A 243,145-nucleotide genomic window follows, 5' to 3' on the forward strand; every position below is an offset into this window, starting at 1 on the left:
ATTGAAGAGGTTGACCAGAAATCAGTAAATTTTCACAGCTCAAAAACTTAATATTTATCACAGTAAAATGACAGGTATATCACTGGAATCTTCTTTAAAATGACTTTTAATTGATACTGGTTTAATTTAAATCAATTAATATTTAAAATGTTAAACACATACCTAGAAATTGATGTGAGATAATCACCACATGTCTGTGCTAATGTAATTCTATAGATGAATTTTAAAATCTTTGGCTTATACTGTGCTTTTTAACCAAATCCAGGACAACAGAAGCACAACATTAGTAGCAATAAAAACGCTAAAGCTAACAATAGTGAAAACATATCTGCGGAGGCTGATTTCATAAAAGACACCGAGTTGGTGTTGACATTCATCACTGGGTAGCGATGTTTCTATACGAGACAAAAACATGACTTATAAAAATTAAATAAACAAGTACAACTGTAGTTGAGCTATTAAAACAACCAGACGAAAACTTCAGTCGCACTACAGTCTGACTCTGCTAACTGTTGCAGGTCGTGTTTAACGCTTAGTAAATATTGTTGTTGTTAGTAAATATGAATTCTACACCAAACTTTGCCGACATAACTACATTGCACTTACTTACTGTGTTATGTTTCCTCATTTGGTCCATGTAGAGACTTGGACTTGCGGTTGTGAATCCAGTCGTGTTGTTAAAACCTCAAAGAGTTCTTTGAGTCCTTAAAGTATCGTTTAAAAAAGTAAATCATCCCATTGATGCAATAATCCATCTTCCTTGGTTGAGTGTGAGCAGAGACCAGCATTCTTACAACACAGAACATAGGCTTTGTCATCCATGTTATGTTAGGTAACTGTAGCAGCCGAGGCAAATACATGGGCGTGTCTAGGGCTCTAGAGGAGGTCTTTTGGACCAGTCTGACGTCAGAATGTGCTCATCAGATCAAATTCTCGTTCTGCGAGATTTCAGATGGGGAAGAACTTTATAAAGTTATAACTTCAAAACGGAGCAACGTCATGATGAATGACCAACTGCATGTTGGAGAGGACGACTTTAACACTTGTCAGAGGTTTTTTTCATGTTGAATTTGAACAAGGACCTCTTGTGAACATTTCTTTCAACAGAAAAATTTAGCTTTTCATTTTTCTGGAGCAAATATTATCACTGCTGTCTGTTTGCATTGTGCTAGCTGCTAATGGCTTTTTGGACGCATTAGACTTAAACCACTGCAAAATAAAAGCATACTTGCTTGTGTATTTAATTCAATATTATTAACAGAGTAGCTATGCATTTAGAGTATTATGGGATTCCACGCTCACAAGTGTAGACATAGAAGTTCACATTAAGCACCTAAGCTGAGCTCACTGCTGGACACCATCTGGTCTTTGTGTCGGGTCCAGACAGGGACATACTGTATTGACATTCCAGCTCAGAGATGTAAACATCATGCGTGCATGTCCGGTCGAGTCTGGTTTCTCTTATGAGTCAATACACATATATTTGCACTTTTCTTGAACACTTTCATATTTATCGCTTTCTCTTTAATATGAAGTGTTTTTAAACTCCTCCACAGATTAAGTATGACTATGAGGACAACAGTAATAGAAATGTAGAGTGGTGTTATTCACAGTGATGATTAAATGATCTATTCTTCCGCACAGAAAATATTCATCGCTCACCTCTAATATCACACCTTCTTCTGTTTCCCTGGAGGCAGGAAGTCTGCTTTTCTTACAATAGTTTATTTTCAAACCTAACCCAGAGAAGGTGTTTCCTGTGTTTATGTAGGTTTTTAGAAGACAGAAAAGAAACGGTGGATGCATTAACATGATCATGGAGGGAAGAACATTCTGAATATGTTTATCTGGTCAAGCCATGTTTGGCTGACATTTATTCTATTTCATAAGTTAAATTGGTTATACATTTTACTCTTTTGAATTTTTAAAATCACTTACAATATATGCATTCTTGTATTTATCAACATACTTTTTATTTGATCTGCCACAAACTAGTTGGTATTTTAGGGAAATCATGACCAGATTCCCGCTCAAATGTCGTCAGTTCTTCATTATGTCCAGTTTCTCCTGCACATCTCTAAGATTATAAAAAGGGTTTTAATGGTCAAGCAAAATGTTCACATGATTGTGTCGGTCAAATATAAATGTTGCAACCCAACTGGTGCCGAATAGTGTTATTTGGTCAAGCTTGAGATAACCACGCGTTTAATGTTTCGCATTGTGTTTTAATAATATTCATTCTGTATGACAGGTTTTTCTTCACACAGGGTGGTTTTATATGTCTTGCATTTTTTGACATCATAAGTAGTTATTCTATTTGTAATTTTGATCAAATAACACAATTGCATTATTCCAAGTTGATTAAATATCCATTAGAAACGTTGGTCCCATATGTATTTAAGGTTCATCAAATGAGGGCCTTGTTGTAGACCATTATTTTATTGTTCTTTTATTGGCGGACGTTGTTCAGTCTGACACCTTAAAGTGGAGCTTTGTGCAAGTTTCCATAAACAATAGCAAAACACTGAAATCATGTCTCCTACTCCACAAATACATCCACCAGTAGTTCAGTGTATTTATAGCTCCTAACAACTTCTGAGTAATGTTGGGTCAAATTCTTTCTACAGGGTTTTGTGGTTAAGCATAAAAACACTTGAGTTGACCATAAATCAAGAAAACCAATTTCTTTTAACTTGTGTGGAGGGTTAAATTCCTCTCTGGTTCCTTCATACACCAGAGTTGAGTCGTGTTCAGCTCTGTGTTGTGCTTTTGAGGTGCTGTTGATAGAATCTTTGACAGTCGCACAAATAGAATCACACACCGACACACACTGTAATAAACCTCTCCTGACTTTCCCTGTGCATCAAAGTGAAGGTCAGTGTCATAACCTTTCATCAAAATTTGAATAAACTCCAGGGCTGCTCCGTAAATGAAGCGTCTGTCTGACAAAATGATTACGGACTCTTGCAAATCACCTCGATTGCCTAGCCTCTCTGTAAAGCTCACATCCAACATGGTATTTCAATGAGATTTCAATTTGTGTAGATGATGTTCACATCCTCATCTTTGTGAGATTGTGATATAAAACATCTGTATTTACCATGTTTCGCGGTCAGCCATTTCCTGACCAATATATTGAGGTTTTTAATCTTTGATTATTTGGAACTAAGCTGTAAAAAGATTCCATTCTGCCATCTTGACTTTTGTTCATTTCTCCTCGGCGTTGTGGATCTTTGGTTCCAAATTAAAAATCTTCGTACATTGCCAGGAGGGGCTTCTCTGCTGCTCTTTGGCTTTTGTTTGCAGCTGCAAGTATAATCTTGGGTCTGGCGGATGATTTGAGGAACCCTGTACTGGAAGCCTCTCTAATGTTACACGCTGCTCGATCGCACCCAAGACAAAACGCTCTTGGATCTACATGTTCTTAGAAACCACTGAAGCATCCAGAGCACAGATGGACGGATTTGTTGCACCGTATTAGCTCCAAGCTAGTTTGTGATACTTTTACTTCTAGAGAATCAACCATCTGTCTTTACGTCCAAGCTGCTTTTCTTATTCCGTTTTCTGTGACTCTTGCTGCATCAATCGCGAGTAACACTTCAACTCCAGAACAATTACAAAGAACAAAAGTTGTGTTGAGCATGTGTTTAAGCAATGTGTTTAGAATTCCAGTAAAAGTAAAACGTGGAGCAGCGATTAGTTTTTGATGACAACACAAAATTCTCTGCTTGATGTTCATTTTAGGGTCCTTTTGATATTGTTACAGCAGCAATACGTAAGATTGAAATATTGTTTCTGCCCCCCCCCTAGTCAGAACAGTGAAACTGTAATGTTGTGTAACCAACATAGCCACATTTTACAAGTGCACATTTTTTTTTGAGTACTTACATATGAAAACTACGGAGCACCAGACATGATATAATGCAAAAACAAATGTGTTGCTATGAAATAAATTAAATAATTTTTTATATATTATTGACACAAGAGAGTTTATTCTGAAGAATGCACTATCTTCATATTTTTACAATTTGTTAGACTTTTTTAATGTTTTCTACTATTGAATAATTCATTAAAGGTAATTTGCATATATTGGCACCACTTTTGGAATCATGTTGCTGTTCCTATTTATGTAGCCAAGAAATACTTTGGATAAAGTACATTTGGAGTTTGGGGAGGGTCACCACAGTCATGCTTCACTCCTTCCAGCTTCACTTCATCGTCTTGTCCCAAAACCATACGCAGGTGTTGATGCAAGCGTCTGGCTTTCCTTCACAACCACAGAGCAGTCGAGTCCATAATCACGTAATATAATCGCTTCACTCCTCCTCCAGCCAGCTGTAGTCCCGCCCACTTTGTTTATACAACAAGTCCCTTGGAGGTGGAGACTTCAGTGATTAAAGACGCGTGGTGACGAACATAAATGCTCAACCAATCAAAAAAATTGTTTTTAGTAAGTCGAGCTCCTTTTCTAATGTAAATATATAAATTAAAAGAGAGTTTTCCCAAACAGACAGATCAAAAGATAGCTTTTTAAGAAAATCAGATAGCTAGAATTATTTAAAACTACTGCCCTTCCATTTCCGCATTCCCATACTCTTATTTCTGCTCTTGTATCGCATTCTGTTTGTTTATTTCGATTGTATTCTTGGTGTCTATTTATACAACTACAAGCCCTGAGTCTTTACATCATGTTTCCACAATGGCCTTCCATCTGTGAGGTTATTAAGAGGCCTCATGGCTTAGTGCCAACACTGATGAAAGTGTGACCCGCTATGACAACACAATCCATTTCTCGAATCCGGGCTGACATCACTTGTCTCTGTCCCGAAGGCTGGATTTACATGGTGACCTGCGTCGAATCCTGTCACCCAGATAAACACAGAGGAAGCTTTATTTTGGATAGAAAGAGTTTTGTAAAATATATGAAATAAGCAATTTTATCTCTTTAGAATCTTGAATGAATTTAAAAAATGAAATTATATACAATACAATCGCAACGAAAGATTATTTAGAATGTCCTTTTTTCCCACCAATTAAATTGTTAATTTCTTGGCTTCACCGTTGCCCACCTACAGAGACTTAGTGGTCACAGAGCAGAGATGCAACAATACAATGCATCTATTGGACATTTTCATGTTGCCAGTCCCCAGAGATTGAATGCATTGGTTTGTTTCGATTTTTGTAATCCTCTAAGATTGCAAACCAAAACATGGAAAATGTGTAATCTGGAAGTCTTTTAACAATTTATCATGGAATAGACGATATAGCCAGGATTGGTTGTATTGTTTGTTTCTGCGTGAAATTAACCACCTCGGGTGGAAGGCCAAGTTTGGATATAAGACCTTTGAAGACTCATTGTCACAATAAAATGAAATCAGGGCTAGTCAAACATTTCCAAATATGTTTGGCTCGCAACTAAACTATTACATTTATTTATGAGTTATTAAAAGGGAAGACAAAGAGTAAATATGAAAAAACCTGATGTTTACATTTTGCCAGCTGAGTAGTCCCTGGATATATAGGTTTTCTTATCGAGGGAGTGAAAGACGTACATTTAAACCCACAATTTCAATCAGTGTAAGATATTGGAGCAAGAAAATTACTGTCCTGGAGATATAACAGTGAACTAACAGCTCTGTGTGTCAGATTCAGAAAAACATGTAAACTCTGTGTTGTTCCTTATAACTTGTATACAAGTAAAATGTTTGACTTTAAACCTGATCTGATTTTCTAAGTGTTAAGTCAGATTCCTTACCTGACAGTTACAAAGTTAATCACTGGACATTTAAAGTAAACACATTTGAATTGAACACGTTAACATTCGGACTTTAATAATGATGTTGTTGTTCAAACTTGAACTAGTGTTGTGGTGGAGAATTTTAATGTTTTTCAAGACTATTCATCCGTCCAAAAGATCTTGGAGTGTGTTTATTGAGCAAGAGTCCTGGTGCTGGAGTCGAGAGCTGAAGATTAATGTTCCATTCAGATGTGTTATGGCTGCTCAATGTGTGTCTGTGGTTGTGTACGTGTGTGTCCGTGGGTGGGTGGGTGTGTCTATGTGTGTCTGATGGTGGGTGTATGGGAGTCTGTGTGGATTTCATCTTAAATGGATCTCATTACGGCACCAATAGCCAGACATGCTTTTTCCTTGCAGGCAGATGGATGACGCTGATCTCTGGCACTGGAGGTGTGGAGTGACAGATGACAGAGGGATTGATACAACAAGAAAGAGCTGGAGAGGAAACCCCGCTCGCCCTGGCCCGCAGCAACAGTGAACAGTGGCAAACTTCAGGGACTTTCAGTGGGACGTTTAAGGAAGTAAGTTACCAGAGAAGACTAGACGTTTTATACATTTATATCGCAGCATCTCTGAATATCTTTTTCTTGTTTTTGTACAATTCACTGATGAATTTGTCTGCATGTTCACTTTACTCTTCATCTGTGTCTAAAGATATCTTCCTCAGGGCATTAAAATAGTTTCATCTCTTTATACGTTGTACCTTATTTGCTATCTTTGAATTTGATTTATTAATGCCTAAATGAAGATTATAAATCACTTTTCAGTCCTTTTCTTGTCTTTCCGTGACAGCAGCTCACTCAAACATGCATGATCGGGGCTACGAAAGGAGAAATACCTCTTTGCTGGCTCATGAGATATTGCTAAGCTGCCTCCTAAAATCAATATTTTATTTGGAAAGGCTCACCTCTCCAAACCAATTACATCATCAGCTTGAGTCACCAGAAGAAAAAAAAAAACTCATGAATCCATTATCAAAGAGATCATTGCTGAAATAGTGACAAATTGATGAAAAGTATTTGTTATTTGTATTCGTCGAGAGATGATAGAACATTCATAAATAAATAAAACAAGTCAGTAGCATCAGGAGTGTGTTATAATGTTGTTAATGTATATCGGAGAACTTGCTTAATGTTTCAACGTATGATCCGAGTTTGCTTATTCACTGGATTAGATTAGACGGGTTACTAATTGACTCATAGACTTTAAAGTTAAAAACACACAAACATAGCCACATTATTCTAAGTAAGATGGAAAACAGTGACCTTTGTAGTAATTTTATAGACATACATATTTTATCCAACCGCAAGAAAAGCAAAGATTTAAAATGAGCAGAATGAAGATAACATCTCTCAATATTTGCCACGACTCAGTGGTCAGGAATTTTAGCTCAACGTTTTATTTGACCCACAGGATCTTGTTAAAAGAAGCTCCGGAGATGTTCAAAAGATCACTTTTATTTGCATACATATTATTTCTTGCATCTGGTTTCGAATTTGGTTAGTCCTACATTGAGAGAAAAAGACTGTACACACAAGTAGGTTGTTCAATGAATCATAAAGAACAGATTTTAATTAAATGTATTATATTATTATATTAATTATAAAACAAATTGACAAACTTGAAAAGTTGTGATACAATTCATAAAGTCTTGAACATAATTTAACAAAATAGTTAAACACCATTAGCATGTCTTGAAACAAGTTTACATGGTCATTAGACATTTAGAAATTTGCTAAACAAACTCACAAAATGTGTTTACAAATGTCCAATTTTCTTGACAATGTACAAAAACATTTAACAAATATACAAAGTTCATATATATTTTAATTTGATTGGGTATTAGTTTGTAAATTTGTTTTGCAATTTACGGCAACTGTGGTTCCCCATACTTTTCCACAGCAAAACTAACCAAAGAAAATAATAGAATGTAAAATATCCATTCATTTTTTTCCTCTTATCTGCAGTTGGAGAAATAAATGCACTTGTAAATGTGACTCTTTGTTGCCACCCACAAAAGCACTAATGGAGGTCAGTTGGAATTTAAATCAGGCGGTAACAGGGCACTGACCATGGCAGTCCAATCATAGGATTCTTAAAGTAGCTCTTGCCCCTCCGACTGTTGATTCAGCAAAATAAATGTTTAGAAAAGCCAAAATGGATCATAACAAAATGTACATGATTCTTATTTAAATATGATCATTTGAATTTGCAAACGATTACTAGGACATCATTTTACCAACGGCCTTTAGCATTTGGCTCTGTAGCTATTTATATAGTGAAAAGAGGTGTTTTCTCAGTTTCTCCTCTCAGTTTCACAGCTCCTCGTCATGATAACCAAAATATTTTGTGTTTCCCTAAAACAATGACTCATCTTGTAGCCGGTGGCGTCTCGAAAAAACCCACGACTGCACAGGAAGTCAATTACTTGTGCCAATAATTTGTCGGGAAAACACATTAAAAACCACAGACAACCATAATAGGAAGAAAAATAGAAGCTTAAAGAAAAAGACAGACATGGTTTGATTGTTATATTAGCTTGAGGAGCCATTCATGATGCCGACTTTAGCGTAGGGGTTGGCAATTAGCTTTGAATGTGTTTCAAATCCATTTGATACACCGATCAATATGGATGTCATGTTGTGTAGTCGGAATTGTTTGTCAAGGTGTTTGAGACTCCTGTTGTGAGTCAGCGAGAGGACTCAAGGCCATGGAGTTCATGGGGTCACATGGGTTCTTAGTTCCAGTCAGAACTGGTAGTCAGTGACCAGGTTTAGTCTTGATACTCCTAGAATCCCCTCTCTTAACCCCATGTCATCATCACCGTACACACTCCTGTCTCAGTAAAGCTCTTTGTTTACTCGATTCAAAGCACGAGTTGAAGGGGACATTCTTCGCCCTAAGTATAAATACCTTCAGAGACAGAGTGAGCAGTAAACTCTGCAGTCAAGACTCAGATGATACTTTGTTTACCGGGCTTGGATGATAATAAAAGGAAAACGCCAGGATCCTTCCCTCAGAGCGACATGGCTCAAACAAACAGTAGCGATGCAGACGTTTGTCTCAAGGTGCTCATTAACCCGGGGGGCTTTGTTGACAACATCTGGGCTTTAACTGGGTAATAAACGCACAAGCTTAAGACAAAGTCTCCTCGTTTATTCTGGCAGTCTTTGTTAATTGCAGAAGAATTTGGAATAGGTCCAACTTCAATAAGATCTCCCTAACGTATTATGTAATACATGATTTAAATATTATCGGAAAGGGACTGTTTTCATGGGGGGCTTCCGCCTCTCTTTGTGCCCCCTAACAATTAGCAAAAATATCTGAATTTATGGAAATATGTGTGATGTATTATTTTTTATATATGGTGTATCAAATTGGACGGATTTAAATTAGGGATATTCTGGCCCCATTTCAATACAAACATTCAAGGACAATTCAAACAAAAGAAGGAAATCTGAATTACTTAGCATGTAATAAATATGATTTACATTTTCACGAGCACACACACACAAACAGACACACACACACTGCCCGTCAGTTTAAATGGTTTGCTGTTGGCGGAGTTTTCTTTGCTGATTCTTTCAACAACAGCAGAAAATGGGAGGCAAACTGTCGATTACACACAGAGTGGTGTAGCGGTGACAAACACACACAATTTGTAAATGGTCGCACTTATGACAGCCTTTTCAATCAAGATGGAGTATTGCAACCACTTAGTTTGGGCTATTTGTGTCGATGCATATCGTCTCTTCCGTGTTTGCATTTATCATCTTAAGCAGCAAACGTTGTTACGCTACAGCTGCCACATTAATATCGTGCCAAAAAGATCTTTTAAATCATTTTTAGTTCAGCAGAAGCTGCAGTTTACTTTCACAAGTCTTTTATTAAATTAAAAGAAAACTTTTGTATACTTACTCTTAGTACTTATACTTGTCATGTTGCATGTGTTTGAATTAGTTTATGTTTTAAAACATATTAAAAATATTTGTTAAAACATTTGTGAATGTTTGCTTGTGGCTTATTTGAAGTCTGGACCCTCCGCAGATCATTTTATCCTCTTTAAGTGGAGGTGCTTCTGCCTCACAGCAAGATGGTCTGTGGTTTGAATCTAGCCCGAGGCAGTGAACCTGTGTCTCTATGTGGCTTTAGGGTACATGTTGCAGATCATCTCCTCCTACAAGAGAAATATCAGAAGTTAAATGAGGCAACGCTCTCGGTTATAGCTTTGATTCAAAAATCCTTTTTTTTAAAAACATACCAATGTTTAACTGCTGACATTTTAGCAAATTATTTGAATTTGAAATTTGTTGGTCTAGTTTTGCTATAGGGTGATAGTTTGTTCAATTGAGCTAACAGGAATGACATGTATTTTATCGTTACATTTTAAAGCTTATTATTGATGTTAAATAAGATAACATAGCATAAAGTAGTTTAAATTTACAAAACACACATCAATATTTGTTTTTGTCAATGATTCAATCTGTTAACTTTTAAAACATTAGTCTAATTTAAATAAGTAAGTAAGTTTTATTTTTTTAGCGTCATTCACAGAAATGTGTGATGTCAATAAATACGCTCAGATGCATGCCAACAATTTCCATGATTACGTTTGTTCATCAGCGCACTCACAGTAACGCAAGGTTTTATACAAACAAAAGTTGTTTTTTTGAATAAGGCTTTGTTTGACATCCAGACTGAGGAAATAAATGTCTCCTTAGGCGGTGAGGAGACTTACGGTGTGATCACAAATCGCCGGGTGATTTAAGATATTAAAGAGACAATCAGCAATTCAATTTCATCCAAACCCATCCTCATGTTTGCAGAAATACAGCAGCACTGTCGTTTATTTTACAGCAGCTCTCCATTGAGACACGGCGGACATAAATAAACCAAAATGAACAAGAAATGGGTGGAAAATAGTAGGTTTGGTTGAAAAAATGTCTCTTAAACATAAGTCATTCTTTGATGGTGGTGTCAAAACATGTCAAAGAAATGCATGGTTTGACACCCGTGGGGGCAATTAGCTGTACATCAACATGTATCTCACTGTCTTCATCAGTTCAGCAGCGACTGATGCTTGTTTGTTGGGTCAAGGAATATTGTTTTAATCCTTAAGTTCAGGAACTTCTTCCAACCTTTTTCCCATCTATTATTTGGTATTCTCTGCACTTTATATAAGATTCATTTTTGCTCTCATTAAAAGGGCTCTCCTGTCACCCAGACTCTATGGATCTACAGTATATGTCCTCACTCAACACAAAATTCACTGCTTCTGGTTCCAGCCAATTACAGTGAAGCTGCTTGTCTTTGCAGCCTTTTCTGACACCGACAGGGTCCTGTTCTGGCAAACGTTGGCATTTTAACAAAGTTCATTGGGTTTTGTGTGTGAGACCTTCTGTTTGAGGCTTCACTGTGGACGGAATAGGAGATGTTAGAAAATGTTTTACGACTTCTTTGCAGACTCGTGAACACAAATCTTTCAGCTCCTTTAATTCATTTTTGAACAAATGTATATCCTTTCTGTTCCTGTTCTTTTCCTCTCATCCACCTCGGTTGTCCAACCCAAATCGTTTATGTTGGTAATCCATGTATTATTTCTTGCTTCCAAAGCCAACATTTTGACAGTCAAAATGTCTCTTAATGTTCACTTCTTCTCTTTTGCAGATGATTTCCTTTCAACATCCTGGAAAGAATGATTTGGAGACCCTCTACCCAACTACTGCGGTTTAGATCCTGTCATGAGCTCCATGTTTGGGACTCTAACTGTTTCCCTGTGTGCTAGTAGTGGAGTTGACTGGGACGACTGGGAATTTGAGCATCTGGTCAAGGACCTTCTTGGACTCAACTATGAGGCTTATTGGAGCCAATTATTCATCCTGGATGTCTAGATAGACCCTCTTATATTCAAACCACTTCACCTCAAATAACCTTAGGGAACTATTAAAAGTGACCCTAAATGCTAACATAACCTTCCCCACCCCGGGCAACCTCCGAAAGGTTGGGGTGTATTTGAGGAATGGGGGGTCCAGGGAGAGCTCTTCTGGGTGGATTCAGCACCACCACTGCCTCCATGGTGGTGGGAGGTCACATGACTTGGCCCAGTAACATCTCCATGGCGTTAAACCAAAGCCATACGAGAAGTCTAGGACTCGGAGGCAACAGTGGGATCCCAGGTGCAGCCGCCATGAGTTCCGGTCTGGACAATTTCACGCAGGAGGTGGTGAGCAGAGCTGCCATCAGAGAGAAGAACTGGCCGGCTCTGCTCATACTGGTCATCATTGCGCTGACCGTCGGAGGGAACATCTTGGTGATCCTGGCCGTGTCGCTGGAAAAGAAGCTTCAGAACGCGACAAATTTCTTCCTGCGCTCGCTGGCAGTTGCGGACATGCTCGTAGGCATCCTGGTTATGCCGATCTCCCTCATCAACATCCTGTATGGTGAGTCCCTCACACTTGTGTCTCTTATATTTTGCTAACGTCTCTAAAAGGAATTTAGTTTGTAATTACGTTAATACCGGTCAAGAAAACTGCTCCAAAAAAAACTTTCCCCCCAAAGTCATTTGTTCTGCTGACGTTTTTATGTCCTAGAATTAAGTTTATTCTCCCTTGTTCAATATTTTGACTGCAAAGTCCTGATCTTAATCTGAGAGAACATTTGTTCTTTTAAATGTTGAAATATCTATGTAAGTATTTAAATATATTGAACTATATGTCATTTTTATCTAAAATGTATCTCAACTAACATAGATCTGTGAATTACACTGTTAAATACACAATTAAATACTTTTTTTATTATTCTAATATGTACTCAACTGTGGCATATAGATTTATATTATCAATAATGCCCAATTTTGTTCAGTAAAATGTTAATAAAGTTTGCTCTATCTTCAAAAAAAGAATACATTTTCAAATCATGTGAAAAGCTGAAGCAAAACAAAGCATTGTTGCCTCAGGGTCAAGGTCTAACACAATTGTTTGCGGGCCTCAGGGTCACATTAACCCAGAGATAACACAAGGGTTAAAAAGGAAAATAATATATTTTCCTGAAGAATATTTTGCTTGGTGTGTCAATGATGTCTTCGTCTAACTCATTGCAGTTATAAATGCAATTTATAAACTTGGCATTTAGATAATTACATTATTAATAGCATTCTAGCAACATTAATGGCAACATCTAAAAGTAAATGTCCTTTCTGTGGATACATCAATGGCATAAGACTGAACACTGTACAGCATAAATGCCAACATCCCAAAAATAATCAGTAGCTGACAGTGAGAAAGGGCACGTTTGGTCATCTTTTAATAACTTGTTGACTGAACTATCATGGCCAAACTTCAAGCTACAATTATTTTACCCTATTGAGCTTTAACGTTGTTATTTTTGTTACCTAGTAGTAATTCAAAAAATGTCTTAAATGTGTGAAATTGTATGGTTGAGTTGTAACTGAGTAGTTTAATTATCTCATGAATAAAGAAAAGTCACCATAAAGCTGCAATCTGAGGAAGAAAGTAAGTATGTAATGGTTATTTCTAAAGCGCCTTTCTAGACCAGGGTCACAAAGCGCTTAACAATCCAAAACAATACACAGTTAAAACTATATAGTAAATGACTTGATAGCCTGATTACTAAGCAGTTAAATTAATAAAATAAAATGTAAACAACTTACTCAGGAAATATCACTTGGGAAATGACATACACATCAAATGTTCAATCAAATAAACAAGTTATATATTTATACTGCCAATGTATAGACAGCAATAGCTCAAAAAACAATAACGTTTCCAGTTTCTTCACAAACCTGAAAAACATACTGATTTAAATTTAATATAAACTAGTATTTACAGTTGAGGCCAACATTATTAGCCCTCAAGGAATTATGGAATCTTTTCCTAAAACTCATCCCAACGTTTTCAGCATTAATAAACTTGATATAATCAAACATTCACCAGTCCTATTTAGTAGCTTTGGTAGATTGTTGATACGAAATACATTTTAAAGCTTGCTTTACATCAAAATGTGTGAAAAATGGAGTGTTCAAACATATTAGCCCCCATGTGAAATTTTGTTTTTTAAAACAAACCTAATTAACCAATCAGGTTTAAAACCACGCCCATGCAGTCAATCAGCTTCCTTAAATGAATCCGAGGAACAGGGCACCTGTGTATATTGAGTGGGATTACTTGTCATCATGCCAAAGGAAATCAGTCTTGAGCTCAGAAAGAAGATAGTGGAGGCTCAGGAGAGGGGGGAGGTTATACCGTCATTTCCAAGCTTGTCACAGTGTCTAGAACCGCTGTACATTGCATCACTGCCAAGTACAAGGAGACAAATTGGGCGTGGTAGTAAGCACAAGATTTCAAGAACTCAGCAAGAACCCCGGACATCTGCCAAGATGCACTTCATTGTGGTGGGCTTCACAGCCATCGCCGAAAAAAAACCTTTACTCTTACTTAGAGTGGAACATCACAGCAAGACTTAAGTTTCCACGTGCACATTTGAAAGGTAAAGATGAGTTTTGGAAGTCTGTACTAAGTCTGATGAGACAAACTGGAACTATTTGGGCACATGGATGTGGTGTGTTTGGCGAAGATAGGGAGAGGCCTTCAACCCAAAGAACACAGTTCCCATAGTTAAACATGGTGGTGGGAGCATCTTGCCGTGGGGCTATTTGCAGTCTTGGGCCAGGGGGCTAATAATCTTGGACGTCTCATTTTTGCCCTTTCTTGTTTCAATTTACTGTATCAATAAAATATTATAATCAGACTTAATGGAAATTTTGTCTTTGGTATTTTGGAAACAAATATAAATACTTGTTGTTAATGGTTATTTTCTTAGAGATAACAAGAGTAAACTGTAAAGCAAATAATTATAGCTTTATTTGAAATACAATGAAAGGCTGGAATTATATATTTAAAACAAAAAGGAATTAACAGCAGAAAGGTGAATATTCTCGTCTATCTATTGTTTATTTATTTTTTCATGAGAGAGTAAGAAATCTTTCCTGTAAGTAATCCATCTTATTTGTATCTTTTATTTGTAAAAAAAAAAATCATTATTCATTTTTTAATAGAGTTAACGTATAAAAGGCTAAAACAACTAAGTAATCAATCTCCAATATTCAGATGCAAAATCTAAAAATTAGTCCATCCGTTTGTACGGCTGTTGCAAAAGTCCAAAATGGTGAAGATACAGTAGGTCTAATTTGTTGGTGGACACTGATGTCTGCATAAAGAAGTAGCAGAATCTTTTCAACACATCACATGGTTCCACCGTTATTAGAGAGGAAAACTGTGGTTCCTGCTGGTATATGCTTCCCAGAAAATGAATAAATGCATGTGTAGTATTTTCAGTGGGGAGACTGACCAAGAATGTGACACGACAACAGGCGGCAGTTGAGTTGACTGGACGATTAGGCAAAGGTGGGCAGATATAACTTGGAGAGTCCGAACACATTCATTAGCCAGTGGGAAAAATACTAGCAGGATTAAAATAGATCTGTCAATCCATGACATCATATTAAACCATTTCTCTGAATAAAACAGAATGCAGAAAATGCAATTATATAAAACATTTGATCCAAGAATCAGGTCACAGGGGACAGAAGTCTAAGACCTTCCTCTCTCCAGATAACTTGTGGGAATTCTGAGGTGCTTCCAGGTCAACCGAGATAATCCTCAATCAGACATGCAGGGAACACTTCACCAGAGAAATAAAGAATTTCTTACGATAGTGCTTTGAATGTGGGGACAAATTTAGCAACTTTATACTATGACTGCTTGTTTTCTACCCTCGGAACTCTTTGATACATTCTGAAAGATGTGCTTTCAGTAGTCTCTAATCTCAACCAATCTTTCCCACATTATCTTGATGCCTTGTCATGCCCTCCAGCAGTTGCCCTGATGTTTAATTGGTGTGATATCAATATTCTTACATTTATTTGAGTCATAGAAACCCAGCTTATATAGAAGATACAGAGAGATAATGCACATGCAAACAATATTGAAGAGTCGCACCACAAAGTATCATCCCAGCTATGCTGAGTATCATATTTATAAGGAAATATTACATCTGTCTTACCTTAAGAGACATTTTGTGCTTAATAGCTGAATAATCTGACCCAGGAGCGGACAATAAGAACAAAGTACATGTGTTAATGTGTTGAGGTTATCATTATAATTCAAACACTCAACAAAATAAACAGTTTGACGTAACATCCACCAGTTGGTGGCAAGTTAAAAGAGTTTTATATCAACAACTGAAAACTGAAACTGAATATACTGTAAATCCCACAGTTTCACAAAGTGTGGGACTATGGGGAAGTTTTGAGTTAGTTTTTGGATCTTGAAACAATTATGTATTAACAATTACACATCAACTACTGGATCACACCTAGATCTAGATTTAAGAGGGGAGAATGTTGACATGAAATGAGTACCTCATGCTGAGTACAGGACATAAAACACTGTCAAGTGTTTGCCCGCTGCGCTGATATGCAAACTGCCTCCCACACAAACACACAAAAGCATTATTCACTCCACCTGCTGTTCCTCCTTTAGAATTAATTCCAGAGATTTACAGAACATTTATTTTTTTCCACCTATTTTGGCAGAGTGTCTCATTTGCTGAGCAGGAAATACTTCTAAAAAAACAATCACCTCTGGCACTGGGAGAAACATTTTCCTATATAAGTTATCTGGAATGCTGACACAGCAGAAGGTGCAGCAGAGATATGGTTCAGTGAATTATAATGCTGTTTTTTTCAGTTGGGTTCATCTCCTGTTGCATATTAAAGTGTCTTCCTGTGGTGAAAAAGAGTTTTCCTATTTGTTATTGCTGAGAATATTCCATTATAGTTTGCAAATTTGGCTTATCGCGATAAAATACACTTAAATATGAGCAAGAACATTATTATTGGAACTTCCATTAACAAGAATAGTTCAAATAAATTATATAAATCCTTCGCTAAATAAATATTTATCTACTTTTTGTTAGAAATGTTTTTCCTCAATCCCTTTCTTGCGTCTTGTGTCTGTTTCGAGAGGGTCCAGAGTCAGTGAAGTAATGTGTCGGCTCTGCCTGCTTTGTTCACACTAAATCATTCCCAGCTCCACAGGGAATCACTCGAAGGCGCCTTTGCCCTCACTCTTGGTGTTGGGAGAAAGAGCACGAAGATAGCTTCCACCCTCTGGGATCAACAGAACCAAGCCTGGCCAATTTTAAATTCTGCCGGATTTTGCTTCTGTTGCTCCTGCTGTGAGGTCAACAGATGTTATTGGAGCAATTGACTTCAGGGATATAGATCTAAGTGCTTCTTTTAGTCACAATAGGAGAGTTATAGTGATTATACTTAAATATGTATCCGTCATGATTTTTTTTTAAATGTATTATTCATGAATTTATTATGTGTTAGGATGCAGAAATATGATCATATGATATTTTTATTCAGTAGCCTTCTTCTAGTTCAGTGTTTCTCAACCTTTTTCAGTAAAGGCACATCTTTTACAGTGTTAACACAGCTCCAAACTTATCATTTTTGCAGTGGAAAAATTATGATTTCTTACAACACTATACCCCCTCTGCAGAGAACAAGGGACATGAGGAGAAAAGTGCAGGCAGTATGGAGCATTTTTGGAGTTAGAAGTCTCAACCTTACAGCTTATGTGTGAATTGCAGCCAATGTTTTAACTTAAACAAAGAAAAGGAATCAGATCTAATTTAAAATAAAAACATTTTACCTGTATACAAGTGAGAAAGTAGACCAGTTCACTGTCCGAATTTTTTCTGAAGCACAGAATTATTATCTTACTCCAAAGGTTTCTTCCAAACACAAACTTAACTGAGAGCCTTAACAGACCCGTCCCAAAGTACAACAACATTTCTCGGAAATAAACTATAAGTTTGCTGGCTGAGCAAGGGACTCCATCTTTTTACATCATTTATATAGATTTGATTGTATAGTAACAGATTCTGAAAATATAAATATCATTTGTTAGTGATGGGCTGATGAAGCTTCATGAAGCAGTGTCATGATGTTTGGAGGTCAGTAGGTGGCACCATCAGTTTAAAAATGATGTGATGTTTCTAAACGAAAAATAAAAACGGTGTGGAGATTGCCATCTAGTGGGCTCTGAAAATAATGACACTGCTTAATAAGGTATAATCAGACCACCACGGCCATTTGGATAAAGTCAAACAGCTAAAAGAAGAGTGAGAAGAGTGGCATCTGAAGAGAAGCATCAGTTACAAATCAGCGGGAGACAAAGTAAGGGAGACCAGACTCGGATTGTTTGGATCAGGGTTTTCGCATATACTGAAGCTAACAAAGTCCCATAAATTCTGTGATTAAAGGTAAACATTTTAAAAACTAAAAACATCACATTGAGAAAAAAGGTGAAATTTACAATCCTCTTTAAACGAAAAAAACAATCATTCACGTTTCTTATTTACTTATCTTCATTATAATTATCAAAGTTATACTTGATCCAACAATAGCCTCCATCTGATTTCTCCAGGGATGTTACATATTTAGGCCTCTTAAAGGGCAGCCCTCCCATAAACTAATTAAATTAATTAAAGTTCTGTCAACCGCTCTGCGCGGCTTCTTAAGGCTTCACACCCCGGCGACCGTGATAATGTTCCGTCAGCCAGTCCTTCCTCAGACGGATTAGACACGTTCACATCACTGCGTTCCCACTAAACTGAATTAAAATACTCATTTGTAAGTACATTGAAGAGTAATTGAACCATTAGATACACGCAGTACAATTACCGATTGATGCTTTTTATCCATTTTAAAATGGAGGTGAAAAGGAAGGTGTTTAAAAACATGTGTATTGTCCCGCCCTGATATTAGACTAGACCAAACGTTTCACCCCCTGTTGGTCTCAATCGAGGCTTCCCTCCTCAGGAGGCTGATAAGAGCAGGACTTTCAAGTTGCTCTTGAACTTTTCCTGAGCTAAAATACAGATAATTCTCTGTAAGAATCTACCCAGCAGCACACAGATGTTTCTCATTGTTTCTGATCTGGATGAAGACAATGCCATCTAGTGGTCTCTTAAAATAATGACACTGCTTCATGAAGCTTCATCAGACCATTTCTACTCTTGTTATAATAGAGCCAACATTTTTATATTACATTTAAAAGTCAATCAATTAGGTATAAGGACTTTGGGGGGAAAAATTGAATCATGAACTATCAAAATATAATACTCTTTTAAAAAGAAAATCATTTTAGAAATGTTTAAATTCAATTATTTAAAAGGAACTCATTTAACCTTTAACATTTGCATTATTGAATTCAATTATTCAATAAAAACAGATTCAATCGTTGAATATAGAAAGTAAAATAATCAAAGGCTTAAAAAAAACATTTTTTAATCATGGTTTTAAGATTTAAAATGTTAAATTTATCCATTCAATATTCCAAAGGCACTAATATACTTCCATAATAATGATATTAAATTATTATTTTTTTTAAATGACATCATACTCAGTGAAAACAAATGCATACATCCATGAAACGTGTACAACATGCGGAAATTAGCGTTATAACAAGTGTCATCCTTCTTCCAGACTACTCCTGGCCATTTCCCAGCGCCTTGTGTCCAATTTGGATCTACCTGGACGTGTTGTTCTCCACAGCATCCATCATGCACCTCTGCGCCATCTCGCTGGACCGATACGTCGCCATCCGCAACCCCATAGAGCACAGCCGCTTCAACTCCAGAACCAAAGCTATGATGAAGATCGCTGCCGTCTGGACAATATCTATAGGTAGGAGCTGTGAGACCTGAGCTCATGTGGTGACAGAGATGAAGCAAGAGCTGAACAGCTCATTTCAAAAATGTTCTTAATTCACCTCCTCATCACGTCATTTTCTCCTCATTCTTGCTTAAGAATACTTTCATCTGTCCGTTGTATCCCCTAAAAGTTCATTCTAGCTGTTATATTCTTGAATATTAATATTATTATTATATATTTTAGAACATTGAGAAGATTACATTGTTTATTTTTATGGCCATGATGCACTTTTCATGGTAAGAAATTCAGCAGCCTTGAAGGGCAACAACAGGTTAATAAAACACAAAATCATATTTCATGTTGTGATGATTTTTCAATAGAGATAAATTTGGAAACTTCCAAACAATATGAGAGACTGAATCACGCCTGTTATACACTGCATATATGCTAGTATATATGTGGTAGATTAGCTTGAAAAAAGTAGAAATAAGTATGATATTGCATCTTTCAGTAACTTTTTAGAGAAGAGCCAGATATTGGTAAAGCAACCAAATTGTTTTCACCGATCCGAAAACATTTCTGCAAACCAAGGGGTTAAGTTACACTTTATTACATAAGAAGAAATATCAAAAATATTTGAAAAATATTAAGAGTGCAATGCTAAAACTATAGTTGAGATCCAAGGGAAGGCAACCTGATTGTATCTATTTATTGTAATATTCGCAAATCATGAATGATTAAACAAATAGTTTTAATGTTTGCTGAAGTGAAATGAGCTCGAGTTCTTTTATTCATATTACATTATTTACACAGAAGGTTCATATTTAATTCTATTTTAATATTATTACAAATAATACTTTTATTTATATCTTACCCTCTCTATGCATTTCATGCTATCGATTTTGAGCAAATAAAATGAGATAAAATACATATTTGATTCATTTATTCAGACTAAATATAAATATATACAGTATGTCCTGCTTTAAATGAACAAATACATGTTTTACCCAAAACTACAGCTCTTATAATCAGATTTAAGGTTCAATAAAAGGCAGTTCATTGTCCCCTCTACTGACCAATATGTTGTCATACATGCTTCCTTTCCTTCTTCCCATTTTCCTTTTGCTGGAGGCCTTGAATCCTCAGAAGCTTCCTTTCTATTCAGATTGCTGGCAAATTCTCAAAAGCAGCTTTGGCACATCAACTGACTTCCTCAAACAATGCGATAAGAGTTTTGAAACTCCGCCAAAGTCTTGTTTGCTCTGGAGCCGATTCAGTCGACATGTACCTCTGAACTCAGGCGAGTGGAAATGTGCAAATAAGAGCGCCGGCATCTCAAGAAGACATGATTCACTCGTTTGAACGATGAGCTCTGAGCATACTCTGCTTCATTACACTAAACTGGTTTATGTCAAACCAGAGTTCTTATTAAAAATAACACTAACATTTGTTTGAGGTTTTATCATTGGAATATTTGTTGCAATGCATTGTGGGACTTGTTTGATACTTTTACCAACTATAAAGTAATGTAATGAAAAAAAATACAGAATAGTTATAATCATTCCAGTTAAATGTGACAAATTAAGATTTTAAATTATCAGTTTGTTCTAATCTTCTAAATTTCTGTTGCTATGTTTCTGCTACTCCGTCATCTCCACAACATCATTATTGGACAGGAAATATGACAAAACAGATCAATCTTTTCAATGTTTCCAAAACCTTCCTGGTACAAAGCAGCGTGTGAAATAAAAACACCCTCCCTACAGTGGACTCATTTTCTTCCACTGATGTTTTATTAAAAAGCTTAAAATTGCATTTCCCTTGATTTATATTTCCCTTCAAGTGAAGTTATTCTATCAAGCCGGTGGATCTAACTGTTCTTGAAATTGGGATGTAAAGTCTTGTGTTATTGCACTTTTGGAAGTCACCAGCGTGTTAAAGCAACTTCTTCCTTGAGCGGTGCAGGCGACCTTGAGCCCTATGTTTTGGTGGTGTACCTCATTCATTCATGCTTTCATTTCTTTACTACTTAATCCCTTAAGGAAGCATATCCCAGTTCTTTGGGGCGAGAGGCAGGATAAACCTTGGACATGACACTAGCCTATCGCAGGGCACACAAAGACACACAACCATTCATACTCACACTTCAACTGAGAAAAAACTCTAAACTTGGGAAAATTATGTCAATGGACACAATCTGGAGCTTATAATCCATGTGTTTGTGTCTTCTCGTTTAGACTATAGTAAGAGTTTATTTTCGTGTCTTAACAAGAAGGAGCTGTCTCGCCTGCAGTTAATACACAACTCTGCAGCGAAAATACTGACCCGCTCTAGTTGAAGAACTTACATCTCCCCGATCCTTAAATCTCTTTACTGGCTGCCAGTTTCTTTCAGGGTCAATTTTAAAATTCTTGTTCCTTACAAACTCCACACAGAAAGGTCACAAGTTGGCTCCCTCCCAACCTGGAAGCGAACCACCAACCTTCTTGCTGTGAGGCAGTCACCACAGCTGACCACAGCGCCACCGTGCGTCTAATTTATTTTATTTCGTTACACCTCTTAAACCAAACAGCTATTAAAGTGATAGTTCGCCCAAAATTCACATTTGAATGAAGCTACTGGAGCTCAGTTATCGTCGTCTTAACACTCAAAAACATCCAAATACTTCCATATGTTTGTTTGTAGCAGAGGCTAAAAGGCTACCGAGAAAGAAAACGTTCCAGTTAAATATCATGAGCGCTCTCACTTCTAGTACTTCAGACATCAGCTTCAACATGTGCTAAAGGAAACTGGGGGAACTTATGAAGCTCATGCTGCTGAAACATACGCGACACAAATATTATTAAAACACCAGTACTTAACGTTTTCATATTTTTTTATATATATATGTATGTATTTTCTGTATTGTTGGTTAAATGTTATGGTCATGAGTCATGTTTGACAACTTTGTCTGGATGACACGCCCAGGAAGTCTGTCAGTGTCATGTGACCACCAAACTGCTTTACAGTAGTGGGTCAGTGTTTTTGTGAAGTAGTGAGAGACTAAGATAAAAGAAGATAAAACCAGAAACTGTCACATCAAGAGAATTTATTGTTTCATTGTATTGCATTGTATTTTGTTAAAAATCTGAATATTTATACAGAACCAACTTTAAACAGGTACTTTACTTGTGGTTTCTAGAGAAGGTGCGCTCGGTTTGTTAGGCCGGGTGAGCAAACCGATGCACCTTCTCTAGAAACCGCAACCAAAGTCTTCTCTGTTTTGAACAAAATACTATGTTATCCATCTCTTCTAGTCCAACAAATGTCTTACATTTTTCACGTAAACATGTCAATAACTAGACAGGTCTCAAACCCAGAATCTTGAGGTGAAGCAGCCTATGCTGTAGTCTTGAGCTGTACTGGCTGATGACGGGAACAGGGTAAGCTGCCATTCATCAATTACAGGATTTAAATGAATTTGTGGCCACAAGATAATCATTTCATGGCCACAAATTCATTTTTGTTTTTACCATGTCATGTCCGGGGCTCCGTACTTAATAGCTTTTAGCAATTGTCTCCAGTGGCTGAAAAATGACGCTATCACGCATGTTAAAGGGACAATAAAATATTTCAAATGGAAGTAAGTCAACTTAAAAAAAATTCCTTTAAAATGTTTTTATATTTGATATATTTGTAATTGTCCCATAAATTGTCCTAATAAATATTTGTATGTGTGTCTTATAACTACCTTTTAATATTTTTTAATTACTAATTAGAGCATCGCTCCTCAGAGGAAAGGAGCACAGAAACACTCGAAACAAACGATTGTTTACTTCTGTCTGGAGCTTCTCTTAGTGTCTGAAATGATGTCGACGCAGCAGCAGACAGCAATAAATCTTCTAACCCACATCTCTCACAAATCCTCCTTCAGGATCCTGTCATTGCTCATTGGTATTTACAGATTTCAAGGATTTCTTCCCTGTCAACGAGGGAATACAAATATTGAAACAGTTTTTCTTAAAGAAATAGGTAATCGTTGGTATTCTCCATGTTTATAAATGGTTTCCACTCTTGTTCACTGTGAACCATCACCACTGGATTTAAGATCCGTCTGGCTATCAAGTGCTTTTAGTCCCCCTCACCCCCTTGCTGCTTTAGAACCTGATGCTTTGTAATCACAACAAATGCTGTGGCATTGGTCTGACCCCCCCACAGTCTCTCCGACCAGGGAGTGTGATTGAGGCTTAGCCGTGATCAATGCTTAAGGATTAGCTGCAAAACGTCACACACACCATCCGTAATATCCTTCAAATACTCTGGTGGTGGTGCAGCCATGTTCTTGCTATGACGTCTATGAAAGGCTGTCGTGGACATCAAAGGACCTGAGAGAGGGACAGTTTGAGAAGGAGCTAAATTCAAAAGAGATTGAGTGACCAGAGGTGACTCATAAATACTAGGTGGGAGGATTGCAGGCCCCGGATACTGACCTTGAAATGTGATTTTACTGTCTGACATTTCATGGATTTCATTTTTTTCCACTTTAAAATGCAAGCCCCTCTTCTGTCATTGAAGTTTACTGTACTGAAACAATTATAATAACAGCAACAACAATAAAAATAAGCAACTTACAACTATTTTACCAATTCGCACATACCGAAAAGAGTAGACCGCGACGCTACAACACAGTCTTATCCGAAGCTGCGATTGAACCCACAACTTCTTAGGCCACAAGCATCTTGTCTGTTTTCACGCAGGCCTTCAAATCCCAGAAATACTGTAGTAAGTAAGTATGTAAGTAATGGAAAGTAGTGACAGTGATATGAGTTTAAATACCCTTTGTTTAACTTAGCCATCTTTTGGGGATTTTCCAGATATCATAAACCTTTGAGAATATACAGTCATATAAAGCAGGCATGTGACAAAAGTACCATAACTAAAAGGTAATTTAAAATTGGATTCTAAATTCATACATTAGGATGTTGCAGTACTTCCTCTTTGGGACAAACGTTTTTTTTTGTGCTTTTTGGTGTCTCACGTTTAACTCACCATATCATGAAACACACTCTTGTCTCCACCTTAGTGAATCACATGCAATCTGTGGTTAACCCTTGTAAATACTGCAGTGCATATATATTTATATACCGTATATATATATATATATATATAATACAAAAAGTGATCTCATTTAATGATCTTTTAAGTATTTATTCAACAACAAATAGTAGTTTTATTACTAAAGGATGGATGCAGCTCTTGAGGGTGTTTTGAGGTAAAACGGGTCTGAGTTCATGACGATAGCAAGGGAAAGTTAAGATACTTCTGAGGTTTAAATAAATATTCTAACGTAGCACATGAATGACCAGGAGGAAGCTGAGGATCCAGAGTTTACCTCTTTAAAGGTCCAAAGTCAAACTGATGATCTTGTGCCCAATAAGAGTTTAAAATATAAAAAAAAAGAAAAAGATTTTGTTTTGCAAAAGAAGAGTTTAAAACGGCAGTGTTTTTGTGTTTCTAGATTACATTTATTATGACGATTTAGAATAAAATGAATGTTATAAGCTTTACATTTCATTTGATAAATATCAAACTAAAATGCAGACTGACTAAATCTGGTTTCCCTCCCTCTCTCGCCAGGGGTGTCCATGCCTATCCCAGTGATCGGCCTCCACAATGAGGACAAGGTCTTCGTGAATGGCAGCTGTGTCCTTAATGAGGAGCGTTTCATGCTGATTGGCTCCTTCGTGGCCTTCTTCATCCCACTGGTTATTATGGTGGTGACATATTGTCTCACTATACAGGTGTGTGTTCATGCATGTGTGTTCTTTAGAAGGTTTGTTGGAGCGCTCGAGAAGTGCTGGTTCTTTATCAGTCTAGATGACTTCATGGATGACAGCAACATTATTATACAAATAATATTATATTTAAGTATGATGCTGTTCAGTACATAGGTCATCGACACAAGTATGAATGTGAAAAACACATAATAAATAAACAAGATATATATGTATATATATAAAAATACACAATTAAATGTATAAAAACATTGTTTGATACAACCACAACCAGAAACAGAGATACAGTAAGTTCAATGGGAGTCTGACATTTTCTTTTCTTGCATGCTTTGTCTCTTGTTTATTTCTGTCCGACCTCCTGCTCTCCAGGTGCTCCAGAGACAGGCTACTGTCTTCCTGCACGAGGCTAAGACTTCCTCCCAGCAGCCTCTGCAATCACCAGCAAAGACAAACACGCTGCAGCTTCCTCCGTCCAACTTTCACATTCCTCAGATCAACACGCGAGCTCCTCCAGAAGCTCAAGGTTTGTCAAAAACCTTGCATTTGTCTGTTAGCTTAAAAAATAATGTTGCTTTGGCGATGCTTAGGAAAATAATCATGCTTTTTTCTTTAACTATAACCTTTTTATTTTTCATTAATTTGCTGTTTGTTATTAGTTATTAGATTTCTTTTCTTTACCTCAATGTTACCTTTTTTCTCTTTATCTTGTTTAATTTTTTTGTTTGTTTGTTTTTTCTTGAAGGTCCTCTTTCTTTTTTTTTCCCCTTTTGTTTTTTAAATAATTAATTTGGTCCTTTTGTGACTGTTTCTTGTCACTCAAAATCCAATTAAATAAATATTTTTGTGCTTGAGGGCCCTCCTGATGTGGCTCCTGAATTCATGTCGTCAGTCAAAGTCTGGCGATGGGATGGGATTTGTGAATTTGAATAATAAGCAGTGATAAGGGCATTTTTTAAGTCTTACCTTTTGCCAAAGTTCATTTTTATTGTTACTGGAAATGTTGTTTTGGCTTTTCTAGACCAGTCTTCTCTTTGGCTTCTACCCTCTTACGAAAATGGGGAAAAGTTGGCAGCAACTTGAGTCGTAAATTGTTTTATCAACTGAGTTTATCAGCAGTTCAGCGCGTCTGTGTCCAGTGTGCTTGTTCCCTGAGTCTGAGCCAAGTTTGAGCCTTAAACATTGATCAATTGCTAGATGAGGCAGTCACTTATGCCTTATCATCTGCTATTGGAGGGAAGTGTGCGTGTCAGTATCTCGAGTCTAGCACGGACTGTTAATTCGCTGAGAAATATAGCAGCCGAGCCATTATTTGAAAGTGTGGCTGATTTGTCTGTTGGAGCTGACCTTCTTATCTGATTGCAAGACCACTTCTGTCCTCTGCCCGACAGAGTTGAACCTGCCTCCACCTCAGACCCGGAGAAACACCTTGAGCTGTCTGAAAGGGGCCGGACCGAGTTTACTCCTCAGCACGTCCACGTCGGACAACATTAGCATCATTCCGAGCTCGGAGACGGCTTCACAAATGAGCTCACCGGCCACGGGGCCAGGCCGCGGCGACTCCTCGGGTTGCCATGGGCGACGGGGGATGATGCAGGCCATAAAGAATGAGAGGCGTGCCTCTAAGGTGAGAGTCAAGTTGAGAGCTTGGTGCTTAAAGTGTCTCTGAACCTTCTGGTAGTCTTAGAGACGGCCCTGTAAGCCATTGATGCTGGCGGCACAAAAAGGAACCTGGGTTGTCATGGAGATACTGCAGGTGTTCGACTACTTTTTATCAGAATTCAACCTTGATACATGAAATTGTTACGTACAGTCAACTCTGCTTTAACTTCCATTTAAATACCTTTTTACATAACTGTATAGTTATTGCATTAACTAGAGAATAGTTAAATTAAAGTTAGTTAATTTAGTTTAGTGGAATTAAAGTTCCACATTATATGGAGACACCGGTGTTTCTGCACAGGTCAATTTGATAAAGTTGTCGGTACAATATGTTTCTGTCTAATCTGCCATTTTGACAGGAGCAAAGTGATGACAACTCTCGTTCAAATCAAAGATTCTGCATGTTTAAGAGGGGGAATGAAGACATACAAGCACAAGTGGCAGAATTTTCATACTTAAGTCCAGTATTTGGCAGTTATAACGTCATAAATATATACACTTAACAGGCTTTTCTACCAGGTGAAAACACTGATTTACATGTATTATCAGCCTCCTAATAACTATACATATTCACACACTTGTATTTGAGTAACTAGGATTCTATTAATACTAGTTTATATTTTTTATTTAAAAGACAAAGGTGATGGTATTTACACATAATAAGGTGTAAATAGAGAGAAAGTAAGTCTTTAATTACTTCTTTATTTCTCTTTTCATAAAATCAGTTATTTAGATGTTATGGTTAGAATATGAGGCTAATTTCTGGTTACTACACATGTGAATTAGTAGATTTTTAATAGTTCATATCGTTCCCTATTCTAAAGTGTTAACGATATTTCTTTAAAGGTTTTTACCTTTTATCATTTGTATAATTGAAAATGCCATAATAACAATAACAAAAGAAAAATTATTAAAAAGTTCAGAAAAAAGATTGTTTGTACAAATGTTTGTAAAGTCTCACAGAAAAAAAACGTTTTGGAGGATGTAGAAGTCCCACGTCAAGGTAAAAACTGTTTTTTGAATCAAAACTACATCCTCTTGTGTTAAACAAGAGGAGAGGAGAAGTTCTGGACGGCACCAGAAATGTTTTCTCGTATCATTATGGTCATGTTAGTGTGGATGCAGCATCATCAGAGAAGGCCACAAATCCATCATCGTAGTCAGACGAAGAGGTCAGAGTCCAGGAAGGCTATATAGGATAGGATATATTTTCAGCCTGACCCTGAAGAACTTAATCAATGCTCCTTCCAAACCGGCTGATATCAAAAAATTCCACTGACAACAGTAGATTCATGGAGGTCAGAAACCAAGGTTACAATCGTGCGTGTTAAAAGTAATGCTGGCTTGAATAAGTAGCCTTTTAGATCGGATGTTAGTGACCTAAGAGCAAATCAACTATTTTTAAGGATTTAATAATTAATGTTAGACACATTATATTTGAAAGATGTCAATTTTCACTCCATCTTGAATAGAGGACATTTGGACAGAAGAAAAGATTTTCACTTGTGGTTTAAAAAGAGAAAATATGATGTAAAGATAAGAATAAAGTATATTGTTTAAAGAAAATGGTACACAAGGGTACCTAATATGCACTCTAAGAATCACAATACATCCTTGCTATGAACGATGTAGTTGTTTATGAATTAAAATAAATGAAAGGTTGTTTTCAGATTCAAGACATTTTTGACAAAGGAATGAATGAATGTAGTTAAATTATCATATTTATTCATTTAACTTTTCTTTATACAAATATGTTTCTTTAGAATTCCAACCATTATTTTTTCCTATTTATGGCATTTCGAAAACATTCTCCTGGGTAACTTCTGGTCCCCACAGATTTCCACCACTTCCTCTGAAATGGTGAGAAAAGCATACTATCTAGTCCAGCCAGACGTATGAAATGGCATGGAAAGGCTGCTAGAAACACTGGAGTCGTGGATTCCACCCCAAAATTAAAGTTGGAAGACAAACAAAACACTTGTGGGAGGATGTGACAAAACTGTTCTATGTATTTGAATTTGGTTATCAGCATTTGTGTTGCGAAATCAAAACCTTTCATCATTTCTTTAATGACACACACAGAGAAATGACGACATTGCAGTTAAATGTTATCTACTCCAGATTTGGCAAATACTGTATAAATCTAAGAGCATTGTTTTTGTCTTTTCATCGCCAGGTTTTGGGAATCGTCTTCTTCTTCTTCCTCATCATGTGGTGTCCCTTCTTCATCACCAACGTCACCTTCGTCCTGTGCCGCGGCTCTTGTGACGAGTCGCTCCTCAACGACCTCCTCAACGTCTTCGTCTGGGTGGGCTACATCTCGTCCGGGGTCAACCCTCTGGTCTACACCCTGTTCAACAAGACCTACAGGAGAGCCTTCTCCAGCTACATTAGGTGTCAGTACAAGGTGGGCGCCAAGGCGGCGGGACTGAGCTGCAAGACCCTCCTGGTCCCTCCGCCCTGCCAGTCGCACAGTGTCACGCCTCTTCTGATGGACAGGAAAGGAGAGGTGGACCGCAACAGTAACTGTCGCAACGGCGGTCGTGGGGATAACGGGAGGCTGTCAGTAGACCCGGAGGACACAACAGATGACGGCACACAAATTGTATACTCCCAGAGTCTCTCTGAATTCCACAATATTGGAATGCTGTCGGAGACGGAGCCGGAGACGGAGATGGAGCAGGAGCTGTCACTCATCAGCTACAGCTCTGCTTCAAGAGAACTCACCAGCAGCGTGTGACACTCGATCTGTCCGTGCGACACCTGGACGAGCGGGTGCTTGACCTGTGACCTACAGTGGGTTCATCCTGACTCTATTGACAAAGTTGGGAGAGCCTCAACATTCCACAGCGACTAGCATCGGGGGATGTTAGCTCTGATGTCAAAATGCGGGAGGAAAAAAACAACTATAAAGTCTGGATAAAGAAGGCCTTTCAATGCAAAGTTGCAATAGAGTCCCACTTTAAGTACTGTAGGTAAAGGAGATCGAATTCTGACTTAAGGCCTTCAGAGTCTGAATGCAGTCTGAGCTCTGCGTGGAGTGGATCCACACAAAGCAAACTAAACCAAATCTTTCTTTTTATTTTTGTTTGTTTTGAACTGAACAATGAAGTCCCAGCATGTCTAATCAAACCACTCGACTGAAAGATGCGAGAATCTCTCATAACACTTGTATGAGATCATTAAAAGAATGTAGAGACTTCTGGTCACAGCTGGAGACACAGCGCCATCTAATGGTCATCAGTGGAAATGAGCTACACCAGGGCCGTTTTGACAACTATCAGACTTCCTTAGATCACATTTTTATGGCATAAAAAGAAATATGTTTTGATACGAAGCTGCACAAGTGTCTTCACATTCACCTTTTGCATCATCATCATTATCGTAATTCCTCAAATTCCACAGATTTATAATGAATGGCGTTGATCTACTGCACCAGTTAGTTGATGTTGTGATCATGTGATGTATTTTAAAATCGTATAAAAATCATTACATATCAGAATCAGAGCCCCCCCCCCCCCCCCCCCCCAAAAAAAGAAATTTAAATGTGTTTAATTTTCTCGATTACAAAATCATTTTCTTCCCAAAAAAGAAATGACTTCCCTAGAAATGTAAAACCTAAATTCTCACTATTACATTCCAGCAACCACACTTGCCCAAAGGACTGTTATTTAGATTTTACACAAATGTTAAGGGAAAAACTTTTGTTATAGTGTCATAAAACCAGAGACCAACATGCTGTTGATTCAACATAATCTATTAATATTAGCTCTTCCTTAAAAATTCACACTAATCCTATACTGCACTTTAACAGTTGGAACTCGCATTAAACACTAAGTTTCGTGTTTGAATACAAAAAAAAGTTGACTTACAATTGTCTTTCTCATTTCAGGGCTCCCCTGTGTCTAAATCCACTCAGTACTTAAACCTTAACATTCTCCCCTGGTTCTCTCATAAACAACTCTTACATGCGCCTCAAAAAATCAAAATCCATCATCGGAAATTCAGTTTTAAATTCAAGCATACCTCAATGATAATCTGCTGATCATACACAAGATGGATCCTTCAATGATATATACTTTATATTACTTGTAAAAAACCAAAACGATGTAGTCAATTTCTAGAAAACAGCCCTATCTATCTCCAACTCATCTGCATTTTTGATGAGCATTTTAAAAATAAAAATGGAGAAAAAACTGGTGTCCAGTTACCCCAAGATCGAATCTCGTTGTTTTAGTATTTCCTCTCCCAACATGACAGCAGTGACTCATATGAATGTAAAAATATTATTTCAGTCATAATCCACAAGCCAGATCAGAAGTCTAGAATGTGACATCTAGAGAAGAGGAAGTATTTTCAAATGTATGCACCTCTGTATAATTGATGCCCTTTTTTGTATGCTACAGACACACATGCCGACCATTTCTCTCCACCAGGAGAACTTTTATGAGCTAACGTTGGCAGAACCAAAATGAAGTTTGCACATAGATACTCACCTGCATGTTTGGAGTCCACTGAGGTCCACTCTGCCTTTATTTTATTTTTATTTTGTGTTCTTGTTTTGTAATACATATCCAGCAAAAGGTGCAAGATGGAAGGGAAGAGTAATCAACACAATACGCACAGCACTCTGCATGCAACCACAGCTGTGGGTTAAGTCTATTTTCAAAATATGCTGGAATATATATGAAAGTGTAAACTCAGAAAGGATCACAGTCAATAAATCAGGTGAGCAAACAAAGAGCTAAGCCAGGACGGCCAATCAAATTGCAATATAATAACTGTATGTTCCATGTGTACTGGTGTGTGGTTCAGCTCTGGCTCAAATTGCTGTCTGAGATTGACTTCTCTGTGTTCTATTGATTATGTCTGGTACTATGGATTGGCTCAAGAAGTTCCCTGCCTCATCATCACGACACATTAGAGCAATCAAACTGAAAAATGATCCAGACAGATTTCAAGTAGTAATTCGATCCAGGTCTTGTGTACAGAGAAGTAGTTGGAGCTGTTTATTGACAGAACAATTTATCTTTTCCCCACTGGAGCTATTTTTTAAATCATTGATGAACATCTTGCTGGATGTTTCCCTTATTAATAGAAACCATCATATATATATATATATATGAAACCATCATATATACTGTATATATATATATATATATATATATATATATATATGATGGTTTCATATATATATATATACTGTATAGATGATGGTTTCATATATATATATATATATATATGAAACCATCATATATACTGTATATATATATATATATATATATATATATATATATATATATATATATATATATATATATATATATATATATATGATGGTTTCATATATATATATTTATATGATGGATTCTATTAATAAGGAAAACATCCAGCAAGATGTTTATCAATGATTTAAAAAATAGCTCCAGTGGGGAAAAGATAAATTGTTCTGTCAATAAACAGCTCCAACTACTTACATGCGCCTATATATATATGCACTAAATGCTAAGGACAGATTATTAACAACGACAATAAATAATCAAATTTTAGATGAAGTTGTCCAGACAGAGAAGAGTCATCATACCTTTAACAAATAGCTCTGATAATAATCTGTACTTCAATTTCCATGATATTTACGCAGTCAATGATGCTTATTTGCTTTGTCTCCTCGTCAGCTCAGTTTCACTTCTCTTGCTCTCGTACGACTCAGCGATGTTTTTATTCTACTTTTATGTTGTGTAACCATTTTCACAGTTACACAGTGGCTGTTTTTTGTATGATTTTTATTGTGAATGTTTGTCTTTAAAACATGTTTTTCATTTCTTACAATTCTTAGGGCATAATCCACATGTGTGTCTTCTGTGATACAGCTATTTATTTATTAAAAGATTATTATGATGTTTTCTTTGTGTTTTTGTATTGGATTTATTTTAAGAATGTTGTGATGTTTGATCATAGTCCAGGAGTTTCCTTCCACCTTAACTTGTGACGAGAATAATACACTGAAAAAAGGGAAAAGTTTGAATAAATTCATTAAAAAATGTAAATATATTAAAGTTGTGTTTTGGAAATACTTGTATTAGGTTAGTTGAGTATAGTACAATCAATTAAGAAAGACTAGTAATTATTATAGATCAAATAACATAATAAAAATATTTGCAAAACTAAACATAATATTCAATGAACACTCCTTTTTTAAACCTTTTGTTTTATCATCTTATTGAACCTTTTGCATGACGTTATATTTGCTCCTTGCTAAATTATTAGCTTGTTTTGAGTTTTTTCCCTCCATTTTATCTGTTTGCATCAGTTTGGGTTGTCAGCAACCAACTGACAACATGTAGCAAAGAAAACTTTTCCTTTATTATTGTACGTTTCTTTACTTGCCTGGTGTGCGATGAATATACAATGATAATGACGCTTTTTTTTCCTTTTTGTTTATCAACTTTTATCAGCACCATGGACAGTGAATCGTCATTACGTCACAGGTCTGGTTTGTAACGCAACAATACCGCCTAGTGGTTATACACGTGTAGACACAGGGGATGATGAGTTAATCCACAAATGTTAATCTGTCTGGTAAAGGATCTAAACCTGGTGTCGACAGACGGTTCATAATAAAGAATGTGTAATCACTGATATATAAAGACGTTTTTTATTAATTATTCTAAAATGTTTGCTTTACTCGCTGCCACCATGTCGCCTAATATATAATGAAATACATAAATAAAATGTTATTTATGACACTATTATATTCGCTCGAATGTTGAGCCAGCTGGTGGGGCTGCTGCACTCGGCTGACATCGGCAAGTTCCGCTACGCATGCGCAAATACATCGGGCTGGGTACTACATAGATCTGTCACAGTCGTCAAGTTATGGGAATACGACCGGAACAAACGTTTCACACGTCATACAGTGGTTGTTTAACTATCAGATTACTTTATATGCTTTTTTATTATTTGACTCAACTGACGTCATTTAGTTTGCTTTCATCTCATTCTGCATTAATGTAGGGGGTTTGAGTTTGATTAATAGCATTTATGTAGTTTTATTTTGTAAGTAAGAGAGGTTTGTGAGTAAGACCGGAAGCAGCAGCGGATGCCTTCGTCTAACTTGACGCTGTCAGGTCGACGGCCGCTGCCTTGGAAACCGTCGAGCTCCAGTCAGACCAGCAGCCTGCTCGCGTACAGGGACCCAGATCTGCTCACTTCAAAGGCTTCCGCTCTTCACCTCCTCTTCCTCCTCCTCCTCCTCCTCCTCATCCTCCTCCTCTCCAGCTCGCACCATCCGCCCCTGCGTCCATCCTGACACCCATCCTTGCCGCCGCGAGCAGCGAAACATGGAGGGTTTGAAGTGAGTGGAGGTGTCGAAGGAGCCATTTAGATCTCGACAGACGAAGAAGAAGAAGGTCGGGAGGAGCCGCAGCAGGTGAGCTTCTCACACGCAACATTCACGCGCCACATCCATGTCAGATAGACGCCTGTTTCCCCTCCATGGTTACTCTCCTGCGGAGGGTCAGGTGCTTCTCCTGCAACAAAATGTCACCGTTGGTGTCGCAGAAAGTGTCAGGTGTCGACAGATGCGCTTCAGGCGCGACATTTTGTGCTCGATAACACGTCGATGAATAACCAGAACAGTCCTCGGCGTGGACTGGTGCTGCTGAACGGCCTAAAGATGGAAGACAGAGGCCAGTAGTGGTGATGTCACCGTTTCATTTTGTGAATCGCCGTCGTTTCATTAGCAGCGTGAGGACCGTGAACGCAACACATGACGCCGACATCTGTTTTTATTTTCTTAAACTCCGAGGTGCATGTTTGCACAGCTTGTTTAATGTCACACTGCAACTAACTCTTGACTGGCAGTCAAGAAGTGGGCCTGCTGAGAGTTCCTTCTATTTACAGGTGAGCACACCTCTGACTGTGCGGCTCAAGGGGGCTAATCTAACATTTATTACAAACAAACAATATCTATATTCTTCTTTACGTCACATTTTTTTAAATTGGTTGAACGTTTCAACACTCACTGGCTACTTTATACTAGTTATTTAGTAGCAAAATGGTTGCAAGTGAGTTGCATTATACTTTGAATATGAATTACTACGTTATTAAAGTTTTAAAATCTAACTTTGAATATGAATCTCTAACATCAATTTTCAAAAGGATCAAAATCAGACTTTAAATTTGAAAACCCATTGAATTTCAAATGTTTTTTTTATTTATTACACTGTTTATTTCCATTGTTTTACATTTAATATTTTAATTGCATTTTTTTTACAATGTTTTGCACTGTATTTTTTTTACACTGAGTTTATACATGCATTAGAAAAAAAAAAAATAACAGTGCTACAGTGAAATGGTTTTTCCAAATTTGATTTTGATGTTTTAAAAATTCAGTGTTAGAAATTCAGATCCAAAGTCTGATGTCACACATTCTCTTCCATGTACTGAAGTCTCACTGACGCTATGGTCCAGGTTTCAAACATAAGTCTCTTGTTAGTCCAATTAAGTCTCAGGCTATTTGATTTATCTGTATTTCCTCCATTAAAAAAAAAAAGGATATTTGAAACTCATGACTCCGGGACCAAATCCAGCCCGCCCAGTAAATTTATGTAGTCCTCTGAATGGTTTGCTCAGAATCAAGGTAGAATGTTAATACCTTGTCCTATCAAGATGCCAGTGATTTTTCCTCAGTAGGTTTGATGAAGTAAAAACACAGAGATTGTTAAGATGTGTTGATCCTTCAATACCACAATAAATACAATGTAATTAACCCATACATCCTGTTACAAAGAAATATTGGTAAATATAGACTTTGTTCGGCCAGACGGCTGAAGGATTTAAGCCGCTTGTGTGATTGTGTTCGACATCCTTGGCTTACATGATCAATTCAAGTTGTGAGATTCAACTTTTTGATTATGAATGTATATTAAAATCTATAAGTTGGTTGGAATATTAGTTTTAAAATAGCACATTTCTTTTTCTTTATAGAAAACTACTTTACTTCACATAATCATACAAATTGTTGAAGACAGAAGAGTAATTTATCCATGCTGTTGTTGTTGTGCACTGAATGTCACAATAGACACTCGCGGCAACATAAATGGATCGGCACACACATGCACACATAATAGCACATCTTTTTAAGTCTAGCTGAGTATATGTGTTTTTTACAGCTAAGTTGAAATGAAAATGTATGAACAATTCTGGAAAAAAAAATGATCATGATTTTTATGATTTATGTAGAAACGTTTTGAGCAAGAAATCAACCCTGAGCTCATCATTTAGAATGTAGATGTAAATGTTGCAGTGCATTATTGGTTTTTCGGTTTAAGTGGAGGGAGATATTTCATAAAGGCTGGACATTAACAATAGACATTAGGAACCAGGTATACGTCTTGAGTATGGCATGTTTGTTTTGAATACATTCCATGTCCTACCAATATGACAGTAGGAATTAACACATTTTTGTGGTTTAGTATTATGGACTGTATGTTCTGCTTTGATATTCTTGAGCAGGCTGGAGGTCTTTTGGATGTTTCTTCTCGTCTGAGATTAAAACCTGATTTAATATGTGTTGTTTACTCTTTCATGTATTTCTTTTTTTGTGGATTCAAATTGAATTTTTGTAATTTTTCTCGAATATTATTGTTTTAGTTATTTATTGTACATCTGATGCAAATAAAATACTTTACAACCAAACCTATATGAATAAAAATCAGCTTGCATTGGACAAAGATGGCATACCTTGGTCAGACTGCAGTCATGAGAACGTGAACATCAAATGGAAGGCCGTAGAATAGCAGGGGGCCAAGGGGTTGTTTAAAACCTCTGATCTATAGTAGGCTATAGCAGCTGCTCTATAATTGTCCACGCTGGGATCGATAAACCATGTCTCTGTTCCCTCATTAGTACTCCCTCAGCAACATTAACACCCTCTCCGTTACACCATCTTCAACACCACAACATTTCCCACCTCAGATCAGCAACTCCAGGTGTCATTCCATCCATCCAGCATGGTTGTTTTGGTAGCTTAGCTTCACCTGTCATGTACCTACCGGTACTCTACATCATGGTCTCTTAAACACAAGTTGCTGCCGGTGATTATGAAGATGTTTATTTGTTTATGTTACTGTACATGGAAGCATCTCCAGTACATCAGTTCGCTTGTGAATGTTTTTTGTTGGGATGAGGACATATTTGATTAGAACAAGCTGAAATACTGTCTCTGTTATTAAGACCAAAGCATCAGAAAGACACATTTATTTTGAGAAAAACATGCAGATGGTTTGGATCTAGTATAACATATATCTTTGGATAAATTGTTAATAGATGGTGTTTTTTACTAGCCGTCATTTAGAGATTCTTGTTCTTCTTTTTCTGTGTACGTTCTACATGTGTTAATGTATGTTTATATTATTGCTTTGCCTTTAGGTGGTCTCACTCGACATTTCTACATTTATTTGTATATATTCAATATTAAATCAGTCTACCAAATCAGTCATCCCAGGTCTCGGGACTGGTACTAGCCTGGGAGGCATTTGTTACTGGGCCAGACAGAATGAAAAAAATGAAGAAAATTATTTTGCTTTTGACTGTCTAACCATCATTTTAAACTGTTCCTCTGTTCCAAAAAGGTTGTGGTGCCTGGTCTAAATGGTTGTCCCAACTCCGTTGCACTTTGAAGTGCACAAAACAAATTAAGGTCAACATGGAATTATTAGCATTCCTCACATGAGTTCATGTCCTATTCTCTAAATGAATCTAATGAGGAGCTGCCAAACCCAAAGAACACATCTTCATCATCGTGTCCTGGTTTGTGTTGCTAAGAGATTGATATCTGCCGGTTGTTTTTGTGCCAATGCAGGAGATGATTGGGATTCTAGGGATGAAGGTTGTGTTTTTCAGTGTTTCTCAGACTCTCACTATTGCTGCAGACAGTGATGTACTCCCAGCATCCAGACTCCATAAGACCCATGCTCTCTCCCAGCTTCATTACAGATCACTTGAATGTATCTTTAGTTTTCAGCGTTTTTTGCTGGTTTCTCTTAGAGCAGGTGTTGCTGGTGCTGTATGTGACGCTCTTCACAGTACACTTGAGACAGAGCAATGTGGCCACTCAGGGATGTTCTTCACCTCCATTCATAGTCTGTGTGAGTGTATTGAATGGACTGATGCTTAGAAACACTATTAGTGCTCGTCAATGTGAAGACACGACCAAGTTCCCCCCATTCCAACACTAGCTACTGTCCTTGTGTTCTTTTTATATTTATGGAGATTTGAGCACATTTTTATGATATTTTAATTCGATTTTCAATTTAATCATTAAATCTAGTTTATGAATGTGAGGTCTGGTGATCCTCTTCTTGCATTATATAGTGGAAATGTTTTATACTCATACTTACTGCATTCACTAAATATATGATTTCCCCTCCAATTAGATTATTTTAAATTGTTTAAGGAAAACTCAATCATCTTCTTTCTTTTAACAAGTACTGATACAAAGAAACAAAATTGTGTACATAAATGCAGCCCATGTGTGGCCGAAGCTTTCTTCATCCTGGCCAGCCACTGTTCGATAGTATTTCATTATTAAACAAATTATAATGCTGCTGGTGCATCTTTTTAAAAATGTCGCTCTTACATATAGTTTTTACCAATCTCTTTTGTGTTTTCTTCAAGTCTCTTTAGCGGCTCTTGAGATGAACGTCCAGAACCTTTTGTACTTCTACTGAAGGATATTTCCTTCATCGCGCAGGAGTCTATTGGAAAACTGGTGACTCAGCAGTTAGTTTTGTTTTTATTTCATTCATTGCCGTGGTGATCGATGAGGTTCACTGCTCACCCACGGGTGTTGTTAGCATGGAGGTGATGCCGGCGGTTTTGTAGATGTGCATACTGTGAATTGTAAATTATTTAGCAATGTTATTCTTTACAGAAAGATAATTCCTCAGGCCTGTTTCTCTTTCTATTTGTTTCATTGCTGAGCTTGAGTTTATCCTTTATAAAAAACACTTCATCATCACACTTTTGACCAAACAACAAACGTAAAAAATGAAGAAAAACAGGATGAAATGCAGCTTTATTAAGAACATAACAGGCCCAACTAGATTTAATTAGATATTTGAAATGTTTTAAATATAACTTTGTCATTGTCAAATACATTAGCATGTCAAAAATAAACAGTTTGTGTAATTGAATTCAACTTTATTGAAAGAGTTAAACAATGAGAACGTAATCTCAAGACACTTTTCAGTTTAAAAAACAATTTAAAAGAGAAGAGAAAAACAGGTCCAAGTTAATCACAATAAACTACTGTGTAAAGTGTGTTTTTTTACAGGTAAAAAATCACATGCAGAACCAGGCTGGGAGGAAGGAGAGAGACAGGGGGGTGGAGGGAGAGGGGGAGTTGTGAGAGGAGACAAAAGAGAACAGTGTAGAGCAGAGCAGCAGGGTCCAGAGAGGACCATGAGACCATGTCCAACACATCTCAAACACTTCCTGGATCCAACTGAATCTGGGCCAGTGTGACACAAACATTCACTGATGTTACCCCCCCCCCCTCCTCCTTCTGCGTAGACCTCAGCACTGGTGCTGGTGTGTCCACCTAGCCTCACCAGCAGACCCAGTTTGAGTGTTTGTGTGGTCACACAGCTTTACCGGATGACTTGTTGCAATCGTGCTGAGGCCGGCACATTTAATTGTGAGAGACAGGCCGGCTAAAGGGGCGCGCGGGAATTCTCACAACACACACATGCACGACCCAACGCTGAATGAATGCAGTTCACAGAATCTCAGCGCTCCCACGCTGACTAGTGTAGCAGCCACATTAGTCAAATGAGCACATTTCAAGTACTGATTTGGTTTTCCTTTTTGGTCCTTTATTACATTTATTGAAAACATGCCCACTTGTCACTGTCAGCACTGCTATGTAGGGGTGTAAGAAAATATAGCTATATTGCATGGTTTTATTTTCAGGAAACTTTATTAATATTCAACAGCACTTTTTCTTTCAAATCATATTAATTTTACTCATTGTTAGTTTTTTTATGCTGCAATTAAACAATAACCCCCTGCCAGATTCCAGCAATGACTGTGGACAAGAGGATACAGTCGACTCCAACAATGGTTGAATCTGATGTCTATTTTTGTTTCAAATAAAATAAAGCCAGTTTTCATGTGGCCTCTAAATTCTACAACACCTGAGTCAAGTATTTGGACAATACTACAAAATAAATATTTGTACCTACAGTGTCATATGCCATCGAATCACCAGATTCTTGCCGATACACACCAATACTGCTATGTACATGATCGTGCTCCTGTGAAAATTAAAGACATCTACTTTGAAATACTATTAGCTTCACTTTTGTCTCCCTCTGGTCCTGAAACCACTGTAATCCAGCCAAAAATGCTAACACTGAAACCATGGCAACACCACTGAACCGGCTACAGGCCATCCTGTTCAGAAAACAGAGATACATTTATTTTAGAGGCAGACTCTGAAAATCTTCTGTCTAGTGCGTTTTGCATAATTTGTTTTGAGAGCTGCTATGAGAGTTTAAAGGAAATTAGGAATTGAAGGTTATTATGAAACTGCAGTGGAAGTTTAAGATGATGAAATGATGCACGTCTGCCTTGGGACTTTTATATGGATGTAAGCCAAAAATGTTCATAATGATAAAACATGAAAATGTTGTGTATCTAGATACGTTTAATTTAGCTTCAACAAGAACAAAATGTTTATATGAAATAAGTGCTCATTGAATGAATTGTATGTCCTCCTGGTCCACATTGAACCAATAGTATGTTTTTTATGCATAATTCACTTTTGTTTTACCATGTTGACTGTAACTAATGACTATTTAAATAATCGCCTAGTCACTGACTACGAAAACGAAGTCGACTAAGCGGATATTTTGTTAATATTGCTAATGATAATCAACATAAGGATGAGTACTTCTCTCATTTTAAAGGGATTTTTTTTATTTAAGGACAATTTTTCAAAATAAATCAAATAAAGATTAAGCATCTTGTGTGTTTCAGGTTTAAAATTGACTGGTTATGTTTTATCTTGTTTTGCTGAACTAAAATGTTAACTAAAAAATGTATTTGTTGACACAATTCAAGCAGTTACTTTCATTTATCTCCACAGACTGAGGCTTAACTCACTGCCACAGTTGTGTGTTTCAGCAGGACAGACAGAGCAGTAATAGCATTAGTGTTGTTGCGTCTCCGGCTGGACTGAGTCGCTCGCTTCTGTAATTAAAACCAGGTTGAATGTTGAGCCTTTGGATTTGATCATCATAAGTAGTAAGACCAAAATGCCAAGAGTGTTTGAAAGGAGCAGTTCTTGAGAAACATTTCTCTTCTGGGATCACTGTGTGTTTTTGTCTGTAATTATTTAAACATCGCTCAATAAATGTCCCTTGATTCCTCGTCTTGAGGATGGGAGTCCAGCTGCTTCACACTTCAGGGAACACTTTGTGCTCTTTGTGGTTATTATTAAATAAGGGATTTAAAAACAAATTTGAGGTTTCGATCAATTATTTGTTGTGATTAATCAAATTTCAACACTTCCCCGAATACCTAAATCTGATATCACCAAAATCCCTGAAGAATTTGAAATCTTCCGTTTAAAGCAATAAGGGGAGAGATCAGTGTTTTGTATGCAATTCAATGAAAGTTGTAGTCGATACTCCGAGAGACGACAATATTGATCGAGAGTAGCTTTTTAGCTTTAAGATGCTTTTAGGATCAAGTCAGTCTGCTACTTTTTCCCTTTCTTGTTAAACATTATCAGCAATTTGAGTATTGCTAGTTCTTTTTAAAAAGCTCTCAACTGTCGACAGCAACTCAGATGCACGTAGTCCTGGGTTTTATACTTTGATTCTTTTGCAGCACCGACCAAAATGCTTCAGTAGTTGTGGCACCCACCCACGCATTTGTATGAAGAATGGCTAATAAATAAACGACAAAGGCAGTTAAAATCAAAATAAGTTGTCACTCCTAAGCAAGTGTTCTTTTTCTCTGGAAATTATTTTTTATTTTCTGTAAGAAACCAGCTAAACTAACGCAATTTTAACTGGAGATGTCAAAAGGACTTCTGAAAGTATTTAATGAGATGTGTGCCATGAGTGACCCTTATCAGTCCAAATGTATCACAATGGTGGCTCCTCACCTGACCTGAATGTGCATGTGTGAGGAGAGAAAGAGCCGGAGGGTTAAAGTCGTGTGGTTGTGTGTGTGTGTGTGTGTGTGTGTGTGTGTGTGTGTGTGTGTGTGTGTGTGTGTGTGTGTGTGTGTGTGTGTGTGTGTGTGTGTGCGTGTGCGTGTGCGTGTGCGTGTGCGTGCGCGTGCGCGTGCGCGTGCGCGTGCGCGTGTGTGTGTGTGTGTTTGTGTGTTTGTGTGTGTGTCAAAGACAATGACGATTTCACGCAACCAACCAGACATAATCAGGTTAAATATCTGTAGCCAACATCAGCGTATGCAAACTTAAAGATGGGAAGCTTCGGGGAAGCCTGCAAAAGAAAGTGAGCCCCACTGTTTTATTGAAGAAGTGGCAGAGAGGGCCAACTACACAGGCTGGGAGGGTCAGAGGATGTGAAAAGTTTGTGTATTATTCAAGAGCATCTGGCACGGCTCAATACTGCAGCATTAAGAACTGCTGGAGCAACACACACATGTCTGGAAGACAAATGAGCTGAGATTGTCGTGACATCAGACAATGACTCATTAGAGGGAGTTTCTGGAGTTGTTTGAGCAAGTATTGAATACATGACATTCATACCTCTGTCGCCTGGTCAGAGCGGAGCCCTGAGCCACTGGATCAAAGCTGTCCAATGTGTGGATCATAATCAGTGTTTTAATTTTATCCAATGAATTATCCAAAGAGATATCATTGAATCTTTGTTTGATTTATTCAGCTGTATTCGTTAAAGAATGAAAAAATATATATTAAAACTTGGTTTAATCATTTTCAAAGAGAAAACATTTTTCCATATCAATTTTTTTTTTTTTTTTGTGATATTCATAACTGTAACGTCCAATTTGATGTGAATAAAAAAAAACTTAAACGAACAAATAAAGTCTCAAAACTAAATAAGAATGTACACACTCACAACAGGTTAAATCTAAAATGTTGTGGTAAAATTAACTCTAGTATAAAACCTCTCTTTAGATATTTAATAACTTAACGGTAACTTTCAATAAGTTTGTTGAGGGAAGTAGGTTCTAATTGTAATTTAATATATAATACTTATTGAGGAAGATTGTTTAATTTCCCAAAAATCTGCTAAACTACTGGAACGTGACCAGACATTTTTTTCAACCATTGTTCATCAGCTACCATAATTTTTGTCTATTCGCACACATCTAATTTATCAGCACAGATGAAAGAACTTCTGGCACACAAATAATTAATTTTCATTTTTTAAATGATTAAATTACTTTTTCAACATGTTTTTTTTGTTCTTAATTGATCAACTAAACGAATCGTAAGCAGATGTCAAACCAAATGTTATTTCTCCCTTACAAACAAAAGCTTCTGATAAACACCTGCTGTCCTCTTGAGTGATGTTAGCTTTGAGTGTTAATGTTTTGATGTTAGCAATATAAACTTTGTCTACTTGATCATTCGATCTTCTGGAACCAAATATGTTTCATTAGTAGTAAAATCAAGTGGTTTTGTCTTCATCAGGCCATCATGCCGTTGGTGAAGAGGAACATCGAGCCCAGGCATTTGTGCCGCGGGGCGTTGCCAGATGGAGTGACCAGTGAGCTGGAGTGTGTGACCAACAGCACTCTGGCAGCCATCATCAAGCAGCTCGGTGGTCTGAGTGAGTATATGTTGCACTTTTACCACCAATCTTACAGACCTAAGCCTGGGTCTCATTGTTTCATCAAGCTTACTTTTTTCTTTCAGAACCTCTTGCATAAATTAAGGAACAATAGGAACTCAAATAGTTATAGTTAGCTAAATGAACTTACTGACCCCAGGCTCGTGTTTTCCTCTCAGGTCGACATGCGGAGGACATTTTCGGCGAGCTCTTCAACGAAGCCAACAGCTTCTACCTGAGGATGAGCAGCCTGCAGGAGAGAGTGGATCAGCTTGCCGTCAAAGTCACTCAGCTGGACTCTACTGTGGAAGAAGGTAGAGCTTTCCTTTCATCGTTCCTTCTCTCAGACATTATCAGTCAAGTGCTGATCATAATGTGGAGACCTTTTCCAAGGTGTCCTTAGCGCATAGATTAAATATGTAAGTGTGTTTCTACATTGCTGTGTGTATGTGAGTCAGGGGGCTTTTCCCCTTTAACTACCTTGCAGCAGTTTTAGCCACACCGTTGGTTTATTTATGAGACATCTCCGTGGCTCAGTTATCCCGCTGACTGTGTAAATTATGAGACTTGTCTGCTTCCATCGTGTTAAGTGTGTCTGATTCAAAGCAAACCAGTCACATGTTCACCCCTGACTTCACACAAGCATGTGTGTCCCACACTTGACCTTCACTTTTTGTGGCACACAATTCTTGAAGGCTGTTGCACAACATTTGCTTGTGTGGATTCTAGCATGTGTGTAGCGCAAAATATCAGCATCTGTTGTCATGGAAACCAGTTAAAATATTTGTATTATTAAAAGACAAATAAATAAAATGTAAAAAGCAAGAATAATCAGGTGTTTTTAAAGGACAAAATCTGGATTCTTTACACTGACATGCCTCATTTTTTTCATGTTAATAGCAATCTATTTGTTATAGTTATTTTGTAAACAAAAGCTATGTTTTATTACAGTAAGCTGTTGTTTGTTAGCTGATGTATCTTCTGACCTCTTCATGTGGTTTAAAAGTTGAATCAATCTTCTTGTCATGTCTCAGACACAGAACAAAATATGTGATTTGATACATTTGTGGTTCCTCATTCACTCCGGTGCACAAGTCAGTTGTTTATGCTAATGTGTCCTTATTTTATCTCGGTTCAGTATGATGAAAGACGTGATCATTTTTATGTAGGGCACAATGGGTTAATTATTAATATCTGGTTATTTTGGGAGATTCATCATCAGGAGAAAACTGGTTCAGCTGTGTAGGACTCATAGTGACATTTCTACTTTATTAAAAAAAACATTTCACAAAATCCTTTCACAACATTTTGACTGCAGTGCATTTCTTTCTCCCTCCCTCATGTCTTCTCAAGTCATCTCGCCTCTTCCTCTCCTCCTCTTCATCCCCTTCTCTGATACTGCCGAGTCATTCTGCAGCACTGAGACCTAAATAAAGAAGCACAGATGAAAAGCTCAGCAATCCTCTGCCTTTTCATTCATTTATGCATCTTTCCCCCCAGTCTGCTCAACATTAACACTCCCCTGCTCTTCGTCATCGACCTCTCATTTACAGAAGAGTCAATCTTTTACCTTAAAGATCGTTTCTACATTGAGGAATGAAATAGTTAATATAATCCTGATAGACAGTTTATAGATGAAATTGATGATTTTAAACAATGAGATTTATTAAAGTTAATCAACAAAAGTGCAGAAGTAAATATTGAACTAAAAAAGAAAATACACACAATATAGAAAGTCATTAACACTGACAAATGACATTTGGTTAATATCTAAATGTCTGTGTTCTGGTTCTGGATGGTGGATATAATAAGTGCATATCTGACCAATGGGACGTGACATGTAAGATTGAATGAATGGTTTCACACGTGAAGAGGAGGTTTCTTGATGGACTCTGTGTATGATAAAAGTCAGGAGGTTTCTTTGAAGACGTCTGTGAATGAGTGTTCATTAGCCAGAGGTTTTTCTCTGGAAGAACGCAGGAACAAAAGCTCAGTGAGCAGTGATCAAAGATGAAGCAGACTGGATTGAAAGATAGCCCCCGAGACAAACACCAAATATAAAAAAGTATCTTCAGTTTTTGATTTTAAACTTTCTTCTCAGTGTCAGTTTGTGGAGTTACATTAAATATCAATACAGCTTTGCCACATGAATCCTGCCACAGATTAGGTAAGATCTGATTTGAGCAGCTTCACTGTTAGCATTCAAACCCTTAAGCAAAGTTAAGCCAACATTTATCCTTTTAGCAGATGCTTTTTCCAAAGTGAAATTCAACTGTTTTTGCCCATGAAGTCACACAATCACACACAGATGAGAGCAGCCTGAAACGTCAATGGAATTTAGCATTTAAATGTTTAGATAGTGTTTTCTTGTAGTTCGATAAAAAATAGAGATGGTTTGCTAAAGATCAAGTATAATTGTGATTCATAATCTTGAATACAATTTTTGTCTCAAGAAAAAAAGGGAAAGGACTAGATGAAATCATCATTTGTTCAGGAAGATTTTCTCATTGAAGTAAGGCTGGATATTGAGCTTCAGTTCTTTTGTAGCACTGAGAAATGCCCCTCAGAGGCTCCTGAGATCTAAAAGATGGCCCAAACGTTGAAGGTTTGACAAGTTATTATTTGAGCTACACAGCTCCAGTTTGGTTTGGTTTATGAGCCATATTCCTGCCATTGTAGCACCAATAATAAGGGAGTAGTTAGCGCCCTGTTTTTGGCCTTTCAATTAAATTGTATTTTATTTAAAGTGTCTTATCATAACAAAGTTATCTCAATACATTTTACAGTTTAAATAAAACTATATTGGAGAAAAGAAAAACAGATCCCAGCAACTCAACAATGAGTGAATCACAGCCTGGAAAAATAAGACTAAAAAGGAAAAATCATGCTCAGTCCAGATTTAGAGCAGATGATGGCGGTCAGTTTGATCCAGGGAAGAGCTCGGTGGGACACCTGTAGCACTCAAGTGACCTTTATAGATAATGATATAACTGCGTTTGCACCAGTATTGGCAATGATCGTTATTCTGCTCCAAAGATGGTTACGACGTTCGCCTGCCTGCCAGTAGTGCTTGAGGCATCTTGTAAAACAGTATATGCTGTACATCTATGACCGTGTTTATCTGTGTTTTGATTGGGAAACTGTAAGAAAATGCCACTGATCAAAAGTGTGGAATACCTACTGTGTAACTGCTCTGTTTGAGGTACTTCTGAATAACATCGTCATAATCAGAGGAACGGTCATGATCTCCTCTGTCAACAACACAAAACAAACCTCCACACCTTTGATCCAGGAATAATCATTGTTATTTGTGTAGCCTTTAATAGCAGAACCTGGCCCTGGTGGCACAGATGGTGTGAGTACAGGGGTCCACCGGCACGAGCTGCCAGTGTGCTGTGAACAGCCAGATAGCTTGTTTTATCTGAGCCTGATTTGACCCTGGATAGCCAGGACTGGGTATTAGACAAGAGCTGATGTAAGTATTTTTTAAAAATCGACATAGAATTGAAGGTAGTTAAAAAAGGAAGAATGAGGCTGTAAATATATTTGAGTGTCGTCAACATCCTAATACACACAACTAATAAACACAGAGCACAGTTCAGGCTGATGAGTAAATCAGTGGTGAAAACATATGTCCTGATGTCAGGGTTTAACCTCATTATGTATTCTGAGCTGTGTGTACGCGAGTATCATTAAGAGCCATCTGGTCGGTCTTGGGGCTCCCGAGTTACAAGTGGCGTTAAATCTCCTAAAGGATTGACACGAGTCTCTCCAGCATGTTGTTCGCTCTCACTTCCTCTGCGGTGAGATTAAACACAACTGAAAACACACAAAAACACACAATGCTTTTTAAGCCTCGGTGTTATTAGGATAAGTTAGCTGCCACGTTATCACACCACATTTAAGTCAACAACATTCCAGCTGAGATGTTTGTCAATTAATTAATCTGAAAATGTCACCTGCTTAAGTTTGTAATTTACACAGTTATACAATATAATTCATGCTGATAATGAAGTGATCTCTTCTCTCGCTGGGTTGTGAGCTAGATGCACCTTTTTAATACCCAGCATTTATTTCCCAGCATGCCTTTCTACAAAATCTATGACTCTACGGCTATATAAAGATATGTGCCACAAATCTCTGTGGGTGTTTAGGAGCTACACCACAGGTTATGTGTTATTTATATAACTGCTGTCAGGTGTTCAAGCAATGCAAAATCTTTGTCGTGACTTTTTTATTGATTTTTTTCATCTGCAGATTTCATACACATTTGCATAAATGTTTGGTTATTGAGCTTTGATTAGATTATTCAATCAAAAATTAACAATTTTACATTTCTGTATTTCAGAATTAATTGAAATATATGTAATTCCACTTGAGGTAGCATCCCTAGCGGATCCACCTGTAGTTTGGTAAATGTGAATTAAAGTCCAGTCTCATCCTTGTTTCAGATTAATCTGACATACAATATTTTAGTGAGTATTGCTTTGATTGTTTAAGCGCTTTTTGACCCTGGTCTGGAAAAGCGCTGTATAAATACTAATTACTTACTTACTTACAAACGAATCAGTCATTTCAACGCGACAAATGCAATACAAACAAATACTTGTCTACAAGAACAACAAAGCAAAAGTGCGTCAGAGCTTTTTATTAGATTTAATGGGGTCTTAAATATTGTGCTGGGCTTTACTTATCTGTGTCTTTGTACTTCAGTCTCTCTGCAGGACATCAATATGAGGAAGGCCTTCAAAAGCAGTACCATCCAGGACCAGCAGGTGGTGTCAAGGACGTCTGTCCCGAACCCAGTGGTGGAGATGTACCATCGCTGTGACAAGCCTCCTCCTCTGAACATCCTCAGCCCCTACAGGTGAGTGTCGGTGGTGCAGGTGGGTTTTTTCTTCCAAAACCAAACACTTTCCTCTGCATTCTTTATCCAGAGACGACAAGAAGGATGCCTTGAAGTTCTACACAGACCCCTCGTACTTCTTTAACCTATGGAAGGAGAAGATGCTTCAGGCCACTGAGGACAAGCGCAAAGAAAAGAGGCGACAAAAGGTGCGCTGGTGTGTTTGTGACGTGTTGGATGATCCAGAACATACTTTTGACTCTTGCATCAGTGTCGTGTGGATGATTGACAACTCATTCAGCTTTACTTTGCTGATCAGTTTCTTAATTTTCCAGCAACATCATTATTGTTTTTTATAGATGTTCAGTTTTGCTTCAGTCACCATTGAGCTTCTCTGTGTCGATGTCGATCATGCAGCAGGAGTCCAACCGTCAAGTTGTTTTTATCATAGTGGGAACAACGATGAGGGAGATAATGTGTGTGTTTTACTAAAACTTCCTGCTCACTCTTTTATTTGTCAAACTAAAGGTCCGCGGGTCAAATATTAAAATATATATACTGTATATATATATATATATATATATATATATATAAATATTTATATTTGGTAAAGCACAACAAACACAGATATATGCACTTTGACTGGTCCTTATGTGATGATAGGCCTGCTGTAGAACACAATATATTATAATATTGCGATACATCTATATAAATATGGATGTCTTACCTCCAATTGAGTTATCAAACTATCACCTGCAGTTTTTCATTATTTGTTGCTTCTTTGAACATTAGAAATTCATTTTGCTCAGGATTAAGCTTCTCACTGTTGCAGATTCTTTCAAATGTGTTTTCTTGTTCAGATTCTGTTGTAAATAAATGTGTTGCTCCTATTCTCTGACGGTAATCGAAGAGCGAAACTGGACGTCTCCTGCTGCATGTCCCTGGATTTGAATGTTTTTCTATGTTCCCTCCCTCTATCCTGAATAAAAGAAACTAGGCATGTATCAAAAGCGCAGGTTTGATTCCCAGAAGAGTCCATTGTCTGATGGAGGGATCCTCTGCTCAGAGGCTCTGCCAGTGCTTCCTTATACTAGATGTTGCACACCGCCCTCACCCCTCCTCCCCTCTTCTGCTCAGTCTAACGCTCCAGCTTGTCTCTCTCCCATGTTTCCGTAGGGCTGTCCGGCCCACCCTGACAGGCCCCACTCCAGACAGGCCCCACCCAGGAGCCCCCTGTCCATCTCTGTAAGACAACCCTGACCGCTGCCCTCACCCCTCCCTACTCCCACTACAATTCACCAGAACACACACCTACACCTGACAGTGTGAACAGACACACCATTGGATAAAAAAACAGAAAAAAGAGACACATGATGTTTGTGTGTTTATGTTGAGTTTGCTTGCCTCCCTCCTCACCCTCTTCCACCCAATGCGCTGTTGCTTTGGTGTTTGCAGTCCATTGTTGTGTTAGCATCCTTCTTTAGTGCTGACTAGACTAGTGTGTGTGTGTGTGTGTGTGTGTGTGTGTGTGTGTGTGTGTGTGTGTGTGTGTGTGTGTGTGTGTGTGTGTGTGTGTGTGTGTGTGTGTGTGTGTGTGTGTGTGTGTGTGTGTGTGTGTGTGCGTGTGTGTGTGGGGGGGGGGGTGTGAACTGCCCCCTGTGGTGAAGGATGGGGTTTCTCTCTTTCTCACTTTTAGCTCAACATGTTTAACTTACTGACAAATGTTCTCTCCACTCTTCTGTCAATCTCTTCCTCTGAACATCTCTCGCTTCCAGGAGCAGCAAAGGCAGGTGGAGGATCCCAGCAGGGAGGTGAAGAAGGTCAGTGACATCAACACACAAATATTCAATCCTTACGCTAGATTCATGATCAAATTGGTTCTCTTCACCAATGGATGGGTTCCTGTGAGTAGCTGATGAAGCGTCAACAAGAAATACCTTTATTTAATGTGGCTGTGAACATTGAATCACATTACTAATACAATTGCTTGGAGTTCACCTGCTTTGTGTTTATTCACATATTTTCAGAATTTGGTACATTTTAAATATCCAGAATATTTCTTTCACCAACTTCTAAATTAAAGTATATCTCTTTATCAGTAATGTTGTTTTTTAAGCATTAGGTTTTGTTTTAAAATATACACATTTAATCATTTCTGTTTTGAAAGCTTACTTTTTTATTTGTTTTATAATTGAAATTAATCATTTGTTTATGTAAAAGTTAAATTGTTCTTCTTGTTTTTTCATTGAAATAGTTTGTTTAATTGCTTATTTAAACAAAGTATGATATTCTAATTCCCATTATTTAAATATATAGTTTCTAAATTCAAGAAAATACTAAAAGAGTACCAAGCTTTTTGATGGAACGGCCAACTGTGGCACTATTATACCAACAGTTTTAATATTGCAAATTTGATCAAATAAATTTAATATTGATTTTGTATATTTTTATTTTGAATTATTGGAACTATAATATCAAACTCAATATGTTTAAAAACTTTCATTTAAAAACATTTTTCTAATTCTAAATGACAAAAACATTCACATTCACAACAAAACAAGTCAAACTTTTCCCATTTAGAAGATCAAGAAAAATGGGACAGAAAAGATGAGGATCCACTAGTTCACCGTCCGTGGATGTTTCATTCCTGAATTTAATAACAAGGAGATCTACAGACAAGACTTTGAGCATCAAGCCTGGTTATATAAATCATTGATGGTCCATGTTCTGAGGAGCTAAGAGATGATTATATAACAAGAGAATAGAATAAATGGGGGAAAAAAGATCTAAAATCCTGGTCAAGTCTTTTTTAGCTATTATTCGGGTGTCATAATGTTCTCAGGTGCGGAAAGCGAGAAACCGGCGTCAGGAGTGGAATGTTCTTGCCTACGACAAAGAGTTCAGACCCGACGCCCGGCTCACGCCCTCGCCCTACCACGGCATGTCCTCGGAAGGATCCCTGTCCCCAGACAGCAGGTACAAACTCGTGCTGGATGCATTTCTGAAAAGCCACCATGAGGTTAAGAACTGACGGTGTAAGGTAGGCTGACACTGCCCTCTTGTGGAGAAGAGCAGAAGCGCTTTGGATTAACAATGACGTCATTGTGCTTCTTCATAAACGTACATCCAACTTTATGACGTAAATATGATGTGTTTTTCTTGTGCTCAGGTCAATGGCGTCCGACTCGTACCCGGCCAGCCCCAACCACGCCCCCGGACAGGCCGTCATTGCAGGCCACCCCGCCGACCACCTCGGTGCCGCGGCCCAGACGCAGTCCCTGGACAGGGTTCTCAGGCCCAGCAACCAGGCTCAGGGTCCTGTGGGGGCAGCGGGCGCGGCGAGACACGCGGCCTCTCTGGGCAGACAGCCGTCTGGACACGGCATCCAAGCCGGCGGGGATCCCACGGTTAACGGGCCCAGGCAGCAGTCGGTGAAGGATTACCGGGGGGTCCACGGGTGGGTTCTGACCTCTTGTCTGATGGATGGATTCTTAACATTCTAATTGTGTCTTCATACGTCCCTGCAGGACTCAACCCTCCACCATCCCGGAGTACTACATCCCGCCTGCCCCCCCTCCGCCGCCCCCGACCATCCCTTCTGCTCAGACGGCGTTCGACGCTGCTGCAAACCCACCTGTCGGTGCAGCCTCCGCCGTCCCCCCGACCTCCGCCGCTCTCTCCCGCCCCTACTCTCCGTCTCCCCCTCCGCCGCCCGTCAACTACGTGCCCTCGCCCTCTCACCCTCCGTCAGGTGCGCCCCCTGCCGCCCCCCCGCCCCCTCCGCCCGGCGTCCCCGGGGGTCACTTTGCCCACCCGTCCCCTGCACACGCCGCGGTGGGTCAGTCGGCTGCGGACGGCGGCCCTCCGGCCAGGAAGGGCACCATGATAGGGATGATCCCCATGAGCGACGCCCGCTCGGACCTGCTGGCCGCCATACGCCGAGGTGTGAGCGCGAGTCCCTGTGCATGTGTGTGTTGGTGATGGCAGTGTGTTGGTGATGGCAGTGTGTGACGCCCGTCTCGCCCTCCCAGGGATCCAGCTGAGGAAGGTGCAGGAGCAGAGGGAGCAGGAGGCCAAGCGGGAGCCGGTGGGTAACGACGTGGCCACCATCCTGTCGCGCCGCATCGCCGTGGAGTACAGCGAGTCCGACGACGACTCCGAGCTGGACGAGAACGAGTGGTCCGACTGAGGAGACGCTCGAGAGACGGGCGACGCCACTCGGTGGGTGGTGAGGGGGCAGGGGAGATTGAGGGAGAGAACCTTTGTTGTTTGTATGTTTACTGAAGCTTCACCAACATGATCTCAACATTAGCACTTGTGCAGCAACACTGCACTAGAAACACCGCTGCGTCTGTGAGGAGATGTTAGAGCAGCGTCTCCCTCATGACTCGCTTCAGGAGACCCCGGGTGAGGAGTTTACGAAACACTGACATAGCACAAGAACAATTAGTGCAATCTTTGACTTCTCTGCCAAATCACTAATCATCAGGGAACTAAATATTTATCCTGAGAGGAAACTCATGTGTTTACAACAACCTTGTCATGGTAGCTACACTTCTGAGGAGCCATTATGACCACCACAGAAGATGTTAGGAGGAGGAGCAGCAGGGTTTTGACACTATATAGTTGAATGACGTGTCAGTAAAATGGCTTGTTCTGTGCAAAGTAGGAAGCGACTGAATCAAACATCTAACATCACATTCCGCCATTGTCTACTTGTTCAATGATGATTGACAGGTTCACTGGTCACCACAAAAGGTGCCAATGACTACCCTTGATGATGTCATCAATGCAGCGGCATCACTAGGGGTATAAGAAAATATCGGTACACTTAAATATCGCAATAATATAGTTTCGATATCCAACCAAAAATTATGTTTATTTGGGCTTTTAAATTATATTACATTTTTAATGGTTAATATATCAATACATTTTAGAAAATAAAATAAATTGATTTTTTAATACATATATAATTATTTTAATGACTAAAGCAACACAGTTAAAAAAAACAATGAAGTCCTGCAAGATCCCAGCGATGAGTGAGGACGAGAAGATACAGCTGCTTTTAAAACTGATGTTTGGACATGTGGTCTGTAAATTATTCAACACCACAGTCAAGTACTTGAGAATACTACAAATATATCCTTGTTCCTACAGTATCACAATATATCGTACCGTGCCCCTGTATTGTGATACGCATCATATCGCCAGATTCTTGCCAATGCACACTCCTAGTCATCACTGCTGGTGGTTATAATGGCCATAAGGGTCGATGAAGTCACATTTTGACCATGTGTGTTGTTTTCCAGCGATCAAGGGAAGTTTTGGGGTGTAACTGGGACACCACCCACTGAGATCCGTGAGCCAGCAACCGGCAACCTTTCTTCTGTTTTCTTAAACGCTAACATTTCAGCCAGTGACCGTGCTGTGATGTTTGGTCTTATATAAACGCTTTTCGCCATAACTTGGAACGCACTCACACAGCTTGTCGAACCCCCCCCCCCCACCCCCCTCAAGTGGGGTCAGAGTTCACATGCTCCTGCTGAACCAGGACCAGCTCTGTCTCCGAGTGAGCTCCGGAACTCTGCATACGTGACAGTTATTTAACTATACTCTCTTCTGGTTTAGGTTTGGCTCGGTGGGCTGTAGTGTTTTTATAACGTGATCTTATTTTAATTTTTTTGAAAATGTGCTGAAGTGCGTTGTTCACCTTTTTTTAGGATTTTCTACTTATAAGCTAGGAGTGAGACACAACCAGACTGAGAGCATTTTAAAATCAGCCTCTAATAGTTCCATTAATACAGTTTTTTTTATTGACTTTTAGCAAATCCAACAGTCATATTTCAACATATCCTTGTTTTATTATATAGCGTGTTTAACTATACAACATCATGTGCTAGTTTAAACTAAATACAAATCCCTCTGTGACAGATTAAAAAAAGAATTGAATAAAAGGGAAAAATGAGTTCTCATGGAATATGAACTTGATTTCAGCACTGTTTAGGGAATATCTTGATATAATTTGAAACAAGTTTGACCAGCTTGAGTCAATCATGGGTTTAGATATTTTCTGTGTGGATTTTTTATCACTCTTCTGTGCTCGAATAGATTTTCTTCCCACAGTCCTTAAACCTTTGTCGTCATCATTTTATTACTTCAAACTTCTGTTGCAGTCGACTTTCCTACACACTTCCGCTGAGCAACAGATGTAGTTGTCAACATCCAATAATATGCTGAACTCAACGAATATAAAACTTTTAGTTCTGTGTCTCAACTATTGAATAGAGTGATACTAAGAACTGATCATTTTTGTAAATATCCTCATAAATCCAGGCACAGCCTTCACTTATGGAATGGAAATTAAAAAAAAAAAGCTTTGCCATAGAAGGTGGGTTCATGGCATCTTCCTCAACGTCTATAAATGCAACTAAAACTATTACTTGGTTGTTTGTGTTTCGCTTTAAAAGCTGTGGAAACTTATCTGAGAATGTAACGTTTGACTGCAACACTTGAAATCTGTCAGATCTGCCAAAATACTGAAACCTTTTCTACAATCAACATTGAAGAATGCCTCTAATGTATCTCCCGCCACGATCCAGCTCATCATCTCGTATCTATGGCAACCAGCTTGTATTGATACTTTATTGTGTGATTCAGTCGTGAGACTTGTTGTATAGATTGTTGGTCAAGCAGCTTGTAAAGTTAATCATTTGGGGTGAAACAAAAGAAAACTGTGTGTTGCACACTGAAGCCAACTGTAAGCAAGTATGCATGTAACTATAGACAATAAATGGTGAACTTAAGTGTCCACGTCACTGTGTTTGGTTCTTCTTTTCTTCAATACATGCTGTTCTTTCTTCTGTTTACGGAGGTACATCAGAATATTGCAAGGTTTCATTTAACATTTCAAATGAGCAAAGTTTTTTTATTAAAACATTGATTTATTATTGATTTTTATGTTTTTAATAATTCAATGAAATGATTGTATATTGTAAAGTAGAATTTATTTTTATTTAGCAATTGAATTTGATAATTTCTACAAAGGTTGAGTTATTTTATTCAATACTTGACTTCAATCATTTATTAACTGAAGGTTAAGGCTGTTTTTTAAATAATGGAATACTATCATTTGTATTTTGAAAGGGTAAATTTGTATAATAGAATAATGAAATTCATAATGTAGGATTTTTTTTCTCCATCCTTGGCTGAAAGTTTTATCAAGTAGTTTTATTTTAAAATATTAAAGGCTACTAATGAAAATGCTAAAAAATGTAAAATAAATTAAAAGTTTAAGATTTGAAATGTTACATTTAAGTAAGTAAGTAAAGGTTATTTGTAAAGTGCCTTTCAAGACCTGTCACCCAAGTACTGACTCAACCCTGGAACCTTATCATCAGGAGCAATCACCAGTGTTTCAGTTTTGTCCACATTTAGCTGCAAAGTGTTTTCACTCAGCCATTGTTTGATTTCTAGCAAACAATTAACTAAGCTGTTCAGCCTCTGGGGCTCAGTTGGATCAAAAGAGCAGTAGAGCTGGATGTCATCAGCAAAAATGTGGTAATAAACATCAGGAAATCTCTGAATAATCTTACCCAGGGGAATCAAGTACAGCAAAAATAAAAATTACGACCCAAAAAAAACCTTGAGGGAATTCGGGGGATCCGCTGATTCAGACGTTATTTTATTGGCAGACACAATAAAAAGTTATGACGAGAATCACTGTAGCACAGACCCTGACAGTCCCACTTCATCCCTCAGTCTTCTCAGCAGGATCTGGTGATCAACTGTGTCAAAGGCTGAGGACAGATCCAAGAGAACCAGAAAATTGTATTTACCCGAATCAGCCGACATCATGATGTCACTGGACACTTTCAATAAAGCTGTCTCCGTAGAGTGATGTTTGCAGAAGCCAGACTGAAACTTCTCATGGATGTCGCTCTGATCCAGGAACAAAGACAGCTGCTCAGACACCACCTTCTCCAAGATCTTTGACAAGAATTGAAGCTTAGAAATAGGCCTGAAATTACTGAGGTCAGTCGGGTCTAAGCCTGGCTTTTTGAGCAAAGGCTCCACAATGGCATGTTTAAATGCATTAGGGAAAGGAAGAGGTCAAGTCTCTTGAAATATTAAACATTGCCAATAGATATAAGACTGAAGAAAATGGTTAATCGTTTCTGTTGAGGTTTTTTTTAATTATTGTAATATTACTGACATCAATATCTGCCATATTTTGTGTGTATATTATTATCACCTAATTTAATTAAAAAAAAACTTTCTAACCTGGAAGAATAGGTTTGAACTCCATTAGCAGCCATCTTGGAAATCTGTCAGACGGGGTAAGTAGTTTAATATAAAATATGTTGTTGTTTTTTCTTAATTTATTCAATCAAAAGTGTTTTGTCCATTGTGTTATTGGTCCTGACCAGACAGCTTGTATTCATTTTGGAGAAGCATTCGTTCACAAACGAGCTAGACACTTTGTTAGCACTTCTTTAGCATGTATGCTAATAATCAATCAGTGTCAAATATTTGCTGTAACATTAAATGAATACCAATCTACACACTCTGTTTTTATACTACTTATAATGTTAAGGAAGTCCATTGAAGTTATTATTTTTTACTTTTTTACAATTTTCGAAAACTCCATAAACTTGTTTAAACAATTAAGTGATAATTTCAATTAGAATGTTTGACTAGCACTATTAAAACATGTTTGTTTTTTTGTGTCTTTTTTCTATGTCTTTCATTTAATGTATTTATAATAATTTATATATTAATGAATTTACAAATGTGTTTTATATTTAAATATTTTAATCCAATTTATTTTTGTTCCGTTGTTTTTATTCAGAGCTATGTCATGTTCAGGACTCTGGGAGAACAGGTCATGTATTGGTTGAATAGATAAGGGTTAGTGCTTGATTTTTATTTATTGTGTTTTTTGTGCCATTTTCATATTAGAAACAAAAACTAAACACTATATTACACTATGCTAATACCTAAACTTTTAATCAATTGTTATTTTTTAATATTTGATGTTGCTAAGTGTACCAAAACAAAAACAAAATTACCGCTTATAATTGCATTAATAAAAAATTCTGTTTCTGATTCTAAAAGGTTAAAATGGGACTTTTTTTTCAACAAATCATGTTAATTTAATAATAAAACTGTTCTTTATTGTCTTATTTATAGTCTTTATTGATGTAAAGATGAAACTGAGAATGTGTCATTGTTTTCTGAGCCCACTAGAGGGCAGTGTCTGCTCTTTGGCTTTGCATTACTAGATGAAGATAACATTATTTTTTGTTAAATTCATACAATGAGGACAAGTCTTCCGCTCTGGTTGTTGACTGTCCTGCTATTAAAGGTTACAATTGTTCGTCTACTTCATCAAAGTCAAGGAAGAATAATTCAAGTCGAACTTTACTGACCTTTATTGAAGGAAGTTTGGATGCTGGTGGTGCCTTGAAGAGCACAGATGGTGACTCAGCAGAGAGAAGATAGTCAAATGTTGAGGATAATCTGTATGAAGCTGTGTGTCAAACCGAGAAAGGTTTTGTGTCATTGATTTTAAGTATTTCCACTGCATCTAAATTTAGTCTCCAGCTAATTTAGGAGAGGATGTGTTCACGATATGCTTGATCTGACTGACGTACACGATGACTCATGCAGTCTTTAAGAGAAACTGCTTCCTCTGCAGGAGACGAGTAGAACTCTGGTCCATGGAACATTTACCAGCGCTATTTTTATATAATCGTGGAGTTGACCTGAGCCGTTTTATCACTGCATAGACATTGTCACTTCTGTTGCTACGGAAACAGGAAGTAGAATTTCCCAAGCTTCAGCCATCTTTACTGACTTGGATTTTCTGGTCTGTGTGTAGCAGCCCCTCAGTGTCAACCGGTGTCTGTCAAGAGTCCTCTTGGTAAAGCTGTCAGATCAGAGGTGGGTTGTAGGATTCTAATAATGTGTTTTTATGAAGACACATTTTTTATACACTCAACAATTATCTCAACCCGTATCAGTCCAAATACAAATGTTCAGATGAGACTTGGAACAAAAATGTTTAAGACCCAACCAACTTTCTTCAACTAAAAACTCTAGCATACCATGGCCTAGTGATGTGTTGATGAGGCCTAATGAAAATGCAACTGTATCATGATACAGTGTCTTCATTTTGAAAGGCCACTAGATGGCACTGCTTTTTTATCTTCGGCTTTGATCTACTAATACAATGAAACCTGGAATGAGTTACCAAACTTAGGAGTGCCATCTATTGGTCTTTCAAAATGAAGATACTGCATTATGATGACTCATTAGCTGTTTCATGAGGCCTCATCAACATGGCAGAAAACTACTTTTAAGTTTTAAGTAAACTTTTCTTCTTCTTATTGATGCCTTTTTGTATTTTTGTTGTTATTGTTGCTTTCTCATTCCTCAGTCGATGGATCCTGCCAATGCTGGTGATCTGTGTAACCTTTTTAAAAGCACCGTTAACAAAACAAACTGCACCAGCTAGACTCATGAGTCACTCAGAGATAGCCAGAGGTTTCTGGGAAATTGGGGTTGACTGAGTCAGAGGAAACCATCAGTAATAATGGCAGGAACAACAGGGACACGTCAGATTGACAAACTTATAGCTCTCGAGGTGTGTGTGTTGGGTTTTGAGCGTGTGTGTGACTCGGAAAAAAACATTTGGAGAAATCAACCAGTCTGTGTTCTTGTGTTTTGAATGAAGGTGATTTGCTGCAGAAGAAGAGAAAGAGTGGGCCTAGCTTTCAACAATAAGGAGGGCGAGTTGAAGTTGAGTTTATTTGATAATGACTTAGAAAGATGAGGTGCGTGTCGTAGCTGCGTCTGCATTTTCCACCTCCTGTTTCTACCTCATGGTCGTGTCTCTGAGTAGTGGAGGCAGCTGTACGTCACTGCTGTGGGTTTGTATAACACCATGGTGAAGTGACACACGTTACTTCTTGAGTAGTCACGTACATGCTATCACCACACTAGACCGCATCTTCGATACATCACAGTACACAAAGAGAAGCTCTTCCATCAGGAATCCCAACAAATGAATCGTTCTTGACACCAACAAATGTGGAGAGGCTTTCATTAGCAAGTGAGCCTCCAGCTCTTTTCTACATCACAAGTTGCATGCATTTACTTCTTTATGTTTTCCATTGTTATGAACATTTTGTGAGTGTAATCTGGTGATAAGAATTACACTACAGGGGATATGATACTATACATTGTGATGTATTGTAATATTGTAGGAACAATGATATACAGTATTTGAAGTAGCTGGATTGAACTGTTCATTTTGCTCCTGAGGACGCATTGACTGCTGCCACCTAGCGGCCGGAAGTTTAATTGCAACATAAACTGCGTGAATATTTGCATGTTAATTGTAAAAAATACAATTGTTTTATTTTACACAACTATAAACCATAAAACTATGGTAACACAAATATGATTTTCAAAAATCATATATAAATATATACTTTAATATTGATACAGTGCTGTCGAATTTTGATACAGTATTATGGAATATTAAGAATATCACAATATACAACTATATGGATATTTTGTAACAACTCTGTTATTGTTTTTTATTTATCATAATATATGAATAATCATTTTTGATGTAATAGTCTTTATTCCTTAACCATCTGACAGTGAACAATAATGGCTTGTCTTGCTCTGCATACCCCTAAAACAATACCATATCATGTATCTTGGAATATCATGTCACAGGACTGTAAATGGCATACAGAATCTCCTTTGCTCCTGGTGACATTTTAAATATATAACAGGGGTGTTTATTGCTCTTATCTTCTACAACTGGAGCTATTTAATAATTCATCTTTTTATTTTCTTCTCTAGCTTTTCCTCAGCACTTCACTGACCTGTGATATTGACTCACACAAGCACAACGCTCCCACACGGATCACACAAAGTCAGGCAAACGCCCACAATCATGTTAATCCAAACAAAAACACATTAGAACTTTTTTTCTTTCTTGTTTATTTGGCAAATTCTTCACATTTTTATCATTGTTTTTCTTTTATTGTTTTAAATCTGTTCACATATTTACAATAGTAAAAATAAATCTTTCTTTTCAAGGTTGTACATTCGACATTTACAAGTGCAATGTGTAACGTCCATCTCTGTAAAGTGCATTTTAATCATTACCCAGCATTTCAGAACATAAAAGAACATTAAAGCACAGAACAAAATCATGATTAAGGACACCGTATTAGGTCTCTGACATCACAGTATCGTTACCCAATAACAGCCTCACATAGAGGATGTTCAACCTGTGACACGTGTGCTACTGTCGCTTGCACTGACCTACGTTATTGATGAAGAAAAACTAAACTCCTGAAGGCAATACCTGGTCCAAATATTAGCTCTGTAATGGTTTTTTCATCTTGATTGACAATCTCTGGTAGCCTTGAGGAAGTTGCGTTCTGCATTACAGCAAACTCGACCTGCTAACAATCACTCATGGTTAGCTTGTCTTGCAGATTCACTTCAGAATCCACCTTAAAACCCTGCAAAAACTTGTGCTAATGAATCAAAATATTTAAAAAAACAGAGGTAGAAACAAGAAAATGGTGATGTGCGCTTGTGCATGATAAAAGTGTGGTCTTCGCCAGCTGTTGGTCTTTTTAGTGTTTTAGTTTTAATTTTATTGTACTTCAGAATAATTAAATATTTGTCTGTCAAATTATAATTATTCTTATTTAGGTCACGTTAGGTTAACCTAACCTAAATAAGAATAATTATAATTTGACAGACAAATATTTATGCTGTGATTCAATAGTATTTAAAAGAAAGGAATGGTTTGGTGAGCAGTAAAACCCTAGTGTATTCTCATATAGTTCTCATTATGATGTGTGCAGAGATGTTTGATAACAAAAGAGCTATAACAACCAACGAAAAATAAAGAGAGGGTTGTAGCATTGAAAAAAAGATTTGGTATGAATCTGCCACTACATGAGGGGTGGAAGTTTTAAAAAACAAAGCAGACGGAGGAATGTCTTTGAAATGTCCTGCTCTCTTAGGCACGACTCAGACGATGTGACGTCACTGGAAACCTGACTCTGTGACGTACAACACACCCACACACTGCTCTGTTTCCCCAAATCTTCACGGACATCTTGTTCTTTTTGGAAAGAAGATCACGGCGCTGCTCGGCCTTACAGTAAATGACTGATAAAACATGCGAGTACATCAAATTATAACAAATTATTAAAAAATACAAGTTACTTGAAAAAAACAAACACATTTAATCCCTTTCTTCTCCACAAATAATCACTTTAGGAAGAACACAGAAGAGCAAAACACACACAGACTCACACCAGAAATCACGACCTGTAACTCATGCCCTGATAAACATTACAAAAATATACATTTCTGTACAGCACTTCATAAGAAAATAACTCACTTGTACAGATTTTTAGGATACAGTGGCCGGGAAAACCACCATGTTTACAGTAAGTAAGTAAGTAATATTTGTAGAGCGCTTTTCTAGACCACGGACAAGTATTGTTCAGTACAATTGGCTGGGACACACACACACAGTGAGTGGTCGAGGTCCACTCTTGCCCCGGGGAACTGTTGAGCTGTGGCAATATTCACAGATGAATTTTGTTAATTGTCAAAAACTCCACCATGGATGGAAATGCCAGACAGGACGACAGGAAAGTGATGTATGCTCTCTGAACTCCAGAGATGTTTACTGACCTCCGAGTGAGAGGTTCTGTATTTCAATCGTCTTACTTGTGATTTTACTTGGATGTAGAAATACAGAGTCAGCAATGGTTGAGATGAACATTTCCAAAAGGGAAAAACACCAGTTCTATAACAACAGTTTCTCCAGTTATATATATATATATTTTTTTTAAATATAATCTATATATTTTAACAGTGGCAGGCCATCAGGGCGAGCAAGGCCTTCTCTGCTGGCCTAAACATAATCAGAAAATAAATTGATTACATTTTTTATTGTTTATTTTTCATAAATATGTATTAAATTATTCCTCATAGTCTTTTCTCTTCATTTCATTTCTTTCCTCTTGCTTGCGCAAGTTGCGCACTGCTTCCAGTATTGTACGGTCATGTGAGAGCTTTCATCAATCATATTTGAGCCTTCAGTCGTTTCAGAAGTGGCCCTTGAACATTGAAATGAACGGCAGCCAAAGTATTGTGTTAACCAATCAGATTCGAGTTAGCAACACAATGTCAGCGCTTTGGAAGCTACATGCGTAACAGCTTCCACAACGTTGGACGCGTTGAGTGCGTTGAACACGTGACACGTTCATGTCCTCTGATTGGATAGCACTGAGACTAGTCACATGGAGCTGAAACGATGATTTGAGTTAATTTAACTGTTTGTTTTTTAACACACAATGGCTGAAGAGCTTGATCTGGTCGCAGATATACTTGCAAAGACATTTTCAAGAAGGATATTTCAAGAAAAGCTGGACGTTGTTAAGAAAGTTATGCTAACTCCGAGACGAGTCTTTCACGAGTTTCAAATGATTGAGTTATTTCCTCCATGAACTACGTGAGTAAATGCATTTTTTTCTTAATAAGGTTGCGCTTTATGAGATCAATAGTGGTGCTTGTGTGTGTGTGTCGCTTTAGCGTGTGTTTGTGTGAGTTTTTTTTTTTTGGGGGGGGGGTGATGCAGAGTATGTCGTTGCCATGGAAACTACACAGACTGTAGTTGGAGTGATATTTTGATGATGTTGTGTTCATTTGATGATAAACGTCTTATTGACCTATAACAGTACACGCTCAGATCCCTGTGGTGTATAAAGAACCTTAAATAGTTATTGAGACGTGGATTCATTCCAACGTGCGCCACTGAAGGCCTATGTATGAAATGCACGGCCCGCCACTGTATTTTAAGAAAGACTTCAGTTAATAACGTGTTAATTCAATGATGTCCATTTGATGAGGCCTCATTAAACAGCATCAACTGTATCATGATACATTTTCTTCATTTTGAATGGCCAATAGATGGCACTCTCTGCTTTAAAATGTACAGCTCTGATCTACTGACTCAATCAAACCTGGCATCATTTTCAAACAGCTAGTTGCTTTTTAATCTTTTATCACAAAGCATAATGACACAGTTGAGACGTTATCACGAAGCCTCATCAACCCATTACCAGATCCCGGTTTTTAATGAATTTGTAGATTAGAGCTAAAGATTATAAAACACAGAAGTCCCATCTAGTGGCCTTTTGAAAATTGAAGACACTGTATCTTAATACAGCTGTTTCATGAGATCTCATCATAACATCACTATTACACACCATGAAACAGGAGGTTGTAATTACGGCCTCAATGTTTCACAACTGCTTTTAAACCTTTTGGGTGTGGCTATCTAGCATCATGACCTTGAAACAGGAAACACAACAGACTTTGATCTAAAGTGTTCTATTTTTGAATCTGCCTTCATTGCCACCACTTTAATTCCCAAATCAATAGCAGTCCACATTAGCCTGTCAACTGAATGAATATGTTATGCGATTAAAATGGATGACAATTTTAGGAGCTTGATTCTGTTAATTCCTTGTATTGGCTCATGATTTTTTACCCACAACAAGATTTGCTGACACTTGCTAGATTCTAAATTATTGGTTGTAGAAATCTGATCGTATCCAAGAAATAAGAAGTGATTCAGATGTTGGGACTGGTCTCAATCCATTTGGTCCCTGCGTCACCATCTGGCGTCTCCAAATACGGGCCACTTAGTAAATGTCACGCATCATTGTGCATACCGGAGAACTGTGACCCAGTAGCATTTGAATTTAATTCCTGCATGAAATGGATTTATTTAGCTCTCAGAGTTTGATTAGTTTTGCCTGTCGCTGCTGGTTATTCATGACCCCACACTGTGTGGAACTTCACCAAGCGTGCCAGAAGAAGAAATAAACTCCATCTATTTCCGATTTCCGGCTTTAGATAATAAACTGGGAGCATTGCCCCTTGTGAGGGAAGAAAATCTTTCAGACCTGGCAGGTGACCAACAAAAAGCAGGAGGAGGGAAAGAAGTGAGAGAGGGAGGTTTGAAACCAGGCTCAATACAGACAACTTTCTCATTGCAACATATGGGTGCTAATATCAGTCTGATGCCGAAGAACATCTGGTTTAAAAATGTTAGTAGAGCATCAGATGTCCTACATATAATAGAAGTGACCTTCCATTCAGTTTTTTGGTTCTCAGATGGTAACCTCCACAACAAACACTGTTATTGCCAAGAGGTCCTTTAAGGGCAAGAAATTAAAATCTAAATTCCTCGACAGAAAATAGATTAATAACCTGCCATGTGTTCAATTTTATTTGAATATTAATATTAACATATTATATAATATATTTTCCCAAAGCTAGAATCATTTTAATTTCCTGATACACACAATGAAAAGGACTTAGGATCTAGACTGATATGGAATCTCAAGAAAGCACACGAGTATTTTCGAACTCGGAATTGTGGGCATACTATGCCCAAGCAAATCTAGCAGAGAGTAGCTGCAGTAGTCTTCGTATAGTCAATTTAGGAAGCATCAGGGTTCATTAGGCAATAGAATCATCATTAACCTTAAATCAATTTGAAATCATGCTAACAAACGTTAAGCAATTAGCCATGTTATCTTATGCTTGCTTGACAGCAGTGGGAGTCTGTTAGTGAAATTTAGAGAGATTAATGATCATTGTTAGAAATGTTTCATGGATCAATAGATGTATTTACGTTTGAAAATTGAGTGTTCAATACAACATTCAACTAAAAAAGGGGCTTTGATTGATTGCTTACATAGGGTTTTGGACAGCAGCTTCTTCATGATAATAATTTAAATTTCAATGGAGTGCATCAGCGAATTCTCTCTCAAATCCTTCACTACAGCTATTTATACCTCTTATCTACTTCAGAACAATTCTCAGCGCTATCATTATGGGATGCTATTAGCATTACACCGGATCTACGTAACTGAACGCTCTTACAGTAGGGAAATAACTTCATCTTGATGAGGTGTGAGGGACTTGACCTGAGGTGGTGCTTAAGTGTGCCTCGGCTGACGTTTCTATTTCACGCCACTTCACCCCACATCGCTTGCTTCGCATAAACCCACAAGCCTTCAGAGAGCCACAGGGCTCCTTAAAGGCTTTGTGTGTGAGTTTGTGAGAGTGCGTCTGCAGTGAAATCCGCTGACGTCAACGGATGGAAAAAGTGGAATGTAGACTATGTGGCGTCATGGATATTCGTTTGCGTATTAAATTCATAACCAAGATTATGTAAGGGAGGGAAACACTATCCTGAACATGTAAACAGAACCCAATCAGAAAAGTTTGTTGACAGAACTTGTAGTCTAAAGTCCAAAAATTCTTGTATTAAAATATCTTGTCAATATGCATCTGCTCTGTGTAATGGATAATCAATTATACTACTATACTTAAGAGGTTTGATTGTCTCTAAATTAATTTTAAAAAAAACGCTAATTCAACATGTAAACGCTGATGCAGGTAAGTTCCAAAGCAAATGCATTAAGATAATACGGGAATAAAATGTGTTCTATGCAATATGTTTACTGTCTCTCCCTCTTTTGGCCACAGATGATTTGAGAAAGAATTAGTAAACCCTTGAAAAGGAGGTTGATGCTAGAGATGGGCAAAATCTGTGTCCAACCATCAGATAAGTAGTGAATCAAATACTTGTAAATTCATTTCTGTGTTTATGTTTGTTTTTTAAATTGAGACTCCGATGACAATCTCCCTTCATAGAAAAGATAATTTCTGGAGCAGCACAGCTGAAGCGCTGTCCTTGGTCCTGTAGCTTCAGTCTCAGAACAGCAAACAGGTTTTCTCGAAACACAATTCATTAGACCGAGGATATTCCTCTGCAAACAGGTTAAGTTTGGGCCAAACAACATATATCCTGGGCTTTCAATTGTGTGACTAGCTTTGGGAAAATTACCAATTTTGCTCGCAGCATGATTAAAAGTGACTACAATATTTTAATTTCACCTCAGCATTGACCTAAAGACAACTATACATTCTTTTCAATCTGGATACAAATCAAAACACAGAAACCAAAAAACATGTTGACTGGGATAATTTTAGATAATTTAAATTGTATTATGGTTTATAATGAGCTCATCTTTATCTATTTTAGGAGTTTTTCACTCTGTAATTGCATAACTACAAAGTAATGCCAGTTTGACCATCATCATTGCTACTATTGAAGCTCACTTCATGGTTTTTGAAGTTGGTCAAGTGGACAAATAACACAGAAATGAAAGGTTACCTTTGTCAAGGGATTTTGCAGTTGGTTTCAAACTTAGGCAGGGCATGATCTTCAGAAAGGAACAGGTGTTCACCTCTGGCACACCAACCCTGATAAAAGAGGGGACATTGGAGTACCCTCCAATCTATTAAACATAGTAGATTTGAGGGCTCTTCTTGCACTCTTCTTCTCCAACAATGCTGATTCCAAAGGAAGCATTACCCGACTCAATTGCTACACATCGCTGGACGTCCTGGGTCTGAATGAGAGGCTGGAGGGAACACATCCACAGCACGCCATCCAGAGTGACTTTTGGATGTCTGGGTTCCGGAACGCATAGATCACAGGGTTTATTACGGACCAGGAGGTGGCGGGGAGAACCGTGGCATAGGTGTATATAACAGGGTAGCTGTAGTCGGCCACAATGGAGTACATGGCGAATGGGAGCCAGCACGCCCCGAAGGCACACAAGATGGCCGAGAGCGTGGAGACACCTTTGGTGGTGGAGATGGCCACAAACTGGTGCTGTACCGCAATTTGCTGGGCATGGCGAAAGGCGATTTTGCAGATTTGGAGATAGAGCTGCATTATGAGAGCAAAGACCAGGAGGAAGGTGACCGCCAGTGCCACGGCATTGTTCTTGGTGACGGGTCGACAGATGCTGCACGTAGACTCATCCTCTAGACAGTTCCAGCCAAGCGCCGGCAACAAGCCTAGCAAGAAGCAGGACACCCAGATGAAGACTACCATGATATATGTAAAAGTCACCGTCCTCTCTGTGTGGTAGGTCAGAGCGTTGTATAACGACAAATAGCGATCCACAGTGATGGCAAGGATATTGAGGACGGACGCTGAGAATGATGAGATTAGCAGTCCTACGGACAACAGCGTCACAAATTCTACAGAGCTGTCAATCAAGTAGGTGAAAACAAAGTTCAAAATGAGGCCCAGGCCGGCCATGAGATCTGCCACAGCTAGTGATCCGATCAAGATAAACATAGGTGCGCGTAGTGTTGGCGTGTAGAACAGCACGGCGATCACTAAAGCATTCTCGCAAGAGATCAGCGTCCCTGTTACGCACAGCGCAATGTCCCAGGGGCTGACCTCCTGGACCCCCAGAGCAGTGGTGGCCGGATTCAGATCAGGGGTCAGAGTTCGTACCACTGGTTCTGAAGAGGAGTTGGACAGTTCCTCTGAGAGGTTCCATGAGGTGGAAGAGTCCAAGGGGTCTAGGGGGGAGGAGTAGTTGAAGCTGCCTCCACCACCACTGACGGCGGCTGCTGCGGCGAGGGTTAGGATCATAGCTAAAGGGGGAAAAGGGGAGGAAAAAGAAAGAAATAAGCAAAGCTGTTATAAAGGGAAGTTGAAAATAGATGAAATGCAGGAGGCAAGAACAAAGTGTCCCCCAAAAAATGAGATAAAGTAGATTGAATGTACAGTTAAGTATCTGAGAAATGTGGCAAAGACCGTCTAGTAAGGAGTCTGTTGTCTATAAGAGGAACTCCTCTTCTTAAATTCACTCGTTCATCCCCCCAGTCACTCATTCATGAAAACAATCACTTGACACACGTTCACATCACCGATGGCTCCCACGCACCACACCGATGCCCACAATCCAATACGCTCCGTGGAAACACGAAGACTCACGATTTCAGATTCACACAAACATCAACATCTCGCTCGGCTGGTGAGTGGACGTGAAACACGCACGATCACACGCACAGAGAAGAGAACATCCTACCAAGAGCGCTCACACAGAAGTTCCTCTTCACAGTCAAAAGCATATTTGCGCACGATTCTATTTTTAGAGTCTCTAAAAATGGTGCATGACGTCCTGGGGCCCGGTCGATACCGTCCTGCTCACCGGTGGCGTGGCGTGCGTGGACGCGTGCCCGGACATGCATTGATAAAGAGCCACACGCACGAGGGACAGAGAATCATCCAGCAGGCTAATTTTAGCTCGAGCAGCCAAAATGGCAGTGAGCGCGCCAAAAAAAAAAAGGTTAAGCTCCATTCACAAAAAAGAAAAATCCTGCTCACGCCCCCTCCTCTCGCAGCCCTCCCACCCTCTCTTCCCCTCTTTCTTTTGAGGGAGAAGGTCACAGCAAACTCATGAAGGACTGCTTAATGTCTGCCAACAGAGAAGAAAAGACAGTACCTGCTTGGGTTGAGCTGCAGCGCTGACAGAAGGATGGAGAAGAAGGGATGGCGGGGGTGGGAGAGGGACCACTGATGGAGAGTCTCCCTCTGGTTTCTACTCCCGTGCTGCGGACTCCTCTCGGGCTCGTCCTCTCCTCCTTAAGTCTCTTCCTCGGTGTGCTCCGGTCCTTCCTCGCTGGGCATCATGGCTCTCAGCCTTCTGTCGGCGGCTCCGGGCGCGCGCTGCATCATCGGCCCCTCATTGGACTCCCGTGTCATCCTCGCGCTCTGACGTCACACTCACGGCTCCTCCAGACCCCCCCCCGTCATCGTGGTCGCTGTGAATCACTGGAACATTCACCTTCACCGGAGGATGAGAGCGCTTCAGTGGGCGTTATTGATGTTGTCCATACTGTCTGGATTTACTATATATTGTATAACTTGTTTCATCTTTTCAACTTTTTCATGATCACGCATTAATGATGTGACTAATCGTGACTTCAGAGACGTTCTTCAGCATTTTCTGACTCATCCTGCGTCGACACTATCATCATATTTAGTTCATGACGTTGAGGCTAGAAAGGTACAACAAATACAAAATAAAAGACAAACACTACACATAATACAAATAATAATAATAAATGGAAAGAAAGTAATAAAATCCTAATACATTAACAATAATACATTAAAGTACACAAGCATGAATGATGTAAAAATATTCAAACCACAATATACATTTGTACACATGCACACACAACAGAAGTACAAGGGGGGAGTTGAAAACATTCTTTAACAACTTTAGATAACATTTGAATGAAAGATCTAAAGTGATCTTATCTATTTGTTTACGTTACCATCATTTAAACAAAACTGTCCTGAAAGTTGCTTTAGCAATATTTTTATATGTTTATGATTATAGACTCCTAGGGAATTATGTAATCTTTGCATGGTGTGAGAATTAATGAGATATTTTATGTCAATATGTTATATTCAGATGATATAAACTCATAAACACGCACATGCATATTAAGCATTCCCTGACCAATTACAAAAGAGTAGCTTGTTGTCATAGGTCGGACAATAGTATTATTTATTCTGGATTAGAAAATGTAAATATTGCTCCAATATTATTTTGCATAAAGCCTCTATAGGGCATCTTTAATAATGAATGGGAGATGGAATGTTAACAATTTTATAAAATTGCTTTATAATTTTAAGTATTTTTAATGAATTGCAACATTACAAACCATTTCATTTAGAAACTAATAGGATGATTCAGAACATTTGCATGATATACATTTCTTTTTTTTAATTATTTTTATCATTCCTAAATGTCACTAGCAATGCCAGTGTAGCTGGTCTATGTCCACAAGTTCCTGATCCATACTGATCCATTCACAGGCATGAACCAGCCCAAATGATTGAGGACTAAATATGATGCTTATCATCAGAAGTAGAATTCCTCACAGTGCTTAATAGCACACTCAGCCTTTCCTCATCTCTAAATCATCTAATAATGGTTCAATTTTGTTTGGAAGAATAATCAGACGTGTCTCTGAAATTATTGATGATGCACTACCGTGTCTCACGCCGCTCCCTCTGGTTATGCAACCTGGCGTGCAGCATATGTGGAGCCACCACTGCCGCACTTACTGCCACGTGTAGAGCACCGGCCGTCACTCTTGGTGAGCAGAAGCATGTTTAGATGCATGGAGACACACCTAACTGCTGGCCTCCATTTGTGACCCACATATAAATGTCTTCAGGGGGAATGTGAAGAGAGAAAAAAGCCATATTGAAAATCCTATTAGTTTCTGATGAATATTTCAAGTCATCATATTTGGACAGATGTTAGGTAAGACAGTGTTGCTCCGCCCAGGAAGATCTCATACAATTGTGACCATCTGACATTTTTTTAGTTAGACAAAAATCTAACTATCTTATCTTAACACTCTCAGGTATTTGCTTTGACGTCAATTACCAACCTGGTTTGGAATCTGTGATTTAAGATTATGTGCAATTCTATGATACATGATATCTATCCGAGACCGATTTATTGGTTTTATCATTTACTTGATGAAGAAACTCACAACAATCTCAATTCTGTAGACAATAGCTTTTCTAGAGACTATTTCAGAAAAAACAGCACAAATAGCGGTTGTGAAATAACTCTGCTTCCTCCATGGAGGGCCACATGTCACCAATCATTTTTCCTGACCAACCGCCAATGAATGTCCCATCTTTATGATGTTTGTAAATCTATTAAATACATTCTCGTTATTAAGGTGCTCATTCAAGGCAGGAATGTCAGCTCCTGAGCAGACATGCACACATATCTACCAAATCCTTGTCTCGCTTTTTATCTCCTTGCAAAAGCCTCAAACCCAAAGTGAAGACGGACCTCAGTTTTCCTCTGAACCTGAAGCATGTGTGCTAGCGCGCCCCTCCTCTCCGCAGGAATGAGTCTTTCCTTGTGTATGAATCATTCTACACCAGTGGAATACAGATGAAATGTGTGTGTGTGTGTTTTCATTGATGACTTCATTCATCTTTCCAGCAAAGCACCATGGGAAAAAAGAGAGCTGGCTGTTACATCACCTTTCTGCTTCGGTATGCTTGTGAAGGCTGGAGTGTCTCCTTGCCCTCTCCCCCACCTCCGTCTGCACCGCTGGTCTTTCTTTGTGATGACACAGTCGGACTGATGCATTCCCAGCACATCTCTCTCCCTCCAGCTCAGGTCTCCTCAGTCAGCAGACGACAGGCGAGTAGCAGTTGTGTAACACATTTAGGGCAGTGGTGCATCATCACACTGATCCCCCACTACAATGTTTTGCCTTACTTTTCTTGCCATAGGCTCCGCTGGGGTGTACAGCGGAGAGGTTCGGAACTGGGTGCTGGAGTGGATGACTAATACTACACCTTCACTCTCCCACCCACGTGCACACCCACACTCCAGATCAAACACTGGTTTTCCCACAACGTGTGTTTAGGAAATATCAGCATGTGTTGTGATAAAGATTACCAACACAAACAGTAACAGTGACAACAAAATCTCATCTTCATATGTAGACCATAACCTTGTTCAGCATCCTATGCTAGCTGTTGGTAAAAAGGTGGATCTTTCTTGATTCTTTATTGTGTCTCATTCACATTACTATACAGTTTGCTGTTAAATTCATGAACCTTGAGTTTGACTCTACCTGAAATACCAATCGTTGGCCTGTTTTTCAGGCTTTGAAAGTGCAACAAATGTGTTTATTTTAAGTGTCTAGATAGATAGATCTTGGACCTCTATTGTACTCATCAGTATATCTGTTTGTACAAAACTGTCTTTTCATGGAAATATTTACATTAGACAGTGTACTTAAGCCTAACCTTCCAAAAACGCTTTGTTTTTCTGCAAATTAACTTTAGTTTACTATAACCACACCCACTCTGCTATGATTGGTCATTGAGGTATGTCACTGCATGTCATCAATTCCGGAAGTCTCCACCTTCAAGGGGAGTTGGGTTTTCATTGAGCGTTGATCTAAAAGTGTTTCAATTTGTTTTGGTAAGAAGATGGCACCTCATATGCAATGTTGAGTGCCCACGCTCAAATAAAGAATGTCAATCAATACATGGAATAACTTTCTTGACACCTAGTAATATACAAACCTTGTTCCTCTAAGTTAAATTCATGAATATGACATCACACATTCGATCCGAGTGACAAGAAGGCATGCATCATTCTGCAGTGATTCCTTGAAGGGCACAGCTTCTTTTTTTTTAAGCTGCAGAGTCTTCAAATCCATCCGGTTCTCTGATTGTCTAGTTAGTGACGCCTCTGGGGAGCCATAATTCTGCTTTTAGCTGCCTCATTGAAAGGTCAAAATGGAGCTGTAGTGATGGAAACGCCTGGAATAGATGTAGCCCAGGTTTGATGCAAAATTACATTATATTTCGTTGTCGATTTATAACCAGCTTAATTCATTATTATTAAACCCTTTTATTTGGATGTTTGAAAGGCCTCTTTAAGTTTTGACACACTTTGTACTGCAATTTTTGTGTGAAACCTAAAAAGAAAAGTTAAACAGATCTGGAAAGTGCTATAGTTCCACCTGCTTTAGTTCAACTGTCTCTGAAATGACTGGGTGAGACCCAGAGGCCTCAGTGACCAGATGTTCCTGTTCATATCCAGGCTACTGTCCCGATCAGGCCTCACAATCTGACAAGAAACAACCAGACCACTCATCCTCCCTTGAGCCCCAGTAAAGACAGTGTTAATAGGATTGATATCAAGGTCCTCACGAAGTTGGACCTCAGGAGATTGGGCTCTTGTGGAATGAAGGAGTTTTTGTACTTGAAATATAACCCTGATACCGGTACCCTGAACCAGTAGGTTAAGTTTCAGATCAACCTTTCTTAATTTTATACTATATTTGGTAAATATCTTATTGGCCTCACAGCATGTGAATACCATTCAGTGTCCACACTATTCAAAAAAAGACAGGTAAACTATTAAAAACCTTTCATGAAAATACTCAGATGCTTTTTCAAATATATTAATTTCTACACTGATCAACTCTCTGAAATTTAACTCGGGGGCTGTTTCAGACTCAAGTAGAGCGTTAACTACTCTTCAGGACGCTCGGATTAAAACTGAGGACATTGGCTTATTGTGGATACTTAAACGTACAAGCATTTATTGTGAGACGTGTAAAGGCTCTTGGACTCTTTTTGTTAGTGCCATCAGAATGGTTGAATTTAATGTTTCTAACTTTAAAACTATTTTTAAACAAATTCATTAATTTGTATATGAAATGGTTTATTTAGTTTTTACACAAATAGTTTGATATCTGAATTCCAAAAATGTAAAATAATATTTCTAAATTCAATATTTTTTTAGTTGAATCATTTTGAATTCAATATATAAATGTTGGTATAATGATGCCACCAAACGATACCAAAAGAGTACAAAACATTCAGCCAATCATGTGACGCACAGATGATCATGTGACAAGGTAGAAGCACTTTCTCTAATTCATCACAGGGGATTCCAAAGCATTATGAGCTATTCAAATCCATTATTCAATAAAAACAAATTCAACATATCATCATAGAAATGATTGCAAATTCATTACTTTAAACAATAATTCATTTTGTTTTTAATTTACAGTTTCAATATTTAAAATGTTAAATTCAACCATTTGATATTCTGATATACTTCCATGTGTGGCATATGTGTTTCTCCCATTGGCCCAAACAAAAGGTGACCATGAGGCTAATTGGTAAGCTCTGGCTAGATGCAGCTAGAATAGATTCAACCCCTGCAGTGACTTGACATTTAACCATGACACAAAATTTCAGCTCTGGTTTTTAAAACACTTTTAAGGGTTATTAAGATATCTATTAGATATTTTGAATTATAATCTGACAGAAGTGAGTGTGTTAACTACTAAAAAAAACAAGATACAATTAAACAATTTCCTTTCATTTTCATTCAAACCTCTTGATGGATAAGAATGTGTTTCTTTTTTTTCACAGCCCTGCATGAGGCTCTCAAGTGTCCTCCATGTTAACGGTTATGTGGAGTGGCAGGTGTGCTTGTGTGTGTCAGACAGCAGTGATGTGGCCCAGTGGGGTTCTAACCCGCAGCTGCTTACAGGGACAACAGCCTGTCTCACTCAATCATGTTCCTCCTTAAACACATTTGGTCCAAACTTTGGCAGCCTCTCTCTCAAATTGGGCTCCTAGCAGTCATCGTCTTTTAATTCCAGTCCATCAGCGCTGACTCAATAAGCTTCCACCTCAGTGTTGTTTTTTCCCTGTGTGTTTAACTTCATTCTAACGGCGAGGTAGGTTTTATCACGGTTTAACAGTGTTGAGAAAATTATTAAGAAAAGGGGCGAAATATTTGTCGAGGTTGAGGGCAAAACAAATATAATATTTACCACACTGTAACTGAAAGTAAAAGTCACATTATTATCTCTTCTTTCTTGCTGGCTCAATCTTGGAGCGCACGAACACTCAAAATTCCTTCAACATTGGATTTAATCTTATTCATCGTATCTGTATAATTGTTAACATCTATCTCTGTTCCTCATCTCACCTGCCATCATTATAGGTCACCATCAACGTTAACATTCATCTACTGTCAGCTATCCGTGTGGTGGGCCGCTTACAATGCCTTGACGGGCGAGACAGGCCTTGAGTGTAGAGGTGTGGATTTTCAAGAATCTTGCAATAAGATATGTATCACTATAAAGGGTCAACAATATGATACATTGCAATAGTGTAGTAATAAGGATATATTTGTAGTATTGTCAAGTACTTGACTGTGGTGTTGCAGAATTTACAGACCACATGACTCTTTACAAAGTCGTAACTTCTTTCATTTCTTTTGAAACATGACTAAACTGTTAAAGCTGCTGGAGATGACTGTATCACCTCGTCCTCAGTATCAGTTGCTCAGTGATCATTTCTGGGATCTCACAGGACTTTATTATCCCTTTGGCTTTGACGACCTAATGACTGCTGTCATCTAGCGGCAGGAGTAATATATGTGCTCACTTGTTGGTCAGGATGACATCATTCAGGTGTGTGTGTCCTTATTATGCAAATCACACATGGTAAGTTTGCTGTTTTCTATCGCGATAACACTAGCTCAATGATCAAAAGAAAAAAAGACTTCTGTGACAGGGATAGTTCTCGGAGAACTTATACGTAATAAGAGACAGCCGGGATTTGCAATTCCCATCCTGAATCCGTTCCGAAATGTTTGAGGGATGTTAAATATATTGGCTGTGACTTCTTAGCAGCCCCTGAAGCCAGTCTCAGCACCACCTCATCCTTTATTCATCACCTTCTTCTGTCTGGCTTATTTTTACTTTACACTCTGTTCGTCTCCCCATCTTTTATTCCTGTCCTTGGAGCTGTGCTGTTGTCTTTAGATACATCCCGTCTCTCTCTTACACATGCTAACATATGTTACTACATACGCACACACATAATGACACACACTGAACTCATGGTGACACACAATGAAAAGACATTTTAAAAGGTCAGCGGTCAACAAATCAAAGTCTGTGAGATACAAGCCAGCTGAAATAGACGAAGACATCCATGTTTCCTGTCCCATCTCTGCTGGAGTCACAAACATTTCTTGTCAGGTAGTGTCTTTGGACTCAACAGGAGACACACATACTAACTCCACAGGAACCACATGGAAGTTGAGCTCATGTTGAGAGGACACAACAACACATTTGCTAGTCTTTTTCTTTCTCTCTGTTTGTCTTCCCACCATCCTTATGTGTCTCCTTGATTTAAAGTGAGACACATAGTACATGTTCACCCAGAGTGTAAGAAAAACAAACGACTGTTTTGACGTTTTTTCAGGAAAACGTAGGTGTTGGTTTGAGAGAGAAGTTTAGATAAGCCCTGAATTGCTGTGACTCACACTTCAGAACATTTACCAGACCCTTTGGTATACAAATGTAGATAATTACCTTTCAAATTCAGTATGCAAGTGTGCAATTACTGCTGTTGAGTGGTGTACGCTCTATGCATGAGTGATTAGACGCCACCATCATGGGAATTAAAACACGTGTTAACATTAAAACCAGCACATGGCAGCTTCTGGTGCTGCTGTATTTGTTGTTCAGCTTGGTCAATTAATTTCCCTCCAGAGGGTTATTGGACCACAGACCACAGTCTTGGTGGTTAACACCTCTGGGTATATTGCTGATGCCGCCGCGATAACGCTTTTCACATGGAGGTAGGAGACTGAGCGAAGGAAATGAAACATTTCTTCACCTCCGTCACATGATTCAAGTACATGTACTTACTATATATATATATATATATATATATATATATATATATTCATAGAGAGAGATAATTCATATATAAGATAAAATATATTGAGTCTCAAAGAATAAAAATGTATCTTTATTTATACTTACTGATACAGACAGTTGGGTAAATATACAATCGCCTAAGAAATATCTGAATTACAGACTTATTTTAATCATAATATTTGTAAATGTATTATAATATTTTCTATAAATAGCTACTCCAAAGGAGTTCAGCCATTATTTGTTTCTAGTTTGCCTGGAGGTCTGCGGGCCCTAAAGCATAACATAGCATAACATATTAGACTGAGGCTTCAACCAATCAGATTGTGGTTTGAAGACACCAGGGCCTTCTCCGCAGGCGTACGGTGATGTTAAAGTATTCCTGTCCTCTAATTGCCTTATCAGAGAGCGGACTAGTCATCGCAACAAACTAACTATTGTTAGCTTGACGGACAGAAATATAGTTACTTGTGCAGAAGGAGAAGGAGAATTAACTTGTTTGCAGATTTACTATCGAAGCTATTTTCAAGAAAAGCTGGACATCATTAAGAAAGTTATAGTAACTCGGAGGCGAATTTGTCTCAAAAGGCCAAAGGATTTGACCACCACTTTTAGTCCATGAACTGCTAGCCTGGGTGCCATCCTATTTCCACCAGGAGCTCCTACACTCGCTACCCTAAAAGAATAGTCTGGGATCACTTCCGTTTGGAATTCGAAAATTCCCAAGTCCCAAATGTGGACGAAGCGTGCTGGTCCCTGCTATCTCCGCCCCATCGTCAGGTCTTCACATCATCATCAACGTGGCAGACGCGGAAGCCGATGTGGAAGCCGATGCAGAAGCCGATGCAGAAGCCGATGCAGAAGCCGATGCAGAAGCCGATGCAGAAGCCGATGCAGAAGCCGATGCAGAAGCCGATGCAGAAGCCGATGCAGAAGCCGATGCAGAAGCCGATGCAGAAGCCGATGCAGAAGCCGATACATGCATTTTGTCAGAGCTGAAACGTGAGCAACATGAGGCACTGAAACTTTCCTTACCGGGAAAGACGTTCTCTCCCTCGCGGCAGATTTCTAAGCCCAACACAACAACATGGTCACTTGAGTATATAAGGCGATCTGATTGGATCGCGGTGTGGAAGGGTCATCCAGGGGGTCATCAAATCAGAAGAGGCCCCGCCCAGCGTGCACCACATGATGCCATCATTACCTGATTTCGAATTCCAAAAGGAAGCGGGTCAAGCGGAATGATTGACTCCTAATGGTTCTCATTCATTGGAGTCAAATAGGCTGCTGACGCTTTGGGCTGGCGGTCCGCGCTGCATAATTGTGTGTCGATCACCGATATAATCGCGACTCTCAATGTGACATAGCTGCTGATTGAACGCTGGCTGTTCTTCCATGTTTTGTTTTTCTTATTGTCTTTACTAACTTATTGACCTACAACAGTACACGGTCCGATCTATGTGCTGTGTAAATAACCTTGTGGTAGTTTTTGAGCGGTGGATTCCCCCAAACAAGCCTGAGCCAGACCTGAGCAGGAAAAATCTTCAGATATACTGACGACAAACCAATTATTGTGGAAGTCAAATCCACCTTTGCTAGGATAACAATCTCTGTCTGAGGTCGCGTGGACACATGAGAATGCTTGCTTAGCGTCAGGCAAACAACTTGTCCTCCTCGTACAGCACCAACTCCTATCCTAGATATTTATTTGATGCTTAATTATGAAATGTTATGCTTTGGTGTGTTGATGAATTAAGTGTAAAACAGGTGTGTCGACGTACAGTGAAGGTCTGAATGAATAAGAGCCTGCCAGTGATCATAAAGTATGGATTCATATATTTCCTTTTTCATGGATTTTCTATAGCCTTGATTATGTCTTTGAAGACGCAGCTACACAATGTCTCATTCCATCTCTTCCTTTTGGGATCAGTTTTTGTTAGATTTAACAAACTTGAATGTTGATCAAAATTTTACTTTTGCACTTAAGTTGGACACAAAAATAAGAACTCGGATATTTGGATTTATTTTGTTTATTTGGGGTGTTATTAAATATCATGTGATGATGAAGGGACTTTTAAGACCCTTTTATTTGCCTCTGATCGTGTCTCTTCATTAATTTCCGCCAAGGCAGAAAATGAATGAGGCGGTTTGTTACAAACCTTTTTGTGACACAATTTTTATGTTTCAATGTGTGTGATCAAACGTCTGCCAATAGTGTTTTATTTTGTAAATACACTTAACTTGATAATAACTTGTTTCCTGCCCAAATTATCATGTTTTTAGCAGTGCCAGAAGTTGACGCAGGAAAATAGTATTGAATCATAGTTTAGGCAAATCGCTCCTTCAGTGTGAATCACCTGATAAGCTTATATTGTTTTTTTATTTTCCACGCTGCGATGAGCTTGTTGTGAGTCATCCACTTACCCATTATTCATCAAATTCCTTTGCATCTGCATCAATCTTTTGGTTCTTAAAGTTCCTTCATTAACTTTTGATACGTTTACTTTTACTTTTCAACAAAAGATAGTTAGCAAGAAGAAGGATAGTTGTATCATAGCATTTTTTTCCAGTATTAATAATGAAATTAAAAATGTTTATGGAAAATCCTGTTTTGTATGAAATATTAAAATATTTGCGAGAAATTATTGGAAGGAAAGGTACTAGAATTTGATACCTTATCTCTAAGCCTGAAGAGACATTAAAGATATTAGCTCCCAACAACCTTTCTCCCTCTGTAATAGCCTAACTTGATGTCTTTAATCGATGATTCAGGCCATTAACTTCCATTCCATCTTCCAAAGTCCGTCAGTCTCGCTCCATGTCCCGCCCTCTGACCTTAGTATCTCACGTTATTACCTCCATCTTCTGCCTCGTTACCCTCACAGAGAGACGCAGCATCACTGATCAAATAGTTCGATCCAAAACTGATGCTTATTGAGGACTATCGTCTTATCTATCGACTATCAAGGAAACGAACAAGTTGGTCTTTTTTTATTTAACGTCGCCGCTTTATTACATTTAATTGGTGTAATGCACCACTAGGGGGCAGCACAGTAACATCCGCTCCATTGAAGCAGCAGAAGGATAAACGTAAAGGATTTGCACTTGAATCCATCAGGAGAGCAGAGAGGTTTAGAGACCACTGTGGAGAAACGTCGAATCATTTCATTTATCTCCTTGATTCCCGTGATCTGTAAAAAGCTGATCAATGAGGCCCAGTCAATACTGGATCAATTGAAATAATGTTCTCCCTGATGGTTAATGACCTTTCAGGCATCACTTTTCTTTTTAAGATAGATAAGTCATCCTCAGTGGGGCTCCCACTGAGCCCTGCAGCTAATGAGCAGGTCATCTCCAAAACAATTAGGAGCAAACGAGGAAGTGGAGCGAGCCTTCTGGGCCCTCCAGCGTCACATTCCTCAAAGCTCATTGGCTATTAAAGGAAAGGTTAATGTTTTGATCTTGAAATAACACAGACACTCAAGCTCCTCACCCACGGTAGCTTTCATTATCAAACGTGTCTTGTCAAAACCATCAAAAAGTATGACTGACGTCGCTTAAATGTTCAACCCAAGAGCAGTCGTGTTGCCCTTGAGTAAGGTTTGTGATCGCATGTTTTAAAATTCACTCAAAAGGAGTGATAGGTTGAATCCTACACAGCTTCATAAAATGGTGACATTTCACACATTTATCTTCCTATTAATCCGTACGTGCTAAGGCTACAATACTGTAAAGGTTGTTGGTTCCCCACTGGTCTAGGGTTACACTTGAGCAGTAGGTTAAACTTCAATTCAGTTTTTTTATGTTACTGTCATCACTTATCAGAAGGTTATAGGTTTCTTCTTGGTCTTGTGGAGTTGGATGAGAACCATAAAATAACAAGATAGGAAAGCTCCCTGCAGGGTTGTAGGTCAAATCTGAGGCTATTTTGGGAGGAAGTGACGCATAGTTTTTCAGTCTATTTTCACAATTTTAGTGAGAATGTGGGATTTACTGAGTTACTTGAAATTCTAAAGTTGAAAAACTATGTCAGGCTTCTGTTGACTCATTTTGTTCTTGAAAACCTGGAACAAGATCAGATAACATTTTTGCATCAGTGTCCCAAAAGGCAACTAGTAGAAACCTGCCAGTTTCAGTTGCTAGTACGATCCCGGCTACACAAGGAGTGAATCAAGCTTCTGTCTTACTAGCGTTTGAGCATGTTGCTGTTTGGGATTCCTCCTACTTCGTGAACAAGACTTGATTCTGTTTTTTCTTAAGCAGGGTTTTGTCTGGGATCACATCTTCCTTAAACTCTTTACAAAATGAACTATAATTATAAAATGCTATATGGTTGAGTCCAGTTTACATTTGGGTACTGATGTGTTGATGAGGCCTATCATCATCATATAGTGTCTTCATTTTGAAATGCCAGGTTCCATTTAGATCAGAGCAGTTTAAAGAAGAGAGTGATATCTAGTGGCCTTTCATAAAGAATTCAGTGTCATGATACCTCATCGACTGTTTTGTGATGCCTCATCAACTGATCCCTATCTTTGGGTGAAACTAGGGCGGTTGTAGTGAAGTTTACTATATTGAAAGACCGTATGTTGAATTACATTTGTTTATTTTTCTAGTAATTAAATCACACATTGAACAAGATATTTAAGTCAGACATATTAATATTTGGTTTAATAGCATGAAGGCAATTATACATCAAGTCTCTCAATAACACAGCATTTAAATATATCCATGAATCTACAAGAAAGAAGATGGGAACATTAGAAACACCTGTGCTCAACAGTTGAATGGTAAGAGCCTTAACAACAGTCAAATTAGAAGCGGCATTTCTCATCCAGTAACCAAATTATTTTTCGTCATGAGCACTGGTTTAACAATGCACTTCATAATGACAGTCACGCAGGCCATCAGACAGATAATGAATTTACAATTTGGCTGCAAAAATAACGTTTTCAACTCCCCAGAATATTTTGGCCAATCCGTTTGGGGCTCCCCTTTGATAATAGTTACGATAAAAAACAATAGTTGGATGTCAATTTAATAATTTCTTCTTTTTATCACTTTATTAATTTATTTCCCACAAATAGATATGAAAACATAAGAATTTGAAGAACATGAATCCTATTGGTAAAACAACTTCCAAAATTGTATACATTTTTAACTACAATATATTTTTTAACGTCCAAATGGGGCGTCATTGCTCAGATGCAGGTGTGGCCCAAGACACTTTACCCTGAAACTGCTACTGATGTGTTGAGCTAGCGTACCGCATCAAGCCTACTCCCATCAGTGTGTGATTGTGTTATATGCTTTTCTGGCTGAAAAACAGCATAGAAAACACTATATAAGTAAGGTCAATTTACCAAAAACATAAAAATTATTAAATAAGATACATTTAAAAAAGAAAAAATGAATAAAACCTTAGTAAGATAAAAACTATTAATAACGACTTGAATGAGAATATTTTCTACATAAGTTATATATATATATATATTAATAATTGCTGGTTATATTGTTTGTTACAGTTTGGTAGGTTTTTAAACAACTTAACCAAGAATTTCACCAAATGTAAATCCTCTGTACAATCCCTTCAGATATCCATGATACATGGTACAACAAGAATTGCTTATGATTATATATGATTTTTTGTATATTATTCCTGAATGGCCGTATAATTGGAATATTCTGAAAGTGGTTTGAATTCTGGGTCCTGCATAATCTCCAACATAGTTTTTAATGTAACCACTTCTGTTGACATCAGTGTTTCCACTCCAATGGTCTAATGATGAACCTCCCCTGTAATGTATGTGTTCAGGTTGTAATTGAATAAATGCATGGAGTTCCAAACTGCTTGAGAACGACAAGTGCAGGATGTTCTGCAGCACATTTGTATTTGCCTGATGATAATAATAATGAGGCAATTTTCCCTTCACTTTGATACGTAACACGGAGCTGTTAATTATCTGGCTTGTTATCAGTTTCATGTGCTGCTCGGCTCTGATTGCTGTTCCTGCTGAGAGTCGGCTAAAGATGAGAGGAAATTGTTTTGACTCACCAGGGGAGACTGAAGGAGGTGTTTTTTTGTGGGAGGCTGAGGGACCTTTTTTTTTTTCCTCATCTAGTCTTTTGGCTGAGGAATGATGGAATTCTGCTCTTTCATATGAAGCGAAGGGATCCGAACCACTGACCGGTGTGTTGTGACAGGGACTTAAATCTACCTCTGCCTTTTCTACATTACTGTCAGGACTGTCAGTCTCTCTGCGATCTGCCTTTCTCCCTCTGCTTATAGACGTCCTCCGTCGTCAAGGGCAACTGGAGGAAAGAGGAGAATACAGTAACAATGTCACCTGAGTGGTGAGGGAATCCAGCAGGTGTAACGCTGCTGTCCTGCATGTGAATCACTGATTTTTCCACAGTGAACAAACACACTCAGACACATGGTGTAAATGAGACTGTTGGCAGAGTTACAGCGAATCCAGCATGAATAATTCATCAGGTGTAAACAAATGATTGTTGCACAGATTGGTGCCAGTGATACTGCATTAGTGTTTCTGTGTGTCTGTTGATGTCTGCCACTTGGCTAGGGTTGGCATGGATATCTAAACCTGCTCCTACAACACAGCCGGACAATCTATGTATATCTCATTAAGCGTGTAGGTGTTGTAGGAACCATATGAGATGGTTCACTGTTGAGTTACTACACAAATTCCTCTGATCAGAAAAACAGCAAAATTTAAAATGATGATTTGAAATTAAATTTAAGACAGACTTGATAATCAACAAACATCGAAAAAAAAAGTGAATCTGTAAATCAAGGATGGGCCATTAAATATCTTTGGGGGCCAGGCATTGAAACCAAAAGCAAAAGATACAAATAAAGAACATTAGAATTTGTATTTAATATGTTGGGATAACATCTGGTGCAGCCATCTTTTTAATGTAACTGCACATTGTTCTTTTAAATAAACTGAACTGAACTGAACACTAATTCTTAAATAAGCTATATTCCCTAATCGTATATAATAATTACAATAAAAACAATATTATGCCATAAAATAAATAATATATTGTTTTATTTTATATACATTTCATTAAATTAATAGGATATAAAAGAACAATGAAAAATATAAAACAATGCCCATAAAAAGTACAAATAAAAATAATAAAAGAGGAGAATGATTCTTATGAACATTTCCAGACATTTAGATCAACCTTGTGCAATATTTTTGACATGAGACCGACAGATAAACACTGACTAGCACGTGTCTACATTATGCAAAGTCACTTACAAATGAATATGTTATATATTATATATTTATTAAAAAAAATGTATCTTTTATATATTTTGATAGTATTTTCCTTGAGATTTGATGCCACACCTGAAAGCGTGTGTGTTGTTGGACGCCCCACGAACTGTGACTCATTATTGCTCTTCGCCCTTTTGGGTGGTTTATCTGTACGCTGACCCTCCAGTTGGAGGACAAAGTTGTGTATCTTCACAAGTCTAGTGAAGTTGAGTTCAACGTCAATATGCTGATAAGAGTATAATGGTGTCAACTGAGGCCCTCGCAAGTGCCTCGTGCTTTGTGGTGACCCGGTTCTGGTCACCCATCTATCACGTGCATAACACGGTCATGAACCCAGTTAGGAAGAATTTATGTTCTCATTTAGCCTGCTCTTATTCTATATGCTTGGACCTGAATCCAACACAGTCTCAGTGTCATTTGCATTCTTGTATTTTGAATATGGTGTTTTGTCCATAATCACATACACTGCCTCTTGTGTCATTTCCTCCAGGCTGGTGTGATTATTGTATCCAATATTCATTCATTATATATATTCAAACAACATAAAGAAAAATAATAATTAATTCAAAAATATAATAATAATGTTGGGTTTTGTTTTTGTCCAGTAGTAAATATGTGGGAGCACCCGCAATTTTTTTTTTCAAAATTACAAAACTTCTGTAGCTCAATGTTAATAACAAATTAATTCATTTCATAGGTTTATTAATGTACTCGACAGGAGAGACTATGCTACCAAATGAGTAATGGCAAGTATCTATAGCTCTTAGACACATACTTATGTACAACCTTTTACTCTGGTCACACTTCTAAGGAAGTAAATTAAAAGATATATGAAAGAACACAGTGTTTTTGCCAAAAAAAACTTTACTTCTCTATTCCACGTTGACCATTTATTTATAAAGACTCTTTCACACTAAAGAGCCCAAGCTGAGATGTTTTTTCTCTAAAATGATTAATTATAGCAATCATCCATGATCTAAAGGGTTTTGTATAAAAATACAAATTTCTGAATTGAACAATTTTGTTGGTGCTTTTAAGTCTTGTCTATGTTCAACTGAATCATCCAAAAAACAAATGTTTCAAGTTCAACTACAGCACTGGTGAGCGATTACATTTACTCAGGGCCCACATTTTTTCTATAATGGTGTCTTCATTTTGAAATGCCAGCAGCTATAAAGCAAAAGTAAAGGAGAGAATAGTATAAAATAAAAAATAACATAAAAATAAAAATGCTGAAATAAATATTTGAATTCGATAATATTGAATAAAAAAAGGATATACAACTTTTCCAAATTTTGTATATGTTCAATGTTAATGTTTTCAAGTTAAGATTTTATTGTATTATGGTATTTATTGTTTTCCTTTAGCGCCTGTGAAGTGACCTTGAGAGTTTTGACATACTCATACTAAATAAAAATTCATTATTATTATTATTACAAATTCAGTCAAGTGGTCGTTGTAAAAAGATCAACTAATGTGTTGATTTGAGTGTGTCTTAAATAGATCTTGTACAAAACTCTTTTCATTGAAATATTTACTTTATAAAATGTGCTTAAGCCCCGCCCACTGAAAACACTTTTTTTTGGAGATGAGATCTTGTTCAACATACCACACCCACTCTGCTGTGATTGGTCAAGCATTGAAGTTTGTCATCGCACGTCGTTAATCACTTTCAAGACTCATCGGTGTGAAGTCATTACATCGTAATGGACTTCACTCTTGTAACCTCTCATTTGCCGAGTTCCGACGGGGGAGAAGTTTATAAAGTAATAACTTCAAAACATTGATGATCAGAGAATTATCTTGGAAAAGAAGACTTCAACATTTCAAACATGTGAGGCAGGAGAGTTGGGTTTTTACAGGAGTTGCCCTTTAATGTGAAGGTAAATAATACCATACAATACATATTTTTTAGAGTTTCCATGACTTTATCTTCTTCCTTTCATGGATTTTCACTGGATTCTAACCACACACTGGTTATGTAGCAACTACTACCAGTGTTTCTTGTAATACACCAGTAATATATTTGCCTTGAGCAACATGTTCTTCAAGCTCTACAAGTAACTGATTCTCATCGTGATTCTATCCTAACGGTCCACTGTTGGGATGCTGGTCCACGACAGGTTGAGAGCCTGACTCGTGGATCCAGGCTCTCCAGCAGCACTCGTGTGTATTATTATCATCTCATGTTTGCTAGCCTCGGACGTCGCGGTGCGCATGCGCGCGCGGTGTTTGCTCTCCATTTAACCTCGGAACAGTGAAGCGACTCTCCTCACCAGCAAGACGGCTTCAAATCTGTCTCTCTCACTCCTCACCCCTGCTCCCCCGTTTCCTCCTCCTCCTCCTCCTCCACCTCCTCCCTCGTCTTCCTACCTGATTCAGAGTCGCTCCGACGCTATGCGTATGACCGACTCTTCCCCTGCGAGGCGAGCACCAGCGGAGAGACCCGCTCGCTGAGACCCGCTCCGGAGCGACCCACCGCCGGCTGACGAGCACCTCAGGCCGGCTGCGAGAGGGCGGGCGACACGCCGCCGCCGGAGGAGCACACGGCGGGAAACCAACGGGCGGAGGTGAGATCGATACTTTAAATGTGTGGCGATTATTTTTGCATTTGACATTTTCAACAAAACAGAGTGAATGATGGAGGAGACAAGCGTCCGCCGCTCATTGAGATCATCTGAAATATGCTTTAAATCCACATGCGATCTGGTCACACCGCTGTCATCTTTGAAAACACGACTGGACCATTTATGAAACATAAGAAGGCGAGCTACTGTCAGTGTGAGAAGCATACAGGTGCTCCTCGGTTTGTTCTTCATCCCATCATCCTCCTCCTCCTCGACAACATTCCTCACTTGTCTTTCATGCGCTCACGTTTCTGGATCTCGTTCATCTGTTACCCCTCCATGAATCCATGAAGAGGCATGTGTACCCCCCGAGGGTGATCGTACGGATCTATAGAAACAGGTCACTCCTAAGTACAATGTAGTTGTGGAACATTTCAACCGTTATTCGTTTTTTTTTCACCCACTTGTCGGTTTAACGTATATTTTGTATTCCCAAAAATAGATGTTGTTTGGCCTCTTGGAGAACAAAGTTGTGTATCACCTTAACAACATGATGGAATGTACTAGTTCTATATAAATATTCTGAATTTTAACTAAAGAAAACGTTCTACGGTCATTTATGTAGGATTATTATATACTAGAAAAACTAGCTTTCAATAAAAAATAATGATGGCTATCTCCGAAAAATTAAAATGAGAAGTAGAATATTGTTTATCGCAGTATTGCAGCTACATCCCTCTAAAATAACCTGGGAAAATTAAAGTGTTGAGTGTGAAAATATTCTTGACTATAATTCATTCTTCCATCTTTTCCAGACATTGGGGAGATCAGAAGGAAAACCTCTCTTTCCCATTCCTTTCCTATCAGTATTCCAAAGTTCCTGCAACTTTTTCACTCTTTCTCCATACCTACCGTAACTTTCTCTGGTCTCTGGTCTCTGGTCTTGCTACTGGACTCGTTATGGCATCCAAACTCAATCCAAACGTCCTGTATGTGGCAGAACTGGCAGAGTCAACACAAGCGGACTCTGAAAGGACAAATATTGTAAGTATTCTAGAGATTTAAGTACGATCAAACACCTCTAATGTCTTTCCCAAAAAATGTTCTTTTCAAGCTAGGAAGTCTTGTAATGTATTCCAAATGTGTGTTCCTGAAGATAATAGTGATTTTCATCAACAATCTGATGATAAAAAACAAAGTTGTCTTCTATCTTGTCTCATGCAAAAAATAACACAATCAAAATGAGTTCCTAGCATATGGCATCTAAACATGGGCTTTATTTATGTAATGATCTCGCTCCATTGACCACAGTATCATACACTGCTGGCACAATCTTGTATTGACATGTAAACAGAGCAAACATGGCAAGTCTGACAGCAAAATACCTTTAAAGCAACTCTTAACTGGGATATTTAACAACCAGTCCTGTTGAGAACAATCTTATCTTGTCTGTTGTATCACAAACAAATGAAGTACTCAAAATCTCCTGAACAAGATATAACAACAATAGCGCCCAGATAAAATTAATGTTTTCAAACTGTTGGAAGATATTGAATGTCTTGACATAATGGTTTGGTTTAAACATTGGTTAATGAGAAACCATGCAATCTTAAAAACAATATTGATCCAACTGATCGCGTCTTGTTCAGCTTCTTCGTCCCTGCAAACACAGAAAAAAGATGCTATAACCTTTGTCACCAATTGTAATTGTAGTTTTCCTTTTACCATCAAGCTACAACAGCCAACCTGACGAAGTACAGTTACGTTTAAACAATGCTTAGCTAAGTGTCTAAAAAAAAAAGAAAAAAAGGAAGTTCATATGCCATATTGCCTTAAGTCGGTTATGTGGCAAGATTTCCATCAACATGTCTGAGCCTTGCTGTTTTACTGTTTACCATGTAACAAAGAAATCCTATTTCTAAGGAGCAAAAACCTCCTGTAAGGATGCAATTATAATGTAAAGCTTTTTTTAAGTGTAAGATCTGTGTTAGAAGATGTCATTTTCCACAGTCAAACATAGATTCAGCAACAGGTGAATAGTTCAGAATTGAACAGATAATGACAGCGTCTTACTTTGAGAAGGGCAGATTATTCATTTCTCTCCACTGACTGAAATGAACTGGTGTGTTGAGAGCTCAGTCCCCTATATCTTGTCACAGGATATTAAATGTTAATGATATTACTTGATCTAAATGATTGCAATTTCTGCCTCCTTCTTTGTCTCCAGTCTGGCGAGGCAGGAGAGGAGTCGTCCGACAGTGACGGGGAACAAGAGGAGACCTCACATAAGCTCATCCGCAAAGTGTCCACCTCTGGACAGATAAGAGCCAAGGTAGGATGAGTTTGAATCATTCATGTGTTGAACATTTTTTTTCAAACACAAATGTTTTTCATTTGGCAAAATGTTTGTGACAATTTAATGCTTTCCTAGCATGTTCTCCATTGATATTGGCATGATATAGGGATCTAATACACGGCTTTTTAAATGCGATTTGCCATGAAGAACCACTGCCACCACACTTTAGTTGGATGTTTTCAGGTGTATTCGTTAACATATATACGCCATATAGATTATATTTGCACTCAAAACAAAACTGTGTTTAAAAAATAAGTCAAAAATAACTACCTGAACTGTCTTGCAAGACCATGTGACCAACATTTATTATCTGTTAACATTTATTTAAGTCATTCCGTTTAGTTTTTACGTTACACAAGCGAACTTGTAAAGAATTGGTTACCAAAAACCTTTTAAAACAAGCGGTATCATACGAGCAACAGTTGTTTTCATGTCCCAAATTGAAATGTATGAAGAAAGAGATGATCATAAGGATCTTGTTCTGATCCTTGTCTGACTATAATAAGGTCATGGAAACAGTCGCCACAATTTTAGTGAAATTCAATAGCTGCTCTGACACCAACACAAAACACTGTCAAGAAACTGGAATTTATTTCCTTACTGGCTTCTGGATTGTATTCCATCAATGACGGTTTTATATCAGCCCATTTCTGGCAACCACATCAATCATCTTATTAGTTATTGATCGGCTAATACATCCAAGACATTATGAATGAATGACATCTGATGACATTATGATCCTGTTTGTTTTTAATTGGTAACGATTACCGTCATTGAATGTCAACTCTAAATCATTCCCTGATCAATAGCAGACACCGGATACTAGGCAACCCATGTTGTCATGGGGATAGCATTCCGGAATGGCGAGCTTGTTTCTGGAGCCAGTAGTGGTGTTGGATATCACCCTAATAACGATAGGCTCATCTCATTGGATTGAAAGGTGTTGCAAATGTGAGCAGGAGGATATTAGGAGGGGTTGGCAGGGGGACGGGCGGGCCAAGAGTCAACTGGTACTACTTAAAACAACAGAAAAATTATATTATGTTGTATCAGAAACATAAACCTTACGGATACAACCATGCATGTTTTGGCATCAACTCCAAAGCTTTACTAAAAAAGCAGATATTGTGCTTAAAATAAGGTGCATAAGTAGAGCTCGATGGTATGCAAAATAAATATTAAAAAATATTTTATATTTGATTATTCTTTTTCACGTGCCACTTTTTCAAGCATTTTTAAGGCAAATATAGACAGTAGAATTATTATTTTAATTTGATTGACATTAAACAAATACATGAGAACAATCTCCACTCCAACAGTCAACTCTAACTATATATCAATAATATAAATATAATAATAACAATAATGTAAAAAATGCTGTGCTTAACAAGTTTGCAAAAATATTACAGTCAACTCTATAACAACAAAACAACTTTCATAAAATAAATATTAACATAATAATAAGAGAAAACTGCACCCAAAAATAAAACAGTCCACTCTAAACAATAAAAAAAAAGTTAAACAAAATAAGTTTAATAATAATGTATGAAAAAAGTACTTGTCAAGTTTAGAAAAATTATATATAAATCAAGTTCCACCAGAAATTGTCCACGATAACTATTGTGAACGACTAATTACCCAGCCCTATGCACAAGTATTATTTTTTAGAAGTAGATTGCAAAGAAGATTGTTGCCTGGTAGATTAGTAGACTAAAATATTTCATTGGGTTTCACAGCCATTGTTTGAATCATATGTTCCAGCATGGACCAGCTGTCAATCAAATCTGTCTATCCAACTGTGTTTTGGGGAATTTTGTGTGTTGATTGGATTGTGTATAAAATAGTCATCCAGTTCAGGATTATGTGTCTGTGACAATAATGACCAGCACAGATTACTGTGTGTGGTTTACGTTGTTGGGCTGCTTGTCTGGTAACATGTGTTCCTCGAACAGCAGCGTTCTGTTAGGACTTGCCTGGTTTCGCCTTCCCCATTCCAAGGCGGGCTACAGAAGCACTCAGCTGGGGAACTCGCTAAAGAGGTGCTAATTCTTCTTCAACGGTCATACAACATCCTGACACTCTCAGATTAATTTCCACCTCTGGCAAGTCCCTAAATAATTAGGCAGATGGTGTGATAGCGTTGGAAGATGGTGCTGTGTTGTTTGTACTTACTCTTCATGCTGAAGATAATTAAATGTCTTGGGCTTTGAGACTTGCCCTTGTGATGACAAGCATTCATTGTATTATTCTTTTTATCTGTCCCATAACATGGCTGTGAAATATAGTACTAGAATACATTTTCTTCTCCGGATAAATTGGATGAATGATCTTATCTACCACTACAGAAGAAATACATTTTTACAGTCTCTGAACATGTGTCACTTCACTTGATTGACTCGTCGTAAAGATGTAAACATGATGTTAGTCATGTCTTTGGTTTGAAGCTTTTTAGCAAAACATACTAAAACACTGTTCTTACGACTTACAGAAATGGATATTTGTGTTTATTAAGTGTGAAATCATCATTGGAACTTTTACAATTCTGATTTTGGGGGCAGGAGTGGAGTAAAAGTATCATGATGTTCTATTCTATGTTAATCTTTGTATCCTTTGTCTTTGTTATATTTCTTTGATCTATGTTCTTTATCTTATCTTTAGACTTAGATTGTATCATCTTGTTCTTGCTCTTTATTTCTCTTTGTTCTTGTTCTTATTTTATTTTTGATTTATTTTTTATGAAAAATTGCTGTATTTGCTGTGGATATTGGAAAGAAACAATTTCAAAATGAATAAAGTTCTACCTTACCTTACCTTACCTTACCTTATAAGAGCAAACAATGTTTTCAAAGACTTTCGAAACATCTGATAAACTTCTAACACAACAAAAAGGCAAATCCATCCTCTTTGAGCTTTGAATGTCTGAAAGGTTGATGTAACCTTGGAACTTGCTGAGTCAGTGAATCTTTAATTGATAGACAAGATTAAACAGCATCATCCTGAAGCGTTCCAATGTAATATTTGAATTGATTATTTTCTTTCCATGGTCTTGTCAGTACCTGTTCCTACAGGGTTAGTCCTTTGGTATTCTTTTTTGTTTTATCGAATGCATCATTCTCAGCTTAACATTATAAGAGTCTGAATATATTGTTTTATTAATATAATGGTACTTATTGCCAAACATCTAAGAATACCTCTTCAATGAACAATGTTTCTGAAGAAAGATTGAATAGTTAAAATGAGAAGACTAAGACCAGCAGTTGTCATCAGATCTAACAGATCTCTGTGGAAATCTAATCTCTCCATCTGGTCATTGGTCTGTTCTCGTGGTTTCCACAAAAAGAAAAATCTGCCCATCAAATAATAAAAAAGTAAATTAAACCTCTTAAATATTTCATGTGGCATTTTCAACAATGATCTGTGTATAATTTCTGACAGAACAACACGCTCAGCTTTATTTGGTTCAGATTACTACAGTTTAATAAACCAAAGCTTCTGCTGCAATTCATTACACAAGTGAATTCCCTACTCTTTGTTCTGAATATAAATAAACATATTGCTGGGTATTTTTAATGAGGTCGTCTATAAGTACTTGCAGGCTATAAGCGTCTCTACGTACTACCTCTAGGTAGTCAACTAAACTGCATTACAAAAACTAGTACAGTCTCTTAATATCTAGTGAAAAAAATAAAATGACATAAATATTTTATCTTTCTCATGTGCTTGTAATAAAATAGTTGAAGAGAAATTGTTCCCAAGATTAGACTCTATCTCCTTCAGACAGTGCGTAACTGTTCTTTCAGGGCAACTATCTTGACTGGGATCGAGATATTGGTTATAACCCATTAAAGAAACTTAATTTGTTTGCAACAAACATGTGAAGACTTTTATTATTTGGCCCCTTTTTTACAGAATCACAGAGCACAAACCTTCTCGTTCAACAGTATCAAGCAATTCTAGTAGATTTCCTGTCAAAAGTTATTAGTGTTTATTGGCGTTATTTTCTCTGAAATTAAACATGTAGAATATCGTAAATTGATTTCAAGTTTCAAGAAAGTCAATCCAACGCTATTATAAGCTGCTTTACAATAGTTGCGTAACAGCAACCAGCAGCAACCTTTGAACTCTAATTGCAGGCGTGTAGGTCTGTAAGAGGTCAGAGGTGGAAGAAAGGAATGAAAGAGAAATATGTGAGTTCATTTCTACCTCAAAATGGATCAAACCGCCTGATATGATCACCGAGGTCAGAGTCATTCATCTCAGCTGGTTTAAATTCACAAAAAGGATCCAACATACATATACATATTTAGGGAAAAAAAGTACACATATTAAAATAATAACAAAAATACATAAACATTATAATGAAAGAAAAACAATAGAAATAAATTAAATAATAACATAAAAAAAAGAAAATAATGATACATAAATCAACATCAATAAACATTAGTACAAGACAATAAACACTATTCCAAGAAACGTTTTTCTGCAGTGGACATAAAGAAGCAGAATGATCTCTCCCTTCTTCATCACGGGTAAATGACTCTAAAACTCATGGTACGAGACATCAAGATTTACATTTAGAGCAGCTTTCACACAAAATAAACATAAGATGCTTGGAAATTAAGCTACTTTGCACATTTAAAATCCAAATAAATGAAACATGGTACAAGAAGAGTTTGTTTTTAAAGCTTTTTCTTTTTGTCGCTTTGTGCTATTCTCCAGGTCTGGCAACAAAAAGGTTTCTCACCCACTTCTCCTCTTCTTCCGCCCTCTTTCTTTTCAGTCACTTGTTAATTGTCTAGAAAGGAAAAGTAACGGCGGTGGAAAATGAGGCGGAAGAGCAAACAACTTTGGTGAGGCAGGTTAACGTCTGGCATGGCTTTCAATGGGCCAATTTGGCAAGCTGAACCGGAGCTCGTCCTTTCACTTCGCTCCTTCCAAAGAATATATCAGAAGTTCTGTATATTTTTTAAAGTTCAAGACTTGTACTCTTGGGTGGTAATCTCTTATTTACCTGCCAGAGTACTGAGTAGCCTCCTTGTTTCCCAGAGTTATATTAAGTTTCTGCATGCATTCTTTAGTTTCTAACACTGTGACAGTCCAACACGGTCGGGTATAGCTGAGTCTTTATCTTGTGACCTGAACTCTTGAACTTTTCACCTCTGCCTTAGAGAGTAATGGAAGAAATCAAAATGTGCTGAATAAAAGAGGGACCTCTGAACCTGGACGCTCCCAAGGTCAAACTACTAAATTTCTGAGAAAAACACACGTTTCCTGTGGTTTCTTAAAAAGTCTTAACAGGTATTATCATAAATCTAGAAATAAGGCATTCAGTTTTTATGTTTGTTTCAGATGTTGAATGTAGCAACTTCATAAGGAGACGCTTGCTTTGGGAAACATGGGGAGGTGTAAATTCAGTTATAATAAACTGTCCAACCAACATTTGACTTCATAAATCAAAGCAATATCAGGCAACAAGAGTAAGTGACAAATAAAAGGCACTGTTTTTCTAAATCATGCTCAGTGTTTGATTACATTTTGATAAATTGTCTAGTTTGTCTCTAATTCAATTTACAATGGTATTAAAACGTTTTTAAAAGTCTTGACTTTAACCTTACTTGAATTGTAGCAACTCTGTTTCCTGATTTGTTGCAATAACTGGAATATCTGGAGCTAATTGTATCACTAGAAAATTTTGACTGCATCTATTAACATGCATAACTATTTCATGGGCAGATTCAGGGGGCTGAGTTGAGTGGAAGAAGGACTTATATTAGGACGATATTATTTTGGGTGTTTTGCTGCTGTAAATAACAGGGCACTTTGTGCCTAAAGTACTTGTCCCTTTTCCTTTGCAACGTAACCATGCCGCAAAATAATCAACCTGCTCTTCGTGCAACTCGCATAACAAAATTTAAAAAATGAATATGGTCAACATGACATGTTGTTGGATGCTGCAAATAGCCAGAAACACATATTTAAATCTTTAAATTGGGCACTGTTGCAAAATATAAACATTTATTTAAAAAGCTGATAACAGTTTATTTTTAATCAAAAATAGGAGAGCGGTTTTTGCTGTGTTATATTCCCCTTTAAATCCACTCATAATAATTATTGTAGTCACTGGAAATCGGGACTGCAAAAGCACCATCCAATCTTTTTAACTGGCCCTTCATCATGATTGGATGGTGCTGTGATTGTCAAACTCAACTGCAATTTGTCCCGCCCCATTCCCTGCCCCATCTCAGCACTGTTTACATAATCAGCTGTTCAATAGTCTGAGATTACATAGGACACAAATTAGATACCTTCTTACATAACATATTGATGAATCTGATTTGAAACCATTTTCTTATCTATGACACTTTGTGTGTTTCTTGGAGAGAAAAAGGGTTAACTTTACCTTTTAAAATGTATCTTTCTTCTATGATACCCCACAGCACCCTCAAAAGCTTTCTGAAAATGTGCATGTGAAATAAATAAACACTTTTACTCTTCTATGATTTGTCGCAGTGCATCGTGGGCCTGGTATGAGGGAGATAGGAAGTGCCTTGGATTGGATCTGTTGTTGAGCATTGGCTTCTGTGTCAGCTAATGTTAACTTTTACAAAAACTATTTTTTTGTTGTCATAACATCGTATTCACATAAAGAGAGCTCTGGAACATCAAAGAGACGTTTGAGGTGCAATTTAAGATGAATTGGGAACACTTTGAGCTTCTCATTAGGAGAAAAACCTTTGGAGGGGAAATTGAGAATAAAGAACAAGGTGGAACAACTAACATTGGTCTGGTTAGTTGATAATAAAATGGTGGCAATCTCATCTGTGTGGGCAGTTGGAAGTGGTCAAGGTGAAGGGAGGGAAAGAGAAAACAGGATTTCTTTAGTCTGTTAAAGATTACTACAACGGAATATTCTGCTGTTCAGATTTATCTTCAAAATCCATCTTTCGCATATGCTCATGTTTTAAAATAACATTTCTAATAAGGTTAGTTGTAAAAAAGGGGTCTTAATCTTTCTGATACAGCTGTTTATCACACCGAAGCAACAAGTGATGGAATCATCTTCTGTTTTATACAATTCACAGTCATTCTTTATCAGAAGTTAAAATAGCATTCCCATTATATAAGCAGTTTTATTTCGGTGCTTTGAGTGGTCATCAACAGGTGCCACTTTCCCTTCACATCCCTGTAGATTTGTTGCCTTTTTGGAAGCAAAGCCCACTACATCTTTATCTGCATCTCAGCGCTGAAATCTGTGTGGGTGTTCTCTGCGCTGAAGATGAGTGCATGTTATAGGTGTGTGTGTCTGTGTGTGTGGGATGGCAAACTGAAATGGCTTGGGAAGAGTGTGTGGGATGGCAAGTAGTGTGTGTGCGCATGCTTTGATTTATGCCCTGGGCTGCATGTGATACTGCTGCAACAGTGTGTGGGTCAATACTGAGAGAAAGACAAGAGGGATGGAGCACAAGCGGAAACATGGACAAGTTGGATAATAGTTATATAAGAAAACCTTTACTTGCAAATGTTTCTGAAATACTTTGTGCTAAGAAAAGATCTAAAATGTATGTATTTTCTTCTCTTAGTATTATCTTGATCTTTAAAGTATGTACTTTTTTGAGTATTGTTTTGATTGTTTAAGTGCTTTGTGACCCTGGTCTCGAAAAGCGCTATATAAATAAACATTACTTACTTACTTACTTACTTACTTATGTCATGTCCATTTTGACTTTTTTAGTAAATATTCGATCTTAAAACAGGATCTTGTTTTCACTATTTCCTAGTCGTTGGGTACCATAATGGCATGACACGCTTCTATGTTCCAATATATTCTTTATTCAACATGTATGATGTTTTTCAAATAATTATTCTGTCTTGATCTTTGCATGCAATTTGTATAGCAGATGGTTTTGACAAAGAAAACATTTTTAAGACATTTTATTTTAACAAAATGTAGTGTAAACTTATTTGTTTGTTTTTTTTTAAAGAAGTGACTCGCAGATATCGAGGATGAAGATATCATACATTAAATGTGTTTTTGCTAGAAATATCAAGGCTATATTTTTCTGTATTGACCTGCCTAGCAAATTATAGGAGAATCAAAATGGTAGTTTACTTTAAGGTTGAAACAAATACTTAAATTATTCGATCATTCAATAAAAAATAAATTCTGCCTGAAGTAATTGATAACTTAAATTAATTTAATTACTTTTGTCATAGTAAGCTCATGAAAGGGAGTTTGTGTGAATATCCTTCACACAGAGTATTTCAATACGATTACACACAAATAAAGTTGAATGTCTTTTTATTCATTAATAATGTATGTATTTTGGAAATAGTTTTAAATGTAAAGTGTTTATTTGTAAGATAAAACCAGTTGCCCAATTAAAATAAAGTGAGATGTCACATGTTTTCTTGATTCTTTAAAGTTTATATTGTACTATGATTCAATTAAATATTATTCTAAATCAATTACCGTACTGATATTTTATAGCTGCAGTACTACATTTTTCATTCATCAGCTTTAGTGTAGAAATAATTTCAAGAGCTTTATTGTCATTTTTACAGGTTTTTTTTTTTCCAAGCCCCATTATTTTATATATTATAAACACTTCTTTAGACGTCCTAATTTACTTTTGACAGGTTTTTATATTTTCTCCTCCCTGTGCTGCTACAACTTTCTCATATCATATTATTCTTGCAGTCACTAACACAGGAAGTAGAGAGTGCTGATATACATGCACAAGTGATCTTGTCTAATTTAATTTGAACTTTAAATGAATTTGGTAAAGAGGTGAGAGGACAGTATCTTGAATTAATTGTGTTCTGTTTGTCAACTAGGAGCCTGCAGAATGACTAAAAGTGTCTTACCAGGTATCAATTGCTGAAAGGTGTAAAAGCATGAGAAAAATAAAAAATAATTCACTCCTGACCCAAGTGACCTCTTTGCAGAAGGTAGCTGTGTGTTTGTATATAAACCATTTTTAATCAAAATAAAATTATATGAATTGCCCATATATTATGCATGTTATTGTTCTCTACCTTAATACTTCAGTTAAATATTCAAAAACAATATATATTTAAAACTAAATCAGCATAAATGCAGTCTTATCAAACGGCATGTTTTTAACTTGTAACAGGAAGAACATTTGTTTCCTTGGTGTTGTACAAAATAATATTTCTTAATAAGTATATTGAAGTGTGATAGCTAAGTATAATGATGGATACATCTAGAAAAAGAAAAATGTTGATGGTTATATTGCAATAAAATTAATAATTAATAATAATGTATTATATAGGCACATAAATGTTGTGTTTGTATGGATATCTGCTTAGTAAATATTTGGAAAACTAAAGAACATGTAAAAAGGAAAATTAAAGAAATAAAAGAAATACATTTAAACTACTATTATTTTGGTATGTTTTCTCTTTATTTGGATTTAGTTGTATTTTGTTTATTTAAACAATGGTAAATGTGATCATTAATTAATGCTTTCTTATTTATACAATTTAGCACTGTTTAAGGTTGTTTCAATGTAGGTTGAAAATATTATCAACACTTCAAGTGTTGGTCGTGGAATTACCTCATACACATACAGTGTTTGGTCAACAAACCTGATTTTATTTCTAAACTATGATGTGCAGGTGTGACTGCTGTGGTGGTTTTGTGACCAATGTGTGTGTGTGTATGTGTGTTTAAGTGTGAATGTGAGGAAGATGAAAGGTTGAAGACTCTGGTCACCCATCCTTGCTTCTAACGGAGGTCTGTAAGTGGTAGATCCAAGGAGGAGCTGGCCAGTCTGCCTTGAGACGAAGTCCTGACCTGGACCATGCAACGTTTTGCGCAGAGAAAACTAGTGCTGGTGGATGTGAGTAGAGATTTTTTCCTTTGCCATTCAGGCAACAATAACATATACAATTGAGTTATTTTCAAGTCTTGCATGGTGAGTGAGTTCTAGATATGGTATCTGTTTCTGTCTCTTGGGTGGGTTCTTGTGGTTATGTGAGTGTGTGCACCTGCAGTTGAAAAGGGCTTTCACTTGTCATTGAATATAGCAGGGAACTCAAATAATTGTCACCTCTATTCTGTGAGCGCAAACAAATACACAGTGGAGCCCTTTGGCCAGTCATAACAAAGTATCCCTGGCCAACGGAGTGTTTGAATGAGAATGTTTGGACTGAAAAGTGACATGTATACAGTTTGAGATTGATGGAGTCATTTATCAAAGGAAACTTGCTATGCTACACCCCTGGGATGCAATAATATTTGGGTAATAAAAATATTAAAAAGAAAACGTTTTCATTATTTATCTTGAATCGAGCGTAACTTGTTGGAGAGTCCTCGACTCACATGAACCTGCAGTTTCTGCTGGTGAAAAATGTCAGACAATCGAATGGGTTTTCTTAAGGGGTCACCTTGTTGCCATAGAGAGGAAGCTGATAACTGCAGTCTGAGTCCTTGGTGTTTTGAAGGATAGCCAAGTTGTTTTAAACTGATGAAGTATCATCACAATTATAACATTAAAATAGGTGTTGGATATGTTCTCTATTATTATAATATCAAATAACATGTATAAATCATATCAATGCGGCTTTTATAGATACCCAGAGATTATAGGTCTGTTTTCACATATTTATGAAAAACAGTTCCCCTCCTGTTCAGACTGATCTCTGGTCAGGGCCTTTATACAGTATATTGGTGAGGGGCTAATGGGATTTAGACATTAAGCAGACACGTACGCTTTCGGCTTCTGTATGTCCTGTTGGTCTGGCATGGACGCTAAATCAGTTAAATCTGCAGCCTGTCATTTGAAAGGATTGGATGTTAGAAACCAGACCAGTTTTATCTCTCTGATCATCCTGAGTGCAGTTTTGAACCACACTATTTATTGACACACATCAATGCATCTACTGTATTAGGTTTATTCTGTCCCCAGTTGCCCTTTGACCTCAGGCCGACAGCACTTTTATTTCCTACACTGGGCACTTAGCTTGGTTGGCCTCCAGATGTTTTCCATGATATGACTACTTGGTGTAAGGACACAATTGGCTCAGAAAGATGAGGACAAGGTTTTTTATAATTGGATTAGGAAGTGGAGTCCTGACCCAAGTCCCACCAATGCCAAAATCTGTCCATTTTTGTTCTCTACTTTCCTCCCTGTCTTTTGTCTGGAGCCGATTCAGATATATTCTCTCATTAGTCATCAGGTCCAGCTGATCCAGACAGTGACTCACTCAGAGTTTGGCAAATTCTCAGAAAGACATCAAGTTACCTCAATATTTCCAGCTGTTCAATCCCAGTAATGAAGTTGAGTCAAAGCTGCCCATGCAAACGTCCAAAACATAAACACCAATGCAACTATTAGATGTGAACAGGGTTCTTAGTGAAATGACATTGTTTATGAAAAGTGTGGTTAGTGCATATACAAGTAGACAGGCTAAGTTTTGTGTTTAATTGATTATCAATGTCATGGTTTTCATGTGACCCCATGACTGGTGCAAAACCAATGAGAAACTGCGTATTTGCTGACAGCAGTTCCAGCTCGCCTTATTATTAGTGGCTTAAATTCATCATGATGAAAATTGTCTAATCTATAGCAACAATCAAGATATCCAATAGGTAAATAAATAATATATAACATAAACTAGAATCAATATTTAATAGTCTTTTAAATTATTATACAGTGCGTAAAAGGCCCAATAACGACATTTTGTTAAAAGGATTGTTCCCATTTTCTACTCTCCCGTATGTCGACTAAGGGGTTAGGATTATTTTCAGAGTAATCTGTGTCTTTCTTTGAGTCACATACGGAAATGTATCTGCATATGGCAATTGCAACCGTCGTTTACTTTTCTTCGTCCTCCTCCAAAAGGTGAACTATCACTTTAATCCTCTGGCATCTGAACACACAAAAACACAGAGCAAAGAGTGTCAAGTGTAATTGCTAATAAAGTGACAGTCAGTGTGGAAGAGTGGCTAAGGGCATAAAGTAAGAAGAGTTGGATTGTCATTGGCAGGTTGTGAGAAATAGTTCCAACTGCACTGCTGATAAAAACTAGTCTTGGACTGCGTATGTTGATGTTATTTTATTACACTTACACAGAATATTTTGAGTCCTATAATATATGATACAGTTTGAAATATACAGTATAGATATGCTGGAGTCCATTTGTCAAACTTTACATTGATAACAAGAACACATAGAATTGGTTTGACCCTGTTCCTGCAAGGAGGCAAACTTTTGCACGCTGAAAAACCACATCCTTTTATTCTCAACGCTGAACGCAAAGAGGCAACAAGAAGCAGCTCAGATTTTAGTTTTAACAAAAAAAAAAGCCAAACAAGGGGGGTGGGACATAGAATTTTGTCACGTAGGGAGGCTTCATTGTGTTTAACAGTGTGTGTCTGCAGAACATTTCTCAGAAAAGAATGATTGTCCTCCATTTACAACCACGAAAGAAAGACGTGTCCTACATACAGCAAATATGAATGGATGGGTAACACAATCACAGAGACCCACCCACCATACACCAAAACTACTTTGTTAAATCGCTTTGCGTGGATTGCTGGGCAATCTTCTGTCAACCTGTGTGCACCTGCAAATTGTGGAAATTTACAGGTGTATGATGTGTAGAACACTGCAAATCCGATCTATGTAGGAATATGTGTATATATATTTATTTATATATATATATATATATATATATATATATATATCCTAATATACATATATTGCCAAATATACTTTATAAAGAATACAATTTTTTTAAAATAAGAAATGGTGTACTCATTTAGTCATGTAAATGGTACATTTAAGTACATTTAAAACCAGCTGTTATCGACATCTAATTTAATTGATATGGATCTTAAGAATTGTTAATGGCAATCTATATTGCAAATCTTACATGTTTTATTTATTTAATCTCTCAATGAGCCGCTTCAGTGCAGTATTCCCTTCAGAGTCATGAACAGTACTGGAACTCACATACACCCTCTACATTGGAACCCACTATATGACTATAGAACTCACATGTCTCTGATTCTTAAAACTCTTCACTGGCTGCCAGTTTCTTTCAGGATCAATTTTAAAATTCTGGTTCTTACTTTCAGAGCTATTCATGGTCAGGCTCCTCCTAACATCACTGATCTGATCCAGCCTTACACCCCAGCTCGGGCTCTGAGGTCTGTGGATCAGAATCTACTGATGGTTCCTGAACACGGTTCAGGACCAGAGGAGTGAAATCTTTCCAGGTTGTTGCTCCTAAGCTTTGGAACGATCTTCCTCTCCCTCTGTGTTTGATGGATCTACTGACTCCTTCAAGAAACTTCTTAAGACATTTTAATTTGTGCAGGCTTTTCTCTGACTTTCTGGGACGCTTATGTGTCTTGATCTTTTAAAGTATATATTTTAGCTGTGAATTGTTTTTGATTGTTAAAGCAGTTTGTGACCCTGGTCTAGAAAGGTGCTTTACAAATAACCATTGCTTACTTACTTACTTACCTTCAGTCTGAGACGCACAGATGAAAGGTTCTACTACACATCCATGCCAAATTCTGTCAGCCTCTCTGCATCTCTGCAAACCACTCTCTTCTTTTGTACAGAGTCTATTTTTGTCCCAACATTTGTATGTTTGAGGAAAGTCAACTTCTGTTCTCGCTTCTGGTAAACCCCTTCCTCATTTTCTCAATTCCAGCTAAATCTCTTTCCTTTTTTAAGTCTGTTTTTTTGTCCTTTCATTTGTTTTCCCTCCTTCAAGTAATGGCTACATAACATTAATTGATCAATGTCAGCTTTAGCCAAAGAAGCTATATTTATTCAAAGCATGTTGAATATATGAGGAACGTTATTTGATTTATTCTAAAATAAACTAGAACTTGTGTCAATAATTAGAGGAACAATTGCCATTTTAAGTTTTTAAGTAGAATGTAAACTACATGTTCATTTTAAACAGAATACTGTACTTAATTTCACTTACTGAATGTTAAAAAAATGCATTTTGTTTAAAAAGTTGGAATTAATAAAAAATTTGGTGTAGTAGTGTAGATAATCCAAGTTGTTTTAGAGTGTTCAAAATGACTACATGGTGTGTTTGCTCAAAACAAACACAAAGACTCCATTCAGAAGAATTCAAACACGTCACACTCACATCCAGATCTAATAAAAAACCAGCGCAAACACTGTCTCCATTTTTAGTTCCTCCTCTGGGTCACCGAGTCTAAATATAGACGTAATTTTCTTAAACAAATACAGCATCAGTGAGTTGGACGCTTGTCAAACACTGGACATGTGTTTCCGCAACTGGGCGTGTTTATGTATGTAGATGTATCCTCTGCTGCACATTACACTCTGAGGTTATATTCTGTTTGAACTGATCAGGAAGGGAAAGAAGAAGTGAGGAAGTTAGTACACATTTACAGAGGCGTCGTGACAAACAGTTAAGTGTGTCTCCACCTTTTATTTGTCATAAAATGTGCATGTAGGTACTCACTAAAAAGGTTCCTGTTTTCGATAAGATCTTGAGGGTATCTTGTTTGTGTTACTGTCCAGAAGTACTAAGAAATTGGTGTCTTTTAGATTGCAACACTTTACACAACAGTTTAGACCGGATTTGGTTTCCTAACATTCCCTTTCATGCTAGGGTGTGTGATATGTTTCATAAAACATCCTGGTTGTTTCAGTGTCAGCGCTCACCTCTTTTTACACTCTTTTTTACCACATCTCAATCACCTCAGCAATATTCTCTTCAAAGGAAAAATAAATAAATCTGCCTTGAGGACATTTGTTTTGTCTTGAACTCATTTCAGTTACTTTAATAGCTTTGAAAGACAAACGGATGGTAACTAAAAATAGAAACTAAAAGTATTGTTGTTTTAATCAAATATATCTGGCAAGTATTCATTTACATTCTTAACTTGCCATTTTCCATTTGTGTTAAAACACCAAACAAGAGAAGAAGTATATCAGACATCGTTTATTTCCAGTGTTTTAAACAACATTATAGGTTTTTTTTGGCGACATCACAAAATAGAATGCAAAAATATAAATGACATTTTATAAAATACAAAAAATTAAAATGAAAGAACAGACATTTAAATAAATAAGCATATAAAGAAAATAATGAAATAATAAAGAATAAAATATAATGCATCAAATAAACAATATTCAAGATCCAGACTGCAGACGGGTAAAATATGTAAAACCATAGAAGTGAGTATTCACATTAAACACAGCTTGTAAAAACATAATTATCTTGTATTAGTTCCTGCATGTGTTGTGTATTAGGAGTTAAAAAAAAAAGAGGATTGGCGTCATGTGTACATCGAAATACCAAGGGATGCGATAAACAAGATAAATAATCCAAACTTTGAATGGTGCTTTTAATCCTCCGGGTCAAGCCGTTTAGACCAGCAGACTGTGCAAAGATGAGTTATATTGGGAAAAGTGAGAAAGCAGATTATTATGGTCTGGTTGCATGATGAAACCTGGCCAAAACTGAGACAAGGTCAATGATCAGCGACACGTTCAGGAAAGGCTTTTAGCTCTAACTGCATTCTTCATAGGAGCTGAGACTTTTTGCAAACTGAAGTAGGCATTTTGATTTTGGAAAATGTTGTTCTTTTCAAAAGTTCATTACATTGTTGATATAATTTAGGATAAAATCTGGAATTCCTCATCATCTCAAATGCTTATATAGTCAGACACCTGGATATTAGCCAGGGATAACTGCTGGATTTACAGTAGTTGCGCCTCTAGTAAATCATTTGGACATGTGCAGTAAGTAATAAAGTGTGTCATTGATTCTACATTTTGGTTTAGGTCACACTAAGAAAGCACTCTTAATGGTGTACAATGCCGATATGTTAAGAAAGATGGAGAACAAACATTTTTACTTGAGTTAAAAGAAAAATACATTTAAAAAAAAGGAAACTAAAATTAACTTCACAGTTCCGTCTACATCTCTCACTGGGTTCTGCACTTAAGTTCAGTACAAAAGTATTTGTACTCTTTTACTATCCATATCTGCTCATCAGTGTATTCTGGTTAGTCTTTAGACTTTAGACTTTAGACTTTCTTTTATTGTCATTGCACAGAAAACACAGCAGTGAAAATGGCAACGAAATTTTGTTGCTTGGCAACCGTTAAAAAACACAGCAGAGTATATATAAAAAGTATAAATATAAATAAGAATAAGTTAAAAATAAAAATAGTGCATCGATGATGATTTCTTTGGTCTTGTCGACGTTCAGAAGCAGGTTGTTCACCTCACACCAGTCCACCAGGTGTTACACCTCCTCTCTGTAGGCCAGTTTGTTGTCGTCCTGAATGAGGCCCACAACTGTTGTGTCATATTTCAGGATTTGGTTGTTATTGTACCTGGGACGTCAGTCGTGGGTCATCCGGGTGAGCAGCAGCGGGCTCAAGACACAGAACAAACACAGGTAGTTAGGTAGTGAATACTAAGATACCATTACTATCTCGTTAATGATGCCACAGTGAACAGTTCAATGTCTATGTTGCACTTTAATTGAAGATGTTGGTATCTAGATGTGAAAAGAGGAAAAAAATAAAATGAATTGCCAGTGAATTAAATATTTATAACACATAAATGAAGAACAGGAATAGAAGGATGGTCTTAGGCCTTTAAAGGTTGGGAAGAAAAGAAAAAAGGGAGGAGAGGAATTGGTATCGATCAGAGAAGGCAGACGGCTTGAGTAGATGTGGAAAGGGGCCGAGGGATGAGATGGCGGAGTGATATTGATCAGAGGAGAGAATGAAAGTTAATGAGAGAGAGAAGTTGGGTGAGATGGATGAACAAAAAATAAGGTATAGGAAGGCCCTGTAGAAAAAGACAAGATTGTAAGTGAGTTTACATTCCTCAGTGGATCTCTCAGATAAAAATGATCTATATGTTATAACTGTGTAAAAGCAAACATAACTTCAATCCTCTTGTCTTCCAAGCTATTAACATGTCCTGCTCTTGTAGAACTTGAAATCTATTCATTTGGGAGGTATATTGGCCCTACAATTGTATCATGTAGCAACTTGAGTCCAAGTGTCTGGCCCTGAAATCGAAGTGCCATATATTATATCAGATTACTCTGACGATATTCTTGTCTATCAAAGGTATCTTCCCCACCCTTTAAATTCTATGGAATCATTCACTGTGGAATGGACAGTTTGATATGAATTTGTAAAATGCCTATTTTTGACATTTAGAGTAGATTCCGTATACCTATATTGTTATCCACATTGTGTTATCCTTATTGTGTATTATAAAACCTGCTGTTTCCTGATCCCTCTTCAACTCCTCAAAATGATAATGAAATATCTACTCCATATCAGAACACATGCAGGCTTATCTATGATATACCTTTACCTCTAAATATATCATATCAAATGATGTTATGAGCTTAATATATCATAATAAATTGTATCATGAGCTGAATATATCAAATCAAATTATATCGTGAGCTAAATATATCATATCAAATTGTATCGTGAGCTAAATATATCTTATCAAATTTATCGTGAGCTAAATATATCATATCAAATTGTATCGTGAGCTAAATATATCATATCAAAATGTATCGTGAGCTAAATATATCATATCAAATTGTATCATAAGCTAAATATATCATATCAAATTGTATCGTGAGCTAAATATATCATATCAAATTGTATCATGAGCTAAATATATCATATCAAATTGTATCGTGAGCTAAATATATCATATCAAATTGTATCGTGAGCTAAATATATCATATCAAATTATATCGTGAGCTAAATATATCATATCAAATTATATCGTGAGCTAAATATATCATATCAAATCGTATCGTGAGCTAAATATATCTTATCAAATGGTATCGTGAGCTAAATATATCTTATCAAACCATATCTTGAGCTAAATATATTATATCGTGAGCTCTTATGATACAACTAATGTGGTATCATGATACGGTGTCTTTTTGAAAGGCCACTAGGCTTCATTTATAAACTAAGAGCGTCATCTAGTGGTGTTTTAAAATGAAGACACTGTGTCGTGACACACTTTTTAGGAGGCCTCATCAACCCATAACTGCTGGTGACTGTTTTTCAGACTTCTTTCATAAAAAGCAAGAACAGCTATTTCTTCTTTCGTCATCTCGGTTTAACTAGGGCTGGGTATCAATTGAAAATTTTATTTATTTTCTAACTCTTGGTAAATTTCAACGCCAAGCTATTTTCTTGCAGAAGAAAAACAAAAAATAATTTTAGGTGGAAAATAAAACTTGCTAACGATTGACAATTTAGTCTGAGGTTTGCTCCCTTTGTCACTTGTTAAATTGTCTTTAGAAAAATCCATAGATTATCATGTTTTGGTTAAGTGTGGAAACTTGGCACCAAAAGACAAAGCATGTTTGCTACTTCCGAAGTATTGCATTCTGCTACAAAAGAACCAAAGCCTAGAAAGAGGAGGTTCACCTCTGGTGGTGATGCATGACATTGTTGCAAAAGTATCCAACTTTTTAGCAACTACACTGGAATAAATTAAATGTACATATTTTCACAATTTTACTTCATGATGTTTAATGTAACTACTAAATGTAGCAACCCTAATATCTATACCCACTGATACAAAGAGAGCAGGAGATATGAAAAAACAAAAACTATTTTAGTGTCTCCTGACTTGCTTGATCATGTTTGACCCGACTATGTTCTGCTATGACAGAACCAACAGTGGGAGTCTTTGCTACTTCATCACATTAAACAGTTTAGAGGAACAGGAGCTGCAGTGACATGAGCCCGGGGCCATTTTTTTCTCACTGTGCTCTAATGTGACACTTTTTACAGTCAGTATTTATGAACACGACCCACATTGATGCCCTTTGCTGCAGGCTTAATTTGTGTAGCTTGAAATGTGATAACTTCATATTAAACAAGTTCCATTCAGTGCATCACGAGTAACAAATCAAATGAAAACAGTTTTCTGTCTTATGATAAGCTGCAAAAAATATCCCTCTTGAAACCATGTCAAGAGAAAAAATAATGTTTCTCAAAGCATTTTGTGAAGAAGTTTGTTATTTGAAATTAATTGACATTTGAACCAGTCAGGTCAAACCAAATCGTGAGCGAACTATTTCTTATCAAATTGTATCGTGAGCAAAATATATCATAATAAATTTTATCGTGAGCTAAATATATCATATCAAATTGTATCTTGAGCTAAATATATCATATCAAATTGTATCGTGAGCTAAATATATCATATCAAATTGTATCTTGAGCTAAATATATCATATCAAATTGTATCGTGAGCTAAATATATCTTATCAAATTGTATCGTGAGCTAAATATATCTTATCAAATTGTATCGTGAGCTAAATATATCATATCAAATTGTATCGTGAGCTAAATATATCATATCAAATTTTATCGTGAGCTAAATTTATCATATCAAATTGTATCGTGAGCTAAATATATCATATCAAATTGTATCGTGAGCTAAATATATCTTATCAAATTGTATCGTAAGCTAAATATATCTTATCAAATTGTATTGTGAGCTAGATATATCATATCAAATCGTATCTTTAGCTAAATATATCATATCAAATTGTATCGTGAGCTAAATATATCATATCAAATCGTATCTTTAGCTAAATATATCATATCAAATTGTATCGTGAGCTAAATATATCATATCAAATCGTATCTTTAGCTAAATATATCATGTCAAATTGTATCGTGAGCTAAATATATCATATCAAATCGTATCTTTAGCTAAATATATCATATCAAATTTTATCGTGAGCTAAATATATCATATCAAATTGTATCATGAGATAAATGTATCATATCAAATTGTGTCGTGAGCAAATTATATCATATCATTTTGTATCGTGAGCTAAATATATCTTGTCAAATTGTATCTTGAGCTAAATATATCATATCAAATTGTATCGTGAGCTAAATATATCATATCAAATTGTATCGTAAGCTAAATATATCATAATAAATTTTATCGTGAGCTAAATATATCATATCAAATTGTATCTTGAGCTAAATATATCATATCAAATTGTATCGTGAGCTAAATATATCTTATCAAATTGTATCTTGAGCTAAATATATCTTATCAAATTGTATCTTGAGCTAAATATATCATATCAAATTGTATCGTGAGCTAAATATATCTTATCAAATTGTATCGTGAGCTAAATATATCTTATCAAATTGTATCGTGAGCTAAATATATCATATCAAATTGTATCGTGAGCTAAATATATCATATCAAATTTTATCGTGAGCTAAATTTATCATATCAAATTGTATCGTGAGCTAAATATATCATATCAAATTGTATCGTGAGCTAAATATATCTTATCAAATTGTATCGTAAGCTAAATATATCTTATCAAATTGTATTGTGAGCTAGATATATCATATCAAATCGTATCTTTAGCTAAATATATCATATCAAATTGTATCGTGAGCTAAATATATCATATCAAATCGTATCTTTAGCTAAATATATCATATCAAATTGTATCGTGAGCTAAATATATCTTATCAAATTGTATCATGAGATAAATATATCATATCAAATTGTGTCGTGAGCAAATTATATCATATCATTTTGTATCGTGAGCTAAATATATCTTATCAAATTGTATCGTGAGCTAAATATATCATATCAAATTATATCGTGAGCTAAATTTATCATATCAAATTGTATCGTGAGCTAAATATATCATATCAAATTATATCGGGAGCTAAATATATCTTATCAAATTGTATCGTGAGCTAAATATATCATATCAAATTGTATCGTGAGCTAAATATATCTTATCAAATTGTATCGTGAGCTAAATATATCATATCAAATTGTATCGTGAGCTAAATATATCATATCAAATTATATCGGGAGATAAATATATCTTATCAAATTGTATCGTGAGCTAAATATATCTTATCAAATTGTATTGTGAGCTAAATATATCATAACAAATTATATCGGGAGCTAAATATATCTTATCAAATTGTATCGTGAGCTAAATATATCATATCAAATTGTATCGTGAGCTAAATATATCTTATCAAATTGTATCGTGAGCTAAATATATCATATCAAATTGTATCGTGAGCTAAATATATCATATCAAATTATATCTGGAGCTAAATATATCTTATCAAATTGTATCGTGAGCTAAATATATCATATCAAATTGTATCGTGAGCTAAATATATCATATCAAATTATATCGGGAGCTAAATATATCTTATCAAATTGTATCGTGAGCTAAATATATCTTATCAAATTGTATTGTGAGCTAAATATATCATATCAAATTATATCTGGAGCTAAATATATCTTATCAAATTGTATCGTGAGCTAAATATATCATATCAAATTGTATCGTGAGCTAAATATATCATATCAAATTATATCGGGAGCTAAATATATCTTATCAAATTGTATCGTGAGCTAAATATATCTTATCAAATTGTATCGTGAGCTAAATATATCATATCAAATTGTATCGTGAGCTAAATATATCATATCAAATTGTATCGTGAGCTAAATATATCATATCAAATTATATCCGGAGCTGAATATATCATATCAAATTGTATCGTGAGCTAAATATATCATATCAAATTATATCCGGAGCTGAATATATCATATCAAATTGTATCGTGAGCTAAATATATCATATCAAATTGTATCGTGAGCTAAATATATCTTATCAAATTGTATCGTGAGCTAAATATATCTTATCAAATTGTATCGTGAGCTAAATATATCTTATCAAATTGTATCGTGAGCTAAATATATCTTATCAAATTGTATCGTGAGCTAAATATATCTTATCAAATTGTATCCTGAGCTAAATATATCTTATCAAATTGTATCGTGAGCTAAATATATCATATCAAATTGTATCGTGAGCTAAATATATCATATCAAATTGTATCGTGAGCTAAATATATCATATCAAATTGTATCGTGAGCTAAATATATCATATCAAATTGTATCGTGAGCTAAATATATCTTATCAAATTGTATCGTGAGCTAAATATATCATATCAAATTGTATCGTGAGCTAAATATATCATATCAAATTGTATCGTGAGCTAAATATATCATATCAAATTGTATCGTGAGCTAAATATATCATATCAAATTGTGTCGTGAGCAAATTATATCATATCATTTTGTATCGTGAGCTAAATATATCTTATCAAATTGTATCGTGAGCTAAATATATCTTATCAAATTGTATCGTGAGCTAAATATATCATATCAAATTGTATCATGAGCTAAATATATCATATCAAATTTTATCGTGAGCTAAATTTATCATATCAAATTGTATCGTAAGCTAAATATATCTTATCAAATTGTATCGTAAGCTAAATATATCTTAACAAATTGTATCGTAAGCTGAATATATCATATCAAATTGTATCGTGAGCTAAATATATCATATCAAATTGTATCGTGAGCTAAATATATCATATCAAATTGTATCGTGAGCTAAATATATCATATCAAATTGTATCGTAAGCTAAATATATCTTATCAAATCGTATCGTAAGCTAAATATATCTTATCAAATTGTATCGTAAGCTAAATATATCATATCAAATTGTATCGTGAGCTAAATATATCATATCAAATTGTATCGTGAGCTAAATATATCATATCAAATTGTATCGTAAGCTAAATATATCTTATCAAATTGTATCATGAGCTAAATATATCATATCAAATTGTATCATGAGATAAATATATCATATCATTTTGTATCGTGAGCTAAATATATCATATCAAATTATATCGTGAGCAAATTATATCATATCATTTTGTATATTGAGCTAAATATATCATATCAAATTGTGTCGTGAGCAAATTATATCATCATTTTGTATCGTGAGCTAAATATATCTTATCAAATTGTATCGTGAGCTAAATATATCATATCAAATTGTATCATGAGCTAAATATATCTTATCAAATTGTATCATGAGCTAAATATATCATATCAAATTGTATCGTGAGCTAAATATATCATATCAAATTGTATCATGAGCTAAATATATCATATCAAATTGTATCGTGAGCTAAATATATCATATCAAATTGTATCGTGAGCTAAATATATCTTATCAAATTGTATCATGAGCTAAATATATCATATCAAATTGTATCTTTAGCTAAATATATCATATCAAATTGTATCGTGAGCTAAATATATCATATAAAATTGTATCGTGAGCTAAATATATCATATCAAATTGTATCGTGAGCTAAATATATCTTATCAAATTGTATCGTGAGCTAAATATATCATATCAAATTATATCCGGAGCTGAATATATCATATCAAATTGTATCGTGAGCTAAATATATCATATCAAATTGTATCATGAGCTAAATATATCTTATCAAATTGTATCATGAGCTAAATATATCATATCAAATTGTATCGTGAGCTAAATATATCATATCAAATTGTATCGTGAGCTAAATATATCTTATCAAATTGTATCATGAGCTAAATATATCATATCAAATTGTGTCGTGAGCAAATTATATCATATCATTTTGTATCGTGAGCTAAATATATCTTATCAAATTGTATCGTAAGCTAAATATATCATATCAAATTGTATCGTGAGCTAAATATATCATATCAAATTGTATCGTGAGCTAAATATATCATATCAAATTGTATCGTAAGCTAAATATATCTTATCAAATTGTATCGTGAGCTAAATATATCATATCAAATTGTATCTTTAGCTAAATATATCATATCAAATTGTATCGTGAGCTAAATATATCATATCAAATTGTATCGTGAGCTAAATATATCATATCAAATTGTATCGTGAGCTAAATATATCTTATTAAATTGTATCGTGAGCTAAATATATCATATCAAATTATATCCGGAGCTGAATATATCATATCAAATTGTATCGTGAGCTAAATATATCATATCAAATTGTATCGTGAGCTAAATATATCATATCAAATTGTATCGTGAGCTAAATATATCTTATCAAATTGTATCGTGAGCTAAATATATCATATCAAATTATATCCGGAGCTGAATATATCATATCAAATTGTATCGTGAGCTAAATATATCATATCAAATTGTATCATGAGCTAAATATATCTTATCAAATTGTATCATGAGCTAAATATATCATATCAAATTGTATCGTGAGCTAAATATATCATATCAAATTGTATCGTGAGCTAAATATATCTTATCAAATTGTATCATGAGCTAAATATATCATATCAAATTGTGTCGTGAGCAAATTATATCATATCATTTTGTATCGTGAGCTAAATATATCTTATCAAATTGTATCGTAAGCTAAATATATCATATCAAATTGTATCGTGAGCTAAATATATCATATCAAATTGTATCGTGAGCTAAATATATCATATCAAATTGTATCGTAAGCTAAATATATCTTATCAAATTGTATCGTGAGCTAAATATATCATATCAAATTGTATCTTTAGCTAAATATATCATATCAAATTGTATCGTGAGCTAAATATATCATATCAAATTGTATCGTGAGCTAAATATATCATATCAAATTGTATCGTGAGCTAAATATATCTTATTAAATTGTATCGTGAGCTAAATATATCATATCAAATTATATCCGGAGCTGAATATATCATATCAAATTGTGTCGTGAGCAAATTATATCATATCATTTTGTATCGTGAGCTAAATATATCATATCAAATTGAATCGTGAGCTAAATATATCATATCAAATTGTATCGTGAGCTAAATATATCTTATCAAATTGTATCGTGAGCTAAATATATCATATCAAATTGAATCATGAGCTAAATATATCATATCAAATTGTATCGTGAGCTAAATATATCTTATCAAATTGTATCTTTAGCTAAATATATCATATCAAATTGTATCGTGAGCTAAATATATCATATCAAATTGTATCGTGAGCTAAATATATCATATCAAATTGTATCATGAGCTAAATATATCTTAACAAATTGTATCATGAGCTAAATATATCATATCAAATTGTATCGTGAGCTAAATATATCATATCAAATTGTATCGTGAGCTAAATATATCTTATCAAATTGTATCATGAGATAAATATATCATATCAAATTGTGACGTGAGCAAATTATATCATATCATTTTGTATCGTGAGCTAAATATATCTTATCAAATTGTATCGTAAGCTAAATATATCATATCAAATTGTATCGTGAGCTAAATATATCTTATCAAATTGTATCGTGAGCTAAATATATCATATCAAATTGTATCGTAAGCTAAATATATCTTATCAAATTGTTACGTAAGCTAAATATATCTTATCAAATTGTATCGTGAGCTAAATATATCATATCAAATTGTATCTTTAGCTAAATATATCATATCAAATTGTATCGTGAGCTAAATATATCATATCAAATTGTATCGTGAGCTAAATATATCATATCAAATTGTATCATGAGCTAAATATATCTTATCAAATTGTATCGTGAGCTAAATATATCATATCAAATTGTATCTTTAGCTAAATATATCATATCAAATTGTATCGTGAGCTAAATATATCATATCAAATTGTATCGTGAGCTAAATATATCTTATCAAATTGTATCGTGAGCTAAATATATCATATCAAATTGTATCTTTAGCTAAATATATCATATCAAATTGTATCGTGAGCTAAATATATCATATCAAATTGTATCGTGAGCTAAATATATCTTATTAAATTGTATCGTGAGCTAAATATATCATATCAAATTATATCCGGAGCTGAATATATCATATCAAATTGTATCGTGAGCTAAATATATCTTATCAAATTGTATCGTGAGCTAAATATATCATATCAAATTGTATCATGAGCTAAATATATCATATCAAATTGTGTCGTGAGCAAATTATATCATATCATTTTGTATCGTGAGCTAAATATATCATATCAAATTGTGTCGTGAGCAAATTATATCATATCATTTTGTATCGTGAGCTAAATATATCATATCAAATTGTATCGTGAGCTAAATATATCATATCAAATTGTATCATGAGCTAAATATATCTTATCAAATTGTATCATGAGCTAAATATATCTTATCAAATTGTATCATGAGCTAAATATATCTTATCAAATTGTATTTTGAGCTAAATATATCATATCAAATCGTATCTTTAGCTAAATATATCTTATCAAATTGTATTGTGAGCTATTATATCATATCAAATTGTGTCGTGAGCAAATTATATCATATCATTTTGTATCGTGAGCTAAATATATCTTATCAAATTGTATCGTGAGCTAAATATATCTTATCCAATTGTATCGTGAGCTAAATATATCATATCAAATTGTATCGTGAGCTAAATATATCTTATCAAATTGTATCGTGAGCTAAATATATCATATCAAAATGTATTGTGAGCTAAATATATCAGATTGCAGTGAGGTGAGAGAAAAACCCCTGAAGTTGCCATGGAAATCCCTCACCTCTTGAGGATGACAGAGGAGAGAGGTTATTTTGTGTGTTTTGTCAGCTCTCTCCGCATGAGCACCATGTGTCCCATAAGCTGTGTGGCAAAATCCTCCAGAGATGAGAAACACTAAAGCTTGACAGCCCATCACCAAACCAGATGAAAAACACACTTCTTACTACACATCTTTCCTCTCTCGTGAGTTCCAGTGCGAGTAGTACGCCAGATAAAAACACCAGCTGATTACACGTGTTTGTTTGTGCCACATCATTGTATTACTTCTTATAGCAGAGTTTCTTCAGTGTGCATATTGAGGATTATACAGCCTCGGAGCTAGACTGTGTATGTCCGTATGCTCGGAGGCAATCCTCCCTCCCACCAGCACCGACAATTTTTGTGTCCTTCAGTGCACAAACCACACCAGCCGATGAGATACAAAGGGTTGTGTTTTGAAAACACACAAAAATTAAGTAATAAGGAATGTGTTTGGATGTCATCATTGTCTCTCTGAAACTGATACACTGACGGTTTCTTTCAGGTTGTTTTCTGCACATATCAGTTGTTAGTAGTCTCTATTAATAAACGCAGAAGAGTACATGAGACAGGATGTGGTCGCCATGGTGCAAAGTCCTCCCACGCCTTGTTTCGACTCTGTGTATGTGCGCTTCTTTAAGCGTGTGTGTGTGTGTGTGTGTGTGTGTGTGTGTGTGTGTGTGTGTGTGTGTGTGTGTGTGTGTGTGTGTGTGTGTGTGTGTGTGTGTGTGTGTGTGTGTGTGTGTGTGTGTGTGTGTGTGTGTGTGTGTGTGTGTGTGTGTGTGTGCATGTGTGTGTGGCCGGACAGCTTGCTTATGCTTGACGGATGATGCAAGCAATTTCAAACAATCACTGTGGCTGTGTTTCTCACTCTGAGCCGACCGGCTTATTTGACCTCCTGGCACGATGACCGCACTGAAGGACAGAAGGGCTATGCTTAATTAATAAAATGAGATATGGGAGTGGAAAAAACATCTTTCTTGAAAGTTGATTCAAAATGTTTCTGCGTGATTGTAACTGTGTGATACGGTCTTACGAGAGAACCAAAAGCAGAACTAAATTCAAATCGGCAGGATGATGTTAGATGAGGTTTGGATTAATGGCAACAAGCCTGGTGGTTTCATTCATTCAATGAGTGGGTTTTATTATAAAGTCTTAAAACCACTTCTTGATTGAATGATGAACATACATGATGTATACATCATACATTTACAAACATATACTTTCTGTATACTCTGCTACAGTCAAACATCTATTGTCACTGTTCTAAACTATTTTCAGCTTTTCCGACAAAATTAATTGAGATAAAAAAGGTTTGTGGAGAAAAAAAGTTATTATTTAAGCCCCATTTTAATGCTATTCATCTGAAATATCATTTAAATAAAACTAATAGTATTTGATTATTATTATGTCTTATCCATGGCATGTTAGGATTCTTATTGAAGAGTGAACTTTCCCAATAAATTGTCACCATGTCTGCAATATTTTAAACTTCAGACTTGAAAAAGATCATTTATGTGCAGTGACACAGGTTGAAGGTTTCTGATCACAAATGTTGAGACAAGACGGTTTTCATTATTTATCTAGTTATATCTAACGACACAAGTCAACACACGGCTGGTTTACATGACGATAAACTTGAGCTCTGCATATACAAAGAGAGTTAAACAGAAGAGGTTCCCTGCAGTTCTATTCACACCCACAAACACAGCTTGGAGGCAGCATTTTGAACATGATAAACAGCAGCGCTATTTCCCATCCTTCTCATCTATATATATCTCTGTGATCCTCTCTCGTGCCATCTTTCTGTCACGCTTCTTTTCTCTCTTTTTTTCCAACCTGCCTCTCTGCTCACCTTGACCTTGTTTTTCCACTCCCCAGCCCACTCTCTTGGTCTGCCATCCAGTGGAGAAAGAGGAGAACTGCCAGTGTGAGATCACGGCTCTCAGGGAAAGACGAGTTTAAGATTCTGCAGGTGTTCGTTCAGGGACAGTGTGGCCTTGTGATTAGAAAAACATAACTGCGCCTGAAGAGACACAGGGTCTAATGACGCCACAGTCTGCGTGTGTCGTTTTTAATTTGTGCTGGCAGAGAAACACATGAAAATGTCAGCGCCTGTGTTACTCCCAGTTACTCATGAATAAACAGCTGTTGCCAATTGTTTAGGGAAAGCGATAGCATTGCACATCCGCTTTATTGGAACCATTTTAAGGTGTGTATTTCCAAGATTGTGTGTAATTTCAAGCACCTGCGGTTAAAAAAGAGGACTTATCATCTATAATTTCCTGATGCAAAAAGTACTGTCTATTGTTTAACAAGTCTACTGAGGGCTAATGTTGTCTGGTTTCGATTTAGCTTTTTATGTGATGTGAAGTCATTTAACACTTTGAAAGAAGAATCTTAATTCATAGATATTTTTGTCCCTGTAACATTGCCACACGACATCTATCCATTCACCTATTCTTAATGCTATGAGAGAGCAGTCTAAGCAAAGTACTAGTTTCTCTTCCTTTCACCTCAACATTATTGGTCCAGCATGTCTACTGTCTCTTCTCTGCAGGTGTCTTGTCTCCCTAACTTGGTCTCCAAACCTTTCCACAGGAATTGTTCCTTTGATATTTGGCCATAGTCACCCTCTGGAAAGAAAGGACATGAAATATTTAATAGTAACCAAAAAAAGTTTTCATCTAAAGCAACAGGTAAATAAAGTATGTTTGGGGGTCCTCTAGTAATAATCAGTGTAGAAATGTGTAGTTGAGAGTTTTAACCTTTGTGTAACTGGTTATATAACTGGCTATATAAGTTCTGTTTTCATCCAAAAGCCTCCATATGCCATTACAGCAAAGCCTTCCAGTAGTTTTCAGATTACACTTCTTTATTCTCGTAGAGCCCCTTTTAAAAAGTCATTAAATTATAGGAAACAAAACGTATAAATCACATTTCATAATTTACATTTTTTCAGGCTATATTTACTTCTCCCATCTTAGTCGTCACATGAACAAAACAAACACATCTTATTGTAGAGCTCCGCGTCCCTTGCAGTCACTTTACAATTAATAACCTTTTTACAGGTTGTTTTTTTTATGTTTATAATTTGTTATCCGTGTAAAAGCTTGTAAAAACCCTCTTTTAATCAATGTAAGATTTTAAGAATTGAATACATTGTTTTTAATGTAAAACACAGTACCCTATTTCAAAACCTTTTTCTAAATCAACCTTAGTATGACTTTTTTTTAATTGTAAATATCCTTCTCTTCTGTATTTTTGTTCACATCAATGGTAAAATAGGTGACACTTCCTCTGCCATAAAACGGTTAGTTGCAGCCAGTGATACAGTTGGCACCCTCTGCTCTATAATCTGTGGCTCTAAATCACTAACTCAATGAAACTTTGCATCATTTTTAAACCATGAGTGCCACCTTCTGAGCTTCAAATGCATCCAAGAACTGCATTCAGAAACTTCTTTCAGGCGTATGACTGCAGAGCTTTTAGTTATGAAGACATGTTTAGGTTGTCCAGATGTCCTTTATATCCTGTCACGAAAAAGTTTAGAAAAAGATCATGTAGCAGGTGAGAGAGCAGAAAAATATTTGTGTAATATATTTTAAGTGTGTATGGAATATGTTGACACATCTTAGAGAATATGTTTGGTACGACTTTATCATAGCTGACGATTTTTGGGAGAGACACGGAAACAGATGGGGTGAGTTGGTTGGTGTCAGCAAGTGAGTCTGTAGGGAACAGCATGTTTCTGCTCATTAAAGACGGAGTGATACGCAGACTGGCAGGGATCACACACACCTACACACACAAACACACTGTGCACATTTAGACAACTCCCTCAGGCTTTAATTCACTTTGGCGGGTGAGACACTGATCTGACTCTGCAAGCAGTCTGATGATGGTGTGTAGGACTGCAGACTCACATGGACACACACACACACACACACACCCCCACACACACACACAGCTGTGTTCTTTGAGAACACTTTTGAGGACATTTGCTTGTCCTTGACTGGATTTAAATTCCAGACAAAACACACCTGCGATCACTAATCTATTGTCAACATGACCAATTATGTTTCTACTACAGTTAACCAGCCTCTGAGTGATGTCTTATAAAAGCCCAAAATTATTTTTAAATTACTTTCTTCTATCACCATTATTGAGGTTATTAAGCCCTTTATTTTCTACTTATTTTATAGAAATATAATGGTCTGCTTTGTCACATAAAAGGACCCAAGCTTAGTCTTAATTCATCTTAAACAGCATTTAATTCATGAATCTTAAAATAAAGCCTTCATTGGCATTGAAATGTCTTAAAACAAAATCCCAAAGTCTTTACGTATTTTAGATAGATTTCAGATTTATGCGCGATCACAACAGCAGAACTTTGAAAACAGTAGATGATCGTTGAGGTTCTACTTCAGTGTGTGTTCATGTAGCAATGTTGGAAAGAAACCTTTGCTTTGGACAACATGTGAAGATGTTATTTCACTGATATTTGCTGTCCAGCAGTTACATTGCTTTAGTTTTCAATGATGGTTGATTGTCGAGTTGGTCTTAAATTTAAACTGAAGACTGAAAAGTACCAAATGTAACTTGCCTCATTGACATCAATTATCTCTATTAATTTTTTCCGTGTTTAGAAATGTAGAACGGTCAAAGCAAGTCTCATTTGGGACCATTATACTTGTTGTTCCAGTCGTACTAAGTGCAATGTTTGTGAACGCGCTCAATAAAGAGGCAATTTTATTCTTTCTGTATTGTAAACAGAACGATCTGTACAAACAGGTCCCAGTGTCAACAAGAAAATGTTTGAGGAGGTTGACACTGGGCCATGTCATTGGACTTAAGGGTATTACATTTATTTATTTATTCATTAAAAAAAAAATGGTCTGAACCTTGCGGCCCATTTAAGGATATTCTATGGTCCTATATTTATAGTCTAAGTTTTTATGAGTGCAAGCAGAGCAAGGGACTGTATTTCTGATCAATGTCAGATGGTTGAAGAATAAATGTCATTATATCACATTTCATTATTTATAAAGCTTTTTTATAAGTTAAAATGGAGCAGATTTGTAAAGTGAAATAGTCCCAAAAATTGAAACACATCAAAATATAATGTTAATAAAATGTGTCAAATCACGTTCAGCAAAAACTAAAGAAGAAGTAGTGTAGTGACATTTTGGATTAGCATATTATCTCCTTATCACTCCTTCCTTTTGATGTGTCATGCTGTAATGACGAAATTGTGCATTTGCACAGTTTCATTTTTGGGCAGTGTGAAGAAATGTTCCCTCAAATTTTTTCGCCGTCTGAACAAACGCATCGTCTCCCTGAGCGACCCCTTGTACTGTTGTGAGCAACATCAGACGTACTGTCATCAGGCAAGTAACGCATCCATTTAATATTAACTTGGGAAGATTATTGAGTAATATGTTAAACCAGTCATCTTTGACAATTAATTATGTGTCCTAGCTACAATATTATGATTTCATTATCAATTCTCTATCTTCTACATTCAAATGATATCATGTTGTGTGGGATAGTCCACATCTTCAAGAAGAGATCAATGGCAGTCCATGATTGTTACCCATGGGAAGTATTGATTTAACACAGTCTAAAATGTGTCATTAAAATGATCTGAAACCCACCTTACAATTTAAATGTATTGGAAAGAATAATTTGATGAATGAAATAATTAATTAGAAATAATGAATACATTCATGAATAAGAACTGTGCATTTTAAACAGCGATGTTTAAGATGACCCTGCCTGACCTTAATTTGAAAGCCGGAAGTTTATTTACCACTTCTAAATGACTTGGTGAATTTACTGTTAAGTTAAGTGATATAACTTGATTAAAGTGCGTCTCATGAGTGCATGAATAGCAAAACCTGAACAATGTATAGCTTAATCACAGTACGATGTCAGCGCTGTTGTATTTAAATGTTGTTAAGCACTTTGTGACCCCGGTCTGTGGAATGCGATTTACAAAAAAAAAAGGAATTACTTAAGTTACGATGACCCGATCAAGCTATTTGTGTTATGAATAATTGGAGACGCCAAGACCCGCCTTATGTTGCTTCTGATTGGTTTTATACTGCGCGGTGCCTTCTGCGATTGGCCATTAAAAAACAAACAAGAGTATTAAATTGGTAAATATAAGTGTGAGAATGGCTTAAAGCGTGACACTTGACAAGTCCGCACTGGTCTTCAAATCAACTAGGACCCCGCAAAGCTGCCTAAGCAGATGTTTATAAAATACACTGCCACTGCCTGCTCACAAATGACATCCACTTAAGATAAAGACAAACCCAAACCTGACGTTGTAGCTTTCTTTTTTTTGGCAACCAAGACATTTCTGTGCGGAGACCCGATCAGCTGTGTGCAGTTGCACACGCACAGCTTAGAGCGAACATTAGTGTGAAGGTAAATATAGGAATATAAATGGGTTCTAAGCATTGCTAAGATTTTGTGTTTTATATTATTCTGTTGATATATCATTGATTTTGTGGACAATCGTTGTTGTTTTAAGGTAAATATAAAAAATACATGATGCTCCAAATGATAAACAGTTTAAAAGCATGCTTGCACCAACACACACGTGTACTAGAGAGAGATGGATTAGAAGTGTGTGCCTTTTGTGTGCTCAGGACAGGAAAGACTGGTTCTGTTGGTTGCATTGTGGCCTCAAGGAAATGGGCTTGTGCTAACTTGAACACACATCGTCTGACAACTGCTTATGCTGGTATGTCATGAAAAGTGGGCTGCAATGTTCTAAAGGAAGAGGTGGATCCTCAACACACCTATGTGGGCGGAGCTACCTGTGGGGGGAAGTGAGATAGACAGGAAGTGAGATTGTATTGTTTGAGGAACTGCCGGCCTGGAAGGAGAGCTGAGTTGGTGTGATTAAGGAAAGAATGTTGAGGTGTTTGTGTAAATTCAAGAAAGAGAAGTAGAAGAGAGAGTTACTTCTCCTATCCATACCTGTGGAAGCCTACTACTACTGACAGCGGCTACTTAGCTTCAGTTTACTGGAGATACTTGGAATCGGAATGCCAAAGTTGTGTCAGCCCAGTGGTTGCTGCATGGCACCCCTACTCTTCCGCTGTGATGGAGGTGTGGAAGGGGACGATGACCAGCTCAGCCACGATGACCAGTTGGAAGCCAGTCCAAATGAAAGTTCTCCTGTGATTTTCAGGGAGGAAGAGGTCAGTTGGTTTGGAAAGATGTCTTGAGCTTTTGTGGATCCATTGGGTTGAATCTTTTATGAGGTTTAAATGTTAAACAGAGGGTTCAGAAGTCTGTATGTGTAACTTGAGGTTTATGTCATGTAATCATGTGGGATCAAAGTACGAGTCATATTGAGTAATACTGATATACACTTCAAATACTCCAAAATCTTTTTGTGTTGAACATGTTGTGTTGTACATTTATTAAATATTCTGGTTCAATAGAATATTCTGGTCAAAGAGACAGACTTTTTGGGCAACAGTTTTGTGACTGTCTACACTAAAGCATTTACTGAACTGTGTGCTATCTTATCAGTACAACTGTTGCTCCATAATTTTAATAGAAGCCGTGAACAAATGTTTCAGGTGTTAAAACGAAGGCATGTAGATGAATATAGACTAATAAAGCCTCAAAAATATAATACTTTACTGAATTAAATATACTAAACATATTGTCTTTCACTGCCCAATTTCACTGTCCTTCTTGTGTGTCTGTTAACATTAAATAACTTTTAGTACTTGATTTATTGTTGAATAAATTGTGTAAATAAATGTTAAATATCTTTCGGGTTTTTATGGCTAAAATAACAATTTCTGTCAATTTGTAACAGTGAAGGAAAGAAAGAAACAAATATTTAATTATCCAAAATGGCTCAGTTAAATAGCTGCCCACACAGTGTTTAACATTCTTAAATATAGGAATATAGGCACCAGACATTAACAGAAAATCAAAGAGTTGCTTTTATGTTATACCTTAAGAAAGCAAACGCATTTCAGCACCAACTTTGGAACCTTTGGACAAAATTGCTTTTAGTTCCTAAATGTGATTTTTTTTTTTTTTTACATTTTTTTCGACTGCTGGAAAGAAAACAGCCAAAATACTGTAAAGCACTTGGATTATGTTGTGCAGTATCCTAAATATAAATATATTGAATCCTCAGATTTTTCGTGAGTAACTGAAAAACAAAATGGTTGATGATTATTCCATATGAACCTTAAATACTGTTTTTGTCTTTTTGGTCAAGCAAGCAGCCATTGTGTTCAAGAGCAATTTAACCTTTAGAAGCCGGAGTACCCTTCTATCTTCAGCTAGCATCCATCCATATTTAAAATGAAGCTTCCAATTCAGTCTGTGGCTATATGATTAAAAACATTGAGGGAACCAAGTGATGTTAAGAATTGAATTCTTAATGATCAAAATGTAATTCATAAATCCACTGTTAGCTTTACGACAATTTCAGATGATCAATTTCCTTTGAGCTTGTGAACATCAGTATTATTTTGAAACGTTAGCAAGTTAGTATTTCATTTGAATATAGAAGCATTTACTAGAGTTCATTTGATAGTCCTAACTTTACCAAAAGACCTCCTTTAGCTGCTTAATTTAAGACCTGTATTTTTGGTAACATTGGATTTTGGTCTCCACAACAGCACGAGTACTTTCTTTCAGCTGGGTTTGGGTCCACATTGGGTCCACTGGAGTTATTGCTGTCATGTTAGTGAATTCATGAGTTGACTGGGCGCCACTGAGACAAAAACTCTATAAGTCCTGTGCAACCACAGCAGCTCGTGTATTTGACCTTGACATACAGAACATGTTGACTTAAAGACGTCGATGAAGAAAAAATGTTTGAAAATTGAAAGCTGAATGTCTCGTGGCTACAAAAACTATTCAAGCAGTGATGAAATTATATTATAACATGAACTATATTTAATTGTATTTATTGGTGCCTTGTTTGATTATGCCTTTTCAGCGAATGGAAGCGATTCTGTCAGTCATGAGGATTGAAAATGTAGTGGAAAGTCATCAGCATGATGAGAAAGTGACATTATTATTCTTTAAAATCTTAAGAGCAGTGCTTGAGTTGGTAAATGTTGAAATACTACTTATACAGGCATGGTGAGGCGTAAAATAAAATAAAAAAAGTTTTAAAAGTTCTTTCTTGACTTGAACATATTCATGTAAGTTAGGTTAGGTTAGGTAGAACTTTATTGATCCCTCAGGAGGTCTCCTTCGGGAAATTGTTTTTTTCCAATTAGCCACAGCAATACAGCAATTATTCATAAAAATAAGAACAAGAACAAAGAGAAATATAGAGAAAGAAGAAGTTGATACAATCTAAGTCTAAAGATAAAGAACATAGATCAAAGAAAAATAACAGTACAAGTACAAAGGATACAAATGTAATTTAACTGGTTGATAAAATCATTTTTAAGTTCAATTTGTTTGATCGCTTGTATATTTATAAATACTCAATATACCAACCAGTTTTGGTGATATTTCAATGATTAAATAACATTTAAGAAAAGTTAGACGTTTGTCATACTGAAAAAAGAGTTGAAAGCCCTCAGATATAAAGTCCTGAGACAATAGTGTGGATTTCCTTTTTTAAGATATATTTTCTCTTTGACAGAATCATGAATAAAAATGTTTTGTCGGCTAAAGTCAATACCATAATTTCAAATCAATTGATAAATAGATTATTCTGTTAATTGATCGATTTTTTTTTTTGCTGAAGAAATGATGGCTTTAATTTTTCTTTTTACCCTTACACCTTTGCAAGAAAATGACACGTATTCAAGTAGCCAAACTTAAACTAATCACCAAAAAAATTATCTGTGTTAGTGTCTCAGTGTTATTTATTACATAACTTAAAATCTGTCCAAATAATGGGCCCCAGTACTCAACAATACGGGACGAAAAAAGAAGGCTAGCAAATTAGGTCAAATATATGTGTAATAAAAGTTAAAAATACGTTATCAAGGGGCTAAAAATCTCTGGCAAAACAATGCAAGGGAATAAGCATCAAGAGTACAGCATTGATATTTGCAACAAGAGCAGAAACCAAGTCATACACACATCATAGCAGAATGAACTTCAAATCCGGCACAGAAACCACGGAGCCACAGTCACACTCTAACTGGGAATAGAGGGACCCGTAGAGTTTTCAAGTATTCACAGTTGAAGATGGTGTTTTACTGCCAGGGATGGACATCAGAATCATTTTTTGTTTGTGACGCTACAGAATACAACCATGAAATATTATAAATATAAATATGAATCAACTTTCTTTATTAGTTCCCTCAGTCGTTTTTTTTATAGTGAAATCCAAGCTGGTTCTCTGCGTTTCTTCTCACATTCTATCTCCGTGACCGTTAATTTTTGGAATGAATTTTTTCCACCAACTTTTTGTTTGGCCTTCACATTTTTGGAGGCAACATGTTAAACATACCTCATGCTCCGTGATTAAAAGAATCGTAAATTCGAGCAGTGGAATGCCCATAAACTCACTTTCAGCTGACAACGGAGTGAAATTAATTCAAGTGCTCCAGACGTGTTATTAACCTGACAACCAGCCTGCAGCTTCCACGTCTCCTCATTACAGAAGCTTAAATGTCAGAACCGAATCCTGCTGCCGCTTTTATCAGAGGGCTTCATAAACATCTCTAAAATGGCTGTCTAGGGTGATCTGGCCGCTCATTTTCTCTCTTTTCTTTGTTTTTTAGAAGAGCGTGAAGGAGGGAATCCTGCTGAAGCAGACAAGCTCCTTCCAGAGATGGAAGAGAAGGTACTTCAAACTCAGGGGGAGGACTCTTTACTATGCCAAGGACTGCAAGGTAAAATGACAGTGTTCAGTTTTAGGATGTGTCGAGGCTAGAACTGAACTATAAAGCTCATGTGATTAAATGTAAAAAAATGTTCTTGTACTTTCTCCCCAGTCTCTGATATTTGACGAGGTGGACCTGTCAGATGCCAGTGTGGCAGAGACCAGCACCAAAAACATCAATAATAGCTTTACGGTAAATAAATATTTGCTCCCCTGTTTTTCAATTTAAGGATAGAGGGAAGAGATATGGAGTACGGTAAGTGTTATACAGTTCTCTTACAAATCTGGCAAAATTATCTTTTACCTTTTGTTTTTTTTGTTACCATTACCAACTGTAATACATTTATTTAACACAAAATAGTTGATTTTATCCTCAGAGTGGCTGGGTTATCCCTTGGAGATGGTGTAAAGTTTTACCTTACCTTACCTTAAGATACTTTGTCTTCTGGGCCACAATTAATGAATGAATTAATTAATCAATCAATCAATCCTTAAAGGTCAACTTATGTGAAAACCCAACTCTCCTGACTCACTCTCATATTTCAAATGTTGAAGTCTTCCTCTCCAATATGCAGTAAGTGCAGTAGGACCATGTTTTGAACTTATTACTTAATAAAGTAATCTGAAATCTCAGCGAAAGAGAGGTTACGAGAGTGAATAACACTATGACGTAATAATGGGCTTTACTCCTAGCTGTAATCCCTCACTGCTTTGTTTATACAACGAGTCCCTTGGATTGATGACGCACAGTGACAAACATCAATGTTTGACCAATCACACAGTGTTTTCAGTGGGCGGGGCTTAAGCACATTTTCTAATGTAATATTTAAATGAAAAGAGTCAAATGGACACATATAATGGAACTCCTGTTGTGTTATCAGTTTTATCTTGCCCTTTAAAGTATATACTTTATTTAATATTGTTTTGATTGTTTAAGCGCTTTGTGACCCTAGTCTACAAAAGCGCTATACAAATAAAAATTACTTACTTACTTACTTACATAGGGATGAGTACAATAGAGGTCCAGGATCTATTTAAGAGACACTTAAATCTACACGGTGGTTGAACTTTAGGAACGAACCATCTGGGAAACTCGGCCATTGTCGTTGTTCTTGTATTTTAATTGCTAATAATAAATAAATGGTGTGTGCCACTAGGTGGTAAGAGAGAATAGCAAAGCACTGAATTATACCATTCATTTAAGATGATTATTGATTAATTATTAGACGTATATTAATGTGAAAAAATGAAAGTATTAGAGGAACTGAAGAAAGCTTTAAATTCTAACCTGACAGTAGTATTGAATGTAACAATCTTTGTTTGTTTTCTTCTCTTGACCCTTCAGGTTATCACCCCGTTCCGAAAATTAATGTTATGTGCCGAGAGCAGGAAAGAAATGGAGGATTGGATCGGGGCCCTTAAATCTGTCCAAAAATGGGAAATCTATGAGGTGTGTTGCAGGTCACAAAATTGCAAACGCATTTAAAAACCTTTTTGCCATTAAATAATTGTAGATAATCTACTGTTGGGTGACTTCAGAGTTTGAATAGTGATGATCCTTCTGGCTGCTCACTTCTGCATGAAACGTGAAGAACCGTTACTCTTCCGTACATAAACCTGATGTTCCTGAGTCAGCAGATGAATCCTTCCTTCAGCAGTTTGAAATAACTCCGGTCTTTCCCTCACGCTCCGTCAGGCGAGCCAGTTCAACATGGAGCATTTCTCTGGGATGCACAACTGGTACGCCTGCTCACATGCTCGGCCGACCTTCTGCAACGTCTGCAGAGAAGCTCTTCCAGGCGTCACCTCCCACGGCCTGTCCTGTGAAGGTACGCAGTCAGTGTGCTTGAGCCTTTAACCATTACTTAGCTATTTTTTAGTGTCTTGTTTATAGAAGTATATAAGTGATTAATTTAACATTTGAAATCCTGAAACTTTTGATTTTTTTATTCATTCTTTTTTAACAATTGAATTCAATAATTTATATTTTTAATCATTTGTTCATTTGTATATTGAAAAAGTTTATATTTATATACAGTATGTATATATTATATAGTTTATATATTTTATATTTATATATATTGTTTGGTTTTTTTTTTATTTAATTACATTTCGAACATTTGCAAAAAATAATGTTTTTACTGATCATTTTATATTCTAATTCCAATCATTCAAAAATACTTTTTCTTAATAGAAAATGTTTAATTCATAGCCTTTTAGCCATTTAAATTCAATAATAAATTGCTATTGTTGTTTACAAATTAAAATATATTGAATTACAATACAAATGTTTAAACATTCAATAATTAGTTAAATTAAGAAAATATTTAATTGTTGAATTCAAAATTTCAACTGTGTAGCTTAAGTTACTGATTCCTGTCTAATTTCATACTTTCTCAGCCTAACTATATTCAGTTTTGTGGTGGTAACTAAAGGTTTGGTGTAAAAAGCCTCCTAATCTCTAAATATTAATTAAATAATTACTTTATTGGTGTCTAATAATCTAAACTGTTACCAAATATTTTCCTAATGTGTCTCTTCCTGTTAATGATCTCTATAGAATTCACTTCAATAATTCAAATGTTTCTTACTATTTAAACTCCTTTATCTCACAATGTGTACCGGGTCCAGCTCAATCCCACGATACTGGGTTCAAACCAACGTATCAAGATGTTTTAACTAGATTAGATTAGATTTACTTTATTATCCCTCAATGTATTGTTCTATGTAACCATGTTTTCTGTTATTTGATACTTCTGCTAGTGTGCAAGTTCAAAGCTCATAAGCGCTGTGCTGTCCGCTCTACCAACAACTGCAAATGGACCACTCTGGCCTCCATAGGAAATGACATCATTGAGGATGAGGATGGAGTAAGTCATTTGGAGAACTATGCCATTTGAAGGTTCCTAAATCTGATTGTTTTAGATCATAAGTGTCAAACACATAACCTTGGGGACATGTTGTGAATGGATTCATAGACTTAACATATTTATTTTAGCAAATAATTTGAGTTCATTTTAGTCAATAATACTTGGAATATTGTGGAACTCAAAGCAGTGGCTTGACTCTGACATCTCAAGAGTATCTCATGAGGACATTAGTTGGTTTGCACGCTGAAGAAAGATGTCTTCCAGTTTAAACATTTGCTTATTTTGATTAATGGGTGTGCAGTCAGTCACCTGACAGTCGGCTGAGCCAATCATCAATGAAGAATAAACATTGAATTTTTTATTGACACACATTCTCTATATCTTGATCAGGTGTCGATGCCTCACCAGTGGCTGGAAGGGAACCTGCCAGTCAGTGCCAGGTGTGTGGTGTGCGACAAGAATTGTGGCAGCGTCCGGCGGCTGCAGGACTGGCGCTGCCTCTGGTGCAAAGACATTGTGAGTGTCTTAAGAAAGAGTCGACACAAGCATTAGCATTAGCATACGATTATATAGCATGGGTGTAGGAAACTAGTGATTCACTTTATCAAAACATATTTCATTTTTATCATAGTACTTTTATGGTTTATATTTTAATAACGTTTGTTTAAAATAAAATATTTATTTATTTATTATTATATCATTTTTAATTTACAATTGCATTCATCTTTGTGTTGCAATTGAACGTTCAGCCCCTGGATGGCAGCAGTCATAGCGTTTCTGCAGCTCAAGAAACAATTAAATCCTGACCGAGATGACTGAGGACCAGAGGATACAGTTAACTCCAGCAGCTTTTAAAGTGGAAGTTTGGACATATAACAAATAAATTAAATAAATATTCGAAACAAATGAAAGCATTTACGACTTCATCAAGAGTCGTGTGATCTGTAAATTCTGCAACACCAGAGTCAAGTACCTGGACAATACTACGATCATATACTTGTTTCTACAGTATCACAATAAACTGTATGTTGATACGTATCGTATTGCCAGATTCTATTGTATTGTACTAATAATGTGTGTGTGCAATAGCAATGGTAATATGTCTAATGAGTGTTTATTGATTATATATTGGAGTTAAATATGTCACATGTAGACTTTTTAGTGAAAGTCGTTAAAAACTGTTGTTCACTGCTGTTGAACTGAACTCTATATATGGAAGAGTTTATTAGAAAAGGTTTGATTTTGTGTTTCAGGCTAAATTGCAACACGTATATAGACTTTAATCCTGGCTAGAGCATCCACACACACACTAAAGGACACACACTGCAATAAGTCAGTGTTTTATTAAAGGTTACAGAACTGACATTTCATGGGTTTCAGGCACATAATGACCTTTCTGCCTCAGCTGAAATATAAATGTGTGTGTGCAGGTCCACGGCAGCTGTAAAGAACAAATGGGGAAGGTTTGTCCGTTGGGTCAATGTCGAGTGTCAATCATCCCTCCAACTGCACTTAACAGCATCGATTCTGATGGTGAGACTGTTGTGATTACACAGAACCACAACTATTGGCCTTTCTAGAACATTGCAAATAATGTACCTTTTTAGAAGTATTTCTTTCCTGTCTTTACCATCAGAGATGAGTATATTTATTAAATACTTTCATTTCTTTCAGGATTCTGGAAAGCCACGTCCGCATCCTGCTCCAGTCCTCTCCTGGTTCTTGTCAACTCCAAAAGTGGGGACAACCAGGGGGTGAAATTTCTCCGCAAGTTCAAGCAGCTCCTCAACCCTGCTCAAGTGTTCGACCTCATGAATGGAGGGCCAGAGCTCGGGTACAATGCCCACGTCTTTTTTACATCACTCTTCTCATCACGCTGATTGACTTTTTTTTGGCAGTCTTCGTCTTTTCCAAAAGTTTGTCACGTTCCGTATCTTGGTGTGTGGAGGAGATGGCAGCGTGGGCTGGGTGCTCTCTGAGCTGGATAAACTCAACCTACACAAGCAGGTGAGGAGGAGGTGACATCACAGTCAGGTGCTGTATTTTCTTGTTCTCTCTGCAGTCTGAACTTTACCGGCACTCATATTAAACCACAAAAACAGTCAAATCCAACTCTCCTGGAAATATTCCATCTTGTTTTCTTTCTTTGGATCGTCTGAAGATGGATTACATCACAAATGTGTTTCAAACAAAGTAGCAGCCAGGTGTTTTGTGATTTGATTTTAAACTGGTCTACTGCACCAATGATGTCGGAATGGTGAGACATCTGATCCTCAAGTCCACATTCTTTGCTTGAACCCTCCTGCAGTGCCAGCTGGGGGTCCTTCCTCTGGGCACAGGTAACGATCTGGCCCGGGTCCTGGGCTGGGGAGGTCTGTGTGACGACGACGCACAGCTGCTTCAGATCCTAGAGAAGCTGGAACGGGCCACCACTAAGATGTTAGACCGGTAAGTCACCCACACATTTTGCAGCGTTCTATGCTCAACAGAGGGTTAGTGTACATTCCAGACCGCATATTTGAAATGCCACTCATGGGTCACGTCAACTTTCTACTATAGTTTACACCTCATATGAGCGAACATGCCAACATTGTGCTCCTGCTTTAGCACAGTTGAAGGGAGAAATGTAACTCCGTCTCTGGCATTCATAATCCGTAGATTAACAGGAGCTTCGATCACTGTCATCTTAAACTGACTTTAAAAAAGAAAATACTGTACTATTGTCAGAAAATAATATAGCAGGAATTAGGAATAATGGAATTTAAAATTAAAATATTGGTTAAAAAACAATGTATGAAAAGTTAAAATGAAGGTAAATAAAACTTAGAAAATTAAGTAGTATTTCTAAGACAAAAAACATAAAATCTCTTCAACTCTCAAATGTATGTATAACCGTGTGGTTTTCCTACTTTAGTTTTGAAAAAGTTTCAACCATTTTATTTTTTTTCATGAAAATATATTTTCAATACCATTATTTATTTATTTATTTATTTTCAGTTAAAATGTTTTTTCAAAGTGAATATTCTTTTATCAGCTAAATATATTTTTCCGATGCAAATTACAGGTGGCACTATTCTAAGCCCATAGTCAAGGAGCTGTTTTGAGTTTCTTTTTAACATCAAGATTAGCAGAGACCATCAGACAACAGGAAGATGAAACGGGGAGGCCTGTCAAAATGAGCCTGAGAAACCTAGGTGTTGTATTTGACAAAGACATGTCTCTAGTTCAACACTGCAGGAAACTGACCAGTTTCCTTCAACTGAGAAAAATCTCTAAATTTAGGAAAATATTGTCACAACATGATCTGGAGCTTGTAATCCAAGCGTTTGTTTCTTCTCGTCTGGACTATTGTAACAGTTTGTTTTCATGTCTTGGAGGAAGGAAGGAGCTGTCTTGTCCTGCAGTTGATTCAGAACTCTGCAGCGAGAATTCTGACCGGCTCTAGTAGAAGAACTTACATTTCTCCGATTCTTAAAACTCTTCACTGGCTGCCAGTTTATTTCAGGATCAACTTTTAAATTCTGGTTCTTACTTTCAGATCTATTCATGTTCAGGCTCCTCCTTACATCAGTGATCTGATCCAGCCTTACACGCCAGCTTGGGCTCTGAGGTCTGTGGATCAGAATCTACTGATGGTTCCTGAACACGGTTCAGGACCAGAGGAGAGAAATCCTGCCAGGCTGTTGCTCATAAGCTTTGGAACGATCTTCCTCTCTCTGTTTGGTTGATGGATCTACTGACTCCTTTAAGAAACATCTTAAGACGTTTTTATTTGTGCAGGCTTTTCCTTGATTTTCTGGAACTCCTCTTGTGTTATCAGTTTTATCTTGATCTTTAAAATATATACTTTATTGAATATTGTTTTGATTGTTTAAGGGCTTGGTGACCCTGGTCTGGAAAAGTGCTATACAAATAAAAATGACTTACTTACTTACTTACTATTACATGTTCTAAAATTTAAGAAGCAGATAAGATTATTTTTTGCCTTCAGCTGGAGCGTGATGACGTATGAAGTGCCCACGAGCAAACACGCGCAGATGGTCAAAGAAGACGACATCCTGGACTCTCCACTGCAGGTGAGGGGCTTTCAAATCGGATCCCTCTTGGCCGCTTATGTCTATAAACAAACACTCTCAAGGTGCTTCAATTACTTAGAGAGACTCTTGCGGTACATCAGAGCCAAACCAATCAGAGCATGAACATTCAGAAACTCTAACCAGCTGTCGGTGAAAAAAAGAATTGCTGAGAGACACTGGAGGCAAGAGTCCACTCAGGACTGGCCATCGGCTGTCACATGACCGAACGAAACATTATTTTTTCCTTTACATGAGCCATGACATTTGATCCATCAGCTGGGGTCCTGAGGTACCATATTTCTTGGATCACTCATGTAAAGGTGAAGGAGATACTCTGGAGGTACTCTGAAATGAGCTGTAGCACTTTGACTCCAGGGTAGATGGGGAGGAAAGGGTGAGTTAGAAGTGTACAGGTGTTGAGAAATGAAGCAGGAAAGAAAGACACAGAGAGAGCTTGCCTATAGCAGCAGGCAGAACCTGAATCAGTCCTAAATATAGACTTTGTCAAACAGGACAGTTTGAATACTTTTAAACATACCGAGGCTGGTTATCGGTTCCACACGTGTCTCCTCAAAGTTTTAGGGTCTTGTCCCTCCCCTCTCTGACTGCACAGGGGACATGAGAAGTGTTCTCAAGAGATACGATTTTATTTTTATACAACTATTTTTCAAAAAACTCATATTGTTACAATGATTTGACAAAGTTATCTGACTTTAATTTAAGTTCACCATGAGAGTCATGCACTTTAACTTGCATTTGTTTTGGGCCAGAGTAAATGTAATTGTCTTTTCTTATTGGTGTATGTATTTGTTTGCCACCTAAAAGCATGCACAATATAAATTGTTATAGTATTTACACGCAGTTGTCAGCTCATCTATTGTTTGAGATTGATATGAGAGCAATATGTATGAGTATGTAACTTGTGATACAACAAATGTGTAAAAGACTGTTCCAAACTGGTTGAATGGAAAATTGATTTGTCAATTTGACAACTTTATAAACTATTTTGACTCCTAAGTTGGTTTGTATTTTACCAGCAAAACACATCACATCATTTACAGTTTTTTTTAGTTTCTTTTACTTTAACCCAACCACTTTAAAAGCTGCATATACAGTAGTTATTTGAGATTGTCTGTGTGCTGATCTGTGAAATGTTTAATGTTTTCTCTTGTCTGTCAGGTGCACATCACTCAATATGCAGACTCTGTGGCCTCCCACCTGGCAAAGATCCTGGACTCAGACAAACACAGTGATGTCATATCCTCCGCTAAGTAAGAACTACAAATGCTTCCAGAAAAAAAAGAAGAAAAGTAGATCATAGAATGAAGAATCACATTATTTTGGCTAATATTGATTGTTTCTCAGCTTCAACTCATAGACACGCATGCATGCACAAGTACACACTCACACAGACATACACACAGAGACAGCTACATCAATATTCGGGAGTACTCTTTAGTACATTAATGTCATCCTTTGGGAAAAGGTCTTGCTGCTGTCTGTTTGTGGCAGTAGAGAGCATGAAAGCGCCATCTAAGCTCCAGGACACGAATAAAGGACAGTTTAATACAAAAGGTATTATAGAATGGAATCACAGTCAGTACTTATTCAAGCCAATTAAGTCACTTGACTTTGTTCAAGTACTGTGTGACTCGCACACAAGATGAACACTTTGTCAAATTGTTTTTTCAATTAGATGCAATTATTGCTTGTAAAAACCTTGTTTACAAAGACGTATCATGACATAGTTGGAGTCCAGAGAACTGCCTGCAGGTCCTCTTTGTCATATAATGAAGGATTGTTTTAGAATACAGATCAACGATGATGAAAGTAGACTATAGTATATATAAACCTCAGGACATCTCTGTTTTTCCTGATTGTGGAATTATAGTTTTAGCTTGATGATGATGCATAAATCTGTGTGAAAACCCAACATGGGTTAAAATGCTGATAAAATACTGTATCAAAATTGTACGCCTATGAAAAAAGTTATTGGTTAACTTGGGCGGCCAAGCACTATGTGAGCTGGTGAGGTTACTCTCACTGAGAGGGTTGTTCAGAGGGACGGGACCCTAAATGTAATCTTGTGTTTTCAATTTGAATGAATCTTGTTGATTTAAACATCAGCAACTTGTAGTTATTGTAATCATTTCTAAAATGATGATTTATTTAGAGTATATTGACTGTGTAAGAATATCTAAAATGTAAATTAATATTAGGGAGAGGTTTATAAAGAGCACAATGTTTAATAACGAGGCCTGAACATGTATTTGAATAGTAAAACATTAAACGGTTATTATTGTGCTATTTTGTTCGGTGAAAAATCCAAATGAAAATTGATCTATAATGGTTGTTGTTGGTTTAAGGTTTCAGATGTTGTTCCATCACTATCCTTGTTTGATTCTACTCAATTTTCAGTCTATATTTCTGTGCCTTGTTGCAAACAAAATCTGCTCTGGATTAGTAGTTTCAACATTTACTTCTGGAGGAGTATGTTTCTCAAATCCCGTGGTTAATGAGTTGGAGTGTCAAACACCTGCTGCAGATGAAAAGAGCGGTGCAGGAGGTGATAAAGGACGATGCTTTCAGACTCAGACAAGCAATGTTTACTCCCCTTGTTTGATGAACGCACCGCAAGAGTCTCCCTGCTGAGTCACGGCGCTCCAATATAATAGTTGTGAGTAAACAATGTGTGGAGGCGCCAGCTAAAACCAGAGAAAATCCTCGCCGAAATTCACCCAAAAAAAAAATAATATAATTTTCTCTTCTAATCCTCCAATTTCTTCGCTCAGGTTTCTGTGTGGGACGGTGAACGATTTTGTGGCAGAGGTGGGGAAAGCCTACGAGAGAGCCACGGAGAACAAGGAGGAGGCCGACGCCATGGCTAAAAAAGTAACGCTCCTTTATGTTTGTGTTGAGGTTATGCAAGAGCTTGTGTAACTCCTGAGTGGGAGAGTGTAGGTGTGTGTGCAGTTATAGTCCAAGGTCGAGTGTCTTCCCACCTCTTGTTATATATCTAGAACATAGTTTCACGTTTTCCACTCTTGGTCTCTTATTTTGATGAAAATGTGTTTTCGGTGATGCTTCAAGAGATTTCTCTTTAACACGTGTTGTGTTTTCAGTGTGCTCTGCTGAATGAGAAGCTGGACTCTCTAGTCAAAGCCTTGAGTGAGGAAGCCGAGGCTCAGGTGATTTCAAAATGTGTTCTGTTCAAAATACCAACAATGTAGGCTGGCATCACTGAAATAAGTATCAGCTTTGCTCAAATCTGAAACTATTTTTACTCCATGTTTCCTGAGGATCATCCTCCCGAGACCACGTCTCCTCTCCATGTCCTCATTTAACAATGATCCCCCATCACTGGTCCTCACCACTCATCTGTCATAGAAGACCACTGCTAGTCCTCTGCTCTACTTGATGCCCTCAGCCAGATAAGCTGAGGTTGAAGTATTTGAAGGGGGACAATTGAAATACCCTCCCAGAATGAAAAGAAAACCTTACTCTTGATCAAAGATTTTGGCCCTTGTATGATTGACAGCCCTCCTCCTGACTCCCGCTCAGTACCACGCACACATTCTGTCTCACCCTCCGGCGCCTCCTCCCTTCTCTGCCCACAACTTAAGTCATGAGTCATCAATGAGAAACTATTCCTGTGACACTTTCTCTAATGACTCTGTCACCCACAGGTGGTACCAGCTGGTTCCGTGCCCACTCAGGAGGGTGGCAGCTCCACTCCCACGGAGAGCGGCAGCGAGTCTGGTTCTGAGAGTAAGAGCTACAGGTCAAAGGAGCAGCTGATGCTCCGCGCCAACAGCCTGAAGAAGGCTCTGAGGCAGATCATCGAGCAGGCTGAGAAAGGTGACGACGGTCTGATCTATAGCTCAACTCTGGTGTTAACTCTCTTCCTCTGCAGTGGTGGACGAGCAGAACCTGCACACACAGGTCCAGAGGATGTCGTCCACATCGACCATCAAGAGGGAGAGCATCGAGGAGCTGAAGGATTGTGAGCTGCGTAAGTGTCTCCTCATTGTCTCTGGTCAACACAAGGTATCGAGAGACTTTCATTTAAATACTAGTTCTGTGTATTGTCAAGAGTCTTGCAATAAGATGCATGTCACGATACAGAGACAATGATATGTTATATTGTGATACTGAAGGAACAATTATTACAATGTATTTGTATTATTGTTGAGAAATTGACTCTGCTGCTGTAGAATTTACAGATCACATGACTCTTGACAAAGTCATAATAGCTTTCATTTGTTTTAAAACCAAACTATGTCCAAACATCAGCTTTGAAGGGATAGTTCCCCCAATCATTTTCTTAATCAATTCCTCTTCAGAGTTTTATGCAAAATACAGTGCTGTCAAATATTTATCCAGTATGTTAAAAAAAACAACTTTAAATCTTAAAAAGTTTCAATCACAATTATTATTTTTAACTTTTGTAAATAAAGTTCTCCCACCCATTGTTAATCAAATGAAAGCTATCGAACGAATACAATGTTTAACGTATGAGGAAATATGTAATTTTCTTTTTTAGAAAAGTTGAAGTGATGATGATGACTTATACGCTTCTGTCTTTCAACATCCCTCATTGAGTATAAAAAGCCAGCGTAGCTATTTTAATGTGGCTCATTAACACCCTGCTGAGGGTCGCTGGACCAGAGGAACCAAAAATAATGACTTAATCTTTCCTGGAAATGAATCCATCCAGACTTCTCAGGAAGCTCAACACCGACTGTCTGTGTAGGTCATGGGAGTTCGAGTCCTCTGTCCCCCATTGTGCTGGAAAAAGCAGAGAGCATCCACACCGTCTCCTTCAATGAAGACTCTGTGTGAGTGTACACACACACACACACACACACACACACACACACTCGTGTGATGGGTCTCAAGTGTTCCAGGATGGTTGCATCAATGTGTTTCATGTGTAGACAATGCTCCGAGAAGTGCGTCATGAACAACTACTTCGGCATTGGACTGGACGCCAAGATATCGCTGGAGTTCAACAACAAGCGAGATGAACACCCCAAGAAATGCAGGTACGAATACATTTATTGATTTTATTGAAGGTTTTGCTCATGAGACCTTTGTCCCGACTCTCCCGCAGCAGTCGCACCAAGAACATGATGTGGTACGGAGTTCTGGGCACCAAAGAGCTGGTGCAGAAGACCTACAAGAACCTGGAGCAACGGGTTCAACTGGAAGTCAGTCTGGAGAACATGTTGAACTTCATTGTTCAAGGCTCTAACTCCTGTGTCTCCAGTGTGACGGGGTCCCCATGTCCCTGCCGAGCCTCCAGGGTCTGGCCGTGCTCAACATTCCCAGCTACGCCGGTGGAATCAACTTCTGGGGAGGAACTAAAGAAGACAACGTCAGTGTCGTAGATTCTGCTGTGGTCGGAACCGGCTGGATCTAAACTGTCATTCTCTGTGACGAGCAGAACTTCGGGGCCCCGTCTTTTGACGACAAGAAGCTGGAGGTGGTGGCGGTGTTCGGCAGCATGCAGATGGCCATGTCCCGAGTCATCAACCTGCAGCACCATCGCATCGCTCAGGTGAGGCAACCACACACACCTGGTTACTTTGAGAGCAGGGATTCCACAGACACTATCAGCCAATGACAGGGGCCCCTTTTGTATGTTGAAATGCTTCTAAATATATAAACTTACATCAAGTATTTCCTTACTTTTATTTACTTTTTAATAGTGATTATTTGTTAAGAATGTATTAACAAATGTGTTTCCGTTCTGCATCAGTGTTACCTTGACAATTCTTTGATTTCATAAATCCAAACTAATCTTAAAAATGAACAGATATTCTAAACAAAGATTGAAAAAAGAAAAGATAATTTACGGTTTTCACAAAAACGTAACTAACATTAAAGTATCTTCAAAGTCGGTGAGAATTAGTTTTCCAACCCAAATTTTCCTCCTAAACATGGGCAAGTTTGTATTATTCATGACATGGTCATCTCTAAATATGACTATCTTGTTTTTCGTTTAGTCCTTTTTTCCGTAGTTTGTGTGTTGTATGTTCATGGATTAATGGTTAAAAATATACTTTATTTTATATTGGATTACATTTAAATTCCATTCTTTCCTTCAATTTTCTGAGGCCCCATCTTTGAGGTCCCCACTTGGAAAGAAGAGTTCTAGGGGACTTGATTCTTCTGTGGCTGCTTCATGTGCTGGAAGAACGCACAACAAGTGCCTCAAGCAAAGTTCTGAACTCACACAGTTTTGTTCAAACAGCGTCTTTCTTTGTCTACTTTGGCGTGTCAGTGCCGGCAGGTGAAGATCACCATCCTGGGCGAGGAGGGAGTTCCGGTCCAGGTGGACGGAGAAGCCTGGATTCAGCCACCAGGCATCGTCAAGATCATTCACAAGAACCGAGCGCAGATGCTGACCAGAGACCGAGTGAGTGCTGCGCCTCAGCTACATGAGCACAAGTATTGAGGGATGGAATCTTGTATTCAGTGATGAGTGACTGTTTGTAGTACTAATGTTGTAATACTAATTACTTATTTTATAAGTGTCCATTTACGCAATATAAACATACTCGTGACTTTACCTTCATACTTATGGATTACAATTTATATCACTCACTCCAGACTATATGATAAAAATAAAACTGCGCATGCTTCTAATAAAAAAAAAAAAATACTACACATAAAATAAAGAAGTTGGTATTTATTCAAATAAAGTGTTTAATATTTACCGTTATTCTGAGAACAAAAAGCAAATGTTAAAAAGTTATATTGTTAACCTTGATTCCCTATAACCTTGAAAAAACGTAGATGGCTTTTGAAGTTGTTAAAAAAACAAACTTATTTTAATTTGGTGTGGAGTGAGGTACCTTATAGCAAAGAGCAGGTGTGGCAGACCTTCGTTCATGATCGCAGTTTTAAACACAATTATAGTACTAGAAACACTCAATAATCACATTTGTATTGACAGATCCTGCGCTGTGCAGGATTTATTGAATGATTTAACATTGGTTCATCATTTGGTGTGTGATCAACCATATTTAAAGTAAGTTAGTGAAGCGTTTAATGGTGTTATGTCTAAGCTAAACTTGGTAAATGTATTTTTGTGTCATCATTGACCGTCCTGCAGTTTGTGAAATTTAAATTTAGCGCTGATGTCACACACGGTCCAAGTCCAAGGATGACATTAACTTTTGTTGTTGAAAGTCATGCATGAACGTTTCTCTCGTCTCTACAGAACAGCAAAAATAACTGCTTCGTTTTGTTTCGTCTTTCTTGTTTCTTTGATCACATGCTCTCTGACGTCAGCACAAATATAGTTATTAAACTGCTTGGATCTGACGCGTTGAAGCAGCTTTTTTACCGATACCCGATCCGACTTGAAGATGCTGGATCGGACTGGTATTCAATACCTAGCGGATCGGTGCATCCTTAAAGATAACTATTATGATCTATTGTCATCGTTGTTTAGGATTTGTATGAATACATTATTTTTTCTTATTTTATTTTACATAACAATACGACTCTGGTATCGTTTCCAAACTTTCTCAAAACCTGTAACTTTTATACACTACTCCAATGTTATCTGTAATACACCATCCTTAGTTTAGTTTATTTTATTTTTTCTTAGCATTTTCTAAATATTCCTGGCAATTTTGTCTTTCTCCTTCTCTTACAAAAATATTACTCTCCATAGTAACTAGTTTCTTCTTACAAAGGTAACTTGGTTACTTTAAAGCGATGGTTCACCATAAATTCAAACTTTTTTCTACTCGCACTCATGTTGACTAAGGGTTGGGATTATTTTCACAGTAATTTAGGCAAAAAGTTATGTTCGTATGACTCACTTTTCTTTGTCCAAAAAGACACTTAAAAGCATCCAATCTGCTCGTGTGTAATTGCATTGTAACTGTTTTTGTATTGAAGCCACAACATCAGGAATTGTTAAGCAAAAATGTAAATGAATCTTTATTGTTGTAGCAGAAGCTAAAAGGCTGACATGCTAACAAGTGACTGATTTACGTTTGTATGAAGTAACTATTAACTGTAACTAAGTTACTAATGTGTTGTAGTTTTGAACCTGACAAAAATGTATACGAATCTCCAGGATTGGTTCTTTAAATGTTTCCCTTCTTCTCCTTCATATGTTTGCTGTCATGACTCAACCTGTGGAGCCGACTCTTGAGCAAACGGAAGTTGCTGGTTTGTCTTCAGAGGCCCAGAGAGCATGTAGATGTAGTTTTGTTTTCTAAATACTCTTTCATTAAGAGTGAGGAGGAAGTCGGTAAATATTGGTCCCAGCTGAGGGTTTAAGAAGTAAAAACCTGTGTTCCTGACACATCTGCTCCGTATACACAATGCTGACGTCAACATTATGGGATGTTCTTCTGTGTGTTCAGGCCTTCGAGAACACACTGAAGTCGTGGGAGGACAAGAGGAAGATTGACAGCTACCGCTCCACCAGGCCCCGCCTCAACTCCCAGCAGTCCATGGAGTACCTGACGGAGGAGGAGTGCGCTCAGGTGCAGCAGCTCGGCATCGTGGCGGACACGCTCATCAACAGGTGCGACCTTCAGGCTGAGGTCGTCTGTGTGACGGGTGTCAGGAGTTTGAATGGTTGAATTTAAGATCAAATGTTGAATTTTTTATTGAAATGTTGTTTAACATGATTCTAATTATTTGTGGAATAATTGTGTTTCAAATATCAAACTTTCTTTAAACAAAGTTTGATATTGTGATTCTAATAACTAAATTAATAGTGTGTGATATAAGTGTGATATAAAGTATTCTTTGAAATTTAATATAAAATAATGCCAGCATTTTTGATTAAAATTAAAAATTCTACTAACATGTTCAAAATTAATGCATTTATATATAGTTTGATATTCATGTTACAATTAATAAAAAAAAAGTTTTTTAAATTAAATTATCTTTTAATTCGTAGCCTGTTCAATTCAATATATGCAGTATCGTCAGGTGGCACTATTATGCACACGTTTTTATATTCAATTAAAAAAGCTACCTTTTTAAATGCATTTTTTTAAATTATGCATTAAAAATCGTTCATCATCAAATTGATTATTTGTATTATTCAAAAACTTTATTCAACCTTGCAACAAAGAAATAATTTAATACATTTTTTAATTAAAAAAAATTAAACCATTTTAGAAATAATTCAATTTAATTTTTAAATTAAGTAATTTAAAAGTTAAGTAATTAAATACTTAAAAAAACATCACTTTAATAAAAACAATCATTCAAAATTTGAAATTGAAGCATTCAATATTCTGATTATATTTCTGTAGATTGAGATGAATAATCTAAACGTTATTTCCTTGCATTAATGGTCGACAGTCTCTCAGAAGCATTGGTAAATATCCGTGTCTGCTCCGCAGGATCCGTGAAGTGGCCAAGACTCACAAGCTGGTGGAGCAAGAGTTGGCTCACGCCGTCAACGCCACAGCGCTGGTGCTGTCGGAGGCCAAACTGTCCACGCCGGAGGTGAGGCGCTGGGCACAGATGGTGGAGAGGAGGGAATGTCATGTACCCAACGTGCAGCTTGAAGCAGAAGATGTTGGAAGCCAGAATGTTTTTAGCATTTGCATTCCAGATTTAAATGATTATTTAATTATTGTTTTTAAATCTTGATCTTTATTTTTCTCTGACAGTTTCTGAGTCGCAGCACAGCTGTGGAGATCGTCAACAGCAGTAAAGTTCTCCAGGCAGAGACACGGATGCTGCTGGACGGGAAACTGCTGGTACGACTCCTGAACTTCACCTGTTCAGAAGACATTGATGTGACGAAGAAAAATAGTTTATTCATGTTTAGAGATGTGCCAAACTTGTTTTTTGTGGCCGGATACAGATTCTATCAGGCTTAACAGGCCGTTATTGATTGATTTATTTTTTTCATAGCAAATAAAACGCAAACAAAAGTCACTTTTTTATTTAATTAATCATACAAAGCTTAGCTTTAGCTAATTTCAAATTATAGAAAGTGTTTTCTGTCTTTATAGATTTGATAACCATTGAGTGTTTAATGACATAATGTCCTACTGTGTTGAACCACCATACAAGTCACATGACTGCCTCGTCTCCCTCAGTCCGAGTGTCCAGAGGAGGACGAGCTCTGCTCCACGTTGAGCAGCCTCAGCAGTGAACTGAACAAGCTGGACGACATCCACTGGATCTGTCCTCTCATGCAGTGTTCAGAGGAGGTGAGGGATTTTGAACCATCAACCTGCTGGTGTTTAATGACAGACGGTTGTCTCCGCAGGACTCAGGCCGAGGCACGAGCAGGAGCAACGTAAAGCTGAAGATCATCCCCAAAGTGAAGAAGGAGCGAGAGAAGCTCCACAAGCAGAAGTCTAACAGCTCCCTGTCAGGTGAGAGCCACAGTACTGTATCATTTATTTAACACCACTGTAGCAGCTCCATCTATAGATATCTATAGATATGTCTATATATGGATATCTATAGAGGGAGATGCAGAGATATAAATATAGATGTAAATATATAATTGTTATCATAATATTTGGTTATCATTCACAGTGTTTGTTAAACTTGCATCCGCTAGATGGAACCAGTCATTACGTCCTCTACAGCTAACAATGAAATCCTGTAAGATCCTGGCAATGGCTGAGGACAAGTGGATACGGTCAACTTCAGCAGCTTTTAACACTGATTTTTGGACATATTTTGGTTTCAAAACAAATGAAAGCTTTTAGAACTACTTGAAGTCATGTGGTCCGTAAATTGTGTCAACAATTCTACTTGTATATATCCTTGATCCTACAGTATTGTAATATATCACAATATAAAGTATGGTTTCCCCTGTATTGTGATGCGTATCGTCAGATTCTTGTGAATACACACATACACAGTATAAGCATCTCCAATGTTCTTCATGTTCTTCAGGAACTCTGGACATCAGAGGTGCAGCTGCTGAGGCCGACTCATTGGGCAACTGAAGACCTGTGGTTTTTTGATACCCCATCACCATGACAACCAGGGGTGAGGAGCGCCCTCTGTTCTCTGGCCGTGACGTGGCAGCCTGGTGGAGGAAGACGAGGAGAACCGGCCTCCTAAGTTTACTTTCCTCCCCGTTTTTCTTTGCTCTTGTCCACAAAAGTGGGAGGAGTTTTTGATTTGTCCTTCCATCAGAGGGGCGTGGCTTTGCATAGCTTCACTGCCAGCGCTCTGGTTCGGGTCGCAGCCGGACACATCGGCAGGCGGAGGTTCCATCTGTAGACCAGTGAGATTTTACAGACGTTTCCTGCATGCAACCGCCGCCATCTTACAGCGATTGAGCGGTTTTAGTTTTTATCTTTTATGAGCCTTTCAACTTCACTTTCAAGTGTATTTATTAGTTGTCGCTACTGCCATGAGAACTCCTCGACGCAACACGTCCACCATCATGAACAAACTCCTGGACCTGGTTGCCTACCGACTAGATCTTAAATGTTGCAAAAAAAACGTACAAAGGAATGTATTTGTGTATTAACTTGTGGATATTGACGAGAAATTATTTTACAAAGGTTCTACTGTCGTGGTTCTAAAGTGGTTCTTTACATGCCAGTGGTGCAGAGATCTACTTCCTGCTGGAGTCATTTCACGTGAAGCTGGACACTGAAGATTCTACTCACCCGATCTTAAACAAGAAGCAGCCATTTTGAAAGTGTTTGACTGGAGGACAGATTTCGTTTTAGCAAATGTTTTCCCCTCGAGTTTGTTTCCATAGATTAAGATGGCGAATATAATCACGAGTTTACGGCGACATCTGGTGTCCAGTCTGGGAAATAATCACTGTTTTCAAAAAGGCTATTTTTAGCTCCAGACCCCGTTATTTGGAAGGACAACAGCGCCCCCTTACACACGTCTAAAATAGTCTTGTTTTCAAGACCAGTTTCATTATTTTTAAACGAACCCTCCTTCAACAAATACACAAGAGTTATCAGAATATTGAATGGTTGAATTCAACATTAACATGTTGAACCTTTTATTTTTGTAATTGAAATGTAGTTTTTTTCAAGCATTCAACCATAATCAACACAATTGAGTTCAGTCATTTCTACATTGAATGGTTAAATGTGTTTGTGAATATTGAAAGAATTTCAAAATTCGTATATTTTCAAAATGAAATGAATTTCTTTGAAAGTTTTCACTCATTCATTCATTGTCTAGCGGTGAGGTTCATCTGGGGAGACTGGAGCCTGTCCCAGTATCATAGGGCGAGAGGCAGGGCACACAAAGACAGACAACCATTCACACATTGTTTTTCAATAATTGAAAAATGTTTGGTCTTAATAATAATTTCAATTTGTAGCTATTTTAATTAAACACGAAATAGTGATGGAATAGTGCAAACAATTTTTTGATTGTTTTTTTACATTTATATTTGATATTCAAATTCCAATATTTAAATAATGTGTTTTCTGAATTCAATATTTTTTAATTTTTAACAAATTTCAAACTGTGTAAAAAAAAAAAATCCATTTTTCTTAAAATACAACAAAAAAAAACAACGTTTCAATTAAAAAGTTTCAACATTTGAAATGTTCAACTCAATATTCTGATGACACCAATAAACTTCTATTATTACTAATAATATCATGAGGTGGTCGACACTTATATATTATTAAAGCGTCTGGTAGAGACGCATGTTTTGCTAGAGATTGTTCTCTAATTCTGATTCTTGTCTTAGAATGTCACTGCGATGATCAGCTCAATCATTCTCTCATCATCTTGTAGTTTTAAGATGTAGAACGAGACGTTAGTTTTAAGAAGATAAAGATTGATTCCTCAGCCATTGAATGTGTGAACCAAGAATGTCGTGGATCTTCTGGTGAAATGACTCCCAGGATCACAGACTCGTGAGGCGTCTCAGCCGCATCACTCCGTCGCGCTCATGATTGTATTTGAAGAGGATTTTGTTTGCCTTGATATTCTACTGCAGTGATATATTTTCTATATTTATTTTACTTTGACCTGTGAAGTTGCCGCGGCTTCGCTGCTTCACTTTCTCGACGAACTCCTCGCCTCGTGTCACCTGTTCGACACTCTTGGTGCTTCTAGGGAATCAATGCTCCATAAAACATGAAGGTAGATTAGTTTTTCTCTTAAGAACATTTGACTTATTTTAGAAATAACTGGCGATCCATGTCGACTGCTCGGGATGTTGTGTCTTAAGCCTCAAATGTTTGACAAGCAGATGTTAAGAAGCTCTTGTTTGTCTCACGCATGAGTCGTGGTGGAGGTCGTACCTTGAACGTGAGTGAGATTCTCTGAAGTATCATCTGCTGATCCGGTGGCGACACGAGGCAAGGAAGCGTGCCAGCTGTACACCGCAGAGGCTTTAGTGGTGTCGTGCCATGTCCAGAGTGAGTGTGTGTCCGAGTGTGTGGAAGATGTTTGTCGTACATTTCAAAGTTTACTGTTGCCTTGCACTTTAAGAAGCAAATTTAAGGAAGATAAGACTTGTGTGTGTGTGTGTGTGTTTAACTATTTCTGTTTTTCAAAGACGGTTATTTATGACAAAGATGTTGTGGTTTAGATATCTATAGGCGGATTTAAGATGTATCCACAAATGTTAATAGTGTCCGTGGCCATGGGCGTCTCACGTTCATCACCATGGCAACACCAATCAGTGACTGGTATTCCATCTCGTGACTCGGGCCTAAAGGGAGTTAATTCAACCTGTGTTGAGCCAGAATGTTTAATTTGAACTGTTTATTTTTCCTCGTTGTGTTGAAAGGGAACGCAGCAGTTCATCAACTGCACTGTTTTGATCTGAAACCGTACGCATGTCAATCCAGGATCCACGAGCCGCAGGCCGCCGCCATGTTTGTGCCGCAGTGGAGAACGTGAGCGTCTGGAACTCGATGTTGCACGACTTTGTACGTGGCAAAGTGTGTTGTTGTGTCGTTGTTGCTGTGTGTAACTTGGTGCAGACCAGGTGGAGATTAAATGATTTATTGACGTGTCGTCTTTGTCTTTTGTCAATGACGGGACATAAACAATCATCCTCACAAGGTTTTCTGCAGTTTAATAAGTTGTGATTCAAAGAACCAGTCCTCCAGATGAACAACTAACTACACATACAGTTGATCCATTTGTTTTAATTCTCGACGTTTTTTACTCATAATGCAAATTAAGCTCATTTATCTTTATCTGAAGGTAACTTTGTGAATTATTAAACGTAAGTTTTTATAAAAACTGTTTTGCTTCATTGAAGTAAATCCCTTTTGTATTTGGGCAGGACATTTTTCTCTTAATTATTCAGTCCCCCAAATGTTTTTTTTCTTTTTGTTTTAAAGTCGTTTATTTCTTTTGCGTGAAATAATTTGTCGGGACCTTTTTTTCAATTCGATTTCATAAAAAATTGGATGGAAGTGCTTTTTTTAAAATAATAATGAAGAAACAGATCTACCTCCAAATGTTACATCAGCATCTGCTTCACGTAAAAAAAGAAAGAACTTGGGTCTTGTCAGAATCTCTAACTCACAGAAGCAACATTCTTCTTACTGCCGTAAACACAGACACTCAAACACACTCAAACACCATCGACGCATGTTATAAATGACGTAAAATATGTTTATAAATCCTGCAATGAGACTTCCTCGGCGCAATGTCTCCCTCTACACTATCAAAGTGGTACTGCAGGTAAAGTCAAACTTCAAGAATGTTTCACTTCGAGTCACGTGATGGTTTATTTAGCAAACACAAACCGTCACATAGAAAAAACGTCATCGAAGTGTCTCAGTTGCTGGATCTTTCACACTCCATTGTTACTCCAGATCAGGCATGTCTTCAAATCCTTCCTCCTCCTTCTGGCGTCTGAGCTCCTCCTTCTCCTGCTCCAGCCTCCTCTTCTCCTCCATCGCTCTCTTCATCTCCTCCTCCACCTCCTTCCTCCTCTTCCTCTCCTCCTCCTCCTTGTCCTCGTCCCCCTCATCCGTCATCTGCTGACGGTTCTTCTGCGCCCTGTTCTCCGGGGTGTCATAGGCCCACTCCTCGTCCGAGTCGCTGATGTCATCGTCTGCGATGTCCCAGTCCAGGTTTTGCTGACCCGCGGTCTCGCCAAGCGGGTCGTCGTCCGGCTGCGGCTCTGGTTTGTGGTTGGGGTCCTCCAGCTTGCCCCAGGACACCAGGTCGGCCTTCCTGAGACAGACTTCCACTTTGGTCGGAACCATGTTGACCGAGCTCTGCTGGACGTCGATCACCTGAGCGGACAAACGTTTTATAGTCGTGAACCAAAGGACCGGGTGCTGGTCCCACTTACCCCCCACAGGTGGTAGTCCCTCTTGAAGATCTTGTCGCTCTCAAACTGGATCTGACACGAGAGCTGCAGAGACAACCGTCATTAGGTGTTGAGTATCCAACAAAGCCATACACATCACGATACAGGGTGAATGCAATGGATAGGATATATTGTAATACTGTTGGAATGAGGATATATTTGTAGTATTGTCGAGTACTTGACTCTGGTCTTATATAATTTACAGACCACATGACTCTTGACAAAGTCGTAAATACTTTCATTTGTTTTGAAAACAAAATATGTCCAAACATCAGCCTGAAAAGCTGTGTTTCATTCATCCTTATGATGGGGGGCTGGAGCCTATCCCGGTGTCATCCGGCGAGAGGTGGGGGACACCCTGGACAGGATGCCAGTCTGTCACAGGGCACACAAAGACACACAACCATTCACACACACTCATACCTACGGACAATTTTCCCAATACAGTGTCATGAAAAACATCAGTGTGTTGATATTTTCTCATGCCCATGACCTTCACAAACACACACACACACGCGTTGACTCTGGTGTTGTCGTCACGAACACACACACGTGTGTTGTCGTCACGAACTCTCACCACGGTGCCGTTGGCCTCGATGCTGCTCAGCTCTGGCGAGGCGTTCTTAGCGTAGACGGTGACGAAGACGTTGTTGCCGGTCTGGTGCCAGTCGTGTCGACACGCCACCTTCTTCTTGTCCTGCAGCGACACCAGCAGGTCAGTAGGATTGTTCAGTGTGTGTGTGTGTGTGTGTGTGTGTGTGTGCGCGCACGTGTGTGTGTTGACCTGTTTGGGGATCCAGCGATGCTTCCCTGCTGTGCAGCCCTTCTGGTCCAGGAAAGCGTTGAAGTCGATGGTCCTGATACAGCAGCAACTCCAGTACTTGTAGCTGAAGAGACACGGACGACATGTTGGTTTTTCTGCTACAATGTCATGTGACTTTGAGATGTGCACATAAATAAGTCTGTGTGTTTGTGTATGTGTGTGTGTGTTACCCCTCATGGAAGACCGGTCCTCCAGGGTGATGATTGCAGATCTCCGCATTTGTTTCTGGGCCTTGATAAGTCTGAACAAACACAAATCATCTCTTTGTCAGACTCGTCTCAACTTCCTGTCCTCACATTATTCAAAACACGAAACAAACACAGTAGTGTATATGGAGCTATTACTATGTAAGGAAGTAAATAGTATTTATAGAGCGCTTTACAAGACCAGGGTCACAAAGCGCTTAAACAATCAAAACAATACCCAATAAACAAGTTACCCGTGGCAGGACTGTTGCAAAAGTTACGTGAGCAGGTTTTTTCTGATACACAAATATTTTCGCAAATCCTTTCACGCATTTACAAAGCTTTAGCAACAGTCATAGCTCCATAGGTGCACCTCTTTCTTGTAATACATGAAGTGTCCACAGGGGGCGCGTGAGCTTTGAAGACCGCGTGTAATGTAGAATAAGACAAATACAAATACAAATACACAAATACAAAGATACTCACGGTTTTGCATCCTGAGTTCTTGCATCTCGTTCCTTGCATCACAACCTGGCTTTCTGAAACACATTCAATTCCATTTTTATAACGATGTGTTTCGAACAAATCCCAAACGATTACATTAGCATTCAAATAGAAATAAGGAGAAAAGACTAAACTAAACAGAAAAATACACAATTATACTTTTCCTAACTAATAAAAAGAAAGAGCTAAAAGAAACTTTATTTTGGAAAGAGAAAAAATTTGTCAAACTGGATTTCAAACCGTAAAAACGAAATGTTGTTTCAACATCTTTGTAAATAAAGACAATACAGTTATAAAATATATTTTCTTAAAAACAAAAACCTTATTCATCCCACACTTTTACACCTGGTGGTGACATATAGTTGGGTTGTTACAAAGACACAGTTTCTTTAAGTGACATCACATTCAGCAGAAGGATCCATTAAAACTCTGGCATCAACCAAGGCCTCCAGCAAACATTATTTGTTTGTGTATTTTTGTTGGTTAAACTCAAGAATACAGAGCCTGTCATTTTATATAAACCTTTTAATTTAGTTCAAATTTACATTAGAAAATTCTTTATAAAGAATCCAAATTGAGATTTTGTTACGACTGAAAATCAAACATTTTAAAATACATTTTTGTGTTTGACCTCAAATGGAGTTAATTATTAAATATGAACTCATCTTAACAAGAAAGTAAAGAGATGATAGGACTTCAAATTAAAAGCGTGGTAACAATGTGGTAAATGATGCGATGAAGAGACAAGGAAGGTTAAGATGCTGAGGGTCTCGGACTTGTAAAGTCAATGTTTTTAGAAAAATGTTTTTTTAAGACGGTGTGGGAATCTTGTGACAAATCTTGACGGCTGGCCGAGGTCGTACCTTTGGCCTCCATCTGGGCCTTGACGCTAAGGTCCAACTTGGCCAGAATCTGAGTCAGAGACGCCGACACGTTCTGAGGCAGTTTGGTCTTCGGCACGTCGGCACTGTCGACACACAAACACAACGTCATGGCTAATCATTTACTAGTTCATGATTGTGGAGAAGAATGAAAATACAATAACACATGATTCCTTGTCATCTTGTACAGATCAATAAAGTTGATTCACAGGCAGCAGTGAGAGCAGCACCTGGGTCTCTCTCTCTGCAGCTTCTCTGCAGATTTAGGTCCCTGGTAGATGATCTCATGTCCGTCAGCAGGTTTGACGTCTCCTTTCTGCGACGACACTTCAGGCAACAGAGGCTCGATCGGCTTCTCGTTGCTATGGCGACCTCGGGTGCAGCCCTGAACGCAAGAGAGTCAGTGGAGGAACACTGGAGTGAGTCTTTCTTTACCTTGATGGACAGGAACTCTGAGAAGTCCGTGGTCCTCTTCCTGCAGCACGACCAGCCCTGAACACACACACACACACACACATACACACACACAGGAGCAAATCAAACACACATCTGGAGAGACACACTGTTGTGTAGTTACCTTCAAGGCATCATGGAAGATCGGCACTCCTGGATGGAACACACAGGAATCTACAACAGAGAAAAACTGTCAGCTGAAGAAACCTACACACCCTCACACTGTGTGTGTTTGCGTGTGTGTTATTGCAAGTGTGTTTAATTGTGTAATTGTTTGTTTTTTCATGTGTGTTTGCATGGGTTTGTGTTTGTTTGTGTGCGTTTTACGTGTGTGTTTTTTCTGTGTATGTGTGTATATGCGTGTGACTTTGTGTAGATGCATATGTGTTTTTGTGTTACGTTTGTGTATGTCTTTTCCCGGTGTGTTTTTGTGTTTGTGTTAATGTATTTGTGTGTGCGTGTGTGCATGTGTGTGTTCCATAAAAGGACGTGTGCAACAGTTGCTGCTCTCTCAGCAGCAACATGTGGCTACATGCTAAGCTAATTGACTCAGTCTCTACATATTCATGACAGAGTTTAGATGAAACGACTAAGAATTAAAGAAAACAAATGATGAAAGACAAACACGTACACAAATAAACATATGATGCAAACATGTGAAGAAACAGAAAAAGTTGCTGAAAATAGTCTTCAGTGTAAAAAAGAGACTCGACGATGGAGGGACTCAACATTTAGAGCAAACGGGAAGTACCAGTTCCTCACCATCTATGTTCTGGTCCTGGTGGAACTTCTCTCCACAGCCTTTGTTGTAGCACACCAGCGTCATGATGTCTTCACTCCAGCTCCCTCAGGTCACCTCTTAAAGCTCTGCCGGCTCTCCAGAAGGTTCTACAGTCCGGAAGAAGCGCAGGAGGGCCGACACATTTGGAAGGTTCCGTCTGTGATATAAATAGCAGCCCCTCCCTCCCCTGTCACCCCTCAACGCTCAGCTGTCACCAGTTATCTGGGGGGGCGGGTCGAGGAGGGGGTCACGGGAGCAGCCAGGCAAGACCTGACAGAAGCTGGAGTCATTGATGAAACATCGATGACATTATTGTGATGTTACGAGTATAGTAACACTATACCTAGATTACCCAGCATGCCATGCAGTTATGAGGATACACCAGGAGACATTGTGTAGATCCCCAAACCCCGGCGTGCCGTCATGGATAAGATAAGTCCACCCACTTCCATGCAATTGACTGGTTCATTCAATCGACCATTCTTCTGCATGTTACAGGAGAAGATGCGTTGGACATATATAATGGCTTTCAGCTCGATGAAGCTAATCTGACTGTGACAGAGCTAATGACAAAGTTTGAAGAACGTGCCCAGACAGAAGGTGACTTTTGAGAGGTACAAGTGTTTCACCCATGACCAACCGCAAGGAGTACCTTTTGACCAGTACTTTGCAGAAGTTCACACGTTAAGCAAGATCTGTGAATTCAGCACCTTAAGAGACTCACTGGTGAGGGACATGGTCGTGTGTGGAACACTGGATGATGCCCTCAGAGAAAGACTGCTCAGAGAGTCAGGACTGACACTAGACAAGTGTGTCAGTGTGTGAAGAGCAGCTGAAACCACTGGAGCACAAGCACAAGAGCTTAGGAGAGATGAGACAGCAGTGCATGCAATACATAAAGAACAAAGGAAAAACAAAGAGAGAGAGCTAAAAGAGAAAATAGTTCAAATGTGGTAAATGTGGAGGAAGTCATGAGCCAAGATCGTGTCCTCATATGGAAATCTTGTAACAACTGTGGAAGGAACAATCACTATGTTAATTGTTGCAAAGCAGCTCTAAAACGAAAAGTTTTAAAACATTCGATGAGGCAGAAGAAAACTATGAAGAGTTTTTTGTGGATGTGGTTCAGGCTTGTACAACTAAAAAAGAGGAATGGATTGTGGTATTGAGGTAATCAAAAGAATAATACCATTCAAGTGGTTGTAGTCACATCACCAGACACTGAAAATGATCAAGACTTGGATGTCTACCTGGAAAACACAAGACACGTGTGGAGGAAAGTGTGTCTCCTGTTGTGCATCCCTGCAGGAAAGTCCCGTTTGCCCTGCGAGAGAACGACTAAGAGGAATTAATGCGCATGGAAAAATTCGAGGTCATTAAGAAAATAGTCTCGGACCTGCAGCTCAAACACCCGAACTCTCTCCTGCTCATTAACAGGGATTTCAACCATGCCTCAATCTCCTCCATTCTTCCCACCTTCACACAATACATGAAGTGCCACACCTGGGAGGACAAGACTCTGGACCTTTTGTATGCAAATGTAAAAGGTGCCTACACCTCCACCGCCCTGCCCCCCCTCGGCCGCTCTGATCACAACCTGATACGTCTGCGACCTGAATACACTCCCATGGTGAGGAGACAGCCTGCACAGAAAATAACTGTTAAGATGAGGAATGATGAAGCCAAGGAGAGGCTGAGAGACTGCTTTGAGTCTACAGACTGGAGCGTGTTCTCTCATGGTGATGACATCGACACCTTCAATGACCATTCCACGGATTACATAAAGTTCTGTGAGGACGACGTCACACCGACCCGCAAGGTGCGGTGCTTTGCCAACACCAAGCCATGGGTGACCCCTCAACTTCAAGTTCTGCTGAACAAGAAGAAGAGGGTGTTTGCTTCAGGGAGCAGAGAGGAGCTTAAAGAGGTCCAGCGAGAGCTCAAGAAGGCGATCTGGATGGCCAAGGAGGAATACAAGGGATGTGTGGAAAGGCCTGAAGAACATCTCAGGTCATGGCCAGAGTGGAGCCAGAGCCACAGCAGGGGGAGACCAAAGATGGGCCACTGAACTTAACCAGTATTTCAACCGGTTTGATCAGGGCCCCCCTCCCCCCTCCACCTCTGCCCCCCACTCTTCACAAAGCTGTTTTTCCCCTGCTTCAGCCCCCTCCCCCCAACTGTTCTCACCTCCAAGCCACCTTTCTCCCCCCCAACACGCCCTACTGCCTCAGCTGCCCAACCCACCACAGCCACCTCTCTCTGTTACATCTGAACAGGTGAGGAGAGAATTAAGGCGACTGAAGATCAGGAAAGCTGCTGGACCAGATGGACTCAGCCCCAGACTGCTCAGGGACTGTGCTGATCAACTTTGTGAGTTGATCACACACATCTTCAACCTGAGCCTCAAACTGGAGAAGGTCCCGGTCCAGTGGAAGACCTCCTGTGTGGTTCCGGTTCCCAAGGCGGTACACGCGAAGGAGCCGAGCCACTTCAGACCAGTCGCCCTGACCTCCCATCTGATGAAGACCTTGGAGAGGCTGGTACTCCGCGAGCTACGCACGACGGTGAGCTCTGCGTTGGATCCGCTGCAGTTCGCCTACAGGCCAAAGATGGGGGTGGACAACGCCGTCATCTACCTGCAGCACCGGTAGCACTGTGAGAGTCATGTTTTTTGACTTCTCAAGTGCTTTCAACACCATCCAGCCGGCGCTGCTAAGGAAGAAGATGGAGGACGCAGGAGTTGGGACACAGCTGACAGCATGGACGATGGACTACCTCACCAACAGGTAGCAGTATGTGAGGCTGCAGGACTGCAGGTCTGAGGTGACCATCTGCAGCACCGCGGTGCCTCAAGGGACAGTGCTGTCACCTTTCCTTTTTTCCCTCTACACGGCGGACTTTACCTATGACTCCAGCAGCTGTCACCTCCAGAAGTTTTCTGACGACTCGGCCATTGTGGGCTGCGTGTCTGGGGGGGGCAAGCTGGAGTACAGGTCAGTCATCAAGGACTTTGTTGACTGGTGTGAGAGCAACTACCTTTGCTTAAACATCGGTAAGACAAGGGAGATGGTGATTGACTTCAGGAAAAAGTCCCCACCACATCAACCGGTGAGCATCCAGGGCTCGGACATTGAGCTAGTGGACAGCTTCAAATACCTGGGTGTTCACCTCAACAATAAACTGAACTGGTCTACACACATCAACGCCGTGTATAAGAAGGGCCGAAGTCGCCTCCACCTCCTGGGGAGACTGAGGTCCTTCGGAGTGTGCAGACCACTTTTAAGGACCTTTTATGACTCCGTGGTAGCCTCTGCTATCCACTACGCTGTGGTCTGCTGGGGAGCAGGCAGCACGGACCGGGACAGGAAGAGACTGAACAGGCTGGTCACAAGGGCCGGCTCTGTCCTGGGCCGCTCGCTGGACTCGGTGGAGGAGGTGGGAGAGAGGAGGACACTCTCCATCAGGGGACAACGCTCTTCACCCACTGCACCTGACCGTGGAGGAGCTGGCCAGCTCCTTCAGTGGCAGGCTCAGGCACCCCCAGTGTAGGACGGAGCGTTATAGAAGGTCCTTCATCCCAACTGGTGTCAGGATATTTAACTCTCTACTTTAAATATCCTGATGCTAATCCGTAGTGTTTTTCTTCTCGTGTGTTTGTTTTTTTTTTCCCGTTTTTATTTCCATTTTATTTTATTTTATTCTATTCTATTTTATTTTGTTAATAGTGTTACATTTCTATTTTTTGTAAATAATTGTATATTCTTAAGATCGTTTTTATTTTATTTTGTATTATCTCTTTTATTATTTCTTTTTCCTTGCACTTTATTTTTTTAAGCTGCGCTGTTGTGAAAGTGTGTTTCCCCTCTGGGGATGAATAAAGCTTTTCTATTCTATTCTATTCTATAAACCAATGGAATGGATCAGCTCGCTGGTTATTGTGCAGAAGAAAACTGGTTCATCTCAAACTTAAATACAAATGTGAGTTCGGAGTGAAAACACTTACCTTTGTGGGAGATGTTCTCAGTGAAGAAGGGCTGAAGCTGACCTGAGAATAACATCAGCGATCAACAACATGGAAACAATAAAGATGAGGTCAGACTCAGTCACTAGGGATGGTCACCAGCTGTCAACACGGTCGGCACCTCTCAGGAGTCTTCTTGAACAAAACAATGAATGGATTTGGTCCCACGAGCAGGTACCATGTTTTCTGAAACGGAAAGAGACTCTCACACAGGAACCTGTGCTAAAGTTCTACGACCCAGAGAAGAGTACCAGGATCTCAGCAGACGGGTCACAGTGCGGCCTGGGAGTGGTTCTGCTGCAGCGACACGACGGGCAGTGGATACCTGCCATTTATCAGCCAGAGCATTGACAATCGCTGAGACCATGGCTTTGTTTTAAGGGGTAAATATCATTTATTTTATAGGGGAAAGATGTGATGCTACGAGTATAGTAACACTTTAACTACAATACCCAACATGCCACGTAGTTATGAGCATGAGTGGAAGCCCCGCGGAAATACGTCAGTGGTGCCATGCTGGTAGACGGGAATGTTTACATGTGCAGAAGTTCCGAAGTTTGTTGAACAGCTATTGAAAATAAGACAACACAAGTATCACCTCCTAATGTTTCGTCAGAGGAGTTGCATCCCAAAATATGTCAGTCTTGACTCCTGTCAGAGTCACAGACAATAGCCAGTCAGAGTCAGTATATTTACGTAGTGTTATAGGTAACAAAGTAAACATCGCAGAGTTGTGACTAAAGGTTTCATGAAAATACACACCCTGGTCACCTTAAGACCATGATGGGGTTTTAGATTCATTATTGTTTGACAAACAAAAGGACAAGGTACACATGTTTTCCAAGTATATTCAGTCTTCTGAAACAAATGACAAACTCTTTAAACTACTCAACAACTTTTTTCTTGGAATTGTAAATGTTTCGCATCGTAATTTATTTTGGGACTTTTTAGGTGCCGTAGATCCACTTTCACGCTCATTCATCAAGAAAACTGACAAACAATATAATGGACAACATGTCAACATCGCTAACTTACCAACACACTTACCACCGTCTCTTGAAGACAGAAACAGACGATCACAATGAGTGACAAATGACACTTTTTACAGGCAGAAAACTTGAGCAGAACCAGAACATTATAACGGCTGTATATATATATATATAACCCTAGACAAACATAATAAAAAAACGCAGATTTCATTTGTGTTGCTTGGTTATAGGTTCACCTTTGAAATGTAATCGAAATAAAAAAAATAATGGTTTCTTTATTAATCACATCCTATTATTTATTGGTTTTCAACTCTTGCGTATTAGACAAATATTTGTATCGTTACTAAATAAATGGCTGACAAGTGGAATTTCCTGTTGATTGAGATTCAGAACACAGATTGCCAGTGATGTTATTTTCATCTTACAATTAGCTTCAGATATTGTTTTGAAGTGAGTCCTAGTTCCCTTTGGTTACTTATAAACTAAGTTAGGCGAGTGATATTTGCCTCATTTAGGGAGATCCATTTTTTTTATAAATACTTATTCGATAGCTTCCAGGAGTGTGACCTAGTGACTGCAAATTGATGAGCACAGCGATGACCACTTCAAATACTTGAGGAGGTTGGCCAAAGATTAGAAGTTACTTTTATGGTAAAAGAACTAACTTGACATGTCTCAGAAGTACAGGCAATGAAAACAGACGACGGAGACATTCCTTCAAAATAAAAGCAGCAATAGACATGTAGGAATGGAAAATGAGTTTATTTCTTCCAAAAAGAGAGAAAACAATCCCAAGAAAAAACAAATATACTGCTGTAAAATAAAAGCCTGTGACTTTAGTCGACGGTAACAATAGCTGGCCGCTCCATGCTGGATACAATCCATATACTTCTGCTTTAAATAAATAGAAAACATGTACAAAGAGCAGGGGAGGCGACAGAGAGGGGAGAGAAGGTGTTTATTTGTTTGGCATCATCGGGAAACTCCAGACTCCAAATCTGTGTCACCTGTCTGTTTGGCCCCGCCCCCCCGCTGAGTGGTAATATATCTAATAATGTTAATATCTTTCTGGAAAAGAAGTAATGTCGCAGATTATGTGGTCTGTGTATTCTCTGTGTGAGGCAGCAGTCCGAGGTTTGATTCCAGAAAACACAGATGTAGAGAACAAAAAAACAAACGTGCACAAGAGATCGAGATTCACCACAACCGACTCACTGACGGAAATATCTACATGGAACTGCAACCTAGTCTCCTTTGCTACACCTGTGATACGCACGGTGGCCTGTAGATGGCGCCACATCAGTAGAGAATGGAGGAGTTTCCACCAGGACTTGTGCTGCAACATCTTTGGGTAAGAAGGTTTTGGGGTTCCGTATGCTACAGTGATTGCTCCTTAACTGACAGCACAAGAAGGTCTGTGGAGACTTTTCCCCAAAAGGTTCAACATCAGACGACAAGAGGAGAGCATTGTTCGTCATATTCATCACCATCGTCATCACAGCCATAGTCATGCTTTTTTCTAGAAAGTAAAAAAACGATACAACCATGCACTCCGGAACGACTCGGCAGGTATGACATCGAGACTCTAACCTGTGGACTTTCCCACCCGAGATTCATGCTACGACGATGCACACAGAGAACGTTCAACGGGTCCGCACAATAACTGGTGTCCCAGACAAACCGGGCGGCTCCCCGGTGTGGACCAGGAAACACAACAAGGAAGGTTCTAGAGCAGGGGGCGTCCACTGACCGACAGCTCTTTAGTATTCCGGGCCGATGTGCGGTGTGAGCCGATATGTATTCAACACCTCTCATTGGGGGGAAATGATAATGACTGGATTTTGGACTGGCGCCACCAGAACTTTCTGGATTTATCACGGCAGGTTAGAGACAGTGAAGGCAACTGTCAGCAAAAATAAAGGACTCATGATAAGAAGTCGTTAAGGCGCCGACGCACAGACGTCCATTAGGAAAACGGACTCAAGGTTGAACGGGAAAGAACCTTGAAATTCGGGGGCATTCAAGAACACAGTTAGAAATGAGCTTACCACCTGCACACGCTGGACAAACTAAGAGCACAACGAAAAAAAAAACTTGAGTCTTAGCGTTAAAGACCTAAACCTGAAGTTTCCCGGGACGGTACCTTGCTGGCCGCCTCTGAGAAGTTACAATATACAGTTTTAAACCAGAGGTTGAGTTGAAACCTGTCGCGTAAAATAAGCTGCATTTCACCTGCTGACATCTTTCAGAGTGGAAAAAGAAGTTTGAAGATAGCAGCAAGAAGAAGGAGCGCACTAAAATCTAGAAGGACGTGAACCCCAGAGTTCATCTACAGCTACGTGGACAGAGACACCAAGCAGGGCAACAGCTACGAAACACTGGCCGAGGAGACGTTGACGCAGGGAAAACAACAGCAGGTCGTCTACGGAGAGATGGATCTATAGCTAACACAAGGAGCATCTGAACAGGGATGGGCTTGCGTGAACACTCGGAGACAGGAGCTAGCTATTAACTATTTGTACATATCTATACATATCAAACATCGACAGGCTAAGAAGCATTCTAAAGATAGACCACTGAGACGGCACGAATGACAAGATTCTCGGGGTAGACGCTGTGGCGGTTCAAGACTCACGGACGGCTGCGATTAAAAAAAGTGTCAGAATGATAGAAAATAAGTCATAGTTGTCAGCCAAAGTGGCTGGTAGATTTACATAACGTGTTAATAGTAAAACCCCCGAAATATCTACAAACTTCTAATCTTGTTTTTCAAACTTTTAACGCCAGAACCAAAAGCTGGCAGAAGCCCTACAATGGCAGGATAGTCGGATCAGTGCAAAGTTCTTGCATGTGCATTTCGCAACTAAATCTGATTCTAGAAAAATCAAACAACAAGCGCCCGTCAAACTCACCGGCTCAAACTGATATCACGTGACCCTCGGAAATAGCCCTCAATGGAAACGTTAAACACACGGACACGTGCGACAAATGCATCATGATCCACAACACTCACAGTCCTGGCAATCAATGGGACACTTTGGCTGAAGAAACAACGTTTTCACACAACAATGATAGGGATTATTCCTGGACACACACAAGGTCTGTTGTCGTCGTTTGGCTCGCGCACACATTCAAACTTAAAGCCACTTGCTGTTGATTCAGTGCAATTTTAAATCAATTGGATTCAGATTCTCTGCTCAGTGTCGCTGCTAACCCTCCTGGACCTGCTCTTGGTGGACTGTTATAGCAGAAGCTTCCGTGTCTGACCGGTGAGCTCATGACAAAGAAACAGATACACATGTCACTGGAGGACAGCATGATGAAAACGTGCGGCATCTCAGAGTCAGTGGGTTTTGTGAGGTTTAGCATGCTAGCGGACAGCAGAATTGTGAATCATGTTAACTGAAGAAGCCGATATGTTTTTGGAAATTTGACAAGTGTTAGCTTGTTTGTGGAACCATTCACTTGCTAACAGGAACTAGCAAATAGCTTAAAACTTATTGAACTGTCGGTTAAATGTTGCACATTAGTTTCTTCAAAGAAAACAAAACAAAATGAAAGAAAAAGTCAGGTTACTTAACTAGTGCTAACCAACATGTTAGCTAATGTTTTCTGTGCACAAAGCGCGTGTGTATGTTAGCATAGTATTAAATATTAAATCACCGTGAGAGAATTGTTTGACTGTTTGATAAAAGTCATGATGAAGTTAAAAAATAAAGCAAACATACCCTTGTATGTCAAAAAATCTCCTTCTATTCCGTTTTATTGATAAATAGTTGGAACTCTCCACATGCTAGTTAGCATGTTGCTATCCTCCCATGTCTCCTTGTATCTGCAGCTTTGATTCGAGGAAATATCCACAGATAATTTTTCAGAAAATATGTTGCCATTCAGGAAACATTGCAGGAACAAAAAACACTAAACTAAAGAAACAATTGTGACAAAGAGAAAAACTGTGTGGATTTTCTATGAAATCTTCCACTGTTTGTACTGCTGTAGACTCAGGGAAAAGCGAGATGGTGAGAGGAGGATCTTCCATCTGAAACAACTGATGCAGAGAACAAACACGCTGTCACACACTCGTCCTCCTGCTGGTGTTCCAATGTGCCGTACAGGCGGACAAAAGAAACCCAGAGGGGACTAAATAGCACCAGTATGAAATAAAGCTAATGCCGCAGCAGAGACGTTTTCCCTCCGATCCTCTCTTCTCTCCTCAGCATCTCTTCTAACATCATTCCTGCTCCATCTTTACAAATTAAACTCAAAGACGACTAACACCCACTCACATGCACGAACACACACACACGCACACACACACACACAAAAGCAGTTGTTCCAGACTGGCTCAAACCTCCCTCCATCCCTCTGTTCTCTGCTTGCAACATTCTCTCATCTTATATCCGACTTGTTTTTTTAGTGTTGGTGGGTTTTCTTCCGTCCGTCCATGTTTGCTTAAATCACCGCTTCATCCATTTGATCGTCCTTGTGTGTGTTTTCTTCTGCCGTTTGTTGTTTGTGGCTTTTGGCACTCTGCTTCCACCCAGACTGGATCACATAAACTGCATCTAAACACAAACGAAACAGAGGGAAACGCTCAGGGCTGCAGTTATTAACTCGTGCTTCTATACTACGTCTTCTCATGCTTTTTTTTCTCAGGTGAGGCTTACTATTGGAACCTCCATCCGCTATACATCTGAGGGATTGACTAGAGGAAAGAAAACATTGTGCTCGTGATTTGGAATTTAAGGTCCACATTATTTAGTTTAATATACCAATCCAACCTCCCCTTGTTCAAAGTGAACCTATGAAAGTGTATCAGTGCCATCAGTTGGATATTCTAATTCTAATAAATATATATATATTTTCAAAATCAAATTATTTTGAATTTTTAACTCCAATTCTACATGTGAAAATAAAAGATTTATTTAAATAAATAAACCTTCTTTTTTTGTTCTAAACAAAAAACAAATTCAACCTTTCATTATAGAAATTATTGATTTCATTATAAAAAAAGACTAACATATATTTTCTATTTCGCTATAATTTAATTCAAATACACACAAATACAAAATAGCCTAAAACTAAAAATGCACATTATAAATCTTAAATGAAACCATTTAATATTAGGACGGCACTGATATACATCCATATGACTCAAGTACCTCAAACACAAACTACTTCCTGAACTGGCAGGTCGTTTTCTATTCATTTCTTTTAATTAAGGTGATCAATGGTTTCCCCTCTTCTGTGCACGATCTTAGTCACATTTCCCAAGGTTCTGCCAAATAAAACTTGCTTCCAGATCCAACCACAGTTGCAGCTATTTTTAGGCGCCAACAGCGTCTGGGTGCTCACCTGGGCTCCAGGCATCGGTGCGAAGGGATTGGTGGGTCTGAGGACGGGCTGGTTGTACATCATTGGCTGATGAGCCATCATAGGTACCCCGCCCATCTGACCCATGGGGGGAGGAACCTGGAGAGATGAAATCAAGTCTATTAATGCAGAGAAAATATTTGAAAGAGGTCGAGGAGATGCAGATGAGGGAAGAGGAGAGACTCAGACGATCCAGCATGCTGGTTCCAAACACACAGGAGACTCCGGTGACTGTGGCGTGTTTTGCAAAGATAACGTGTCAAGATGACAGGAGTGCAAGTGTGAAGCAGCTGGCCTGGTGCTTTTGTTGATGCCAACCTTGTCACATTGACATTAAACTGCCCAACTGGCAACGTCAGACACGTCCACCAGGTTTACACGCAGAGACTGGAGACATGTGTGGCAATGTTTGATTGTAGGATTTAAGGATCAATCAACAACCATCACATCATGGCGGGTCAACAATCTTGACAGACTATAATTATAGATCATGATTTTTTTTGTGGTTAAATTGCCTTTCCCGACGCCTGTGATTCAGTCCAAAACCTCAGGTTTGTTCCTCACAACAATTGTAACCATTGCTAACTTAGATATGCATTATCAGATATTTCACTTATTTACTTATATACACTTTTTTTTTTTATTGTTTTCATTCTTTCATGCTGTCCTTTTACAAAAAATAGCAATACATTATATTCAAGACACAAAGATAAATATCATAAAGAATATTTTCCCATTATTTTAGAACATTGTTGGTTTATAAAAATAATTAGTTTGTATCATTTTCTCTTTAATTATAAGAGCTTGTAGTGTCTAAAACAATTTCTAATCCAGGAAATAAACCATTTTTCTTTTTCGATTGTTTATTTTCCAGGAACAAAAAAAGTAATTTATCCACACAAACACTCACCATTCCAAACACAGGCACTTGTGGTGTCGTCATGGGAAAAGCGATGGGAGCAGGAGCCTGTAGAGGAAATAAAAAAGGGAATAAATCGATGGAGATTGAATAAAAATAAATAAATAACTTTGCCGGGTCCCGAAAATTAAACCAGAAACACGTTTACTGGAATATTTAACGGCAGCATGGTCCATCAGTCTTTTATGTCTTAGATGGTTCACAGGAGCGATACATAAACTCACAGCAAATACTATTGGAGAAGCGACAGTAAATGTTGATAAAGCGTTTGTGTGAGTGTGTGTGAGTGTGTGTGGACATGCAGCAGTCAGCACAGCTACTCAGTGGAGTCCCACTGGGAGAGATCATTACTGCAGCTTTAAAAGAGGCGGCTCAATAGGACAGCGTTTAACCGTGCCCTCCGTACTTCACAAATCAAATTCACCACGGCTCGACGGGCTCAGATTCGAACATGAACGTGGAGCAGCGCAGCAGACCGGCAGATTTCGCAGGACACATTTCTGTGGTCTCTGATGCAGGAGGAGAGGGAAAGCCATTGATGAAGCTCAACCTTTATCAAAGCGTAACATGTGCTTTTGTTTTATCAAATGTATTTCAGAGCCAAATATTTAACATTTTCCATTTTTAATCATTGGATTTAATAACACTTGAATTCAACAATTTCTATATTAAGGTTGTTTTTTTTGGGTGAATAATTGAATTCAACATTTCGGATATTAAAAGGTTGAATCTGTTAAAAATATAAATATAAATAAACCTATTAATTTAAAAAATATTTGATTTTTATTCATAGAAATAATTAAAATAAAAAAACAACATTTCAATACAGAAAAAACTAAGTTTCAACATTTAAAATACTTAATTCAACCATTCAATATTCTTCGCTGACATACTTCAATTGTTCTTTTCAATGTGATTTATTAAAGCATTTAACTTTAAATGACATTGGATAATGTTTTCAAATTGAGAAACTTTCTAATAATCCATGTATTCATGTTGCATCATTAAAATATGTATGTAATGATTCATTATTCAAGCTTAGCTAAAAGTCCCTCAAAAAGGTAATTCAACCAAAGAACAAAGTTGCAGAGGTGGTCAACTAAAAAAGAACATGACGCTTCGTTGTCGTGACATCACAGTTGACTGAGACCCGCTTCTCCACTAGAGGGATCACCGCTCTTGTACAGCCTGATGTTGTTAAGTAACCACACCACCACTTTGACCTTCTTATATCACATTTACAGCAAGACATTAATCAACACAAAACACCAGAAACCCTCTTTTCAATTTGAGTATCAATAAGCATGGATGACAGCAGAAAATCCTATGACACAAGTAGGTCAACAGTCTAAAATAACTTCCCACAGCAACTGAACTGGCTTCTATTCACATGTTGAGAGCCAATACCTAGACATATATTGAAGTCATGCATCGCATTATTGTGATGGATTACAATCATTAGATGATCTGTTCTGAGGTTCGACAATTTCATGAGAAAATGGGAAACGTCACAACCGCGTTCTCCCGTAATTACTACCCAGGAAGCAGCACTGTCATTAAAGTGCCATGGTTGCTGCACAACAGAACACACAAACTGAAGACGGTGGTGTTTGTTATAAATTCAATTTTCCAAGTTTATTTTGTCCATTTGGTTCCACTGATCTTACCTATACATTTATTTATCATCTTACACTAGTGGAAAACTACTGTGCAATCACAAAGGTCATTCATCACTGTTCTTGTAAATTGAGGGAGGAAAACTACATCAACTCCAAACAAAAAAATGTAAAAAATAAAATAAAATAAACCAAAACAGTACTTGACAAAATAATCACACGTGTTGCTTGATTCATGAGGTATTACTCTTTTAAAGATCTGCTTCAAGATATAAAGAAATAAAGTGATCTTGGGAGCTGATCACTGTGATTGATCGGTGACTCAATTTTCAAGCCAGCCTCCGGTGAGCAGAGCTCTGGGGTCTGATCATAAATATCAATCAACCTGAAGAGGCGTAACAAGAGAAGAGGCTTTAAATCTGCTCAAGCACTTTTTAAAAATATTTTTCTGACATTGGCCCACAGTTATCTTTATATTTAGGTTCTTATTTATCCAGGTCATGTGGGTCCAAAGAGAGTCAACTGGACTGTTTAGAGTTGTTAATCTTCATGTGAGCATTCTATTTTGTTAATTCTTTTGTTCTAGTGGTAGAAGTACGAGTGACGGTACAATCCTGATTTTGCTACAATCAATGACAATCCATCACTTTCGGATTGACGAGAAAACATCCGATTGTGCGGGTGTTGGTGCAGAGCAGGGCTGGAAATTAACTATTAATGTCGGCTCTGGAAACATGTCAGATGGGTATAAAGTAGGTAAGACATCATATTTATGCGAGGCAAGGTTGTCTCTATCTGCTACCCAGCTGTAGCGCCTCACGCTCCTTCCTGTCTCATCTCTCCTTTTTTTATCAGCTCCTCTAGTCTGACTTGTATATTCCCTGTTGGCTTCATCCTCTATTCCTGATGTCTTTCATCCCACGTTACTTTTATGTGCGTTTGCTCTCCCAACATGGAGGATTGAACTTTTGCTACTCCCCGTGTCGTCTTTGTCGCCTCTATGAGTCAGACTAGTGACCTGAAAAGCCTGTGCGGTAAAGCAAGGCTCAATCTTACAGTATACATGCTTCACTATTGCTCTTAGAACCTATTGAGCAGGACTTTTGATGTCATGCCCTCATGAGAAAGATGTTGGTGGTCATAATGTATTGCATTTACTTTACTAGAGATAGTTCTTTAACTTCCCATTTATAAACAAAAAGATATTCACCAACATTTCAAAGCCACTTAAACATACAGTTCCGTCTTCCTCATCCAGATGTTCCACTGTCTGCCTCCTACTCTCTACAGGTACAACATGTTCTTTTCTGCCGTGCAAATCCAACTAACACCCATCAATACTTTCACTTGCACTTACTTTTTCAAAGCTAGAAAGAGCTAAAAATATGCCCTAGAATAGTGACTCATCATTTATACAAGAAAACTATTTGGATTGTGTTATACTTTTACTGAACAATGATTATTAAAAAAGTGAACAAACTATTCATCTGCTCAAGCTTTTTTTTTCTTTTTGTCCATTAAGCGCTCAACACAGATATTTTAATGTCTTCCACTTACCTCCAGAATTCAGTATTTTTAGTTTTGCTTTATGGAAAAACTTGAGTATTACCTGGGAACTGAACCCGATTGACCCCAGCTCATGTGGCACATGTCCTTCTAGCTCAAGTGCTCTAGCTCATTCTAGGCTTTAAGATAACAGAAGTATGTGCTAAAACGGTACTCTTGTTGAAAGTTTGTCTCTGAATATACTAATACTATACTAACTAATGCCAGTATCATCTAGCAGAGCCATTGACCACAAGCAAGTGCAATGACTATACTTGGCTATAAAAAGTATTTTAATGTATTCATTAGGTATATATATATATATATATATATATATATATATATATATATATATATATGTATATGGTCATTAGGAAATTAGAAAAAAAACCTAAATAATGCTGCTCTCATTACAGATTAAACAAAATCATACAGCTATTAAGCCAAATACAAAAGACAAAACAACTTGATGGGCTGAAAGTTTGATCAAGCAGCTCAGTAATATTTCGGTATTGTCTGTGGCACTGTGATGCCAACATTTTTAATTTAAAATTAAAAGGCAATGGGTTGATAAATAAATAAATAAAATAAAATAAATAATTTGATTAAACAATTCCAGCTTTCAATTTAGAAATGAGCTAATTAAATAACACATGTCAACCATTCAATATAGAAATTATATAATTAAATTAATCACAAATAAAGACTTTAACCTTTCAATGTTGAAATTATTTTATTTATTTATTTTAAATGTCCACGCTGATAAAACAAATAACAAAAATAATCTCTTTTTTTTTAAACCCTCAAGGTTTCCACATTTTGAATGCTAAATTCAACCATTTAATATCCTGATGACACTGATATGCTTTCATAAAATATCTGCATATCATCATTCAAATAACAGTTTTGCAAATAGAGAGGAAGAAAATACATAAAATGAACCTGCTCTAAACAATGACACGCCAGTCGAAGACCGATGCCATCCATGACTTTTTTAAATACTTTTTTGACATGACAGATATAAGTACTTACATAACTAGTATAGAACATTCCATTCTGCATCAGGACGCAACAGGAAAAAGATAAGACGAAAAGAATGATGGATAGATAAAGGGATTGAAAGCAAAGATTTTGAATATGGAGAGAAGAGAAAGGATGATGAAGATAAATTAGAGTTTGAAAGGGAAATATGTGGAGGAAATGTAGAAAGTAGACATAAAGGTCAAGCATGGATGGTCAAATGCCAGACAAAGCAAAGAAAAACAGAACAGGATGGGTAGATGACGATGCAAAACAGAGAGGCGATTACGGCGAATCGGGGGGGAAAACAAGGGAAGGAAGAGGAGAGGATGACCATGCAAGATTATCAGAAGAAAATCATGAGGATGAAGGAGGGTTGATGGGAACAAAGAGAGAAGAAGAAATCAAAAACAAATAGACACAGGAAGCACAGGGTTAGTGACAGTTTCTACTCGTCAGCAAGAAATCACAGAGCAGCGATCAGGAAGACAATCAGGAGCTGCCAAGAGCTCAACACACTCCCACAAAAAACTCGCAAACAGGACATGCTCAAGCAGACACGACAAACTCAACACAAACTGTATATTCCACAGAAAAGAACAATAGAAATCAGCAGGCAAGAGACGTGCCACAGCACAAATGTTAGCCGGTTCAACACACTCAAGACACATGCACCTGACATTGACAAGATTTCTCTGGATTCACCAGATTGTTGTTGTTGACAATTGATGTTAAAATATTTACAATCAGACTGATTAAAAGAAACTCTTTGGATGTTTTGAGTCACATGAATAACTTACAACACACATGAAATGAGTTTTCAAACACACAACAGGTTGAGCATGCAGATGACACTACCAATATGCCAGAAGAGATTTTAGGTTGCAGCGTTATCTTACCACATGTTGTACAGGAATTGGCTGAGGGGCCATTGGTGCCGGGCCCCACTGAGTGGTGGACATGGTCTTGTTCTGCCAGTTCTGTCCTCCCGTCAGCTTCTTCTCACCGGGCTGGCTCCACTGCATGTCTGGCCTGGACATTAAAAATGCAGATTGACTCTTGAACGTCAAAATCCACTACCTTGGATGTATTTGCACCATGAGGTGTACCTGAACTGTAGATTACGACTTACAAACCCAGATCACAGAGTCATCTACGACCTTGAAGACCCTGACAACCTCCTCCTCTCTCAACAATGTGTGAATATGAATTCTAAGCACTTTCAAGGTCCTCTGCAGTAGATGCAGTAAAGAGGCAGAATCTTTAAACTTCTACAACTTGGGTTCACTTCTGATTCTTAATTGATAATCATGTCAAGGGACATTGTCAATAAAATAGGGTTACGGTTTCATTGTTGAATCACACAGATTTCTATGTGGTCACATGATTTTACTGCATTTTCAAGTAACTGAAAATTTTGTTTTGACTTTTGAGGGGCTGATTCAGGTGAACGTGACAACATTCATCCATTCATTTTCTACCACGCATTCCTTTATCCTGGTTGTGTGAATGCTGGAGCCTATCCCAGCTAATCAGGGCAAGACACCCTGAATATAACCAGTCATGAACATGCCCACACCTACAGATAAGTCTTCAATCAAGCTTGTATGGTTTTAGGCTGTAGGCTGGAGGAAACCAGAGAGAACGTATCAGCTCAGCACAAATATGTCACCTTACAAAATCATCTATGTTAAGGATAGGATTTGGTGCATAAACACAAAAGACCCAATGTGGAGGAGGCTTCATGTTAAACCAAACACGTGACATAGCTCAAATGGTAGAGAGGTTGAATTGGAGCCTAAGAAGTAATGGCCAATAGCACATTGAGGGTTGCTTGTTCAATCCCAGCTCTGAAATTGTGTAATTGAGCAAGACACTTAACGGAGATTTAAGAAACAGTAAAAGACTTGTGGGAGAACCTCAACGCCTGTGAATAAACATGTTACAAAAATAGCAGTTTCAGGTAGCAGGTGGATTGCAGTGTATGCAAGAAACACATTAAGCAGCAGTTAATTTGGAATTACATACTTTTTGGCAGGAGTACCGCCAAACTGCAGATCTGAGGAGGAAGAACAGGAAATTATATTCCGGCTATTAGCCACTGAGATCCTGTCTGAGTGAAAGGTGTCCCGGTGAAATATGCACAGATTGTTTACTCACTGCCCACGAGGTTTGCCAGAGAGGAGTCGAGGTCGTTTGCGAGCAGCTTTCCTCCGTGGTGGACGGCCATTTGGGGAGGATGAGGAGCGCTGTGGATGGGCATGGTCGGCTTCAACAGGTCTCCCAAAGCATCAAAACCTGGAGCAAAAAAAATCAAATTAGCTCCATTTCACTCGGGCAATTATGAAAGTATGTACAAAGACTGAAAATAGAAGAAAGTTCATTTTAATCACAATCCAATCAGAGCCAGGCCAGTTCAGTCGTCACTCCGCCACTTTAAAAAGAATCATAGTTTTTTTTCTGAGGACTTCATTTGTGCCAGTTCCTAGAAAATAATTCAAGTTGAATTAGTCTTGCCCCAATTCCTCACTACTACCTGCAAGTCTGCAGATTCCTGTTCCGAGGAGATAAAGAATCTACATTAGTATTTTTCTTCTCCCCAGAGCCGCCTCATTCTATCTTCAGCCACTCTCTTAATCCCTGACTCAGAGGCTTGCAGCACTTGTTCTAGATGATTGATTTATCTATTCCCGGCTGTCATGTACACACTCTGACTCATGAAAAGTCATTAGTTTCTACCAGCTATACGTGTGCAGCTCTGTAGATGAAGCGCCAACACCATACGCCCTTTAGCCAGAACATGCAAGTGAGTAATTCTGTTGTCCCATGTCAGTGTGTGTCGCTGCGAACAACATGTTTTGCTACTTTGACTTTGACTAATTCTCACACAAATCTGTAGAGGGAAGAAACATGTGTTGAAGGTGAAAACGCGTGAGGAGAGATGACTGATAGACTTGTTGAAACTCTCAGTATTTAAATGCTAATAAATGCAAGATGTTTAACTGACATCTTGGGAGGGCAGACCGCCTCCAAGCAGCTCACTTTCAGCAATAATGGGATTGATCTACCTAAAAACAGTTTGACATCAGGATGAAGCAAATTAAAGAGGATCAGATACAGGTGACCGGGGCACTACTTTTGTAATTTTCATTAAAGAATCTGCCAAATGTTCTCTCCACCCGACATTTGTGCTTATGCACTGATTGACAAACACACTTCCCTAAAACTGACATTTTATTTTTAATTTGCTCAACTCTGCACAAATGCAAATTTGGTTAGATGTTACGAGGTTTTGAATACATTTGAAAATGTGTTTTTTAACCCTCTCATAAACGAGCAAAATGGGCACCAGAATTACAATTAGGAGGATAGCATTTACAATTCAATTTTAGAGTTTTAGTTTAAAAGATAGGAAATTGTAAAATATAATTTAAAAAGTCCAGTTAACCTTCTAGCGTTCCCTCAAGTACTAAGCTATAAATTAAACCTTCAGGGGAGAAATTAATTTTATTCAGTAATTAATTTTCTTATTTCCTTAAGGCAGGTTTTTATCCCGGCAACTTGAACAAGTACAACTGGTATTACTTGCTTCTCCAAATACGTTTGCCGTTTTACCTACAGTACACATATCTAGATGTTGTTTTTATATTGGTTTTCAGCTCCTTGTTTGGAACTAAATCCAAAAATGTGGGAGCAAAGAACTCGAAATGCATGTGCACTAGCCAACAATCAAAGTACAAATTTTCTTTTATGAAAACGCAAATACCAACTATGCTACTGTTAGAGACCAAATATCTGCACAAGTAAGGAAAAATAAATGCTGGAATAATATTTAGGTAGGAAGCTGAGTCCAGGTCTGACAGCACTGCTGACACAAGACATTCACAACATTTCCTGCTAGCGTAGCAGATGAGAAGAAGACACAGGGAGGAGAGACAAACACTAAAAAAGTGAATTGAGAGAGTGGGAGAGAAAGAGAACCACAGGCGCTCTGGGTCTCCCCGTTCCCCTGTGTCTCTGCTGTCACTGTGACAAAACACTTTGGCAATGTGGGAGATTTGTTTCCTTCTTTTTGATTTTATTAAACTGCCCTGTCAGGAGAGGCAGTAGGATTAAATTAAAGCTAAAGAGCAATGGAAGAGAGGAAGATGGAGCGGGTCTCGCTGGAGGAAAGCGCACAACAGGACAGTGAGAGAAAGGAAATGATAAACCACGGGAGGATCGAAAGAAACCGAGACAATTTCAATCAGTCAATGGAGTTGGAATCAGAGTGGAATGGGTCAATATGTTTCTCAGACGTTATTGAAAACCTAGAAGGTGCCACATGAATTATTGCTTAGGATGAAATTTTGTCTGTGGTATTTTTGGTTTTACAATAATAAAAAAAAGTTTTAGCAATCCAAATTCAGTGAAGGTAGCAATCAGCTGTGAAACAAAAACAAAACAAAAACAAAAAATACTTAAAAAAAAAAAATAAGGATTACATATATAGGACTTTTCTATGCTTATTCAGCCCCCAAAGCACTTAACACTTATGCATTCACTCATTCACACGAACAATCACACACTGGTGGGAGTAAGCTGCGACACAGCATTCCATCTCAACCATCAGGAGCAATCGGGGTAAAGTGACTCTTCTTTTCTTGTGTTTATCCACCCTATTGATATGATAATTTGTGTATCTTTGGTTGACACAGCTTCATTTCATGTGTCTGGTTTGTACCCAAAAGCATCCATATTTGTTGTAAAGAACATAAACCTACCTTGAAAGTAATAATCTGTCAACAATTATCTTGACTCTCTGAGCTGTTTCCCTGTCCCAAAAAGGAAAACGTCTACAGCTTAACTGCACAAGAAGCTATTCCTGACAGTAAATGGGTAATTTGCAGGCCTTCGTATCAGCTGACAAGTGAGTGATGGATGTATTTTTGTGCCTCAGCAGAGAGGGAAAATGAATAAAATGGGTGGAAGTTGGTATTTAACCTGCCGTTTTGCATTTAGATGCTGATGAATTTGTGGCAGAAAGGTTTTGGTTTACTGCCCTCAACGGTCCTACAACTACAACTGTGATTCATCATCCGCTGATCAAACTTGAGCAATCGTTCTCAAAAAACTCACAAGGCTGCTTTCAATATATAACAAATTGTAAAATACTGGCCCAAAAGACTGCAACAACCTGGTGAATTACTGAGAAGGGCCGCGAGGTGCCAGAATGTCCATTTCTATCCTGACCGGCTTCTTTTCAAAACAATAAAAGCTATAGCTGCTGTGCTGGAGGAGCCCCCTGAGGAAGGCCATAAAGCAATTGTCTCACTTCAGATTGTATCTTAGGAACCAAGATCTAAAATGTTTTCTATACTATATTTAGGGAAGAAGAAAGAAAATGGTCAAAGAAGTCTCCTCAGTCATATAGAGGCAGGAATAAGCCTTAAGACCGAGATAATGGCTAGACTTGGGGAAAGAAAGACTAATAAAAAAATCACAATTACAATCAAATATCAAAAGGTTTAAAATTGTTGAAACCAGATCTAGACCAAGAATTTAAAAAGTCAAAGAGGCACTAAGACCAGGTGGAATCAACCAAGATTTCTCTAGATGGATATAATAATATATTTTTCAGGGGTTGAGCTTAAGGCATGAACACGATTGCCAAACACAAGTCAAAGCCATTGCTGCCAGGGCCGATGCTAGACTATTTTGACAGTTAAGAAAATGACATGGAGATCGGATCAATCAGGAAAAAAAAAGTCTGTTAGAAGCAAGAAAAAAACATCGCGGAGCGGGATATAGTAGGAGACAAGATGTTTTAACCATCAAAAGCAGGACTAGGCAAACAACTTAGAATCAGAATCTGGCTTCAAAGAAACCAAGCAAAGTCGAAAACGAACAAAAAAATGTTGTGTGTTGATCATGAAAAGAAAAAAAACAAGAAGTAAAGTGTTTATCTAAACAAGAGAATCTATCCATACGATCCATAAAAAGCTACCATCTTAACTCTGTACACGATAACACGAGGAGGTGGGAGAGAAGAACAAAGACTGATTGCAGACAGGAAGAGAAACAAGAGCATTTGGATGTGAAAATCAAGGGGGTAAAAATGGGGGAGGAAATGAATGATGCGAGCAGATGGAGAGGAGTTGCCTGGGTGATTTTTGATTTCTGAAGTGATGTAGAGATGATGAGGCAACAGACAGGACGCAAGACAAAATAAACATAAGGAGAGAAGGAGTGAGGAAAAGCTGGTGGGAACAGTGTGAACACTAACAAACAAAGCAGAAGAGTGAGAGCAGACAGATGGGCTTTGGCGAAAAATGACAGACGACGTGTGAGTGGAAGCTTTTAGAAAGATAACAGATATACACATGTGGACGCTTAAAGGGACACACAAATTGTGCATCTGGGACACGTATACAAATGGTGAGGCACACAGTTGCAGTGCCCACAACCACACTCTGGGAATTTTGGAGAGAAACCGCCAGTTGTCCAGATGGTGTGTCGGTAGAAGTTAGGGGAACCGGTTTTTTCATCCATTAAAAAAAAGAATAGTAAGTCTGTAGGTCACCATTACCAGTCTCACATTGAGAAACAGAGGAAGCAAAAAATCAACTGGATCGTAGAATTGATTGCATCACAAAGGCCCAAAGATATTGGAAAAGATCAACCTAAAATTACATCATTAATGGTTAAAAAATATTATGTTTTTTTGCTATTGGTAGTTTACAGCATAAGAAATAGAAATAATGTTTCTCACAGAATATAGTTTATTCAAAACAACAACGTGCCAATATACATATATGATTAAATGCCTTTTTCTGAATTTGAAACTTCATTGATTGTGGCAGAAGCATTTCGGAACTCACTTACCAAAAAAACATAATAAATGAGAAATAAAGTTTATGGAGTTCTTCAATAGATTCCTGGACAATGGTTGTGCACAAAATGACACACAACAGATTTAAAGATATACACACACGTGATAGACAGACTCATGATTTTGTGCAATTATGCGTTTGTGAAAAACAAATCAATAATACTTGCCCTATAAAAGACATTATAGTCTTCTCTTTTTCTATTAAAATATGTAACTGTTTTCACTAGAAAACCACAAAAGAATATTGAATCTCTTAACCCTCTTTATTTCAATGTAGCTTGATCACTCAATTGCACACATGATGTGTAGTGTCAGCATGTCATTTGTCTATTAATTACTAAAGCTTTTTCAATCCTAATAAAAACCGTTTAAATATTGTATGCTTTATTTTCAATTGGTTTTAACAGTTGGAGTTTCTCTACAAAAAGTAATTATACAAGTTATATACGATTTTAAAGCTCACAGTGATCTGTTCGGCTGAGGATCTGATTTCAAAATGTTGACCCTATAAACAATGTTGCAAGCTCGGCAGCAAGATTCTCAGCAGTCTCCACTAAATCTTTGCCCATATCTTTAATGTATATCGTCTTACAACAGATGCTCATGCTGGTGTTTTCTGCAGGAAACCTTGTATGCCTTAAAAATAAACACCAGCAGGAGAGTTTTGAGGCACGCAGGTTGAGAGGCGTAGAGATTGATCACTTGTGTAGTTTCAAAGAAAGTAAGCAAATAAAAGGGCTGGGGGCATCGAGCACTTAAGTACGATCAATTGCAAGCGGAGAGTGTAAGAGGAAGAAAAGCTGAACAAGATCTGAAGCAGGTTGAAAACTGTATTAGTTAACAATTGGTGCATTTGTAAATAAGGAGCCTAACAGTGTGATAAATGCCATTTATAAGTTTATGCCTCCTGCTCTCCAGTGATGACCTGATGAGGTTTCATGAAACAGTGTTATCATTTTGAGTGCTCAGTAGGTGGCGCTTAAATGGTTAACCTATGTGAAAATAAATTATTTTGACTTTCAAACGTTGAAGTCTTCCTTTCAAAGATGCAGCAGGTCCTATTTTTTGAAGTTATGACTTCATAAAGATTATAGAGCATATTATAGAGAGCCATCTAGTAGCCTTTGAAAATAAGGACATCATGAAACTTCATTAACGCATCAGAACTGTTTATATAACTTTTATATTTGTTAAACTGTCTTTAACAGGGGAGAATCAAATTTGTATCAAGTTTGACAAACATGGTTTACACCATCACTCGTATTTATAATTTGAGTCATGGTACCTTTTGTTATTGTACCTTAAATTTATTTTTAAACGTTATTGTTGTTAGAACCGAATGAACTTCAATATGAAACCCCTAAATCTGTGTTCTTGTGTCAGTTCTAATTACAGTTGAGTATTGACTTGAGTTTGAAACCATCTTTAATGACGTAGAAACCTGGTAATTCATGCTTGTGTTGAACATCAGTAATCTTGTTATTCTTGTGTACATAACATCTTTGTTCATCAATACTCCTTTATCATTCTCACACATTGGTGTTCTATTCAACTTCACTGAAACGCTTGTTGGATCGGGATTATAGTTTGTATCATCACTCGTGTAATCATTGTTTTTCTAACATGCAAAACTAATGCCCATAATAACCATGTACAATTATCTGTGTTGTGTATTTGGTGACACAGTGTTTACTGTGTTGGGATTTATGTTATTACCCATGCTTTGTGCGTTTTCTCCCACGATTCAAACACATAGAGAAGTTGATGGAAACGTTTAAATTGTCTGTGTGTGTGTGTGTTTGTCTATATATGCCCAAGAATGCAGAACCTAGATGGACTTGGCATCACCAGATTAATAAGATCATTAAAGTTTGGATTTAAAGATGTGGGAAGAAGCAGAACTAGAGAGGGTTAGTAATAATTCCAAGCTTCCAGCACAGCCATTGGATTTTAGTATTTTTAGTCAGACGGTCTGGACAGTCAGACAGCGAGGACTTTACCGCCTGCAGGATGATGGCCGTTGTTACTGGGTGTGGCTTTATTTCCAAACACTGCATCGAAATCTACTGTCAGGGGCGGAGTGGTCTGCTGCACAGGTTGGTTCTCCATTCCTGGGGAATGTAGTTAAACATGACTGATTCCACAGGAATAATAAGTGATACATACAATCAAAATAATAATCATGGATTTGCTTCGGTAAGCATTCCACCACCTCACAGTGAAATAGGCCCCTTACATTGGGAACATACGTTATTTCATGTTCTTTCTACTGTCACATTAACAGCAATGTTGTTGAGTGTAAAGCCTGTGCACGAGGAAATCCATTGATGCACCTTTTGTTCTTTTGTCTTCTTGTACATCCTATTGTCTAGTGTTCCGATGTAAAGCTGACTGTGTGAGGAGAATGAACCACATCAAATACAAAAAAACTAAATATAAAACAACAAAACATGAACTCACTACTCACAGGATGGAGAAAAGATATAGTCTCAGATACAGGGTATGTGAAAAAAGATGTAAAGGAATGTTTATATATACTCTGCCATCCTTGAATTCTTAATTGACAATACATCACTCAACATATGTAATATAAAGTATACTTTTCCATGTACAAGGCCAATCTCAGACGATAACAGATTCATAGAAATAGAAATGCTATTTGTTCGACCAGACTTTATATCTATAATATACGTGTGACAAAGAACGCTGGAGATTCTGTACTAGTGAAAGAAAAATTATACTTAGGATGCCAATCTAAGTCAAAGCCTCTCATGGTGTAAATGTACAAGAGTGGCCCTGCTCGTGAATCTGCACACATTAAATAACTTCAGTTCAATCTTTGGGTATAAAAAAAATGAAGTGGTAATGCTCTGCTCTCCCAGCGCCTCCACACTCATCTCTGTGCTGCTTTTAGATTACAGTGAGCTGATTGCAAACTGAAATGCCAAACAGTGTCTGGGAGGACAGTGGCTCGCCTTGCTGCCTCAGACACATATTTGTCCAGAATAGACCCAACATGTTACATTTTATAATTGGAAATGAAAAACGAGTCACTAGTGTTGTGCGGATCTATCACTTTAGGTGTCGGATTGTGTTGTATTCATACACGAGAGTCCATAGTATTATAACGCAAGTCTCCGAGGTACTACCTTGCGAGGCTTCGTTGTATTACTGCTCGGTAGTACTACTCCGCGAGGCGTTGTATTTCCGCTCGGTAGTACTAGTCGGCAAGGTTTCTTGGTATTATTGCTCTGTGGTACTACTCCACGTGGCTTTGTTGTATTACTGCTCGGTGGTACTACTCTGTGAGGCTTCGTTGTATAACTGCTTGGTAGTAGTTCTCTGCGAGGCTTCATCATGTTACTGCTCGGTAGTACTACTCCGTGAGGCTTTAGTTGTATTAATTTTCTGTATTACTTCTCTGTAGTACTACTCCGCGATGCTCTGTTGTATTCCTCCTCAGTAGTTCTACTCCGTGAGGCTTCGTTGTATTCCTACTCGGTAGTACTACTCCACGAGGCTTCGTCGTATTACTGCTCGATCGTACTACTCCGCGAGGCTTCATTGCATTACTGCTCGGTAGTACTACTCCGCAAAGGTTTTGTTGTATTACTGCTCAGTGTTACTACTCCGTGAGGCTTTAGTTGTATTCCTGCTCAGTACTACTCTGCGATGCTCCGTTGTATTACTGTTCGGTAGAACTACTCTGTGAGGCTTTAGTTGTATTACTTCTCAGTATTACTTCTCTGTAGTACTACTCCGTGAGGCTTCGTTGTATTTCTTCTCTGTAGTACTACTCCGCGATGCTCTGTTGTATTCCTACTCGGTAGTACTACTCCATGAGGCTTCGTCGTATTACTGCTCGATCGTACTACTCCGCGAGGCTTCATTGTATTACTGCTCGGTAGTACTACTCCGCAAAGGTTTTGTTGTATTACTGCTCAGTGTTACTACTCCGCGAGGCTTTAGTTGTATTCCTGCTCAGTAGTACTACTCTGTGAGGCTTTGTTGTATTTCTTCTCTGTACTACTACGTCACGATGCTTCGTCGTATTACTGCTCGGCCATACTCCTCCGCAGGGCTTCGTCGTATTACTGCTCAGTAGTACTTCTCAGTGAGGCTTCATCGTATAACTGCTTGGTCGTACTAATCCGCAAAGCTTTGTTGCATTACTGCTCTGTAGTACTAGTCGGCAAGGCTTTGTTGTATTATTGCTCTGTGGAACTACTCCGTGAAGCTCTGTAGTACTACTAGTAAATAAAATGAAAGTATGTGACAACTACTCAAGATAAGTATACAGTCCTCAATCTTGCAAAGCACTCCATCATCCATGACTTTTATTAACATTTAAAAATATCATAGTGATGCTAACAATACATGATGGTTGAATTCTTATGATAGCTTAAATAACATCAATTCCAACCTCAATTTTTAAGAGTTGCAATGAGGTCATAAAAGCTCTTAAATCTGTTGTGCATACCTTTTTAACTCCAATCCACGTACTAGCTTCAACATGAATCCTGGGTTAGAACTTAAAAAGTCTGTCTCACTTTGAGTTGCATGACTGTGCATGAAAAATGGCATTCGCCTTCTTTGCATATATTGAAGGTTTGTCTGAATTAATGTGGAGGAGAGTGTGCGAGTGTGAGCGTGAGTGAGCGAGGCGTACCTCCCCAGGCACTGTTGGCGTTGGAGATGGAAGGAGTGCTCTGCACAGCAGGGATGAAGGCCGGCTGAAGATCAAACAGGTCACTGTTCAGGTTGGGCACACTGAGAGTCGACCGGAGGAGGGAGCGGAACAGAGCAAGGCAGAGAGACGGGTGAGGAGGGGACAAGATGTGACAGACAGAGATAAAAGAAAAGACAGATTACAGACTTTTAATCGAACAGATGTGTATTAAAACATTTGCCAGAAGGTTAACATAAATTGTCACCTTCATAGAAGCTATTAAACTTCCACAGAGAAGTGAACCAGGAGGTGTAAATGTACTGCATGTATAACTCTTCAACAGTAGCTGGTACAGCTGGAGCCAGGAAATACTACAGTGCTCTGTGTTATGCATATTAAGAGTCTATTTGCATGAGTTTGCGTCCAACTTTTTATCATTGTAACAGAGTTGATGTCTAAACTAAAACAAAGCAGAACAATTGATTTATAGAGGAATGACAATAAACAATGATTTAATTGATAATGATTATCCACTTTTACATCCATTATTTTAAGTCTACTTTTTGATGTAATCCTTGAAAGAAAATCTCATAAGGTGTTCTACAAGGCACCATTTTTGGCCTTTGTTTTAAAGTCAATAGCTTTTGTCTTTTTTGTTGTTAATGACACAGTACATAAAATATGCAAGTGAGTTTAAAGATGTGGTTTCTTACATTGCATTAAATTGTCAATTTATCCTAAAAAATAACTACAAGAAAGAAGAAATACATGTATTTATGTTTATGTATTTAAGTTATTTCACAGTCAGCTACCATCCTCATGCTGGGTATAAAATGCTCTGTAAATATAAACAACAATATACTGTATCTTATACACATGATATATTTTATTATATACAATATATATTTTAATATTTATATTATATATCTTATCTTTAAAATAGTGTTACAATCTACATGAGTTACAGGCAGAATCAAATAATTAATCTACTTAAGTAAAAGTGTTCCATGCTGAACATGGCATATTCTGCTGTGCTGTTTATTAAAACAGTGGTCCAGCTCTCAGACCAGGGACTGATACTTAAGGCATTTGTTATACGTACATACTTTTTTCTATTGATGATTACTGTTTGAAAGTCATTTTGATTTGAAAAAGGAAAATATCTTCTCTGACGTCAAACCTATTATTATTATTATTATTATATTTTATAGTTTTTATCCAAAGGTCGTCTATGAATAGAATGCCGACATTAAACCAATCTGCGAATCAAAAGAAAGGAATAAAACGACATTTTGACATGAATGTTTAGTGGAATTCAACAGCAAACAAAGGATCAGTTGTTCACAACTGACCTAAAACAATAATAAACTAATAGTAACTAATAACTTCTTGTTGTCCATCTTTCCCTAGACTGGAAGTCTGCCCTCTCTGACATGAACAGATTGGTCCTGTGAGTGCATCACTAAACTTATAAGCACCCACTCTACCTTGACAGTTCTCACATCATCCAACATGGGCCTCCTGGCAGACTGCCACTGTTCTCAGAGGTGACCGAGCGTTTATTGTTGTGCCACCAGCTCTGGAACAGCCTCAATCATTGGATCTGCCCTTTCCTTTGACTCGCTCAAGTCTTGGCTCCATCCCATGCGTTATATTTTTGTAGCCGACCGGGGCAGACAGATGATGGTGTGGATTTAAACTATCAGCTTTTGTGGTTGAGGGTAGGGGCTGATGTAAATCAAATGTAACAAATACAATTTTTTAAAAACTTTGATATTTTCCAAAATTCCAAAAAATGTAAAGTTGCTTAAGTCACATAAATACTTTAAGATTAACCTTCCACACTTCTGTTCAAAATGTAGTTCATAGATTTTTGTTTTGATAACTGTCATTTGACTTCACAAACCTATTGGCAGACATTGTGGAGCTGAACATGTCCGGGGTTTGTGTGATGTGGTTGTTGTTGGCGCTGCCTATGGATAGGCTGCTTGGTGAGGCTGAGGGCGGAGTCTGCATGCCAATCTCCTTCAGCCGCTGGTCCTGCGAAGACACCAACAGAAAGTTACAAAAAGTCTGATCATTTTTGAAGAGTTTCTGGTAGTTCAAATTTAAAGACACTTTCACATCTGTCCAAAGATCTTCAAAGATCCATTCATATATTAAATAAATAAACGGAGAAAGGTTTTCCCTCTATAAACTACAGTAATCTCTTAATAGTAATGCATTATTTGAGATTACTTTGCAGAGCCTTATATAAAGAGTGCAAGTGAAGGTGTTAAATATGGTCAAAACGAGGAGTTAGCTACTGCAAAGTGCTTTATATGACAGAGATGTCTCATATTTATTCTCTTTAATGAGATCATATTATGATAGTTCAACTTGTTGCTTTCACAAGTTTCATCTTAGGACACTTTACATTTTAAACTACACTTAGTTGTAGAGAAAAACAGGACTTATAGGTAGCTTATTTTACCGGCCATAGTTCCTAGTTTTACTTGGCTAGCGCACAAAAAAAACAGGGGCACAGATAAACGACTTCAAAGATCATCAAGTTTGAACGCAGGATTTTTGTACTTTCCACCGGCACAAACACACGCAAAATCAAAAATAGTGTGTTTGGATTCCGGATTTTTGCTCAAATGAATGCAACATGCAAGATTTATAACCTGTAACAGGCATCTTCTATTAATCCCAGATCAAACTAAGCTACTTAAAAGTTCCTGCTGTATAAATGAATTTCCCCGCTGCTGCAGACTTCCACTTCTGGCTATAATTTGAAAACCTAGCCCGAGGGTCAGCAGCATCACTGCTGGGAGCAGCAGGGAAATCTGACTGTCTCAACTGTGGCTCTACGAAATGTAAACGACAACACAGTCGATACTTTTGTACCATCAAAACAAGCATTAATAATTTTGATTATTTCACTGCTTTCTTTGCTTTGTCGTATTGTGTTTATGCCTGCAAGGTTTGATTGGTTTAAATAGATTACCACAGTTAATAGCATTAAAATAAAACCAGGCTGTATAACCTTGTATAACAAAGATTATGTAGCTTTCTGACATCCAACATGAAGTCTAAATGGAAATTCAGGGTTTCTTATAGATTTTAATATGTAAAGGGGTAAGATACATAATCTTAACATAATGATGAGAATAATTTTATTTGTTGTGTAAATATGACATTGATTCATCATCAGAAGGAACATTTTAAAGAGTGTAATTGCCCAGCTCTGTTAAAAAAAATAGATTATAAAAGAACCCTTCATACAACAAATCCAACTTAATCTTATGAACAATCTTTATTATGATCATAGGCAGAGTTGTTCTACTCCAAGCCTCCCCCGGATGACCAAGTATATTTCCAAGGGAGAGCCGAGGCACACTACGGATAAACAACAAGCCTCAAGGAGAGGATTTCATTTTCGAAATTTCTTATTTTTAATCATAGCTTTTTTACGCTTTATAATTTTAAAAAAGTGTGTGTAAAACACAATGAATATGTTTTAAATTAACAATTGACATGCAAATATTTACAAGTGTTTGTTTGTTTGTTTTTGCAATTAAAAGATGATCTTGGACGAGAGGATACAGTTGACTCCAGCAGGTTTCAAAGCTGATGTTTGGACATTTCTTTTAAAGCGTCAAGTACTTAAAATATTACAAATATAACCGTTTTTCTTGCAGTTCTGAAATGCATCGTGTATAATGTGTATAATGTACAATGTATCATATCGCTGACCTTGTATCATGGTATGCATCTCCAGATACTTGCGTATACACACCTGAGAACGATTGGCTTAGGAGAAAATGCATCTGATTTGAATCACTTAATTGAGAAGAGAGACAAACGAACATAACTCAAGGAGAAGGGGTGTATATTCCAAACATTGGTCTAATGATGAAGGGATCTTGGTTTTTGTTTTGCATCATGTCGAATCATGTTGTGGGGTTTGCTTGCTAATCTTCTTCAGAAAGCTCACAGAATACTGGATTGATATAAAGGATAACAGGTGTCCTTTTTTTGCTCAGCGGGGACTGAGACTACTCACAGTCCTTATTTATGGTCTAAGAGCACCGTCCCACCTTGGCGTTGGAAACACAAGCTCAAGCCCATTTGCTCTGCAAACCCGCCTTTTAAAACAAAACCAGGGCATCAAGCGCATTCATAATAATAATATCCTGCTGTTCCTGCCTCGGTCGTGATGACTGCTCATTTAAATTCTGATACTGTAGCGAGGAACAAATGGGAACTGCTGTTATTGTTTGGACTGAAGCCCCAGCTGGACAGTAGCTATGTGTGTGTTTGAGCGTGTGCATGTGTGTGTGTGTAAGAGTGTCAGGCACATATGGACACCAGAGTGCACGGACAGCTGGACTAGTGTATTTGGACAACCCCTGCTAACCCTGCAGTGCTCCCGCTTTGTCTCTTACTCTGTAATACTCCGGCTTTATCATCCTCTGCCTCCTAACTAAAACCCAGAGGTAATCAGTGGACCTTGGCTGGATAGGAGGGCAAACAAGGGCACAGAGTAAACAGCAAAATAAAAAATCCAATCAACTGCACACACACAGGCAAACATACAGAGACGCACAGAGCCGACACATTATCAGCAGGAATATCCTCACGCTCTGAGCACACTGACATCCGTGAGGTTGTCTAACATGCATATGTGTACAAGGACATCACTGAGTCTGCTTCATAGTTCCACTGCTCTTGCTCAATTACAGTTTGCTGTAAGGCAGGACTCCCAGGGCGGGAGTAGAGAAATGTCAACACATTTTACACTTGACTTTTTCTATTCTTCCCCATGTCTCCGAGACCATTTTTCACGCAATGGAGTTCAAAAATCACGAAGCAGCAAATTTACGGGGCAATCTATCAGCAGCCTCGCAGCAGTGATTACTACAGCCCAGCCAACACCATAGATATAAATTCCTTAGCATTAACAATCTGTGCCGTTTGTTACAGCTGAAGCGTTTTGTAGTTACTGCAGATTTGTGGTCTCGGCTCAATGTTGCAGGAGCGGTCTTATATCTAGGCCAAACACTGCAGTTGCTCTTTGAGCTGCTTTTGTGTGATACTTTAGTTCTCACTCCCAGTGAAAAAGAAGAAGAAAAAGCTGTTTCTGCAACTAATATCAACCCAACCAATTTATGCGTTTTGGTCAAATGTAAGACTAAATGACTACTTAAATACATCATAGCAAAATATATTTGGAGTTAAAGACAAATCACTTGATTATATTATATGTTTTACAGACTGTAAGGCGTTTTATTTAGGTAAAAGTCATATACTGTAAGCATGTGAATATCTTGACACATCAAAAATCCATTTAGATTTTTCTCAAATATTAGGTATAATAAGTTAGAATTGTGTATTTATTGTTTAAAAAAAAAATTGAAGCTAAATAAGTCATTGTTGTTCAAATATTATTATTATTATTATATATATTATATTATAGTTTATTGTTGTAAAAATAGGCACAAATATAGTTGGGACTTAAAAAAAAGGCATATTCTCTGTGTTTAAGCCATATTATTTGAAATGACTAAAAGTGAAAATGATATTCAAGGTAACTAATAAAGACAGGTCATAAAAGAAAGACTAGTAAAACTAGTCAAAGTGAGCAACAGAATTGACATAATAGAATTAAAAGGTTTACCTTCAGAGCCTGTAATCTGGCCTGTTCCTCCTCCAGGGCCTGCTGCTTCTCCTTCTCATCCATGCGTGTGAAAGACATGCCAGTCGTGGAGAGAGACGAGACAGCGCTTGACAGGGTAGACGCTCTGCAAGACGGGATCATTCAGATGAGTGCAGCAATATTTGTTGTGAAAGTGAAAGAAGACAAAGTGCCTTGAGTCTCACCTGGTGTCTGCGTTCAACTCCTTCGTCTTTTTCCCCTCCAGAGAGGCCAGGTGTTGCTCAAGAGCCTCCAGAAGGCTGCTGGGGGCCTTGAGAGACGAGGGGGAATAAAAGCCAGGACATGGGGAAACACAAGCAGAATCTCAAATGAACTTTACATCTCTCCCATGTAGACAAGAAGCGCTGCCTACACAAACAGTTGGACAGACATATAGCTCTGGAGTTAGTCGGTCTCACAGGAAAGGTAACAGAGTGCATCAGGCTCCAGGAATAGCCATGGCAACATGCAGCAGGCACTTTGCACTGTTAGCAGGAGACTTAAAGGAGACGGAGAACAAAGGAGAAGGTTGAAAAACAAGAAGAACAAGAGGGGGAAAAAGGTCTTATGACTTTACAGGAAGGTGAAAAGCTTTCTTTTATTGTTTCGCTCAACTTCCTTCTGCTTATCTTGAAGTGTCACTTTCACAGAGAAGTACTGTGGTCTTTTCACAACAAGCGCCAATAATTGTTGCATATCTCTGCCGCAGCTTCACTGCACTTAATCGACCTTTTTATTTTTTACATTTTCTGCGGCTCAAATTCTACATCTAGTTTTGCACAGAAGGAAACAACAAACGGTGCAGATCTACTTTAGCTGCTGACAAGGGAAAGGAAATTCCTCCGCTGTGAAAATATGACAGCGTCATGTCTGCCGGTGCTTCCGCAAGAATGTGAAGTGTGTCATTTGCGGGGTTGCAGACGTGCATGTAGCACACACACACATGCACGCACATCTGGGAACATTTTGAATTCTGAGTTCTTTGTGGTGGACTAGATGGTGTGCTCCTGCCAGAACCGTTGCTTAGTCATTAAAGAAACACTGGCTACGAAGGAGAGAAGGGTTTGACCAGCGGTGGGTTTTGAAAGAACTTTAGTTGGACTAGTCAACATCAGCATACAAAATAAAAAATCAGAGCAACTGAAGAAAGAAGAACGTAAAATAGCAACAATCACTACCGCTACTGAGTTGTTGAAGTTTAATCATCCTTTACGTGTCTAGCAAAAGAATGGTTTCCGGGTTCAGACCAACTTGATCACTTTATCCAACTGAAGCACAAAACCTTATGACCGGATTGTCTTGGAAGTATATCAGTGCCATCAGTATATTGAACGGTTGAATTTAACACTGAAAATAATTGACACTAAACATTTTTCAATTTTCCAATTTTTTTTTCTCTAGATTTAAAAGTTGAATTACTTTTCTTTCTAATAATTAAATTAATCTATTTTCTTTGCATTTCTTCAATCCAGTATTGTCTGGTGGCACTATTATAAAGGATTGAATTTAAAGAGCTACAAATCGAATATAAAAATGATGCCATTGATTTACTTCTATTGTGGTGCTTTTATTTACCTCACATGTTGTCTCGGATTTGTATCCATTACAAGATATTGAATCTTTTGTTAGTGTGTGAAAGGAGTGTGTTGCCATGTTGCCATGGGAAGCAATTAAAACAAAAAGTAGTCATGGTTGCCAACATTCCTATGAGTGTTGAATAAAAACCCTACATATTTGATGATGTCCAAATTGAATGCAGCAGTGATGTTGATCACGGACGCTCTGGTCCCATCTGAGCATCTCTGCAATACATGTCCGATAATTGGTGTGCGTGACAAATATGAAATAACCATCCGAGGTGGAGAAGGAATGTAAATGAGCCAGTCAGAACCAGCTACAAGGATCCTTTCATGCAGATGAAGACGGAGCACTAAGAGGTGAAGCTTCATTTTCTATTCATGAGGTTTCATGGCCTTTTCGCTGGATGTGTCAGAGCCTGGTGGTGCAAGTTAAAGAGAATTGCAACGAGCCACCTGCGTCGAACACACATTTACATCGAACCGAGTCCACATTCCTGCACTAATGGTTTCAAATAAAAGCCGAAGAAGCATGCGTGTGAGATCACGAGCCGCACATGTGTGTGCTTAGACACACAAGAGACTTTAAAGAGGCGTCTTCATGCAGGGCAAACAACACGGTACACACAACCCACCACCTACAATGTAAGATCCTTTAGTTTTCTGTGTCAGCAGGAAGGAGAAGAAAATACACTATTTAACAAGGGCAATAACTGCGAGGCTCCACCACCAGTTCAACGCCCACACACAGTTGTTGTCCACAAACCTCTGGCAACTTTTAAAGGTCTGAAATAACTTTTAGCCCGCTACATAAAGTTTGTTTTCCTTAATATACTTTTGATATTTTCATTCTGATTTTGAATCTTTTGTTGTATCTATTTGTCTACTAATTCAGCCACAAATAAGCTTAATTATCTTTAGCTGTGATAATGTCAGTGTAAAAAAATGTCTATCTGTATCTAACATAGAGAGTTGGAGAAATAGAATTGGAACATTTAGCATGATTTTAATGAGTATGTCTGTAGAGGTATATCAGTGCCAGTAGTATGGTTATATTTAACATTTAAACGGTTGTAATTGAAAATATCTGTTCATATATTAAACATTTGTATTCAATATATGTATATTTGTTATGGTTATTTAAAAAAAATAATTTAAATATCTCAATATTTTTCAAATTGTTGTGACACCATGATCGTATGACAGTTTGATCAAGAAAAGTATAAAATAAAAAAAAGTTAGAAATTTTTTGAATAAAAATGTTTTTATAAATAGATTTAAAGAAATACTTTCAAAATTAACTAAAAGATTAAAGAATCTTAAAGAAAGATATTCAACCTTTATGTGGACAATTATTGAAGCCAATTATTCGATTAAAACAAATTTTACCTTTCAATATACAAATTTATTATATAATAATTTATATACGAATTTAATTAATAAAATAAAATATAAAAATTAAATTCTTTAAAAATATTCAATAAAATAATTCAAAGTTTCAACTTATGAAAGGTAACCTTCCATGCAATATTCTGATGACACTGAAATACTTCAATATAAGACTGCCGCCCCCCAAAAAATGATTAACCCTTTTGTTATCTCAGGGTCGAGGAGACCCAAAGACCAGAACACGAATGCATTTGTGGAATCCCTTGTGTGGTCTCTGGATCAAGGTGAACAACCTAACTGGCTACCACTAATACATATGCAGTTGTGGAGGTTACACATTTGTCTTCGGGCCTTTGGGTCTCCTTGACCCTGAGAAAACACAAAGGATAATACAAACATTTGTTTCAGGCTATTCCTTTTAACCCTGATCAATTGATGATTGTCCATGGTACAAGCAACCCTTCTTTCTAATTTGACGTCAACTAGCGCCAAAGGCTTTCTTTTTTTTTTTCAAGTGGAAAATATGTGTCATAGAAATGTATTTCTTGTTTTAATGTAATTCATGCTTTCTTCGTTCCATCTTCCTTTACTTTTAAATAATGTGTCATAAGTTAAATTTTTTGGGATTGGCGGGCTAATGGTTCAGCCTTTACAGCAACTGATTGATACCTGTTGTTTTTTAATCTATTATGAGCGTTTAAAAGTGAAAGAGAAAGCAGAAAAAGCAAAATGAATCGCATCAGAGAGTCACTGCCCCAAACTGCAATATCAGGTTAGACAAGATGGCTGACTGGTAGGAGGAGGGGACACGGGTACAAATAAGGAGCCAGTTTAATGATGAGTGGAAGTGTGCAGTGTTGAAGAGAAAAATGCAGAGAGAAATGGAGAGAAAGAGGAGAAGAAGAAGTGAGAGGTGAGATGTACACTGACCTGTGAGAGATCGGGGATGTCACCCTGATCTATTCCAACTTGCTGTTGTCAAAAACAATAAATTAAACAAATCAAAAAGGGAGAAAGGAAAGTGGGATAAAATGGCGGGGGGGGGGAGAAAAGGTAATAGAAACAAAACAAAAAACAGGGAATCATTACTCCATGCAGTGTCAACATAAGCAACAACAGAAATAAACCAGAAAAAAGACGGACGTCATGGTTGGCAGACAAACTGACCAATCCTCAGACTGCATCATTAAACAGTGATAAATGAGTGTGACGGATGAGAGAGAGTTGCCATGATGACCAGAGTGAATGACGATGCAACAATGGACACACTTTGGAAAGAAAAAAACACTTGGCAGAAAATCCTCTGAACATTTGTTTGGACATGTTTGAGGCACAGATAAAGGAACATCAAGTCCAGCTTTGCTAAACAATTTGGCAGGTTTTCTTGACATCTCACTCGACATGTTCACACTCATTTGATCGGTTTTTAAATATTCATCCGGCTGTGTACATTTGCAGCGCGTTTCATTACCTGAAACTGACAGAGCGTGAGAGTACGTGTCCATGTTTCTCATTTCAATAAATAATTGTCAGCAGCAGTGGAAAGATAATGAAGATTCCCACTTGTGTTTGTTTAAACCCCTGGTTAACCTCCGATATGATCCTAAAGCTTGTCTATGACTTTCAAACAAATGTCTTGACACGTTTATTATATTAAAGCACACAGTTGAATATTTAACTAAAATTGATTGAAATGATTAAAAATCGACTACAGTGGAATTTCATGATTTATACTCAGATTTATTAAGCAAAACCCTCTTAGAAGTATATCAGTGCTATCGGAATATGGAATGATTAATTTGAACAGTTAAAATGTTATATTTTTTATTGAAATGCTGTTGTTGTTTATTTAAGCATTATATATTTCACATTTTTAAATGTGTAAATTCAATTGCTTTTTGTTTTAATAATCAGTACATTTTAAATATATGTTTTATTTGGTAGCTTTTTAAATTGAGATTCAAAATTAGGATACTCTTTTGGTGAAGTCTGGGGGCATGATTACACCAAACCTTTTAAAATTTTAATTTAAAAGGCAATTTCATTTTCAATAATTGGATTTAAAATAGCAAACTATGTGTTTGAAAATATGTTTTCGTTTTGAAAATGTTAAATAGGTCGTCTGTTATCATTAAAAAATATTTCAATATACAAAAAATTGAAGTTTAAATTTTAAAGATTGGAAATGTTGAATCCACTATTCTTAAGGCACTTCTTCTATTCCGACCAACAAACATTTCTTCTATTTAATTATACTTCTCTTTCTTTTTATCAAAAAACTCTTACCTAATTAAAACAACTTTTACATGAATATAAACAAGTAGCAGAATATTGTAAATATAGTAGTAAATATTTATAGCGACCATTGTAAAAATTATGATGAATAATAAATTAATATTTATCATTTACTTATTATATGATTTAAATTAACATTGAATAGTCCAAGCTTCTAATTTAATTTAAATATTTAAAAAAAACAAAAAAACTCCATCACTGCAATAATTCAACTAAAGCCATTTGACGCGCTACAGGCCTTCATTGATTTATTGCAGTTTTCAGGTTCTTATTATAAGAACGGATTTACTGCTCCAGTGTTGTAAACAAAGCACAGATGTGTTGTAAAAACACAAAGCAAGCTAATCTTATTTTCTCTATCAAGGTTAAATTGTTGAGATTATTTTGCAGTTTGAAACAGAGTAAGTGCATTTGAATGCCTGATTTATAGAATGTCTGACTTATCACCAGTTGTTTAAAACAAGTGTAAACACACACTTAGATGTAGCTCCTCTAATTAAAATAGACAATAGGATTTAATTTGGGCCATTTGTTTGTGTGTACATTAATGGGAAGAGAGATAAGGAGAGGGACCGTTGGCTGAATCTGGCTAAAACAAAGGAGAAAGAGAAGAGAGAGGAAGAAAAGGGGATGATCTGTGTGCAGTGTGCAAAGGAGAGCAACACTAGTATTCATCTTTGTCAGGATGAGCGAGGGAGAGGAATAGATTAGATGAAGAAGTGTGGGGAGGGGGCAGGAGCAGGGACGCCACCGAACCACATCCTCCATCTTAAGGTTATTTAGGGTCTCCCTCTCCAACTCTTTCTCTCCCCAAATGGTTGTGTTTGCAGAGAAACGGTGTTAAAGTGTACACAAACATTCCTGTCTTGTCTTTGTGAGCTTGTTTACACCATCAGCTCTTACAGATACCCCACAGATAACTGATACTGTCTACTTTTGTTAACTATTTAGGGAACTCTTGGAATTCTATGCGATGAAGTTGCTGGATGAGTGGAGCAAGCATAGCCTTAATGTAGGTGTTCTAGAAGTTCATTTCATCATGATTTTTTAAGGGTCGAATAGATATTGTTTATTGTATATAAGAGCCATCAGAATATTCATTGGTTCAATTCAACATTTCAAATGTTTAAAACTTTTTTTGTATTTTTTGTACTGAACTGTTTTTGTTTTTCATGTTGTGTAAGAAAATGTCCTTTTTAGTTTTACAATAATTGAATGAAGTGTTCAATTTACAAATAATTTAATTCAATAAAAACTAAAAATGTATTTCATACAATTATTTAAAATAATAATAAACACATAAAATGAACATTTACATTAAATGTTTCAACACTTTAAATTCAACCGTTCAATATTCTGATGGCACTGATATACTTCCATATGGTCAGTAAAAAATATATTATTTTGTATATAAGATATAATTGAAAAGACATTGCCACAGACTAAAAATAAGGATTATTATTATTGTCATTATTTTTAAACTGCAAACAGTTCTGCATACATTTAAGCAATATTGTACCGTGATCTGAAATGCACGTCCACCATTATTACCGTCATCATCACAAATAAAACACACATCCGGCTCCTGGACTGAGAAGTTTGTTGTAAACGGTGAAAAAAGTGAGTCAGTGTTAGTTTACCTCGGCTACTTTTAGGAACTCTGACAGCTTTGTCATCCTGTAAAGAAATTTCTTGTAGATGTCCAGAGCGTCTTTACACTGGTTCTTCTTCATGTCAAAGTATTTCTCTGTAGAGATGAAACAGATAGAGGTGAAGAAGAAATAGAAATAAAACAAACAAAAACACCACACAATGATAGACAGAAGGAGAAAGAAGTAAGAAGAAAAGGGGGGACACATTGATGAGTCAATATGAACTTTAAAATGTAAATGTATACGGTCACATTTAAAGATTCTGTCTATGTGTGCAGTGAAAGGTATATACAGCTGTGTGTTACCCAATAAATTGATGACCCCTTCATTGTAAGCAGCAAAGAGCCTGATGGAGTCTTTAAAGAGCAGCATGAAGGCAGAGTTGATCACACCGTTGGTCAGCTCATTCGGGTTCGCCTGGAGAGAAGAACACATGTGCATCAAAGTTTAGATAAATATTCACAACTAAATTGTTCTGTGATTAAAGAAGTATTTTTACTATAAGTTCTGGACATCCTAGGAAAACATCCAAAAGAAGACAAATAGTTGGCATCCTTACAGGCTGCCCAGTTCATGCCCACTGTTTTGGTGGCTGTAAAACATCTGATGACTCTTGAACTAGTAAACAATATAACATAACGTTTAAATCCTGATGGATGCTTCACCAATTCAACTACTTTCCATAGAGCCATTGGGTTCCAGTTGAAGAACAACGTTTATTGATCATTTCAATTATCCGTTTAAGTTAGCCATCAATCCTGGGATGAACCCCTCCATTGATTAAAACTAAAAACTGCTGGCAAAAAAACAAGTTCACACCAATCGCGACATTGGCAACACTAGCATTACTGCTGGGACACACACACTCACGACTTCTTGCCGTCTCGTGGGACCCGGCTCAAAAACTTGTCGAACTGCTGGGAGCGGGTCTAATATCAAGGGACACTCAAAAAAGCTGATCTAAGCGACAGTATTGTAATTCTTTATATCTTGTGGAACCTTCAGAGGAGCCATGAGCTTGGTGAGTTTGACTTCAATTCATCCTGTCAGCCTCTTGTTGAAGTTGTCCTCTCTGCATACAGTACATCAAATCTCAGCTCTTTGAGCTCCTTTGGCAGATTTTTCAACTTAAGCATTTGTTACTACAGATGTTTTAGTGTAAGAAACGTATTGTTGATTCCACCAGGTTGCAGCAAACATGTTGCATTGTCCTGCTCCCACATTGTTGGTCATACTTATGTGGTCTTTTACATAGAAAGTAGTCGCTTGCCATGTTCGCTGCTCTAAACCAGTGATGATCTGATGGATGGATAGATAAACTTTATTAATACCTCTGGAGATCTCCTTTGGGAAATTGTTTGATGAAACTTCATGAAGCAGTGACATTCATTTCAGAGTCCACTAGATGGCAGTCTCTGCACCATTTCCCTTTGTTTTGAGCAACTGTTCTAATGAAACATCATTTTTAAACTGATGGCGCCACATACTGACCAACATGACACTGCTTCATGAAGTGTGCATGACGTTGTTTCCCCAAGCGTTGGAATTAAACAAAAGTCCATGTTTGGCCATTAGGAAACAATTAAAAAATAATTTTACTATAGATCATATTAAATTATACTTACAGGTGCTAAAATATTGACATTTACTTTCTATATTTTTACCAAATAAAATGTATGAATATTTTATCCATTTTCCTCTTTCAGCTATTATTAAATAATAAGAGGATTTCATGGCATAAAAGACATGAAAGAAAGTATGACGACACATAACTTTAAGCTGAATTTGTGACAGGTAAAATTAGAGCACTGACTAATAACAGTCAATATAGTTCTATGAGGATTTTTGAAGTGTTCAAACATTGTCTTGTACAAACAAAATAAGTATATTAGAAGTAAATATGTGTGCGTGTTATGTAAGAAGTAGATTTACATACTCTTGTTTCTTAAAAGCAGATATTAAATGTCTTACAGTGCCTTCATAGCATTAAGCACTCCCGAATAAAGCAGCTTCATTTTGGCAACACTCTAATATGATTTGTGAGCTGATGAAGAAGAAATGCCTCTTTCACATTTGCATTTTGATTGTCTTATTCATGGTGGTTTTGCAGTGCATGTGCATGAATTAAGCTATATATTCATCAAGACCCATTTTTGTTTTGATTGCGCACCACATAACCGGAGAGTTAGAGACATATTTAACCTTGTGAATGTATTCATCAAAAATATCAAACATGTTTAAGCGATTTACCTGGAAATCCAGCAGAGCGTCCAGCTGGTTCTGAATGATGGGCAGCGTTTTGATCAGCTTCTCTGTGTTCATAGTTCTCATTACACCATCAACCCTGTCCAAAGATGAAAGACACAAACACAGTCACCATCAAAAGGGGTGTTCTGGCATATTCTTATGTAAATACAAATGAGAGGAAACAAAGAAGAAAAAGAAAGATTATGATGGGAAACTTGAAAAGACAATGTAATGAATGCTTCTGCAATGTAAGATATGCATAGTAATGCAAGTACTGGCTTTCTGAGGTAAACATATCTGATAAATAAAGTAGCTGTCTGCAACCTGTCTGTGTTACTCAGTTGAATAAAGGGAATCCATGTGTGCTTTACCCGGCATCTGATGTTGATGTCTATTTTCAGCCCAATCAGCTCAATTAAGAGAATTTGAGGTGAATATTACAGCATCAACAGAACTTGGGTACTACATCTCTGAATTAGACTTTAATTGAACATCTTCCTCAGAAGCAGGCAAATGAAGATTGTCCTGTGGCCCAAGTAGGTTCCTGGTTACAATAAAGTGGATGTTATCAATTCCATAATATCACTGGGTTGTGCTAAAGACTTGTGCCAAGAACCATTTGCATTAAATTAAGCACTCGTAACCTGGTTATCTTTCATTTGCTCTTGTAATAAAGTTGGTAAATGGTAATATGACTTCATGGAAACCCTGTCCATCATTGGACATAGAATCCTTACAAAGCATACAAAGTTAAGTTTTATTATGACTTCATATAAAAAGAGAAGCTTTAAAGAGTGACTTTTGTGTCTATCAATCTAAAGAGATTCGACCTTCATCGCATAGCATTTCCCAGGAATCCCCGCATTTGCAGGATTTAAACAAGAACTCACCAGTTTCTTTACTTGAGCAGAATTGTTTTTCCAATCCATTCATTTGGCAGCTTGGCAACAACCCTTAAGCTTAATTTATGTACCGTCTTGCTTATTTTCTCTACACATTTACGTTTATTTAATTAAAATCAAAGCTACAGCTCCACACATTCTAACAATTTCTACACATTCCTTTGCACAAATTAAGATACTCAAGTGGATTCCTACGAGCTTACACCTGACAAGTCTCCTGGACCACAGCCACAAAAAAACATTTATTTTACTCATTTTACATGAGGATGATGATCAAGAACACTAGCAACCATTTTATGCGTTTGTGATGTACGTATTTTTGCAGATAAAGCAGGTCAGTGACATGAGATGCGAGTGTGAAATGCTAAACAGGGTTGTCATTTTGCATTGAAAATATCCGTACCCCCTCTTCATCTTGGTGAAGTCCACGGCCACCAGTCTGTAAGACATGGCCTTTTCATTCAGGTAACGACTGTATCTCCTGATGAAGGTTGACATGTCGTAACCTGGGACAGAACAGGAGATACAGAAAGAGAAAAATATGAATTTGACATTTCAGAGTGAGACAGACTATTCCATAATGTGCATTTCATACGGACTCCCCGTCAACAAATACAGAGCATTGGGGAAATCGAGGCTGCCTGTATTGAAAATACCTTGAGATATGAATGACAAATAACCTTAAATATATACCTTGAAGTGCGCCTTTGTCCAGGAAGTTGTTTAGGTTAAACAGAGTGTTCCGGGAGGCCAGGTACTGAATGAAACGCTGTGGGAACATAAAATGAGTGAAAAATATCTCAGTTCAGCCATTATTATTGATTAGATAGCACTGAGGAACCAAAACTGAGCTTCAACGTTTCTGTACAAATAACTAAAATGGTCTATGTTAATATTTAAATGTGTTAAACATACTTGCCTAGTATACACAAAGATGAACAATGGTTGTATTTTAAAGCCCTGATCTAAACAGATCAGTGTTTGAAAAAATATTATTTGCGAGGGATTATTGCACATTAAAGACAATATCTTACAATCATGAGAGCTATTCTAAAAGGAAAGTTATGTTTGTTGATCATAATATGGCAGATTGATTTTCAATATCTCACATCTATACTTTTATAATGAGAAGAATACATTGCATTATTACACAAAGGGACCTTACATCAAGCACAGTTTTATTATGCTTGTGAATATTTGACCAATTTCTCCATTACTGGGCTTGTGCAACAGTAACTGAATCACTCCTTCAGTTGCCTTTCCAACTCTAAAACACTAGCTTCTTGTTCAATTTGACAGATCTGATGTCACCAGGCAGGTGCTGGAAGCTCTAGACTTCCCATTTTCCAGGGAGATTCGCTGAGTGTGCCGACTCTTTTCCCCGGCTCCATCCTGTCTCAAATTTACACATCTTCATACTTTCTCCCAGGGGAATTCCCAGTACTGCAAGGATCCTCGAAAGAAGGAAAACCGAGATGACACTATAGAGTCGTTTTCATATCTGGTTTAGGCCCACCTTGATGGTTATTTATTAATGATGGTTAAAGGATTAGTGTATTCCTTTTCAACGCATTCTTAAGCAGCAACAAGCTAACAAACAAACATCTACTGACTTCACTGACTCAACAGGCATGTTATGTGTTCACACTTGTTCACGCCTTGAAACAAGAAATAGAGAATAAATAGGTGTTGCAATATTATTATCCATACGATATTTCACATCAGCACAGCCCATCCCACTCATAGCTACAGGTTTGTGAATACTGCAGTTTGTATCTATTACCGAGATGCTAAGTTCACGTAAACAATTCTAAGCTTAAGTGAATAGCCATGAGAACCTTGAGACAGCAGTGTTTACATGACTGGAGAAAGAACATTGTATCGTATAAAAATCTTTTGTTTCATTCCTTATAACAGGTTACATTGGATCCTAGCAGTCCTGTTCATGAGCTCTTAAATGTGTAAAAATGTGTCACAATGATGTCAAAACAAGGTGCTGAAATTAACATTAATCATATCATCGTAAATATAAATCCTACACTTTTGAGTAAAATTAACCTTTGACAAAAATAACATCAACATAACGTTGAATGAAAATGGCCTTTGCAAAATTATCTCAAAGAAAATGCAAAGTGGGAGCTGCACTGGCTTTGTTCAATGACCAGTATGTGCTATATATAACCAGTTTTAACTTGGGAAACTAAAGCCTCTAAATATTTGAACCATCACATTTCATGGTGCGTTCTTTGGCATTTGGCAACAATTATCTTAGCAGTCTATGCATTGCATGAATGCTTCAAGGGATGTAGGTCCGATTCTGCAACCCTGATGTTTTCTTATGTCATTAGACCTCCCCTTCAGGACGTTGAATTACACCAGTCTGCCAGCTGGATGAAGTTAATTTCTCTTAGATATATTAATGTTGTGTCATCCTTCGTCAGAGAAGCCTTTGGAAATGGAAATTGGTGAGTACACTCAATAATTCATTTGCACCCAAATATTGGCCAGCGACTTAAAGAGGAAAGTTTGGAAGCCTTTTACTGTGGAATCTACTACATTCCCAAGATAGATTAAAGATGTAAACGTTCCATCTGGTCCGTCACTTCATCTACTGTATTATCCATTTATTGAACACTATAATAAGAAGCTGCAGCTCTGGCAGATAAATCTGCATAAAAAGGTAAGCTCACAATAATATGTAAACATAGATTAATGAAAGACGTTTCATAATGACTGATAATCATAGATTTGTCACGACTTTGACATGAGATCAAAAGCACATGAATCTTGCTCAGTTACCTCATCATGTAAAGAAACTTTTTGACATTTAACTTTCTCTGTATTAATAGCTGCAAAAATCTAAAATGTGGTTTTGGTCCCTCCATAGATCTGCTTTATTTTAATGAATTAAAAAAATGCAGCAGAGGTATGTATTTGTAACACAAACAACTATAATGTTATTCTCTTAGCTTCTCATTTTTCCCCAGATTGTTTCACACAGAGTTCTCAGTCAGTAAACTTTGCGTGAGACTATATTTTCAGTTCATTTTTTTGAGAAAGAGTATATCTAGATAGATGGCTGCTTATGGATATTTGATGGGAATTCACAAAAATAGTAAGCCAACACTGTCAAATAATTCATGTTTCTTATCATTCAGCATATTTTAGGAACGACAGCTAATGTAAAATTGATACATTCAGATCCTAGTCATGCCATTTATTTCAGCTTTCCCTTCCAGATCTGCCCCATTTCCACAGGAATGACCTGATGGGTCACATAGCAAGGTATACTGCAGTAACCTTTTTTGTAAAACAGAGTGTCAGAGTGACAGTCTATGTACTACAGCTTTATAATTCACGGTGCAAGGCAAACAAGATATTTCTCAGAGCATGGTTCTCAGCAGTTGTAAACACAATGAAAGAAAGTCCTCGGACGGTAGTTAAATGTTTGCTAATATTTGATTAAAAAGCCTGTGCAAATGACCAAAAACCTGCAGTCTTCTGTGCCTCAGGCTGTAAAACATAGAGCATTTGCTGTTATTCTGCACATCTGTCTGACGGCTGACACTTTGAAATATTGATTTTGACATTAGAGGGTGGCAGATGTGCACCCCTAGAAAGTAGCTGCATGGGTTTTGATATAACCGAGGTTCTATTATTGGATACATTTAATTTTCTCTCAGTTAAAAATGAAACTATACCGTGTTAAATCCATCCAGAAACGCTGCACTTTGAGAGATAATGAACAGTTGGTATCAATAAGATGTCATTCGTATTATTGAATACAACAGGGGAATAGAAACAATTTAGTCAGACATTATATATTGAAAAATATACTGACTAACAGCAGAAAAAAGAATGGACTTAAGAGATTTATAACTTATTTCTTTGATAAATGTGGGACTAAATGACCAGTTGTTCTGATAGTAGAAAAGGAATATCACATGGAATTCATATTTAGTAGCTGGCCTCGTTTTTTATGTTTGGACTAAAAATATATCTCCAGAGAATTCTGAGAGGTGATGACTCACATGAGAAGAATGGACATGATCGAGTTGAATTCATGCAACTCTTATGAAAGCAGGGAAACATACACTGACCAAAAACAAGAGTATTGATTCATTCAGACACGTGTCCATGCAGATGAGAAGTTGGATCAATTGCAATATGCTGTACTGAGCCTGGGGTTCTTCCCCTTTCTGCTGCCTTCTCATATTTTCTTCCTTTTTATCTTGCGTGGCATTTCTCTTACGCAATGAAGCGTTTAGCCATTGACTAGCAGCTGAGTGTGAAAGAAACTGTGGCAGGGAGAAACAAGAGGATGACGACGATGTTCAAGCTTCAACGTGTATGCAGATGAAATACAGTGTTTTCATGCCACCTCTGTCAAACTGCTGTGTTGGTGAACTGGTGCCTATGAGGTGCCCAGACTAATGGTTGGCATGCTCCCGCTCACAGGGGAGAAGCCATGCTTTGCTTGTGGGTGAATGTGTCACTGAGGTCAGTGATGCATTTGTGCAATACGAGTCAACACTTACAACACTAATACACACACACGCACGCACGCACGCACGCACGCACGCACGCGCGCACGCGCGCACAGAGAGTCTGTGCCTTAATATTCCAAATGCTTTATGAGCCAACTAAAACTCAAAATGGCATAACTATTCTTAATACAAAGCAATCCATCACATGTTAATTAACTTTAATCTATTTCTTATCTTTTCTAATGTTAAACGATTGATGTTTTTTTCTATTTCTAGGGTTCATCCTGAGAAGTTCAAGTTGATTTAGTTGTATTAAGATGGAATTCAAATTTTACCTCCTGAGGGATCAATAAAGTTCTACCTTACCTTACCTTTAATTTCTTGACTTGGCATAAGTTGTATTCCAAAACGTTTAACCTCTGATTGCTGAGCCTTTTAATTCGGGCTGCTTTGTTAACCACAAATTGAGGCTTCGATTACTCTTTACAGAAAAGTGTTTAAAAATGGAGCAGTTTTAATTAATCGGCTTGCAGATTCTGGGTCATAGTCTTGATGGAATTTTTTCATGGTGAGAATGAGCGTAAAGCCACTTGGGCATCCAATGAATGCAACAAAGTACATGATTCAAAATGTTAACCAAAACATCCTCTTACAACTTACATGAATTAAATGCTGCATCAAATCTTTTCAAATTTGGTAACTAAAAAACTTGGTATCTCTATTAGTCTTTGAATGACAAATGTAGATATAAAATGTTACTGGTATCTTTTTAAAGCCCATTACTTCATAAAGCAGGATAAGAACCGACACTACCATGACCCCAGCCAGCCAGGATAAGTAGTTGATGGTCAATTCTATAACCGTATGTTACTGTAAAAGCAAACAGGATAAAGTTTCTTGCTCAGGGAAAGAAAACTCACAGAGTTATACCCGCAACTTCTGAGCCACAAGCCAACCATTCTTATAAACTTTGTCGGCTTCAATAACCCTTTGGTTTGGAATGTCAGCTCAAGACTAACTCAGGACTGTTACTACAAATCAGATAAAGGTAGAAATGAGGGTGCTTGAGGGTCTTGCTACTGTTGTGGGATAGATACCGACATAAGATCGACAACACTAGGAGTGGTGCATCCTTGGCTATCCTGGATTAAATTAAATTATTTGTTAGTCGTTTGTGAAAGTATGTCTGACATTTGAATAACTTGAAAAAGCTAAAGCAGCAGCTAATTGTAGTGTTGTGAAACCATCATTGAGAACAGCGCTTCACTCCGGATAACAGACTGAGAAGTTCCCAAGAGCAGATGTCAGAAAGGAAGTGATGAGCTTGGATTCAGGAAACATTTTGAAACACTTCGTCCTCTAAGCTGAGCTGCCTTTCTTACTTAAATGTACAGCACGTCACCTGGTCGTTTGCAGGATGTCATTTACAAACTGATCACATTTTCTACTTTGAACATGAATCAGCATTAATTTGGCTGCGCTACAAAGAAAGTGAAATAGTAAACGTCCCTGGTTTCCTCTTGGAATTGGAAAACAGTTTAGCGGCAGAAGGTTCGGGAAATGCCAATTGATTACACATAAACCTCGTCCCATTTTTTAGGATACATTCTCTTTAAAAATACCCAGAAATAATCCAGTTGAGAAGTAGGAAGAGAACAAACGCACACACATATATTGATCACGCAGATGCAGCCAATTTACTCTGGTTGGTAAAACTTGTTTTCCCCCTGAAGGAGGAAAAGGAAGTGTGTGGCGAGTGCATCTGTTTATTATGTGCCACCCTGGAGTTTTCTCTTCCTACATTAGATGCTTCAGAGCTAACCATCGGTCCATCTGGATGACACATGCAGCACAGACACAGAAGGCCGTTTATGCCTTCTAACTAATCATTTTATGTTCTCCAGGAGCTGATGGCCAACATGTGAACGCTGGCAGAGGGAGCATCCATCAGATTATCACCAACGACCTTAGACACATAAAAACACACCAGCGTTCCTTCTCCTCCATCCTTCAGCACAATGTTCCAGTCAGCAGATCTAATTCCCCCCTTTCATGTTTCCTGTTTCCTCACTGTGCTCCTCTGCCATATATGCATGTGTCTTTCCCAACATTTTCTTGCAAGACACTGCTTTAAATTTCTGCCTGCGTTGCGTCCTCCCTCCCTCACGGGAGACCAGGGACTCCATCGGCGAGAGTGCTTTAATGATGTCACTGAAACAAACGAGCCGTTCAGTATGTGGGACACTGATGTCTGCGAGCAGAGGTTTGAAAGCCGCAGACTAGTTCTGTAAGACACACACACACAATGTCTCGCACACCTTTTTGTTCTCAACCTTCAAGCAGGTCTATTTCAGTGCTTTGCTTTCACACACACACACACACACACACACACACACACACACACACACACACACACACACACACACACACACACACACACACACACACACACACACACACACACACACACACACACACACACACACACACACACACACACACACACACACACACACACACACACACACACACACACACACACAAAAAGAGAGGGTTGTGTCCTGCTACCATCAGCACTTTCTCCCATGTCCTCGCCAGACTGTCCCAGTCTCCTCTGATGTCCTTAATGACTCTCACACTCCGCCGTCTACTCCCTGCCTCCCTAAAGCTCCACACTATTTCACACTGTCTCTTCAGCCTCTATTCCAGTATTTGCCTCTGATGTCAAGGCTCTCTTCTTGATCCCCCTTACACCGAGGTGCAATCCATCAGAGTCTACTTTCTGCACACAGACAGCTACAGCTGTATACCTCTTAGGATTATATTGGAGGGCTTCCCCATCTATAGTTTTACAAGACAATGTTACTTTTGATGTAGCAAGTATTTTGGTCTGCGACCAAAAGGAGATCAAAGTTAATAAAGACAAAACTGGGTAAAGAAAATCCGAATTTTCTATGATGAAGTTCTGTAAAAAGAAAATGTAGAGAGCTCGAGTTTGCTAGGACCAGGAAGTGAAGTGAATCAAAAAAATTCTGACACTTCCTTTTTCATGTACACAGGATACCAAGTACTCTTTTTAAATGTGAGAGAACATTAGATCTGATGCTTTGGATTGGATGCTTTCTTCCTACTTTAACAATATCATTATTATACATTATTATACATTTTATTATATTAGGCATAACATAGTTGACAAAGAGAAATTCTTCCTTGCAAAGTCTGAGAACGCTTTTAACAGCTGGGTTAAGCAGGGAGAAAGAACTATTGGGGTTTCCCTTCAAGATAGTCTATATTAATGTTGTATACAAAAGTGGGTGTGGGAAGTTTTCATTTTACACATGACAAAATAGATCTTAAAAAGTACATGTAAGAAATGTGGCAAATATACAATCATTTAGGCTCTACATCAGCAGCAGCATCACTCAAAAAATCAAAACAATTGAGTTTTGATCACTCGGAAAGATTTGAGGGGCCTTCTTGGGAGGGGGTCTGGATTGTTCTTTGGCAGGTAAGGGGAGAAAAATCTCAAGGGAAGAACAAAAATAACAATTAAATGTTGATTTGCAGATAAGCACTTCAACGCTCAAACAAACAATAATTATATTCTCTTATAAGAGAACAAGAAACAAATATACTGTGGAGGAATATGTGAGTGGAATGAAAAGTTGTGATTTTATTACATAATTAAATCTGAGTGTAGCAATTTGTGTGAACGATCACAGTTTGTGACGTTAAAGCCATTTGAGAAGGTGCAACTTGCTTGGAATGATTTTTATAGATTATCACTTTTTGATTATTTCTTTCTACTAAACCTTATAGTAATTCCTTTAATGTAAAAGCAGAATATTTTCCCATTTTAACAAATATTTATTTTTGTTGAAGATATTGAGTAGTTTAACTTGTACTTTCTATTACTATTTAACTTGAGTTTTGTATCGAAAAAAACTCAAGTTACACATTTCAAAGGACTTTGTAACTAAATGACGTCTTCTACTCACTGTGGTTCCACATTCAAACACAACAAAGGCAGTCTAGTTAAAAATACATTTGTTGTATTATTTGGATTTTACCCAAACAACGTGAACATACTGACATACTGATGTTTTTCTCCAGCATTTATTCTACAAGTTGTTTGTGTGTGTTGTATTCTAATGTTTGAGAAAAATTATTATTTTTCAGCCCCAGGTTTTAATCCCCAAATGGACCGTCATCTCCTCTTTTGTAATGTGGTGCCAGAAACACAAGGTCCGTTTCAAGCCAATTTGTCTGTCTTGGACATTAACATTCTCACCCACAACAACACAAGGTTATATCCTGATAAACTCCACATTCACACAGTTTTATTAATGCACCAAATCCCTGAAAAATGATCCGAGTGCTGTTGAGTCTGATGCCTTGTGTGAAACCATTTATCAGAACAGAATAACGCTGATGTGTGAAGTTGTTTCCTTAAAAAGGCTCTTGAGGTCACATGTTTGAGCTGCCATGAAATTGTTCAAAGTTATAATACATCAGACATGAACAATAGAACATATCAAAATGTTGCCAGCTGCCAGGAATTCCTATGAAAGGACAGCTGTAACGCACTAGAATAGATTAGCTGTGTAGATCAAGGCTAGATGCGACCCTTAAAACTATTTGAACGCAGCTCCTTACCTTTGAATAGTGAATGTGTTATTGTTGCATTATTAATACTGTAGTTTCAACAATCTGCAGTGACATCTATTGTACATCAGCAGATCAGAATTATTTTGAAAAAAAAATTGGTTGCTTGATCAAGATTGTGTGGATGGGAATATAGTTGTTGTTTTTAAGAAAACGTGACTAAAACTTTGGTGACATTTAATATCTTTAGCTTCTACAGCTGCTGCGTCTCACTTGCAGATATATGGATGTTTTTTATATTCAAACCACAACATTTATTATTTTAATTGTGATTAAATGGATTCATTCTGTTGTACAATTTGTATACAAAATCTTGATTTCCTTTCTTAACCAATATCAATCAGTGTCTCTGGGCATGTCACCTGACTTTACCCCTTACCCGCACCACTGTCTATATGCCGCAGACATTAAATGTGGATAAGACGCAGGTCACCCTCACTCTCGCAAATAAACCTGGAACAAGTCAGTCTATTGACCCCAATTCCATGGGAGCGTGCCTTGTAATTTTTACAGCCAGTTTCCCTCCACCGACGCTCGTAATGGATGGTCTGGCCGTGAGGGAGCAGGGACACCTGGCTGCTGAGCCTCAGTCAGCAGAGCTATCCTGACAGCCCAGATGAATGCCGGCTCATCAGCACACACACCTTCTTGCACAGACTCACACTGTGAAGACAGAACTGTAACAAACTACTGTATATTACCTGCTGGCAATTTGCTTACACTTGCAACTAGCATATTTCATAGACCCTTTTTCCAAAAATAAATAAACATCATCATCATCTCAGTGCGTTAAAAATCCGTTTGAATATATTAGTATTTCATTTGAAGTATTGCTTGATGTCATTGAAGTTAAAAAAAATTCAATAGAATAAATATTTATCTCGAAGTGAGTAATTTTCTTTATAACAATACGAATACAGCTCCTAAATTACTTCCGTGTTAAATCAATGGATAGGAAATTAATTTTTTTTTCTGAACCCTACAGGTAGATTTCTTATCCAGATGGGTTTCTTCCCGCATTTTAGTTAACCAACCTTAATTTAATATTCATCCCTGCGGCTCTTAAGGGTGTTTCAACCTCTACAGACATACCAACATTAAATTAGTCCACATTATTAGTTTGGTTAACAAGTTTATGTTCCCTGACATATCTAAAATGTAAATTTAATTAAATACAAAATTAATAATTGAAAAAGAAGAAAAGGATTTGGTAAAAAAAACAGGTGACAAATACATTCAACAATTCATATGAGGTGGCCAGTAAACAGAGAAAATAATGTTGGAATCAACCATTAGACTATCATTAGATCGTGACCTTTCACACCCGTATTCATTTCATTCTTTTTTTATTTTTAGAGAATAACAAACATAAACATGTTAACATGCAAGATTTAACCAAAGCCTACTTTCCAATCCTTACTCACCGACAGTTGGATTTTGAATACTTGATAGTTGTATTAATATTGCCATAGGGTTGCAATTAAGACACAGTCTTATTACTTTGCCTGTTTTACTTAACACACTGAGAAGGGTTACTTTTTATGTCATTAAGGGATTTCTCAAGCCTAGCTACAGCAACAACACAGTTCAAAGACACAAGACCAAATGTTTGCTCAGGGACATGCCAGATGACCACCTTTTGGTGCTGATCAAGTTTGAATTTCGGGGAAATCTAACAATGTCATCAATTTCACATTCTGTGATGCAGGAATCTCACATTCTGTGTTGCTAATTTAGTCATAGTTCTCTGTCAACAGTTGAACATTGCCTCATCATTTCCTCTTTTCTGAAGACTTACACAATGACCCACCAACAGGAAAGCTTACGTAATGCCCACCGTGATGATCTAGTCTAAACATGGAAGGGTGACTTCCAGAATTAAATGAACATTGAAAGTAATGTGGAACCAGAAGGATCTTTAGTATGTTTGGAAGTTAAGGCACATTTGAGTGATACATGACCAACATGTTTTTACTGATGAGGATGATAAGGAGAGGTCAGGCTGAGCGTGGTAGAAGAAACAAAGAGCTACTGGCTTGTTAGACTCCTAAAGCAGCATTTCAAAAGAACAAAGGTTCACCATCTAGTAGGCTTTAACCATGAGGACACTGTATCACACTCATAAACCCGAATCAACTATTTCATGAAGCGTCATTAACATACAACTTATTATACGGAGTTGGCATCATAATCTTGGGAAAAAGGGAGTAGTCCACTGATCTCAAATGAGGACCGGGTCAAACTTTGACCCTTTCGGCTGGTAGCCAGCCAGTAGAAAGAGTACATACTGAAACAACTCCACAAACATTTGCCTTCTTATGTTGCTGTATCTTTTTTATTCTTCCAAATGTACTATACATATGAAATTTGATAAAGCAAATTACTATTATTCAATTAAACAAAACACTCCATTCACGAGTACACGTTCTACTGTTGGATTGTGTTTTGCGTGTGAGTCACCCACCTCGTTCCCATACATCATGAGGTGGTGTGTGGTGATAAGGGCTTTGAAGACCACCACCCAGCTGGAGTTGGCTGTGCGCTCGAACAGTGTGTCGGCCAGCTGGGGAATATTCACGTTCATCTCATTAGTGCAGTGGATCAAATCTGCAAGATAAGAGATGACACGAGAGCAAGAGATTTAGAAGAACATTTCAAGAGTTTATTAGACACAGACCAAGATAAGTGCATTCAAGTTAACATATCAAACCTTTCACTGCAGTGGTATGTTCACTATTGAAAAAGACAACAGAAGTAGCCTTGAAGCGGAATTATGCAACAATTCTCAGATGTTCAAAAAGCCTTTAAGCAATCTTGAATTGTGTAGCTTACAACTCTATTTAACTTAAGACGAAAGGGATTACTTGTGAATATGGAGTAAACTAATTAAAAATAGGTAGGGATGGCAGATGCCACAGCTGGTTTTTCTCCTGGAGCTAAAACACATGTAAAAGACACGGTATTCCTTAGACTGCAGTATAGAGTGTAATGCAGAATAAACTTGGGTAATTTCTGAGAACAGTACGGATGATAAACACAAACTCTATAGATATGCATCTATTCCAGATATACGATTCTGAAAATGAAGGAAGATACAGAATGTGGGAAATTTGATTTGTGAAGAACAACATTTTATAGAAATATTTAAAGACATATTTCAAAGATTATATTTGCATTACAAAAATGAACTATGTATTTTCCTAAAACAGCATGAGACAGTTATAGTAATTAAATATATAAGAAATCATGGAGCATTCGATTATTTTAAAGATTTATGAGTGAGTATTGTTGAGAAATAAAAGGCTTTACAGTCTTACCACTTGGCAACTCTCTATGACAAGCTTTTGTCATCACATTTGACCTTAACACGAGAGTCTACAATAGGAGAAGAAGTACAGCCTAATCTCCTTTCAAATTATTCACAGGCCTCCAACCTTGACTACAAAAACGTTTTTTTCATCCAGACCTTAAGTTTGAGATCACTATTGGTGGTTTGAAAAAAATCCCTCTTTTGTATTGTCTCCAAGTTTCACTATTTCTCTCTGGAAAATTTCAAATGATTTATTTTACTTCTCGCCACAATCCAGAGTCCTATAAGCAAAATCATGCACAAGATTAAACACACTCTAGTTGTTTGTGAGTTTTCTTTTTTAGATATTATTCAAGGTTAGTCAAAATAGTGAGAAGTTAAGTTTGGCCATGTCTTTTGTGGTCTTTCCTACTATTTTCACTGCATCATTGCCATCATTTTTTCACTTTTGATCCACGGAAAACTTGGAAGTGATGCAGCAGGTATCCATGTTCAACCAAAACTTAGATGGCATTAGCGCCCATCAAGACCCATTACCCTGTAGTGGATTCAATTTTCGACTTCAAGCTGAAAGACCTCAGTCAAAACTAAAAGCTTAGCACCTCGCCGCTACATCGACTTAAAAGGATTTAGTTAAACCTTCTCGTTTTGGATTCAGCACATCAACTCACAACATGCAAAAGATCTCCAAAATCAATACAGACATTCAAATCTGATGTAGGCCATCTATCAACAATTCCCATCCATCCCCTCCCCCCATGCATTTCTTTCAATCTTCCGTCTTCATCCCTTCATCCACCTCCTCTCAGTCCTTTGTTCTTCTCCACAGGACATTACGGGCTGCCAGCTCACACACCTGGTAACTACGGAAACGGTCTTCTCATTAGACTTGAGACGGGACTGTAACAGTACAAATTCCAGTCGGGAGACTTCATCACGCTAATCACATGCACACGCTTAAATATGTGCAGACACCTTTATTCACTCGGCACATTATCTCGCTCAGTACACTGCTCTTCCTACACTTGATCATTCCCGATCGTTCCATCAATGTGACATCACTCCCACTTCTCTCTTGAAACACACACAAACAGCAAATGGTGCAATTTCAAGCCAATACTTATGATTATGACGTAATCTGACACTTGGGTGGACATTCATTATTGGAGTCAACCTCTACTTCACCAGTCCATTATTAGGCAGCCACCAATTGTAAGCATTTTAATGGAGAGATGTCATAGCTAAACAAAAAGTAAGGGGAATTCAATGGACTCATCAATGTTTAAACGTTAAAAAAAAATTCACATAAATTGTTCATATAAAATATGATTTTTAGTGAAAAGCAAATATTTTTCAGAAAAATAAAAACATTACATGAGGATGTCGAAAGCATAGGATTATGCATTACAGTATAACTCACTGTTTGTAATAAATATTAACACAAATAAATGAAGTAGACGGTTTTAGTTCGTAATTACAACTAGTTGGAAGTGAAAATATTGACATTAATATGAAATATTAAATAAATTGCAATATTTCAGAGTCTTTAAAATACATTTAATGTTCAAATTTGCACAATTGTAAAGAACGAAATTCCTAGTTTGTGTAAACAAACAATAACCTCGATAGAGATAGGACAACGATATATCGTTCAGCCCCAAATCTAGTCTCCTAAAAACAATTATCTTGTGCATCATCACTGAAGGCATCAGGTCACATCGTGGCAACTCCAACTTTCTCCTCTTTTAATTGACATTGATATTGGCTTTGCTGAATTGCACAAGTTCCAACTGAAGATAACCCTTGATGACGATTCCAATCAATGTTCTCGCCCTCATGACCTTCCTCATGTGTAAAAGGAATAGATGCACTATGAATGTTGCATATCATTACACTAACATCCTCCTTTCTCTCCCTCTGCAGTTCATTTAACCTTGTGTTTCCCCCTGCATGATGGTTCCATAGATAATAGCAGCCAATTCATATTGCAGGTATTAAGAGCGACTGGTGACTCAGTTAATTAGTTGTCTCTTCAAATGCCACAGTCTGTCCACTCAATCTCATTTAATTCTGACTCTGCCTTTTTTTATTTGCCGTCCTTCTTCTGTCTGTCCACAGAGCCTGCTCTTTAAAACAGCTCATGTTTTTTCATTAGGTCTGGCATGGAGTCAGAACTAAAAGAAGCACTGATTGGGTCTGTGGGGACGCTCATGCATGTGTGTGTGTGCTAGTGATAATGCAAAGAGCACGTAGATTCTCACTTATTCAGGAAGTGCTGGTTCGCTACAAATGTGCCAAAAGGAAGAAGTAAGCAAGCATGACACCCAAGAGTAAAACTGCAAAAAGGAAAACCTAATGAAGGTGTAAAACATTTAAAACTGGAAAAAAATAGCTGGGAGAAAACCAAAACAACATATTTTTCCCCAACCAATTTGCAGAACACAACTTGTTCTTCTACATGTTTGTTTCCTTCTGCGATTCATTTTCAAAATGTTCACCAAAATAAATGACAAAAGTAATTTCAAATATATTTTTCTGCAAAGCAAGATATTTGACAGATCACATAAACAATACCCACTGAGAGATGCTGGCCACCATGCTGTGACCCATTATTTGTTTGACAGCTATGCTTCCATTTTGACCCCATTAATTAGTGTTGGCACATTACGAACCATTTGAAGTTAATAAAAAGAAAACCACAACACTGTTCGATGTCAAAAGTCAATACAACAGGCAAAAGTACTAAAAGGTTACAACAGGAATGTGAGTGCGATGGAGGGCTATAATTTGTCTGTTTCCTTTTAGTTCTGACATGTCTTTTTCAAGTTAAAAGTAGGTACTGCTGGTATATTTATACATGAAACAGTCTTAAAAGGTAATTAGATTGTGTTGGTAAACAATACAAATGTGAAAAATTGATTCGAAAGATATTCATTAAAAGCAATAATAAAGTAATAATGAACGAAATGTGTACTTAAAAGTGTGTTGACCAAGAGGAGAATGTTTCTCCTATGAAGCAATACAACTTCTCACAGTTGTGCTCTTTTAAAGGGAAGTGTTTGATAGAGCAGGAAGTATGACACCACAGTTTAAAGTAGAGTCGCTATACATGTACCAGAAATAAACCTTTCTAGGTGAATACGATACCATTCTTCTCAGCAGTCTGCTCTGTCGCTCTCAGATCAGAGCTCCATTGTTACTGGTCGTCGTCGGACATTAGTGGCCTTTGACTGAACCACAATAGACCAGTGACTTCCTGGTACCAAGAGACCAGAGTGAGCAGTGCAAAAATGCCATGTTTGGCATGTGATGAGAAGCTTGCCAAAAGATATAGCAAAACAACACAATCAATCCAAACTTATTTTCAATTAATTTGGATTCTTTTTTTTTCCTTGTACAATAAAAAAGGAACCAAATAGAAGACCAACTGAACTACTCAATCTGTTATAATAAAGGGATACATAAATGGGAAAAAAAAGGCTTGTTGATAAAAAGTATTACAGGAAAAGTCTAATGCCTAAATTTACCATATTATAAATTACTTGGGGCATTAAATTATATTGACTATACACTATGTTTTACCTTTAAGTAAGTAAGTAATTTGTATTTATATAGCGCTTGACAAGTGTTATAATATGGGAAGATATTAGTACATCTTAGGATGATGTGGTGTATTTCGGTCCAAAAATGATTTTCAATATTGAAAAACAACTGACATTTATGCATAAAAAACTTCTGTGGTTGTCCATTAAAACACCACAGTTACGAGCATCACCCATAACATGGTGATTGAGATTTTAAAACAGAGGGTTGAAAGTTGAAAAGACTACAGAGCATAATTCACTATCATAAAAAAAACAACCGATAAGGAGGAGGGGAAAGTGTCTAGCCTGTGACTCAGGGGATGAGAGTTGTTGATGAAAAGCTATTAAACCATGCAGGTAACATAGATGACAAGAGTGTGACTATAACCTTGACTTTGAATTATTATTCCGTCAGGAATGAATAAAAACGTGTTTTGTACTTTTTCCCAAGAGTCAAAGAATCTTATAGCAGACTTAATTTTAACTTTAATGTATTAAGTAATGCATGAGTGAACATTAAGGTAAGGTAAGGTAAGGTAAAACTTTATTGATCCCTCAGGAGGTCTCCTTTGGGAAATTGTTTAATTAATTTATTTATTTAATTATGTATGTTTCCTGGCCCATTGTTTTCTTCCGATCTCGTTCACCCTCGTCTCTCTATAGGTAAACATGGGTGTAGGTGTACATCACATAAATTACTGAAATACATGAAATCGTAATGATCGAGTTTTAGAAAAGACATAAATACATGGACAGTGTATACGATCACAGATAAAAATGTAGTACGTTTTCTTAGGGGTGTGTTGCTATACAATACCTTTGGTTTCGATTACAACTAAAGGGTATATAACATTTCCAAAAATGATATCAGAAAAATGCTTTTTTGCTATGCAGTAAAGTTTTAAGTAGGACCTGATAACTACAACTAATGTCCCTGAACACCACACAAGAACAAGGATATTTAATGACTGCAGTTAATTGACTTGTTCATTAGCACTCTAGGCAATACAGATACTGCTTTGAGCCTTACACAAGCTAAACATATTTCACAGTTGTGCTAAGACATGATTAAAACTCTTGGTGTTATGTTCTTTTGAAAATAGATCCTACTTTTGTCTGAGCTGTGGTTTTCAAAGGACATTTTCCTAATATAAAAAACCTTGGTTATAGAATCATTAAGGTGCATTGCCATGAATAATATAGATTTGACACTCATTGCTGCACATGTCCCCTTTGTGTCTAGAGATGTGCAATCATTATGGTGTGTAGTACTATACAAATCAAGCTTGCTAGAAATTGACAATCCTCCATTTCAAATGTGAACGGTAACTAGGTAACAGAGGGAAAACCCTCCAGGTTACCCAACAGACATAAAGAGACAGACAAAGGAGGCAGCAGAAGGAGTGCAGCTTCAGTCTGCTGAAGATTAACACTCCGCAGTATCAGCACCTCGTCTGGCGTATACCACTAATTTCTGTGTCCTCGCTGTCTGTCTTCTTGTAGAGCGGGTTTGCCTCAAAAGAGGATTCCACCACTACATGGCCCTCCCTCGCACTAGCGCTCATAAATCCTGCTGATATGGGAGCGCGCACACAAAATTAAGACTTTAATTTCTTTTTTTTACATCATTAATATTTCTGAATCTAAATTCTGTTGAATACTGAAGAATAGACCCAGCACAGCAAATGAAATAAGCTGATAGTAAAATGGAGATAAACTGGCGTTAGTTAAACACAATCGTGCAGTGCGTTAGAGAAAAATGAAATAGGAAGTTTGCGTAAAAATGTGTAAAGCGCATTTTTTACCTAATTTCTTGGCCCTTATGTGCACTTAATATCCTATCAGCCTCATCTTACGTATTACTTCCTGTTGTATTTACTGACTTTAAACTGATTTTGTGTGGTACACGCAGCGGATCTGCAGTACAACTCCTCAGTACAACAAATATGCGCAGCTCTTCTATCCTAATGGAGGTTTTCTAAAGAACAGGAACTGATGATTATGCTGTATCCAAAGATGGTGAGTCGACCATGTTGGAAGTAAGTAAGTAAGTAAGTAAGTAATTTTTATTTGTATAGCGCTTTTCCAGACCAGGGTCACATGGCGCTTAAACAATATTCAATAAAGTATATATTTTAAAGATCAAGATAAAACTGATAACAGGGGCAAACGACATGTTTAACTATGTTTTTAAATTAAGTAAAAGTGAAAAAAGTGTTTAAACTACTTCAGCTCTTCTGACACAATCAATCACAATCAAATGACAATTCATAATCATACTAAATAATTAATACATTTATAGTTATAGGCCCTAAAATACTGGTACTGAAATTTAAGAAAAAGAAATGTAAATTGAATGAGAGTGAATGCATGCAATAAATAGACGAATAAAGTTGTTAAGTCGTTGAAACGTTACAACATACTTAATGAAAAAAGACGAGTACAGAACATTTAGGAGACAGAGGGGATAGAAAGTTTCATCAGAGGTTGGTCTATAAATAGAAACGCTCTGCTTCCCTAGCTTTAATTCCCGCTTGGGGTCTTAAACAAGAATAGTTTATTCCCCGTCTCAGTTTCTTTTGCACACAGAGAAATAAAAAAAATAAAAAAATGAGACGCTCATCATCTCCTGCCATTTTCATGGAAGAGTCGGGAAATCTTGTCAACCGAATAGGCCTGAAGTCTCTGCGAGCGCCTGTCTCTGCGAGGGATGTTTTATCAGCGGAAAAAAGAACTTTGTGACGCGGATACAAGACGACTGGCAGGCAGACACGCGTACAGCCACACAGGTAGAGTATGTGAAGAAAAACAAGCTGTTGAACCAGTCAAAGAAAGAAGGGCTAAAAATATCACGCCATCAGAATGAGAGAGAAACAGAAGCACTGAATGTTCCCAAACACGCTCTCACATATGACACACACTCTCTTCCTCACTCTCACACACACACACACACCAGCACAGACAAAGCTGGTTTCAAACTACCATTGCTTGATAAACTAAATGTGGCGGAAAATGAGTTTTAGTGGTCCCTCCAGTTAGTTGAGTGCAGCTCATTGGATTAGTTTGGGTGAAGGAACAATGAGTGTTCTTTTGAAGAGGACGTTTAACCCTGAATTTGGCTCCATTTCATTTGAAGAATGAAGGATAAAAAGGCTTCAAACTAAAATTATGGACAAAGACATTTTACTTTTCAATTTCTGCATTTTTTCTTTGACCTCAATCTGCAGCAGAAGTGAGTCGCAGATAACCAGACAAAGAGTTAGGAGTTCCTGTAAACCATGACACCAACATTTGAGTGAAAAAACACACAATTGTAAAAATGATCAGGAAACTTCTTAATTCATAATAGCCACGCATATTTTATGAATATAGAAGGACTGTTTATAAGTCATCGCTCAGCCATATTTATTGGCTCCTCTGCAGTTATCTTTCAGTTGGGATGGTGAGTCACCAAGTAAGTCAATTAATGGATGAGCAGTCAGGCAGTAAAATAAGATGCTTGTGGCAAAAATAATTAGTTGACCCAGTTACTTCTCCGTTAATGAATGAATGAATACATTCCCAAGAAATAATTAAAGCAGTGCAGCAGAAAATCAACTACTTAGCTGAAGGTCCATGCCGACCACGTTTCAGGGTTTTCAGTAATGTAGCAAATATTTAATGTGATCAAAATGATGCAAAGTAAGTAACATTTTAATCCACATTTATGCATTTAAAAAAAAAAAAAAAAAAAAAAAAAGGTAGTTTAAAAAACCTTTGACAAATCAATCATAAAGTAAGCTTCACAATAGACACTTGAGTATTGGTTAGCTTGTTTGTATTGGACTTAATACACACTTACTATAGAGCTCTCAAGGGACGCTCTTAAACACAACCCACACACACTTTATTCTCTGTGTGCACTACTCCCTTGGGCTTGGATCAGACATAGACCATCAGGAGTAAGCATTTTTTCCCTGCCTTGTAGTCTAAACTGGGCCTATCTTGGCTCTGCAGCCAAGGAGGGGCCGTCCGGCTGTTTAGATAGCATTAGGCTCACCTCAGATCACTTGAGAACAGAGGCGGCCACTCATGCTAACCAGCTACACCCTGCCGCACCTATCAGGACTGGAATCAATGCTATACAAAGAGCAGGAAGTGAGCAGGGACTTTTGTGGCCTTAAATGTCCTGAACGTTTCATTTCCCTGCATACTTTGGCGAAGTGGCTGTAAGAGGAAAGGAATGCTTTAATAATGACAGAGTCAACATTTATGTAGATAACAAAACTTTCTCAGAATATAATTGAAAAATGTAACAGTAGATTTTTTGGCCTTAAAATGTTAACTCCAAAAATGAAACCAAAGTAAAGCGAGATATCGATTTAGGTTCACATTTATCAGTGTTGTAATCTGTGCTTGATGGGGGAAAGTTTAGTGACTTAGTTCATTGAGCCTCATGTAGCTCATGATTTTAACAGTATTTTTGTCATGTGGTGGTGCCATTAAACCTTGCACCGCAAATATAATATATACATTAGAAAGATAACTTAATTTTGACTAAAATGTTGTTGTTTAACTGAAATGTTATTTAAATTTTTAATATTACATTTTAAAAGCCAATTAAAAAAGGACCTTTTTTACCAACTTCAGCTTACTTTAAAATTGTTATGCAATTATTTATAAATATATATACACTGGATTTTATTTGCGGGTGAGAAAGGGGCCTGGAGTGGAATCCTCCCAAAGCTAAAAACTCAAGAATTGTACATTGTGTAAACAAATGGTATTTTTTATTTAAATTAGGCTTAGAAAATTGGTAATGTTCAGGAAACACTGTCAAAGTAAAGGTGTCAGTATTGGTACTAGTATTGAAAATAATTGATCGATACCAATCCCTACTTCATTAGGTTTAATTCCATGATACCGTATCAATATTGAACAGCGCGGTATCGATTTATTTTTTAATTTAGAAGCAAATATTCAATCAATTTTGGTTGCATTTATTTTCTTGTGAAATACAAAAAAAGATCCGCTTTAATCCAGTAGGACGATTTTAAGCATGTAGAAGCTTTGTGCGTTTACTATGCTACAGCGATAGTTTTCCTAAATAATACATTATTTAAATTAAATCCAATAAACCCTTGTTCCTACAGTATGGCAATATATTGAAATGCATCATATTGTTTCACCTATATCGTGAGATGTTATATGTAATGTGTTGCCAGATTCTTGCCTATACACACCCCTAGTCACACACATGTCCTCTAAGACATCACACTAACAAAGTCACTCTACCACCTGAAGTCAAGGGAGTCCAGTCTCACAGTCAATCGCAGATGTTGGAGGTCCCACCTCTAGCATCACATCAATTTGTCATGCAAGTCTAACCCAGTTTTATAGTAGTGCTGGAAATGGTCCAGTGTAGCAGGGTGTCCTGGGAAAATATGGGCCAGCAGTTCAGTCAGCTGGCAAAAACAATGTTGCATGTTGGATGAAGGAACTGGAAGCCGTGTTGATGTTGGGCAAGACATAGAAAGCAATGACCTTTAAGTATTTGAAGAAAATAATATTTATTTATAGTTTGAACTCAATTCTTTCAATTTTTTATTCCGATTATAAAAGCTGCAATTCAATAAAGATCAATCCAAATTAGATTGATAAGTAATAGGAGATCTCCAGAGGGATAAATACATTCTTTCTAATAGAGATATTACACACATGTTTATTTATTTCATATTTAAGAATAACTTTACCTCGGACATTAATTGTGAAACTGTGTAGACTATTATTGACCATCACTCAGGCTGCGCCTCTTCAGCTTGTTCAAGAAACAGAGCACAGTGATAAAGATGTTAAAGTTGTTACACAATTACAGATTGCTTGTTTTTAGAGGAAAGAACACCCTTGAACAGACTGTAGTGGTACCTACAGACAATTACTGTGTTTAATACTTACTTATTTAAATTAGGTTGTGTATAGCTGGTGGTAAAACAGGGCTTGCCTATATAAATTCAACACAAAAGGGTTAAAAAAGATTATAATAAAATAAAATAAAAAATAAAATTATCACTGCAATCTTAGTCCATTTTAACCTTCAACGCCTGCCGTAAACTTAAGTCCATTTAATAGAAACCACTTTACTGGTTTGCTGCCATGACAACAGAGTGCCAGAGAAGAAGGGTTCATTTTACATCTCAAAACAGCTGTGACACAGAAACAATCTGAATTTTGATAGCTCCAAACATGGGCTACAAAAGTGCACTGCATGGCAATAATTGAATGCCAGTGAAAACATCTCAGCAGACACGTCTCACTCTGACAAAAAAGGAATACACATAATTGTGCAACTGCCCACCGTAATAGTTTTTTTTAATTTTCTTCACCTTTTCTGCCATTTATTCACTTTACATTGTTGCCGCTTTCTATATTGTGTGTTTTTAATAAAAGTATAAAATAAATTATTATTATTATACAATTAATAATTATTATGGACATGTCCACCATTAGAAATGGCTCTAAAAAAAATGAACCGATCTTTACTCTGCAAGGTCTGGAAAAGCGCTATATAATGAAATTACTTACTTACTAATTCATTCAGATGGCTAGAGTCTCATTTTGTCAGTAAAGCAAAAACATGATGCTTTTTCAATTAAATAGTAAAAGCCTTTTGACCTCTTGAGACTCGGTCTTTGTCTTTTTAGCAACATGATGTCTTGGGTTTCCTTTAAAGCGCATTACTCATTAGCCACATTTAGGGGCACTCCCTTGTTGTGATATAACCACATGACCATCAAAATAACACTGGCAACTAGCAACATGCAAGAGCATTATTACTCCATAATAAACAAAGATTGTATATCAGAAGGTCAACAAAGCGACATCTTAGAACTCGAGTTTAAAGATGAGAAGAATAAAGATTTAATGTGTTTTACTTTCACATATGACACTTGGAACATTTACCTAAAAAACATTAATTTAGTTTATTCATTCCTTTGAAAAAGAATGTCATGATGTTCATTTTTCACAGCAAAAAGCAAGCATTTCATGGCGTTTAAGGACTTAAGTAATATATTTTCTGGTGTTTGCCACATGTTCTGGTCTGAGTGCATCATCTTTCAATATGTATCTGCATTTGATGAATCAGCTCACTCCAACTTTAATTCACAGTGTAGACCAATCAGCTATTTAAACCCTGAAAAAGACCTTGAAGATCTTCACTGCCTTGAGTGTCCTTAACTCTGTGTTCCAGTACATTTACCCTCAGGCAAAGTCTACGATACATCACTTCATTTGTAGCGCTTTGTAGAGGTTTGTTCATTGAACAATACATTTGTTCCCAGCTGCAAATGACGTTTTTTTAGGAGTTCACAAGTTTCACAAGTACCCAACAATAATATCCGTACAATATGCATATTTTCTTAAATCAGGTTTAAACTCCAGTTATCCTTTTGTTTGTAAAATAACCTGAATTGTAACTTCAGTTACAACTACAGTGAACATTAAACTTTCTGTCCCCACTTGTAGCTTTGTCAAAGAGTTATAATAGTCAGATGTACTGCTCACTTTCAGCAATTTGTCTTGAGAACAACCTTTAGAGTTGATCTCCTGTTTCAAGAACATGTCTTATGTCAGGCTACCAAACAATTCTTACAATCTTACAAGTCAACAAAACAGAAACTCTTGCAACACACAGTACAAACACACAGCTACACTGAGACTTTTTCCATCCATTGTGTTGATATTTTATATAACCTGAGTATCCTTGTTTTTTTCCCCCACACATTTAAGCTGTTTCAGAAACAAGTTTATAGCATTGAAATAAATAAGGCTAAAGATAAAAGAAAAACATATTAGATTAAGCATGCAAAGATTGCAACATTGCACAGAAGTTGGTGCACCATTTGGATTTACAGGGAACCATTAACCCACAAGTGGATATTTGGCCTAACCATGTGTTACATACCTTGCTTGTAGTAGGAATCAGGGGCGTAAGAAAATATAAATATAACATTATATCGCGATATTTTCACTCCCGATACTGTATCGATATTCGAAAGCACTATATTTGCACTGATGTCAGGTAACACCAGTGAAGCAGCTGCTGCTAACAACAGAGCTAACAGCAGCAGCACCGCTGCAGTGTTGTTGTGCATGGATGTTGAGGAGAAATCCCTCCACACTACTAACTTGAGCAGATCGAAGAAAGGAGGAAGCAAAACGAAGCAGTTAACTTTGCCGTTCTGTGGAGACGAGAGAAACTTTGCTCGACCGCATAAAAGTCAACAATAAGAAACGTTCTTGTTGCATTGTTAATATAGGTTTACAGTTTTTGTTCATATTTGGAGAAGCACTTAACATTTGATTAGAGAAAGTATTTGCTAATTTCTTTGTTGTAAAAGCCAGAAAAAAGTGTTGTATCTTTAAAAGAAACAATATATTGTCATTCCTACCATATGGAACTATATCGCAATATATCACAACGTCACACATGTTTTGTGATACGCATCGTATCAACAGATTCTTGCCAATACAACTCAAGTGGGAATGTTTGTCAAGCTAAATCGTAGGCTTTTCCAACTCCATAATTAATGCAAGTAAAGGGAGATTTTGAAGTATGGACACGGTGTCCCATTTTGACCAACATTTTATGTTGACTAACTTCCTGTCTGAACCTACAGCTCTATTCTTACATTGAAGAATTACAAACAGAAGAGCCATGTTTTTGAGGTAAAGAGAGCTTTTCTGAACGCTTCAGAAACAATGCGGCACACCTGGTGGGAACACTGCCATTGACCAGAGGGGCAACGATCATCGGCAAAGCTTCCATAATCAGTTTGTATTTCATTGTATTGCAATACAAAGTTTGAATTGAAGAGTGCTGGTGGACAACAGTGGGTTTCACACATCCAGTCATAATATAATATATATATATATATATATATATATATATATATATATATATGTTCTCCATAGAGGCTGTGCAATCTAGTTTTAGTATTATGAAATAGAAGTCTTTCATGGTAGCTGTGGATTACTGGCATCATTAGGATTAACATTCCTGGATGCCTGGTAAAAAAAAACATAACATTTCAACTAACAATAACATTACTGACTAGTTCAGTAGGCTTTTAATATCTTCACAAGGTAGTTATCACAGTCGCTGAATCTCACACTATAGCCTGGAGAAAACAGCTATGGCGTAGATCTGCTTTAAGGTGAAACGACAAGAAAACCTGGCTTTGTAACACGTTCACCTGCTGTCCACTCCAATGACATAGAGGTCATTGCACTCTCAAAGGAATCAATACAATGAGATTATTAAGCTTGACATGGCACACTGGTTGTAAAGGTCCATCCAAGATCACGAAGGACAGAAGACAATACATGGATACGTCTGCTGCTCAAAGAAGAGTGAGGAGGAGGTGATGGATGTGTCTGAGATGTGAACAAACATGTGCTTCCCATACAGACAAGCAAGCACTTACATCAGCACTTCTGATGCATTTTCTGTCCTACAAACTGTTGAAATCATGATGGTTTCTCAAGAGGTTGACAAGGCCGACTTCAATTTTCCAACTAGTTTATTTGCAATTGTAACTTACATCTGTGTAGCCATTGAGACAATCTGTCTGCACCAACTCACAAAAAAGTAATAATGTGTGAAATTATTTCAGTTTCTGTATGCGGAATTTTAACATGATTTAACGTGTATCCATTCAATTTGCTCAATGAACCTGCAACTGAAACATAGATGGTAATTTATAATGATAAACCAAAAATATATTTTTGTAAAGATTATTTCATTAAACATTTGAACCAATATACAATAGCCAATTTACAATTTACATTTTTTTATACTGATCAGACAAATAAAATAAGGACAAAATAAAGTTATAAAGCAAATTTGTTGTAAGATGACAAAATAGTATTCAATGGATATTTATAAATGCTGAAATTGTATTTTCCAGTACATGTAGAGAGTACAGACAGAATCGTTCAGAGTTGAGATAGACGAGGAAATCAGGACTCTTCCATCTATATCTAATTGTAAATATGACGGCACATTACAGCTTTCAGGTTAACTTGCGAGTCAGCTGGATTTTACAGAAAGACACTGTCTGACTCTGCATCTGATTCATTCACTCAGTGAAGAAGCTCAGTGTTTCTGACAAATCAGCATTCCTGTCGCGGAACTATCAGAAGCAGCTGGAGGCGGCAGCTGCAGGCATGCTGGACACGTGACCAGAACGCTATATATTCACCGACGACAGAGTCATCTTTTTGTGCAGTTTATCATAGAGTTTCGGAGTTTAGGGTCCATCCACTATGACAAGTTAGCTATAAATTGCAAATAAACTATATGGGAATTTAGAGATAGGTGTTGGCTTATTTCAAATTACCCTGATTTGTCCGCTTAAATAAGCTATCAAACCACAGTACCCACTACATTTTACAACATGCATTACATTCACATAAACATTCTTCATTCTTGCTCATCCAAAGATCTCCTGACATGATCTTAAATTTCAAGAAAAGTCTGATCTTTCTGTGTCCTTCCTCTTTCAATCAACCTGAATCCACAAGATTTTGTCTTCATGAAATACTATTTTCTGAAAATGACAAGATTTCACCCGTTTTGTAGAAAGCATGTTTTATTGCGCTTTAGAAAAGGGAAAAAGCCACTCTTTTATGCCGTCTGATTACAGTGTTTTTATAAATTTTACATGCTCATTTGCATTTCACAAGGCCTGACCTTTAAAAATTATCATTTCTTTATTATGCCATTAAATAAACAGTCATTTATTAGTGACCCATTGAAATCTTACTGAAGACTCACACTATACAAAAGAGAATTCCCTTGTGTTGTCTCTGGCTCAGGTTAGCTTCCAGGAATACATATTCAAGGGCCAAGGGTCTTTCACCAGATGAAGTCAATAATGTTCTTCAATATAAACAATTTTATAATTTCAATCAATAAAGTTTTACCTTACCTTACCTTATAACTCACTATCTTGAAAAACAATTCTGCCAATGTTCTTGCTTGCATGTGGTAATATTTACCTTTATTCTAGGAATAGTGATCAATCGATAAAGGTAACTGGCCAAAATAAACAATGACTTTAAAGTGTGTCCTTTGAACTAATGTGCTGGAGCTCCAAGTTCTAGTTCTAATGACCAAGAGATATGCAGGTTGTTCCAACATGATTTGTAAAGACAAAGAAAATCGGTGTTCATCTAATAGGAACCAAGAATGGAAACATTAAAATGGATCCCTTCAGAATATTATACTTAATACACGGTTTCTAATAAACATGTATAAATTGACAAATGTAAATGTGTAGATCAGTTTTGCGGTTGGGGTATTTTATTGCCATTTCTTGTGCTGACACACAAGCAAAGGCCCTGTGGGGAACGATGGATCAGCACTGACAGAACATCTACTCACAGTCCAGGTGTTTCTTCTTGGGTCCACTGACTTCATGCGTGGTGGCTTTGCAGACCGCTTTGCTGATGGCAGAGCCGGTCATGCTGTGCTGCGCGGCTGCGATCCGATCCGTGATAGACTGGCCCGACATCTCTGCGTGTTCGATCGGTGAGCAATAATCACAATCGATCTGTCAACAGTACTCGAAGTGACTTCAAAGTCAAGCGGTGGGAGCTCCTCCTGTCCAGGTGCGGGAAAACAACCAAAAACCGGGGACTTCCGCAAAGTCAAAATCCGGATATTAACCGATGTACTGTGTCTTGTGAGTTCTCAACTATCTACCTATCTATTAGCACAACTAACCCGGGCTAGTGTGTGTTAGCTAATGTTTCCGCTGCAGTTCTCGAACCAGGAAAGAGTCCCGCTGTGGAATTTGTAAACACTGGAAATTACTTTCTGGCCGCAAATAAACATAGCTCGCTGGCAGGCTGGTAAGTCGCCCCGAGGGTTTGTTCGGTGGGGAGTCAGACCTATAGCTGGAGAGAAGGAACGATCCGGGATAAATCTCAGCAACAATCTGGAACAGATCAAGAGTTCCTCCTCCACGTCAACTTGTTAGCTCAGCTGCTATCACAAACCCTCCCCCGGGCACAAAAAGTCACCCAAAATCAAGCAGCGCATTGTTTTCGATTTTTTTACGATGACGATAAAAATAGTCCCAGTGGAAACATACAAATGTATGTTAGCCGAAAAAAGCTAGCGGGGTTAGCCGACCTGTCAGACCGAGCGAGAGCGAGCGAGTCCCGGGTAAGATTTACACTGAAGAGCCGGTAAGTTTCAAAATATGACAGTTCCCGTATGTGTGAGATTGAACCGACGAGGTTCTCAGGCTCGGTCCCGGGTGTAGTCCAGCTGCCGCCTCCACATTATCAGCGTGGTTTGAAGTGGCGACAGTCCCGTGTTGCCTGCCTGTCTGGAGCGTCTCCGCAGCGGGTGAGTCTCAGACTGGCTGCTGCTGCTCCGCCGGACAAAATGGCAGCGTAAAAAAATCAGCTGATCTCACAACCGAGCTGCCTTCAGGGGACGATCTCAGACTCGGAATTTACACTTCCAGTACGAAACGAGGATTTTTCAACATTTCTAGAATTTTAGCATAAGACTTTTTGTTTAAAAACCGACCTCACGAGGAACACAGCCCAGTTAACATATAACATTACACTCAATTGTCTAGATTATTTTAGCAGACAATAATTTAACGTTCCAGAAATCGAAGACACTCGAGTTTACAGACATCATCGACATGCATAAACGTTATAGACTTTATTTTACAAAACTGTAAAAACAGAAATATTTTTTATATTTTACGAAAAAAAAGACGGTCCAAGTACAAATACCAACAATGAGAAATTCGTGTTTGTTATATCCTTTAAGGAGTAAACAAGGGTTTTATTGGACATCTAATGGATGTACTGTGTATATACATTTTATGTGACTTGTTGCTGTGGATCAGTTACTACTGCAATTAAATGACAATTTAGATTAGAAAAGGAACTTGAACAACTATTACTGTATATATATACATTTTACTACTATATATGGAACTATTAATTCATTTATTTTTTCGAAAAGTATTGGTCATTAAAATAAGTACAGGTACACATTCTCCTTTAGCAATACCAGCAAGAACTAAATCTCTTATTTTCCCATAAAGGTCTGGATGGATTATTATCAAAGTACAGATAGAAATGTATCCCTAAGTTAAACATTAGCCTTTGCTAATTCCAGGACAAACTCTGTGGGAGCTCAAGGTAAAATGAAATGTGAAAGATGTTGTGATGCTGTGATCGGTGCTGCCTAAGATCAAAGTGTGCTCACCAAAACATGGGGGATGATGATTATCTGTTGTTTAATTGTATAATACTTCTTGCAAAAGACGTCGGAGAATTCATTCTTTATGAATATGAATAACTGTTCATATCACACGCTATCGTATCAGATTCGTGATTATTTCCATCTATCCATGCCAAACAATTACATTTTTATTTGTTTAAATCTCATATCTGTCCCAAGAGTCATGTTTTGAGTGAGTCATGAACGCACCGATGATCTATTCCACACAACAAGGGCATGTTGAATTTAAGGTGCACACTTTGAATGACAAAAAAATGTACAACACAAACTGTATCCACATTTACATCAACTGGAATCAGAAATGTGTATTAAATCACAGCATCGTATCTTATTGATTTTTGATCTGTGAATCCACACCCTGCTGCAGATGCACATTTAAGGTGGTCTTAAATAATTCCTCAGACAACGTGTCCTTGTTTGACTCCAGTCTATATGGAACACGGTGTGCTTCAAGTCTGTGGGAACTGTTCATTCTGCACAGGGCTCCACCTACGGGCATCACTCTGAATCCAAGAGATGAATAAATCAAACAGTCGACTGCATTACACTCCAAGGATGTGTAATAAGATGCTGGGAGTCTTCCTCACATTGATTATAGATCTGTGCGTGTACGCTGCTGTCATGATGCAACATCACCCATGTGATCCTCTGTGATGTGCACCAGCCTCTGCAACAAAGAAACTGGATGTGAGACACACAATTCTCAATTACCCCACAACTGTGGAGCTTTTCTCTTTGTCAGTTTGCATCAAACGGTAGTGTGAGGTATTTCTTATGTGGGTGAGGAATACTGCATCCTGACCTCAGCAGCATTCCAGACAACCTTCAATAACCTCCCATCCCCTTTTTTTTTCGTCCAGACAGGAGGGAAACGTCTGTCCTGAGTGACTGATGCGAGTGAACTGTCACAAGCTAGTGATGGGAAATGTGTTTACTCACAGGAGTGCCGAGAATTTACCACTATTTCAAATTATTCTAGAAAACTGTCTGCATCTTTGCTACAAAATATGAAGTGTACGATCTGAATTCATGTCAGGGAGTCAATTACATTTGAACTAGAGCAACAGGGAAGGCTGGAATATATACTGTATGTTAAGAAATAAGGACTTATTCACTGCAAAATGCGTTTATAATCTATAGATTTTCATTTTTTCAAGGTTGGTTCTTGGTTGATTGTATATTAATTCATTGTATATACATTTTCAAGTTTCTCAATAAAATTAAACAGTTTGTCATTATATTATAAAATGTTATAATTTTTATTTAAAAAGTGAATATTCGGCTAAAATAATGCAAAACAAAAACTGTGGGAGGAAGACACTTTTTCTTACTAAATTAATTTTTTACAAAATGTTTTTTTGAGGTGCAACACATGAAAAGGTGACTTTATAACGAAATTAAATTGCTTGTTAAAATAATTGTATTTAATTGACACATAATAGGGAAAGGAAAATAAAAGTAAGTTTATAAATAATTTAAATAGTCTGTGAAGCCAAGTTTTAAACTTTTAACAACATGCTGTCCAGCCAGAACCACCTGCTCTAACATCAATATTTTCTGTTGTCTATAAAATTTCCTTTTATTCAGAAATGATTCCTTTTTGTTGTTGTTTGAAGATGCCAGAGCATGACTGTTAATGAAAATTGTCCACAAATTAAAAAAAAGATCAATATATAATGTCTTTATCAAATTCAGGGGAGGAAGTTTGACATTTTTTTCTCTTTGTATTGAAAAAACAACTAGCAACAAATCACAAGACACATATATTAGTTTCCTGTTTCATACTTTTTTAGTCTTTCCATTCTCATTATTTAACCTGTGCTTTTCAGCAAAGCAGCCCTATTTCTTCGGATATAAACAACAAAAATAAATACTATAGTGTTTTTCTTTCAATGATTTTCCCTATAGTTTGCAGGTTTATTTTTGGAGTAAACTTGACTGAATTGAGCGTCACATGCAAATGTTACTTGAGATAAAATATGATTTGTTTTTAAAAGAAAACCCATTTCATACAGAAATAATCAATAAAAGAGAATTTGTGTAAATTAGTTTTCTCTCTGCGGCCCAGTAACAAATATCTCAAAGGCTGGTATTAGTTCACGCAGCAGGGATTGGAGACCACTGAACTAGTAACATTTTTACCTGAGATATGTTAGTCGAGTATGATGTGAGTTTACTAAAGTTATTTAGGTACAAATAATGTTAGTGCCTCAAATTGTAACGTGGTTATGCCAGCATTTTTGCTGGAATCTAATAGGACTGACACTCCTCCTGTAAATCTGTTGCTGGTTTCATCTCAAGACACTCATTCTTCACCTAAAGCAGTTACATTTCCAAAGAGGTCCCATTATGTACTTTGACTGATGTAACTGGCCGTCAATCCAAAAGATAGAAGGAATGAAGACAGACAGCAGTGGTTCTGGACCGCACAGAAATAAAAAATAATTGATATAATTCATGTCTGAAAGGTGTTTTGAGAAAAAAACTAGATTTTCTGTAACATTAGCCTGTGAATCTCTTACACCAAGACAATTGTTTCAGTAAAGTTTACGAAAAGAATGATCCCCAAAACTAGTTTAGATTAGTCAAAAACAAACTCTACATGAGACCATCTTGTTGCAGAGAAACCAGTCCTGCTGATTCAGCGTTTTGATGCTATGCATTTGCTATGCACTTAACCTTTGTTTGTTTTTTGCCGACCATGCTGTTGAATTTTTATTGTTTTCATCTGAAGGTTGGTTTAAGAATATAATGTCAACATCAAACTGGTCTGCAGTACAAAAAAGCGTTGGGGACCCCCTGCCTTAAATGGTGGGGAAACATAAAAAAAAAGAAAAAAAAGATTCAGGCATTATGAACATTACAAAATTCACATGCTTAGGCATTTTAATTAACTATAAATGATGAAAGGAAATTTTATAAAGATTTTTTTTAATGAAAAAAAAAAAAAAACATGTTATTACGAAAAGGAAATACATTTATTTCAATTAACATTGAAAAACAAGACAAGAAAAAAATGAAGTTCTTAAATAGAAATCTATAACAAGTTACAATAAGTGTTGATCTGGTAATTAAAAATAACAAAAGTTATTAAGAACTTGTTAGTTAGCACATAATCAGTTTAGTGACCTCAGAAGGGTCACATTTTCCATAGAGAGAGTGACTCTCATCTTGTCATTTCCCTAAACCAACAGTGGAATGGGAATGCACTTTCTTACTTGCTTAAGTGGTCAGTGGGATTAGTTTCATCGAGAGAAGCTCCAGCTCAACTTCAATTTCCTTAAATTTCAGTGGGTTTATAAAACATGTTTAAGCCTACAGCCAAACAGCAGCTCCAGCTTTTGGAACGGATAATTGGTTGAAGCATGTGCTGGTGTACACTTGTCAGTACCTTGAACCCAAACCAGAAAACCTTCAATGAAAAGTGGCCAATTGTAATTACCTTCTTATTCTTGAAAAACGCAGCTGGTGGGATACAAGTCAGAAGGAAGTTCTCCATCGAGTCAAGTGGCCTCCAAACGCGGACTCTGCTGCACTCTGCAGGCTCAATACGAGCACTCCTTATTTCCATGGCAACGGTGCAGACGTCGGGGAGTCCCTGCATCCCCTGGCAACTGGCTGATGGATCTTGACGTTGTTGTCAATCATCAGCAGAGCCGTTCAATCGCCAGAGGCATCTCACGAGCAGAAAAGCTTGAAGGGAGGTAGAAGTAAGTCGTCTTTCACTTCACAAGCCACACAAGCAGAGGGAGGGGTGAAGGTGCACGTCATGTCGTGAGGAGTCCAGAGAAAACCTGAAAGGAGAGAAAATAACATCCATGCTAATGACGCATGTATGACACATTCTTACATGACATGCTACTTCCTGACGAACAATCTCACACTGGGTGATGTGCATTCATGAGGATCTTGTGCTGGGAGTGTTGTGAGAGGCCATCAAGCAAAGATTAAGGAGCAAAAATAAACTCAAATAATAAAATCAAGCTTAATACGCTAAAATTATCATTTGATTGGATGGTATATAGTACTTGTTTAAAAAACATCTGAAAAGGTCCTACTCCCCATGGGGGGTTTTTGTACTTGTAAAATGAAGACATCACTTCACATAAAAGTGCAAACTGTATTCAGGATGAAACCCCTTTTCTTTTAAAAAACAAAATATCTCTTTTACCTTTGACCACCAGTTTGTTGGCAAAAGACTTGACAAGTGGCCGCTTTGATGTAGTGTTCGTCTTTTAGCCTGTTCTTAAATGCATGTGTTAAATCCTCACAAAGTCAAACCTCTGTATGGCACTGACACCTTTGGACCACGGCTCTCAAACTGGCCTTGCAAGAGTCACCAGAGGTCAGTTCTTGTTGAGACATGGACGCAGGAAGGAGCATCTTTTAGCTACGTCTATATAAACTATATATTTATATATTATTAATGTTCTGTTGATTATTATTGTCTGAAAGGTTTTTCCTTTTGGAAAAAAAGTTACTCTTGACATTCAGTCCAGTTTTCTCTAAAGATATGCCTGAAAAAGAGTTAGACATCTGGTTATCTCGCCGATTCAGCGTAATGTTTGGATTTATAGAGATATAAATGATCACAGTTGATGTGTGATCAAATTAATCTGCACTCGAAAACCTGATTTAAATATAATAAGACTTGTTTTTAATGAGATACAATTAATAATAAAAGAATGTTGTTTTTTAATTATCTGATAACCTGAGGCAACATCTTATCTCAGTTGTAACACATGTTTAATTAAAAAAAATGTTTACTGACATAACTGAATAATACAGTATTATTTTATTCTTCTTTTTTTTTAGAGTTAAACCCACACAAGCACAAGGACAACATAGAAGCGACACACAGAAGAGAACCATCAACCTTGGTGTTGTAATTAATTTCTCATATTAATGGGATTAGATTATTATATTAATAAGTTAATTCAAATTGTTGAATGAAATAAATAAACATTATTTTTAAATCTCTTTTTCATTTCAGATTTTTTCACGGTCTTTTGTGGAGGCATGCTTTGAATGTTCTGTATTCCAACATGTTTCATCTCAGACTCAAGAAATCATCTTTTAGAGACTAAAATTCCTCCAATTGTGTCTGTCCAACCAGAGTGATGAATCATTTACTCAACATTCTTAAAATGAGGGAAAATAAGTCCAATCCATGAGTTGTTTCTTCACGTGAGACAGTACATAGTGTTCTGTTCAGAGGTGATTATATTTAATCTGAATACTAATGGAAAGTGTGTAAGAATGTCAATGAATGTTCCCCACAGTCCCAAATGACAATCATGGTCTAAGACACCAGCCAAACTAAGTTTAATGTTTATAGTCTTTACCTGGAACTCCTTTATGAGTGAACAGAATACAATATGCACTATAATGCTTTGATGCTCTTAGATACTAAATATGCATAATATCAACATCCACAGGCATTTTCAACAAAGTTTTCTTCTCACGTTTTTTGTGAAAAAGTTTCTTTATTTGCTGACATCAACAATCTCCATTAGCTCACTTGAACACCAGCGTCTTCATCTTCACTCGTGGGCAACATAAGATGACTTGGCGGCCAGATTTGGCCCCTTGGCCTTGAGTCTGAGATTGACACTAAACCAGGACACGTAAGTTTACACTCTCAAAGGGGAACAACCTGTTAGAAGAAGTCGTCAAAACAAGTAGAGACTTTGCGTCAGTATTATAGTTACCTCTTCCAAGGAGGTTATGTATTGGTCAGTGATTTTCTATCTTTTGAAAAATGTTGAAAACATGTTGAATAGGGGACAAGGAGAAGATGATTACATACACGATGGAGTTCTAAATAAACATCTTGATCCACAGACATCTGGAGGGATTTGTAACCTTCCTTACGTGTCTTAGTTCCAGCTGCTGCCCCCTGCAGTCCCATTGCACTCACGGCAATCAAATATATTTGAACACAAAAGAACTGAGCTATATAGATAGAATGAATGTTAAAAGGATGAACAACCACATGTTTGGTTTAACCCAGTCTGATAATAAGAAACCTTTAATATGAATAAAGAAGACATTAAGAACACTATGGTCTGCAAAAGGCGCTTCACAAGTATAAATTACTTATTTGTCCTTTTAAATGAACTTACTTACTATCAATATACATCTGTGGGAATCTGATTCAGGGATTTGCTGATCTGCCGCCATGTCCTCACACAATTGTTTCCAGCATTGCTGTTGCCACGGTGACGATAAAACTTGAAGTGGAGTCTTAGAAATGGATGAAAGGAAATAAGGATTCTGAGATCGGATTGAATCATGTATCAAATCCTAGTTTTAATCTGGATCAAGCCTTCAGTTTGTGCTGTTCAAAACATTCCAGTGGGATCTGAATAACTCCCAACAGGGGTAAGGATTTCAAGTCGGATTTCAGGAAAGAAATGTAGCAAATCTTGTGAGTGATGAAGTAATGAGTAATGAGTCATATTGTAGATTTCGTAAACACCTTGATTTATATTGTTACAGTGGTATTTTAGATTAAGTAGACAAGGTGTGGAATATTATAATTCTTCAAGGGCCACATTAATTTATGTGAATGTTGTTAGGGGCCGTCAATCAAAAAGAAATACGAGAAAATCCCTAAAAAAAAGGACATTCCTCATAAGGCCGTGACATTTATTAAGTTAAATAAGCTGCAATTTTGTTCTTGTATAAATATGAGTTCTTTTTCAAAACATTTCTTCAACTAACTTAAAAATATATATATATTATTATTAAATGAATAATAAATGCAAAATACACTTTTCAATGCATGAGAACCATTTATACATGATCATACTTTGACATTACGAGGGCCACATAAATACAGTCAGAGGGCCGCATGTGGCCCCTGGGCCGCACTTTGCCCAGGTCTGAAGTAGACATAGGACAGATTATGTCGTTCAGTGTAAGAATAATAAGATGATGAAAAGAAGTTAAAAAAAAAAAATAAGAATGATATATTCAATTTTTTTGAACTTCATAATTGTATAAAGTACAAAGTCTGACGTCTCCCACAACAGCCACCCACCGCTAACCACATAGAGAGGGTCAATCTGACCCGCTTAATAAAACCAAGTAAAAATGTCAGTAGAAGAGCTATTAAAGATAATCTAATTCAAATAAATCTAAATCAAATAAATACTACCATTGTAGAGGACAGGAGAATTAAGTGTGGATTGTTGAATATCCGATCCCTGTCCTCAAAAGCTGCACTAATTAATGAACTTATATCAGATAAAACCATTGACTTATTATTATTAACCGAAACTTGGCTGTCTATAGATGATTACGTATCTTTAAATGAATCAACACCACCCAGCCACACTAACTTTAACAGATAAAGTGATTATTGTTGGTGACTTTAACATCCATGTTGATATGGTCCCCGATAGCTTAGCTAACAGGTTTAACTCTATCCTGGAGTCATTTGGTTTCTCTCAGTATGTACATGAACGACTCACTGTTTTAAGCACACATTAGACCTTGTCCTAGCATACGGACTTGAAATTAAAAATGTTATTGTCTCTCCTCAGAATTCAGTTCTTTCCGACCATCAATTAATAACCTTTGACTTCATTTTAAATGAGCCAAGTCTACAGAGCAGGAGCACTCTCAAAAGATGTCTGTCTGAAAGTGTCGTTACCAAGTTCATGGAAATAATTCCCTCTGTGCTCAGTAAAACGCCTAGCCTCAGTGTGTCAAGAAACTCTACCCATAGTCACCCAGACATTGATAACTTTGTGGGCAGTTTTACAGACTCGTTGCACAATACGCTTGACTTAATCGCACCACTAACAAAAAAGGCTGTTAACAGAAGTAGTCTTGCTCCCTGGTATACTCAGGAAACACGTAAATTAAAACAGGTTTCTAGACGACTAGAGAAGAAATGGCGTTCATCAAAACATAATGAATTCTACCAGGACTGGCAGGATAAGTTAAAAATATACAAGGCATCTCTTCGGAAAGCCAGAGCCAGCTACTACTCATCACTTATAGAAGCAAATAAGAATAACCCCAAGTTCTTATTCAGCACTGTAGCCAGGCTGACACGGAGCCATCAGTCCATTGAGCAGTCCATCCCTCCCCATCTCAGTAGCAATGACTTTATGAACTTTTTTAATGAAAAAATTGTAACTATTAGAGGAAAGATTCAAGACATCCGGCTATGTGCCTCAGATTTTTAAAGTTGCAGTAATTAAACCTCTGCTTAAAAAACTCACTCTCGATCCAGAGGTCCTCACTAACTACAGGCCTATCTCTAATCTAGTATTCATTTCAAAACTTCTGGAGAAAATGGTAACGAGTCAGCTCTGTGATTATCTCCAGGACAATGATCAATTTGAGGTGTTTCAGTCTGGTTTTAGGGAACACCACAGAACAGAGACCGCCCTGGTAGAAGTAAGTAACGACCTACTGATGGCCTCTGATCAGGGCCATGTTTCAGTTCTTGTTCTTCTAGATCTCAGTGCTGCATTTGACACTGTCGACCACCAAATCCTTCTACAGAGGCTAGAAAACCATATAGGCATTCGTGGAACTGCTCTTGACTGGTTTAAATCTTACCTGTCGGATAGAACGCACTATGTACATGACAACCACCTCTCATCGACACACACTAAGGTCAGCTATGGTGTCCCACAAGGTTCTGTTCTTGGTCCAATACTATTCACAATCTATATGCTCCCACTAGGGGACTTGATTAGAAGACACTCTATACATTTTCACTGTTATGCTGATGACACCCAACTTTACCTGTCCATGAAGCCAGATGAAAGAATTCAGCTAACACAATTACAGTCCTGTATCACAGATATCAAGTCATGGATGACCAAAAACTTCCTCCTACTGAACTCGGAAAAGACTGAGGTTTTACTAGTTGGTCCGCAACATCTCAGACAATTATTAACTAATGATCTAGCTTTACAAAATGGACTTGCTCCTGCTACTAGCACCACTGTAAAGAATCTGGGTGTATGCTTTGACGAGGACTTATCATTTAACTCACACATAAAACAAATCTCACGGACTGCTTATTTCCACCTTCGTAACATTTCAAAAATTAGGCATTTCCTTCCTTTAGATGCTGCTGAGAAGCTCATCCATGCTTTTGTTACCTCCAGGCTGGACTATTGTAACTCTCTTCTGTCAGGATGTTCTAAAAAGTCTCTCAGAACTCTTCAGCTCATTCAGAACTCTGCAGCTCGTGTCCTGACTAAGACTAAGAGGCGCGAACACATTTCCCCTGTGCTGTCTTCCCTACATTGGCTTCCTGTAGAATTTAGAATACAATTTAAAATCCTTCTCCTAACCTATAAAGCCTTACATGGTCTAGCACCAACATACATTAAAGATTTAGTCCAAACTTACCAACCCTCAAGGACCTTACGATCCCTAAACTCTGATCTACTAGTTATACCACAAATCTCTAAATGTAGATTCGGAGCCAGGGCCTTCAGTTTTCAAGCCCCTCTACTGTGGAACAAACTACCGGCTTCAGTCCGGAGGGCAGACACCCTCTCTATGTTTAAAAATAATCTTAAAACCTTACTTTTCGATAAAGCCTATTATTAACTTGACTGTTTATCTCTAGCTGTCATAACTAACAAAACTGTTTATCTTAGCTGCTATAGGCTGAGAATGCTGGAGGAGTTTTAGTTTTAGTTTTAGACACCGAGCTCTGTATATCCTTCTTTTCTCGCCGGGGCCGTTCTGGCTTGGCCGGTTCGGGTGTGGGGGTCCGGCGGGTGGGGCCTGTGGGTGCCTTGGGCCTGGTGGTGGTGACCGCTGGTGCCGCGATGGCCCCGTGCGCCGGCGGGGGTGTGGCGCGCTTCCGGGGGGTTTTTGATGGTGCGTGTGGGCGGGTGCTGGCGGGGGTGGCTGGGGTGGTGGATGGGGGGTTGCGCTGGGGGCGGTGCTGGGGCTGGGGGGTTGCTGGTCCCGCCGACGGGGTCGGCGGGTGAACCGTCGGGGGTGGGGCTGGGGCTGGCCGGGTGTTCTGGATGACCTTCCGGCCCCAATGGCTTCACCTGGTCTGTGGTGGGGGGCCTGTCTTGGGGTGGGTGTCTGCTGCAGCGGTGGCTGTGGTCCTCTACCCGCCCTGTGTGGCATGTGCCGTGGTCGGGGGGTTTGTCGCCCTTGGTCCTGGGGGTTCGTGGCCGGGCTGGTCGGTCTTTCGGGGGCTTCCCGGGTGGGGGGGGGCCACACTGGGCGGGGCCGCATTGGGGGGACGGCGGAGGCATTGGGCGGACCCATGTTACCGTAGTGACCATGTACCGCCCATGCAAGTGCTGCTGTCCCCCTGGGTGCTGCATGGTGGGTGGGGGCGGTGGCTGGGGGTCAGTACGTGTGATGGGCAGGGCCTCGGCAACTTAGAGACCGTGGACTGCCCATCGAATACTGCTGGCCCCCCAAACTTCCCTCATGGGGAGGTGGGCTGCGGCTGTTGGGGACGGTCTACAGTTCAAAGACTGGGGGCCGTTCCCGGACGGCTGCGGCCCCCATTGCCCCCGCCCTGCCCCTGTGACCCGGGGGACCTGGGCCGGTGCCTGGCCATTGCTCCCCCGGGCTCATGCGGTGGCACTCAACCCGGCTACTGGCCGTGTCCGCAGGGTATTGGGGGGGGTTCCGCCGCCGCTGCTGTGGTGGGTCCCCATCTCCTTGACTCGGTCCCCTGCTATGGACTTGGTGGTGGCCTGACGGTCTGGGGGTCCTCTGTCGCCCGGCCTGGCCCCGGGGCCCTATCCCCTGACTGGTTCTTCTGGCTGCCCCTCAGCCCCGGTGCCTGCGCCTGGTGCCTCCCCCTCTCTGCTTCCTCGGTCGTCCTCGCCTGTGCTCGCCCTCTCGCGCCCCCGGTGGTGGTCCGCCTTCTCGCTGGTGTTTGGGGTCGGCTCTGGTGGTTATCTCGCCTGCCGGGTCCTGGTCTCCCGCGGGTTCCTGCCGCGGCTTGGGCCCCTGTGTCTGGATCTGCTGTGCTAGGTATGTGCCCTCTGGCCTGGCTATTTCAACCCCCCCCCCCCCTCTCCCCTCTATATATCTTCACCCGTCACCGGAGTCTGTATACCTGTGTATTGTCTACATTTGTCCCAAACCCACACCTTTTTATTTCTCTCCCGGAGCCCCAGGGATCCACCTCCAGAGCTGCTGCTGATCCAGGGATCCACCTCCAGAGCTGTTACTGATCCAGGGATCCACCTCCAGAGCTGCTGCTGATCCAGGATCTTCACCACGTCATCAGATCCCGAGTTCTCTCCAGCACCCCCATGGACCCTCCTACACTCTCCTCTTTTCTCTCACTATATCCTCCCTCACTCCTCTCCTTATCCATCTGTCTACCCCCCCATCCTTCCTCCCAGCCGGTCAAAGCGGCAGGCCGTCAACAATGAGTCGGGTTCCGCTCGAGGTTTCTGCCTTCTAAAAGGAAGTTTTTCCTCGCCATTGCTCACTGTACAGCTCACTGTACAGTGTTTTGTTTCTTGCTCTTTGTTGAATTGCTGGGATCTATTTTTCCTTAATCAACTGTAGTCTTATTACAACTGTATAGTGTCTTGAGATAACTTTGTTATGATAAGACACTTTAAATAAAATTGAATTGAAATTGAATTGAATTGAATTGACGTTTGGAAATTCAAGACTTTGTCAAAATAGCCAAAATGTATTTTTTATGTATATTTGTTTTGGTCGTGCCTCAGAAGAGTGGTCAAGAAATAAATCAAAAATAGAAATAAATATTAATATTTTTATGTTTTGTCTAGTAAAATAAAATAAATAAATTTGGCAGTAGTTCACATTATGATAGGTTGTCCTATTTAGAGCACTGGTCATGGCATTAAAAAAGCATCCGGATCAGGATGATTAAATCCAATGATGCTTTGGAAAAAAATGGCATACAAGTAAAAAAGACTACCTGATTCTTATAGCAAACATTTGGATTTCCTAATCCTGATCATTTTCAACAACTGGTCTAATGCTAAAGATCACATCATGGAGTGGAACTGATGTCATTCTTTGATCTCTAATAAGAGTTTAAAAGGTGTTTCACATCCTTAGGAGACATCCCACCTGTTGCGAGATAATCCATCTTTTGTTAGCATTTCCAAAGTGTCAGAAAAGCATCATCTAGCAGAGATCCTGGGGCACAAACCAATGGACATGAGCTTGACATATGAGAGACTCCTTCAGTTCTTTGCCAGACAACACCGGCTGAGGGCCCCTGAGATATTCCCACATCGTTTTGAAATTACATTTCTTCACCTTTGCTATTTCAGTTCCGCCGCACCTCCCTGAAGTCAAATATGACACATTGAGTTCAACATGGCACCTCAGACGATCTCCGCCAAAACGTCTGAATCCGTCCCGACAGCCACCGGCTGACAGCAGCCGACACAGATGTAGCTGAGCATGCACAGGTAGACCACGCTGGACAGAACCACGGTCAGGCCCAGCAGGAATAGGCTGCTGATCCACTGCGAGCTTTCAGTCTGGAACATGGACTTGATCGAGTTGTTGCTCGTTTCATGACCTGTATTGGAAAACAGAAAATAAATGCCCCTGTGTATCCTGTGGATGTCAGTCTCTCCCAAAAATTGCAATGTACTGAAGATCAACCGTTCATAGTGTCATCATGTGAAACATCTAGGCATGTCCAATGTGTTGTGTTTTAGCTGATTTCATCCAGTCCACAACAAAAATGAGAACAACAAAATGCTAGTTCGTAGAATGGAGACGATATTCTTATTTTTGTGTCGAACTGGATGGCGATGTAGGAGCTTTTATTATGAAGTTCCTAATTAGTACTCTTGCTATGATGTTATTGTCACTTGTTTCAAGACGTGGCCCTCTTCAATCCACAAGATGAATCAGTACATCTTGAAGTTTATAAAAAGACAAAGAAATGTACAATGGATTGGGATGACTTGTAACCGCTTTATTTTGAGAATTTCTCTTTCATTGTCATTTCATTCACCATTAATGTAAGCAATATAAGAGAAGCACTGACAAGAAAAAAATATTAGCAATGATAATTATAATGTATAATAAGTTAAAATTAGAGGTGGGAGAAATTATTGATACACTTAAATATTGCAATTTCTTTTGGGAATTTCAAATCATAATGTTATCATAGTTATTTTGCGATTTATATTTCAATAAAGTGTGTGTCAAATAAATTGCATTTACAATTAGCAAGCAAATATCTAGCAAATATAAATAAATATTTCATTAAGTGTTAAAGTTAAACTTCCGGCCGCTAGATGGCAGCAGTCATTACGGTCCCGCACCATATGGAACAATCAAATCCCACAAGATCACAGCAATGACTAAGGACAAGAGGATACCGTCGACTCCAGCAGCGTTTAAAGCCGATTGTTTGCACATATTGTGTTTTCTAAACAAATAAAAGCAGTTAAGACTTTGTCAAGAGTCATGTGGTCTGTAAGAATATTATCTCAAGTGCAACGAAAGGCCACCAGTTTTGGACATTCAGATGGAATTATGGAATTATGCGCCTAGAGTTTTCAATTTAAATTCCAATAATTAAAAAATAACCTTTTTTTAATTCATAAACAATTTTAAAGAGTTGGTATAATAGTACCACCAGACAATACCAAATTACTTACAGAAAAACATTATTAAAAAGAACAACTACTAAATCTTATTTTCAACCAATGTTTAACTGCAGTTGAAGTGGTAAATGCAACTTTTAAAGAAGTTACATTTCTTCAAATTTGCTTTTTCAGTCCCGCCGCTCCGCACCTCCCTGAAGTCAAATATGACACATTGAGTTCAACACAACAGCCACCGGCTGACAGCAGCCGACACAGATGTAGCTGAGCACGCACAGGTGAATTTATTAATACATTCAATCATTTGTATGTTGAAATGTTATATTTATTCTTCAAATCTGTTTTATATATTATATTTTGTTAACATTTTCAAAATAAATGCGTTTTTTACACCTAGAGTTTGATATTTTAATTCCAATAATTAAAAAAATATTTTTTGTAAATTAAAGACATTTTAATTTTTAACTTTTTAAATTCAATTTTAAAGAGTTGGTATAATAGAACCACCAGGCAATACCAATTTTTTTTTTTTTTAAAGGATTAAAAAGAGCAACTATTAAGTGTTTATTTTAAACCAATGTTTAAACTGCAGGTGAAGTGGTAAATGCAACTTTTAAACAAATAACTCTGTGAAATATTTCCTCCGGACAGGTGTATTTCTTTGTGCTGCTTTGTAAATAGAAAAGCTTTATTTTTTTAAACTGCGCTGTTGTGAAAGTGTTTCCCCTCTGGGGATGAATAAAGCTTTTCTATTCTATTCTATTCTAAATCTTCCTCAATAATAAATAATAATTAGAAAAAGACTGAGTTTTGGGGGTATCATGTAGGTCGTGTGAAACATTTCTCAAGCACAGCTGATCTGCAAAACGGACACTCAGCTTCGACAAATGCCTCATAGGACAGACCAGAAATATATGTTAAATATGTCAGGGTTATACAATATTCCCTTAAACAAATTATGTCAAAATAATGTGTGATTCGTTAATATAGATTGTTCAAAAATAGAAGCGACAGCAGCAGGTGGACACTATTTCATTCTTTCATTCTGTACTGACACAACAAAATCCTGTGTTCTGTTTACAACACCGGCAATAAAATATTTTATCATTCAAAGAGAGGCATTTAAAATTCACCATGTTCAAATTTGAATGTATTACATGTATTTTTTAACCAATAAACAAACCGACACAAAGAGGTAATTTATTAAAACAGCAGATAAACATCAACACAACCACAGAACTTAGTGGGAGGCACTAATTACAGAACCCACCTACGTACTTATGGTGCCAACAAAAGATGAACTCGCATTTCTACTGCGAACATCCAAGGCGAGCCCCGTCCTAGAGATTAATTTTCATAGTGATAACTTTTATACATTCTTTTCTTTTGTTTTGACAGCTTGTGTGGAAGGGAAAACCTCAGGTTATTTTCTGATTGAAGACTGAAATGAAATAGGAGGCATTTATGAAAATAAGTTCTGAAAACAGAAGCAGCAGCGACAAGTTAAATAAGACTAATTATATACATATATATATATCTATATATATATAGAGAGAGAGAGAGAGTGAAAAAGTAAATTGGACCCACCTGTACAGCAGTGCAGAAGAAGCAGCAGAGCCACAATTATTCGGATGACAGCCGCCATTCTCACACTCCGAAGGTGTCACTGCCGAGGTAAGATGCGAGTATCAAAAATAAAGCACATTTCATGGTCGTGCTCCATCGATGTGTTGGTTCCAATATTAACTCAATCACATACGTCTAGCACGGAGAGATGGAAGCCAATCACCTGCTGATAACACACTTCCTTCAGCCAAGTGAGCAATGACGGCGCTGAGAAAAAAGTCGCGGCTCAAGATGTCAGCATGGATTTCTCAGAAAGACCTCTCTGCCGAGTGCTCATTGAAAGATGTTTGGAAATCACTGGTGGAAAGCAAAGAGAATCAGCACATACGTTAAGAGAAGTCCAATAGAATAACATGAATGACAGATCAGTGTCATGGACAGAGTAGCAATCTCTTGTTCACATGGTTACGTGTTATCTCTCCCAGTACTGTCCTCTGGAGAAAATGTAACAATTTGAGGAAACAAAAAAGTAATTGCAGAATGTGACGCCCATGATACTGAAGACTTTCCTGATGCTGAGAGTGACACTGATGACACTGGAGATGACATGTGAGGTGTTGGACATCTTTAATGCTGCACATGACAGCAGTGATAGAAGAGTTGGAACATGCAACAGAACATTCGATACAGTAAGTGAAACTTATGATAATGTAGTGCTGGAGGTGAGTTAAACATGTTTGGCAATATATCAGTGTCATCAGATTATTCTACGGTTGAATTTAACATTTCAAATGTTACATTTGTACCAGTGGTTCTTTCAAGGATAGAATTATTTTTTTAATAAAACAATTAAATGTATTGTATGTTGAAAGGTTGAATTTTATTTTTATTTTTTTATATTTGAAATGAATGTTGTTGTTTTGTTTACAGATAGAGTTTAATAGTGTAATTAAAATAGTTCATAAAACATTTAGTAAATGAAATATGTTTTAATTCCTATCCTTTTAATCATGGTGTTATTTCTAGCTCTAGCTAAAAACAAATGTGACGACCTTCACCACTCCATATGTATTTCTGTAGGCCAGTGAGGTCTTTCACCTTGACCATGAGGCAACACAAGGGATACCGTAAACACTTTTGTTTTAGGGACCTACGGGTCACGTTGACCCAGTGATTACAAAGACACCTGTTTCACGTGAGACAACCGTTATCTTGGAGGAGATACTTGTGACACTGCAGGGTCGACGCGTGATATTGAGGTCAACACACATGTTGTCATGACATGTTGAGGATGAAACTAATGCTGAAGTTCACGATGATAGGAGAGGAGCTTCTGTGATGCAGCAGCAGACACTTGAGAGTATGATGGATGCTACCTCCACGAAGGTCAGGGGGAGGGAGGCACAAATGAATGGCACTTATGGCTCTCCTTGACTGAATTGATACTTGAGTGTTGAAGTGGCATCTGAACCAACTAGTGCAACATTTAGAGGAGTCTGTTTTCAGCTGTGATTTCAGAGAACATGTACTAAGATCATGGATCTTTCTGAGCAATGATGGAGGAACGACCAATGGATATGATTGATGAAGAACATACCTACATACATACTAACTCCAATGGGGCTGAATCTTGAACTATGCAACAGGTTTGATCAGAGCAAGGCTGCTTTATACACTTTCGAGTGATTTTCTAAAACCTTTCGTTGTTTTCCTATCAAGATTCAGAGGACACAAATCAGAGATTTCCAAATGAGACCCGGCGCCTTAGCCACTGTCACGAGGATAAATGAATGGTACAACACGACAGAGCTTCTTAAGAGAGGCAATCATTGTTCACTTAATAACCAATTTTTCAAAGAAATACTTAATGGTTAAGAGAAGCAAACCAACTAAACTTGACTCTACTAGTAAAATCTTATTCATTAATTGTAACTTTTAAATTGCAAATTGACTTAGTTCCAATACCATTTGTTTATATCAAACAGTTTTTATGACTTAGTACATTAACATCATACATTAAAAATGTGTAAAAGGAAGAAAATATTTTGAATTAATTAATTAAAAAAAAGAAAATAAATGACAAGTCAAAAGAAAAAGTGAATAAATAAATAAGTTAGAATCCAAAACAGGAATGTAAGAAACAGTGTTCAGAGACTGTATCAAACTTACGTGTGAGAGAACAGCAGTGGAATGTGCAGGCAGGGATGTGATCGTGGCTCGTCTGACGTCACTCTGGTGACGTGTACAGCCTCCTCAAAGTGACGAATCTATCCAAATGTTGAGGAGCAGCCGAGTCGGCGAGTCCTGTGATGAAAGTGCTGTGAAGACTGTGAAGGTGCGGCTCTGACGGTCCTTTGTGTGAGTATGATGTTGGACGGTCAGCAACCCGAGGGCGGCCTCTAGTGGCGAATATTATTAAGACAAACGCAATGGTTTGAAGTGACGATTCGATGCTATGGGCTCGATATAATTAAATTGGCATTTGATTAAAAAAAAAAAAATGATGGAAAAAGTAAATAAATAAACGCTAACATTGAAAAAATTGAACACAAGGGAAATAAAATGAACATATTTCGTAAAAGTTTTATTTGTAGTTATTTCTTCATTACTGTGTATTTTTTTTACTTGATTATGAAATAATTATTTTTTTATATTGTAAATTCTTTAGCAAACTTTGGGTTGAAACCATGCTAGTTCAGGTGGCTAATGCTAGTGCAGCACAGTACATTCATCTGTAGCCTTTTAAATACAATATAAGAATGTTGGTATAATACTACCACCACGATTGGTTAAAAGTTAATCAAGTAGCTCAATACTCTTTTGGTAACACTATTTTACAAACGTTTTATATTTGAAAGGTACAAAAATATTGCATTTAGTGTTATTGGAATTTATATATATATAAAATTTGCTATATATATATATATATATATATATAAAGGGATTGGTCTCAGGAGTCATGACATAAATCAAGTGCATCTTCCTCTCCCTCTGCGTTTCATGGATCTACTGAGTCCTTCAAGAAACATTTTTTTATTTCTGCAGGCTTACCTGATTTTCTGGGACTCCTGTGTTTGTCTTATGTTTCTTCATCTTTTAAAGTATGTATTTTAGCTGTATATTGTTTTTGCTTGTTAAAGCACTTTTTGAGAAAGGCCCTCTACAAATAACCATTACTTACTTACTTTACTTTCTATCTATCAGCATGCAATGTAGATTTAACCTAGCTAAAATGAAAAAAAAAATTATTAAGTTAATTGATTACAAGCACCTCTCACAAAGAAAGACATTTCCTGAGATGCCACGATAGTAACTGTGATTGTTGAAAAGGGCCATCAAGAAAAATAAATAAAGGGTAAAAGCTTGATAATTAACACAAAAATAATGTGTAAATAAACCATTACAATGTATAATGAGGCTACATCAGCTAAAGTTGTTTTTTTACTATGAATAT

At 37.7% G+C, this 243,145-nt stretch overlaps 6 protein-coding genes across 11 annotated transcripts; 3 read left to right on the forward strand and 3 right to left on the reverse strand.

The window, feature by feature from the left end:
* Positions 1 to 11,520: 11,520 nt before the first annotated feature.
* htr2cl1 (5-hydroxytryptamine (serotonin) receptor 2C, G protein-coupled-like 1) lies at positions 11,521 to 30,500 on the forward strand. The gene is made up of 6 exons (XM_087790088.1): positions 11,521 to 12,237; positions 19,374 to 19,574; positions 25,158 to 25,321; positions 25,685 to 25,838; positions 26,704 to 26,939; positions 29,151 to 30,500. The coding sequence occupies exons 1-6, from the start codon at positions 11,817 to 11,819 to the stop codon at positions 29,712 to 29,714; spliced, it is 1,740 nt and encodes a 579-aa protein (XP_087646214.1). The 5' UTR covers positions 11,521 to 11,816; the 3' UTR covers positions 29,715 to 30,500.
* Positions 30,501 to 34,098: 3,598 nt separating this feature from the next.
* LOC148082829 (actin-binding protein WASF3) lies at positions 34,099 to 55,456 on the forward strand. 2 transcript variants are annotated; one of them, XM_087790089.1, is made up of 12 exons: positions 34,099 to 34,403; positions 43,671 to 43,809; positions 43,989 to 44,123; positions 48,523 to 48,676; positions 48,747 to 48,864; positions 49,832 to 49,900; positions 50,431 to 50,475; positions 51,498 to 51,631; positions 51,825 to 52,112; positions 52,183 to 52,598; positions 52,687 to 52,876; positions 53,965 to 55,456. In XM_087790089.1, exons 2-11 carry the CDS (start codon positions 43,677 to 43,679, stop codon positions 52,842 to 52,844), a joined length of 1,650 nt encoding a protein of 549 aa, XP_087646215.1. In that variant the 5' UTR covers positions 34,099 to 34,403; positions 43,671 to 43,676; the 3' UTR covers positions 52,845 to 52,876; positions 53,965 to 55,456. The 2 variants fall into 2 exon arrangements, with proteins under 2 accessions (XP_087646215.1, XP_087646216.1); XM_087790090.1 differs by lacking the exon at positions 49,832 to 49,900.
* Positions 55,457 to 60,656: 5,200 nt separating this feature from the next.
* gpr185b (G protein-coupled receptor 185 b) lies at positions 60,657 to 69,246 on the reverse strand. The gene is made up of 2 exons (XM_087790091.1): positions 69,103 to 69,246; positions 60,657 to 68,248 (listed from the first exon to the last, which is right to left on the reverse strand). The coding sequence occupies exon 2, from the start codon at positions 68,244 to 68,246 to the stop codon at positions 67,179 to 67,181; it is 1,068 nt and encodes a 355-aa protein (XP_087646217.1). The 5' UTR covers positions 68,247 to 68,248; positions 69,103 to 69,246; the 3' UTR covers positions 60,657 to 67,178.
* Positions 69,247 to 86,458: 17,212 nt separating this feature from the next.
* LOC148082831 (diacylglycerol kinase delta) lies at positions 86,459 to 147,480 on the forward strand. 3 transcript variants are annotated; one of them, XM_087790093.1, is made up of 31 exons: positions 86,459 to 86,795; positions 87,608 to 87,836; positions 89,020 to 89,124; positions 126,460 to 126,570; positions 126,673 to 126,753; positions 127,906 to 128,010; positions 128,257 to 128,389; positions 129,324 to 129,430; positions 129,821 to 129,946; positions 130,861 to 130,963; positions 131,105 to 131,264; positions 131,329 to 131,437; positions 131,739 to 131,878; positions 133,422 to 133,506; positions 134,686 to 134,777; positions 136,299 to 136,398; positions 136,629 to 136,694; positions 137,193 to 137,364; positions 137,420 to 137,518; positions 138,260 to 138,344; positions 138,444 to 138,551; positions 138,620 to 138,716; positions 138,776 to 138,883; positions 138,953 to 139,066; positions 139,793 to 139,927; positions 141,897 to 142,060; positions 142,893 to 142,998; positions 143,166 to 143,255; positions 143,601 to 143,714; positions 143,774 to 143,882; positions 144,415 to 147,480. In XM_087790093.1, the coding sequence occupies exons 2-31, from the start codon at positions 87,753 to 87,755 to the stop codon at positions 144,465 to 144,467; spliced, it is 3,261 nt and encodes a 1,086-aa protein (XP_087646219.1). In that variant the 5' UTR covers positions 86,459 to 86,795; positions 87,608 to 87,752; the 3' UTR covers positions 144,468 to 147,480. The 3 variants fall into 3 exon arrangements, with proteins under 3 accessions (XP_087646219.1, XP_087646220.1, XP_087646218.1); XM_087790094.1 differs by lacking the exons at positions 86,459 to 86,795; positions 87,608 to 87,836; positions 89,020 to 89,124 and adding an exon at positions 122,655 to 122,931; XM_087790092.1 differs by lacking the exons at positions 86,459 to 86,795; positions 87,608 to 87,836; positions 89,020 to 89,124; positions 126,460 to 126,570 and having other exon boundaries at positions 126,653 to 126,753; positions 137,420 to 137,509.
* An 803-nt stretch (positions 147,481 to 148,283) lies between these two features.
* LOC148082832 (cysteine and histidine-rich domain-containing protein 1) lies at positions 148,284 to 152,527 on the reverse strand. The gene is made up of 11 exons (XM_087788289.1): positions 152,404 to 152,527; positions 151,766 to 151,815; positions 151,624 to 151,680; positions 151,419 to 151,573; positions 151,171 to 151,274; positions 150,290 to 150,342; positions 149,789 to 149,859; positions 149,580 to 149,682; positions 149,373 to 149,492; positions 148,778 to 148,840; positions 148,284 to 148,718 (listed from the first exon to the last, which is right to left on the reverse strand). Exons 1-11 carry the CDS (start codon positions 152,465 to 152,467, stop codon positions 148,284 to 148,286), a joined length of 1,275 nt encoding a protein of 424 aa, XP_087644415.1. The 5' UTR covers positions 152,468 to 152,527.
* Positions 152,528 to 158,175: 5,648 nt separating this feature from the next.
* Positions 158,176 to 223,654, reverse strand: LOC148082833 (phosphatidylinositol-binding clathrin assembly protein). 3 transcript variants are annotated; one of them, XM_087790095.1, is made up of 20 exons: positions 222,659 to 223,654; positions 206,804 to 206,946; positions 195,881 to 195,956; positions 195,591 to 195,693; positions 194,289 to 194,382; positions 192,344 to 192,455; positions 192,027 to 192,133; positions 189,022 to 189,063; positions 185,311 to 185,396; positions 185,108 to 185,231; positions 181,352 to 181,485; positions 179,446 to 179,546; positions 176,777 to 176,887; positions 170,066 to 170,203; positions 169,934 to 169,964; positions 168,805 to 168,937; positions 167,918 to 167,941; positions 163,716 to 163,772; positions 162,788 to 162,904; positions 158,176 to 161,997 (listed from the first exon to the last, which is right to left on the reverse strand). In XM_087790095.1, the coding sequence occupies exons 1-20, from the start codon at positions 222,786 to 222,788 to the stop codon at positions 161,983 to 161,985; spliced, it is 1,878 nt and encodes a 625-aa protein (XP_087646221.1). In that variant the 5' UTR covers positions 222,789 to 223,654; the 3' UTR covers positions 158,176 to 161,982. The 3 variants fall into 3 exon arrangements, with proteins under 3 accessions (XP_087646221.1, XP_087646223.1, XP_087646222.1); XM_087790097.1 differs by lacking the exon at positions 176,777 to 176,887; XM_087790096.1 differs by lacking the exon at positions 167,918 to 167,941.
* Positions 223,655 to 243,145: the final 19,491 nt, after the last annotated feature.

Source organism: Callionymus lyra, chromosome 4 (genome assembly GCF_982586985.1).
Source record: "Callionymus lyra chromosome 4, fCalLyr1.hap1.1, whole genome shotgun sequence".
In the NCBI taxonomy this organism is placed as follows: domain Eukaryota; kingdom Metazoa; phylum Chordata; class Actinopteri; order Syngnathiformes; family Callionymidae; genus Callionymus; species Callionymus lyra.

Excerpts from the sequence above, each read along its gene's own strand:
- htr2cl1 (XM_087790088.1), top strand. The coding sequence starts at position 11,817 with ATGGGGGGTCCAGGGAGAGCTCTTCTGGGTGGATTCAGCACCACCACT. Across the intron at positions 19,575-25,157 it reads CGTCTGGACAATATCTATAG|GGGTGTCCATGCCTATCCCA; the intron begins GTAGGAGCTGTG and ends CTCTCTCGCCAG. Across the intron at positions 25,322-25,684 it reads CATATTGTCTCACTATACAG|GTGCTCCAGAGACAGGCTAC; the intron begins GTGTGTGTTCAT and ends CCTGCTCTCCAG.
- gpr185b (XM_087790091.1), bottom strand. The coding sequence starts at position 68,246 with ATGATCCTAACCCTCGCCGCAGCAGCCGCCGTCAGTGGTGGTGGAGGC.
- LOC148082829 (XM_087790089.1), top strand. The coding sequence starts at position 43,677 with ATGCCGTTGGTGAAGAGGAACATCGAGCCCAGGCATTTGTGCCGCGGG. Across the intron at positions 44,124-48,522 it reads GGACTCTACTGTGGAAGAAG|TCTCTCTGCAGGACATCAAT; the intron begins GTAGAGCTTTCC and ends TTTGTACTTCAG. Across the intron at positions 50,476-51,497 it reads CCAGCAGGGAGGTGAAGAAG|GTGCGGAAAGCGAGAAACCG; the intron begins GTCAGTGACATC and ends TAATGTTCTCAG.
- LOC148082831 (XM_087790093.1), top strand. The coding sequence starts at position 87,753 with ATGGCATCCAAACTCAATCCAAACGTCCTGTATGTGGCAGAACTGGCA. Across the intron at positions 138,345-138,443 it reads TCCTTCAATGAAGACTCTGT|ACAATGCTCCGAGAAGTGCG; the intron begins GTGAGTGTACAC and ends TTTCATGTGTAG. Across the intron at positions 139,067-139,792 it reads AGCACCATCGCATCGCTCAG|TGCCGGCAGGTGAAGATCAC; the intron begins GTGAGGCAACCA and ends TTGGCGTGTCAG.
- LOC148082833 (XM_087790095.1), bottom strand. The coding sequence starts at position 222,788 with ATGTCGGGCCAGTCTATCACGGATCGGATCGCAGCCGCGCAGCACAGC. Across the intron at positions 192,456-194,288 it reads ACGCTCTGCTGGATTTCCAG|GCGAACCCGAATGAGCTGAC; the intron begins GTAAATCGCTTA and ends TCTTCTCTCCAG. Across the intron at positions 185,397-189,021 it reads ACATCCCCGATCTCTCACAG|GCCCCCAGCAGCCTTCTGGA; the intron begins GTCAGTGTACAT and ends TCGTCTCTCAAG.
- LOC148082832 (XM_087788289.1), bottom strand. The coding sequence starts at position 152,467 with ATGACGCTGGTGTGCTACAACAAAGGCTGTGGAGAGAAGTTCCACCAG. Across the intron at positions 149,860-150,289 it reads AGAACTCAGGATGCAAAACC|ACTTATCAAGGCCCAGAAAC; the intron begins GTGAGTATCTTT and ends GTGTTTGTTCAG. Across the intron at positions 148,841-149,372 it reads TCGAGGCCAACGGCACCGTG|CTCTCGTGTCAGATCCAGTT; the intron begins GTGAGAGTTCGT and ends TTGTCTCTGCAG.